Genomic DNA, 288,358 nt, shown 5'->3' with positions numbered 1-288,358 from the left:
ATGTTTTCAATTTCAACTGACGCTCATATAGTGTATTTTCAATATACAATAGTAACATTGGTACAAAACTGTATTCTAATATGATGAATTATTGAAGAGTACCTATATATGTAATTATTATGTTCATGATTTTTTTTTACAATAAAATTATTTCATAGATACAATTATTTTTGTATAGATACTGTATAGGTAATTCTTCCATATTTCTCTATGGTTAATTATAAAGCCTTTTAGAACGCAAGGCCCTTTGAGGTGCGAGGCCGTGGGCAATGACCCACACCGCCCACGCCTAGCGCCGCCACTGAGGTGATATATATTTTCCAAATGAGTTTAACCTAACTTAACAATTTAACGTTTTTAAACATATATCACTTAACTGAAGTTGCGTAACAAAAATTTTGAAGTAGCTGTAATGTACAACTTTTTGGAGAGTTAAAAACCGCTTCGGTAGTAACACTTGAAATAGGTACCAATACAAATTAGATTAATATTATAACAAACAACAAGTGATTTTTTTGAATAAACTTCTCAAAAACCATTCAGAAGCTTTTTTAAATCAAAGTTTCAAATCCCTAAAATATTCCTTATATAATACTTCATACCTACTAAAAACGATGATATTCAATCACATTGTATCTGTGTTAATATAAAATATCTATAAAATATAATTACAAATTTTTGTAAGAATAAAATAATAATATTCTAAATCATTCAAGTATTGCACAATTTATATCATCCTTATTAATTACAACACTTTGAATTTTTCACGTGTACCTAACGACATTTTCTGCAAATTTAAAATTTTTTTGTCTATTCGTGTTGAAGTTTATTGTGCGGAAAAAAAACCACAAAAAAAAAATCAAACTGTTACCAGAAAAAACTTTGTTTAATTTTTTATAAAATATTTAATGATATTACTATCATTACATATTATAAATCAATACAATGCTTCTAAGACTTTAAAATTCATGTATTCCTTAACCGTAAAATCAGTTCCCGAGGAACAACCTCACATCTTCAGTTGATTTACAATAAAAAAAACTCGATTACTTTAAAAACTAAAATTACTATTTTAATATGTAATATATATTTTTGAATTTTGTGTTCGAAATTATTCGAATTAAAATATGTTTTTAAAATTAAAATCGGACTTTTGGTACTGGGTGAATTTTTCTTTTTCTTATTGCAGGTCTAAACGCACGAAAAAATGACGAAAAAACGACCCGCTTTCAACAGGCTTAATATAATGACGTTATTTTATTTATCTTCTATATCTAATAAACAAATCACTATTATAGTTCATATGAGGTTAGTGAGTACCTATATATTATAAGAATTTTATCTAATGCAGTGCATTCTCGGATATTGATAATAGATGTGTTACCAAGGAAAGGGGAATATATTTATCTTTTGGCATTTTAAATTCTGAGCCGAATAACGATGACGATGATTAATTTTACAATTATGTTATATAATACACATGTTATTTTTTATGTGCACACCATGAGTAGTTGAAAAATGTATAACACATCCATTGCTGCAGTGACCAACTGCAGAATAGGCTCTTACTATGTACAGCAGAGACTCTCTTTTTCTTTAATATTTACAATTTATGTATGATAAAAATAATATCTAATTGCACTAGAATAAAATATTCAAATAAAATATCATTATAATATTTTATCTTAAATATTTGATTAAAACATAGTAAATACTAATAACAAAATAAATCTACTTATTATAGATACATTTATCACATTTATAAATGGCATATTGGCATACATCTTTTTATCTTGGGAATTAAATATTTAAGTTAGTAAGTAAATTCCACGACATAGAACATAATATAGTAAGTTAAGCTATATAAAAACCACGACTAATTTATTGTACAACCTATTCATATTACAACTATATAGAGATCTGCTGTTTTTGTAAATTTATTGATAAAAATACAACGCGAAGCGTCTTTTTATAACAAAATACTTTTTACGACCACAGTCAAACTAGAACCAAAATTATATGATTCCATTTAAAATAGTTTCTGTATAATAATTAACAGTAGCGTAGCGTGAAATTTAGCTTAGTGTATGCATTGAAATAGTAAGTTAATAAAATCGTTAATAATATAGTGAATATTTAAAATGTATTTAAAGTTTAGTTGCGCGAAGTGGTGTGATACGTGGTTAGGGTACCCCGCAAAATGTTTGTCCACTACTCCGCTTATCTAAACTAAAAATAAGTATAACTCATAAACTGCTCACCCTAAATTCGAATTGTATGTATCAAAATACTCAAAAAATTATTCTGCTTTAGAATATGAAATTGAAAATCTATGTTGTCATTCAAAAAAGTAAAAAACTTAAAAAGTTATAAGGATAAAAAATATTTAAAAATAAAATTTTTTAATAAAAACGTTGTTTTTTTAACAATTTGAAACTATGTAAAAAAATATTTTAAAAACATTAATACTTTTTGAAATCATTAGTGTTGTTTGATAAAATAATCACCCCGTGTATTACGTAAGTACATAACACAATATTATATTTAATAAGCAAATAAGAATAATTCGATAGACGACGGGTGACGATAGCGTATGCAAAACTGATCATCTTGCATAAACGAACGACAAAAACACGACCACGAGCATTCTATGTTTTGTTATTAATATTATCGATAAGAAATATAAATAGCTGTCGCTGAATGTCTGTACCCGTATGCAATCGCCAACGTGCATACTGCGTACATAATGAACATGATAGGTACTATCATTAGATATAGCGGACTATAGCGCGGCGCGGCCGTAGTGTTGCGGATTAATCAATACAATCAAAAATTTTTTTATAAAAATACTACATTATTAGTACAAAAAGAATTATTTTTCATTTTGTGAAGTGTATGCTGTGCATACACAGCATAGGCCCACGCTACGCCACTGATAATTAATAAGAATTATTTTATCACTGGTCGAAACAACTTTGTAATATAAAAGTTCTACTATGTGTTTCGTTACCCGTACGTTATCCTGTTTGAAATAAGTTACCGAGTCGAGACTTACCTCAGAACCACACTACAGAGATGGCTAGAAACAATAAACAACCAATATTAATTATGGTATATCATTATTTGGTTTCGATTTTGGTTTTATATAGGTAAGGCTTAGGACCGGTACAATGCAGTCACAGAACATTACAAACCAATGTAAGTAAAATTATTATATATTCAACAAACTCGCTGCCAAGAAAAACAGGAAACTGCGATTTTTATTACAAATCAATTGACTTTTTATTGACTAATATTATTCGCCGTCGTAGGCATGCATCGCGGTCGCCGGACAACGATGCACCTAAAGTATTATAATATTATTATCATTACGTACCCGCCAATATGTAGGTCAGTGGCGCGAAGAAAATCCACCGGCGCGCGCGCACGCGTAAACGCTCACCGTCATCGTCATCGCACCGCCCGGCGGCGGCGTGTATAATACGCTTACTTAGGTACACACATCTACGCTGTACCTACATAGTATATACATAATAGTGTATGTACTTGCCCATACCAAGTCCGTACCGCGTACACATATATTTATTTTTACACGCCTGTTTAGTCGTGCCTGATTCGAGGGCCCTGCGCGCGCCGCACTCGACGGCTGCTGCTGCAGCAGTGGCGACCGCGTGTTACGTGTCTCCGCACGCTAACGCGCGTGCATACGATACGCCCAATAGTATAAAATATAATACCTATACGATATCGGTGCATAATATAATATGTAATGTTTAACATAATTATATATACTGTCGTGGTAACACACTTATAACATTATATAGACGCCGAGAGGTAATAATATAATAATACGGACGCGACCCGAAAACCCGCGAGTCACCGAGCACACACGCGCACACGTCGTCATAGTAATATAATATTATCGTACATAACAATTATATCAAAATATTATGCTATATATGTGTATTATCAAAGCGTAAGCCTTGCCCGGTGTTATGAGATGATATTTTTATTCAGTAAGAAAATAAATATTATTATATCTATTATACAAGGGAGGCAATGGGGGAAATTGCCCCCACGTTCACAAGAAAAAGTATCATATACTCCAACAAAGTTTTTTTTTTAAATAGATGATGACCTTTTTTTAATTGATAACTAACAAATTGCCCCCCCCCCCGTTTAGGACAACTGTATATCCGCCATTACAATCATTGTTGTAAATCGAGACAAATGTGGGATATAGTTGTCGAACTCTGCAAGATGTAGACTTAGTGTAATGAATTATACTCTGTTTTCGGTATCCTATTTACACACACCGATGCGTTATTGGACCGATCGGTAAATAACGTCCAAATGACTTTATGCGCTATAGACACTGCCGAAGCAATAAATTACCGCTTCCGATTCCGATCCGATATGACGTGCTTTGTAGATACATGTCGATTAAACAAGTACGCCGAACCAATTTTTATCTTTTAAAGATGCGTTTATTCGAGCTAGGATTTTTAGAATTTGCAAGATACTCAAATTCCATGTATTCAAGTGCCTAATATTGCATTTTTTTTTTTGCAATTAAGAACCTAACCTTATAACCATATACTTAAATGAAGACCACCCTTCTTTACTGGAAATTATTTATCAAAAGATTTTTTTTTTTTAATTTGACGCATTTATTTTGAAATTAAAACTAACAGTTACCGAGTTATTGCGTGTTCACACTATAATAGTGTTTAAATGAGTGCGGTGAAAGATCGACGAGGGTACAGTATTGTTATATTTAAGCATCACTGAAAACGTTTAATTTCCTCTCAGTGCTATTATACGTGTACAAGTCTAAAATGTAATACTATTTATGTATTCTGCGTATATATAGTGGCTATAGAGAGTATATAATATTGCAAACAGTTGCAACTTAAATAGTATAATACACATTGTCGTGTGCCTAAAATTTGTTATAATATTATTTCATATTTCCACAGACGGTTATATTATTATATTAATAAATATCCATTTTGATATAGCTTATTTTTACAGTTAGAAATAAAAATATTTTTCATTACATTTCCATATTATCCCTCATAGCGCTTAATGGACGTTAATACGTGACTTTACAATATTCTATTCCTTTCCTTTCATATTATAAAAATAAATAAATTGCACAGTAATTTAATAACGATATTACAATCCAGTATTACTTCGAATTATTATTGATTATTGACGTGGTGCACAATGCAGGTGTAACGTTGCATTAGTCGCCAACAACGCCGCCAACGAAACCGGGATTCGGGCCACGGTCTGATAACCCGAACAGAAATTATAATATATATGTATAGGTATATACATTATGCATAATAGCCAAAATACATAATATGATTATTAAATACATGTATAAGGTCACGCGGCCCGCCGCCGGTCTGGTGCGAATCGGTTAAACAGCGCGTTCACAGACCGTTTATTATTTTTTTTTCAGGCTAAATATTACAATATTAATATTACAGACCCATTTCGGTAAACTATATTATTATAATATTGTCATGGTCTCAAAGCACGGTCTTCCGACTTTTTACCGAGTGCGCCGCCAGGCAGCCCATCTGAAATTATAAAAAAAAAAAAACACGGAAACGGAAATAGTAATTAACTATTTTATTTATGTTGTATTTAAATAAGACAACAACGATTTTCGAAATAATGCTTTAAATTAACTAAGAAAACGTGTACAGACTCCACGCGGCGAGGCGCTGTAATAATGTACGTAATGAAGTTGACCCACTCCCAAACACGACATATTAATGCATTGTTTTTCAAGCAAATCACAAACAATTGTTAATTAATAGCGGTCACACCCACGTGTGTCTTATAAACGTATACAAATTTATAATACATAGCAAACGTTCAGTAGTTGCAATTCTATGTCGTCGGTTTTAATATACCAATGTAAATCTGATCTATTATAAGATTCGATCATTAGCTCAAAAAACCCATAGTGAATCGAACAATATTTTAATTTTTAGCAGTATATGAGTATTTTTAAATTTAAACCGAAGAACGCGGATAATTCGGTTTTATTTTAAACGGAAGTCGATTCATTCTAATGTTAAAGTTAACTACACAAAATTGGAACTTTAGAACGGAAAACGTCGTGAGTCTGTAAGGCAATACAATGTATACGGGTGTAGCATCCTCTTCGTAGCAAACACTTCGTATATCTACACAATTGAAAATTGAATTTTCAAATGTGTAAATGGGACAGTTAAGTATGTATCATCACCTTTAGCCGTAATACAAAATATAATCCCGATGGTCAAATATACGCGCGTGCACTTTTGTCATGTCAGCTCCGAATGAATTGCAAATTATCAGTATAATTTATTGTAAATGCAGCGATTTCGCGATTTAGTCGGAAAACTCGGGAAATGGAAAACGAAAATCGGTTGGTAGGGGGAAACGCGCGTGTCACGCGTACGTCGCACTCCGCGTGTTAGTCGTTTTCTTCCGCGTAATGCCACGGCTGACATTATAATATACGTAGAAATTGCGTAAATTTCGCTCGCCGCCGAGAAAATTATTAATCGCCGTACACAACATAATAATATATTGTACAATAATAGTGATAAAACTGCGGAGCGGCGACGAAAAGAGTATGACACACGACCATCGTATAATATATTTTCGTCATACTTTTAGTGTTTCGCGTGTGGACGGACGACGCGTCGGTGGGGACGAGGTCACGAAATCACAATACCGCTTATAACGCGTTTTGTGTAGTGACGGTCAAGGGTATTGTTTGCGAATAATAAAAACGCCGACGCAGAGTGCAAACAGTCGAAAATAAAATACAAAAAAATAATGATAATAATAATAATAATAATAATAATGAACACACTTATTGCGATGTTTCTGCACGCGGAACCGTGACGGTGCGAAAAATTGTTTAATAGGTACTCACAACCCACCCATCGTGTACTGTTCGTCAGTAATATATTTTAGTAATTACAATATTACAATAATCAAAGAACTATTATGGTTACCGGTCGCTGCTTTTGTTCGGCGGTTTTTGAACGGACGCCCGAAAATGTCATCGTCTGCAAATTTAACTGATTCTCCGGTGATTCAGAGACGTGTTGAAAATACCCGATATACCATTTAGGGCCGGCCATAAAACGGTCATCGTTGTCCCCGGAATATTACGATGATGGTTTCCTGCGGGGAAGAGAAGTGTGTGTGTGTGTGTGTGTGTGTGTGTGTGTGTGTGTGTGTGTGTGTGTGAAAGAAAAAAACAGTTTTGGCCGGCATAATACGCACTATTTTTTTTAGCAAATAGATGTAATTTGAATAAAATTATCATATAATAATTTTCTGAATATTTGCTCAACTATATTATGATATTGTATTATTATTCGATATCGATTTCTTGGAGAGGGGCTGACTGAATGTACTCCCCCGAGAACGCCGTCTAAAAAGAATATCGCGGGGGCAAGTTTTACGGAATTCCCCGATGTCGTTTGTGTACATCGTTGTAGTCCCTGCAGACGACTGAACGTTTCACGACGTTCTCGTAGCAAACCGTTGAAAATCGACGTCCACCGCGGTCCGAATACATAATAATATTGTTGTGACATTACTACATAGTAATTATCGCCGGTCCGCGACCAGCCGTCGTGTAATTATGATATTGAATATACTTACACATAAATACATAACATTATAGTAGTACGGCTACGCATTGCAAGTATAACCAACATAAACGATTTTTATTTTACATTTGACATAAGTAATAACGTTGTTTTTCTTTTTTCGTCCCACTATTATAGTTGTGCCTATGTAATATTAAATTATTATTGTTGGCCCACGACAAGCGTATTATACGAGTGCAGAAACGAAGAAACGTGACGTCACGATGCACCCAAAAAGGCAAATCACTCGGTCGTGTTTTTATTTAAATTTTAAACAACGATGTGGAACAAAAACGAAAAAAATACAGGTGCAGTATTCATAACGACAATAAACAAATCATCATGCACGCACGATTCCACCGATATGCTGTACGTGAGGCACTGAGGTCGTATAATATTATTAGTATATCGTAGTCATACTGCAGCACCAGCACCAGCAGCGGATGCCGCTCATTATATTCGCGTTGATCGAAATATTCGAAAAACAGCGTACAATATTACATCTATAAAGTCAGGAGGTTTATGACCTTAAAAATTATAACATTTATGCAAATAATGTAGCCCTAAAAATATCAATGTTTGCATTTAGAACGATCAGATTTGACATTATAAAATGTGTTAAAAATTGTATTATTCATTCAAAATAATAATTGTGTACAACACATTTTTAATAATAATCAAACTGATAATTCAAAAAATAACTTATAATTTTTAATTTTTATTAATTATACTAATTATAGTATTTAATTTCATATACGATTTGGATCCATTTCATATGTCTTAATAGATACGATTTTAAATGTTTATTATTCATAAAACAGTTAATGTTAAAGCAAAAAATAGTATTTTCACAACCGTTGATTTTACAGTTAACAAAACAAGTATTAAAAATCGCTTCGATTTAATCATAATAAACTTGTAAATCAATCAAAACTATAATCCATCTAAGCGTCCAACTCAAGTCGGACAGATTAGTCTAAAACCTCATTTTTGTATGATGACTGCAATATTTTCGTATATTTATTACTGCCACTCGACATCAGCCGCTCTGTTTAAGTTTTAAACGATATACTATTTTATTTTATTTTTGTTTTACCACGTTTATAATTACACCGCCATCATCTATTGCGGCGTTTGCTTACTTATATCCACACTCTACAGGTGATTAATTTATAATTGGCCCTGCATAATAGCTTCTCGCCACGACATATTTTACCGTCTATTGTATTTGGTTCGAATTCAATACATCCATTAGTCATTACTACTAATATAAACCGATTTTAAACGAACAAGAAGTATTCAAACTAATGAAACAGTAGTAATAACTGTCCCGTAATGCTGTTAAATGTAAATAATAATATCAATATAATTGTCGCTTGTGCGTCATATTTTTGATCTAGTCAACTATAATTCATAGACATGAAGGTCACCTACAACCCTGTACTATTATATTTTATTGTCAGCAGCCGAGTCCCCGAGTCGTCGTCGTCGTTATCGTTTATAATCTACAGTTGACCGTCTTTTAACAGTATTTTAATACTTTACTTTGTCTGTTTGCGTTTGGATAAACTAATTTCGTGTATTGTAATCTGTAACTATACGTACTATATAATTCAAAACGTCGTAAAAATACGTCTCAAGAAAGTAATTAATATCGATAATACGTTTATAATAGCGAAATGATAAATGGATAAACCAGATTTAAGAGGAATGTCTATATTATATATAGACTGTATAATAGAAGTGGTCTCAAGCGTACGATTTCAACTACTGTATAGCCGCTATTAAAGATAACAGTTTTTATTCACGTGTTGATACAGCGTACGGCAATTTAGCCGAAAACATACTTTGCATTTCTAATTTAATGTTATTATATATTACTACAGCCTACAGTTACCTATAATGCTGCGCATTCGAAGATTTACATATAGTAATCATAGTATAATATAATATTATGTCAGTGGTGTAGCTTGAGGCTTATCCAGTGTACTCCTTATAATTTTGATATGCTGATGTCGAGGGTATTGCAGACGTGTACACGATTTTAGATTTTTGTAACGATTTTCGTACGAATCACAGTTTTAAGTAGTACGTTCACCGCAGAACATTGCAGAAAGCGTTTTTAAGTTTACTTAAAATCTAGGGGAGGCTGCGGTTATCCCCCCCCTCAAACCATTAAAATAATACTGATATATTATGTATTATGTTTTATATTACACGCGAGTGGCCATCGACGCAGTTACTTACTCGTATATAATTGCTGAACGGTATATATGGCTGTATAGGTATAAGTAATAATCATATTACAAACACCCATAATATGTATAATATTGTTATGTATAGGTGGTGTCGATCGCGTGATAGATTAGCAAACGAGATCGTGACTCGTTGCGTTAAAATGCTTTCTCACCTGCAAATATAAGTAGGTACCCATATATTCACCGATTGTACATGCTTCACGTATATATATATGTATGTATCACCGCTGTTGCTAGTATTGTCCGACGGTCGCACTGGGTCGTCGCTGAAGACACGACAATAATTTTATCATAGTAAAAATAGAAATATGATATTATTATATATTATATAGGCTTGCCGAGTGAGATGGTGAGAGTAGACCGATCGTCTCCGTGGCGAGTTCACGCACATACATCGTGATGCTATCTCAATAACGACACTTGACAACATATAATAACAGTATAATATACTAACGGAAGTTTTGGTATTTTAAACATCGAAGAAGAAAGAGTTATTAAATTATTGTAAAAAATATTAAGATTAGGTCTATGAAAAACCGTACCTATATATACAATCGGAAATGCTAGACTATATGCGGACGAAGACGGAGAAAACGACTTTATGCCGTATACATAGGTTAGATCTCGTTACGTCCAGACGACTCGATAAAGATTTATAATCGCTTCGTTACGACTTCCGGTCGAACTCGTTACTGTCATCGTCTGTTACATTTCGTCTGACGGCGCGGTATATATCATTGCGAATTAAAACAATATTGTCTGCGCGTATTGTACATCGACGCGGGCAAGTCATCGTCAAATGGCCGCGAAGTCGTTAAATAATGTGCTCCACTCGTCGCTGCAGGAATCACTCCCGTTAGCATTGTCGACTGGATAATTTGATATTATTTTCATCACTTCGTACAAACTGACGACATGGTTTCTTTAGTTAAAAAAAAAATAATAATAATAATAATAAAAAACTGGCGCACACAATAGTAATATAATAAATGACGTATGCGTCGAATTACGTGAACTCCCGGCAGTATATACCTACTATTATATTATGTCCGTTTGTTGGACGAGGCGAGCGAAGCCCCGACTTCTGTACATAATACGGTCGGAAAGGAAAGACAACTATAAAGACAATATAAGTATATATTTTTCATTTCAATATTTCTTCCCGTTCGATCATTATTCGCGTTTTTTCATTTATTGGCAAATTTAGCCGATAAGTACCCATCCACAAAGTGTTACGATTCATATATTACGAATTACATCTTAATGTTACGATCTCTGCAACACATTATAACACATTACTCCTTATTTGCGCACATATTTTTCTTCTCACTTTAACAGATTTAGGACTGTCTTTCACCACTTTGAATTTTCACGAGTATATATCAATATGACTCGTTGTATGCGTGGACGTGATGTACACAATTGGTTATTATAATGTTTATGGAAACTCTCTGCGCTATTCGTCATCGTCTTGAGATTACCGTTTGGTTTACAAGCCCATCACAAGATTGGTGGAAACTGTTGTTAAAGTCGATATAGATTTCTAAAATATAATCTGAGAATATGAAACCAACTGTATAGGGTGCTATGACGACGGAAAATCCAAAATTATATAATTTACACAATCGATTATGAGATTATATTGCTATCAAATATTTGATAATTTCTATTGCATTCTGTGACGGTTTATACATCATATGTGTGAATGTGTCGTTGTGCGAAGCAAACGAGTGATCCGTTTTTAGGTAAACGACTTTGAATGTGCGCAAACGAGTTATTGCAGCGCATTATTCATCGATTGTTCACTAATAATAATTGTAGATAAGCCGCATATAGGAGATATCTATACGGTGTATTATATAGGTATACTAAACGACAAAATGTTACCGTAGGAAAACCGGTGTGTAATGTCCACTGCGTTGGTCTCCCGATCCGAACGAAATTTTTATCACACACGCGGATCTCAATCGTACATAATATTATTACCTATATACATCGCGGCTATTACATTTGGCATTCTCGATATTATGTATTATAAAATAAAGTGTTACGCCTGTAAAGCGAACATTTTCGCCGCCGCGCGAGGCTAATATACGCGGTCCGCTCCGCTGCAGTGTTTCTTTTCACGCGGAGTGAGCCTGCGGCGGGTCGGGCCGGGCGGAAGCGGTCGCGGAAATGTGTGCCACAACTTTCACGGAAGACCTACATACGCGGTCGTAGGTATACGTTTACGACATTGACTCGCGCGCCGCTTTCTTCGCCGCCGTCCCCATTCGAGTTTGTTGCCCCAGAAATATATTATAACGCACCGCCGCCGGTGATTCGAAGAGAGTATATATAATATTATAATGTCGTATACACACACACACACATACCGCGACCGCCGGTAATAGTAATAATATAATATACACGACGATAACGCGATAATAGGTTACCCGCCGCCGCCGGTGTGATGCCGGTCGGTGGTGGGCGGACGAGCGCGTACTATTACAAGTCGCACGACGTGTTTTGACTGGTGGGAAATAGAGAACGGGCCCGCGAGACCACGGCGTTTGCCATTGACATCGTAATAACGTCGTATTATAATGATAATAATATAATAATATTATACACATATAGGTATTAGGTATATGTGTGGCGCCCGATTCGAAGGGGCGACCGACCGACCTCGTGCCGCCGCGGGTTTGTTCCACTGGAGCCTCGACGATACGATTTATTATTCATCACCTATAGCCGCGATGTTGTGTTGCGCTACTTCTGTTTTCACTCGCCGCCACCGCCGCCGTCGTTCCAGGTATAATGTTATTATTATACATCACACGAGTGGTAAACGTATTATATCATGATGTCGTCTATGTATATAGGTTACATCCGAAGCTCGGGGTCCCGTTGACCTCCCGAAAAACGTTTTGTACTGCACCACTCTACATGAGTCTACATACATACATTATTATTATTGTTATTATTTGTTATTTATTATTTTACACGTGACGCGTTATCCGGATATGGAAACGCGGAGAGAAAGCCTCTATACACATATTTTCGGGGTTCGTTCAACTCAAAATTGTGCGGCTTCAGACGTACGCAAATGTCAAACGGAACGATTAATTTTAATTCAACACACATTATTGAAATGTCAAAACTATCAAATCTGCAACTATACGACTCACGCGTTTTATGCTTATAGTATTGTGTAACGTCATAAACCGCGTTTGACGTCGCTGTCGATTCGGCACTCAAGTCCCTGCAAGTGACGATCTTCAGAGCGGACCTCTTGATGTATACTTCACGTCGATATAATAATATAATAGTCGATAACATTATGTAGTACACGTCTGACCCTGACGTCACTATGAATATTATAACAACGATGGATATTGCACGTAAACGACATCGGTATATAAGTCTTCCGATCACGAAATACAAGATTTATATGCATTAGTATAGTATGTTTTTTTCTAGCGTCCTTTTAAGTATTTAGTCAATGATGTCACTTCGTATTAATCATACACACGATATGCTCTTTAATTTGCATATATGCTATGCAGTATTTACAAATACATATTATAATGTATATACCTACCTATTATTATTGTGTAATATTATTTTAAGTAGGAAAAAGAAAATTGCAAGTAAGCAATAACTGGGTGTACACGACGCAAGTCGTATTACACTTCTAATTTCAATTTTACAAAATCAACGATATTGTCTTTGATAAAAAAAAATGAACCTTTTAAAATACTGTGCAGGATTTAAAAGACAAATAGTAACTAAAACGATTTGGCTCACGTAAAAAATGAATTAATTAACTCAATTTGTTTTAAGATTATGAGATATCACTCGATGATACACAGTGGAAAATATTAACGAATTCATTGCACATATATCTTTTTTTTTTATATATTTTGCTATTTTGTATCGCATAAAAATCCTACACCTGTTGATAAAAAATAAAATTGTTTTGGCAAAATCTAGTATTTTATTACACGTCAAAAAACTGTTTTTTTTTTCACTGCCGTTTTATTATTCCCCTTGACTGTGATATAATTCCTTTGAACCTTAGATCGCACGACGGTATAAGAGATGTATAATAGGTACTTCGGAGAAAGGAACGAAATATAATTTCAAACTTTTATTCACTTGAACAGTTGAAGCAGTTCCTTAGTCGTCAAGCGAGTAAGTCGATTCTCACGTCAAGCATATTATCCGCAACGTGTACTGTTATGTTTAATTCGCGCTGCACGACTGATGTCAACTCATTCGAAAAACGATTTCCAACGTATAGGAGCCGTGATTCGACGTGTAGGTACGTAACACGACACACTTTTCATCGCACGGACAGAACTGAGCCTGACTACAGCGCGTGTCTTATACTCATTTATTTTATTTAGTTTTCTAACAAATAAATACTGAGCCACACTGAAAAAAATGTTGCGTGGATGCCCAAAGGTATTGAACATATTACTACAACCGTGGTGTTATAGATAGTTAAAAATTAGATACACGTTATAACTTTATCAAACGAAAAATGAATAATTATAGCAGATTATAAGTTTGTACCTAATGGCAAATACATTAGTTGTGTATGATATGCACCAATGATCACAATACATTTTGATCAAAATTGTAAAGAAAACATTCATTTTTTTTCACTTGATGCAATTTTAAGTAATAGCTAGTATGGCATGTTATAGTTTATCAATTGTGTTCGTGGAAATGAATATTGCTCTCTGTTTTTTGTACTTATATTTTTTTAGTTGCCATCCAATAGAGAAATTATTTTTATTATGTCCGTGCAATATACTCGCACCACTATATTGGACAACGGTTTTTTAGAAAAATAATATTAGAGTTTAAATGTTTATTTATACATATAAAACATAAAAATCTTTATATAATTTTTTTGTTGAATTATATGGCTAGGTTATTTTTTAAAGCTATTCCCTATTAAACTGCAATGTTTCGGTAAGTATTTCGCCATGTAAAAATATTTTTTTGTATATTATATTTAATATTACATACTACTTTCTTTATTATAAAAGTTTTAACATAGAAAGTATAAAAAGTTAAACTTTAATTAATTCGTTTTATATAATTCATTATTCTTTAAATTAAAAAAAAAAAAATGTAAAAATCAATTACCTATAGCGTATTTAAACTATCTATAATCCACATAATTAAGTACGCCTCGAAGAATACTACTGCCAATCACAGTATACATGTTAAATGATAGGTACTTGTTTATATAATAATCAGTGTTTGAGACTTCCATCACTAAAAAGTAAAAATCATTAAAATATATGTATACTATTTCGCTTGAGATGACCAAGTCTGTTTAAAATTGTAAAAAAGGAAACTGTTGTTAATTTAATATATTATAATTGTTCACCTATAATAGGAGAATTTAATTTAAACATAACTGTATTATTAATTATTATAATGAAAGTTACGGAACAAATTCGGTAATTGGAAACTAATCGCATTATTTTTTATTTTTTTTTTCGTTTAGACAGTTACCAATTGTAGTCGGGTAACACAGCTAGTTTTAAATAATTATCCATTGTTAATATGCATTGCAAGAGCGAAATACTTGAAATAAATGTAGAATAACGTTTCATTTAACACCATCCGACTTGATTCTGAAACGTATATTATCACTGTGCTATGTTTTGTTACATTCAGCGTCAATATGCAAATGCCACAAGTGCCAAATTCTGAACATAATAACTCGCGTAAGCGATGGGAAACGTTTTTATTTTATTTTTTTCGACACGCGTGCGAACCGGAAGAAGACCTAGCTCTAGGCGGGAAGCCGGGAAGCGACGCACTTCAGATTTGAATTATTTTCGGAAGCCAAGAATACACACGCATGTAAGGTAGGTCAACACAACATAATATATCATTATATATTACGATATAGCCACTGGTTAACATCAGCCATCAAGAATGCGACGTATATTATATTAAATAGCTCGCGGATGGTATAATTTTTGACATTATATAGCCATATTGTTGTAAAATATATTACGCGGGTTAACGGTGGCGGAACTCGCCTGGTGATGGTTTTCTGTGGCTGCTAATCGTTTCCGGGTTCCGAATAATCGGGAAAACGAGGCCAAAAAGGCGTACACCAATGGTGCACGCGCGGCTGCAGCTGTGTCGATATTGTAATAATATTATACACAACAGATATCACGCCCGATAACTTGCTACTACTTAACGACGTTCGCTAAGGCGGTGCAATATTATTATTACCTATACGTGAAAAAAAACCCGGAAACCCACAGAGTCGGCAAGTGGATTCAAAGTAGTACGCGATCATGCCGACTTAAATCTAAGTACTATAATAGTATAATCTGCAGGTTTGTATGCACGACACTCTTACAAGCCTACAGGATTAAAGGCGCATCGGACCTTAAAATGTCAGACGCTCAGTGTGAGCCTCACTCGACACTCAAACTTTAACCCTTCTCGCGTACGAAAAACAAACAAAAATCTTTAATTATATAATGTGATTATATGTGGTCTACGGTTACCCATAATTAATTTGTATAGTTTTGTGTGATTTAATTAAAATTGACTTATAAGGCTATCATATAATATCCGTGAAATATTATACTAAACGTACGCAATTAAAAATCATTTTAAATAAAATAATAATATGCGAGGTACCACTACTTTAATACTGCATTTCACTCAAGATATCTCACTCGATGATGACTCGTTAACGCTTAATATCTTTAATTATTGCGTAGGTATATGTTAATATTATTACCTAATTATTGAATATATTATTATTGTTATTACATATATAATATTATTCAATAATTATTACACGGTAATACCACACAATATAGTGAACAGCACAACTGCAGCCTTTTACACACTTATTTATGACACGTTTATTTTTTTTATCAAATATAAATTTATTACGAATTGTTCGTTTAGTAATTTCTCGAGAAGTGGATATTTTTATTTTATTTTTTTGAAATTTCCCTTGGATGTGTGCATTAAAAAAAATTTTATAGAAAGTGATGGGCCTCTTAAATCGATGGTATCGTGCCCTCCCTCCCTAGTCCCACTTCGTCCATGCTTGCACATGCACACGTATGTATAGTAGGTTATACCTACCTACCTACCTACATTTTTTATTATTACTCGACGATTTCTATATGTAATATCGGACGACGACCCCACTACTATGCACGATAAATATATTTATTTATGTAAGTTATTAAACATTGCAATTTTATATTATTGTGTTAATATTATATTATTATGTCGGACGCGGAGAAAGCGGAACTGTAAGGTCATTAACACTCATCGGTGGCGGCGACAGCCGCGGCAAACCATTATCCCGAGTAGAAAAATATCGCTCGCGAATTTGTCGCTACGTCATTACGCATATACAGTATACACGTGCCTCACCGCATTTGTCCTCAGACGAGTCAACAACACCCACGCATGCCCCAATTGTTGATTCTTATACAGTTTATAACTTATAAGTATAATTAATGATAGTTTAAACGGAAATATTAAGCATACAAATATCTAAAATAGGGGAACTATATTATTTTCAGAAAAATTATAATTATAATTATACTATGTACGTATAATAGCTTATAAATGAAATTTGATAACAATATCAACAATTTTATTTGTATATTTAAATATATGGATTTTATTCTAAGACTTATCAATTACATATTATATACTATTTCCAACGGAGGAGCCAAAGCCCCTTAACAGGGGCCAATTTAGGTGTGTATTTAGGATCCTGAGCGAAATGTATTATAGGGGCCCCTTATACATAAACAAGGAAATATATTTTTTTACTTATTAAATAACATTTAATAATCATTTTTAGTAGTAGTAACAATCAATCACTTATTTAATAATAAATAATTATAAAAACAATCAAATCGAGTATAACTAGTATAAGTAATATCATCATAATATTTTTCCTGCATCCTAATTTAAATAAAATAAAATTGTGGGGACCCCAAATTGGTGGGTTCCTCTTAGCTGCAGCCCATTCAGCCCTCTCCTAAATCTGGCCCTATACCTTAACCTCCCCAACCTCATAAATCCGCGATTGAGAAATGATGAACTAAATCATGCGAATATTTTTGGGTTATTTGCCCTTCACCATACTAATTGCAGTTTGTCTATACTCTTTATTAAGCGTATTTACGTCACTCTTTTTATGATTGCATTCATTACCATTTTCTAAAACCACATTATTAAAATAATATATAATATTATAGTTATCATTCATAGGTGTACGTAGACCTAAATTTCGGGGGTGCTTACAATTTTTTCAGGCCCTTTTCTAAATTTGGGCCCTCTTTTAACAAGACATGTACATATTTTAATAAATTATAACGCACGAATAAACATTACTTATATTATATCACATATTAATCAGTTGTATTACTAGTACCAACTACCAAGTAATATAATTTAATAGTAATCTAATTTCATTAGATAGTTGAATCTAAAATCTATTTTCAAAATAATTGCAATATTTATTTATTATTTTTACTTTTGTAATCAGTCAATAACGTCTAGCTGTTATAAATCATAGTACATTTTATCACGCAAATTTAAAATAATTTACGTTGTATTATTTTTTTATCCCGGAACATAATTTTTTTTATGACATATTTTAGAAAAATTGCCATTTTTATTCTAGTAATATTAGTTAATATATGGACCCATATATATATATGCTATAGGACTTAAATTTTAGGGCCCCAATTACATGTCAGGGGGGGGGGTGCCCAGGCACACTAGGAGGAACCTGGCCGGAACCCCCCGTGCGCACGCCTATGTTATCATTAGATAATGAAATACTATAAAATACATTTTCCAAAAGCCCAACACTAAAAGAAAATATACAACTTTAAAAGTGGTTGATATTATAATATTATCACTGTGTAAGTTTCAATTTTCAAGACGCTAAGTCAACCGTTATATAATAACAGACCCGCCATCGCGATGTCCTCTGAAAACACTTGTTAATATATAATAATAAAATACGAATGTGTATTGGTACTAAGTAGGTTTAAGCAAATTCAGCACCGTTTGTTTGTTTTATTAAAATAATATATATTACGTGTATTTTAATATATTTGCGTACGTGCACCAGACATCTATCTTGCCTATAGCGCAAATTTTGGTTATTATTCACTCATAGAAATAAAATATTGTTTATATCGTTATTGGCATTATTTGCTAAAAAAATAAGTCTTCTCCGTCAGCTTTTGAAACTCTTTATGGGACCTTTTCTAGCTCCATCGAAAATCCTTTCGTCAATATCTCTCTTCGCTGTCTTTCAGTTTTGTTATTTTAAAAACATTGAAATCATCGTTACCGTCACGCGCACACACACATACACAAAGTATTCTTAAATTTTCTATACAGTGTGTGCCAAGAACCTTTGCAAGTTTGCCTTTACAAGTTATCTCTTAACACTCAATGATACAGAGTCTTTTACGCTTTTCTTATTTAATGTTTCGAGTTTCCAACCATCACTTTTACTCGTATTTTATAACTTCTTCCTATACCACGTTCTTAACAATTAGTAAATTAATAATTTTAATATAATGCCAACTACCAATAATTATACAGATAACATTTAATTTAATTTTCCGTATAAATTTGAATAAAACAGATTAAAACATATTATTATTATTAAAATTCTTTAAACTCGTCGAATGAGGCGTATATGGTATTTTATTGAATAATATTGTATGTTAACTGGCCCCCCATCTCATACATTTTGTATATTGTTTTATGATATATGATTCATTTCGGTTTTAGATTAATTTTCTATTAATATTGACAAACATAACATTAATTGTATCTTAATTAGTTTTATATTAATTTTGTTAGTCATGCTTTGTGTAATATTCACAATGTGTCGACATCATTCATTAAAACGAAAATTGCTAATGTCTGGTCTTGAAGATCGAGCCTATAACCAACCTATACTAATCGACATTGTTACACAGAATTGTATAATATAATGATTGTTAATTAATTTCTAACGATAGCGATGATTAAGTATTGATAAACTGGAGCGTAGCAAAACGCTTTGTCGTACATATATATAGTTCAACAATACCATATGAAATATAAATTAAATCTTAGATATGATAAAAATACACACAAGCGTTCGAGATAAAAGGTCATTTTTTACAGTTTGATTAATAACTTACTTGCATTTGCTGCAAATATACTAACACAGCTCATAGACAAATCTCTAGCAATTAATTTGGATTCAGTACAATAATCATATCAATAACTTCGATATTTATTATAAAGCAAAAAAAAAAATTGTTAAAATGTTAAAAATCAAAAATTAATCGTTTGAACGATAATCGCTACTAATTTCCAAAACAGATAATTCGTATTTATTATACATATTTTGCTAAAATATAATAGAAACAAGCATAATTGAAACCTTTAGCAACGTGTGAGTAATGGTTACTAGTAGACAGTGTGCATTAGTAATCACGATATTATTATTGTAATTTAGATTAATTTTATTGAATATGCGATTCCAAATTGTACACCAATACTAGTATACAATATACCTATACTAATTAAGGGGCCGCTACACCATCATTTGTTTTGTCTGTCTATCTCCCACATAATATAGGAACAAAAATACTTCGTATTTTCACGATTACGGCTCTTTGGTTCAGTTTAGGGCAAAAGCATCTAAATTATATATTTTATAAAAAAGAGTATTTCCTGTGCATTGACCGGATATAGATTTTTAATATTTACAATTTTGTATAAATTATTAACGGTTAAAAATAATCGAAATTATTTTAAATTAAAACATGCTTATATTTATAAAAAATGTAAATATTTAAAATCTATCCAATCAATGCACAGGAAATACTCTTCTTTATAAAATATATATTAGATGCTTTTCATCTAAACTGAACCAGAGAGTCATAATCGTGGAAATACGGAGTATCTTTGTTCCTATATTATGTGGGAAATAGACAGAGAAAACGAATGCTGGTGTAGCGGCCCCTTAATAAGATATAAATGCTCAGGATATGTTCTGCGACCGCCGCTAATTTTATTTCAACTTTTCCTCAGCGTCCGATAAAGCGTTCAATAACGCACTCTATGTATAAATTTATTTTCAGTAATTTTAATGAAATAATTAATGATATTTTTACTCGAAAAACAGTAATTATAAACATTAATATTATTCTTCCGGATTGGTACTTAATAAATAATTACAAAAATCTAACCAAACTTCCTACAAAAAAAAATTAACCTTCAAAAAGTAAAAATTCAAAAATTCAAATATGCGTTTTTTAGAAAAAAAATGAATTTTAATTTACTTTGTTTTTTGTTATCCTAACTGCATACATACAAACAGGTATATAATGTTATTTTTAAATCGTAATTATTATTATAAATATTTTCGTTTTATTCAGTCTGCAAGATGAAATTTAAAAAAAAACACAAAAAATATTTACATAGTTTAATAAATTATACTATTATAATATATTTTTATATACTATATACATTAATAATTAAGAACCAAAGTCCTCCAAAACGTCCACTTATAAGCATCACATTTTAATTGCTCAAAAATGTATAATTTTAATAAATTATAAAATACTGATATTATAATATATTCTTGTATAACAAATTAACATATATGTATAAATTTTTTTTAATACCCTGAGGCTTAATTATTTAAATTACCCAAAGGTCTTTATAAACATGTTTAACAAATGCACCTATATAGTATATATATTACATATACTAAATATGAATAGTATTACACGTTGTTGAAGGCACACTTTTAATAAAGTGGCTCCTGCCCTAAATCTAAATCTAAATATACTAAGTTGTATTAATTTTAGACGCTCAATTCGTCTTATATTCTTTAAGTTGTCCAATAATTGGATAGGCAATGAATCTAGCTACATCTCATGTTTGCGAGCGAATCTTTCGTCTGCTATTATAGGCAGCATCATACCTCGCCACCCCGCTAAATTGAGTTGTTCCTTTCGAACCGGTAAGCTTAAGTGAGTGATAGTCTGCGAAGGGCGATTTTTTGAGTTTTTGACAGCATCGTATCACATCGATGTTAGACTTACTGGCACCACCCCACAGTTGAATGCCATCATAAGTCCACAGTGATTTTATAATAGCTAAACATACATTAAACGTTTGTTATCGATGGTAAATTCGAATTGGATCAGACTAACCAGAATTAGCATAATGAATATATTAATTTAATATCAAATATTTATAAGTATACATTATATTTTTCGAAGAAATAAATTTAGCCACCAGAATCGTAGGTTATAACATTCATGCGTTACGCGTATAATATGTATATTAAACTACCTACATAAATATTAAGTATATAGTATGTTATTATATGGTATAGACATTAGCAACGATTTTAAACCATTACCATCGATAACTGTTTAAAATGATGAAATTTAATTTAATTTTAATGAAGCCAGTTTATTTAATATATTTTTCAATAATTATGTTATTATGTATATTATTATATTAAAAAAAATATAACGAATTTGCATGACAAAATTGGGATAATATAAGCAAACTTTTTTTTAGAATGTTAGGTATGCAGTACGGCACAATATACACATAAGGTTGGGTAACCCAATTAGTGGTAGTAGTATTTAGGTATTTTTTTTTTCTTCAATAAATTATAATTAACTACTATTATATACGAATATTATAATATATACTTTCTACAGAATACGGTAAAAAAAATAACGATTTTTGCCCGACGGTGCTCAAAAAATAATGAACTATTTTATATAGACACATAGTAACACATTACGTTCATCGTAATTGGTGAAGTCACGTTTATTTATACGTGCGAGAAAACACCGGTTAAATTTTTTTCGAGATAAACTTACTAGTTTATTATACTATAATATTAGTATTGAAGTTTCAAGGGAAACACTGAAATTTGAATAACGTCCGATACACCGGACGGGTATGTCCTCACGAAACTGGTACCAATAAACATTTGGTAAACACTAAACATTACCTAGTTTATCGACGAACAGGGTCGATATTAATATAATAATGGTTATAATGTTTATATTATATCATATAGTATATTACGCGTACTACAGCTAATAATAACAAATACGGTTGCGTTGGTACTTGATGAATTATTATAATTATTTTCAAGAGTATATAGGTAATTATCGTTACGTGGCATATTATTATTTTAACCGTTGAAATTAAAACAAATTTACATAACGTACTTGGCAGATTAACGATTTTATCATTTACCCCCCCCCCCCCGCTATCATCATCACCACTACCGTCTTCACTCCCAAAACCGAATGCTACGTTCACCTATCGATAAGTATATACCAGGCGATTTAGTGGCCAATGGTCATTTCCGCGGGAGGGGCAATTGGTGCCTTCTCTAAACAAAAATCAAATTTATTCAAAATTCAACCACTAGTCGTTATTAAAATATGATACTGCACGCGATCAGTTAGAAATAAGTATGTGATTAACAATAATACTATGATATTACGTACACGGTACACCTCGATTTTCAAAAATCACCTCATCGCTGATGGTCTTGAACATTTAGAAGGGAATGATAGTGATTAAAACTTCTCCATCATCATTCGCCCGACCAAGAGTGTAATACATAGTGAACTGATTTTAAATCTCAAAGACATTTACTGATTTTACAAATTACACGATGTGACTAGTGATTATATTTTATTTTTACTTTTTATATTTGTGATCATTTTTTTTCCCGTGCAGAAAAAGGTGTACTTTAAAAGTTTTGTGTGACCCTAATACATCTGCTGATAGAAATGTTATATAATTAGTACTTTAGAAAGGTCATTTTTTTTTTGTGAAATTTTAACAGCTATTTTGTATTTATATACAATGTAATATAAATTTTTATTACTTATACTTCATATAATAATAAATGATAATTTATGGTTTTAGAATAACGCTATTAAAAAAATAGTAGATACCAACTGTATATATGTATAATAAATAAAATAACGATTTCTCAAATTGAAATATAATATTATAGGATGCATAAAAATAGTAATCTGTATCTGAGTAACCTTGAATATTTTAAGTCATAATACATAATATGGGATAAAAAAAATCTAAAAAGTAACACTGTCATAAAATGGAAAAAAATTTTCAATATATCAAATTTTAAACCCATACAAAAAAAAATTGTTGACTAACAACTTTGTAAATTTTTGAATTATTATCAAAAGAATAACATCCACATAGTTGACCTTGAGATAAATCATTTGGTATTCAGTCTTGATGATACAATCTGACCGGCAGATATTACAGTGATGATTACGAATATATATATATATATATATACAACGCGAGGGTAAAATAATATTTTTTAAATAGCTTTAGTTGGCTCAAAATTGGTAAAAATATATTGATAACCATTAGATTTATAATATATTGTTTATAAATTATAGTACTGTAACACTATATTGATAATCAGTGAAAATTTGCACACAACGCACACGTCGATTATTACCACCTATATGTCCTGTTAAATTTGCAAGAAAATAGAGTATAGTATTTAAACGCAGCTTTTATTCTATGGATCTTTTCTGAAAGTAATACGTTGATATCTGATAATTAAGAATAAGGAATATTAAATGAAGTTATTAATTTTAAGAACAACAAGTGTATATTTTTGATAAAAATTATGATCATATACTGTAAAATAGAATTATGCGAAAATGTCGGAAATGATAAGCTTCAATAATCTGCGCACGAAGTACATAATATATTATTTATATTTTTTGATACGTTTTAGCGGCGGTGTAAATTAAAATAATAATAAATGGATCATTTATTTATTAAAGGACAGGTATTATGATAGTCACAATTTTTCAGACTGTGGCTTTTTTTGTATAAAAACACATACCGTTTACCGTTTAAAATGATTCAAACATTTAGTTTCTGTATAGATAGCAATGGTCTGCAGTGGCATAGCAAGAATTTTGTTTTGGATTATTTGTTGTACAAACAAATAATGGCTTAACTATAGGGTCAACAATAGTTTGGAATGCTGCAAAATATATCGTGCGCGAGTAATGGTCATGTACTTTATATGCTTGTGATGTAACACATTAGACTTTTGCAGCAACCTTCGTACAAATTATAATTGCATTACATTTTTGCGTCTTACGCGTTATATACGTTTACATAACGCTGAAAGCATTTTTAAATTTTCCTGACATTATTCGGAAGGCTTAAGCCCATTCAGCAGAGTGGGTGGATAGCTACGTCAGTAAATTCAACAATGCTAAATGCTGGTAAAATTATTTTAAATTTCCATTTAAATTTTAATGAGAGTTCCACATACACTTAACTCCTTTCATAAGTAACCGATTCGTGTTATTAAAATACTATTAAATATCTTTCTGCCCAAATGCTCGACTGAGGCCTACTGACGAACTTTCGCGATGAACTGACGACTGCTGACGAGTGTACGATTTTGTTTATTTTCTCCCGCGTACCAACAAGTACGCAGTTCAACACGGACCGTGTTGCGCGACTAAAATCCGCATATTATTATTATTAAATAGTCCGCAGCGGGGAAACGAGTAATCGACGCTACGAAAATCTCCACCAATGACGTCGGACAACGAGCGATGTGGAAACACTTCGCGATAAATCATAATTAATAATAAATACGTGCTCAGTGTTTTTTTCTCTATTCATTTTTATTTTGCGCAATCCTCGCGCGTGCGCAGATTCTACGCGCCATTGCAGTCGTGTCGTCGTGTATACGCCAGCCGACAGTCTGTTTGAAAATAGGTGTATATTTAGATAAACACGATGCTAAGCAGATATTATATGGTCGTAGCTACGTAGTATTATTAGTATAATATTATTGCCATTCTTTTTATTATTGTTATCATCATCATCATCATCGTCATTAGGCTTGTGTGTGTGTATACGTATAGGTGTGCCGCACTCACAATATTATACATGCCCCGTACTGCAGTGAACTGCATCTTCCCAGTGCGCATGTTGTGGAACTGCTCAAGTCTTTCGTGTTTTCCGTTTCATATAATATTATTATTTACGTCTTAGTTGAAGCCACGAGCTTAGCTGAACTGAAACTAATCATCATCATGCGTTTAAAATACAGTCAGTTCTACCACCCTCACTATCGTTGTATTTTGTATATTGTATAATATATTATATAATTTACATACCGTGTTAAACGTCTTACGGGAAAATAGAACCCGAGCAAGGACATACGTTTCTCCAGCCCCCCACATATCAATTCTGAGCATAGTCAAACAAATACAAACAAATTACGTACTAAATATTGGCAAAAAAAAATTTGCGAAAATTGATATGATGTGGGGGGGCTAGGGAAACGTACGTCGAGCAAGGTCAGCTTACAAAGTGCACATGTGGCTAAACATTACAAACTTTATATGAATATTAGTCTATTGTTGTAAAAAGTAGCGAATTTTACAATGAATAAGTGTGTTATTGACAAGGTTTCATAACTGTCAAAAACGTCAAATTTTGCGGATAAGCTAATATGTTATCTGTCTAAATATAAAAATAATGTATTCGTATACATAATAACTATATTTTGAAATATTTCAAAAACAAAAATCATTTACAGTTCAATATATTATATAGTTTTTTAAAGTAACATTTTAATATGATAAATAATAATAATAATTTACAGCTATGATAATACATTTCAAAATTTTAAGAAAATAAAAACAATAACTTGTGTGTTTATAAGACGAGTTGCTGGAACACTTGGAACCGAAATTATAAGTTAATAGTTCTATATATATCAAAAAATGATTATGCGTAATGCACAAGGGAGACGATGTCGATATATTTTGCGGAATTAAATTACCTCTCGTATAGAAATTATTGACAATCGTTAACGAACGAGTATCTCTCCAATTGAAAATGAAATCCGAGAAATTCACAATCATGACTCCTGAGAATTCTTTCCGACGATATTATATCTTAATTTCGAAAAGTCGTCAAAGGTTTACTAGGAACTAAATAAATTGGTGGAATTCGGTTGGTTGGTTGTAAAATGGGTTGAAAAAATGGAAAAATAATCCTCATTCCTCTAAATGAAACATTTGCTCCTATAGTTACACCGGTGTGTACAATAATAAACACTTCGTTATGACGTATCGTCGACCTGACCTCAAAGCATTTTATTACACTTACGACGCTGCGGATTACGATACGGAAATATTTGACTCGATGCCCGCGGAATTTGCACAGCGGGGCGCCATTCGGGCGGGTTCGTATTCGTATAGAAGATGACTACTGCCGTGACGACCCGTGATTGCGTCACAAGTCATAACAAATTGGCCACCTCAGTCGTCGTAATGGTTAATAACAATAATAATAACCAAACTTTTAGAGTCCGAGAGATGGGTGGAGAAATATGTATATCGATTTTGAAATAATATTTAAAACGATCCGTTTAATTTATTTAGTTTTCTAGTTTTGTTTACGGCCGATTTAATATTATCACTCTTGTTGTGTGCATTATTAATGTTATTATTATCATTACCCCAAATTATGTTACATGCCTACATATATTATATATACCACATGTCGTACTGTCATATTATTTTCTTATTATAAATAATCGTCGCGCAGCGATCAACCGTTAAACGATCAGTATAGTTTATTTTCATCGTGACATCGTACACGTAATATCGTTTTATTCGCACGTTAAATTGTTGGATTTAATTACACCGTTAGTACTTACTACAGTGTGTTTTTATTAATTTACTTACCGTGTATAAGGGAGGATTATATTTAAACTTATACTATAAACTTGGCTCGCGTATCCATTAGAATACGTAACAAACCATTAGTAGGTACGTTCAATCTTCATATTTTGTATGGTGATTCAATAAAATTATAATAATTAATGAGTAACTTTGTGTACGAGTATCTTACTGATAATGAGGAAATATAAAATTCGATATTCATACCGAAATTTATTTATCTATTTCCTTCTAAATCATAATAATATGGTTTAAATGGGCTAACTCAACACCCACTCGTATGTATATATCAAAATACTCACTCGAAACACTTTTTTTGACATTGCCAATAGGCGGATGATGTGGAGTGCGCCGGTCATCGCTTGCACATAATTTGTTTACTTGTGCCAAAATATCGTACATTGTTTGCGCATCGACACATCAAACAATAGAAGAGTGTTAAAAAATATTGAAAAGCATACAAGTTGTACAACACAATATATTAAAAGAAATTTAAACAACCAAATTCTAACTAGAATCATGCTGTAATAAATTCATATAATGTATAGTAAGTATACCAACCTGTACACAAAAATATAAAACTAAAAATAAATTGATTTATTCAAATCAAATTTATATCCTAGTCATAATTATAATAGACATACATACATATTTCCATAAAAATCAATAGGTTGGTCGTGGTTACTCGTCTCACCCGTACACTTCATGTAAAACATAAATACCTACTCAATATTTAAAAATCAAATATTACGAGAGTCAAAATTTTGGGCGTTGGCTGTTTGTGCATAATTATTGTTAATTGTTATAGTAAAAATTGAAAAATAATATTTAAGTATGACTAGATTTATTAATTGATCGCTCTCAAAAAAATTACAAAATTATACGTTATAATGAATAACAAAAATAAAAATATTAAAATAACATTTATAATATATAATTATGTTATAGTTTGACTATTTTCGTTGATTGGCCCATGACAAAAGAAAAAAAAATGTGTAAAATTGTTATTTAAAATTTAAATCTTTTTGAACCTGATGTTATTGGTGTATCGTCCTAAAACCTAATTCTCACTGTTATCCCTATTGCTAAGACACGCGTTACATAAACAATCAAGTACATTTTTTACTCGGAGAATTAATGAATAACAGTGTGCAAATGACAGACTCCAAAAATGTTATGCCGAAGTTAATCAACAACTCCCAACGATGATGTACGCTGATTTGACGTAATAGGTAAACTGGGCGACTGTCTTTAACGATACAAAAAAAAAAAAGTCGTTTTTAACAATAATTATGACGCGCCAACAACAATTCACGGTCATTGGCGGTGAGGGGAAGGGAAGCGTCTTAGAGCTGTTTTAGAATTTTCGCCCGTTTCCGAAAACGTTAAAAACCGTGTGACGACACCATCACGTACACACGATTAATCTTTGTATAAAATAATAATAATAATATTATTGTAGGACAGTAGTGACGATCACGTAGGCGGTCATATGAATATATATGGTATATACTGTTACGACCTTTTCTTGCGCAATTTTCGCTTTCGCAGTCGTTTACATAGTGTATACGTATATTTGGTAATTTACCAACAACGCCTGCAAGTCGAATCCGACTGCCATGCCGTCGGATGTAATAATATCATGTTAATATTGTGATCGTCATCTACTATACAACTGCAGGTATATACTATAATAATACTTCTATATTGTGGTGGTTATATGGGTATCATATATATATAGGTGTACACTTATGCTCGCGACGGGTTTACTCGGATCGTGATGACGTAACCGCCCGCGGTTCGGTTACCGCAATCACTACAGCCGGCGAGGCAGCGGTGAACGTGACATTGTCGTCCGCTCCGCGACTGCATATTATAATATTATTAATATATACATAACATTACAATAATAACAACGCATAGTATATACGTACATATTGATACACACACACGCACTTGCATTTACATGCATAATATTGTTGTACACTTATACGCGTATGTGTAGCGAGAGAGTGTGTGAGAGAGTCGAGGACAACACCCTCTGTCGGGAGCGCCGAGCGTTTTGTCGTCATTACGCAACGCTGCCGTACACGCGCCGCACCATTGACATTGACCACGGCGGCGGCCTCGACGCGCGTAACAAGCGACCGCGGTGTGCGGCGGCGCGACTACGTAATAATGCAACACGCTCGGTGTGATGTATAGCAGCTGCTCTGTAGCAGTAAGTCGGGACGCCCGAGTATATTACATATACGCACCGTATAGTGTTATTAAAATAATTATAATAATTATATATGATAATATTGTATTATATTAGCATCACACGAGAGTGTAAGTACCTGTCTACTATACGGTCGTATTAGTACGGGGCAGTAATGCAAGCAATGAGCACAAGACCGCGAGCTAATTATTACTGATATATATTATTTATTTATTTATTTGTTTTAAAGTATTCCGCGTTCGTCAGACGTCAGTATAGTATATGTATAGCATATAATACCCATGTGTCTTGTGCGACGAACATTTTATTGATATATTATAATATATCGTTATGACGTATATATACGTAGTGGTACCGACACGAAGCGTTTTTAAACGAAAAGTATTCACGATTTTTCGGCGACCCGACGACTATTATATTACTGTAGGCACCCGTTCATCGGTCGTATAATTATAACGTTGTGCAGTGTTATGTAATGACTAATGAGTATTAATCCACCGCGAGCGTACTGGATCGAACGAATAATAATAATTATCGCGAGTACCACAAACGCGAACGCCGAACGGTATAACAATATTATACAGGTGCGATTCGCTAAGTATAGGCCATCATCACAAATATTCATTTTACAATGTCAAATTCCGATTTTTGAAATTTTTAAATAATACACTTAAAGTCGTATTATTAAATTCTTAAGATTTATTCAACTGCTTAAAGAGTGTCCGGTGGTGATGAAAACTTTTATGTTTAAAATAATAATCCCCTCTCCACTCGCTATGTTGATTGTAATTTATTTCGCGGACAATTAAAAACAATACCTAATTTAAAATTTGAAATATTACGAATTCGTAATATTTTCTTGTATAGACGTATAGTACAAAATACTTGTGTCACACGAGTACAAACTCAAAATATTAAAAACTGAAAAAGTTACTCTTACTTGGTTTTATATGCTTATACCATCAATAAATAGGTCATTGTAATGTGTTAAATTTGAATTCGACGGTAAATCATTTCATTAATGTGTGTATTTATTTTTAAAAGATATTTTATAATTTATTTATGTTACAGTAAGTTGACTTATTTTTTGCAATAATTAACATTACGTATTATATTATTAAATTATAAGTAAATTCCGATGTACAATAAAAACGGTGTAAATACGTTATTATAACAAATAGTTAAAAATTATTCTAAATATTTTGAAATATCATTGTGCATATTAATTAACAAATAGGTATACACGTAATAGAAAATGTATAGTTATAAAATTATTATTTGTTTAATTTCGTCAGTTAGAGCTTCAAATGTCTATTTTTAACAAAATCGGTGTTGTCTACATATTTCCGTGTTTCGTAAGAACTATTTCGTTTTCCCAGAAATCATTGTACAAATTACAAAAATATAGTTTAGTTAGATTATTATATTAAAAATAATAATAATTAGGTACAATTTCAACGAGACATCTATAGGGAAATTCCAATTCGAAATTACACAATAATTTCGGAACTGAAGATTGCGTAATATTTATGAAGTTGGGACGGACTTGTAATAATACACGAATAATCGCATTCCATTAATCATAGAGAATTCCAAGATATAATTTTTCCTCATATTATTTCTACTTAAAAATGTATTATTAAGTATTCATGTTACAGCTTTCAAATACTTATTTAGAAGAAATACATCAATTCATCTTAACATTTAAAGTACTATAGGGAATATTTAGTGGGAAGTATAAATTTGGAATCCAAATTCTTAGAATTTAAAGACGAACTTTGGCATTCTGCATTCGGTTCAGCATATTAAGTTATTGTATTACAAATTCCATTATTCGAATCTATCTAAATAGTATTTCTGTGAACATGGAATTATACATATTATTTGTTGTAAAAATTCACTACATTAATGCTCGGTTTCACTACGTTGTTAATATTTAGATTAGCTCACTCAGTTACCCTACTGGGTAACCTACTGGTCACTACTCAGAGTTAAAATTTTTTCGTATTTAAAAATATGTAGACATTGTAAAATATACGTGCTTATTCGAGTGCATTATAATTTTTAATAATTTAAAATAAAATTCAATAAAAAAAATTAATAAAATAAGTAGTTATTATCTTATAAGTATTTTTCAATTTTAGAATCAAAATATTATTGGGTAACACATTCAGAATACCATTTACCTACACATAGGCAGAAATCGAAAAAAAAATTTTTATCTAAAAACTATGCATGCAATTAGTACTAAGTACTAACTTTTGAATTGAGGGGGGGTTTATAGAAATTTTACATATTTACACCAGTACATAAAGTACATTCAATAAAACACAACAAAACTACGATCACCGTTTGACATGATTGTAATTAAAAGTAATTAAAATTCCATGACAAAAACCCAGGTATTGGAATTTGAAAACCTCATTTAATATAACGCCCAATTATCCCACGCGAAACGAAGATATAATCACATGTTGTTATCGCAACTACAGTAATAATAACTAATACGAATATTAATATCGTCATATCCTCGTCGTTGTGCCATCTGACGACGATATTCGTCCAAGGACGATTGAATTTGCGTCATTATCATTATTATCGTTTGTAGTGTCCGCCAGTGAGAATATACCATAATAATGATTTAATGCAGTTTTACATGGACTCATGGAAACACGATTTGGCCATTCTTCTACCGACAGATATAATATTTTTTCATTTTTGACATAATCATGGAATTATTTATATTTTGTGATAGAGAGAGGTAGGGGCAATTTAAACTTCAAGAATTGTCTAATGTTCCTTGTTCCTCATTTACGGTTATGTCAAATCTTCATCTCTCTTCCTACAAATAATTGTATAATTTATGAAATAGAAAAAACAAGTGCTTTTTTTTTCCTTTTATATGGCTATTTTTTTTTAAATTGCATGATTAAGCTTGTATCACGGCTTTGTCGTTTGTCGTGTAATAATATGTCATAAAAGTTAACCTTTGCTCAACTCTAGAAATTAATCGTGAGTTTTGAACGATGTACTACAAAAATCATAATACGATAAGAATCACACAATACGATAAACCATACACGACGTAACTGTAACACTGCCCGACACCAGTGTCATTTTATAATGCTAACTAATATGCCATCGTTTTAACATTAAAAAAAAACATTTGATTGGAACAACCCAGGTGGTAACCATGATTTTTTTGTCTATATTTGATCTCTCCCTCAAGTTAAGAATTTAGTTTATAACCTTACATGTCTTATTCGTCTTAGAAACATAAACGTAAAACATCTTAAATAATTTCAATAATTAACGCATTGATATCCATCATCGTTAATAGACCATTTTGACCAGATCCATTAAATTTTTACCATTGGTAATAAGGGAACTTATAATGTGCCTCTTTCAGTATTTACCCCACCTGGTCGGCAGCTATTCTATATTATTAGTACTTAGCTATTAGCTACTTAGCCAAGGCTAAGCATTAATGAGTTAAAAATTAAAACCGAGTTAAAATATTATAAAATGACGAATCGCTTAATTTTTTATCGACTAAACTTGAAAAAAATACTTTTTAATTCACCACTGTGTTCTTATCAACGTTGGACGCATTTTAAACGTATCAAAACTAAGATAAACACGAATATTTATCTATATAATATTATAAATTATATTTGATATATTTTATATGGAATTCCAAGACATATCCTACTAACTTTGGCTCAAAGTTTAAAATATAAGTAGGTAACGTCTTTTAATTTAATATTTTCATTTCTGATAAAAAAACGATAAATATATACATTTATGACTAAGACCAAAAGTGAGAGGAAATAAGTAATACAACCACGTTAGCCATCAACCAACTATCGGCTTACATTTTTCTTTATAATATCAACTTAGATATAAAAATAAACTAGTCACTATATAGACCGGCCTTATCTAGTTGTGCACCCGTCCACGTTATTATTATTATTATTATTATTATACAACCATAACGACTGCCACGCGCGTGCGTGTTCGCTGTCCATTTTTCAAGTTCGCCCTGTAATAATAATAAAAATAATAATATACCGTTTACAGATTTTCGGAGAAAGCGCGTTTGCCCGGACGACGGCGCGTGTTGTCCGGCTCACGACGACCACAGCGCACTGCTGTGTTACGATGCCCATCGTAACGTGTATTACAATGTAATATATAATGTAATATATTATAATATATTATTTATATCGTTACGTTTCTTCTGTACATAACAATAACATCATTATTATCCGTTTATGCTACTACAGTATTACGTCGCCGAGGGTCGCCCGCTTTTAGTCGCGAGGTCAAAATTCGAAATGTCCGACACCCGGATGTTCCGTAAACGTCGCACAGGATAACTGTAAACCCATAACATACATACACTCGTATTTAATATAGGTAGGCATACGTTGCTATAATATCATATATATATACATATATTATATAATATACCGCGGGAACAATACGCGTTATGTGTTACAACGGTACAGTAACAGTAATAATAATATACGAATAATAATAATAATTACCGTCGCGCACCAGTCGTATACACTCGTACGAGTCGTACATATATATTGATAAGTACCTACCTAATATAATATCGTGTAAGTACATCGTGTGTGTGCCCATATAATACATCCACAACATCGTTGCAGTAATATTATTATCATTATTATATGTACACGTATATGTATCCACTTTATACACGCCTATATTATTATTATTATTATTATTATTATTGTGATTATTTTAACCCGGTATTGGACGGTTTTTTTTTTTAACATGGTTTATCATAGATTCGCGACGACGATTTCGTCATAATGCCGCAATGTCGTGTAGGTATCTAATCGCAATGCCGCCATACTATTATTAATTATTATATATCATTATCATCATCAGGATTCGGGAATTTCACAGCACCTATAAAATCATCAAAACGAGCACTTAAAAAAAAAAAAAAAACAAAGATTTATAAATAGTAATCCGCCGCTCATACTTCAAAAAATTATCATCTCTATAGCTCTTACCAAAAGTCTACGTGGTTCCCCAAAAATTATAAAATACTGGACATTTGATTGAGTTTTATTTTTCTAAAGGTCCTTACACACTAGGTGCAAACACCGGTACGCGAAGAAACCTTTCGAATTTCATATTTAAAGGCATAGTAATAGTAACAAGAGTACATGACGTGCAGTCTGCAGCATACGCAGACACTTGTCTGGGCATTGAGTAGCAACTACAGTCCCAGTAGTGGATTAAAGTCAATTTTATACTGTATAATACAACAATTTACATATGTAACACTGCGAAATATCGTGACCTTTCAACGGTTAATTGCGCCCACGATATTCCCACACAAAGTAGACACGTTTCGTTTTACTCGGACCAAAATCCATATTTGCCTAAATTCATCATCGCCATAAATCATTATTCTACATCGATCCACTGTTGAGACCAATTTAATTATTTTCGACCATGATAACAATATTATATGACACTATAGAACCGGTTCGTGCAAACAAATTGCGTTCCAAATATTGTTTTGTAAATTATTTTAAACAAAATATGTTATTATTGAAACAATCTTATGCAAATGTTCGGAACATTGTCGAGTAGCCAATTTTGTTCACGACTGATAGCAGTAAATGTTCAACATAATTTTATATAAATGAAGTATGGCAACAAAACATTTTGTTAAATGGACACGCGCGTTCGAACATATAGTTAAATTTGTTTGTTTGTGAAAATAAGATTTTAAGGCTAATATGCGATAATAAGCCTGACAATTTGTATTACTTATTATTATAAATTACATTATTACAATGCAGTAGACACCGCTTATATATAAGACCCACGAGCAGATTTAAGGTTCAGTTGTTTATTAGACTCAAAATCGTAAGTACTACGTAACCAAATATAATAAAAAATTCGATTATAAAACTCAAATTTCGTAAAACAAGGTAGAAAATGTAGACATTTTTGATAAAATTTTGAAATAAATTAGTTTTGAAAATGTATTAATATAGTGGTTTCAATCCATATGCTATTTTAGTATACCTACCTATACAATACGAGTATGATCAATATATATCAGGAAAAGTAAAAAAAAAATTTCATACTTTTTTTAATAAATAATAATTATTATAAATTGAATACAAAATTTAAATATTAAATATTAGGTATTTGCAATAAGTAAAAATATCAATAAAAGTTTAAAATGTATGTAAATTAATATAGGTATTTATTTAATAGCATGTAGGTATTATATTTATTCAATAATATAATGTAATAATATCTAATATGTAATAGTAAAAGCAAAATAACAAAATACAATTGATAATTAATTAAAATTGTAATTTGTTTCTTTTTTCATTAGGTTATAAATTTTATTTGTGATGGTTCCAAACTACGTATTATAAGCGACATCCATTGTATTAACAATTATTTTAAATTAAAACAAAATAAACAACGTTTCGAGATAATTATATTTACATGCGTCCTAAATTCCTAATTTCTAAGTAATCAAAAAAAAACGATTGGCGCAAACATTTGACAATGACAATCTAAATATAAAACACACAGAGAGTAACAATTTGATGCACATTCGCTTACATGATGAGGGACGATGGTGAAAAATATAAAATAGAAAGAATGTTCAGTGATCATAAGATATACCTAACAAATAACGATATTATAATATTTTCGTCACAACTCGCAATAAAATATAATCTGCATCGTACGTGTGTATACATAGTATATAGGTACGATCCGTTTCGACGTCCGTGCGTGATATAGACTTGCAGAAAGAGACATTTCAAACGTCTGTTTATGGTTAGGTTTCACACCCGAGTTGGAATGATTTGCCCCTTCGGTGATTCCTATATGTACACACGTTATATTATATTGTGATAACCTGTAATTTCAAAAGAGATTTACCGAGCCGGGTTCATTGTCCCGAACAGATGATACAGGAACGGGATCCGGCGTGTGGTAATATATGATATTACTGTATGTAGGTAGGTACTGATTGTTTCGCATGAATCTACATGGGGCGGGTCTACACGGATATGTATAATACTAACCGTATAAATTACTATTTCGGAGGGTTTAGTATTAATTTTTTATTTTGCTTCGGTCTTTTTTTTTTTATTGTTATTATTGAAAAATCGTCATTATTAATTACAAAATCATATTGTTAACAGTTAATAAGTTAATACGTATACCTTTTTCAAGACGAATATGGAATAACTACACTACAAAAATTAAAGGACACGTTTATTGTACGTCCAATAATTGTCTAACCGTTTGCAGCGAGCAACTGAGTATTCAGTAAGAAAAGTTACTTCTAAGAACTCAACAGTATACGCATAGGACTATTTTTTAAACATTAACAGCTCAACGGATAAGCTCAAAAACACGGCAACAGTATTAATGTTTTCGTATGTAGTAAAAACCGGAAGAAATATAAGTGGATCGATGTATACTGATATATTATGTGGATATAACACTATTTGGTTTTATGGGGTATAGCGATGAATGGTACTAACATGAGGTCTTATCGTACAATCCGAGGGATACTATAAGTAGAGATATATTGTGATGTAATACTGTGTACAACGTCTACTACAAGTGTAGTACACGCAAGTAATACACGTGCGTATAAAAATTACGAAGACTATACTATTAATCATCGCGATATAATTATTTCTCTGAGTGTATATGTATACGAAGAGCCTCTCGTGTGGTCGAAAATCAGTAAACGAATTCCATAAAAAGATCGGAAACGCGTCGTCTCGGAGGCGTTTTAATACGAGTTTCGTATGGTGTTAGTGTGTGCGCGCACCGTCATATCAGGGTCAGTAAGTTCTCCGGCACCGATTTAAAGACTGCGAATTAAATCTCTGCAAAATAATAAATAACGTTTAACAGTAATTGGAATGGACAGTGGTCATTATAAAGTGTGTTATTACTATCATCATTATCATAAGTCATAACCATCATTGCGTAGCAAGTGATGTAAAATCTAATGAATATCATTGTAACTAGTAGTTGTATAGGTGTATAATTGGAGAACTACTGTTGTTCTGTCCGTAGTGATAATTCGTTATTTTAAACCGGTGTGATGAAGATCAATTAATAGATTTACAAAAAAAAATAATAACGACTAAATTATAAACATTTAATATTTGTAAGCATTTGTGAACGTTCTAGACAAAAACCATTTGTATATAAAAAATTTCCGTTGGTAAATTCAGGTAATTTTAAATTTACGCAATGAGACCAATTCAATCAAACTAGTCACCTTATCGCATTAACAACAGACAAATTAATCAAATTTCTTACTAGTGAGTATATTATATTAATTAATTAATACTTTATGTTTATATATACCTATAAGAGAAACTTATAGTTCCCAATTTGTTTTTCTTCTACTCTTCATTCTAGTATTCCACTTCCATTACTCGTATATTAATCACTTTTTCCCTTTTACTGTCTTAAACCATATATGTCACGGTTGAAGTTGTAGAACTACCCATAGGTGTACTTATCGCGATACTATACATTCAAGTTATGAATTATAAAAAAAAACAAATGTCAGTCTCATCTGCCATTATAATTGATACTAGAACAGTGCCACTATACTGATACTAAAACTAAAATATGAGTCTCTGTGTTTCCGAAATATTGGGATAAAATATTTTTTCTAGTTATAATAATGTACCTGATAATCGACAAAAACTAAAAAGTTTTTGAATAAAAATAAATATATTTATTCAATTATTACTTGGGAGTTTGGGATTAATTGGTATATTGACAAATTTGATTTAAATTTAAGAGTCTTGCACATACAAATTTCTTTTTTTGTACCTGGTTACCAAAACATTTGGCTACCCTACCCGTTATACAAAAACCTATTGCACTGTATGCACTATTATGAGTAATATGCATAACAAGTATAATGAATATCAGAATATCACACTATCAACTACCTACACTTATCTCTAAATAATATCAACCGCAGGTTGTGTAATATCTACCATAATGTAGTGTAATATTGTGAGTAGTATGACTGTCTATTTAAGGGAAAAATTCAATTCACTTCCGGTTTCGCGACTTTATTATTATGGCACGATAACGTCATACCAAACGCATTAATGATGACCTCTCCAGTAAACGCGCACTACCGAGCTACCATATAATATTGTCACGTCATCGAATATAGATCGACAAGCCTTGACAAAATATGATGATTTACCATATTATTATTGTTGTTGTAGTAATATTATAACCACGATATATAGGCCGTAGGTACAATTTAAATTATTCACGATCCCGAAACCGTATACAAACCTACTGCAGCAGACGCTATATAATGTAATATCATATAATTTAATGTGTGTCAAGTTATGAAAAAAGACTACGTGCGTGTATTTGGACACTATTATATTATTATTATCGTCATATTATATATTATGTAGGTCACGAGCACAGCTGGTCAGAAAAGTAATAATGAACGCGTTGTATATATTGTTGTGTACGTCCAATGTCCGGTGACCGACAGTGTCTGCTGGTAGGCATACAGGTATATATACAGGGCGTTTCCTAGTTTTCAGTACAAACTTCAAGAATGATTAGGTCTTTTACGAATAATGGATATTTAACGGCACTTGCGTTAGCCATCTCATATCTTAATTTCATACATATACAGTCGTAACAACTATATACACCCAACACTATTTTTACTTGCTTTTAAGTCTCCATAAAAAAAAATAGCGTTCTATATAGTTATAGAATATAGGGTTTTAAAATGAAAAATTGAATACAATGACGAAGTATACTGTCTAAAAGCCTGCAAATTATATTGTTTTAGTAAAACCGTTAAACAAGTTGTGGAAACCACTAAAAATTTCTTTGTGAAAAACTTAAACTTTTTAAAAAAAAAAATGAGAAAGAAGACGTTTTTAAATTTAAATCGATGTACCTATAAACAAGTTTAAAAATTACAGACGTTTATAAGGACATTTTTAATATAACCGAATAAATCAGAAAATAATTAATATGCGATTAGTCATTCATTACCCATCTTTAGGCTAATACGCATACTTAACGACCTAATCGTATTATTTTTCAGTTTTTTTTTATTATTATTAAATGACATACGCTTATGAACGATTTCAAAGAACTGAATGTACGATAACTAAAATAAATTTAACAAACGTGTACACGAAATAGCAGTAAACCATTGCAGTTAATAAGATTGTAGACAACCAATAAACATTAACTATATTAACAAAATTATCAAAAAAAAAAACTATTATATCATTTTTGAATTTTTTTGCACAAAAAAATATTGTTAATTAATTTAATATGAAATCTATTTTCAAGGTATAAAAATTAAAACTGTATAGGAGTAAAACAATTGAAAAATTAAATATGAATATTACACGCATAACTATATTTAAAAAGACATATCCATATTATCATGATCACTAGGGCTCGGATTTATATGTATTTATGAAACCAGAATATGTATTTACGTTAGCAAAATATGTACATAAATATATGCTACTATTTTACTAATATGATTTATTTATTAATATTTAATTATATAATATATCCATATGAGTTTCTAATAAAACAAATTATATTTTAAATAGTAAAATTATTTTAAAAAAAGGTGTTACAAATTATAAAATAGAAATAAAAAAGCTAAAAAAAATAAAAATTTTAATTATCTTGATTATAATTTATGATAACAGCCATTTTGAAATTTTGAAATTCAAAAGATCTTCGATTTAGTCGTAAAATTGCCTTATACTGACTAAATGATCTTTCGACTGATGTTATTAGACTGTATTGCATTTTGAATATGTCTGAAGGAGTAGGTTATATTTACCGTAGATTAAGTTCAATAATTGGAATTATTTTGTTACTATTGTACTTTTGGAAATTTGGGAAATTGTTTGTATTGAAAAATACAATCGTACATATTTAATAGTTATTAAAAAATCGTGAATGAACAAATTGTCAAAAAATGTAGGAAAAAATAAAGTTAATTTCATTGGAAATCCCTTTAAACGAATTTATCACTCACTAAATTAATTTATCGAGTCACAGTAAAATTATGTATTTACATATAAATCCAAGCCCTAATAATCACTTAATAACACTACAACAATTCTACCAATTTTGGAATAATAATGGAAAACTATTGACAAAAGTGAAACTTATTATTGCAAGTCAGGATCCTTATATGTAAGAAACCCATTACTGTAGCTCAACAAGTATGCATTTTTTTCTAGATTACACAAAAAATACGAAATGCGAATATTTGAGCGAAACGAAAGACTGATTTTGAGAATCGAAAAAAGTGTCGAAGAAATCCCGAATTAAAGTCCGTGTATAATAAAATGTGTGCACATATTTTATTTTCTGCGAGTGCAAAATAAATTTGATCAAAGTGATCGTATACTGCAATAATAGCCTTTAACTGCGCTTAAGGGATGATTTTATGAATATTTCGAGCATAAAATTGTCAAAAAATGATTTTGGTTCCGGATCGATGACGGAAAAACTATCTGTTTTGTGTTTGTAGCAATTGGTACAGAGTTCAAAAGAAAAATCATCTCATTTACGACAATTGGCAACCATTCAATTTAATTGATAATGTAAATTTAAAAAAAAAAGAATAATAATGTAACGGGTGTCTTATAAATAATCACGAAGTGTAAAACATCGTTTAAATACTAATGTTTTGGCGTAAGATGATTCAATTTTAATTCTTAACGTATGAGAAACATGACGTGTGTAGGTATATGTATTAATGCATTACATAGGACGTTATATGACAGGATTACGACAATATATTTTTACTTCAAGAAACAAGTTTTCTACCAATCATAAGAACTGTGAAGTATTGTTATCTGGTCGTTATGCTGGAACAGTTGCTGAAGCAAATATTACAAATTGTATGATAACCAAAATTTGAACACTATTAAAATAACTATACATACAGATGACTAAAAATTAGTATTACGAATTATTTTTTGAATAATATACATTAACTATTTCAAGGTAATAAGTGACTTGATATTATGAAGTCGTTCTCGGTTTCTGTAAACAAAAATTATTCTTTTATTAAAATATCATAAATTATATATACTTGTGTTGTAGGAGTATAAAAGTGCTATGGGATGACGGCATGCCACATTAACGAATATAAAAGAATACAACAAAAATGTGTGGGCGCTGTGTTAAAAACATTTTTTGGTGTTATTTAATTTGTTACATAAAAAATCATAAACATAATATTCGTTGGAGCACTTTGAGCTAATATTAAATTTGGTCATAGTATGTTGCATAATCGTTTTTTATTATTTTGTTGTCAAAACACAACAGTGCAAATATATTTTATGGTGAACTTTACTGATATAATAACAACAAAAAAATCACGAATTCATTGGTTATTTTTGTCATTATATTTTGTTTGTGGACTTATGGTAAAATCGAATTTACAATTGTTTGTTTTTAAATACAGAAAAATATATATTAATAATAATATAATACAAATAATTTGATATCATATTTAATTTATAAAAATTACACGTTCCTTTAGTAAACATTTTAAAAAAGCGTAAGTATAAATAATACTTTATATGTTTATTATAATTATTTATATTTACGCTTAAATTATATACGCTTATTATTATTATTATAAATTATTCATGAACTAATACACTTTTTTGAATTTGAGTAAGTAATTTATTTGTACTGTATTAATAAATTATGGGGTCTAAAAAATTAAAATAGCTCATTATATAAACATACACCGGTGTACAACAATTAATTTTCTAAATCACAACAAAACACATCACATAGTTCTATGCGTTGTTGCGTTGTATTGTTGCAACTTGAAATTGAGATAACTTTATATGTAAAGATATATCAAATATGTCAGTCTTTTATTTTCAGTTTACAGTGCTTTCTATATAATAATATTATTACTAAGTATAATATTAAGTTAACACATATGACATATCATCTTCGTTAAGTCGACACGAGTAGACACTTTATTTTACACTTGTAGCTACTAACATTTTTATGTTTAAAATTTACATATATTTTATTTGTAGCGAATGTAAACATTATTGTTTTGAAAAAAACGGAAATCGTTCTTCTTTAATACATTATCTTTTTTTTCTTTCCGTGTTTTAAAAAATTGCATTGTGTAATTTAAAATACGTATAGTACATCCGGTTTTTAGTTTAACCATGACGATGATGAATGTAGATAACACATTATGTATAGAGTACAAACACTAGAAAATAAAGATTATTTATAATATTTTACTATAGAGAGTCTATACAATTTGTAGACGAGTACAATGTTTTTGAGTTGAATAATATAATAGTGGCTTATTACTTATTAGAATAAATCCAACGACCAGTGGAAAACACTTACATTATTATATATTTTTACCTACTAATTACCTCTCGTACATCATATTGATTATTAATTAAATCAACTTTATTTTTTATAAAAAGTGACATATTTTAACAACGACCCAACTTATTAACCACACACTGACTTTGAGAAAAAGTAGTAAACTCGTCTTTGAACCTTTTCGGTGTGTTTTCCTTCTATTCTGTTAAAGATAAATAATAATCATAACGACATAGTCCTATACTGTTACATTACCCATCAAGTATCTCATAAACTACCGGAAACTAATTTTTTTAACGACTTATCTTGCTGCGCGTTCGATTGCTGCAAAAACCGGTAAGAAATGTAATGATGACGGCAGTTGACCTTTTTCGTATCGTTTTTTTTTAATATGTATTAGAAATAATCAAATTGGCTGCCACCAGGCTTTTACGCTTTGATATTGTTATTATTATGTAATTGATAATATTGCGATTTCTGGTTCGCGCAATGTGTGTAAACTCATGGATTTTTTTGAGAAATTAGTTTTAGTATATTTACCTAAATATGATATTGACGAAATAAAAAAAATACCAAAACTGAATTCCATATAATGTTCGTCATCATAGTCATTACCTCCACAAAATTATATATTTTTGACTTTTGTCTAGTCCAGATTTTCAGGCAGTACTAGCCCAAACTGGTAATATTGGTCATTATATTATCTTCAATATGATATTTTATGCATATACACATAGGTACGTTTTGTTTTTTTTACCATCTCTACGTCATCACATGCTTGCGTTCTGCGCGTTGTAGTTGCAGGCACATGACGTTATAATATTTTTTTAATCGTACGGAGCTATCCGGAATATATTTAAAAATTAACAATTCAACACTTGGTTTTCTCATAGATTTTGTGATTCTTTTTATTTGTAAGTTCGATTAAAACGAGGGAAGTTAATATCTACATGATCCTCCTCTTAAATTAGGTAAACAAAAAAAAACTCAATTATCTATTTGAAAATAATATACAGCATAAAAACCTTAAATGTCCATTATAAAAAATATTAAAATTAGCACCAAAAATGAAATGAAAAAAAAATATTCTTAATTGATTATGATTTGTGGATATGTTAATATATAAACAGAATACCTCCTACCTGACATTAATTATTAATCAAATAAAAAATAAGACTTGTATTCAATAATATAAATAATATTAAATTTATTGATACCTACCTTTTATCTACCTGTAAAAGAAGAAACATTCCTTATAAATATGATTATAATATTTATGGAGCATTGCTCGTTACAACTTGCAATATGTCAGGAGCATCGCTACTACCTGCATGTTCTCTGTCGTCCAAAACAAAAGCTTGAATGCAGAAAACGAAAGCTCAATGCAAGACGTCACACGGAACAGTGTTTAGACTTAAAAAACATGATATGCCTGTTATTATGTGCGTGCATACGATTTAACGCGTGATGTCTCGTAAAAAACTCGATACTTGTACATAATATGTTAACATATAATATATTAAACTACGGACATTAATACTCATCCAGTATAAAACAGTGCTAATCTATCGAATTTATTTCATGTGGAAATATGTGATCATATGCCGTTAACATAAAAAATCCATTAAGTATGCATTTGTATATTATATACACGGCAGATATGCAAATGCATATTATTATAATCTATGGTCTAATAATAACTATTAATTTATAAGGAACGGAACACACGGCGTAGAATATTTGCCAAATTGTTTTTTTTTAAACACCACCATTAACCGAATGTCTGCAATACGTAGGTATATGGTATACATAAATATAATGTTTTTATTTTTTTTTAACTCTTCTTTAGCGAAAGATTCCCAAAGTACGAGTTTTCGTTGACATACATTTTACGAAAAAAAAATCCACGGAATAATTATTTACATTAATATGTGTGTATATAAATATATATGTACCTATTTATATACTATATTAATGTACTAGTGTACATCTCTTGCTTTGCACTGTAACTGTACACTATTAATATATTAAAATATTGTAATTTTATCTATAGTAATAAAAATACATAATATTATATTATATTTATTAAACCTACGAATTATTTGGCCTGTTGCACATAATATGATCTAGATAAGACATTAAGACAGCAATACAACCTTTAAAAGTTAAAACGCGATCATACGTAAACATTGTGTACGGTAATGTGTACGTATATAAAAACATTGCATTTGTTAGATTTATCTTCAATTTTTCTCCATTCACCAATTGGTACACGATTCGATGCATGTTTCCTCATTATACGTCATTCTATATAATATGTAATGACGTTCATAATATTATTATTCGCGTTTATTTATTTAATAAGTTTAATTAGAACTTATGTGTTTTTGATCTTAAGTATAATGGCAATATTTTTTTTGTACTTTATGTCTGTCTCAATTATATATATTATGCTCGATACGACTTATTGTACATGACGTACTAAATCACGTGATTCTGCGTAATATTTTTATGCAAATAATCGTGTAAGATCTTTGAACATAAACTGTGACATTTGCATTGATAAGTAGTACTCTAGTGAACCAGACTTTATTGCGAATTTGGCAAAAATATAAAATCAAGTGTTGGATTTTTGCCAAACGGGATCACACTACACCAGTCTCAACGCAACATATATTTAAGTACCTATACGTCCTGACGTCCCATTATCGATTTTCAGCTGCAGTCGTACACAAAAAACGCGTATAGTTTAAATTGAATCGATCTCCGGCGGCGCAAAGGAAACGCAAAATATCAGAACGCTAAGTGTAATAAAGCTAAATACTGTAATATACATGACGACGTACGAAAAAAAAAATTGTATATTTTTAAGAGCTTCTCGGTCCCATAAACTCATTATATAATACACGTATCCGTCACCTGAGACCACTGTGCAGCAGTACCCGCATATAGCGACTGCGGATATAATGTATTTAAAGCTATATAATTATGTATTCAATAACGGTTTTAAAACGTTTTTTTATAGTATAATATTATTATAAAATAACACCCACCTAGCATTAATCACGGTGTAAAATAAGCCGTGTGCCCTACAACTACATACTGCACACACACACACACACACTCACAAACGTTGATTAACATAATAACGTTATAATATTCTAAATTTAAATTTTATATATAGATTACATTACCTATCTAATAACATGTTTTAAAGATTACATAATATTTTAAAGTATTATCATATTGACACTAAATACTCGAAACTGCGTGATCTTGGGAGTTTTTCTATGTATTTTTTATATTATTCCGTCGACGGTCTCCGTAAAAATACACAATAATAATGCGTGTAAAATGTTATGTTACATGGCTGTACGCATATTGCACAGACAAATTCCGGAAGCAAAACATTTATACGATGGTATTCGATGCACGCTGTATACCTAAACATGTATGCGATGTATTCGAGTATATATTTTTATACGCATACACCTAAATATATATTATAAATACATATTATACACATAAATATAACACATAATGTATATCGTAAAAACAGGTTTGAAATTCGGATATTGACCTTCGGCTGCGGTCCGTGTAAAATTTGTTGTCGACGAGAACGACTGTGGCGGCGGCGGCGGCGGTGGTGGTGCTCAGGACAACACGAACGTACGTCCCCCAAACCACATTTATAATATTTATGTAATATAATAACAGGCCGAGAAAAAAATTACGCGTATTACGTAAATAGTGTATTATTAAGGAAAAAAGACACGTTTTCAACGAACGACTGACAAAAAGTATTAAAATTATTTATCGCGATTTTATTTATAGGTATCGCAGTGGTTGAAATTCGTTTGGACGTCAATTATAATAATATTATTATAATTACTACAGTCGTATAATAAAAATTTAGATGTCGACGTTAAACTGTCTACATCACAGTTGAATAATTTTAATTAAAAAAAAAATAATAAACTCAACCTGACGAGCACAAAAAAACCGTTACATACTTTAAGGGTTCTAAATCGTGTTACTCCCAATCATGAGGTTTGAACTATATAATGTAGACGGTGTACTAGTCCTACAATCCACTTTGTTTTTATTTGGGACTCATGAATACATTTTAAGCATGTATAGCATGACGCATATTTTAATACATTTTTTATTATTAAATATTTTTATAATGAATACGACCCACAAGAATTTTCAAAAATAAAAAGTAGGGCACTGCCTAAAATGGTTGAAACCTTTGATGTAAATTATACAAGGTACGAACATAAAAAAAAATCAGGAAAATTTCTTTGGAAAAATTGTATACATTTCACAAAAATAAACAATAAATACATGTAGTATTAAATTAACAAATTTCAATGAATTATTAGAAGGGGGTCTTATAAGGGGCATGGTCCGATTACGCCTAACACAAAATTTTGGTTTAGGGTCAGTATACGATTTGCGCTCATTATATTTTAGGATAAATATATACCAGTTGTATAACATATACTAATATGCTTGAAAATTAAAACTTATTTATTGATCAATTGATTACTGGTTAAAGTGACTGCAAATATAATATATTTTATAACAGTATCGGAAATTTTATGAAACGAATTATAATGTAATATAACTGGTATTTAATTTTGAATAATTGACAAACAAAAAATAACTTGTAAAATGCAAAAAAAATAGTTAGTATATTATATAATACAATCATAACTAACTAATACATTTTTCTTAGGTATAGTTATTGTAAAATGTTTTGAGCATAATTGGTATATCGGCCCTAAAATGTGTAGAGCGCAATATATTGGTACATAAATAAGTAATTTTAGGCGCAATTGGTAAACTGCATGTCATCTTAAACTCCAAAAAACCCTACGTTGATGTGCTTGGACTGTATAATAGGTCAAGATGACTATTAACGTTAAGTTAAATCAATACTTATAACTTATAAGTTATAAGTAAGTTAATAATGTATAAGATGTCGCTTAAAAAAAAAATATTTTATTATGTTATAACGAGAGCATTTTAAAATGAGTGATCATGTGAATATTATTTAAAATAACACAATATATTATGTCCAGCCGCCTAATTAAACACCAAAACGACGGATTGGCCATCATGAGCTTCGACCGTTTTTCTATTCGCTGATTTTTTCTGATGTTACTACTATTCAAGTGCTGTTCACTTAAATTTAGTTTGTCTTGATGTCACGTTACAACAAGTGCAAGTGGCGCCAAAACGTATTGATAAAGTGGTCTGATAATATCTGAATAATCGAATCTATTATTGCTTTTAGTGTTTGTTATTATTTATTATTTTATTGCCATCATATTATACTATTTTACACGCGGTATTATTGTATACACTCATAAACCTAGTGCTATATATTGTAATGATGTGAAAGTACCGAGTATAGTATATACTCGAAGTTATACTATGATAGTTTATAACGTCCTCTACACTCGAAGGTACAATTTTATATATCAGTCGTTTAAGTATGTGTGTAGGTATCAAATCTATCGATAAAAAATAAATAAAGACCAAACAGTAATATTATAAATTATATAACTATAATATCTAGCATTATAATAGATATAATAGAAAATGTACCATTCGTGTGCACATTAATGTGACATGTTATCTTTACCGCGTCTTATTATTTTAGTGCGAAATGTAAATATTATTTTTAAACACCCCCAACATCACATTATAATATGCAAACGTTATACATCATTGGCATATATGATTTAAATTACAATTAAAATGCTCTGTGCACTGCATATCGCCTACTCACAATCGACTTCTAGTTAATAATTTTATAACGTTAATCTCTTTATATCTACATTGTCTTTTGCCGATATAGGTTGACGAAACGATACGAGTGACTGGTCAACAACGGTTAGGATAAGTTTCTGTACATCATTTTCATATTTTATAGTTGAAAAGTTAAATAAGAATTAATAAAAGTCAAATTTGAGTTGATATAATTTATCAACTATAGATATAATTATAGTTTATTGAGATTAGAAGTATAGAATTATTGCCGGCCCCTTATGCATTGAACTTATTTCTGTATAAAGATTAATATAATAATAATATGACGTATTATGATGATTTATTAGTTATTACGAAACCAAATTTCAATCAAATTAATTTAAAACTACAAATGAATTTAAAATAGTATGTAAATAAAAATATAAATGCATATTATATGGGTAGGTCTGTTATGATTTATGTTCATGTAAATGTCACTGAAATAATATATTATTGTGAATAAACTAGGAATGAAATAACCATGTCGTATTTTGTAGTACTGAATCTAAATTCTAAAGTATATAATTAAATAGTATTTTTATTTTTTATTTTTAGTTATGCTATATAGTTTATGTTGACATTCCTGATAAATTTGTTACCTGGCAGCCACTATTGTAGTGACTCTGTATGTACTATAAGGCAAATAATTGTATAGGCTTACAAGTAAATAAGTCTATACCATTGTTTTGTTTGTTCGGTATACCTAACTGTGAATAATTATTAATTTATCACCAACTTATTATCAACGGGTTAAATTTTTTCCAAATAACGAGTTTTGTGATTTGACTGCAGTATTGTATCGTACTAAAAAATACACAAAAATTGTACACAGTGGCGTACTTAGACCTGATATTTTTTTGAGGGTGGGGAAGGGGTATGTTTAAATTTTAAATTAACAAAATAGATGACCTGAACTAAAAAAAAGATTTTTTAACTCTAAAAGATTATATGCTCCACAAATGTTTCTATAAAATAAGCAATATCTATTATTTGGACGCAGATCTGCAGTAATATGCGAAAATAACGATTTATTGGAAAAACTCACATATCCATAGATACCAACATAAAATAATGTGCAGCTGTATTATTTAATATTTATAATCACAATTATTACAAGTATATAAAATAATATTACAAAAGTATTTTGAAATGTAAATTATTTATTTTATTATGATGGGCTATTTGCTATACTTAAACCTAAATAAAGCACGAATAAGTATAAAATATTTTAGTTTTTCGTTATTATTGATTAAAAATATATATTTCATAACTTATGAGTCATAAGAAATGAATTCTTCCTAATAATTTCGGGGTTTGTTTCATCTCAACAAACAAATATACATATTCATAAGTAGCTATATAGTAATAGATATCATTATTAACTATAATATATACTATATAATTATAATTCAACTCAGCAGTTCTGTAAAACTATATACCTATAATCCAACTTATTATAAACAATGTTTATTAAACATTTTAACAAATATTAAAATATTTATAAATATAGGTAAATTGTATTCTATTGCTTTACGTCGGCAAATATGGCGAAATTGCATCAAATCTGAGCAGAAAAAAATTCATTTACTAAAAAATTTGAAAAAAAAAGCTAAAAGTTCAATAGCTATAGCAGATACTTATCTATAATACGAAGCTAATTACGGCGATAATTAATAGTGTACGATAAGCCTTATAACCGTTTAAAGGCTCTCGATGACGTGCATCGAATCGGTTTGTCGTTATTTATTCACTCACAATATAATCTCACCCGCGCATCGAAGGTGCACAATATGTGCACGTATGTGTGTCGCAGTGAAACCATTTACCAAAAAAACGCCTCACGCAGTGTTCATATTATTTCTTACCTCTAGTTTTCGAACAGAAAAATATAAATAAAAATAAATATCGCATCGTCGGCAGCAAATCACTCGTATATGTGCGGTCGAGAGACGTTTACCATGCGTTATTCGAGCGCGCAGTGTGATATTTCATAACACGATATTACGTATATTTATGTACTTATACATTATAGTATGCATGTATAAACGTATTATGTACATTACGCTGTATTATGGCGTGCAAGAAAAGCGAGAAAAAAAAATTCAAACAAAAAAATGACCGTTTACTTATTAATAGAAAAAACGTAAGTGCGTGTACGATTTTTTGGCCAAACTGGTCCGTTTCCAACATTTTTTTTTCACTTGACTCCTGCACGTGCCGTTGCAGTTGACGTGACGTGTGATGCATTTATATTATGCGCGTTGTTGCAGAATATAATATTACAGAACTGTGATTGTTTTGGACGTCAACGTTTTGCCGCTTACCCGGACGAGTCGGACGACTTTTTGTTAAAAACCTTGTACAATATTAAGATCCATTTTCACGAATTATACTGCAATAACAACTTTTTCTTCAAACGTTGACACCGTAATAACATATTTCTCACATATATAATAATATCTGCTGTAGTATAATATACTGCACGTTTTACGAAGTAGAATGTCTTTCTCATCGTACATACATAATATAACCATCAATTTATATTTTTATCTATTGTATCATCTATATTAAAATCATATAATTTTATAGATTTGCATAATATGGCATTAGAAAATGTAGAATAGGGTATAGACAAAACAATAATATTTCTTCATCACAATAGTTTTTAATAATCAGTCTGAAATGAACAATGACAACAGACTATTTTGTGCAAACAAACTCGATATCACATAGTATTATTAAAATATTATGATTTATTCATAAATGTAAAATACGTATTTTAAAATTAAATAATACAATTATAATTTTAATTTTAACTATTTGAGAATATTTTATTCGTTTTATTTTTAACATACATTGGAATATTTTGTAAAAACTACACGTGAGAAAAAACAAACTAATTTATTTTAATTTCCAATTATTAATTTTAATCTCGAGGTACATTACAACATTTTTTTAATTGTTTACCGTCATAATTTTGTTGATAATTATTTCAAGTTGTTCACACTATAAAAAAAAATAATAATAATAAGCTCTATTTATTGTTTTATTATTTTTTATTTTTTATATTTTGATGCGATCATTTGTGCATAAAAAATATATTTTCTCATTTTTGGGAGAATATAATTGGAAGATTTTATGTAGATTTTTAAAAATATATTCACATAATATTTCTGTGTCAATTAAATATTACAGTTTGGGATTACAAAACAGGAACACTATATAATCGAAAATTCGTCAAATTTGGGTACCTGTAGTAAAAACACAGGATATTATTATTAATTCGATAAATGAAAAAAATAATTACCTTTATATAGTTAATATAATGTCTATGAACGTTTCGTATTCTGGGACGAGGGTGCTGAATGGATGACTATAATAATAGAGCCAAGTGGTTTCCATCGCTGCGTCCCATCCTACGATATTATGAGAGTATTTTTTAAACGAGTTGGATATTTTTATTTCAATATAAAAATCGTTAGTGGAAACAAAATACGTAGGTGTGCGTATAATATAGTATTTAGTTTTAGTCTCAAACATTGATCCTTTTATAATACATTTTATCATCTCGTGCTGTTTTCTTTGTCAATTTAGACAGATAATAATGTAAATTAAAATATTATATACTATGCGTATAATACACGTCACCTAAATGAGCGACCTCGTGTCTGCCGTATTCGCACAATCGTCGGTTTTTAAAAATTGTGTTCTTATGCAGTTATAATACTATTAATACTATATAACTATTATAATAATAAAATCAATACATTATAACAATAACATTATTATTATATACTCGCTTGCGTCATCTCATGTTATTCTATAACTATTATATACATGACTTGCACGCATAAGTTTAGACTTTATTTAAAATATAGACAGAGTGATTCATTAAGCAAGCTACCCCCTTTTTTTCCTGTAGTAGTTAATATTAGTTTTAATTAACTTTTGTTACATTTAAGTAACAGTGAAGATTTTGATTTGCTTCGCTAAAGTTGCAGGTGGACTAACTTCACGGACGTGCTTCTTTCTTCCAAATGAGAACCAACTTTATTTGTACTGAAAATTGTTAATCAGAGGATAATTCTTAAAATTTAAAAAAAAATCAAAGAGGATTTATTTATTAACGTTTTGTACTAAGGATAATAGGTCCATCATGATAATGGGTTTAGAATATATGGGAGCTATGATGGTTTGAAAACTCGAATATTTAATATGAATCATTCAACATTTCATATTATTATTAAATCCATTTTTATAGACCATAAGGTATCTTAAGTAGTATATATTATAGTAAAATATACATATATTAATAGTTCAGAAACCACACGTTTGAATTTTTATTTAGAAGAATGGACATTTTCTAAATATCTTTTAATAATATACAGTATAATATAGCCATATAGGTGGATTCTCCTGTGGAAAAAATGGGTATAAACACTATAAACTATAAGAATTTATCGAAGCGGTCCTCGTAAATAATATACTTCAACATTTCAAAAATCAGAATTTTCGATAAATTAAAGAATAAAAACGAGAGTGAACACGATCGGATAATCGTCCTGTACAATCATAAGTCCATACAACTAAAATAAACTTACCCACATACAGGTAATATCGTATATTATATATTATATTATACGAAATGTACATGTACATGAAGTATTGTGTGTACATGGCGACTATAGCGAGTGCGAGTGTAGGTATAATATAATATATTATTATGGTAATACAGTATATTGTAATACATAACGTAACGCAATGTTATTGTTATGATTACGTATACGCGGAATATACAGTAATACAGTATATACATTATTAAAACAAACGGACGGCGTCGGTGGCGGCGGCGGTGCGCTCGAATCTGCCCAATACGCGTACCCGTGTAGTATATTATACATATTATAAACGATGCACACGCATAATAACAATAATAATAATAATAATTGTTATTGTACAGGTGTTTTCAAAAACCAAGCCGGGTTTGTACATTACATATTATAATACTCACAGTGTGTACAATAATAACGATATTGCGTTACACCGCGTATACGATAATATATTATAATATGTGTATAGCATATATTCAGTGGCGTAGCCAGGATTATTTTAGGGGTGGGGGGTTAGTAATGAAATATGTAAAACAAATCTACAACCGTGGTAAAATGATAAAATAATTGAATGATAATGATTATTATCACCAGTGCAGTCGATAACGTGAATACGGCATAACAGAATACATTTCACCTGCAGGACCAAATGATTGTATTCGTATAAACATTATATTTTTGATAAAAATACGGCCGAAGGGGGGGGAGGGTCAACACCTCCCCCTGGCTACGCCACTGTATATATTATGATATTCTCATGTACACCTACTCTAATATACAAGCACGCACGTGCCCATCACACAGCAACAGAAGAATATGCCAACCGAATTTTTTCCACATTTGGTACGCGTCTATACGTTATTATGAATTAATTGTTATTAATTACAGCGTTTTTTTTTTTCGAGTAAACTAATAGTTCTCGGTAAAGTGTCATCGAAACGCGAGACCGCGGTCTTATATTATATATATATATAGATACGCGTAGGTATATATATATATTATTATTGCTGAGCACACACAGCCGTTTTCGATTCGTCCCCACGTTCCGTCATACGCGTGTATCTAAATATATATATAGTTGTAAATACGTACAATGTGTGTGTGTGAGTATATGTCTGTCCCTCGAGTGTTTGTCCAAGGCAATTTTTTTCTGTCATTTACAACGCTTTTGAAATATAGTTTCGAAAAATTATTATTTTATACAACAGTGTGCTAGTGTTTGAGAGCCGCATGCTTGTTGTTTAGTTATTTACAGCCGTTTTTGTTTTACCCAAACTCAAAATGAAAAAAAGAAATATAAAAGTTTCCGTTCTGGTGATACTTGAAAAATATGATGGAAATATAACAACAAGTGTAGATATTTTATGTATAATTGTATAAATATAGTTTAAAAAAACCTAATCGTTATTGATTTCCAACGATATGTTGTCCGCGAATTTAGTAATATGATATAGGCAGGTATAGACCATTCCACAGCTATATAAAAAAATATATTATAATATTAAATATACATGTATTGTAATCTTTTATATTACTTGTGTGCTGCGTAAAACACGAGAAGGAAACGTATGGAAAAATCTCAAAATGTGAAATAAATTAATTTAAAAAAAACTTATTTATTTTAAATTTTACGACAATACATAATCCACCTTTGGGTATAGCTAATTCGGCGTTTAAAAATACGTTAACGTCGTACTCTCTTAAAATTGATCTAAATATTTTATGATTTTGATCCAAGGGGTTCTATCGTTGGATAAAGGTCTCACTTTTTTTGTTATTTTTTCAATCAGCTATACTATAATATTGTATGCATTATTTTAACAATATACATTTCTGTTTTTTCGTATATTTTTTTTATCAAATATGTGATTATTGTGCTCTGGCGTAAGTCATAAGTACTCAATTAAATAATATATGGACATATAACATTAGGACCGGACTCGACCTCGACGGATAGATAATATTAACGATGAACGAAATGAAGCTGCAGTTATGATAGACCATCATGTGTAGCCGATGAATCCCGCGACACGACCGTTATATTATTGCTGCGCGCGTTTCGACATCGTATATCTTGTTGTTTGTTCGCTCAAAACGTACTTATATGGAGTGTTTAAAAAACCTTTATCGTAACATATCGTATTGCGTGTTTTTGCGCGTCTGTGTGTATATGTGTTACATAAATAGAGCACGTGTTTCAGTGTTTGTCGTCTATAAACGGCGAGACGTTTTCGATGTACCTATAGGCAAATGCATACATATATTATACAATCATTTGTATATACACACCGTGTTACATATATGCAATGCGCTACGACAGCAGTTAATGCCTACTATATATACATATTTGCAGAAAATAAATTGTATTATTTCGTCATCGTATATTATTACGTTACAATATATGTACAAGGTGGTCAGAAAGTTTTAAATTTTTTAAAAATATTTTTTTTTACACAATTTTATGCCATTGAATAACAAAAAAAAATAATGTCGTTATAATTTCTTAAGTTTTTCCTTTTTTAATGACAGTATATAGGTACATTTTTGATTCCACATTCCTATATAGATAAAATATTTTTTAGAATTAATTGCTAGATCAAAACCATACTTTAAAAGAATTATATTCAAAATATTTAAAATTTAGTTTTGTGGAGTATAGAGTTCAAAAAAACTTAAAGAAGAGTATAAAAATTTATTTAACTCATAAATATCTAAATCCATAGAAATTCAAATATAAATTTTTGTAAGTAGGTTGTACTCCGAAAAATAATCTACTACAGAATATAAAATTAAAAGTGTATGTTATTATTCAAAAAAATAAAAAGCATAAACAATTATCGATGGTTAAAATTGGTTTTCAATGACGTCTAGTTATGTAAAAATAATATTTTCAAAAGAATTAAGACTTTTTGAAATAATGAGCATATGTTAAACTTTTAAATGAATCACCTTGTAGTGTGTATTCAAATACCTATTACAAATAAGGTTTTATACAGAAGATATACCTATACGCCTATATATTATACTTACCTTGTATTTTTGTACAATATATCACTATTCACAATACATGTATACTATTGTATACTATTATATTGACATGTCTATTTGTTAACCATGTATCCCATTTTTATATACCTAATTCATATTTATAAAATAAATAAAATATGTAAATCTTCCCAATGGCTATTGCTGCCAAGCGTTATTAAATATTTTAAAATATAATAATAATTTATATCGATACACGGTGAACACAATACGACCTGTCGAGAAATCATGATGGCGGACGGCGGTATTAGTAAATAATAATAATAATAATAATAATATATTATACTACCTATACTTTAACCAACTTTTTTACGCACAAGTTCTTGATCCCCCCCCCCAATGTATAAAATAATATATATATAGGAATACCGATAATACCGTATAGGTAATACCGAATACACGAATACAATAATTATATTATTGTAGTTATTAGTTACGGTATTATATCGTGTAGATATTACATAAAGCAATACTATGTTTTTTTTATGATGTTAATAAACATTAACAGCTATATAGAACTACTCGGAAGTTTTTATCGTCGCGTATAGTAATAAATATCATTCTCATTTGATTGACATAATATCAATTTTTTATCTCCCCATACCTATATAATGCTTTAATAATAATAGTAAAATAATTGAATTTGTAGCAGTAGTAATATAGTAGTATAAAATATGTGTTGTATAAATATACAAACAACAATTTTAACATTAAAAAAAAAATAATAACAATTATGGTAATAAAAATAATAGTAATTATTATTATAAGAATGATTTCGATTTCGCAAGGTGCGCACGTCCACGACGACTGCTATATAGCTGCTGCAATGTCATCGCGTCTGATGTCCTCGTCGGACAGAAACCGAATAACTCGGGCGTTCTCAAATATTTTAAATGATCTTTGAATAGTGATCGTGTACAACGAATATTGGGTACATATATTAAAATAAAATATGTAATAAATGACATCTCGTAATAACTACGGTAGAAATTATACAATTACTATTATTATTAAATTATTTATATCATTACACATATTTTACATCGAGAGACGGACAGATACGGCATAGGATACCTACGCGCTTGAGGCACCTACTCAATAAAAGGAAATAACAAATGAAAATAATAATCAATGCACTATATTATATACAATGCAGTCGAATAATACTCAATATATCCTATATTATATGTATGCGTTTTATACATATAACATTACTATAAATATTGAGTCGTTTTGGAAATTTTGTTATTATGCGCGTCAAATAAAATTCTTTTACACGAGACAATTAAAACATATAATACGTCATAACATAATATAAAAGATAGGTAATATTGTTTTTTATCAGAATATTTTTACGATTTACGCGATTATACGCGGAATAAAAAGCATATACAACAGTACACCTACACGCACTTCATTATAATATAGTAATGCACTAGCTGGTGCCTAATATGTGATTTATACCGGTGATATTGAATTGAGTCCATGCTACTTTTATGTGTTTGAATTGAGTCTAGCTTATTATTATCTTAATATCTTTGAATTGAGTCCGTATAGATAAAATGTCATAACTACTTACACAGTAAAAGTCACTCAAAATTAAATGCTTTTTTTTTCATTCCATTCGGGACATCAAATTATTTTTTTTCTTGTGGATACTCTTCTGGGGATACATTCAGATACATATATAAAATTAAAAAGCAAAGTAAAAAAGACCATGTAAAGATATATTAGAAAAAGAAAACTTTTTACGGGAGCAGACAAACAAGTATATAAATAAGCAAGTTTGGAGATTTGACTTTTTAAAATCTGTATCATTTAAATTTTTACCAGCCACTATTTAATTATTAACATTATTATATTACACATAATAATAATAATAATAATAATTATTATTATTATTAAAAACAATATAAGCAATCATATTATATCAATAATAGGCTGAAGGGACTCAATTCTGATAACCCAAAAACATTTGCGGAACTCAATTCAATGTCAGCCATTTATACGGGTACGTTTTTCGTAAAATAATTAACTTTAAAATGTACTCCAAAAGTCAAACGATTGCATATGATTAGCTGTGCATCGTTTCCATATTTAAGTTTTTAATTTAAAATAGTTATAATATATTTAAAATACTTATTTTAAATTCAGAGAGGAGCATTAAATTTATTGATTATATCAGGTTGTTTTTTTTTTTTTTTTGTGGACGAGTACACGAGTAATAGTAATGTAAGTAAGTATTGTCGATTAAAATGTTTCGATTTTCAAAAATCAATGGTGTTTTTTGATATATAATTGAATCTAGTTTGTACTTTGGAGGTAAAATTTAAAAATTAGATATTATCTACATATTTTTATACTTGGGAAAACAAACTTAAGAAAAAACGGTATTTGGAATTTTCACCAAATGTTTATGTAATTGTTTATTATTTACAATAACTTTTTAAAAATATTTCGAATATTTTTCAATTATTTATAAGCGTGAGAAAATTTCAAGTTTGATTACCTTTTTTTTTTTAATAAATGTCGATTACAAATTATTTTCGGGGTGGAAATGCTTGAAAATTTCATGTAAAGCTATTAGAGTTTTTCATAAATTTTTAATTTCTCAATTAAAAAATATTGAAAATCTATAGTGACGATATTTTTTTTATCCGGGTTTAAAGTTAGAATTTTGACAAAATTCATAAAAATTCGAAAATTAGCAAATTATTTTGTAATTATAGAAGTCCATAAAAATTTTTGTTTTTATATCCATGCAAGATTTGAAAATTTAGTATAAGGTTTTTTTATTAGTTTTTCAACCTATATATGTATAAAAATTCTATTATCGGAAAGTCAATTATTTTTTTTATGAGCATTTCAAATTCATATGTTTACGACATTCAATATTCACCATAAAATAATTATTATTCTTTAAACAATTTTTGATATTTTATTGTATTTAAAAAATAATAATAATAGATACTTGAAATTTTTACCCAATTTTATATTATCATTTTAATTATAAGATTAATTTTTCAAATTTAACTGTTTTTTAATTTTGTTTATAAGCATGAGAAATGTTGATAAAAAATTATTTACTGAGTCAAAATTCTTAAAAATAGATTCCAAAAATGTTATTCTCATATCTGTAAAAAAACTAAAAATACATAATATGTACAATTTTTGACATGTATTTAAAATTAGATTCTTAACAAATTTCATCAAGATCGCAAAAAAAAATCAAACCAAAAATCATTTTGTACATAAGCTTTGAAAATTATAAATAAAATTCTTTATAAGTATTTTATACTAAAACCATAAGATCTAAAAATGTATAGACAATTATTTTTTTTAGACATTTTAAGTTTTAAAATTACTATTTTTACTGTTTTGCGGTGTTTACAGAAAGATGTTAACGTAAATGTATGGTATAAATTATATAATAATAAAATAGTAATAATATGATAAATGCAGTATTTTTGGAAAAAATTTTATCAATCTACTATTATAACACTAAAAGTAAAATAAATAACTTTAATTTACTTAGCTATAATGCTATTTCAAAAAAAAAAAAATCACTTATCGGTAGTATAGCTAGGTCGATATAAACCTTTTCCACTCAGAATCGTTATTCGTACACAATGGTATATCATTGAATTCAAATTTAAGACTCATATTAGTGACCTACTCGGCACCTAATGTACAACATATTATAGTACAGTACATACTTGCTTATCTTTTTTTTTTTAAATATTATTATAATAGATACAATAATTAAAAACAATAAAGAATTAAGACGAAGTTTCTATCAAATGTATTAAATTAAAAATCTTAAATAATTAATTTTTAACAAATATATTAAAATTATAATATTTTTATGAATTTTATACTTATTATTATATTCTTTTATGGTTTATTTTATACGAATTAAATCAGCATTTTTTAATTGGTCAACTCGATCTTTGAATACTGATTGCATTTTCTAACATATTGTGTTTTCGTGCGTTTTTTTTTAAGAATTGAAATAATTACACGGATGGGAGTTATGAAACTGAGCGTCATAAGTACAAAAAAAAATTTTCCAATCCATTTGTCGTACTTTAATAGTTTATATTTTATTGAGGATATGCAAATGGATCTTGTATCTAAATTTAGTTATACATTAAATTGCGCCTATTGTACAAGATTCTATTAGTTCAAATTAAATAGCAACAGTGTTTCAAAGTTACATGTAAAATTCATACGCGATTATGTTTCACGATATAATATTGTATTTTATAGGGAGACGTGCGTCGCAGTGTTAGAGCCCTCGAACGCGCCAATACCTCCACTAAATCCACCTCTTGTTTAAACATTTACACTATGATGTAACTATATATATATACTTCCTAGAATTTGAATAGAACGTTTAACACATTCATATAACATTATATCATGAATATTTAATGGAAATTAATGATTCGACTCAGATATATTTATACATAAATTGGCTCAAACCTATAATATAATATTATAACACAATAACGTATATGATGGAATTTAAAAAAAAATTATAAAACTTCTACGGGAATTAATGATTTGTAAAAAAAAAAATAATATTAATGTAAATGTTATGGACGGTGAGCCATTCTTTGTACGGTAGGTAAAATGGTATTACAATATATATATTATCAGTGGCAGATTAAAAAAATAATTATCAAATGTTAAATTATAAACTCTGGCCAAACTATTACACATCTAGCCGTATACCTACGTATGGTAACACCGTTATATTCTACATATTATGCATACTTAGTACCTATAGGACACATTATTGTAGTGGCAAATGTTAATACGTAAAATATTGTTTTTGAATGTTTGGTTGGCATGAAGCGTGAAGTTGCAGTACTGTCATAAAATTTATAAAAATCAGTCGAGCTGGTATATTATACTGTTCTAAGTATACAAAATACCATATGTATTTAGGAGGGACCCCCATATGAATTTTTCAACTACGGTACTGTAAACAATTCCGGGCCCTCATTTTATATTAATATTTATAATAATTTTAATATAACATTTCTTTAAAAATTATTTACGAATAATTAAATATTAATGTAAATTATTCATTTCGAATTTTATGTAATAAAAATAATTTACACAAAATTATGTAGTAAGAAATCAAATTATTAGTAAACCGATTTTGTATAAAGATAATATGGTGGAGTAATATACTAGAGTGACACGACTCTTCCCTAATTTAAATTAATAATATGAATATAATATTATGTCTTTTTTCCCGGGCCCTTATAAAAGTTTGCGGACCCCGGGACCATGGTATACTCACTGGACCCCTTTTGTGGGGGCTGTGTGTACAGACGATATAGTCTAAAAATAAAACAACACATGCTGCGAATTATTATACATTAGTTTTTAACTTTTTTGAGCCTTGAGTGGCTCAAGTATATTATTACTCGTATTGCCAAATTAATATATAAAAATAAATAAGATAAAAAAACATATATTTTACTTCTTATTCGAGTTTGATATTTTGATATAATCATTAAAAAATCATTTAAATATAATACACAGTACACAATTTACACAACTATAGAATACTTGAGGTCAAAATAAAATATAAAATTGTAATAGTTATGACTATAGTATGTTATTAGAAGAAATAACTTAAACATCATAATGTATTATATTATATTATACAATATAGATTATATACGTGTAGGAAATATGGTACTTTTACTAATGTTATCACAGTACGTGTTGGGAACCGTTTACTATGAATTATTATTCATCATAGTAATAATGTAGGTATATGTATTGTAATTAATTTTAAGCTCAACAGAATCTAGCTCACTGTAGCGTCTTTAACGCGCCTGGACTACATTACGGTTATTATCTATACATATAAATTAACTGCAGCCCGCAGGTCATATATTGTAGAGCGTATAAAATAGACCAAATGCGAGAGCAACGTCTTTATATGTTGACTAGTCTTATGTATAAAATGTATAAATTACAAATTTTATAATATTCCAAGTGCGAAAACTATTCAAGTCATGCTTCGCGTAATATATAACATGCAATGTAATCATTAACTATTTATAAAATAATACAATATTAAGTATCATATATGTTATGAGGAGTTTCCATCTCCCGATCGCACTTTATTCAATCAAGTATATACAGCAGCTATATTGTATCAAATATATTTTTAATAAAATATAAAAAGTATATATCAATATTTTCTATATTATATCTCTCCGCTCCTTAACACAACTGCCCCAAAAAGCTGTGCCATGCAGTTGCGACCCACAGGCCACAAGTATCGACCTCGTTTACATATTTTATGTTTATATAATATGTATACAGCGCACCGTATAGATATACCCTACTTATCGAAACTATATATCTAATATCTACATAATACATCGATTTGAATACGCGTGTCGTCTACTATCTACATTTTAAAGAGGCGAGAAATAAAATCCACACAGTCACATATTATACACATAGAAAAAAAACGATACTGACAATGAGCATTATTGTCCCCACGAGGATACTGCATAAGTTTCATCGCTGTATTTTTGACTGACTGATAGCGAATTTCGAATCTCGTCCGACCGATATCAGTCGACTTTAAAATTTCCACTGCTGCGGGGAATAATAGAACGAATAGGGTATTTTTTTTTTTCGGAGTATCATATTATGTGACCGTTGGCACCTCCCCACGCGATATTAATATTAGAAAAATATACAATGTGACGTCCGTCACGGTCGGGCGCTCGAAATCAAACAATCTACGGGAACATAATCGTATCGCATAATGTCATTGTTGTTCTGTTGGTTTTTCGCAATGTCCATAACCCAACAACAATAATTATTTTAATAATACACAATAATATAATATTATAATATTATTATGATGATTACAAACGAATTACGGACAATCATTAGCGCGCGACTCGGACAGCGGGCCGAGCCGCGCGGGTACTGTCGCGGACACGCGTCGACCAGCCACCGCCGCCGCCGACGATCGTAGCCGCGGCGGTGGGGGCCGCGAAGCCGTTTGGCGGGAGGGCCCGCGGGTCTCCCCACCGACGACGGCCCGACCACCGCCGTACGTGGTGTATACGCGCGGAGGCGGCGTCATACTACAACAACGATAATAATATATTGTAGTAATAGTAATAGTAATAGTAATAATAATATTATAGTGATATGGTAATAGTAATAGTAATAGTAATAATAGTAATAATATAATCGCAGCGGCAGCGACGCGGCAACCGGCGGCAGTCGCTTCCGTCGCGTCCGCCCAGCAAGTACTGTCGCGACACGACGCAAACCGCTGTTATTTATTTTTTCGCAGTCGTTTATATTTTTCATTCGGTTTCGCGCGGTGCCGGTCCGTCAGTGTGTACACTTATCGTTCGTCTGCGACCGCGTACACGACACTCGCGAGGAGCGCATGATAGTTCGCCGCACCGGTGTTTGCGATAATAATATTATTTTAATCGATCGAGATTATTTATAGACATTAAAATTATTTTTCCGTCTCCGATACGCGGGACATCAAACTATTATATTTTATAATATTTTTACCTTAAAAATATCGATCTATCGATAGCGTCAATTTCACCAGCGGGTCGAGGAAAAAAATAAAAATAATTTACGTTTTTCGACGATTTTATTTTTTCGACGCGCGTTCGAGCGCCACGACACATGGATACACATGCACCGTCCTGAACGCCGCCGACAGACCGCGTGCCGCACACAATCCAATCGTGAGTATTACAATATTTTATTTTTATTTTTTATTTCGCACTTCCGCCGCACCGAAACTTTTTTATTATATCGTAAACGTGTTCCGCCGACGACACGTCCGAGTTCCCGTCGTTGTCGTCGTCGTCGTCGTCGGTGGTGAAATTCTTTAAAAATGTTTTCTCGTTCGCAATTATTCCTCTTCAAGTCGCGATCGGCGTCTTCGTTCCGTACCCCGTTCACGTGGTCGTCACTGCCCCAGCATTCAAATCTCCGGCGCCCGAGACAATACGCGAGATGTTAGTAACCAATACACACTTGTCAACTTAGTATTAGCATCTTGTCGTTGTTGCAACAACTCGCGATCTAGCTGGGTCGGTGTTTTACATTTTATATATTATGATATTAATTTATGACACGCGCGTAAAACGAGAACATCGCGAAGTTAAATTATATGTCCCACGTAGTCACGTTCAATTATTAATATATTATATTTTGCGCGAATTAGTGAAATAAATCGTAGTGGATTTGTACTTGTATATATTAAAAAAATCAAAACTGTAATAAAAAAAATTTAGTACAAATAATACGAGATGGTGCTCGAAAACTTTGGATATTAATATTATAATGATTTTAATAAATTATTATTTCGCACACCTATAATTGCGAGTAAGCACATGACTTAAAAAAAATGTTAGAGATGTGATATAGGTCATCTTGTAATGTTCTATACAATAACATTTTTCTATTTCAAATATAATACAATAATTGTGTGCGAGTGTAAGTTTATCATACTTTTTATAATATTATATAATATAAATGTATAATATCTGAAGAGGTTATTTTTACTCTATAAAGTATTGTAGTAGGTATATGTTTGTTTTTAATTAATTTTTAAACATTATTTTATGTTATTGTAAATTACTTGGCGATAATTATTGTTGTTTATATAATATAAATATAACTATAAACTTACGTAAGTATGTATTTAGTGTACGAATGGGTTTACATAGTTTTTTCGTAATCTTTACGAATAAGACAATGTCCACTTCATTCTACAAACGCACTACAGTTTTTTTTTTTTATCGCTTTAAATGCTTTATAAATAGATAGGTAGTAACATATATTTATAACGTATCAAAGTAGGTACTTGAAAAATTTAGAAAATATTTTCGCAACAGATACGATAGTCTCATAGCAAATATTATGACTCAATCCTCCACAAATTTAATATATTATGTGTTCAGTCAAAATCTGCAGTGGATTGGGTTCATCGTACTTTCTGTCATAATGCAATTATAGTTCAAGGTTGCCGCCAAGGAGTAATCAGCGTACTTTGTTTATAATGAACGTGTGGACCAAAACGGTTTTCGCAATGAATCGAAATACATTATGCACGCCGTTATAACTTTACAATATATCTAATAAATTTGTGAGCCGTTAATTTTGTCTTTCTGTAGGGTTTCCCAAATATCGCGTGTGCCTACAAGCTAATTGTTTTCCTCCAATTCCTCGGTATTTCTCGAGGTATTTCCGTACACGATATTAAATTAATCATTAAACAGAAATGTATATAACAATGATACCTACATTCATCATTGTGAACGTTGAAAATATAAATTTTTAAGAAATACGGGCTATGGATTATGATTTAAATACGTTCAATTGATTTGAAGAACATACTCATAGATAGTAAAGATAGTATAACATGAAAAATAGGTATTATTACGCCAGAATGTTACGGCACTGCGCTATATTAGATATCAACTCAATTTTAATTTTAAGAACTTATTAAGATTTTCCAAATTAATTACAACATAATAACGTTCTATGTTTCTGTTTTTCGTTTGCGTTTCATTGTTGCAAAAGATATTTTTTGGAACGGTTTTAAAATTATTTCAACGAAGTCTACGCAGGTAAAAGCAAAGTGCCGTGTGAATATGAAATATAAGACTTACTTTATGAGAAAAAATATAATATTGTAGTGATTTTATAGTTCACGCGCACGGTTGAGAACACATTGAAATGATTTCATTAATAAAACATTAAACGTATATCTTAAAAAAATAAAAATGATTATTATAAAAAAAAAAAAAAATCATTAACCGTGTTTTTAACCAATTTAAGTAAATTGTTTGTAGAACGTCTGTTGTATCCGTTGTCCCTTTGTTTGCGGTCGTTAATACAACAATAGCTAATTGGAATATTTTTCGATAATTGCTCATAGTTGTATTATAATTTTACCAAATTCAATAATACCTATATTTTCAGGCTAAACGGTAGGTATAGTTAAAAATAAATAATTCTTGAGAATTAGTGAAAAACGTCATGTTAATTTAATGAACGACTGAGTGCAATGGATATGTATAGCTCGGAAAAGTGCATAGGTATAGTTAATAAGTACCATTTATAATATATCCGCTGCCCACCACTAGCAACTATACCTACCGGCCTACCGCTATTAATTTCCGATTTTAGTGATTTCACACTTTAAAAGTATAATATACCGGTTCTTCATCTCGCGGGTCTACATTTTATTTTACTGTGAGAATACTGCATAATTTTAATTTTTAAATATACCGATATTAGTAGAAAAAAGTTAAAATAAGAAATGGTTTATTGTTGGAAGGCCAATGTGTATTGTGTGTTCTACCGAAATGATTACCTAGTAAGTTGGCGTCCTCTCGGGACGATGAACATTTTTTTTTTAGCCAAACACGTATTAGTAATTATTCAGTTGCATGACGCTTTTGTCAACAGTGTAAAATAAAAACGCATAAAACATACTCAACTGAAATTAGCATCATAATAGTAAGTAACACGATATTTTAGATTTTTTTTTAACTTCCCAATAGTCATGAAACGAAAATATTGATCATAAATTCATAATATTATGTCAATGGTATATGTTTATATTGTTTATATAATATGCAGTATATACCAAGCCAGTATAAACAGTTATATTTAAAATAGACGATTTAAAACGTGGATGGAAAAAATGTGTAGCTTATTATTATTCCGATAATATTATTAAAACATACGCTACCTGTATGTATAACTCATATATTATAGTCATATACCGTGATATCTTTTAACGCCACGATCGTGGCCGTGGTCGTAATCAAAACGTATTATCGATAAGTTTGGTTAGGGCGATTCGAGTCCGACTTCGTCTACTTTTGGGTATACCTCCTATCTAGTGCCCATATAATTTCTTCAGTAGTTCATTATCGCCATATTCGCGTGTGTTACTTTTTCGGTCGCGATTCCGGCCATCACTAGTGTAATTATATGTAATTTATACTGTCACACATCATTATATTATTAAATGTATTGTTTTACGTTTATTGTTTATATATAAGTCCATTGCGCCGCGTGTACATGCAGTATATATTATGTAGGGTGGCGTGCAATATGCATATATATGTATTATATAAATATATACTTATAGAAATAATGGCAATAATAGTAATATAATAATGATATGGTGTATTGCGGGTCATTACCCCCGAGGGAGAAATCCGCGGAGACAGTGCTCCAAATACACAATATATAATATTTATAAGTCATAACATAATATAAAATATATTACATATATTATTGGTATATACTACGCCACCGTCGGTCGGTATTGACACAGTGACGGTGATTGCGTTTGGAAAAAAAAAAATTCCTGTCACGGTAAAACACCGCGAATCCGGGCCATTTAGATATTAAGTGCGAAACGATATTATCGTATCGTAATAACGCGCTATCGTAACGATTTTTATGTCGGTCATCGCCACCGCTACGAATAGGTACACCCGCGACGTCAAAATATTGAATATATACGTACGAGTAGTTACGCACATTACCACGACCTATTACCTACATTCGATTATTGTTTTCTTTGTTCCATTCGGGTTGGATAGGCATACCTATATAGTGCCCTACCTATTTGTAGGTAAATCGCGGATATGTCTAAACCAAATGCGAGTGAGGCACTGCGATCGTAACGGCGGCCTACTGAGACGAACTGTCAATCTGACAACGTAATGATATAGTATGATGGTTGCGGTGACACGATGGCTTCGACTTCTGAAAATGCAATCACTATAAAACGTCTGTTGCCATATTGTCGTCTATGGGCATATTAATATAATATTAATCCGGGCACACGGTGGTGATTAATAGATTACGCGGTGTTAAGACGACGATAAAACAAATCTAATAACTATAGGTACGTCCATTTACCTCTGTTAAATATTTATAAAGTAAAATATACATAGACACATATACGAGTTGTGAACGATCGAACGTGATAAATAATAATAATAATAATAATAATAATAATAATATATAGGGCACGGATTTTACGAGCGTGGGCCTCCACGATATTCTCTATTCGTAATACCGTACGTAGTTTTCCGTAATACTGTTATTATTATTATTTTTATTTTTATCTGTTCGATCCCACTCGGAAACCGCTACGCAATCATTATTCCGATGTAATCATGTCGTGAAATTCCTTCGTAATTATCGCATGTTCGAGTATACCGTGACAAAAATAGAATACTCGATAGTGTATAATATTATCATAATATATTACACATACGATTCGTACAACTGTGCTGTTTATATGCTACTCGTACAGGTGGGTATGCAATGCTCGGATAGAGTATTTTATGTTTTTATAGACCCCGTTGAAGGTTATACTGAGAAACGTTCCGATCGATGTTATACGATCACAAAACGTAATTATTATAATTTCGCGGTGCCGTGTTGCCATTGTGGCGGGCAATGCTGCTATATAATATAACGTTCATAGGATTCACGTAGAAAGAGAAATATAATTGTATATTTATTCACACATTTTAAAGCGTAAACATTGAATAAAAAAAAATAATAATAATAGCAACAACACTAATAATATAAACTATAATAGGCTTAGAAAAATGTTCATCACAAACCACAATCGCTAGCTGTTCTCTACTCGTCAGTTATTAAAAACAACTCATAGAAAAACAGTATATTTATATAACGTTGGGTTATAGAATAATGAATTTATAATAATTATGCTAGAAAAAAAATAAAAAAAAAATGTTTTTGCACTCATCATTTGACCAAAAAATTTGTAAAAATAAACCAACATCGATTCGGGCGACAGGCACCTGGTCTATTCTGTAGAAATATTGTTGTGCCGACTATGATTTCGGATCATAAATACGGTCCCATCATTTTGAAAATCGAAGTGCATATCTAGGTCAATATCGGCCGATATTGCTATAATAGCGAAAAACATTAAAATCATATTATACGTTTAGGACGGAAAACCATTGATTTCAATCGCACGAAATTCTTATAGTTGGCCTCAAGTATAAATATGAATAATCTCCCAAAATCCACGAGTGACGTGCAAACCTATACGATCAACGTGCATAGAATTCACATAACATATCAAATCATCGTTGTGGTGTAGTTGAATACGCGGTTAAACAAGTACGCGTGTACTCCGTAGTGGGAAAAATTAATAAAAACAGATAGTGAGAAAAAAAATAATTAAACGTCACTCATTTCGCCCATTGTAAATATATCTATAAATAGACCCGTCGGCGAACGTTATTGCAGCTAACATTACACGTCATGACTGAATTGGCGGGTGCGATGTCGTCAGCGGCAGACTCGCATTCAAGTTTTCCCGCAAAATGTTTTCGCCGTCTCGAACCGGTTACAAAATGATTGCATACGCTCGCACTTGAGTCGAGTGGCCACTCATGCTACTCACGTGTACCGACGAGAGGCTCGATTTGGGCGGAAAGCCCGGTTATGCATATGACGATCGGCAACTACACTTCCGAACGACGAGTCCGGAAGTAGCCCGGCGCTAAAGCGGGCCGATGAATGGTATGGGTATAATAACAATATAATATATAGTTATATGCATAACAATGTATATAGTAGAGCACGTCGAGAATCGGAGCGCGGAAGTAGAACGGAACGGCCGCCGTCTCGTTCCGGTTTTTTTTTCTGTTACTATTTCGTCTTCCTCCGTCGATTTACTAGGCGTCTTATTGTAGTGCAGATAATAGGTATGCACATTCACCACTGAGTTAGATTTAATAACACAATAATATTGTGACTATTACTGCGGTAACCGGGCCGAGCTCGTGCTACATTATACGAATAATTCGACGGTAACGGGATCGAAACGATAGGAAGATTATTATATTAATTGCCGTCGCACAGAACGATCGTTGGGCGTATTATTATTATGCATTGAGTTTCCACTATTTAAGGTAGCTACTATGGCACTGTCTCCATCGTTTTCCATGTAAACTGTGTTAACACGCGATACTGTGTAATATATCAAATAGTTAGAAATATTTAGCTACTTCACCCGGTGAGTGAAGTGGTTATTAATGACTTGTAATAGTATAGTTTTATTTAAAAATATTTCTAAAATTGGCCAATGTACGAAGAGCATTCCGAGCCCATACGTCTCATCTAAAATACGTAGGTAACAAAATGTTAGTTAAACGCTATTATTATTATATTATACGACGCGGCATAGTCGTGGAAATCCGGCTGTATTATGGTCGCATGGTCGAACAATATTATTATTACACGAGCAACATGACCACTACGGTTATATTATTATAAGACTGCAATCGAATATCTGCGTAACGCCGTGCTAAGGTCAATATTTATATCGGCAGACCGACCGTGCGTTACGTAATGCCGATAATATTGTAATGATATTATGTTATGCTGCGTTGAAAAAAAAAAATTATATACTACCGATGTATTGTTGTGTCGATCACTGGCGAAATGAACCTAAAATAAATCCACAAGCAACCTAAAGACGAGATTTTTAACCATTTTTTAAACATTTCCTATTATTGTGTAGAACGCCACTAGTTTTTGAGAAAAAACAGAAAACGCTCTGGTTATCTTTTCAATAAACACTATGACATAGCCATACATTGCTACCAGGTGTTGGCATACATTCGAAAAATATTGGGCTTGTCGTCGTCCGATTATACTGCAGTTGTGGTCAAACGGTTATCAATTACACTGCTGATAAAACGGTTAACACATGAAAGGTTACGCCCGCTGACCTCTAACCGGGTTCCTCTAAACATGTGTGTACCGAGATAATAATGCGATCAATTAAAACAACACAACAAATAATGATGAACGACACGGTAGAGCACGTAACAGGTATCCGCCGGTTAGGGTCCGCCGTCGGGATCGGTGGTGGGGGTCGTGTATATCGTTCTCGCGGTATCGGCGAGCTCGCGAAACCGTCGTCCGTGTATACGCCAAGAGATCCGACCGTGTGCCAAAGGCCGGCGCATAAAAATATTCGCAGAGCTAAAAATGAAAAAAATGCACACACACACACACACACATCTATATACACACGTTTTAATATGATAAACATAAATAACTGGTCTGCGACGACGACTGCACACTGTTAAATAACAATTGAGCGCGCCGACAACACGTAGTGTTATGACACAGACGTATTACAACGAACGTTGCGCGCGCGTTATGCAAAACAAAAATAAAATATATAACAATATTAAAACGAATCGACAAAAAAAATTAAAAAAAAAAACCGGCGAGTATGAAAAAAAAAAACAGCCCAAAATCGATTTCGGTCACAACGTTAAAACATTATTATTCGTATACGAAAATCGTTTCGTCCAACATAATAATAATAATAATAATAATATTGTAATGCATAAACTTCACCTTGAGGGTGAAGGCCAAGACGGTTGGACCGAGTTGGCCTACAAGATCCCACACAACGATAATGATAATATTATACTGTGCGATCGCGCATTATCTCCGGCGCTCGCGAAATTATGAAAAAAACAACAGCACGCCCAACACGACGACGACAATTATCTCATAATAATATAATGTATAGTAGTAGTAATGTATACGTGCCGAGCACTTGCATTGGCGGTGTTTGGCAGTGTATATTTTATTTTATTTTATTTCGTTTATTTATTTAATTCTCTCTCTCTCTCTCTCTCTCTCTCTCTCTCTCTCTCTGCTTTTTGCTCAACCCGAGTCGTGTGTAACACGTCCAAGGCCGTCGAGGTTTTTACGACGCGTAAAATTCGCGCACAATGTCATCGGACGATTTCAAAACGTATGTATACGAGCACAATAATGCGTGCATGCACGATATTATTATTACATAAACCCGCGTAATGCGTTTCATTGTGTGTATAATATTATGTATCGTTAATATTATGTGCCCCACCCGATTTCGATTGAACGCCGTGACGATTGGATTTGTTATTCTTTTAGTCGCTTCGTAAATATTATTTTTATTATTGTAGAGATATCGATGATTTGATCCCCAGTGATCGTTAATCCGTTATATAATATCCCTATAAACGATCCGACTTTGCCAGAAGTAATTATTATTATCATCATCATTAGCGGGTGTGTATAGTCGTTTCGCGTGTCTGTGTACCTTTATAATAATAATAATAATACGTGTTTTCTCGGGAGGTACAATATAACCACGTACCTGTTGATTTCGTCTCGGTTTGATATAATTATAAATAAAAATCAATAATGATCATAAGGTATATTGCATTATTATTGTGTGCGTGCTCTACTGTTTAAATCGCTGTCGAAGGGTGAAGAGAGAAAAAGGGAAAATAAAAAAATTACGATTGTGCAAGACGGCAGCTGCAGCTGTTTATAAATAGTAATAATATATAATAATACAGTGATAAGGCACACCCGCAACCCGCCGCCCACCACGGGGTCGACGTCCACACGCTCGTTACAACATCGTTATTGTGATATGTCGATATTATTATCGTAGCACTATAATTATAATATGATTCTTATATTATGTATTTTTATGTGTAATCAACAATAACGCAATTTTATGACGGGAACGATAGTGATATGGCGTAAATTGTGAATCCGGTGCCACCGTTACAAGATTCATAAGAGTGTGCGCGAGGAGTAGAAGGGATAAGTTTGAGCTTTTTAAGTCTTTAGGCCAACACGATTTATTTATAAGAAAATTTTCAAGCTTTAATATGACGTATAGATACAATATTGTATAGTAGTAAAAATGTTATTTATCAAGTGCGAATTATATTACATATTATATTAAATCAACGTTTAATTTGGAAAAAAATATACCATTTATAAATGATTACAATATAATAATAATTCTATGTGTCCTTGGCATGGGAGTGTATAAATTATTGATTGAATATTATAATATTACGTGATCAATGATTATCTCATGTAGTTAGAGTTGTTGGGTTGGCGAACAATAGTGGTTAAAAAAACGTTATCCCCGCGGGCCAATGTCAGAATAAAACTTTAAGGTTTAAATGAAGTAGTAAAGTTGAACGCTTTTTCGTAAAAGAACGTCAACACTTTTAGATTATCTCCAAAACCCCGTGGGCGAAGACCACTCGTGAACAGATTACCTTTAATGTAAAATCGCAGTTGCCGCTCCGTCTACGGGGACGGTATCGTCTATTTGCATAAAACGTCCTTTAATATCGTTAAAAGCGACCAGACACTGTTGTATTATCGACGTTGTATTATTATTGAGTGCGCTTGTAATATTATTATAATAATTCGGTCGGTTCATTTATGAGCCCGCGTTTATGCACGGTCTCGCGCGCCAACTGAAACAAAAACGTTTCAGGGAAAACACGAGACGGGGGAAGGGGATAGGAAAATTACGATAAAAAAAAATTCTAGTACATTAGCGCGAAATAATATTATTATTATTATAACAACGTCGTGTATTACGGAACGGTGACAACACACGACTTGGATGACGACGATTATACCGCTCGACCGTATTTTCAACCGCCGACGCTGTATAATGTTAATATATTATAATATTATTATGTACAAACAAATTACGATAATAATAATATTATTATGTGTAAACGCGAGCGCGAAGAGTCGTACGGCGGTTATCGACGAGGCCCATAAATTATAATATAATGTTATCATATTATGACGTACACGTACTTACCGCCTACTACCTACCTACTTACTCGGGACGATTACAACCGATTGTAGTGTAAAACGTAGACGTACCAACGATCATGTTATTTATAATTGTTATTGTGGTAATTATTTACTACTACCGCAGTAGTACTATTGTCGTAGTGAATATTATAATGTTTATGTACACTTATACTCGACGTCGTGCCGATCTCGACGACCATCGTCGTCTTTTTGTTTATTAATAACATTATTCGGTGTCTACAATATTACCATTATTGTATTGTACTTGCACGAAACGTTTCGTTTTGTCGAGAGTAGGCGAGTATTTGATGTTTGGACGCGATCGCGCAATGTTATATTATAATCTAAATTCTCCACACCTTTTCTATTCTGAGCAGTATCTCAATATATTCCGAAATGTGATCAATGTCAGGATTCGATATATTATTTTGAATGAAACCTACATGACAAAAGAAACGCAAATCTTGAAAAGATTATTATATTTATTACTACAAAACACATACACAATATAGATCAACACAGAGATCGATCGATGTCCTCCTGAATGACAAAGAATAATATTTGAGAATCGCGTTATCATTTATCAATGGTGTTGAACTCTCTTCTTTTTATCAACGAGTAACGATTGCCCATTTATACATATACTTATTATATTTATACATACTTATCACACGCGACTGGGTTCTTTTAAAATACGTGCTTCGCACTCGCCGTTATTGTGTAGGTATCCTAATAAATTAAGGCTGTTCTACGGTCGTGTGTACACGTGAATCGCATCGCGTTCGGTATTATTTTAACACCGTTAATGCTATTAAATTATTGTTGTGGATTAATCAATAGAAAATACATACTGAAATAGAGCCGTGTCAGTGAGCGACTGTCGAGTTTCGATTGCAATCGGTTATACAATTTGGTTTTTATCGAACCTCATCGGATCACTTATCGTCGTGCCTAGTATCAGTCGGATACGTAATGTACCACAACAATCTATACGATCATCATTCACCTCGACGATATTGTTTTCAAAAGGTCAAATTAATAATATTATATAACTCGTCGAATTAACATTAACATACGGCGATTGTAAATGAGCGATCCGTTCGATTTTCACCAAACGGGTTAGCCGCACGCGTACAGCTGCAGAGCAACATTTAACTACCTATACCTTTTACCGCACGGTGTATTATATATTATATAATAACACTTGTGTGATGCCGTGTAAATATGGAAAAAAATATTCGCCGAACGGAACCAGTGTTAAGATATCGTCGGATATCGTTACGGGTGACCTTGCTCGGTTTTTATTATTATTGTTGTATTTCCTCGATCTTGTTGTCCTTGGCCGGTACGGCGATTTATATAACATATTGTGTACTTATACAATTATGATATACGCGTTATTACTTATTATTGTGTTATAACACGACGACCGTATAGAAGTTGGCTCTACAACATATTAATACGTAATATCTACTGGTAATGCGATTGTGGTCATTTCGGTGATTACCTCGGTTGTGCAGCAGTAACATCATTGGCCAATTATTTATATGTAATAAACTCTATTCTTTTATTCTTCACAGATATAACATTTTTCAATTCGGTCCGTTTAGGATTTCAATTGATTGGTGTGTAGGGGAGAGGGACTTTTCCGACGCCTCCCCGCGAACGTGTTCGTGTTCTATTGTTGGCGGGTGAAGGGAGGGGACTATGTTGTAATTTTTGACCACAGCACGTGTCTGTTGCGAAACAGTAGCTTCGGAATTCCACCGCCGTCGTTGTATTAACGATGTTTTTCTCAAGGTTGACTATACGTAAACGCGTGTTTCAATATAACCAATCATGTTAAATTAATAAACATATACTACGTCACAGATTTCCCCGAACCGTCTTAATCGTCGTTTGTTTTTACTGCATTAAATCCTATCCCCTGGTATTAGGCCCAAATAATTTCATCACAGCAATGGCTCATCTGAAGGTTTACACGAATCATACGTCGCTAAGATTAATTTAGATAATGCCAATAATTCCTTTTTATACATGAGAACCATATGAAGCGATCTACCTATACTCGATATCCAATTACGAATGTCCCTTAAAGTTAAAATTCCTTCTCCCACCTAACCAACTATGTAGTTTAACGGAAGCCAATCTCATACATGCAATACGAGAAAAACCTTTCTGATCTTGCAGTGTCGTCTGCGCTATAGTTTAATTTGTTTAGGAAGTGTTATGGATATTTTCCTTGGACTTTAATCTGACTCGGTATTCAATATTATTTTACGGTGTAAAATTAACGTTTGTGTTTTTGTGTTTAAGGTTGAGAAATGGTAGCGGACACGGCTAGCAGTTATCATCATCAACAGAAAACTCAGCCACAGCAACCAAACCAACATCAGCAACAACAGCAACAACACCACCACCAGCAACAACAGCAGAAAATCCACCAACAGCAGCAACAGCAACTTCACCAAATCCATCTGCAACGTCAACAACAGCAACAGCAGCATCAAAACAGTGGCGGAGCCATGCCGCAATATTGTAGCGACATGGAACAGTCGGGTGGTCCAGGGAGCATGAGGTACGATGATTCGGTATCACCCGGACCGGAATCGCCAGGCCCTGGTGAGCCATACCCACCTGGGTTCGACCTGACGGCGCACCTGCAGCACAAGGAGTTCTTTGCGCAGCGTAAGCAACGTGAATTCATACCGGATAACAAGAAGGATGAAAGCTACTGGGACCGGAGGCGACGAAACAACGAGGCGGCCAAGCGGTCCCGCGAAAAGAGGCGGTTCAACGACATGATCCTCGAACAACGGGTGGTCGAACTGAGCAAGGAGAATCACGTGCTCAAGGCTCAACTCTCTGCCATCAAGGACAAGTTCGGTATCAGTGGCGAAGCCGTGGTCAGCGTTGAACAGGTAAGAATACTAACAAAATCATTAGTCCTGTTAATTATTAAAAATCGTTTTATGAGAGATTTAATCTTACCACATTAACAGTTATTTTAAAAATAAAAATAAATAAAATAAAGTACTTTATGATAGTCAAAGTTTGAGTAATGATATATAGCACTGCTCGTTGTCCAACGTTTTTTTTTTTTCGCGTCAAGCCTGATGAGGCGATGTACTCTGATTCTGTAGGTCGTGTTTTTCCCTGAATTTCTTGAAATCTATATTATCTAATACTTAAATACTACACTCAAATGACTGGCCTATAGAAATTAATTAAGCGAAATTCGCACAATAAAATGTTGACGTAAGATAGTTAGTAGATCCCTAGCCTAAAAAACGCCGTTACTTGCGATACAGAGATGATAGACCACAACGCATTGATGTACTAACGGTTGTTTTTCTTTTGCCTCTCGCTCAGGTTATGGCTTCTCTGCCGACAAACGAACAAGTGTTGAGCATCACTAAACGCCCGAAACTGTCCACATCGTCGTCGTCCTCGTCGGTGGGTTACTCTCAGAACGGGTCAGGTCCCATACCCACGTCGGTCATCCACCAACCCGTCCAGTCAACCACGCCCAAAATGAACGGCTCGTACTACGGCGGCGCACAGTCCGACTGCGGCAGTCCCGTCGACCAACACCAACTCCAACAGCAGCAACAGCAGCAGCAACAGCAACAACAGCAGGGCGACCGTTCGAACGGTCTGCCGATGTCCGTGGCCGCCGCAGCCGTGGCCGCCGCGGCCCAAGCCGGGTACCCGCCGTACCCGTTCGCGCCCGTCCTGCCACCACTGCAGCCGCCGTCGTTCGAAGCGGCCGCCAACAGCGTGCTGAACCTCAGCCGCCGGCCGCCGTCACCGTACGAGCTGAGCAGCGGCAGTGGCGACGACACTTCGTCGTCTTGCGTGCCCATATCTCTGGCGTTCGTGGCCGCGGCCGCGGCAGCAGCCGCTGGCGGAGTGGTCGGCCCGAACGGCGCGTTGGTCGGTAACAACGGCAACGGCAACAACAGCAACAACCACCACCATCAGCACCGGCACCGGCACCACTTCAACGGAAACGGCATGATGGCCATGATGGCCAACGGCGGCGGAGGCGTACCGATCGCTGTCCTCAACGGCAACGGCGGCAACGACAGCAACGGCGGCATCATCGGCGCCGTGAACGGCAACAACATCGCGGCGATCGTCAACGGCGGCGGCGGCGGCGGTGGCAACGGCGGCGGCAACTGTCTGCCGCACAAGCTCCGCCACAAGACGCACTTGGGCGACAAGGACGTGGCGGCCACGGCGCTGCTGTCGCTGCAGGCCATCAAGCAGGAACCGGGCAGCAGCCGGGCCAGTCCGCCGTGGGACGCGGAGGGCAGCAGCGACGAGCGCGACTCGGGCATCAGTTTGGGCGTCGAATGGGGCGTCCGGCCGTCGTCCGCCTCGGTGGCCGCCGCGTGCCCGACCGCCGCCTCGGTGGCCGCGCCCCGCGCCGCCGCCATGCAGTCACCGGCCGCCGTCACGATGAGCGGCGAACCGGCCGACGGCGCCGTGCACGCGACCGCACCGACGGCCGCGGCCGCCGCCGACGACACCAGGCTCAAGTCCGAGGTGGCCCGGCTGGCGTCCGAGGTGGCCAGTCTCAAGAACATGCTGTCGTCCAGGAAGTCGGCCACCGCGGCCCCGGCACAGTCCACCACCGTCGCGGTCAACTGATGATCCGCGGCGGCAGCAGCTATGACGGCGGACATTATTATCACGCCCGTTATCGCGATTCACAGGTATTTTAATTGTTATACGTTCGCAAGCGAATCCCATATAGATAAATTATTATTATTATTTTTTTTATTATTATTATAATTATAATTATTATCATCATCATTATATTATTATTATTATTATTATTATTATTATTAAAATCTGGTAGTTTTGACGATGTGTTTCGTTATATCATTCGAACACATTTTCGTCGCCCACCGAATGTCTTTTATTAATACTATATATATATATATATATGTACGTGTAATATAATAATATGTTATTATTGTTGTCGAACTCGAATTAATAAAATTGTTTTTTTTTTTTATTTGCTTTTTTGACGACGAGCGCACACTTGATCATATCGTTATATATGTGGTAACTGACCGGTTAGGTTAGGTCGTCTGCAAACGATATTTATCACGCCGGTGTGGGAGTTACTCGGAAGTGTGTGTGTGTGTGTGGGGGGGGAGCAAAGTCGTGTAGACGGCAAATCGAAAGTTTAATTTTTTTTTCTCAATTCAGTGATGGCGTTCGTCGGATATTAATTTTTAGTGTAAATAATCTCTTGTAACATTATAAACATATATTAAATACGTAGGGGGCGATTCTCGCGCCGAACGCCGTCAGCGCAGGTTTTCCGTGATGGCGGGACGCGACGCGAACTTCGTTCGTGACCGCGTGTCGAGAGAATCGCCCTGTACGTACACTATATATAATATCCGTGTATATTATATTGGTGTGTGTGTGTGTGTGTACAAAGTATAAATATATTTTTAATACGTTACGCCAAAAACATTCAAACGGACGAAGTTATAGGCGAGGACGACGTTGCTTTAGCTAATAAAATATTATTTCATAGACGACGCGTACCGCGCGACCGGCGGTGTAACATCACCGACAATAATATAGTGCAAAACAAAACGTTCTCTTCACCGCGCGGTCGTCGGTTGTAATATATAACATATAATAACATCGTTGACGAGACGTTCAGAAATGTCCGTCCGTTGCACGCTAGGGGTGTTCGCGACCGGGTCGCGGGATTCGACTACTGCAAAAGACACCGGCAAATAGTCTATTTGATCTCGGAAAACCGAGAAAAAAATACCGCTCCCCTCGTCCTCGTTTCGCACGGTCTTGATGCCGAATAAAATTTATCTGTGATAAACGTCCAGTCGTTTATTGCTCGTGTTCGGTTTTTGTGTTTTTGGTGTACATTTTTACGTGTCGAAAACACGTGCCGGCACAATATAAAAATAGTTGAAATATACAATATAACAATACGATATTGCAGTAATTATATGATTGATGTATAATAGACAATATAAAGAGGAGAAAAGCATGTATACTGTTATAATATACGTGTCGTCGTGCGTTTGCATTACAATATCGGATATTATATTATAATACATCATACGATGCTTATACAATATTGTATTGCAATTTTATTATATTCCGCGTACTCGCGTGTTATTATTGTCTAAGAATATTACGATATAATATAATATTTATTTATTAATTTATTTGTACGATCACTATAATAATATTATAATTTTTATTGATATTGTTCATCGTCATAAAAAACTTATTTTGTAATAAATTATTTATAATAATCGTAAGTTTTTATTTTTTAAACTTGTACAATGCAAAAGTTTATGTTTTACAATACGAAGACGTATAAAATGCGTATATGATTTAACAACCTGTACATAATATAATTATTATTATTATTACATAATATAAGATTGTTATTGTTTTCTACTATCTATATATTATCATTATTATTATTATTATTATATTATAAAAATATCCATATTACTGTAATATATATACATAAATATAATATATTATATAATATATCATTAAACGCGATTGTATTATTGTGCAGTGCGAGAGAAAAAAAAATGAAATACATATTATTTTTTATATTATTATTATTATATCTATATACGCATTATACGACCGAGTGTACAGTTTTTCGACATCGCCATTTCCCTTGTCTCTCCTCCAGCCACCCCTACAACGCCGACCGACTTGTTCGTGTCCGCTCACGCTCGCTCATCACCACACTGTCGCGCGTAGTCTAATAATAATAATAATAATAATAACGACATAGTCTCGCGAACATAATATTTAAAAAAAAAAACCCGTTTTAACGGATCTCGTCGAATATCGCCGTTGTTTCGTATTGCGGTTTTTTATTTTTTACTTTTAAATTTTATGTTTTGTTCGCCCCTCGACCGAAGTCGTTTAAAATTTAAATACCGTCGGGAGACGTTCTAAAAGTACCTACCTAAATAGTGTATCGTACAAACGGTTTTACACGATTTCCGCGTTCTCCGCGTGCAATTGTACAGCACGTGAATTCAAATCGGATCGGTATGACCGTACGCGTATGATATTATCAAATATAATATTATAATACAATATAATAGTACGCCGAATGATACATCGAGCATGTCAACACGCCCTCGTGATTCTTTATAATAATAATACAGTTAATATAAAATATTACGTTGCTTAGACTTTTTTAATTATACTCGAAGAGTTTTATTTTCGAATTGCTGATAATTTTTTTGTACTACTCCTCAAGAAGTGTCCGGTGACGTCGTGGCGGTACAAATTTCTGTTTTTTTCAAACTCCTTAAGTGGCAAATCATGTACTCGAAAATAATATGGTTTTAAACTCTTTGGGTACCTATACTTAGGTACATATATTAAAGTCACAAAAAATCAGATTTTGGATCTCTGCACGACTAAAGGGATCGACATTTTTAGACTTATATAATGGTTAACCCCGCACAACTGTGTACGTGAAGAATCGCGATCACTCGGTCGACAAAATCGCGATCTCTATCTCGGCTTATTGCCACGTATAATATATATATATTATTATATCATATTGGCAGGGCCGACCTATGAGGACACATGAGGTGTGTGAGGGGTACGGCAATATACTACAATACAATGCACTGTACAGTGAATTTGTTTTTCCACAATATCTTTCCATCGATTTATTTCGCCATCCACACGGATAACTATTGTTATCGTCGTTATTGGGAAACGTCATCGTCGGTTCGTTTTTTGAGCAACATAAATACCTACTTACTTCAAACAAATATATATAAATATAATATTATAATAGTGTTATACAAACTGGCTGCAGCAGGTAACCGCTGTTCGAGTCTCTCTAACTGGTTTCATACGACACAAATATTCGATTAACTACAAAAAAAAAAAAAAAACCACAACCACCGAATTCATCGACTAATCAAATAATAAGCTTCCATAATATTATATAATCACTACATTGTAGGTACACATTAAACTAAATAAACATGAATAATCATTTCAGTAGTTTATGCATAATTTATCGAATGTTATGCATATATATATATACATTTTTAGATGAACATATATCTATAAATTATATAATTCTTTCGATATGTAAGACATGCTTTGCAAATTACTTAGTTTATTGGCAAATACATATATTTTTTAGTTAAAATAAGTTATACACAGTACAAATATAGATAACCTCGGGTTTTGCGGGTTTACTCTGTATATAGTGCGGATAGCATAACCAATAAATCTTTATGTGGCCGATGAGTATATGGCCAGACGTCGAATTAGCGATTGTAGTGTTCACCTAACACAGGTTTATATTGTAAACCCAACATTGTAGGTGTATTCGAGATCGATCGTAACGTTTTCCGGTGATCGGAGAAAACTCGCTAAAAGAAGACACGATAATACACGAATAATTAAAAAATCATCTGAGTCAGTATAATATAGTAAATAGATTCAACTATCGGCACAAATAGTTTTGAAAAACAAATCAAACATTTTGTGAATAGACTATAAAGTCGATTTATATTTTGTTATACACCGCGGTAACGTCGGTAACCACACCTAAAAAATAATAGTTTAAGACGTTTGTGCTTTCAATGTGTATTTGCTCACTGCGGTGTATCTTCCGTACGATGGACTAAATTGGCAGTGGTCGTGCTAGACACCCGAATCCTAAGGTACTTATAGTGATATTAATAAAAGGTAAACGGTATTGCGGCTGAAATTGAATGGTAATAGTCAACAAAATATAACGACTGTAATGTGTATTGTGTATACAGAGCAATTCCCTAGTAAGTTTATACATAGAAAATGAGAGTGATTTGTCAAGTTAAAGTTATTCAACTAGTCCAAACGTGGGCAAATTAATGAAAAAAAATTTAAAACAAGACGATTGAATGAAGATTGTTAGTAGTTAACTACTATATATTATTAACCTCTATAAATTAAAAAAAATATTGATTAAAGTCAAATCAGAAAGAGTTTTTTTTTAAATAAAATTACAACCTGAATCTCGTGTTGATTATGTAATTTTAAATTTCCTTAAAAAACTATTTAGCATTTTAATGTAATATATATACTAGTAAGTAGTATTTCTTATTTTTGTACACTAATTATTAGACAATTTTGATGAGTTAAAATGAAACGTGCAATTATTAAACCAATGTATAGTTATTTGTTTATTTTTATTTAAATTAATTATTGAAATAAAAAAAAATATTAATTAATAATAGTTATAGATGTAAGATATATTGTATAAACATGATATTAAAATATCGGTGTTAATATATTTTTAATTAACAACAAAAAGAAGTGGCAAATGGCTACCACTGTGGTGTATAGTAGGTGTCGAGTGAATCACTGTGATGGATAAATATGGACTAAATATGAAATCAAAAGATATAATAATTTAATCATTACATACAAAAACTTACGAAATACGAACATTTTTGTGAATTCGTCGAAATGAACTTCAAATGCTTATAAAAATAAATTATACCTGTGTATTTTAAATATATATTATATATATATATAACAAAAACTTACGTGACATCACTAAGTTAAATTTTTAAACATTTGGACTCAACAATTAATTTTCTACCTTCGTTTAAAAAAAAAATAAATTTTTTTTAATTTAAAATGTCTATAATTAGCTCAAAAACAGTCGAAATAGTTTAAAAATTTGATAATACATAAAAAAAGTTTTTATAAATATTTGGTGAAAATTTCAAGTATCCAAGGTTATTTTATTGTTTTTATTATAACAAACTATCAAAAATCGTCTGTGAAGTAATTTGAACTTCAAACTGTCATAAAAATGAACGTGTTTTTACTGTTTTTAGGAAAATGTCTTATTTTTTATAAGTATAAAACCTTATAAATAACCTTGTATTTAATTTGCAAATTAATGATATAAAAATAATGTTTTTATTAATTTATTCTAATTACAAAATAATGTGAACATTTTCAAGATTCTGTGTATTTAATCAAAATTTTAAGTTTAAAACCTTATAAAAAAAAAATAGTCAAAATATTTCGGAAGTTACAGAATTGTTTATAAAATGATTGTATAAATATTTTGGTGAACATTTCAAATATTTAGTTTTCTTAGGTAATTCACATAAAATATTGTGAATTTTTGACCTCTCTTAAGTACAAATAAGATCCAATTTTTTATTCCAAATCACCCTCAAAGTATAAAATCGGAGAGTAAAAAAAAAGGTATTTGACAAAAAATTAGTATAGGGGGTCCGCGATTTCTAAAAATCTTTCATCCGGGGTCCGTGTTCTACAAAAGGTTAAGAATCGCTGGTGTAGAGTATATAGAGTATAAAAGAATATTATAGTTAATCGGTTACCAAAAACACAACAGACGATCTTTTCAATTTGGAAAATCAAGTAGGTTGTTCAAGGTAATTACTAATTATTGACATGAAAAATATTAGCTTTCATTTTTTTAAATACAATAATTTATCTATAAAATATTGATTTTTTGTGCCTCCAAAAGTGCAAAAATATCTTTTTAACTTTATGAGTACGTTTTACCCGTTTTATTCTCATCTGGTCTCCCAATATTCCATTACTCTTACTCAAAACCTGGAATCTATCCAAAATACTTTCTTACGATTCCTTTCATTCAAATGTATAATACAAAGACAACCTCACACTTCAGTCTGCAGGTTATGATGGAGTCCTTGAATTTTTTTTGATGTGACTTCCTTAAAAAACCGTAAAAATATTTAAATTACATTTTTTTTATTTAAATTACTCAATAATAAAAAGATTATTGTAACCCTTTATAAGAAAAACTTGATTTCAAGACCAACTCATAAAACGCCAGGAAAAATAAGTCAATTTTAGTTTTAAGTTAATTAATTAACTTATATACTTGGCGTTCTTTAAGTTCTTCAATAAAATTTTTAATTTATGGGTGTGGATTGTAAAATTGATCTTTAAGTGACGGCGGTATGATGCTGGACAATTGGTAGTCCTTGGCTCGTTCGAAGGTGGCTCGGTCCAGAGGTGTGGTGGATACTGGTCGTAATTTTCAATAACACAATATTATAGCTGTAGTTATTAAAAATCCAATTTTATGTCAGTGTATGTTGTTTATATTGTATATTATGTATTATACACTGTACAGTTATTAGTTATTGATGGTAATAAATCGTCACCTTAATTATTCGTTACGATAAAATACAATGCAATAAATTAAAATTTCAGCTGAACTCAATCAGTGTTATTTTTTAAATAGAAAAATTCACTAAATATTATGAGAATTATATATATATATATATATGATTAGCGTCAAATTTTAAACCGAAACTTGTACATACTGCAACTGGTACGATGTTATATCAAACAATTAAATTTGTTTTGCGTTTTTACTGGTTTTTAAAATTAAATTTGCGCTTTTTGGGTATTACCGGGCGACAGGTTTATATGATATTACATTATTACCCAATATACGATTTATACTGTTATACACCTGTACCTCACATTAAATAATAATTATTTTTATTATTATACAGTACACGGCGATGATGGGCGCTGGCCTCCCTCATTATGATGCAGTATATATAGTTGTCTCTCTCTCGTTTAAGCGCTATTCCGCGTGGCCCCAGGTTTCCAGCAGCAGCAGCAGCAGCCGGTTTCGACAATTCCGCTATGCGTGTATTTTCGGCGTCTCGTTTTACCGCGAGACCGGCGTGGGATTTTTGATGGGTGGGTGGGAGGGGGTGCCGTTTTGTGCAAAAATATCCCGTTATAATATATATTATTAATATGCCGGCTGTGCGAAAACGACTTTTCGCAATCCCCCAGATCGAAAAACACGTTTCTGCGGCAGACGCGGTCGTGCTGCGCCGATAAACCTACAAAGTTATCATTGTTCACCGCTACACGATAGTAAGTAGGTATATATGTAGAGGTACCTACCTAAATAATATTAACATATAATAACGTTATAATATCGAAACAGCGGGAACTCATCTTATTTCCACCGGTACGGGCGTAATTTTAAAACAACCTCTTTCGCTAGCGGACACACCACAAACCGATTTTTACCTGTACCCAATAACCGCGAGGTTACTCTCGTAAACTATTTTGATTAATTAAAAACACATTTACATTTGATTAGCATATTTTCTTAGGTATGCTAATGACATTATATATGTTATATGTATATAATTGCTAATTTATATTTATATTATGCAGGCTACTATATTGATGGTATATATTATTATATCACCACGTAGGTTTAAACGTTTCGAATTGATTTTTTATCTACTTAATACTTTTGACATAATAGTATGATCCAAATTTGTGTGTATAATAATATATATTAGTAAAACATAATTGATTATCTAAATATTAAAATCATAATATAATAATTAATATAAATGTATAAACTATAAAATATATAATAATACATATATATGTAGGTAAATATATGCATTGTATACATTTTAAATAAATAATTATTACTTATAATAATATTATTTCAAAATTTCAAATACTTATAAGTTATAAGTAGCTTGTACACTTTTACCAATAACACCGTACAATATTATCTATGTAATAAAATACTGTCTATATGTCTAACAATAGTTGATAATTGTAGATTTTGTTCGGAAGTTTATAGTTTTTCCGTACTTTCTAGGTATCGTTAAACTTAAAATGTATAAATGACGAAATCGCTAAGACGTTTTATTAAAACTATCTGTACTAATCGGTAGCGTGACCAGACATTTCACTAAGAAATTGTGCGATAATTATACAATATATTTTTTATTTATCTAATATAATAATATATTATTATTATCGCTATTATTTGCTTATTGATCTTGTTAATCACAGTTTTGGTTAAACATCATTATTATGCACTTTTAATTTAATTTTTTTTTTTAGTTTTAATTTTGTCAAACAAATATATGATTTGTTTTAATGTTTTAAAAATAAATTACAATTCTTATGCTCGGGTCCGAGTGAGATATCTAGATACTGTCCTAATACTTCCTATGCCGAGTTGGAAACTGTGAGTATTTTGTAGATATAACATTTGATTAAAACATCTTACGTAGTCAGGTTTACTTACACCACATGACTTACACAGCTTTTTCCCTTTTTATGTGTAATTCGTGAGTATACCTGATGACGGGTTCTACATATATGGTCGAATTAATATAATTTTATCTTTTCGTTTTTTAAATTCATCCGATGACATTTCATTTAATTTGATTTAATTTAGTGGTTTGTTTTCTCTATATAAATGTTTTTTGACGGACGGCGTGTTTCCGAATGGAGTGTGTTCGTTCCTCGGGTAATGTGGGAAGAATATATTTTATTAATTGATGTAATAATGGTTTAGCTTTAATCGAATTACGCTAAAAATAGTGCGTCACTGTTAACTAATTTTCCAGAGAGATATTCTACATTTTTTATTTATTAAAAAAAAATATAACTAATAATATCTTTAGTATATATTAATAGATAATATATATTTTAATTTTCTATAATTATGTTGGACTTGTGCTGTAGCCTAACTTTTATATGAATAATTGGTTATTATTGATTATTATAGGGTGTTATGCAGAAAAAAAAATAAAAAAGGTTAAGTTAGATTTTAAAATAAATAAATAATATTATAGTCTTATAGGTATACAAGTAATGCTCTAGTACCCTTAAAATGCAAAGGCTTAATCATGTTTATGTTTATGCAGTTATAACTTTTATAGACTGATACTATCACATTATTTCTCGTAAAATTGTACATTGTATAATATTATTTTATATTTAATTTTATTAGAAAATGCTAAAGCTATTAGTGCATTATATAATATATAATATACGTGTTTGTCGTCTAATGTGAATTGACAATAAAATATAAATAAATTAGAAACAACTGTTGAACCAGTCTTATAATAATTTGTGAAATGAAAAAATTAACCTTGATTTACCTAATAGACTCATAAATGGTTTTAAGAAAAAATAAAAGACTTATACAATTTTAAATATGTTTAACTTATCGGCAGCTATCAAACTATAATTTGATCGCTAATTTTTTTTTTTTTTTTTATGTAAATATTTAAATATAATATATCTGTGCACCTATAGAAGGTCAACAAGTGAAAAAAAAATCGTTCGTAAGCATTATTAATTATTAATAATAATTATATGACGGTCGTAAATCCTTTGTGGTAGAGCGGTTCGACGACGATCGTGACGGAGAGGAGCCGCACGTAGACTTTCTAGCTATCGTACAAAACGATTACCTATACAGACTATGGAAAAACGCGTCTAATATATCTGTTTAGTTCTACATATAACGCTATACTATTATTTTTTATGATGTTAAGAGTATTTGTGACATGTGCAACCTCCACATAAAATATTAAAACGTATACAAAACTCGACGTGAAGTACAAGGTATCACGAAGCTGGTGTACTAAATGGGTGGGGGGAGTGGTTTTAAACACAACTTTTAGGCAATATTTTTTAGATCATTTAAGGATTGGATGTGATTATGCTCCGTAAAAATTGGTTCACACTATTCGGTATTCTGCTTAATTATACAGTAAAATGTACCCAATTTAAATAAATAAAACATATTAACAATACTCGTCCAAAGTTTAATTTTTGTAAGTTGGAATTTCCTAAAAATTAATCTTCTTTGAAATATGAAATTTAAAAAATATACTTTCATTCAAAAACTTTAATAACCTAAATTCAGTAAAACAAATATTAATCATTTTTGGAAAAATTAGTGTATCTAATTTAAAAGAATCATCTTGTATTATTAGCACATTGTACACATAAATACGAGTATCTATGTATATTGTAATTAGAAAATTATTGTTAGTTGGAGTTGGAGAGTTCTAAGTGATATTTTTATACCATAACAGCCTAAAACTATAGTAACTAGGTGATTTACATGTTTTCATTAGTAATTACAAAAAGAGAGTTTATGTTATTTTTAATTTTATTTTCCATGTTATACATATTTGAACTTTTTTTCACACATAAGTGCATATTTGGCTAGTTTCCAGATATTATGAGTGCTTATTATTGACAAATGTCTGTTATAAACACTTCTTTGTCTATATAGTATCATCTTTGAATAATAATATTATAGTTCGATTATCTTTTAATAAAATAAAAAAAAAATGAATAATTAACTATTGATATGAATTAGTTAATACAAATCTTTGCTATTTTCACGAGAAAAAATATTTGATTTATGTCGTTATTCAATGATATTAAGTACTATCTAATTTGAATAAATGCATAAAAGTATCTAAAATAATTATTTATAGGTATATTAGTCAAATTAGACAATTTTTTCCGCTAGGAAAAAAGTTCAGTTATAAAAATGTCATAAATAAATAAATAAAATTATTTATATCTATGTTTTTCATGCATAATTAATGTTGATTAGTGCATAAATGCACTAATATTGCATGCATATTTAGAGGTATTTAATTGCATGTGCATTCCTTATCCCTAAAAGGCGTGATTCGTATCAGGCTAGTGCATTTCTCATCAGTATCGGAGTTTAACATTTTACACGATTCTATATTTGAAGAGGTGTTTGAAAAAATATTTATAATTATTACTATATATCAATACGTGTGCAATATAAATATTATTATAATATTAACAGTGTACACCCTAATAACACTTCACTGTCGGTTTAACGCGATACGAGTGATTATAATAAAATTACGATGATGTGCAAAGGTCCTGAAATAACTATTTTATTCATTATTTACCGAATATTGCACTCATCAGCGTTGAATGATTTCCCATTTGGTATAATTATTATGTTATTATTATTATTATTATTATTGTTATGTGTTTAGTGTTGTTGAGATAAAATAACAATTTAATATATTCAAATTATAGTTGCGTGTTTTCAAATAAAATACAACACAATAAAGCGGTGTAAAACTTGTAGCACTTTGGATGATTTGTTAGTTGTGACGCGCGACTGTTGTCCATATTGAATTGTTTTTTCGTTGAAAAACTTAATTCCGAAAACCTAATTTTTTACTCGACGTTGTTTTTCATTACAAGTTGACCCGACGGGTGGCGATCGCGTGAATTGTACATTTCATATTATATCATGTTTGTTGCATGTGAATGTCGATTCGATCCCATAAGATGGTCCGCCACAAAGTTATTCACTACTAAAATAATTTTCATTTTCATTTTCGTGAACTTTGTTTTTTATACTGACTGAAAAACGACTTCCCGCGAACAGAACATAACACTGTTCCTAGAAAACAAGATTTTCCGAACTGGACGATTCCGTAAGGTGATATGGTTGCCCAGCATAATAATAAATCAAGATAAAAAATACAGTCCAAGTCTATTGACAACGCGTCAAAATCACATTATCGCACATTATAAAATATTATATGGTTCATAATCATATTTTTGTTCTGCGTGCATAATAATATTCGGTGAAACTTTCACAGTGCATAATTTTTATACGGGTCGTGATATAAAAAAGTCAGATATAGAGAAATTTGTTAAATATAATTACAAAAATTTGGTTCTAATTTAGTTGGTTATGGTTCTAAAAAATTATTTCGTTAAATAGAAACGTTTAAAAATGTAAATAGTTAAATCATACATTTATGGAAGAGTAGTAGTACACAGAGAAATAACTGCTGTATGTATTTATTTTTTATGGCATGCGTTTGTCTAATAGAATTTTTCCTTGTAAAAATATTTATGTCTACCATAATTTATAATAAAAACCATCAGTCAACGTTTTTGCGATCCGTGTCATACGCGTAATAATTATTAATATTATTATCGTAAGTATTATATTTAGATTATGCTTATAAGCATCTTTACCGAGTCCATCTGTTGTTTTATTTCGTAAGAGCATAATATCTGTTACACATATTATAGTTGCATAATCGAAACTCTATAATTTAATTATGTTATAAAATAAATATTTTCTCGTCTTTGAAACACAATACCGCGTTTTAATCGAAATTATTTTTAACATTTCAATAACTGTTTATTATAATATTATGGTACATAGGTATGTTTTGCATATGAAAAATACCGTTTTTACAAACGTTGAAATTTAAGTAGAAAATTCTGCAAATATTGAAAACCATTTCGATTAAAACATAGAGTCGACTTGTTAGTTGTTGATAAATCAAAAATTAAAATCCATCTGTCCAAAGTCTTACATAATCGTATAGTTGTGTCGTTCGGTCAAGTCTACAGGTGTAAACTGTATTGCCACCTTTTTGTACGATGACTGCAGCCAAATCAATTATATGTCAATTAATGCGTTAAGACAAGTGCTTTGCATATTAATACTCGTCACTCGTGTAATAGTATACAGGTAATAATGTGCGTGCTCCAAACAAGAACGTTATCTAAAATAAATTATATGCATTATAGTACATCGTTAAGCATCATCCATAAATAACAATGGTACGGATATTTTAAAATGACACGGTTTCGCTGCAGAACTCCGTTGGCGTTGTTGTATATACGTCATATAATTATTCTCTCTCTCGCGTTTCGTTACGGGACGTTCGCATCATATTATTATGATGGTATACAGAACATTATACAATAATAACACGTTGAACGTTTGTCTGATGAACACTATTGCTGTGTTTACGTATTGAATGGTTTTCTTTGTCATCTGTACAGGCGTTATGTGATGTGATATCTGTATCACCATCAATTTTTCATTTTATCCATACTATTGACTACGATGGTATTATGTTATATCAAAGGATTTTTAGTTGTTATTTTTATATTTTTGTTGGCGCATCAGCTTATTATGTCAGAGGTAGCTCTTCGAACGCGTGCGCCGCTGGGAGTACCGATACAACGCTGTATGTGTGATGGATACACTAAAATAACGCGGTACTGCAGAGGATTATGTATTTTAAAAAAGCACACGAATTATGATACGAAAAAAAGAAACGCTCTATAAATTTACATTGATTGTGGGTAGTAAACCGACAATGTCGTACTTTATTACATCGGGAGCACTGTAATACACTGTATATTTTATAACCTACATTACATCATTATCAAATACATTCACGAGTTCGCGACAAACTCGCTTTCCGATTTCTAGAAGCCAACACGTGCAAATTAACGAATCAAATTAGATCACGTCGTACCTGTATAGATTGCCGAAAACCATCACAGATTCATGTCAAACCCGCTCGTAAATTATTAGAATCGCCGTATTGTTTCCTATGGACCTCGAAAACGAGTCAAGCCACACAAACAGAAGCCGAGTGATAATCGTTCGCTACACTCGGTCGGCTGTCTTTGATGTCCATCTATTCCACCTGTCCGCGGTATCCGCCGTGTGACTATGCGAGAGTCCGTTACGATAAGTTTCGATATACGCGCTATAGTAGGTCTGTAATTAGTTTTACATCCAAACTTGTTAGACTTAGTTTGAACACCTGAACACGCACTAAGTATTGACTTCATCGCCCTGCTAACCATTGCATTATCAGTATACATAGTTAAGTCGTTAGACCGTACCCTTACATCGGCGCTTGTAGCTTTAAGTCTAGATTCAGAGTTGTAACGTAAACTATATTTTGGCAGCCTTTTTTTTCACTCTGTTCACAAGTTTAATTAAATCATTACATAAACCATATTATCCGTTATTAACAGCCATCACTGTTCTGCTCGACTCGCGAGCTCGTGACCGCGTATAATGTATTATGTCGACCGACGGATGTCACAGAAAAGGTTTTATAAGCAGTAGTGGAAGATCACTATACAATTGGCATAACAATTCGAATGTATCTTATTACTATTTAGCAAGTCAGGAATTAAGTCAAAGGATGAATATACGATGTAATAATATTAAAAAACATTATGTGTACATCATCATAGTAAAACATTGAGCATAGGCCACGTGTATCGACCATACGGTTCTCGCTACAGTCATTATATCAATGTCGGGTTCCTTCTTATCATTAGCCATAGTATATATCCACAACAACCACAACTATAGAAATTATTAAAAATCGGATAACATATTATGCGATATAATAAGTAGGTACATACCTGTTGTTAATTATGAAAAGAAAAGTAGATGATTTTTCATTTTAAATTTGAATCAAGAAATTGGTTGAAAATTGCACCATGTATTTGTATTCATTGGCATAAACTTAATCATGTTCTGGTTTATCTATTAGTATGTATTATCATAATTTATAACGTATTAAGTATATTTCCTAGTTGTTAGGCATCAATGGCAAATGGCTAGTTCATATGAAAAATATGAACGGACATGACAGTAATATATGATGGTTTAATAACTATTATTAGTATAATAATATTAATAATAAATCATAAAAATTATTAAAATAGTACAATAGTTATCGTTTTATCGGGTTAAATGTTATAACATTTTTAACTTCTGGTCTTTAAAAAAGAAAAATTTTATAACATCTCTCTACTAGAAGACATAACTTTCAATTAATTTGTCTCATCAAAAGATTATTCAAAAATAAAAATGTTTATACATAAATTTATATGAAAAAAAACGTAGTTTTGGAATTGTAAAAGTTGATTATTTTTTCATCAATAAATAAAATTTACTCGGAGCAAGTGTACTAAAGTACTAAAGTCTAAAATCCGAAACTTTTAATGTATATGATCTACGGTATGTACAAAACAAATTAATACATTTTATATTTTAAATATAGCTTATATATTACAATATAACTATAAATAAATATTGATTTAAAAAATATGTTGATTCTTTTTTATCTATTTATAGAGATTTCAAGTTTTTAACAGTTATTTTGTTGCACGATCAAAATGCTTGACAATTGGATACAAGATTTTCTAATAAATAGTCAACATGGTTTTTTATAAATCTTAAAAGTTCAATCTTTGACAACAGTTAATATTTACAAGGTTAAAAGCCGAAAACAACGATCTTATTCCAAACGGTTTTAATTATTTTTTGTAATTCAAAATGTATTAATTATACTAATAATAAGAACATGAAATTCCGACATTAGGTAGCTAAAGTATAGTTTTATATACACACATTTAATTTTCAATATATTTAGATTAATTCTAAGCTATTTATAAGCTATAGTGATAAGTTACTATTAAAAAGGTCAATAAGTTATTTTACTCGTTAATTAATACAATTGTATAATATGATTATTTTGCTTATCAATAAAAAAAAAACAACCAAAAACATTTAGTGAGGATTTCTCTAATTTATTATCAGGCGTCAATCGACAACAAATTTATGTATAAATAGTGTATAGATATAATTTAAAAAAATAAGTTTATTAAATATTTAAAAAAAATGTTGGTATTTCAAAAAAAGTTAATTAAATGAAGTACAGTATTAGGAAATATGCTGTTCAAAATATTGAAAACTGAATTATTGTGATTTGTGACTAGTATTTTTTATTTATACAAGTAATATACCTATTAAAGGTATTTAAATATTATTTATAGTATTATATTTTTTTCCGATAAATTAATAGATATTTTTAGTTTATTTTTTTAATTCTAGATACTAGAATAGTTATAAGTTCTTTTATGTTAGGAGTTACTTATCAAAAATAACTTAATATAATATTTTTAGATTAACGTATAACACAAATAAAGTAACGTTACTTTCGTAATAATAATACTAATAACCAACTCTCGATATAAGTTTATAATAAGTGTTATTACTTATTACACACATAGTTTTACATAATATTATGTAGGTTTTTTAGATTATAAGCGGTGGTGAAGAATGTACTTATTGATTTTACAATAATGAGTGTTATATTTTTAAATTTTTTTCTTCACATTTTTGATTAGTGGATTTGTTTCAATAGTTAATATTGAAAGTCGTCTGTGATAGAAATTTAGATCTTTAATTTTAAGTACTTTTCTTACATAATTATTTGAGAAAAATTACGAAAAATAGCAGAAAATTGAGGTTATATATGCAACATAATTGTTCGGCAAAAGCCATTTTTCATAATAAGTTTAATTTGAAAATATTTTTTTTCTTTTTGGGCAATTATTACAGATATTTATAATGGTATAAGGTTGCTTAAATTTTTTTTTTCTGTTAAATATCTTAAACATTTTTTGTACAACTAAAATCTCATGACGGTACACATGAAAATGAAATCTATTATAGACAAGACAAGTGATCTAACAGAAGTAAGGTCCCCGGTTTAATCTAATTTATTTTTTAAGTACTGACATTCATAAAAAATTAGGCATTTTTTTTCATTCAAATACTCATTATTATTATTAAATTAATGTTGTATAGGTTTAGGACGTAGGTTTTTTATTTTTATTTTGGAAAATTCTAATGATGCTAAAATTATTTTTGGATCAGATTTTAAGGGACCTTGAAACTTGAAAGACTTTATGGGTGGGTACCTAAGCTCCCCGCTGATTTTCCCTAACACACTACAATGACTATATATTATATTGGATTGGGCGATATGTGAATTAGAATATATTATTATATGTTAATTCATAGACAATAATAAATTATTATTATACTTCCAATACAAATAAAATGAAAATATATAAATATATATTATGAAAAAATGACATACCATATTAATTCTCAATGTTGTTTACATTATTTCATTTGATTGACGACTATCGTATAAATCCCACTGCTGCAGTTATCTACTATGGCTAATCTGCGCGGTGAACTATTATCTACTAGCTGCTGTTAAAGAACAAATCGATCTAATCTTCCGGTCTTGACGTCCATCATCTTATCTCAGCGTGTCGTCTTATTACGAATCTTTCTTTTCGTTGTTTTTTTGTTGTGTTTTCAACGATAAACTTTTTTAATTCCGTCAAGAAATCATTTCGAATTATTTCGAATTAAAATACAAACATAGTTGAGTCTGTGTAATCTCACAATAAGAGTATTACATATTTTTAAAACTTAATACATACCGAATTAAGAAAATCAATATTTTTTATGGTAATATGAGTACTACAACACGTAAAGTGTTATTGCATAATATTATATTATAAGAGCATAATTTTGCAAAACAAATCATTTTTTTACTAATGATTTCCCTATTTTGTAAATAGTTTAAGTAGGTCACATTATATTCTATAAATATGTGATAAATAATTCGTAATAATAATTCTAGTGATAATATCATAAAAATTAAAGTGTGATTTCCTTAACAGATATCTGTTACACCTTTTCATTATATGTTCTTACAATATAAAAACTGGTAAAAGTATAACGCTTTGACATAAAGTGAAAATGTCTTCAATATTCTAAAAGGTTTAGAGACCTTAGAGACCCGATCTATAACAATTATTATAAATAAAAGGATTGCAACAGTTGGTGCTAAATCAAACATTTATTTTTTTATCTTTCGGGAAAGGTGTAAATATTTTTATGCGACTAACAACAATATAATATAATAGAAATTGTTTTTTTTTAAATTAAATTTTGCTAATTACATTCTTTTGTATGATACACTCACACGATAATATAATGTGATACACATTTTATTAATTTACAGTACTCGTGTCCTATACATATAAATTACATATACATTACTCATCCGCATTAGATATTGATTAATTGATTATTCTCTATTTCACTACATCCTGTACGTATATCGGACAGGTTAGGTCGAAATTAGATAAATAAAATTACACCATAAAGTTAATTAAAATCGAATTACCGACGACGGTGAAAAGTATTTCACTACTTACTAATAGAATGTATAGTATAGTAACTTACATAGTTACATAGATATCGATAACTTAAAACGATTTTTCGACCGAACGTCCGACTTGTTTTAATTGCTTTATTCTTGAGAGTCGCGAGTATACTGGGTTTAATTAATGTCGACCAATCAATTATTTTCTACAAAACTTGGTCTTAAATACGTTTTCGCAGAGATGATATTGATTTCACGATAAACTGGTTGATCCGATTCAAATATCATAGAATATCATGCTGTTCGCAAATTCACAAATCAGGATTTTTGAAAGGTTCCAAAAATCTATTTTATCTTCCATAATATTATTCTTTCAGTAACACTAACGCATCATTTTATTTATAAGTTATGATGTTACTTCAACAGCTTTTTTTTTACAATTACAATAAATTGTAGTTAATATTTCTAGTATCAAAAATTAACAAACAGACAGCAACAATTAATAACCACGAGTTCCACTTTAATCTTTATGTTTAGTCTTTGTAACTGCCCCTCACTGCCACATGTATCGATGTGTTATCCGAAATGATATCGTCATAATATGTCACCTTACCGATTTATAGACCTTATACTAATAATAAACCAACAACAATCAAGGGCGCCCGCGGGGGGGGGGCAAAGGAGCCATTGCCCCTATTGGGAATTTTTTAAAACTATTGTTAATTCAATGCCATGCATATTACATAATTAATAATTTTATTGAGATTCATTTATGAAGTTTAGTGAAACTTATTTAATTTTTAGATAATCTAAAAATATAATCTTGAATGTATTCATTAGTTTACAATATTGACTGTATGTCACTTAAAATTATAAAATTTCCCGAGTCCCGATTTCTATGGTATTTGATTTGGTCTTAGAATTTTGATCTTGCCCCTGGTGGGATTTTATCCTGTGGGCGCGCTTGGCAACAATAAAATTGTACTTTGTACTTATAATTATAGATCCGTCAGATATTATAGCAGGCACTTCTCGTGCCAGTTTGCATAATATATTATATTGTAGCACATATTATAAATGCCAGTTATCGGTTTATCACTATTAATAATATATATATACATAATGGAACAAGCTATAATATATAATAATACGATTTTTAATCAGTACAGCAATATTTGTATAATATATGTACAATATACATCTATCATTAAAAGGCAGCTGTTATTTATCAGCGTTTAAGTACTTATCGTACTGTTGTACGATTTACCATTCACTCCTCGACTATATAGAATATAGTATAGACAAGGATGGTCTATTGTCTATTGGTATAAGGTCAACAATGTGATACGATTATAATACAGAAATTCAGGATTATGTATAGTGCTCCGCAGAAAATCGAAGGATGTTCTGGATTTAAATATAACTGTCCGAAGAGCGTGATGCCGTGCGAGTGACCCTGGTCTGTAGGTTCGACGCGTCTGAAGTCGAGAGCACAATAATATAATATAATACATAATGACAACGATGTCTACGTGCACTGCTGTGTAGGTCCATCGATTTTTGAGTAAAAGATAAATGTTTATCGATTAAACGATAGCGTTTTTTTTTCTTTTTAACACGTTTTGCCGTTTATTGCGAGACCGGACAAAACGTATTTTGATCATCGTTTACGATATACCCGTGAAGTCAGTGAATAGAGATTTCTGAAGGTCAACCTTGAACGCTTCGTTCGACAGTTGAATAATTGAAGATTCAAACGTATACATAAACTTAATTTTCTTAAAATATCAATAAATTATCTAGGATGTATACATAATAAGCTTCGTCGTTTTCAATGCTTATAATACCTGAATATGTACATAAGGTTGATACCTTGATGATATAAAATAAATTTGTAAATATTATGTATTTAATAACATGCATATTAAAATAAACTCTTTTTTTACAAAATCGGTAACGATAAAAATAATAATCGTATAAAAAAGTAATAATAATGCAATAAAGCTAATGAATTTGATTAGTTTACTAACTAGAAGTTTTGATTTTACAGTTTCGAATAAATGTATGATAAAATTTGATTACTGTTAGTAGCGGTACAGGTACTGCTAACAACAAACATGACATAAAAAAACCTTAATATAACCTATCTATATTGACTATTATTATTTTAGCAATAATTATATAATCTTATTTCTAAAAATAAATAACCTTGTACATTCTTTTCTACCGGTTTAGGTATTAGTGTTTGGTTGAATTTTTGATTTTTTGTTTAGAATTTAAAGTGCGACCTTATATTATATTTGTTCACTATTGTAGCGTAGTTAAAATTTACTCTAAATTCTTATACACTGCAGTCATGATGTCGTGACATCTACAATTGAAATTACAATACAATAATAATTACACTTGATGCAATAATTATCATTTATTACCTATGTGTTTTATTGTAGTACACATTTTAAGTTTTAACTGAGGTTAATGAAAATTTAATGGTAAAAATTAACTGAAATTCGACGTTAGTTTGGTGAAGTAAACGTTTAACACTTAAGAAAACGTTATTTTAATACTTATTAGTCAATAAACGATATATTATTTAGGTTTTTTTGTATATTTGATTAAAACACATATTAATTGCAAATTTCTGGATAATTGCATAAATGTGCATACTCTACAATATTAATTAAAATAGTAAATATTGCTTTTCATTCGCGATAGGTATTTGATAAAATACAGGTTTTAAGGTCATTTGCTCACTGACTATATACCTACAACAGTAGCTGGAATCGTAATAGAAAAATATCAAAATGTCGATTGATTCATTTCATACATCAAAAAGATATTTTTAAAAGCACCTTTTTCAAAAAACTGTGTCCCAATTCAAGTTTGCTTCCACAACTAATGTTAACCGGTTGAGGTTAAACAGAAATTTACTGAGGGAAATATTTCAATGATGTAAAATGCGTTATTCAACGCTTTTAGCCAAAACAAAGCTAAATGTATTGAAAACGCACGTAATTTACTTCATAATAATGAGTTAAAAATTGAGCTTCCTGTATTATAACACACCTTCAGTGTTCGATAAAACTACAAAAAACAATTTAGGGAAATCGATTATTACTAGTCTATTGCTCATAAAAATTATCATAAATAAGTTAGAAAAAGGAGGATTAGAGACAGATTTTGATAGATCTAAACTTACGAATGTCCTGTCAAAAAATCGTGGATATTCTACATTGAATGAAAACATCGATTGTATTGTCAACAGTGAGGTAATAAAATGTGACGAAGATTATAAACTGCGTGTCAGTTGAAGATAATTGTATCTTCTGACGCGGATAGAGATTTTTCTATAGTTACAAAAGCATGCTTCGAGATAATCGTAGAAGTTTTTAATTTGAAAACTTGAAATCGATTTTTGACTTTTGTTACCTCATGCAGTCATGCTGGTACTCATCATTAAAATATAAAAAATTCTAATTTTTTTTTTTAATCATCTTTATAAGCAATATATACTTAAATTATCTATAATACTTTTACTCAAAATCATATAGGTACTTTGAATTTGTAAAACAAAAATGTTGCATATTTTTGATATGAATATCTGTATATTACATGAATTTTTATTGCGTATGGATCCGGACCCTAGTTATTATTAAAGGTGTACCCGTTTTTTTAAGCTGACTAATTAGAGAATTAATTAACTCGTTAGGTTAAAAAAAAATTGAATTAATTAACATAATAGTCGAAAAGACCACGAATCTATTCTAAGTTTTCGAAACAAGGAACGTTTACGTACTATACGTCACGTAGTCAGCTGACTACGCTCTGTATATTTTTTTATCAATTTTTTAATTAAGCAATAAATATGGGTTTTTTTCACAACATTGTTATATTGCGCGAGTTTCCGATAAAAAAAAAATCAACACCAACATACGCGTTGCATAATATTTATATTAATAAATACGGCTCGAATAATTTAATATTATGTATCAGTTATTATATATTATTATTGCCGATTATTATTATAATATATTATTTAATGTATAATATTATTATCATTTTTCATATATTATTAACATTGTAAAACGTGTAACGTTACGATATCGTTCGAAATTGAATAACACTAATAATTTAATATTATATTATGTATACGTGCTACGCCACTGCTGCTCTATTAAAACGTATAAATATATTATTGTATTATAATAATCGTTTAGACCGTATTCACGACCAACCCAGTGTTGATATCGCGGATGACGTAATACGACGACGGTAGGAGAGAAACGAAACAATCCTACCGAATAACACTATGTGTATATAAACGTGTGCGTTTCGACAAAATCTTTATTGGCGCAAAATATACAATGCTATTACAGAAATACAGAATTTGCAGCTACGGTATATGTGTGCAATACATCGTAATAATAATATTATTATTATTATTATTATTATCATAACATCATAACGAGTGAGGGTACTTTCCTGTTATACGAGACTACCACGATTTTTGACAACATCACAATCCTGTTATTTAAGACTATCAAAATGGTACTTTCCTGTTACACGAGACTATGGCTATTTTCGTGACTACCACCCAAGACTACCTCCTTTATCGCGACTACCACAATTAGCTGTACGATATCCACGCGCTGCGTTCTAGCGTAGCAATTCACGATTGTTATATTATCTAATATATATATATACAGGGCGATTCAAAATTTATGTTACAGCCATTTTAACACATCGATATTCAAAATAGAGAACAATTTATGTTACAAAAGTTTTTTGATGTAGAAACATCTAAAATGATTATACGAAACTAATATAATTACATTTTTTTTTTATATATAATTCGTAAATGTAGCCATCATTTATTTATTATTTTGTTTGCGGATTTATCATTTTTTACCACTATTATTTTTGTATTTGTTATAACTATTATTTTATTGTTTTCAGTGACCATACGCCGCATATGTAGCGTGTGCTGTGCAATACATTACAAATGATTACTGGATATTTAAATCCTTTTTTTATATATATAATTCGAATATAGCCATCCCAACAATACCTACTGATTAAAAAAAATATCAAAGAATTAAATACGCAGGTGCATTATACAAATATAATTATTAAATAAAACTAAGGCAGTCTGTGATAATAGGAAAGTGTGCAAATTTTGGTAGTCTTAGATAACAGGATTGTGGTGTTTCACAGAACAACCGCGGTAGTCTTACCTCTGTCTATAACAGAGGTAATCTTGGGAGGTAGTCGCGAAAAGAGCCGTAGTCTCGTATAACAGGAAAGTACCCGAGTGAGTATAAGAGCTGAGTGTTTTTAAACGAAATAAATAAATTATTATTATTAATTTTTGGTGGAAAAATCGGTAATTTTTGAAATTCATATTAACAATAATAATTATCAAACGATTTTACACGAAACGACTGCAGTCATATATTATCGATATTTTAATAAATTCAAAGTACATTGGTAACTTCATTATTGTAAACATAAATCAATGATATGTTCAGAAAAACTAAATAACCCGATAAAATATGTGCCTTAAATGTTTAACGAATAAGTAATCTATAATAAGTACCCTATAATGTATATACTAGAAAACACTGCATGCACCTTCCGAATCTTATGAAAAATGTTTATTCATGTACCTAATAATCATGAATATATTTCAACAAAAATCAATATTGATATGATGATCATTGTACAGTTAACGGTTTATGTTTGTTCTAAATAATTTATCCCACGAAAAACTCGCAGACCTAATAGATTGTATTTATACAAAACCGACAAATAAAAATTAAGGTATATTTTAATCATTATTAAATTTAACAAAAAAAAAAAAAATATATACATAAAGTATAGGTATTTTATAAAGCCACGTGAGATAAGTAAATAACCCATAACCAACAGGACTTGATTAAAAAAAAAAAAAAGAATTAAGAACGATAACATATTATTTAATTAAATAATATGTTCATAGTTCACTGTTCACACAGATTATTCTCAGAAAGAAAATATAAAAAAAGTGAAAATATGTAGTCAGTTTTTTTAATGTAAATGAACGAAAAAGTGATAAATAGTAATTATGTGTAACGGTCCTATTGCTCTCGATAAGAGCGGACGAAATTGGCCGGATCTTGGCATAGACACAATGGTTTACTTGTTTGCTATAGAATTATAATACTCAAGGCGAGATTACGTTGTATCGATAAAAAAATTAATTTATATTTTCTGAAATAATATTCCTGTAGAAAGAAAAAATCAATCGGCATCAAATTCGACAATAATTAATAATATATATTATGTAGTTGGAAAAAAATTATATAAATTATTATATATATTTTAAATTAATACTAAGATGGATAAACATGGATACTATTTTCAAGTACATATTTATTTCAATCCAAATTGTCCAGTTTTTTTTTTAGAAAAGTTATATATCTATTTTCTAATTTTCTAACTTTTCTTTCGAATTATTTTCCTCGACTACACAACACTATACCATAGTGTATATACTGTCTTAATACTCTTACGTACTGTACGTAGTTATTTATAAATATTATGATGACGAGAAAATAATATATAGGTACACCATAATAACTTGGTTAAATAGGCGATAAAAGGGACTGTTATTTCGGTATAAATTATAAATATTAATATTCAAAATTTATACTTAAATTTCAAAATATTATAAAAAATAAATTTTAAATTAGTTATATTATCTTAGAAAATTTTCATCGATTTTTATAGATATTTAAAATCAATATTAGTTGTCTGTTTTAAAATACAATAGTTAACATCGTCTCTACTCTAGTAGAATTATTTGACGTATAAAATTATTTTTCGTCGCATTCGTATTAATGAATCCATATTTTGTGGCAGTGATTTACTCAATGACTAGGTAGGCACAATCGAAACTTTCTATACACACAATACATAAGGATAAGTTTCTCTATTTTTATTTGTTATCGTAAAACTTTGTATTGCTCTCTTGTAGAGTGGATAAACATCAACTCTTATTTTGCATTCTATTTGAAACGAGTTCGGGTTTTTGATCACTTTTACGTTTTTAACAAATTTTTTTCTTCATTTCCCATTAAATTAATTTAATATAATGTGGAGTCTTATGTTTCGCTTAGAGGTTTCAGAGTTAAGGTCTGCAGTTTACTGTCGTAGCCTGTACTTGTGGATAAATCTATAATAAACCACTTATACAGTAACGGAGATTTTCGCGATTAGATCGTGGAACGGACAATAATAATTATCGTAATATTATGTACATCTGCAGTGTGAAAATGAATGAATAACAACTGTTGATACGTAGTAATATTGTTTTTACGCAATAGTATTTTATTTAATAAAAAAGATTTTTATCTTTATAACCTCGTAGTAGAGTTGCACTGAAACATTTTTCTCAGAAATAAAAGCTGACACACGGTCTCAGATCAAGTTCGTTTTTTAAAATTTACAACGATTTATCATTGAATTCAAATTTAACACATAATATCCATTACAGTGGAATATTCTTTTATTGTACGATTGAAACATTCTATACAGCAGAGCGAATTCCTATGGTTTTTTTTTTTAATCATATTTATTCAAAAGGCCGCCGATGTCCGCAAAACATGGTTCGTAGTATCCAATTTTTCAAATCCTAGTCAACAATAATGAAGAAAAACATTGGTGGGTATAATGTTATATTATTATATTAGAGGATTTTGTGGAAGGCCCAAGATATTTTCAAGTCCTTTTCCCGGAATGTTTATAGTCCGACTGTAACAAACTTTAGTAATAATATTAATAGATTTATATTAATATATTAAATAATATTAACACAGTACTCATTATTATTTATTTACATTTGTATAACTTTACATGTTCTAGAGCACGATTTGGGCAGAAAATAGAATGTCGGGGCCCGGTTAGTTTTCATAACGACTATAAAACGATTAAGACCTTCCACGCATTCAACGAAAATATGACCACAAATAAAAATAAATATGTAAACCGCAAGACTAATAATAATTGTAACGAGGAACACTGTAATATATAAGTATCGCTGTTGGCGTGATCGACGTCTGCATTTTTGATAGTCGTATTATTTTATAACGCCTAATAAAAGTACTTGTCTTTGAAACTCAAAAATAAGAAAATGATACGTTTCCGTATAACCTGTACATAGGAGAGGTACCTCATCGTACCTATACTTTAATGTAATATTGTTATTTTTCTTGCAGTGTGTAATAATACTCACCGGTGTTCGAATGATCATAATAAATACATACAATCATCGAAGGAGGTTAGGTGTGTACGATATATACAAGACAGATTACATCAGTAAATTAGGTACGACCATGGCTGCGATTACCACGCGGCACGTTGCGCTTATAATAATAGACAATTATTGTAGGTAGGTAGGTAGGTAGGTACAAACAAGGAGTATGGTCAACTCTGCATAATGTACTGGACGGTACTTCCCGACATCTATTGAACATCGTTATACATATTATTTTAATTCAATAGTAAACATCTGAACTCGTTACGATCTCCGAAAACTTATCAGGTATTATTATAATGTAGTTTTTTTTTTATAAAACGTCGTCGTGCTGCGCCGCGGAGGAACGTAATGCTCACAAGGTCCACTTCATGCAGCAGCTTTTAATGGGGGGGGGGGGTACTCATATTGTAAATATACCAGTTTGATTTGTGTAATTATTATACATTTTTTATTTAATTTTATATCGTATTGAGTATTAAAAATTATTTTCCTACTGTATTCTCTGTGACGACAGTGGCGCCTCGACTATGGTACGGTAATTATGCGTGTTTTAACTCCAAACATATAGAACCGTATTTTTAACTATCTTTATTTCTTATATGTATATACAACTATATTTTCATTTTTTTTTTTTTTTAAGGATCATTCAAATTTTATTTTGTCATTTTATGATACAGTTATTATGATTCATGATACGTAAGTTTGAAAGAATCGAATTTAATTTCAACACATTTGTGTTCAATTTGCTTATAATACACAATCATTTTTCACATTTTAATAATTGTTTGAATTTGATCGACATAGTCGTATACTACTTGTCACGTGGTAACTTGCTGTATACGCGTGTATCAGCTAATTAGTTTGATCAATTAGATAATAATTTTTACGAATATAAATTAATATTTTTTTAATTCATTAATTCATTATTTTTATATACCTATGATTTGAATATATAATACAAGGTTCTTTATAAGTTTTTCAATTTCTGTAAAATAAATCATTAATTTTTTATGAGGATTTGAAATTATAAGTTTTATTACATTGAATATTTACCAATATAATAATGATTTATACATAAATTTTTTTTGATATTTTGTTGTATTTCAAAATAAATAACAGTAGATACTTGAGATTTTCATCAAATGTTACCATTTAAAATATTTGAATATTACCATTTTCAATTGTTTTTAGTTTTTTTTTCGTTTAATGTAAATAAAAAATTATTTGCTAGGTCAAAATTCTTGAAAATTGAATTGAAGATACCTCACAAGTTGTTTTTATGTATCTATGCAAAATATTAAAAATACAAGGGCACAGTTTTTTTTTTAATGCATTTGAGGTTCAATTATGGACATAATTAATTATTTAAAGATGAATAACGATATTAATTATTTTGTTTTGATTTAAAATCGTTATTCGTGGGAACTTAAAACCGTTATGTATATTATAATATTATTATGAATTTAAGATATTATCTATTTTTATTGTTTTACAGTATTTATTGAAAAATGTTATTAAATAATTTTTGTTATACCTATAAGTTAATATGATATGTTATAAATTAATATTATTTTAATAGTATAATATAATAAATAATAATATTATTAAGGCAATATTTTCTGAAAATATGTTGTTAACATACCGTAATACTAGAAGTAAAATAAATGACTAGAGCTATACCGAAAAAGAAACATATCTTGAAATAATATATTTGGTGATATAAGCTGACAGATCGTCTCCGCTCAGTATCGTTTTTCGTTTACAATAATGATGTGTCATTGAATTCGAATTTAACACTCCCATAATAGCGGCCCACTCGAACCTAATGTACAGCAAACCGACAAAAGAAAAACAAAACCCACTTGTCTATCCTTTTTTAGAATAAAAATGTAACACTAAAACTATATGTATATCTAATAACGTCAATTCAATTATAACCAAAACCAAATTAAACGGAAATCGTAACCGGTAAGCGATTATAGTAGACGATTTTATACAATAGACGGTATATTTCCAGTACTGGACGGCTTTAAGTTCGATTTTGGTTGATCACGGGGGATTTGTTGGCCGATTATACGGCCGATATACGCGTGTGATTACTGCAAAAAAAAAAAAAATAGATAAAGTCGATTAAAATATGTAAAAACGATCCGTAGAACTTATTTTAAACGCATCAGAGAAGACGAAAATCTAGACTTTTTAAATCCTTCAAATCGAGAACGAAAGGGAAACGGACGTACAACAAAGGCGGTAAATAGGTATTTATATAGATTATTTAATACGATATTTTGCACACGTTATAATATTATGCACATATATATATATATTGATATACGAGTTGTCGTGTGTGCATGTATACGCCACAATAGCGTAGAAGTTAATAAAACTTCACAGATATAATATACGTATAACGACGACGCGCACGAGTCGAAAAAGGTGACTCCAATGTAAATATGTATACATATACTATACCCGAACCGCGGTATGATATGCCGCCCGCGTCCCGGAGCGACACTCTACACCTCCGATCCTGCGAAAAAAGGACCATCGTGCGCGCGTCGGAAGCTGCAACAGCGTCTTTCCGCACGATAATATTAGGTATACATACTTGCGCGTCAGGTAAACAGGTCGTATTATACGTCATATATAGCTATTCGGTTTTCAAATTATTATTTCCGCGTCGTCTATAAATATGTATATATGCTGCACCGGGGGGAACCTATCCGTGCGTGGGTGGCGGCGTCGCGCGAAGGGTTGTCGCGTGGGACGATGACTGGTGGGTGTGTGACGGGTCCCGGGTATACTCCGGCGGAAGCGGCGGCGGTGGGTGATGTGCGTGCGCACTCTGGCCGGTGTGCGGTCGGGGGTAGGTGGCAGCGATCGCGCGGGGCGCCCCGGACGGAGGGTGCGGCCACCCCAACCCGCCGGCCGGGGGTTCGAGCGTTCCCATAGGACCGCCCGGGCGTTCTGGGCGACTACTAAGCGACTGACGCCCGTCCGCCAAGAGCCGAGGTCGGTTCGCAGCATCGCCGAAAACGGCAGTCGACAAGCGACGACCAAACTGTCTCATCGTCAACCATCCATGCCATGCGATGAAGATCTGACGACGACGACGACGAATTTTGGTAAATTTGACTTGCATAGATACATTATTATTATTACTGTTTTATATGTACCTATATAATATTATTATATGAAATATACTTGTAAATCGCTGTTATCATTGATGTAAAAAAGGTCGGTTAACATTAACTCTTAGTCGAGAGTAGTAAAAAAAAAATCATGTGAAAAAAGTGTATACTATTTTTCGATTTTAGAACTATTTTATTTTTACATTATTGTAATAGCACCTAATTTAAATTCCTATCCTTATACTTATATTAATTTATTAGTTGGTACTCAAGTATAAATATATTTATTTATTTTTTTTTTTACTAAATTTCGATTAAAATAAAAATAATAACATATTTACAGACAATTGTATTCATAATTCAATTTTTTTTTAAACTACGACAATAAATATTATTGTGTTGAATAAAAATAAAATTGATTACATTTTAATTTATTAGTATATTACAACTTTTAAACAACTTGTTCGAATATCTTAGAAATATAATTAATTTCTTATAATTTTCAAAAATGTAAACGTATATTTTAGATCTATATTATTATTAGTAATTGTGAAATTTAATTTCATATTAAAAAAAAGACTTTTACACCTATAGTTTTTCTATCCAAACTTATTGTAATCGTTTCGTAATTAATCGATTTAATTTTTACTCTGTTTAATACAAAAAAAATGTTTTCAAAGTAACTATTTGGTTTTTGAAAAAGCGTTAACTATTATAATAATAATAATTTACATTAAGAGAGTATTTTTTTTATTTTAATAACATGTAGATTATATATCTCTCCTTATTCCTAAACAAAATTAGGTAGTACGGTAAATGTATAAATAACAAAAAAAAAAAAAAAAACACATAATTGTTACACGATATACGGTCCTCTCATAATTAAAAAAAAAATATTATAGGTACAAAATATAGTAAGAATATTAAAAATAAAATAGAAACACTTCGTACAATATTTCACTACATAAAACTAAAAAAGAGAGAAAATAAAGTGATAATTTTAAATTATTAATAATAAATGTATTAGTAGAATTAATTATATTTTGATATTTATATAAACATTAAACAATGTGTTTGTTTTAAGATGAATAAAAATAATATTTAATTAATATAAAACTTCTAACATTACATCCAGGGTGATTATAAAAAAATAAAAATAATATTTATATTAAATTTTTTGTACGAAGATATATATTCACTTAATATAATTTATTTTATTTATTTTGTTAGCTAATAGTTGATGTCATATGTTTTTGTTTAAAAATATAAATTATTGTTACCTATAACTTGTAAGAACAATTAAAAAGAGGAATGTGGTAATATAATAAATCATCGTTTTTTTCAACTAACTTAATATGTTAAAAAAAGTACTTAATAATAATAATATTAATTGTTTAAAAAGATTGAAATTATTATTTTTTCAAAACAATATTTTATTTAGACGTATATTATGCTTTTTATTATAGAATATTATATCATCCAGGGCGACATTATATCCAAATCCATTTAAAACATTATCTCCATCCGTCATCTAATGTTACGGTGGGCTTACAATTATTATCCGATCACTGACAGTCTCAATACAGATTAATTGATTCGGTTTGTTTGTGTATATCATAATATAATATTCAAATATTGGTGTGTGTTTGTAAACCTTTTTTTGAAAACTGAAATTATTAATTGTTAGTGGTAAAATAATATAGATATAGCTATTCGTGTGTGAGATTATTGAGATTATTCGCATATTATACTCTCGTGTATGATATATACATTTGTGAATTTGTTTTATGTTTATGAACATCACGTATTTTCTGTTTACAAAAGGGAAAAAATTAAAAAACAAAAATATAAAATTCGCTTGCCGGAGCGTGTGAGTTGAATAATAAATACGAATGTACCTAGGTATATAATATTATTTTATCATTATCCGTCTACCTAGTGCTTATATAGGTAGTATTACAGCCTACAGGATATCTACATATGTACGAAACGAAGGTACTTACAAAATTACTTAGTGTAGTAGAGGAAATAGATAGATACGTACAATTTGTTACAAACCAACGACCCGTGCCCAATAAAGAAAATTAAAATAATATACTTTGTGGAAAAAAAACCTCCAGTGAAACGACGAACAATAACAGGCGCCGCCCGTAAACAATTATTTTTTGGGCATTTTTTTTTTATCTTCTATAAATTATTGAAAGTTTTTACGAGCGAAGATGAACGTGTCTAGCTGTCGATGTTACTAGCTGACTACTGACTAGGTATAGCTGTAGGTAATAGTATACTTATAATAGCCACGCATTTTGTTTCTCTTCAGAAAATGTTCGAATGGGCGCAACATGAATTTAATTTCTCTTTTATACTTGGTCGGAGATATTAATACATAAGTTAAATATATATTTTACTAGAATATTCAAGTCAAAATATCTAATGAATAAAAATCTAGGATAAAAAATACAAGGATAGAAGTAGAAATTCAATTAAAAGCAAATATGGAAAATAGCCAGTTAAAAAAATTGATTATTTGTGAAATCAATAGAAAATTATAGTTTTTTTAAAATATGTTTTCAACTTGGATAATTCAATAGATTGTTCATAATTATTTATAAATTATAAAAATAATGATAATTAATTTTTTTCCAAACAGACATAATGTCTTATTCAATATGGATTTTTTCTTCTCCGTTGTTTTTGTTTCACAATAATAGATACAATAACATCTAAATAAAATGACAAGTAAATGCGTTTTGGTGGGTTTGAATTCACGGCTAAAGTTTTCGATGAAAAATAATATCAGCGTTTTTGATTGTCACAGACTCTATAAATCAAATTATATTATGATTTTCTATAATCTTCATAATATATCCGCTTCCAGCAAAATTATACACGTTTATAATAGTATACGAGTTTAGAGAGGGGTTTCACTGGATACATATACAATTCCATGTTGACGTTAAATGTCGTACAACATCAACTCATTACTTACAATTATCTCCATTGAGATAATATAATATTTGTCTTATACGCTCTTATATAGGCTTTATACGAACGCCCAATCATTAAATTGTGTTTCATATTAAAAATTAATCATCGTATAGTTATAGTTGCGTGAAGACGTCAAAAGTAAATTAAACTATCAATACAATAAAATCACATACAATTTCTACTAACCGCCGCTGACGACGGTTTTTCTTTTTTGACAATCTCCAATAAGTCTATCGTCCGATTTTATTTTTGTCTTGCGGGGCCGGATTAGTTAAGGCTTTCCGACTGTAAAAATTATAACAACCCGCGGGGTCAATGAGGGCTTCAAACTCACTCCTCCCTCCCTAAATCAACGTTACAATATTTCAATGTAATGGGACATGCGCGTTATTTAGTAGCGAGTTCGATATAGAACATTTTTTTTCTACAAAATATTTATTTAAAATAATGACTGACGTACTTTTGTTAGTACAATTATTATAATTTATAGTTGTACTTTATTCAATAATCAATATAGAATACCATATAAAACTCGTTTTTCATATTCGTTATAATTGGTAAGTTATAATTTATGCATAATTCTTACTATTGGTCGATATTGTGAAGTTAAGTCTATAAATAGGATCTATACATTTACGATAACTTAACCAACTGGAAGTACCTACTACATTTTTCAAGGCGTCTATCAATATCACGCGTTGTATTGTCGAGTTCATAAATCATGGTTAAAGTAAATAATGTTATCGTATACAATATGATAAGAATCCGAGAGATTAATTTTCTACGGCAATATTCTAATTGTTAAGGTTTTCATATTAAAAACATTTTGAAGGGTCTGTAGTTCATAGGTCTTCTGTTCAACAGGAAATAGCTTCCTGTCCACTCCTGCTCACCACTGTTGTAATGTTGCTATCCATGATTTCAAAGGTCACAACCAAGTCGTAATTTACTTAGATATAATTAATTGTTATCACCGATTAGTATTTTGGTGACTTGAGGAAACGGCATTTTTATAATCACACAAAATAAACAGTTTAGTCATCATTCATTATTGTAACCGTGATAACTACAGCAGGCAATTTGTGTAGGATAAGTGTATCTTTTTTATCGATTTCGATTACTTTGTAATGTAACTAAAAATAACAATATAGGCACAAAGTATTATAATATTTTTTGATTGCAACCACCAAACAATTTATCGATGTATCATGTATATGGGTTTCGGGCTAGGTATACAATTTTCCGCGGATGTCTACGTTTCCTTTCAGTCTTACGTTTGTGTAGTGACTGATGCACTACAAATTGCAACACATATTATAATAATTATCATCAATCAGTTGCGCCCCAGTTTTGTTATAATTCTTACTACACACGACGTTTTTTTCCAGTTTTATTAACCACTGAAATTAGAAAACATGAGCTGATATTAAGACTTGTTGCCCGAGTCATTCGATCGTTTCGAATTTTTTGTCTGTGTAAACGCATTTTCCCGGAAAAACGCGCGCTCATTCCTCTCATTGTCGTTGCATTACTGTGTATAGAGTTGAAAGTATATAATATTATGGCCTAGTAATAATATCACGTCTTATTAAGAAATGAAAATTACGCAACATTATAAAATACACATTGAATTAGTATTTTAATAATTATTTAGTAGCAATTCAATTTGAAAAATGTAGTATACTTCGATAATGTTAGTTATAATAACAATTAATATATTCCTATAATATATTACGTAATATTTTTTTTTCGTAATTATCTGTCAGTAAATTTTCACGTTTACTTTATTTTATGTTTGGAAATAGCACGAACTTGATTTTTATTTTTTTCGAAACATGCCGGGAATCAACATAGAATATTTTACTAACTGATAACAATATAAGATATGATATAGATTTATGTTTTTAAAAATAAACCGATTACCGTAAAACCTAATCTAAAACTGATACGCACTATTCATCTCACGGTTTATGTTATGCATCACGACACGTTCGTATTTTATTTTCACGTGTTATCAAAATTCGAAAAACTAAATATACAATATACCAGTTCGATTTAAGAACTACCTATGAAGTAAAAATTGTTAGCTGACGAGATTAGCCTGACCTTAATTTTAGTAGATTGCTATTAATCGACCATAAGCTGAAACAAAAATGTAACGGCACTCAAATAATAACATAATATTTATTGTGTAACAGACAGTGGTACGGGTAAAAATAAAATAGAATTCATAAATTTCACAGTTAGAATTAGCATTACATATGCACATCGTGAACCCGATTCTCTCACATCAACGTGGGATAGTAAATAGTGATAGATAAACATTTCCGAATAAGATCCCAATCTGAAAATAAAACCAATAAGTTATCATTCAAATATTTGTACAGATATTATTATTCTTTATTACATTAATATATTTCTATTATGAATAAATCGGATTTCGAATTAAACGATTAGGTAATAAAATAAACTATCGCGTGAATTTAATAATTAAATGTAAATAAGTCATTTTATTTTATCTATAGCTTAAATAATAACTGTACTTGCGGTCTTTTCAAATATTAACACTTTTAATTTTAACCGCTTTTAAAATAAAATAAACAATATTTAAATGTATTGACATTAAAACGTATCAACTTATTTGTTTTTGATATCCGTATCGAAAAAAGGAAATTGCCCTATAATTATGTATTATCATGTTATTGTTTGTTCCTGTCAAAAAGTTTTCGGTTTTGTCTTTACAATTAAACAGTTATCAAACGATGCGAATAAAACAGAATGAAATATCAATTATTTCAACAAAACCATAATCGTTTCGCGATTACAAGTCAAACATTTCAAATTACAATATTAACTCAATTTAAGTACAGTCGTATAATTATAAAGACATAATATTATTATGTAGTACCCACAAAGATCAATACAAGTAATATCAATAATATAATATTTAGAACTAATAGCTAAACACTTAACAGTTTGGTAAGATAAAGATAAAATTGAATATTTATGTTAAATTTAAATGATGACTGATGTGACTGGCGTAAGAAACAGATATAAATCTGCTTTTCATATAATGTTTATTATTATCTATCTGTAATTATTGCAAAATGAACGCTTTTTAGTTAAAAATGTCAGTTATTTTTGTTAACACGAATTCGACGATCGTATGGTTATATCATATTTGTGACTAAACGAGTTTTAAATGTAATTATAAACTATCTATAACAACAATTTTATTTCAAACGTACTCAAAGTTTCTATCGATAAAGGTGCAACTATATAGGTACATAATATACCATTAAAGTATAATAAAATACGTCAGTATATATATCAACTTTTCCATTTTTATACAATGTTTTCGTCTGATTTTAAAATAATATAATAACAACATAGTTAACTTTCTTGACGTTTTTAGACTTCTTAGAATTTGAGATAAGCTTATTGGACAGGGAACTATTGTGGTTTTGCAATGACGTTTTATTTTTAAATATAAAACCTTATTATAGTCTCGTTGTATTATTTATACGTTTAATAAATAATAATCACACTTATGAACAAAATTTAATTTTCTTAAACATTGATTCTGTTCTTTTAGTTTTGCATCATCGGTCGTCACCATTACTGGTTATTAACTGTCGGCCCAAAAACAGCAAGTAAGTATAATGTTTGATGTAAATCGAACTATTAACAAATATATATTTATTATGTTGTTATAATATGATTTCCTATTAAAATCACGTTCTTAGTCAATTTCGTCTTGTATAATACGTTAAATATTATATCATATTTTAAACATAACTATATAATACGTAATCATATTATAATTTTGAATATTTTAAAAATTACATTGTTTTTACAACATTTTTAATGTAACTAGTTAATTTGTTTTTAAATAAACTTTATTATAGCTACTTAAAATATCCATTGAAATAACTTAGGTCAGGTTAATTTTATGAATAATATGTTAAGTCAGATCATAGTCTACAATATACATATATTATCTATATTATTTTAGTTAAACTTTATTAATTTATTATTTTTTAGTTTAATTATACAGGATACATACATATTTTTAAACAACAATAAACAAATAAGTATTAATATGTGTAATTTCTTAATTTATTATAGCTGTGTGCAATATAAATAATAAAAACTAATAGTAGAATACATCTGCTTACTCTAATAACTATTGAAAGTTATACGATTATTATGTGTGATTTTGCAGGTTGTATTTTAAAAAACTAACAACTTTTTTTTTAATCGAGTAAAAAAATAAGATTATTTATATGTACCGTAATAAATTTAGTATGTTCGAGCTTAATATATTATTATATTGTTTTATTAACTTATAAGTTAAATAATTCAAATAAATTTATTTTCATTAATTTACTTACCTACTATATTTAAAAAAACGTTATTCTATTTTTATTCATATACTTACACAATTTGAATTATTATTTTTGGTTTCCAAGTATTTAAAACACTGAATTTAATCGTAGAAAATAATATTTCTCAATATTTTAATAGTTTGTTTAGTGTCGGTTTTATATCTTTATATATAATTTCAGAGATCGATTACATTATACAGTCGAGTGGTGCATACACTGTCAGCAAACGGTTAGACGATATAATTATATAAGTCATAACTGAATAAACAATAATTTAATGATGATTATGTAATAATATTTTTTTTATTATAGAAATATTTTTTGCTCAAATTTAGTACTTCAAATATGTCATCTAATATGCGTTTGTTATAAATAATAAACAAAGCGAGAATCGAATTATATAATGTTTCACATAAATCCAATTTCGAAAAAAAATGTTATTTGTGTGGACACACAGCTCATTGTGTAACATGATACAGCTTTAACGATATAATTTACATATTCATATTTACATTATCTGTCCGATGGTATCTAAGTTGTTGTAAATTTTACAGACTTAAAAAAAACATTCGACTACATTACACAGTTAATCTACAAACTTGGTAATCCGGTGTGCACAGAGTTCACGATCCGCTTCCAAGTTCACTCCGTTTTCAATCCAATTTGACAGGTAACGTAAAGTATATTTTTTCATGTGTATATTATTATACAACACTATATGATTGTAATGTTGTTTAAATAGCACGTACCCAATGGTTACGAATTCAAAGTTCACACATTTATATTAGAGTTACCCCTCCCCCGCCCAACGTCAATTTACTATCGTTCACGGAATAAGATCACTATCGATTGATCTGTAGTCCGGCGTATTATGATTATCGCGGTATACCATGGCCATCCTCGCAACGAATTTAGCTGTTTAGATTTATTTAATTTTGACATTAATTTAACGATGTTAAGCATATTGCACTTTATATTAATAATAATTCTCGTCTCTATGATGTACTGTAAACATATTTTACCATATTGCTCACGTGAGTCGTGGGTGTACTTTCATCAAACAACTAAATAAATAAATAAAAATAATGTAATCATATTTATATACCCTTTATCGAACCAAATATCAAAGTGTTTCCTGTGCATAGTAAATAACGTACCGGGTAATGACAATTTGATGAATAGTATTTTAACTTATGAAGATAGTTGAAATAAAGCTCTGTTACAATACTATAAAAAATTATTTTTTAATAAAAATAATGAAAATGAATATTTTTTATTTTTTGATAAATTTAGGTTTAAATATTAACTTTTTTTTAAATAAAGTAAGTTTGTATTAACTTTCAGAAATAAGTATAACGATACTTTAGCAATTGAGATGAATACAATACTTTTAAAATATAATTTTAAAACGGGAATTTTTTGATAATGTTTAATATTTTCATATTTAAAAACAATGTAGAATAATAAATAAAAATTTATATGTTTAATTTAAATTATGAAATATGTTTTCAAAATAATTATAAAACGTTAAGTGTATCACGAACTATATTTATTCTAACACACGGCTCAAGTGTAATATTTTTAACTAATTGGTTTTTAATATTATTTTCTTGAAAAGTGTTAAAAAACCTTGAAAGAATCTTGAGAATCGCCATCCTCCGTAGACCGGTATATGTATTATTTTTTTTAATTAAAATAATATTAAAATAAATGATATTTGAGAATGAAAAAAAAAACGATCGGTTAGCTCGACAACGTTTGAAAATATAAATCAATTATTATTTATTAATTTTTTGTCCGAGTATGCTGATGCTATAAGATATATGATATATTATGATAATCCAATTACATTATTACATTCAGTCCTTTCCGTTTTTAAAACATACGCTTCTACGTTCGTGACTGCGGTGATTTCAGCAGAGTACTATAACGTCGTCGTAAACCGTTGCAAAAAATAATGTATATATATATTTGAACGGCGGCACGGCGCGCCCCACAGCGGCGAACCACATACTATATTTTGTGAAATGTACATATATGTACACAATCCCGTATACTCGCATAAATCGAATTGGGGCCGTTTCTAACGGGAAATTCGTGTTCGCCTTCGATTCCGATATTTTCATGTATCAGCTTGTAGGTGGGTAACAAGCTTACAAATTACAGCATTATTCCCATCATTTTTCGATTCCTATCTCGTGAGTCGTAATGTACAACAGACGTGCTTATGTTTTATGCGTGATGAGATGTGTTCGCTCAACCCTATATAGCCCGACGTATACAAATAATAAATTACACGACTGTAGGCATGGGCGCCGGCAGGAAATTTATCAGACAGGGGTAAAATGAAATCAAATAGGTAGCAAAAAGTACATTAAAAAGTCTATTCCACTACAAAGTGTGTCAGAATTATATTATGCTATTTAGTCGTTATTAAATAAAAACTGAAGTCTCCGCGGTTGTTCTATTGCAAATTTTGTTACATTATTATCTGTTTGATGCATTTTTTCTTTTCTTCTATTACCTCGTTCACGACGAACATTTTATACATTAAATCATTTCAACCCGGGAGAAGTGTCGAAAATTTTTTTATTCTTCGTAAATGTTAAATGTATAAATGATATAATATACTAAAGTCAAAATATTAATGCAATTAAGTCAAAATAAAGGTCACAGTTTTAAACATTGTATTTGAATTCCAAAAAAGGGGGGAACAAATGCTCCGTTCTACCCTCTTACCCCCTCCGGGTGACCATGATAACAGATTTCGTTATTCACGCGGTACGGTTAAATTAACTCGTCCCCTTCTTGCAAAATACGATTGAACAATAGTTCGTTTGGTCCGTGGGCATCATAATATTATTATATCTATCGGTGTTGACGTTTCGGCGTGAAAATTCGTTCGCGTGTCAATGTGTATATAAAACAATTCGCATCGTCAAAATATAATAATACACTTTTATATACGTATACGTCTATCATCAGTCTATTATCTACGAAGTATACCGACGCGCGCGTGTTTGGTATAACATGCACTAGAAAAAAAAAATATATTAAATAAATAAATAAAACGCCAGGTGAAATTTAATCAAAAATCGTGTCGACAAGGACTCGGCTGAACAACGCGTGTTCGCTTTTTATTCGATTGGCTGTGCGCATTTTTACACGAAATAGAACACATAATATTATATCGAGTCACATTTCAACGTGAAATCCATAAATATGGAATTGTCAATAACGGTTTGTTCGTGACAGTTCGATTGTGTTACTGAAAAAAAAAGAGGTAAATTCGCAGGTTTGAACGGTAAAAACGCACGTTGAAATACGCGTGTTGATCGATATCCTGTCATATAAAAATTTTAATTTCACTACATCATAAAGACGATTGCACAGACATGATGCGTCTATAGGTACGCGTATTAAAAAATGAGCTGACTGTGCGTGTCACTTGTTGCGTCTTATATACAACAAATTAAAAGAACGATTTAAATGCTGTTTTCGGCATCGATTTGAATCAAATAATTATTGTAATATTATTAAATATTTTAATTGAATGAATACAAATCCGTCCGTAACTGCACTTCAAATATTAAACGAATCATATAATATTTTATAACCTAACGATATTGTTTTAATACTGTCCGTAATATATTATTATTATAATAATATACATTAAGTATAGTGATTGGTGAATCGCCAAAATTTTACACAATTATACTATATTTTTTAATTAACATCGATCATAATTATTATGATTATTATTTTTTTTTATTTAAAAAATATATCTATACAATCTCTAATAATTAATACAATAAGTAGGTAATAGAGATGATTGATTACAAGACTGGACAGCTTGATTGAAGGGGGTGTAGTTTAGGAAATCCCTAGGCCAATTTCGCTTAAGACGGCGTGGAGGGTTTCCAGGAATTGTGAGGGAGGAGAGATTGGATATTAAGTGGATTAGAAAGGTTGAGTGTGTTTTGATGGAATAGCTTAAAGTAATAGGATGCTAAACATTTCTTCCAACGATTATCCGAAGATCGTTATTTTTTAACTAGCGATTGTTGATAAATGATAATTCCAAAAAATCCAGTAAACAGGGAGTTTTTTATAATATTTTATAGTTTTATTATTTTTTTTTTTTAAGGAGAGGAGAAGGGATGAGACCTTTGGAATGAAAATCAACAAACTTTATTTTTTTTAAATTTATCATAAAAATTGAGATTTTGGTTATATTATAGGTATTTGATATTTTAATAACGGGTTGCTCAAATCATATAATATAATTTATTAAATAATAATTGTTTGAACAATAATTAATATTATTTTTATAAGCATACACGATTTTATAAAGTCATACTATAAGTTATAACATCAGCATATTGTCAGATAATTATTTTTTCGAATGTTTCGATTTATGATTGCTTTCAAATTTATTATCATAACAATAATAAGCTAATAAGTATACGAATTGTCTTGTGTCGAGTCGATCGGTAGAAGATAAGTCTTTATTGTCCTGTACGTATTTTATAATACCATGTTTAACAACATGAATAGACGATCAATCAAAATATTTTCACATCGCTAAGACTACTAACTAAACAATAATTGTAATCAGTAGAAATATTACTCAGAGAAGAAAATAATATATCTACCTACTAAACTAAATACTTAAAGCTAACGTTACTGTGTTACTTTGAAACGAAATACTAATCATACTAAAACTATTCGTGTTTATTCATTGGTGTTATTTGAATATTGTATTTACCCAACGATAACATTATATATTGGGTATTTATTATTTATAAACAACGGTATCTCAGTGACCGATGTTATTTACAAAATTACAAATGTGAGTCGATTTTATCATTTTGCTAAATGTTAATCAAACAGAAACCCTAATTATTATAATTACACATTTCGTAGATTAAGTTTTGTTTATTTAAAGTCAATAATACATTACTTTTGAATAATATACTTGTATATAAGCAGAAATCGATCACAATTATTGGGTGCGATTGACATTTTAAGATATATAGATATTACGTAAAAAAATGTTCTCACTTCACTAAAAAAAAAACGACAATACACAATTTCGTTATATTTTCATAACAGTTAAAATGATATTAAAAACACAATTTTTCGTTTTTAAATGATACTAATACAATATACATAAGTTCATAGGTATTATATACAGTTTTGTTTTATTGTGACAATCGATATTCATATTTTTAACGTATTTTTATAACAATACTTACGGGTACCAAATAATTAAAGAATATTTTTTTGTCAAAATTCAAAATATTTTCTATTTTTACTTTTCCATCAAAAATATTTTTTACATCGTTTTTATGGAGACTTGGAAACATTTGTGCTGCTTACACCGCCAAGCCTCCGTAATTTCCGCTAATGAAATATACCATCAAATACGTTTTATATTCGAAGGAATTTTATTTTTAAAATATTTGAGAGGAGGGGGACAGAGTCATAGTTGTTTTAACAAATTACTATTTAATTGGTTTTTAAAATCGTCTAACAGGAAAAATAATGTACAAACGAAAACGTTGGAGTAAAAACAAATAAAATATATCGCTTACTGACTGACCAGTGACCACCACTTGTAAATATATTTTATAGTAAGAAACTTTTAAAACATTGAATTTTATTCTTAAAATACGTTTTATTTCGTAATAATTTAACCAGAGTTCTGATTCTGTCGCATTATTGTTATTTGTTATAAAATATATAGATAAAAGTAGCAGTGTAAGTTATGAATTTATTTATATGCATTTTATATTAATAATATTATTTCACATATTTTATCATACGTATTTTATAAATCATAGTTTTTCAATGGGTAGTTTTGTAGCGAAACAAAACTTACATATATAAAACCTACGCGTACTTGTATATTTTTTACATACGTCTGAATATTATTGTTCGAACATATCTATTCAATTACATATATCATCAACTCGGGTATTAATCGTTTGTAACAACAAACACATGTGAATCTGTTAATAATCTACCCAACATAAAATATACGATTGTTAATTTTTATTTTTTGAATATTTTCAGGCAATATTATAACGCATATATTATCATGAGTCATATTAGGTTATAGTAGGTAATGACTATTGTTATAGTATCATAAAGTCTTAGTACTGATTCTGACCTACGCCGATTTCGGTAATATCGATTTAGTATACTTATACAATATATAATATGTACATACTAGGTACTGGTGCAGAAACGATTGTGTAATGTTTAATCGAAGCGTGTATTAATAGTATTAATATAGTTGGTGGTACAGCAGGTCACGCACAGTTTCTTTTGCGGGACTTTTTTTTTTTATAATTTTCAATGCAATACGCGTTTTAGTTGTTTAAATGCAATTGAATTTCGTATTTAAACGAGTTTTCATTTACACGCATTACTGCAGTGCACGCCATTAATAACATTATGAGGAAAGATAATAATAATATATTTCATATTAAAACGTGGAAGCGTATAGGTTAGGTACATTTAGAGTTTTTAAACAGTGGGAAAATCGACAATAGGTAATTTAACTTTGAATACACTTTAAGTTTGTAAAAATTAAAATAGGGACCAAATTTCCGAATTCGTTCCAGATAAAATTAATTTAAAACAACCTATTAACCTTGAATATCTTCGGTATTTTTTGATTGCATTATAAATAATTAGGTTTAAAACCGTAATTTCAATTGTGTATGTATTTTTATACACCAGACAGACTCACGAGAAAAAGATATCTCCTACTCGTCTTTTTAATCTTATATTTAACAATTATTTACATGTTGCAAGTTTTTTATATCTTATTTTATTGTTACTTTGTCATTAATACTTAGCCAGCTGGCTCGATCCGAGAAGAAATTTAGGAGTTATAAACGAAATGCATTAGCAACAATTAGGAAATATTATTAGCTAAAATAAAAAAAATGACTGCTAATAAATGCTACTAAAAATAAGGATTCAGTGATTTCGATAAAAAAAATTTCTATATATAAAAAAAAAATTTTAAAAATCATTATTTGATAATATAAACGATTTTATTTATTTCAATTGTAATGTGTGGGTTAAACTAGTGTGTTTTTTGAGTGGAACTATGCCCAATTTTCCCAAAATTTATGTTATCTTCAGAATGTGTACATAAACAGCGTTTGATTAGCAGACTTATTTCTAATATTTTAATTTTATCACTGCAGGATTAAAATAGCGAAATCGTAGAGACCCATTGGGTGATTTACAAAGAATAATTATTTCTTGATTTTCCTCAATAGTGCAGCTATTAAAAATCTAAAATCTGAAATCTTTTCAGAATTTTTAAATATTTATTAAAAATCATATTTTATCGTTCTTGAGATTTTTTTTGTATTAGTATACATCCTGTGGTGATATGAATTTTTTCTAATAGAATCTTTGTTTTTTATTGTTAATTATATAGTGTTTATTTTTTTGAACATTTTTAATGTATGCATTTAGACATATTTATATATACGTTTAGCATTTGAAGGAATTCTATCACAGTAGTCAGTTATTAGAATGTTAATACCAAAAATAGTGGGCCTTAAAAATTGTTTTAGTAAAAATATAAAGTAGATGTTGTATCTAGTATTTATTATACGTAGACCATTCTTTTAAACCTATTTCTGATGGACTTTATATACATAATACACAAAAAGTAAAGTAACTCGAAACTCTTATTTCAATTTTTGATTTTTATTCGTCAACATTAAAAAAAAAATTATTTAACGAATAATTTACAGTTGAAAATGGAAGTTTATTTTTGAAAAGAGAATGTCACATGATGACACTCTTTAGATAATACAAAAAATCTTAATAATTTTATAATATGGTCTTAAAGTACATTTAAATATTCCAAAAAGATTTTAGATTTTGAATGATTGCAGTATTGAAAAAAAACAAGGGGATTCTCGGTTAATAGATGATTTACATTTTACATAGATATAGTTAAAATAGCTTATTTACATTTTAAAACTCTTATAACAGAGACTATTCTGCTCCGTTATGGATACATTTTTTTATCAAAGTGTTCGTAAAACTTTATTTATTCTCAAAATGATAGTTAAATATACACGGGCCGACGTTGTATGAAAAAAATGTATTTCAAGAAATCGGTGTTGAAAAAATAGGTAAGTTCGCACAAAAATATCGCGTTATGATTTCGAGTGTTTGACGTTCGACGCCCGCACGGATTTATTGTACGTATATGGTAAATAGTAAACACGAATTAATAATGTGCAATTTGTAAATAAACACGAAAAGCTACTTGTAACCAGTGCGACGGTAGTGTCACGACATTTTCCACTGGGTACACAATATATTATTATGTCGTACGTATGTTTTACGTTTTACGTTATTACAATTTATTATTGTATGGTTTTTTTTTTTCGTAACGATGGGCGAATAGCTTACAAAACATATTATCGACCTACACGAATGACAACACGCGTCGAACAATATAATGTAATATTATTTACGTTCACGTTCACGCGCGTATGTTTCAAAATTAACTGAACTGGACACACGAAACCGACCCACGTCTGATCGAAACAAATCTACTCACATGTGCTCAATTCGAATAGACCCCAAGTCCGGATCGTGCGGGTCTACAACGGACATTGCTGTTCGTGCGTCATAACGGTTTTCATCAAGTCCACCGCGGCCTAGCCTACATTTCGGTTTTTCAACGCGTGTAAATAATCATAATATTCATATAGGTATTACAAAACAATTAAAAATGAAGTTTTAATTTATAAATTTTGAATTTTGATGTTTTATATTTAAACGCGATTCGAACTTATAATATTAAAAAAAATCAATATTAGCCGAATAACTTGTTGCCCCATAAAATAATTTAAGTTTTAAGAAGATTACAATATTTTTTTTTATTATTATTCATTTTTTAAGTAGAACCGATTTTTAGGATGTCGATAAAATGTTACGAGAGCAACGGTTGAGGACAAAATATATCGAAGTATACGGAATAATACATATTTTTACGACTGTATTATATGTGCAGACAAAGTGGTGTCAAATATGTGTCATACTCGCGTGTACACGCTTTAGTGATGTACGTAGACTTTCCGCGCATGTATTACAATGATAATTATTATAATTTCTTCATTCGAGTATCCAGAGCTTCAACATTAACGATGATGGTCACGACTCATCCGCTTTACTTGTTATCTTTGTTACGACATAAGCATTTTCATTATTTAAATATATTTTTGTTTACTATTTTTTTTCATTTTATTTTTTTGTTGTTGTTTTAACACCACTTTGACCAAAATAATTGGCACGACTCTGATTCTTTTTTTAAAAAAAAAATGTATTATTTTTCGGTCTTTGGTCTATATGTGTTTGCTTCTTGTATAATATATATATATATATATATATATGTCTTAAAGTTGGTCAACTAATTCATTACATTTTCTCCGCTTTTCGTAATTCCTACACTTAGTGGGTATGACGAGTGGTTACGGTTAATTTCGTAATTTCGTATGCTCTTTATTCTTATAATCTATTTGTTTTCTGTTACGACTATTTTACTGACCACTTGTAAATATTTTTTGTCTTATTTTACTAAATGTTCGCTGTCGTTGCCGCCTTAATTTCTAACATTTTCTTAATGTTGTAATGTAATAAATCGTTTTTATTCATCATTATCCGATATTTTTTTTATGTCCGAGTACCTGGTACTTGGTAGGTTTACATGGTAATATTGATTTTGTCGCAGTTATTATATTATTATATGTGTATTGTATTCATTGTCGTCAGTCGTAACAAGTCTAACCGCTATACATCGCAACATACGTACAGTACAGACATTACACAACAACAATAATAATAATAACGATAATATTATTATGTTCGGCTTAATACGTATGTCGTATATAATGTTATAATATTATATTGGTGGTTACACGCTGATTAGTCGCGGTCGGATGGACTCGAAGGCGATTCCAACGCGGATAAAAAATATTCGCATGTAATAGGATTTGATTCGATGTGAAAACGGCTTTGTAGGTAAAAAAAAACGTATAAATTAAAAATATAAAAGAAAAAACGGCGACACTAGACTGAAATGCAGTAATACCTACTTAATATAATAATTTACATTGTAATAAAACGGCGGTATTCCTCGATACGCGTAACCAAACTGCACATTGCACACTGTTATGTCGAATGCGCAGCACGTCATAGTGTAGAATATACTGTTCGATATTTTTGGGAATATCTCGCGACATCCCGGCTTATACGACATCGTCATAATTCTGGTAAAATATATTTCTATTTATATCTAGGTTTTAATTGTCAGTGTTTGTAAGCAGTGATGGTACCGAAATTAATTTTTAGGCCACGAACCGACTATTTTTTTTTGACGTGGTATTAGGTGTTAGGGGATTCAGAGGGGACGCCACCGCAATGATTACTTAATGAAAATAAGTGTGTGATTAGGATAAAATATGTACAATACACACATGATGCCTATCCATAGATATTTCGCACACAAATCAAATTACGTATGACAAATGACTGTGCATTATTGACGTTTTCTCTGGGAAATAAGCAAATTAGACTTTAACAAAAATTTTTTTTATTAAAAGTCGAAAAGACTTGCTGTGGCCGTGTGCCGAGTTGAGCATAGGTTCGTTTTTTTATCATTTGACCTAAGTTCATCTTAAGAAGTTCGTTGCCATATAGTTTGGAAGGAATGAGTTCCTTTTAAATAAATGGCACGTTGAAAAATTCATATTAAAAAAAAATAGTAATAAGGAAAAATAACTACGTATAACACGTTTCCGACCAATTATGGATAATAAATGAATAAAAGCATATAATATAAAATACAACATCAAACAAAATAAATAAATCAAGTTCCGCTGTCACAGTTTAAGTGCACCTACTTAATTCACCCACATAAATTTAAACATCCTGAAAGTGCATATTGCAGGCACATAACACTCAATAATTTCTTTATTTTTAAATAATTGTAGTAGAGTAAATGTATAACAGCTGTAATATAAGAAGTTTTGAATTGTTAAAACAGCATGTGTTAACAAGTATATAATTTACTCAAAACTAGAATTTAAATAGATCATTAGAGGATTTGCATAATATCTATGTAATCTTCATCATCACCTTTTTTTTTACAATATATTATTTCACGAGTAAAAAATAAACTCGTTTATTTCCTAAAGGAACAAAATAAAAGTACGAAATTTTCGTACGGAACGTTCAATAAACACTGATCATAATAATATGTTTTCGTGTTGTTGGAAGTTGAATGCATGTAACTACAATATATTATTATTGTAATATATTACTAAACATTATGGATTCGGAGTTTAAAATAGTCGACGTAGACGACATGATGTATGGGGCAATGCAAACTCTATCAATACGTTATTGCCAAACGGTGCATTAGACACATCACGAAGTCTTGAAAAATGGATTCGTTTTATTCAGTTATCTCTATAGAGTCCTCCGTACCCAATTAATTAACATTACGAAAATCGTGCAACATGTGGTTTCATTATAATATGGTATATTAATGGGTTTGTTGAACGCGTGTCTTCGACCATATATGAATTACTTATTTTTATGATACGAACGGACTACGGACAAGAATAATCGATTGGATTTAGTATTATGTATACGAGAAGAATTGTAAATAGGAAAATATTTAAAATATTCATGGGCAGAGTTCTTATTAATGAGGTATAATGATATACTTAACGGAGATTATTTATGGGTCGCTATAAGATACAATAATATAGTCCCAATAATAAAATACGTTTTATAAACAATATCGTTTAACCAATAATTCATACATATAGTATAATTTTATTTCATATATATCGTATTTATATTTTTATTAAATGTTTATTTTTGAAATGTTTTATTGTATACGCGTACCTATACGGTATTTAAACACCGAACAGAGTTTGGTAAAAATGTATTTTACAGCTGTTTTTGTGGAAAGTCAGATCAGACCATCCGTTTTTTTGAATAGATAATTTTTGATTTTCTCAGTGATGCATACGGAAAACTTCCGACAGGCGATAGCCCGTAAAATTTTTCTAGGATATTATACTAATCTTGACAAGTGCTTACTCGACAAAACTTCATAATAGGTAATAATAAAGAGGTCTTCGTTGTTTTCATCTCGAAAAGGCTCGTTCAAATTTTCTTAATTTATAAACACTTTTATTTTTCAAAACAATATTTAGATGGACACTATATACACATAATTACGATTTCGTAACACTGCCAATTAACAGAGATCGTAAATTTCTTATTTTTTTCACGTTTTCCACAATAATTATTTTTTTCTCACCAGTTGGTAATTATTATTGAAAAATAAACGGGAACGCTCAATTTACGTGTATTGTTGTTCGTGTAGTATACGTAAACCTACTATGTCATTGTAGTGCGTATAATAACTATAATAATATTGTGTACACATACACATCACACACAAACATCACTGAGAACAATATTTAATTAATAATATACTTGTCACATAATGCAGTCATGTTTACAGTTATTATAAGTCGTCAAAATTAAATTTAAGATAGATTAAGAAAAGTAATACATAAAATCATTTATACATTTTTTTTTTGTCTCAATAATTTACGTTTTAGTCATTGGAGTTATACTTTTTACGTACTACAACGCACTATACGCGCGGCGAAAACTTTTTTTAAGTATATACTTTTTATTTTAAAGATTGGGTTTTTCAATTATTTACTTTTTTCGCGTCGACTTACAACCTTTGATTTTCTGAATCAGAATGTTTTTTTCGTAACAATATTTTGATAAAAAATCATCCGATTGTTGAATATAAAAACAATTGAATGAAAAATTTTTATTTTTTTCATTTGAAACGTAGCTAAGAAAGTGCGCAAATTCGAATTCACACGTCATATTTGCCCACTCTTGACATGACGATGATGAAATTTACAGAAATTATCTACTTAAAAAAAATTCAGTTTTTGCGAATATTTTCATATAATCTAATATCATCTCACAGTAAAAAGTATTACGCAAGGACTATTTTAAAATGATTTATCTTGATGGGAATAATATGTAAGGTTATATAATAATATATCTAAGGGTTTGCACTCATTATTTCGAAAAGTCTTAAATTTTTTGAAAATATTGTTTTTATATATTTCTGTGGCATTCTAAGACAATGTTTTTTGAACAAGAATGATATTTTTTTTACAATAATTTTATCGTGATTATTTTATAATTATTACTTTTTTGAATGGCCACTTGTATTATTTGTAAAATATCACGTTCTGAAATGAAAATCTATTTTATTGTACCCCTTAAATACTTCAAAAAATATTCTATTTCGGTAATCGAAATTAAAAACGTTTTAAAAAGTGTATTTTCGTTAAAATTATTGATTTGCTTTGATTCCATAACATAAAATCATGTAAAAGTAAATATTTTCAAAATAACGAGTGTAGACACACTTAAACGCATCACCTTATAGGTACAATACAATATGTCATGTTATTTATCTTATTAAAAGGCGACATTTGTGTGCGCGTATAAGTCATCCACAGTCAAGCATTCAAGCCTATATCGCGCTAATGATTCTGAAGTTTGGTACATATAGGTATATATTTTGCTTGTTGGAATCCATTAAAACGAATGAAATTTAACGAATTTTGACAAAAGGCGAATTTATGCCGATCGCAACGGCATTTACGAGTAATTTGTCACGGGCAACGCCGTGCAGGATCAGCTATAGCAAACTATACAATTACAAATTTACGATAGCAATTTATCGAACATCTTAAATGAACTTTTAAATTAAATTGTACCGGTCGTTTATCTTAATGGCGCTCGATTAATTTAACCTAAGCCAACGCAGCGTATACAGTGTACATCCCGTAGACCATAGGGCCATAAAAAAAGAACGTTTTTGGCTATAAAAACAGTGCGAATACCCAAAACCAGGCTCAACGAGGCGTTGCTATAATAGTAATGGACAGGTATAATGTTACGGCGTGTGGTCTGCCGTTAAATTATTTACTAGTACTCACCTTGGTAGATATGAACTTCTCCTTGAACGTCAATTTTATCAATTCCGTGGTTTTTTCTTTGTTTTTGGTATGTGAAAAGTTACATCAAAAATGATAAGTGATTATATTATTGAAAACTCAAGCGCAACATGTTTAATGTATCTATTATAAATAAATCTGCAGAGATCCAAAATTTATTATTTTTACATTTTTCTGATTACAAATAATACGATTTAGGTATCCTAGCTATCGTTCTTATCGAATACTTGTAATGTTATGCGTTCGAAATAACAATTTTGATGTATCAATGCATGGTCATCGCTTTCAATGTTGATAGATATTTTTACAAAATTTAAGCTTTTTTTATAGTTTTAAAATGTTTAAAAATTATAAATAACAATACCTATATTGAATATATTTTTATAATGCAGAAAAAAATTTTAGAATTAAAATAATTCCTAATAAAATACCTGTTTTGTATTTGAAAGTTATAACGCACTACTAGGCAAATATATAAATTGTGAAAATTAATATGAACTCACAAAATTCTGAAACACACGATTTTATATAAAAAAAAAACTTGAGATCAAAAAATGAGTTGCATATTTTAATAAATTTTAGTGATCTTCCAAATGTAAAGATATTTTACTTACATATTTTGTTAATAAATGAATAAATTTAATTATACATGAAATATATAGTTAAAAAAAAATAGAACCTTCATATATGATAATTTATATTTTTAATCATACTATATGTTTAATAATTATTTTTACTATGTACTTATACGTTATACCAATATTTAAAGTTAAATTCAAAATATAATTTTTTTTATGATTTCAGATAACACAAAATATAATACATAGGTATTTTTGCATATTATTACACTTTTTAATAATTATGCATTTTTAAAATGTATTTACAAGTATCTACCTAAGAATTAAACATGTTCTATTAAAAATTATTTCTTATTTTAACGCATGTTTAAAATTTTTTTAGTGAATATTTATTCACAAATCTCACTGTTTTCAAGTCCCAATTCGTGGTTTTAACTTATAAATACCTATACAGAGTTTTTTTTTTAATTAGTTGGTTCACCTACGTATAATATCAATTATACATACGTACGAGTACATATATATTTATTATCAGTTACTTTACTTACTCGACTATAATCATTATTATGAGTAAAGTGCCAATTTATTACCAGTGAATGCATCTTTTAATAAATTCACGTATCGCACTCGTTATTCAACGGCGGATTACTTGATTAATTCATCTATTTAATCTAACAACATCATACAATCAACATCGATTTTATCAATTTGTTTTCAGTATAAAAGATCATAATAAAAGAATAATAAATAACACGTTATATTATACATTTCGTTATTATAACATATTATTATTATTGTATGTTTAACTAAGCAAAAACATGCAAATTTAGATAAATCAAGCGTGATGATATTTCACTATGTTTGATTATTACGATGGCTGTTCATATATCTATTATAATCACATAAGATGTTTCATCTTCTGCACGTTGTTATAACGAGGCCCTCAGTATCATATTATTATTATATTAGCGATTGCCGTTTACGATTGTGCTGTGTTTCAAAAGAGAGATTATAACTGCAGTTAGCCTCGTACAATTATTATGTTTTACTAAGATTCTGTAAACATTCGAAATACTTTTTGTACATAATAATTTCACTGCTCCATTTGTACATAACTTACGCGTAAATACGCTATATATATATATATACCTTTAAGCACTTCAAGTATTTGATTTCAATATTCGACTTGTAAAATGTATTCGATAACAGATAACAGTGCGTATTTATAGACAACGCAGTCCGTTTAACGTTCTGCAAACTCACTTTTTCGGTATATTTTGATGATTTTAAATTGGATTTTTTTTCCAGTTTGAAGCACATTGTGCTCTTTAAATTGTTGAAAATAATTAATTTTCGTACAGCGTTTCAATTTGGTGGGTACGGTATTTTTTTTTTTCATCGAGTACATTGTTGATTTTTTTATCGGATTAAAAATAAATAAATAAAACGATTATACTTGTTCTTAATGGAATAGCGTGTATAGTGTATACCTATTATCGGGATGATTTGAAAAAGCCGAAGTCGTGAGGGGGAGGGGGCATGAAAGCGCGCATATATCTATGTTATATTATGGTACTTTAAAAGTTACGTCGATTCACCGTTTTTCTCCGAAAAAAAAAACGAAAATAAACAACCCATAAGACAGTTGTAATAAGTACATTGAGAGATGAAATTGTCCACTCGAAGATAATACGGTCGTCGGCTGCCATCAGCTCTCGATGTGCATTCATCTTTTTAAGATTTTTTTTTCTTATTTAGTTAGCGTTATAGGAACTGTAACAAAATTTATTTTTTATATAACTTGATGATAATTTAATTATATTTTTTCGTAGTAAAATTACTAAATTACTCATCGTTATTTTATTTTTCTTAATAAATTTTAAAAACCAATTCATAATAAATGTAAATATACCATTAAAACAAGTAAGAATCTCTGCGACAGTAACATTTTTTAAATAACTATTTGATTAAGAAGTTTAGTTTAGAGTAATAATTAGTAATTAAAAATTCATTGTTATTTAAAAACAATTTAAAAATAAAAATAAAATGGTTTAAACAAATAACAAATATTATCGTCTTCGATTTTTAAATAAGCATTTTATATAATATCATATTCTTTGTTGGTGACATAAAATATATTGAGATCATGCGTATACGCTTCAATAATGCTTACGAAATAAAAAATTAAAAGTAATTTCAATAGTAATTTAGTTGCCTTTTTAACTCAAAAGTGATATATAACTCGATCAAATATAATACAGTAGGTAATTAATTAAAGAATAACTTAATTACAATTTTATAAGAATATTTTTAGTGTTATTAAATTACCAAAAAAATGTAACTTCTCCAAAACTGGATGTAACACCTTTAAAACATCCTTTACACTATTAATTATATTATCTGTTACATCTATATTTTATATTATACGTACAGGTGTTTCTTAAAACTTGACATTTTCAATTTTTTTTTTTAATAAATTGATTACTGTTTTCTTTGGATGTCAGCGGTGAAGTACTTTGGTGGATCTACTTTATGCAAGTAACTTCTGTAGTGTAAAGAAGGCGAGAAGAGTTCTATATACATTTATAGAACATTTCATATAATGTGTAATTTTTTTTTATAAATATTTGCGTTTAAATGTGGGTTGAGTTTAAGGGTTATGCAGTATACACAGTTGAAGCTTATAACTTTATTAGATATAGTTGGTATATAATTACATTTTAGCAGCAACATGAAAACTAAAAAATGTTGTCGAAATTCGTTTGATAAACGCAAAATACTATTTTGAGTTAATACTCATGTAATTTACAATGACAGAGTGGTCTAAGATTGACCGATTGACGTTCAAATTTTGAATAAATAATAATGCACATAATTTGTACAGTGAGGAATAAGTTTTGTATAATATAGTGCAAATAAATTTGATCGTAGTTCGTAAGTCGTAACTAATAAAAATCAAACAATTAAATAGTATCTTACGTTTAAAATATACAATAATAATAATAATTTATAGTCACAAGTCTCGATTGATACTGATAGTTATTTTCGATATATTATGCTAATCAGTAAAATCACATACATTAAAAATTGTTTTTATTTATCTTATCATTCAAGACGTTTATAGTCACGATTTATTTCGTTTCGCCCTCTTGTAAGAATACTAAGACAATTTGTTCAATGTCAGTAGTAGTATTTACCAAGTATTTTCGAATCAGGTATTCGTATTTTAAAATCTTTTAAAAGCGATCATAACATGTGGACACTTAAGTTTCTTTTTGAATTTCAATTATTATACCACATGACATGTTATAAGTACCCATAAATACCAGTTAGCCTTCACTACTCTTGTTGATATTAAATTTACTTTAATTCTTTTGATACGATGACTTGGCACACTATTCGCAGGATCCAGATATATTATGCCATACCGGACACCAGAGGTATATCTTATTTTAGATTCTTCAAAATTTAAAGAGCAGCTGATCAACGTTTTGATTTATATCATGAAAATCGTTGACAAAATGATATTGATTCTTGTAGTCAATCTTAGTTTTATTTAGGCAAGCTATGGTTTTAAGTTACACTCTATTCATTTACTTACTTAAAATACTCCGTATCCACTAAATTTCCATACAATATAATTGTTACTTATATTAAAAAAAACTGTGGGCATACAAAATTTTTGATAACAAAATTACATCATTTGGATTTACTTGATATATTTTAATATTTAAGGTAGATATTATAATATTAGATATCTTTTTTGGTTTGTTTCACGCAGTTTTTATTACGATAATAAACAAGCTGCCTACAATAACTGGAAATACTCCATACCTCAGCGTATAATAATTATTATTCAATTTTAATCATGATTGTTTTATTAATTTTTATACTAAACAATACCATTTTAACACTTTTTTGTATACACAACACAACTTTTTCTTTATACAGCAATGATACATTTTCGCCCTAAATTACTATTTTTTTTTTTTATAAATTTTAATGTTCATAACATCCCTAGTAAAAATTCCTGTGTAAAATAACATATGAAATGATGGATATTGTTGATATGGGCAACGTATAAAATAAGTTTGATTTAATAGATCATCTTTGAAATGAATGCATTGAGCCATTAATGCAATTTACATATAATTTTAAGAATATTAAAAATATGAGTAAGTAGAATATTTTAGTAGGTAGTTGACTTCTTGTATTCTCAAAACTATTAGCTCAACTAATTTATAGCTTAGAATTTTAGCCTCCTATTTGATTTTCTCTCTACAATCCAATATATTTTGCTTAAACATATGTATTAACTTATTTTAATATCATTATTTGTAATCATAGGCATATAAGCTACGGCACTATTGGAGGGAATTAGTGGGAAATTAATTATTTTGTAGATGCCAATAATATTCAACATGCGTAAAATTTAACAAGTTGATTTGGCCAATAAAATTCATGAAAACATACAAAGAAAAATAATTGGTGGTAAAAATAGGCGGTGTTGCAATTTAAAAAAAGGAAGTCCTCACTGTTCATGCATAAAACTCGCATGCATGAAAAACACCAAAAGCATAATACAATACATATATACTAAATACTATACAGCGTGATTCACAAAGTATGGTCACCACTGTTTTCTATTTCGATAATCTGTTTTTTTTTTTAAATTTTTAATTACGTTTAAAGACCATATTTTTAAATGTTTGAGTCTTTTTATATATACTATGCATTTGTTCATGGAAACGTGTTAGGAAGTTATTTGAGCTACGGTAATACGAATACTTTTATAATTTATATTAGTCTATCAGTATGCATTATACTTATAATAATGTTCCAATTTAACAAAATACACGATCTTATAGATTACATTTACATATTTTCTATTTTCGTAAAACCATTTTTAGGACTATTGTCCTTAATATAAACGTTTTAGTAACTGAATAATTACTCGTTTAAATTTTGAAAATTAGGTATACAGGTATACTATATATCAACATATTGATAAATACTATGCATTAAATACTATATTTTAAAAAGAGGGACGGTTCTCATTTGAAAAATAAAAGTTTGTGTTGCTACAAGGCATTATCCTTATAAGTAGTATAAAAAAAGATTTCAAGAATTTGAATAAATTATGGTCTTTAATTCAATTTAAAAATTTTAAAAACCAAAATTTGAATACAAAAATAATTGGATTGGGCATGCTCACTGAATCACTCTGTATTAAAATTTAACATTTCTACTCCAATAGATATAATGAGTGTTTCCAGTTTTCGTAGACACACTGTATATTGTTATTATTGTATGATCGTCAAAACGTGTGTTAAAGGTTTAGTCTCGTTCAATGATATAGGTAGGGTAGGTATTATATTATTATAATATGGAACACGACCGAGTATTAATTGAGCACGCGATGGTGAATCTGACTGTCACAATAACCGTCGAGATGAACGCGGGCGGCCCTTGTACGCTAGACGAGAACAATTTGTAAAGAAACGATGACGGTAATATAACAATATAATAACAGTGGCAATAGTGCTGCAATAAAGGCTCGTATCGGTGTCGTCGCGTTTGTCTCTCTCTCTCTCTCTATATATATATATATATATATATTTGTACAACACACACACATACATACACATCTGTGTATTGTATATATATATATATTATGACCGAAAATCCACTCGACGAAATCTCGAGCATCACGTTTTTATGCGTATTTTTTTTTCCATCGCACCCATGCGTGCATAATGGTAGGTATAAACTGTGCTCTCGTGTATAATACATTACGTGTACTGCTGCGATATAGAATAATATACGCGTGTAATGTCGATGAAGACGACCGACGACCGTCGAACACGCGCATATTATTCAAATGTAATGTTATTATGTATAGTATCCACACACGAAATAATATATATATATAATACGCGGGCGGGGGACATTGAAGAGCCTTCTCGACGTTCTTAATCGCTAACACGACTGCTATTTTGTTTTCGTTGCGCGAGGTCATCCGTTTAGTCACCGCAGACGTTTGGTAGATTTAAAACAAAAAAAAAAAAAATCCGATTGAGAAATGGGCGCATCACATCTCGGAGGAATCCACTCGTATGTGAATATGGTTTGGTACCAAAAAATATGATCGCCGGCGAACTCAGACGCTGCAGTGGGCAGACGCGCAGGGAGCAATAAATAATAATAAAAAAAACCGATTAAGACTGTAGTAATCTCGCGGAGTCTTGCGTTTCGGCGCGGATTTCAGAAATTTTAAACGCCAACAAATAATACACACTGAGCGCGTGTGCCCTTTTGCACGCATAACATTATATCATGTGTTATAATAATAATTGATTTATCATAATTTCGCCATCCGACAGTAACGCTATACGCACAGTATAACAAACGTTCGCCGACACGTAGGCTTGAAAACGAAAACGGGTAGGTATTACGAGAGACTGTTGTACGGCCATAGCGCGACGGAATTAAAATGTATTATTATGTAGTCGTGTGTTCCTGGGTACGATGACCCATTACACGAACGACCTTATCATCATCGCTGTGGTATTATAATGTTCGGTATCGCTCAAAGTCAAAACGATTAGGCACAATTTCGAAACTCAAATATTGAACATTCCCGAATCAAAATAATATGTATTTCAACCTTCAAGTATATAATAATTGAAAAATAACAGATAACAATTTAGAGATAGTGATTTGTTCTTTTAAAAATAAAAATAATAATAATGATATTAATTGTAAACAACTGCAGAGATTCGTGTTATACGTGTATACACCTATATATGAACTCGAAACCGATTGATAATAATATATCGTAATATTATATTATTATGTACCTGTTGATATAATTTCTAATTTAAATATTTAAATATCCGTTCTATTATTTTTACCGATAACTTTTATCCCGCCCGAGTCCGATAAATCGTGTTTTCACGTCGATTATGATATCGTTATTATATCATTGACGGCGTAAACCGCTGCACATAGAGTTTAGAATTATTGATTTCAAGTCGGCGGCAAAGTGAAATTAAATAATCACATTATTTTATAATTATTATTGTGTTTGAGAGATAACTTCGAATATTGTATGGTGTTTGTTTTACAATTCAAACACGAATACAATATTATTATCACCGTATTCTAGGTACCGGTATTATTGAAAATTCGACAATATTTCGTCATTACAATTTATTTGATTTTTCTGGATATAACTATGAGTACGTACAACACTACGCGTAATCTTTCGTACACGTTTCATTAACTATATTATCTAAACTCTAATCTTTTTATTATGGAAGTCATTTTTTTGTTAATTACCTTTCGTAAACTGACGATTAGTATAACACACAACAGTATGTACTTATACAAAGTTCTTAAAATCAATTAATAAGATGGTTTTATTAATTAAACAGAATTGAAAAAAAAAATGTAATTAATATCACGTTAATCGGTTATAAATAATAATAATGATAATAATATTTTATTTAATTAAAATATAATATGTGTTATAGTATAATTTACAAACTTAATTATTATCTCTGACTCGTGTAATACATTATCCATTTCATTTATAAATAAAAAAGTCAGCTACTAATTGTTATTATTCTGTTTGCTTTTAGACTTTTACATTTTTATCAAAACAGTTGTTCAATTAGTAGAGTATATTTTATATTTATCGTTGTTGAAACATTTAAATTAAATATTATAATTTTACACGCGTCCATGATTCCTTTTTACTATTGCTAATGCCATAATTATAATAATAATCTTTTAAATTAGAAATTATTATCATAATATAATAATAATGACTCGGACGCGTTTAATTATTTCTCGAGTTCAAGTTAATGTGTTAGCGCAGTAGTCGATAATATGTATGTGCGATTGCCTAATGACTGAAATCGTGTTGTACGTTATCGATATAACCATAATCTCTGATCCCGAGTATTTGAAATGTATACGGTAAAACATCAATAAAATATTTTTTAAGATTTTGTTATGAAATAAAATGTTAACGGTAAAACGAATAATGTATGACTTTATTTTTATTTCATAAGATGGAAAAACAAATCGTTCACGACGAAATAATAAACGGTCAGGGTCTGCGAGCGCGCTGTGCAGGGGCGTATATAGAAATGTCTTAACGGGGGGGGGGGGGAGAGACGCGGGCCCGGTGTGCCACACTCTTAAATACGCCCCTGGCGCTGTGTTCCAGACCAGCTGAAACAGCAGACGAGCAGCTAACGGCGAAAAAAATTATTAAGGCAGCCGACGGCTCCTGTGCACAGGGACGTAATATAATAAATTATTAATCATAATGTTGGATAGGTACGATTATTCTTACAAAATTCGTTTCCGATCGAATCGCATCAACTCAACGTCCGTATAGTTTATTATCACGGTAGCAGTAAGTACATGTATAATATATGCCACATGTATACGTCGTTTGCTGGAGATACGAGTGTTTGTCATATTATTTCTATAAATTATGATATCTCGTACAGTAATAATAATAATAATAATAATAATATATTATATATAGTGACGTACGCGTTCATATTATCACCATCTATAAACGATTTAAGAATAGGTGTAGTTTGGCACGAGCGGTCAATCACACATTGACGTGCGCAGCCAATCGACTGCTGTACATAGGACTCCACTCGTGTGCACCATAAAGTGCGACTAACCGACGCTATTTTTTTTCTTCAACATTTCATTATTTTCTTTTTTTAGGCGTTTATCGTTTTATTTCTGTGTTTGCTCTGCGCCGCGGAATTGTTTGACCCCGCGTTCCGTTGCGTATCGGCGTTTAACAGCGCTCCGATTGATGTTTTCGCGCGACCGAGCGAGTGGTGCCAAGTACGCGCGATATCGCACTAAACAATAAACTATTTTAGTTTTAGTTTTTTTTTTTTTTTTACCTACAACGCCAAATTTACGAACATTCCGTGTGCGCGCGGTGTACACGTCATAAATTCTTGCTAGACGTTTTTCTTTTCTCGAGAGTTCCCATTTACTTTAAGCGTATTAATATCGAATGTCCAAAAGAACGATTTTGCGAACAGCGTCAAATTTGCCATGCCCAACGGTTCGACGATTGACTTACTTTATAGATATAATATGTATCGTATGTGTATATAATATATTTAACATAAAATTTCTATCATATCGTTCTAAAAACAATTTATTTTCAATATTCCTTTCCATCCCATCACTTGTTAAAACTATAACCACCCTATATGCACCGTATGCTTCATCCCATTAATAATGATCATTCCTACATCTATTTTAGTCGTAAGGACTTGGTTGTGTAATAAGTTAATTTTAGTATAACTGAACTTAATTGCACTTATTATTTGTTATCCGAGTATAATTCTTTTATACGTTATAAAATTATGTTACCTACTAATAAAACGGTCTCTTGGCATTAATAAATAAAATTCATATATATTGTAGGAAATTTTAAATAGACACTGATTCTAAACCATAAATGTTTTCTCTATTCTTAACTGTCATATAACTTATTACTATAAATTATAAAAGTAGACAGTCGTGTAATATATAGCTATATATACAGTAGTATGTCCTAGAAATCTCCTATTACCTGTCCTATAGTACCTCCGTGGTAAATTAATATATTTAAATGCAGTTTTTTTATAGTAATAGATAAACAAAAATTTAATAAATGGAATAAGTTTTAATTTTTTTTCTTCAAAAATTAAAAAAAGTGTACTCATTTAGTTTGTTTAATTTTTCGAGATAATTCTAGAAAAATTCTAAGTTTTTGGATATCAAAGTGTCCTGTGGTGATACAATTTTGTTTTCAAATAAGAGTCACACTTTTTATAGTAAATTCTTATGGATATGATATATTTTAATTATTTAACCTTAAGTATTAAAGGAGAATAATTAATGTTAACAGATTTAGAAGAGAATGTGATGATTTAAAAATTATAATAGTTAATATTAGTTTATAAAAATCATATAGTAGACAGATATGTTTAGATTACAATAAGAACTAAACTGAATAATTTTTAGTTAAATTAATTACGTATATTTATATTTTATATACAATTTACTGATTTTATCTTTAGAATTGGTATATAACAAGTATAAGGACTATTATCTTTAGTACCTATATGTACAGTTTAATAATATAGAAACTACTAATTAGTAATTTGAATTTCGATTTAGATGAGTTAATATTATCAAAAAAAAAAAAAACCAACCAATTAACAATTTACAATAACAATAGTAGTCATAACTTGATAAAGAGAAGTTTGTATTACTATATGATGATACTTAAAAATCTAAGGTATCTAATGTTAGATATTCAACAATATATTACTTATAGGAAAGTAGTCTACTTAAAAGTTGAAATTTCCAGAAATAATAATTTGGATAAATGTATTATAAAATGATAGGTACAATTTGAAAGTTAGATGAATATATGTAGTTCATAATTCTGTATACAAAATCGAAAAGTAATTTAATATAACACATTTTTCGATGATAAACAATAAACATATAGGTAGTTGTTTTTAATATACAGTATTTCTCAGAAATTTCGTATAACTTATAAAATCACCGTGTAAATTAATTTATCTGAAAGTGGTTTTTTATAGTAACTGTTAAAAAAAATCTAATTGTATAAATGAGCATCACATTTTTAGATATTTAAATTTTGAAGGAGGTCATTTTTTTTTATCTTATTTAAAAATAACATTATATTTTGATTCTTTGTATCTAAAAAGGGATGTTTTAAAACAAACGTGATATCCAATATTACCATTAAAAAATGTAATATTAATATATTTTTTTTTTATGATTTTTAAGTCGGAGTTAGAGTTATGATGTCTCACTATGGTTGTCTTCGTTGACTTTTTTTCCAATCAGCATTTTGTTTTTGGTGTGATTAAAAAATCATAAATGTATTCGAGAGCTACAGTTATTATTATTATAATTTATATTTTATACTTTGATTTAATACTATGTGATATTTACATAAAATTTAAATAAAAAACATGTATATGTAAGTAAATTATACATTATACATTATTCGATTTTCAATTTTATATTTCACAAAAATCTATGATTTATAAATTTTATTAATGTAATTGCATTTTAATTTTTGAATTGTTAATTTCCATAAACTTTTAGTTATATTAGTTAGGCTTACGAATAATCACGAAGTAATTGAAAAAATAATAGCTACTAGCTAAGTATATTATTGGTTATTATAAGACATACATGCGTTACGGATTCTGGTAACTTCAACAACAAGCTATCTATGAAAAACAGCTAAAAATTCTAATATAGCTTGAATGTGAATTTTGAATAGATTTCGACAAAAATCTCATTGAATTATTATTATGATAAACGAAAAGATCGTATTTTGTTCTTAATATTACAGTAATAAGCTTACATATTATTACGTAGTAATAAAAATACAAATTTATATATGTTTGATTACAACACGTGTGTCTTAATCTAAATCTCACAAGTTTTATTATTCACGTATCTTATGTCAACACCTGCAGTGATAGATTTTGAACCGTTAGTTATTTATAAATTTAAGTAATTATTAAAGTATACATATTTAAAATTTAAATACGAATAATATTTTTTTTTCAGTCAGTTTTATTTTTCATGCCATATTTTTACGAAATTATCATATTTTATTCATGTGTAGTTTTATTGTTATATTAATCCAATTAAATAATATTATTCAAGTAAATAATCTCAATACGATACGTTTGAATCCAGTGCCCATAAATATAATCCCTAATCAGGCAATCAGTGTTTGCTATAGTTTAATAGATTTTACGGTTTATAAATATAATATAATATAATACCTATTACGTGTTGCATAAGCACCGAAAAATGGAAGACGGATAAAACTGATATTATTTTGCCTACTTCGAACGCCTGAAAGTAAATCGTATTTGCTTATTTATTCATAAAACTTTTCAAATAAAATATTGCAAAGTCTTAAAGATATTTCAACGTTGACATAAAATAATAATAATAATAATTCAACAGTCGTGGGGTAGGAAATACCATCGTTAAGATTGTCCCCCTAGTAAGTTATTTTTAATTTCGCTATTTTTTCAATCTTAGTTTTTGATCGATATCAAGAAATATCGACGAACTAGGTCTTTCAACAAGATCATTTTCCCAAATATTCTCATTTGTTTTGGGTCGAGAGGTTGTCGAGCGAAGTGATAGCAGTGTGTGCATTGGTCATAATAATAATAATGATGTTAAATAATTATAACTCAAGATTCGAGTCATGATTATTAATTAAATACATTTTATGAAACGAATATTACCTATTGTAAAAACACATGATCGAAAATTTAATTAATACTCACTCAACAAATGCGTATAGAGATTACTGATATACTTTAAAATGTAATTAGGTAATTAAATTTAGTGATTTTGATTAAGCTGAAGTACGTAATTACGTAATAAATAATAAGACGCAATGTATACAATGTTTATAATTTAAATAATAATATGTAGTTTTGAGTAAAACAATAACTACTATAGGCTTTAGGGTACTTACTATTTATTTTTCTTCGTTACTTTAATTTTTCATGAAAATCCGTCATTGGTTCGATTACGCTAGTATTGAGTGGGCTATAAAAGTAATGATTATTAATTTCAAGGGTGTTGTTGAATTTGTTTTAAACCGATTAAACGAAGCCGAAAAACCAAATCATCAATAAGACAAATGCACTGTTTAGTTTGTCTAACAATAAAATAAGACGTATAAGCTGTCTAATCGATAAAATAAATACCCTACCTAATAATATTAAAACCAGTAAAGCTGATAAAAATATAATTAAATAATTCTCGATTCTAGGTATAAACCTTGCTATATCATATCCATAAATTTAATGTCATAGCATATACTATTATGTAAATATTATTTAAGACTAAGGAAGTGACTGCAGTGTGACACACAAATCGTTACTGCATAATAAATAAGTAATTTATTGCGTCCTCATTAATCATATTATACTGTGGGATTCACCGAGCGTACTTGTCATATTTGATCACTTTAATTACCTATGAATTTATTCAAGTTATGACTTTTAGAATAATAATTATGTTTGTTTTCAAACCATATTTTCAAATACTAAGATATTTTATGCCATTTAAGGAACCCCGTGGAGATAAAAATATTTTTTACAAGTAAGGACCACTCTTTTTTACTTATAATTGTTAGGTAGACAATACTTAGTATTTAAAAGTGTTGATATAGTGTATATAGGTACATATTTAAATTAAAACGAGTAGTTTCAGAGTTATTAAAGATTTATTATGTACTATCTACGTACAATGTCCATATGATAATAGCTTTAGAATACAACTAAAAAAAATTTAACATATATTCTATCAATCTATCATAGCTTTAATATATTGGATTGAAATTTTAGCATTTTCAGTAATTATTATTAAATCCATTTCAACTGTAAAAAATAATTACATTTTGTTGAAAATAATAAATGATATACACAAATCCACTACATGTATACATACTACTATATGTATTACAAATATATAAATTTGTATACGTTGATATTAATCACAACTACTATCATTATTACATTAAACTTAATAACAATGGAACTACAGATTTGTATTACTTGCATTTCAAAAAATCATATTATTATGCTCTTCATTTTACAGTAAAAATGGTTGATACGGTATTTAATACAAAGAAGTTCATATCGCAATACTAAAAAAGAAAAGAACTATAGTAATCTAATTGCTTGATAATAATATGGTCTTTAAGTATATTTGAAAATGATAAAAATCAACATTTTAATAAATCAATTATAAAATAATAAAATGAATCATGAAAGTCGATGAATCACTCCGTAGTATTAATGTGTTATATATTATATTATATTGGATAAGTTATAGTATTATAATAATATGGTTATTTAATACAATTTTTTTTTTATTATTATTAAATACACATCAACGGCAGTCAATTGAGACATCAGACAATGTACAGCGATAAGCTCAAAATAAAAACAGTAGATTCCATTATTATCGTATTTCTTGGTATATTTTGGATTTTTTTGTTATACTCGAATAATTTGATTGCAATAGACAATTTAAGGCTAAGGAACAATTGAAAAGGAGTGGAAGAGAGTTTTTTCTCGTTCTTATCGGGAACAACAGCATTCGGAATATGTTCTACGATGGGCTAATATGCCACAGCTGGTGTTGCAGACTTTCACATGATAAGTCTTCCCTTGACGTAATAGGTATCAGACCGTGTGTCCTATTCTGAGACGGTTGATGATTGTTTTTGGTCTATTGAATCCATTGATCTTTTGATTTCGTTAAGTTCTGTAAATAATTTTATCCGTCGGTTTTGTTAGGAGTAGATAGTATGATTTTTCTTCGACTTTTTTGTATCCATGTAGACGAGAAACTTGATATAGATGTGAGGAAGGCGTGGGCTTGTTTTGTCGAATGGTTTGCCCTACAGTATTGTTGGTGATATAGCTCGTTCACTGAAATTGTAAGATTTGTATAGAGGACAGTATTCGTAAGTCGTAGCTGTTGGAATTTATATTGTAAAAGTGACTATAAGTGTGATCTTTCAGAGCTTTATTTTTTGACGCGATTATCGTGTAAATTAAAAAATGTGTACGAAACAATGTCGACAAACGGGAGACGGGGCAAATACACATTATTTACCGTCTAATGCAAATTCCGATGTGGATGTTCGCAAAAATATTCGTAACGTGAAAAAACGTCGGAATAAATTTCGTGTGGGTCGAGTATTTTGGAATTCAGCTGTACTTTACACTGTTGTCTGTTGTACGCGGATAATCTGTAGAATTTCGAAAAACGAGCGCAATAATGATCCCACGTGCGCTTTTTAACATAATTCTCGAACGTCTCAGACAAATAAATACGAAGCGATCATAAAAATACAATATTATTGTACCACGTTTCGGATTCGAGTTGTAAACATGTATTATATAGTATTATTTTTATACCTATACGACGCGGAAACGCTGGACTCGAGTGTTTGAGATTTGGGCGCGAAGTGTTTTCGCTGTTAGGCAATAACCTCATTAATTCCATGTACATTCAGAACGCACACGTTATAACGTTATAGTCGTTATTCATATATATAGTACACCAATAACTGGTATCATATTATAATTATACAAGGTGATTCTTTTAAAACTAAACGTTAATTTTTTTGAAAAGTATTAGGTAATGTTTTTGAAAATACTTTTTACATAATTAGAAGTCATTATAAAACAACATTTTTGAATATAAATGATCGTTGTTTGCCTTGGACAGCGTACATTTTTAATTTCATATTTCCAAATGTAATATTTTTTTGACAATTTTAATATTTTAAAAATCAAATTTCGAACGAATCGTTGATTGGTCATTAATTTATTGTGGCACGAAGCCAATTCATATGGAGAATTCAAAAACATAGTTAATATAATTCAAAATGAATGATAATATATACAGAAATTATAATAAGAACATAGCAATGAATATAAAGTATAAAAATAACTTATGAAAGTATAGAATAAAATTTGATATAAATCAGTATAAGGTTCATTAACAACTTAGAAATAATTTAAATAAATGCCTACCACAGCGGTTATGCTTAAAAACAGTGGGTATCCAAGGGGACGGGGTATGCCTACAATTATTTTAGTACAGTCAAGTTGCGATAACTCGAATTTTTTATTATTCCTTTTGAAATATAAATTATATATAAATTAATATAAATTCGAGTTTGAATTTTCATCTACCTTCAACTTCAAATTATCGCGATTCAACCGTATATTATTTTTTTTTTCACAAATATATTAAAATGATTAAAAATAATGTTATAAGGAATGGATTTATGGGCAAAAAATGCTCTACGATAGGCAAGTGATGAAAATTATAAGAATATTGAAACTATTGAGTAGTCTAAGATAGATAAATTAAACTTAGTCTAAAAAGCTTGAACAACAATATAGCTTTTAAGCATTTTAAGTTTCAATGAGTGAAATAATTGACCAACCTTTTGCGGGTTACACCTGCAGTGCCACTGCATTCTGTACATTTAAACTTCAAAATATGTCTACTGATAAATAATTAACTACTCATTCGAAATTCGATTTTTATTCAGGTATTTGAATTCTCAGGAAAAATATTGTGCTTCGGCATATTAAATAATAATAAATATATGAAGTGTTCAAAAAAAAAAAAAAAATTAAAATAAATAATTTTTTTTCAAAATTTTGTTTGGTACCTAACATTATATCTTCTTACTGTTTTAAAAAGTATTTCAAAAAGCGTTAATATTATTGTTGAAAATAAATGTTTACCTACCTTTAAAATAATTGCTTTATAAACCCACGCGTTATGATAATAATAATAAACCCACTCGACCGGAGTTTACAAAATATAATATTTAATCGTGTCAAATAAGGCGGCGGGCCGAATATTCGTGTCGGACGTAATACGTGGTGGGTACTTAAGTTTTTTTTCCGCGTCATCCGGAGATACCACCGACGCGTTCTAAATAATTGAGCAGGTCAAAATAACTCCGACAATTTACGTACATTTTTTGTTTACCTAATGTTGATATTACTACATTATTATTGTTATCGTCAGTATAAGATTATCTGTAGCACGTTCGACGCGTATATGCGCATGAGGAGATTTGTTGTTTTGAGATTCACGTTTTTTTGAATTTCTCTGTTTCGGTATTCTAAATTTAAGGAAACCGAAGATATTTTATGCAGTACGTTTTTACCGCGATCGTTAGAGTGTACATAATTTATATACCTGTTGTTTTTCTTGATTATTAACTATTAATATATTATTTTAATTAAGTAAGTTGGTCCTGCTGTTTATCTGGTTTAACTTCGAGGTGACGTAATCTCTGTATGAGTTTTTATCGAAAAACGTGTTATAAACTATAATACGTAAACTAATAACTTATTACATAATTCATCACGTTCGTCACTATTTGGCCATCGACCATTATATACCTATTCCAATATTTGTAATATTTGTAGAAAAAAATTACATTTTTGAAAAATTCCGTAAAAAATTCTACGATAAAAATTATATTGAAATAATCAGTGTATATTACCTATTACATACAACTCTAATGGTGCTATACGTATGTTTTAAAACACTAAATAAAAAATTGTATCGCGTCATCAAAATCTTAGCTCTATAATTGATGATGCATAAGTACAACGACCGATGGCTCGTTATAATAATATAACAGTCTATCGATAGAACTAAAACTCTTATTATGTGTATTATATTTATATAATTTGCGTAATGACTATTCTAACTGCTATTCGACGATGTATAGATACTTAGTTATATTAAATTAGTGCAAATACGGGAAATTTCTTCGGCTGTCCAAAAGTTATTAGTTTTTTATTACTGCAGGTCAAGTTATTATTTTATCGGTTTGTAATAACACTAATAACTATACATACATTTATCGCGTTGGCCGGCTCTGCTATCGAGTTGTAGTTTATGTAGGTAGGTATTTGAATTTATTATTATTATTATTATTAAATCGTGTAAACATTTGGTGTGAAGCAATATTTTTCTCATACATAATTTTGCGGTTGCTCAACATTTAATAACCTATATATAGTATACCAATAACGGTACATATATACTGACTAATGACCATAGATACCCAGATAATATATAATGTAACTCTGAAACCGTTTTTAATTTTACTACATGATTATGTCTTAATCATTTCGTTAAAAATGACCACATAAAACCCATGGACAGAAACGGTATTCGGGACGTTATAGGTTTTCACGAAGGCAAATAATAATTTAATGATTTATAATACGCCTCAGTGCGATATTCGTTAAAAACACTTGACTAATTCAGATATAATACTTGCTCGATAACGAGAGACAAAAAAATACCAAAACCAAAAATTTAAAAAAATAGCGACGACGAACAGGAAATAAATCGCACAACGTAGGCAGTATAACATCATATCACTACAATAATAATAACGCATTGGAATATTGTTATTATTATTTTATACTTCGTGCTCGCGACGAACGGGTTTTCAACCGTTATGACGTTTATAATACCGAAGCGCGTAGGGTGGCGCGACTCACGATCTCTCGTGTAGGTACAAATTTCACGAATTTCGGCGATATCTGTTAGATATTATGTTCTCGTTGAACCTACGACCAATGACGGCGGCGGCGGCGGCAACGTATAAGTGTAACGCGCATTCTTAATAATAAAAAAAATTAGGATTACAAAAAAATCGTCGTCGGCAAAAAAATAGAATAAGAAATTTCACCTACTCCGGTGAAAGTATTACGATACTCGGCCTGCACACACACACACACCTAATAATAGCGTTTCGTGAACTCGCCGCCGTTCACGTCACATATCCCGGTTAAGGTCGTTGACCGTCTTTCTCTCGGGCGGCGGCGCGCAACCGAACCGAACCGATAGTTTGACCCCGTTTCGAAGGGGAGAGAAGCCGAGTACCTACGAGAGCAGGCGGTAAGACGTGCGCGTGAGGAGGCGGGACGAGGAGAAGGAGGTGGAAAGAGATGCGGAGAAGGGGAAGGGGAAGGAGGAGAAGAAGAAGAAGAAGTCAAAGAGCAACAACGAGGAAGAGGAGAAGAAGCGGAAAAAATATACGCACTACCGGAACACAATGCGCGAACCACGTCATCGGTCTCCGTTCGCGTACACTACAACAATGAATACAATACTCTGTGCAGATATTATATATTATTATGTTACATATTATTATTAGTATTATAATTATATCCTACGACGGGACCGGCCGTTTTCGACCGGACGAAACACGACAATGTACGTCCGTATTGTGTTGCTGCTGCTCTCGTCACATTACAAATGCGTAGGTATATTTGCATACGGAATGAGACGACACCGTTCCGACTATATAATAATACGTCCCCGCGAACGTATAACGATGACGACGATAGTGCACGATTTCGGTCGCCGTCGCGCGCCGCTGTTCGAAATCGGTTTTGACATTTCGCCTGTTAACCTGAACACCGTCGTCGCCGAGCAATACAACATATTATTATAATATTATATTATATATTATGTAGGTTATAACACGACGACGTCTCTATCGGTGTATATTCACGATCACACCGGCTCAACGGTAAACCGCCGCGCGTCCAACCCGTTTCGGACGTTTGAGTTATGAATGTACGAGTAGTAGGTATATTCGTGCATAGTCAAAAACTGTAAACCGCGTCGTCATATTATTCTCGAGGGCTCTGCGCGCACCCGAAACACGCCGTCTAAAAACATATGTAGACATTAAAAAAAAAAAAAAAAAAAAAAACAAACAGACAAACACCGTATAAACCCGAATGATTTTTGTTTTTCGAGTGACGCCCGAATCGATTGAAATCCGAATAAAAAATTCGGCCGTCCCGAATATACCCAAACATGTTTTTTAGTTTAAAAATTCGAAAGAATAATATTTAAAAGAAATACCTAACGTTTACGGACAGGAATGATATTATCAAATAGGTATTAATGTAATTACGAAACGAGCTAATAAACACAATATAATGTGATGGAAGAGCTAGGGAGGTACGTATATGTGAACGTTACGTATCTGATCGATTTTCATTTTTCCTCGGGTTTTAACGTGTAAATACTGGAACTATCCGCGCGTATTTCTGCAACTCGGACGAAAACGGTTATTAGTATTTAATAATCAAAGCGGGAGCGTCAATTCGGGTTTTTTTCGGGTGTGCGAGGCGCCAATATAGGCCATTTTGAAATTTCACAAGACCATATAAAAATAGATATACGTACATTATCCTGCTTAAAATTATTTCCACACATCATGGATCGAATTATTGCATCAACACAAATAGTAAAAATCAATTTAAAAACAAAAACATACAGCACGATAATTGTTTATAACCAATGCGGTGTAAAGTCGTAATTACGATTGACAGAATGACAGCATACCGATATTTATAAATGTCAATATAAAAATTAAAATACAATTTAATTTTATCTCTTGATGCATATAGGCACACTATATGATGCCATGAACTAAAAACGTATATATTTAAACGTGTTCTATATCGTTAACACATTATTTCTTTGATTGGCCACACAGTCAGTACATATATTGTATGATATGTAAAAATGGACCTCACGCGCATGACGCCACGTGCAATTTTTCTAATTTTCTAATTTTCCCATTATATTGAAGCAATTTTATATCGAAAAAAATACATATAGGGCAACAAAAAAAGTTATGTGCATCAAGGGAATAATAATCGTGCATTTATGCATTTCATCAGGGCAAAGGCCAATAGGAACTTTTTTAAAAGTAAGCGGCGTAACCGCACACCCTGAACCCCCTAATGACGCTCCCGCGCCAAAAGTCTGTTTGGTTTTTTTTTTTAATATTCCGGTGATTGAATTATATTCGCGGATATGCAAAGTGATACAGATTGTTTTTAGATCGCGTAGTTGTAATTCCATTTTAAATATTTTTATACACCTCTAATGTTACTCGAGATAACGTCGCGTCGGTTTTCACGTACGATACGAGACAAAAATAATTATTGTTTTCGGCGAAATCATATATACTCGAAACGAGACGCGTGAAATACGACAGAAAATAATAGTCGCCATTCGCCTATAACCCGTACGCAGCAGCTATAGGTAATTCCACCTGCAGTATTATCATCATCATCGTCATCAACAGGCGCGCGTGGATGAGAGTAATACTACACAACACTATATGTGCCGTGCATGGTGACCGCGTAATCGTGTAATAAATCGCGCGTGTATCGGTTATTATTTAAATAGCCGACGCGTTTCGCAGACATATAATAACATAACGCACTCCGTCATCATCATCATCATCATCATAACCCCATCGTCGCGTATCGCACGTCACACGGTCGCGTATTATAATTATCATCGTCGTCATCGACATTATATTATTAAATATTTATTGCGGATCGCGCGGAGGGACGAGAGCCGCCGCCGCCGTCATCGGATTTCGCGGACTAGATATCTACTACCGGGTCGTCGACCCGAGTTCGCCACGTTCGTTCGCATAATATTATAGATTAATAATATATTATATTGTCGGTAGGTATATATGTATATACTCGCCGCCGCACAGACGGTTTGTTTTCTTCGATAATTTTCTCTCTCTCTCTCTCTGTCTCTCTCTGTCGTCTTTACGTAAACGACTGCGTTATGGAGAAAACGTTCTCCCGCGGTCGTCGACGCCTGACGAAGAAAGTCGGCCGTGAAAGTACGCGCGATACGTATATAATACCGCGTGTTATATATTATCCGTGTCAGGCGTATTATACGCGCGAGACCCCGGTTCAAGTTCAAAGTCCTAAATCGTTATGGCATCGACCGATGTCGTCGACGGCAGCCGCCGCCCCGGACGCTATAAACCGATCGAACCGTCCGGCTGATCGACACGACGATATACATGACATGTAATGATATTGCAGTTGTCGTTGGTTGTACTATAGTATTGAGAAAACACATAATATATAGATTTAGATAGGTATCTGTGTATATTATATAATCGAAACGAGCGCACATCTTCATAATAATTCCTAATATATATCGTGTTGAACGTTTTAACTATTTGTGATTTTAATAGTGTATTTACCTATTTTAATATATTTTTTTACGTTGAAAAAAAAATTGAAATAATTCACTAATTTATAATTTATTGTGATTCTTTTTTCAGTCATCCAAGATGAACAACCCGAAAGGGAACAATGTGCACTCTAAACAGCTTGATTTCAAAACGATATGTTTGAGTTTCTACCTGGTAATAATGATGATGGAGGTATGCAATTGTTTTTATTTGTTATTGTTCCTCAAAAGTTATGACCAAACGCTGAGAAAAGTAGAAAAAATGTCGTAAAACCTAACTATGAGAATTTAAAAAAGACTGCGTAATAAAATCTGATTATATGTATATATATATATATATCCTAAGAAGATTTTCATTTGAAATAAGTCCATCGAGATGCATTGAGAATTTATTTACGGAACCTCCTTAAAAATAAATTTCACTCATTTCGTTACCTATCTAATTAATCGAGAAGGAAACACATAAATTTAAGAAATATAAATAAAAAATTGATAACTAAATTTAAGTATACAATAATAAGCAAATACATAATTCTTACAACCTGTATGAAAAAATTCAACACCAGGAAAAAGCCCTTATAAAAAAATCATCAAAAGCCTACTACATACGTATTATTTGTTTATTTATTGTTTATTATAATACAATAATCGTAACTATCTTTGACATTATCCGACGTACGCCGATCGTTTCGGACTGCGTACGGTGTAAGCCGTATGGTATATTTAATAGTAAATATATCTACTACAGCGTTCTGACGATTAGTATATACAACGCTTATTAACCCTTATTTTGGACGCGTTTCGTATCTTCTATTATATTTTATCAACCGAGTGGATTGGTGACTAAACGATTATCAATGCGACCAGTGACCACATAGAACAATAATAATTCATATACGACAGTGGCAATCACTTTCCTCGTCCCTCCCCTCGGGGACTTTTGTTAATCATTTTAGTATGTAAAAATATATATAAAAAAAATATGACTGTCATTAACAGCGAATATTATAAAAGATTTAAAACATAACAATAATTATAAAAACGTGTGTATACGCTCGAATAGTTTTGGTAGAACGACTGTAAGCGAAAGAAAAAAAATTGTATTTGTGTCATTGTCACTTTCGCTATACCTTTGAAATTTCGTAAAAACCTTTACTTCGATACATCGTCATCGTGTGTGCAATGTCTAATCAACGATAACTTATTGTTTGTATGTATGCTGTTTAGATCGGGCCGTGTAAGAGTGATGAAAACTTCACAAGCATCATTAGCGGCAACGGCGTTTCCAAAACAGTCCAAACGTTTCCAATAACCGACTTATGGGCGTTCGACGGAATTCCGAATGCCGTTTATCACAAAATCCGTAAAAACTGCTCGAAAGTCAATCACTTCATAGTAGACATGAGCTTCAACGACACCAAATTATATAAACCGTAAGTATACGCGATCACGTCTGTTCACGCTGTCGCGCGCGTATATTATATATATGTATATATATTATTATGATATTATTGTGACGCGGCGCGCGGACGAGTTTCGTAAGAATGAAAAACCTCGGGCCTGACGTGTCGCGTACTATTCAATGGCGGCCATTCCGTTTATAATAATATAATGGCCACTCGGGGGCACGGGTATATCCACGTCGTTAAGCGTTCGAGTATAACGCGCGCTGCTGCTGCCGATTTCTCGCGGACACAAAATGAAAATTAGAATCGCGGCGATCGGTGTGCGCTCTTCACGTGTTTGCTCCTATTTTTATTAACGGTGTGCTATTATGATATTGTTATTATAAGACGGTCGTCGTTCGAAAATCGTATGTATCGTCTGTACGCGATGAAAACGGACCGGCCGGTGACAACTCGACGAACGCGCTCTCGCGCCCATCACGCTGCCTGTCGTTGTACACATAATAGAATAATATATACTATATGTATATAATGTTACATTATTATTATTAGTATATTATATTATTATGATTATAATATACCGTCACTCGATGGGATTAATTATGTGGGACAGAGTAGAAAGTAACGTCGAGCGCTGTTAAATAAGTATACGAGGCATTTACGATAATATTATAATACTGTCATAACAACACCGCGAAAACGAGAATAAATAAAACGCATAAGTTAAAACGCAGAGACACGCCGCGGGGCAACGCTGCACTGCGCCGAGACGGCGGCATCATGGTCGGTTGTCGTCGAGGGCACTCGTCTCGCTCCGCTCAACCGACCGGCAAGCCAGTGTCTCGTGTGTGATAATTTATTGTGATTTAAACGATAAACCGCCGCGTTCGCAAGGTGACGGCCTACATTTCGTTTTATTGGTCGTCGTTTTCAGTTTATCGGATATAGCTAGGCTTATAATATTTCGACAATGTCTAAAAATCAATCACCAGGGAACTGCAAACTTTTATTTTTTTACGGTGAATTGAATTTGAGATATGTTTCGTCGTCGTGGGCCAACATTTTTTTGCGGAAGGATAGAGCTGTAATGACGTTTAAGAGAGAGGGAGAAGAATCGTTTATTTTATCGTATTATTGCCATCATCATTTTTACATTTATATTTTCTCACAATTTTCTGTACGAGTTGGAAAAAAATCGTTTATTTTTATTAAATTTGATTGAGTTTTTCACAATAATGACTTGGATATATATGGAATGTCCCGCGAGGATTTACCCATTGCAATATCTCCTGAAATAATAGAGATATCATAATCCTGGTTTTTTAATAAGATTCACAGGGACAAGAACTACAAATATTTCATGTTTTGGTAAAAAAGTTAAAAAATGTATTTTTATTTAATTATTTAAAAAACAATTGAAGATAGCCGTTTTGTAGAGTTTTTTTTTCTGAAAATATTGACGTTTTAACATTTTAACATTTTAATTTCATCAATTTCCTTATTTTTAGTATTTTTTTCTAGTTTCGAAAAAACTGCGAATTATTTAATACGATAGTGCCATAGTGGTATCATTGTATCAAACATGTGGCTCGCGTGCTCGTACGGCTAGTGAACGGGTTTTAGTGTGGCTCGCAATAAAAGTTATATTTTGTTTCTTCAACATTGTTAAATTTTTAAATAAAGTTAATGACTATTGTACAAAATATCAATACGTACATTTTTGTTATACCTAGTTTTATTAAATACGATTATATTATAGTAATTATAATAAATAGATAAAACAAATGTGTTTTGTTTACTTTGAATTTAGTAAAAAAAGGTGTTTTGTCCATCAACGTATAAATACGTAATAGTTAATATTTTATGGTTTGTTAGTAATTTTAGTATGGCAGAGTCCGCAATTTAAATACCTAATTTAATGTTTCGATATTATTATCTTGTCCCATTTTTCGGCAGACATAAACATAATAATAATTTCGCAGTTTTTTCGAAATTAGAAAAAATATTAAAAATCAAGAAACTGATGAAATTAAAATGTTAAAACGTTAATATTTTCAGAAAAAATAACTCTAAAAAATAGCTATCTTCAATTTTTTTTTTAAATAATTAAATAAAAAAATACATTTTTTAACTTTTTTACCAAAATATGAAATATTTGTAGTTCTTGTCCCTGTGAATCTTATTAAAAAACCAAAATTATGATATCTCCGTTATTTCAAGAGATATCGTAATGGGCAAATCCTCGTGGGATATCCTGTATAGATAACTAGGAAATTAGAGTGCAGTGTCTCAAAACGTTAGTCAGATAGACGAGTTGGTTTAAAATACGTGTCGAAACAGGCCGTTGCGGGCCGTCGCGGGCCGTATAAGTAGTAAATCTCCGGTGCACAAACATAGTGTAGGTAGGTAAATATGATTTGATGATAAATGTATGTATATAGACATTAAATCATAAGTTTATACGTGCAAAACCAAATACTATACAGTAGTACTAAATATGGACTAAATATTAAAAAGGTGGTGTCCTACTATTATTTTAATTCATAATATAATATTTTACTAATAACAATAATTACAAGCTTCAGTAAATAATTCATTTTTAATCATTTTCACGAGTTATAAAAATAAAAATCACATTTGAATACTAAACTGCAGTACTAATTGACATAAAAATCGATAAAAGTTTTTCTTACATATATGTATAATTGAATAAACGATTCGTTAATGCCATCGTTGAAATGTTTTATTCATAGAAATTAATAAAAACACATTTAATTTATACTTTATAGTATTTTGATCCTTCAACGCAATTTTCAAGATACATTCTCGATTACTAAAAAAAACCCAAATATTGCGATCATATTATATTGATCACGTCAATAAAATATATTAACCGTTTTGGAGGAGATCGCTAAAGCTATAGAGCATTTTTTTTTCGATCGTGATGATTTATCGTACTGTGTTCAAAATTATGATAAAATTATACGACACTAACTTTTTAATGATTTTTAATTATTTTTTTTATACGTATTTTTCAAATGCAACTCGAGTGCAAGGTTTATTGTATAGGCAACATAGAGTCATTAAATGTAATTTGAGTAGCGTTGAGAATACATTTAGGTATTTTGAAAGTAAATGCTCATGGTCGTTAAAAATTGTTCTTCATTTTTAAATACAAAATATGTAACTATAATAAATTAAATACTAATATAGGTACGTGTTATTGATATTCATTGTGTTTGATTCCCTTCGATAGTCATAGTGGATATTTTTTAATTTTAATAAACAACATACATATTATAATAGTGATGTCATAAAATATAAATCATAATAATATGTCCATATTTTACAAATTATGACCAATTTATTGAAATGGATTTACTTACCAAAATAACCCTTTAATAAAGATAATGAGGTATGTAACTTACACTTGAAACTCTAGGAACGTTTGTGCTGTTCTGTTAAATGGGTGAAATAAACGTTTTAATTATATTAAGTGGAAAAAAACAGAGCTCGGAAATGTTGTTTTTTAAAATATTTGAAATTATGATAAAAATAAATAATTTTTGCACGGTCGCATGGAACTAAACTATACATGGTTCAATCGAAGTTGGTATGAAAAAAATCAAAAAATCAATAATAATATTATCAGTTAGATCAGTTAGTCTTTCCGATACGGTGTAGGAAGCATATTGCATAATATATTATAGGTAGCACGATATTGTATATCATTTTACGCCTAACCGACGGAAAAAACGCGTCATTATAATATTGTTTGCAGTGATTATAATAATTACTATTGGCAGTATGAAATATGAATAAATTACAGGAAACATATAGGCATTATTATAATATTATGTTTTATTGTTCTACAGCCCGCCATTGATCGCCGCCTTGGCTGGAATGTCGAATAAAAAAGGACGTGGAAGATTGAAGGGCACACACATCTGGATGAATTTAACGCAACCGTTGAAGTTAATATTGTGTGATGACAACATCGATATGTTAGAATGGGTAAGATATATTATTATTTACACATTCTTATCGAGTATTTACGGAGTAAAATATAAGAATTTTGCCCACGTTTATCCAGGGAGAATTTAAATTTAAGTTTTATGATCACGTGATCAGTGCACATTACTGACATCTACCGCACGCGAGCAACAATGAAGCGTTGTTCGACCACAACGACAATACTAATTATTGTCACAAATACGAGTTTAAATACATTAAGTTTAATTATAAGTTTTACATGTACATTCAACACGGGCGAAAAAAAAACACTCACTTCATAAATTACCAACGTTATTGTATACATACTGTATTCGATTCAGGTGATCAAATCGATTTTCAAGCATTTTAGTGTTTTACACGTTTTAGCGTCTAATTTTAAAACACGGTCGACTTCTCGGAAAAAGGCTGTAAAAAAATTTGCCCGTATGTTAAAAAACTCGACTGCACGACCCGCCATTATAACAATATATTATTAATTGTTGCCGATTTCCGAGAAATTAAAACGTCGACCAATTTTGGTTTTAAGCCGATACATTCGATTTAAACTTAAATACCTGTGCAACAACCGCACAATGCAATGTCATAGCGTGATATATACGGTTTGACCGGCAAAATAATATGTCCACTCTCACATCGAACACAGCGAACGTCCGACGTGCGCATACAATATATTAATCTTAGTATAATAATAAATAACACATATACGAACGACTCGCGAAAAAGTCGAGTAATTCGTCAAAAGCCGTGTCGACTACGTATTGTTAAGAGAGCATCACGAGAACACAAATCGGTGGGCACTTGGAGGTGGTGACTTGTCCGCAGGTACGTATATAGCATAATATAGAAACCACCCACAGCGTGGCTTTTTAATATTATTATTATCATATTAATTTTATAACGACGCGATCTCTCGTCGTAATCGATTACCGCTAAATCATCACCAGAAATCGAGAAAGGGAGAGAGAGAGAGAGAGAGAGAGAGAGAGAGAGAGAGATAAAAACAACGAAACGCCCGACTGGAACATTATCACATATATTTAATTATCGACGATTTTTTTTTCAACCAGTGAATACAAAAATGTCTAACTATATATGAACTCGATTTCGTGACGGAATCGTAGCAGGCGCGTGTACTCGAATACGTTGACACAGTTGAGAATAATAAATAATAATTATTGTTCACATGTAAATTAATTTCTATATTATGTGCCTATATGACATACGTTAGAACGATTCCGTTCGCTTTGTGTGGAAGGATAAAATATAATAATATGTCTAGCTATTCTATCCACACAAAAGTAGTACCACAAAGACTTATAGTGTAAAGAAAGTAAACAACAAACGATTGATAACTCTTAAGGATTTTTTTCTTCAATCTAAACTTTTATAATAGTATATCTAACGTCATTCACCTGTGTTACCAGTGTACGGCGCGAAACGTTTTTTTTTTTGTTCGAAAACTGCTCGTGAACGAAAAGGCTGAGTCGCATATATTTTTATGTCGACTGGCCACGAAAAACCAGTCCGGACAGTCAGTTTTGGATTGCCGTCCAGTGTTTTTTTTTTGTGTGTGTTTTATTTTCCCCGACTTTGCGCCGCCCACACAGAATATAACGGCTACAGCAGGAAGACCGGAAACGCCACCGATGAGCGGAAGTGGACTGGACGCGATGAAACGTTTCTGCCTGACTAAAATCCTTTAGCCGTAAAATATTATTATGATCAGGGTTTGGGAAACATCGATTTAAATGCTCGTGTGTATTGCACGAGTCCTAAAAATATTGAAATACACATTAAGGCTGATTACTCGGACGGACATAGATTTTTTTAGTCGAAAGTCTTTTTGGTTATCTTTGAATAAGGATGAGAAAATTAAAATCATAAATACGAGATGTTACTACACACAGTGTAATAGACTTAATTAAATGCCATATTTCTGTAGTAATTTATTAAATTTTTCATCTAAAAAAATAAAATAATAATTGAGTATAAGATGTGTTGTACGAATTGGCGGCTAGTTACAACAAAACAAGTCATGATAAACACCTTACGAAAAATGGGCGAGTTCTAGTTGGTTTTTGATTCACCTGATTATTGTCTGGAATGGTTTAAATTAAATTTTTTGCAAAAATAAAAGTAATTAGTACTTGTATTATAAAATGTATGAAACGTGTAAATATATTTGTATTAAATGTTCACAATTGCCGTTTGGGATTCACAAATCAGATTTATTTTAAACACTGCTATGGATATTATAAAAATGTTTATCGTGCAAATTATATTATCACCCGAACCCTGATCATGGTATGTCATTTTCAAAATGCTCACGTGGATGTGCTGCTCGTAGCAAAGCCGAAGTAAAAACGAAAGGTAACGAATAGCATATAGTGTAACTACGATTGTGTGTATACTTTTTTTTTTTTGCTTTTCCCCAAAGTCGGAAAAATGACGAATAATTGGATTCCCGCATCAGTTTGCCGTGTCGTTGGCGTTTAAGAATATTATTAATAATATACAGAGCCATCTTTTTTTGTAGGATTTTTGCAACAATTCATCTCTTGCTTATTTAGTTTTTTTCTTTTTTAAATGAGCCCAAGACGAACATCATGATAAAATGACGAAAGTCTTCCGTTCTGAAATTCATTGATTCGTATAAATTTATACTAGTCAAAGTCGTGCGGAACTTGACAAAACGCTGTTCATAGGCCATCTTATTGCATTATTAAATCACATACACTTCATGAAAATATCATTTATATATCATTATAATTATAATGTTAAATAATTCTTAGAATACAATAAATTTAGAATTTCGAAATTTTAAAATTCCACTCATTTTATATTAATCATAACAATTATTGTAATTAAAAAAAACAAATTTCATTTGTTCATTTTTCGATTCAATTGCAAAATTAGATTAACTGGATTAATAATAGTAAGCAAATAAGCAAATTACTAAGGCTTATTTTTATTTCATTGCTATGTATTGAATGCATTATTGATATTTTAGATTCTGAGTAGACCTATTGATATTTTAATGACATATTAATCACACCTAAGTTTCTCTTTTGTATGGTTTATACATATTGGACAAAAGAGTTGTACTTTATAGAGGTGAATGTTGTTAAATTTTCTTGAAAATTGTAAAAACCTACCAAAAAACCTTTGAAATTATGGTATATTAGTTTGAGCAAACTTAATTTTGCTATTTTGTTGCATGTAATAAACTGTATTAATTTTAAAACGTGACATTTTTTAGAATTATTTATTTTAGAACTCATTAGACGAAATTATATTTTCCAAACTGTTCGGAAATCTTTTAATACATAACTTAAGTTAGTTTATTAAAACAAAAACACTGCTCAATTTCAACGTTATTACAAGTTCGCTATATTGTATATTTCTCTTTATTTTTACGTACAGTCAAGACTATTCAATTTAAAATGTAACTTACTTTAGGTCAATATAATATCTATCACGCTTCGAACAATAATTTATAATTTTATATTATTGTTATACTTTTTTTATTAATACAAATATAAATTTAAAAATGTCAACGACGTTTGACGTATCCATTTTTATCAGTTACTTCTTTGCATACAATAAATTCTGAAAACATTCAATCAAAATTGTTGGTTTTTCACGACCAATTTGATTTTTCAAAAAATAAAATCTTTTATAACATCGATATAGGCATAGAAAATCAGACTCAACTCAGATCGCGATGACCAAGGACATAAATTATAAATACTCACGATATCAGCTGCTTTAGTGTCGAAACGAGTACCTATGAAACGTATGCAACTGGACAAATTTTCCTTACTGCATTAACTATAGACTTTAATAGTGACGTTCACTATTCTCGTCATTCAGTCGCTCAGACGATTTAAGAATGATATTAATTCTAATTTAAAATGTTACCAAATTGTTTGATTGAAATTATTGTCCGTTTCAAATTTCTTGGCGTACACATAACGGATGAATAAAATAAGTAAAAATTAATTACCTGCGTTATGGGATTCTTCTAGGAAGTTTTGTATCAGATGTAAGATTTAAATCCATTGCTAGATGTATTAAAAATTCCAAATAAAATTATTTGTTCACATCGTACAATAATTTCCAAAATTCAACAAGGTCAATAATAATTGTTTCGATTAATTCAATAGCAATAATTTTTAATCAACCACTACAATTCATACTATGAACAATAAACATATTTGTATGGAATTTTTAAAACGTAAAAATGAGTTTATGACAGACTTAATGTGTGATTAGCGATAACTGATAATATATAATAGAGCTATTAAGCCAAACCGACATTAAGATTTTAAGTAATATATTGTTCATGTTAAATATTTTACGATTCGCTATAAATTGCAATAAAAAAAATAAACCAGTATTATTCCAAGAATAAATTATTAAAGGAACATTAATTTGTTGAAAAATAAAATTCTCAGCTAATTTTACTTTTTATTTAAAATTTACTTGTAAAGAATGGGTTTTTTTTATGGACCGTTTGAAAAAAATATCTCATGTAATTATCAAGAACGCATCTAAATATTATATGTATAAAATATCTCCTAATTTTAGTATTTTAATGCGTAGCACACAAATTTATTTATAACTTATTTTCCGAAATTTTACAGTCTACGGAGAATTGGAGAGCTATGGAGAATTAAATTCGTTTTTATTTTTAAAACCATAGCCAATCAAATTTGAATAATCAAACCGTATACCACGATAGTTGAATTTTGGACAACAGAAATAACGATGTTACTGTTGTGGATAAAGTGGACTAGCCATATCAATTATATTAAATAATATCATTTCTATAAGTAATGGAATCGTATAATGACTTATCAGTTATCCTACCTGTAATTACAATATTTTATCCTGGTTTATTTGACAAAACGAGTATATTGACCTTTGAAATTTATGATTGGAAAAATCCGAACGATATTTTTAGTACACGAACAATTGTTAGCAAATAATATTATACATTTATCCTTGAATACAAAAACGTTTTAAGTACCTACCTAACCTATCTATATAATATTATAATAAATTATGGAATTTTTTTTTTGTTTATGATATACACATAATAATATATTACGGTGTTTATAACCTTAAGTAGTTGTAATAGTTGTATAGAATATGCGTTGTATTTAATATGAATATACGAGTTGATTTGTGGTTTGCCTCATGTCTTGTCATTCATCTGACATCCATCCATCCTTATTTCCGTGATTCCAATAACATTAAAAAATCGCTTACCATTTAGTAATACTATATTACGATATTATAAGTATTATTATAATGCATTTACGTGTAATACGCGAATCGTGCGTGCGTTATATATTATGTATTTCAGCGAAAAAAATAACGGTTGATTTGAGTCGATTCGAATAATATATTTGACGATTACAACTGTGAAGTGCCTATATTATGAAGAAATAAATTATTGTGATCAGAAACATTTACAAATAGTGGGGTGGAGGGGTAGAAGTGAGGGATTAATCGAGGGGGTTCAATCACCCGACCAATTTTTTTCCCCCAACTACACGTGTCTGATTATGTTTTTTTTTTTGATCATCAAAATAGAGTAGCGAACAGTCGAATGCGTGTAATAATATAAAAGTGCCATTTTGCGAAATGATATTATTATGTAACCGCCTACGTACAATACCGCGACGGCGGTAACAATAACCAACCATATTATGACGACGACACCTGTAGCTGCTTTAAAACCTATACTACGTATATTAATATCATCCGCGCCGAGGCAAAGGGCGGCGTTACATTATATTCTCAGCCTATGTTTTCAGACGAATGAATGGTAATTGTTTGGATTTCATAAGCGACAATCGTTTTTTATTTATTCCATCTCGAAAGATCACAGCACAATGGTATTATTGTACTTACGCACAAATCCAATTGTAAAAAGAAAAAAAATAATAAATAAACACATAATAATATTTGTATGCTTTATGAACATCGTCGATTGTGAATAATACGATACGGTTGCGTCGCAGAACAATCGCGAAATAAGATTCAATATTTTTGTTGTTTTCAACAATTGAACTTTAACTGTTTACCTAGTGTATTAGCGTAGGTACAATGGTTTATGGGTGTTTATTGTCAGTAGACTTTTTTCTCTCGTACGCAGGTACATTTACGTGATAATGTAGTTTGATTTTTTTTTTTTAACATAAACGATGACGTAATAATGTATAAAATATGCATAGTATTAATTGTGTTTTTCAAAAAATATTGGGCCCCACTGAGAGAACTCTTGTAAGACCCTGAAGTAGAAAATTACATTATAACTACATAAATATATAGTACTGAAAACATTAACAGTAAACTAATACAATAAGTAGGAATATAATTATATAAACAGTGGAAAAAGTTCTAAAACTAGTACATTTAATGTTTAAATAATAAAAGATTATTTTATAACCAATTCGTCGGGAGTATCCATATGAGATTTTTTTTTAATAACAGGAAGATGCATTATATAAAGTGGTATGATGTCACATAATTTAATGTCAAGTATATCAAAAAGTCTACTAAAAATTATTTTTTTTAGAATTTTTTGTAAAAAAAATGTTTTTTTACGTTTTTGTATTAACGCCATGTAATTTTTCATAGAGAGAAAATACTTTTAATTTCAATAAATAAATAAAGCGAGCAATGTGAGTTGCCAGTAGACATAGCATACTTAATCAATACATAAATACATAGGGACAAAATAAAATGTATGATGATAGTAGTTTTTTTTTCTGTTAACATTTTGAGATCAATAAATATATCGTTTGTTAGCTATTTTTTTTACTTTATTGAGCATAGTTTTTAAAATTTTATTTCGACCTGTTTATAGTTGGGATATAATATTGTTAAATGCACCTCTCCAGCCAATTATGCTGTAAGGTACTAGTGATTCTTCTTAAGCAAAATATATTTAGTACAGAGCTTTTAGTTCTAGAACTTTATTTAAATTTTTAAAAACATTAATTATTTTTTCAGGTTTTTTACTATTTATTACTATTTATTACTTTTACTATCACATTAATATATTATAATACAATAAATAAATCACTCAAACTTAACATACGTAGTATACAAAATTTGTAAATCTGTAAGTACGTGTATTAATATTTAATACCAGTCCTGTCAAATCTGATCTGTCCATTAGGATTTTTGGTTAAATTTTTCAATCTAAAAGTTATAAGATCTATTTTGCAGACTCGTTAATTTTCAAAAACTTGTACGAGTTCAATATTATCATTAAAAAAAAATCTATGCATTGGTTTTTTTCTCGTATTGTTATAATACAATTTTAGTTGTCGGCGAAACGTATTCAATTTTTATTTTAATAATCGGATTTAAGGGGGGTTAGGAGGTCACACTGAAAAATATTTTTGTATGTATTTTGAGGAAAACAAAAATGGCATTGCGGAATTCATTAAAACCCTATTGATGAGCGACAATAGTTTTCCATCCCTTTAATTTATATAAAATGCTCTAAATTAATCTTTTATTCAACATAACGGAACGATAGCTATTATATATTTTACAATATTGTTAGATTCTCTTATTGAATTTGAAACTGTGGGTAGAGGTTTTAGCTAGAAATTTAAATCAATATATGCAGTATTCATTAACAACTTAATTTGTATTTAATATTTTCAGTCAGTTTTAAACCCGTTCTATTTAATACTGTATTATTTCCAAGATGAAATTTGGTTCTTCGTAACAATCATATTTTTCTACTGAATGCAATAACGCATAGTGCAACTATCTCTTTTAGTATATAAATTTAAATACTTACGTAATTTTGTTTTTACGTATATTTTCGGAGTATTCATAGATTTAAAAAATTGTTGAAAAAACTTGTTAAAAAAAAAAAAAAATATATTACTAAAACCATAGATTTTTAACTATCGTATAAACATGACTATACTCGTAGGCTCGTAAAGCACTGATCATTGATAGTGCAGTGTATATATTATATGTAGTTTACATATATTTATGTCTTTACTAAACACGATTTAAAAAAAATTATAAAAACAAAATTATTATTATTATATTTTAGATTATTTGATACGTCATAATAATAAAATTTCGAACGAGTATAGGTATTTAAAGTTTAGATGAGTGGAATAGTGAGAATAGTAAATGGGACCAACATCGTATTACCACCGATATTTAAACATAGAATACTGAAATACTTATAAATTATAGCTGATTAACTATTATTTTAAAATTCGATTTTTATTATATTTATATTTTTCAGTAAACGAAGTTGTCATTTAAAAAAATATAACTTACAAAAATAATAACGATATCTATCTATTTATTTATATATATTTTTTTTAATCACATAAATTATTGTTGTAAAAACTTTTTGAAATTATAAGTGTAGAAACTTCAATGCATCTCTGCGTATTATAAATACCTATTTAACAATATCGTTTGTTTATCTTCACAGTTTATTTTTACCCCATACTTATAATAGTTCTAGTTTTGAATTATTTATTATGGTGTTTGGAATTGATAAAAACAAAATGAATGAAATCTATTCTAAAAATATGAAATTAATATTTTAATGTGTATTATTTATTATAAATGTAATATTTATTATGACGTACTCAATAAGGCTATAATATCCTCAGAGTATATAAACAAAGTATTTAAATTAATTAACTGTATTAAATATTTAAAATACATTTTTTTATAGTATTGAAGAAGTAAATAAAAAAAAAATTACATTAAAGACCAATATATTTATATATACCATTGTTTTATATTACTGTCGTTCAAATACTATATTACTAACAGGATTTCTAAAAAACAGCACATAAATCAAATTTAATTTATATAAGTTGTACCAAAACTTGGAGTATAAAACCTTTTAAAGTATGAGGTGATTAAAATATACAGTATATAATTGTATGATTGATAACTTTGATGGATAATTACATAAAATAAATTAATAACTATTACTTTGCTATTTAATATTTATATTTCTCACAAACGGTATAGAATCTGAAATCCTCATTTTTATATGTATATTTTTCTATAATGATTTGATATATCTTATGACTTTGGCATTAATTATGTATGTATTTACAAACTAAAAACATTGTATTGATTCAATGCATTTTTTATGATTATCATAAATATAATGAAAAATAAATTACATACCCATATGCGTTTAATTTAATTATTGAGTTTAACTTTAAAGCAACAATAGTCAATAAATCAAATAATGAAATATGATTTACAAATAAATAATACACAAAACTAAAAATTTCCTACGATAATAAATACCAATAGGTACATAAACAATGTTCTTGAGTCTAACGCGAATAGAAACAGTGGTATACTAACAGTGTGGTGCGGTATATTTATTGAGTCCCTGAATACCTGAATGGAAAAAAAAATAATATATTTGATTACATACAATGTTTATCACATACATTTAATCATCTTAATTAATTTAATTATATACAAGTAATATTTAAAATATTCATATTTTATTATAGCCATTAGCTATTTTTTATTATATTATAAAATATTTACAAAAAAAAAAAAGTTTTAATTATACCTGTAGCATTTTTTGTTACTGACAATCCTAGGTCTATTAAAAAAGTGGAAGGAAAATGTTTTTTTTTTAAGTTTGGATTCAGTATTAAAACATACTCAATTAATATATACCTTAAATCAATCCGAAACTTAATACCTTACCTTCACACATACACACACACACGTTTATATAAGAGGATATTTATAAAGTGATGTAGAATAGAATTATTTACATTTTAGACATGATAAATTTTTCTATAAAAAGGTCGTTAAACTATTAAATATGTCATAGCGCAGGAAGATAAAAATTGTTAGGCACATGAATTATTTTTTATAACAAAAAAATGTTCAGAATATTTAGAAATATAAGTTTTTATTATAATTTTTAAGTTTTTTAGGAATTTAAAAATATTACAATTACATAGGTTACATAGGCACCTTTTTTTCAACGCGTTTCAGTCAATATGCTGACGTCATCGGACAAAATAAATATCGATATTTTTAAACGAAAAATGGCAATAATATAGTTATTTTGTTGCAATTTAAAAATATATTTAGTGGGAATTTGAAATTCTTATACATATCACTATGCACGATGACATTTTAAAAATATTTAGATTAATTTTAGTTATAGCCTTTTTTTTACTATTAGCCTATTCATATCGTAAGTTAAATTTGTCTCAAAAGTTACTAACAATTATAAATGATTTAAGTATATCCTATTATTATAATTGATAATATTATAAATAAGATATTTCTGGCAAAAACGTATTCAGACTATAGTAGTACTTACTACTTAATTTTATATTTATACTATAATTAATGTACAAATAAATTACTATAAAAGTTATTTAAATATACAATAATATTATATGATTAGTAATATAAGATGAAAAATTGTTTCCGATCAGAATTGTTTTTATGCTGGTTGGCAAGATTATTTTTCGTATGCAATGATTTATCATTGAATTCAAATTTAACACATTTAGCTTTTTACTAGATCATTGATATTATTTAATAACTGAGAAGTAATGATACTAATAACTACAACTAAACATTTAAAGTATCTTAAAACAAAACTAAGTAAGTAAATAATCAACCTGAATAAGTAATAAAAACACTAAAATTGATAGTAGTGAATATTAGTAATAAAAATCTAAATTAATATTAGTCATGTACAAAATGTAATGTTATTATAGTTATTTTTTTTCAAATATTATATATTCCTAAGTCCTAACTATTATGACCATAAAAGTGCATGTTTTATACTTACTGTGCACTTGTCTGTTTCATACACATCACATAAGTGTTAGCTCAGACAATAATATTATTTCTAAGTGATGCTAAACGTTTGATAATTAATAATAATTTTGGTATCAATATTGTAGATAAATGTTATAAGCGTATAAAAATTAATTGTATTTTTAATTTACTAACTATTGATAGCGGAAAAAAAATGTTTCCGTTTTCTTATTTTTTTTTTCAAATCTTTCAAGTTTATTAAAGTTTAGCGTTGGTTTCTTTTTGTAATCGGTGCAACCTAATTTGACTCTTTTTGAAGACATAGATAAAATGTATTTTTTTAAAACAATAAACAATCAATTATCAACTATTGGCAAATGGTAATGATTGAAACTTATAAGGCGAAAACCGTTCACTAATAGCTTTATGTTTGTACAAAAATATGTGACAGAATCTGAAAAAATAATTAAATTCTGACATTTATAAGCAATTTTTAATAATTTAATACGACGAAGAAAATAATATGTTGCATTTTACTTATTTAGGTATACCAATTCACAATGATAGATACAATACATATACGGGTAGGCCAATACTCGTACAACTATACCCATTTCCTATAGTTGGCCATAGTATAGGTCATAGTGTAGAGTCTACCGTAGATCATAATATGATATATTAAGAATCACTATTTAATATTGTAATAATTACTATCATTAACTATATTATAATAAAATCATCGCCCCTCGCCCCTTGGACTGCATTAATTCTAAATTATTATTAAAAATGTACGCATTTCATTGTTGAATATTTTTACATTTTATTTATTTTTTGATCTTACAATGAAGTGATTGTGTCTTAAGTTTGTTGCTTATATCTATTATCACATTTTATAGCAATAAAAATGGTTTAACCTTCAGTATTTCCGGTAATTAAATACTATCAAGAGAATGTATATATATATATATATATATATATATAAAAAAAAATACTATTTTGACGTTATAAAATTAAAAACTAATTATAACGATATGATATCTTAAAACAAAATTTTTCTAAAATAGACATTTAAAATATATTTTTTTGAGGATTAGTTCAAAGTTAAATATTTAAACAGGTATTTATTAAAATTTCTTTAATATGTAACGTTTTAGGTAAACCATTAAGATATCAATTAAGATTTTTGGAGCTCACATAAAAGTAAATAATAATAATAATAATAATAATAATAATAATATAGAATAATCCAGTAACTGTTCAATAAATATAAATATAATATAATATGTATTTTATTCCCTATAATAATAAATTATAATGTCCGAAATAAACGTTAAAATTGACTGTTGACGGGTTCAAATTTAAATAAACTTTTATCTAGTTTATTGTAAAATTTAAGTAATTATTAATAAATTCAGACTGTAAATAATAAAGATAATAGTGATAATATTACTGGCATTGGATGGCACTAAACATATTCTTAGATTCTAAACGATCTATATCAGGGATGGGCAACTGAAAGTTATTAGAGGGCCAATTTTTAGAAAATTAAAATTTAGTGGGCCAAAATATAGAGAGCAAAAAAAAAGATCATTCAAAATATGCATTTTAATTTAGTATAAACGTAGCATAGAGTATAGAAGATTGACTTTGAAATTGTATAATGTAATTAGAAAGTGTTGCGCGGGCTAGATAAAAAAGGTTCGAGGGACGAATGTGGAAACTTGATCTTGTGGTACTTTTGATGATTAAAAATAGAAAGTTCTCGGTTATTTTTGAAATAATTAGGAAAAGTCGAAAAATAAATTTGAAAAAAATTAGATTTATGACGCGAAACAAGTTTTTGACGAAGTCGGATTTGTTTTTTGAAGCAATTCAAAAATCAATCTCCGTAAAGACATTATAAATATTTATTAGATATAGTGTCATTTTTAAAATAAATAATATGATTCTGTTTATGATAATATTTATTAATATTATATTCTGAGCATAGCAATGGATGTATTAATTTTACAATTGTATTTTTTTTATATCTGTTATCAATTTTTGGAACATTAAAAATACTTCGGTTATCAAATTTGGGGGTGGTTTCTGGTAGTAAATTAGTTCTTCGCAGAGTCACTAAAGTAAGTTTCTAAATGTATCTACTCGTTAAAATATGGACAGATATTTAGTACTAATCTAATAAATTAACACTAGTTTTAGTTGATATTTTAGTCAAGTTACTTGAAAACAGTTTTATTTTATCGACTGAGTTGGACTTTTTATTCGCACTCCTTTATTTACTTTTACTACACCACTGGCGTCGCTATATTTAGTAAAATAGCTGGTGAAATTCGTTATTAGTGTCATTCTGACATTCTATTATCATTCTATGATATCTATTCAATATTCTTACCGAAGCAAGTTAAAAAAAAATGTTCTAAACATTTTTCTTAATGATTGGTAAAAAAATTAATGATAACGGGAAACTCACGCAAATTTTTATATTATTTTTTAATAAAATTTATTTCATCTTTTTCTTATAGTTAGGAAATGAATCACTGTAGAAACATACAATTTTTACTCTATTTTTAAATTATAATTTTCTATACATGTGGCATAATTTTTATTAAATTGGTCTTTTACTTGATATTATAATTATATAGTCTCGTTTTTTTTTCGATTGAAGTAAAAATGTTGACAATAAACTTTTATGGTCACATTTAAATAAAGGATAACCATTTTAGTTATTTTGTTGGAATTTGACAATATTTTTGTGAAAAATTGAGAAGCATATACAAGTATCATTTTATTTTACTATACACAATGAAATTTTTAAAATAAGTATATTAATATGATTAATTTCAAAATATCACATATATTTATACCATAAGGTTTGATTAGGCTATCAACCTACTATAATATGAATAGTAAAATACATTTTACTTAAATAGTAATAAAAAAAAAAAATACATTATGAGAAGTAATTTAGTGATATTGGCTGACAGAATCTTTCTCTGCTCAGAATTGGTTTTCGTGTACATGCAGTTACCCACTGGACATTTATTTCACAGCAAAACGGTACCTACTTGCTCACCCTTTATTTAAGTTTTTATTTTTTTTTCGATTCATGTATGATTAAATTTTTGTTTTTTTAATAAAAACTTTGAAAATGTAATGCAAAGTTTCTCGTAAATATTTATAAAATAATATCGAAACTTTTAATTTTGTAGTATTCAATTGAGTCAATATCAAATAATAATAAATAAAAAAAAATATGATCACAATTATAGTTGTTAGAGGTTTATTGAATAAAAAGTGAATCTGAAAAAAATTAAAATGTCGATTCCCAACATTTTATTTATTGTCATTATAGCGACTTTTTGTAGAAAACCGACAAATTTCACTATACACAATGACATTTAAAAAAATATTTGGATTAATTTTAAAATATTACATATTTATACTATGACCTATTTCTACTGTTTTACGATAATTCGTTAGGTTAATAACTATAATAAATAAAATAAATATATATTTTATTGCAATAAATAAATTGGGAACAATTATTTCAATTTATTGTTTTACTACTTATAAAATATATCAGGTACTTTAAGAACAATATAAATAATAAAATATATTTATGATATAATTATAGCCTGAAAGATAATTCATAATTCAATTTTGCATGCAATGATTACTTATCATCAAATTTAAATTTAACATATCAATTGCAGTGCATTATTTAACAATTCAACTACTTAACAGTTAAGCAATTAACCTATTTATCTACTTTTTTAATCATTATTTACATTATATAACTTTTGTTTCATTTAAAATAATAAAAAAAAATACTACAGGTATTACTATTGATAAGAAACAATAATCAGTACTTATTGAATTAGGTTAAAAAAATTCCTTAAATTAAAAAAATATAAAAATATATTCAATGTATTAAATATTATATGTATTAACTATGAAGTTTTATATTTTTAATATTTACTGGTACACAAACTTAACATGGTGACGTATAATGATATACTGATTATACTAACCATTCTTTGATTATTTGTAAAAATTGTAAAACATTCGGATATTTTAACAGCATATAAATGTTTGAATTTAAAAACATAAAAAATATTTTTAAATTTCTTTTAAAACAACTTGTGAGGAATATTCTATTACACTTTTAAGTCTTATTTATGGATAAATCTAAACAAAATCAAATATTTTAAGTAAGTACCTATATACTTAAACGAATTTAGTTTGAAAATTACATTTTGTATAGGAACTTAAAATTTTATGGTAATTATGTAAAACTTACCTATGTTACAAGTTTTTATGGTTAATGTTTTTGATTTATAGAAATTCACAATTATTTTTTAATAAAAATTTTTATTTTTCAATTAAGGTATTTAGGTATACGACTTTGACGAATTTTGAGTTTCATACACACATAAAAAATAGTATTATAGTATTATTGCTTTACGATTAATTTTTTTTTTCAATAAAAACCGCGTTTGAAAACCCATATATAAATATTTCAAGTTTTTAAGTAATTAGATTGAAATAATTTACATTTAAAGATTTAAATAAATTTGCAAATTTTTTTATTTTGAAAACTTAACTATCATAAAAAATAGTTATATAATAGAAATCTTTTGTAAATTACTTAACAGCTTCCAGCAGAGCTAGAAGTTTTTATTTTGTATCGTATTTATGTGTACTACTATGATTTGTTAGTTCTACAAATAATGTACCCGATTTCCGTTAAAGGTATAATCGGCTGCTATTCAAAAGCATAGATTCGATAAAAGTAATTGCATTATCCATTACATAGTGATCCCAATAAAAAGATTAATGTAACATTACAAACATATTGCAAAATATAGTTTATTGTTTTTTTCTATCTTTATATTCCTACAAACGCGATTGATCTTATAAACCAGTGAGATTACATCGAACGGAATTTACCGTATACTCGAAATATATAAGAGGATAAGAGTTTTAAAAAACAATTTATTTATAATTGTCTATAGGTTATTCTAAAATGTTATATCGAACACGGAACTGTAAACGAAATAACTAGAGACGAATTCGAAAAAAAAAAAAATAGCATACAGATAAATTTCTCTGATGTAATAGGTCTTACTCGCGAGTCACGACACTAAATGACCTTATAAGTTATAATGGTCATTAGTCAGTATATAGAACTTATACGTCAAGGCCCTATTTACTGTTCGTGTTTATGGTGTTTCTATACGTTTATAATACGCAATGCATATTTGCTTTGAATATTAACATTATGAATAGTCTTCGAACATTACAATATAGGTAAAACAATAAGGACAGATCACTATAATAATATCATAAATATATTCTTCAAAGTGTATAGAGATAGAACGTAGTTTGGATTATAATCACAGCAATATGTGCGAAAAATAATTAATACTATAAAATGTGTTCTTAAATGAATTTAAACTCAATTTATATAATATATTTTGTAAATATGTATTAAAATACAAAAGAAACCATTCAAGAGTTATATGCATCTATCCCCGGCAAGTGGACATAACAAAAACGAGTTTACGAACATCCATTGTAAACGATTGAAAAGTGATTTTAAAATTAAATTCTGCAATATCCGAATTAAATTAAAAAAACTGTCAAGTACGTTAAATGCATTTAAAATATATACATTTAAAATTTTAAAATTAAAAGTATTTCCAACTAACCGATGGATCTAACATTATATTATTATTTTCTTTACATTTTTTTATTACTTTATTGTGTCTTCAATTTCTTTTTTTATTAAATGGGAAATTTACAACCTGCAAAAAAAGAGAGGAATAAGTAAATATGATGAATAACGTTTATAAAATTGACACGAGCGACACGATCGGGTAAAGAAAACCATTAGCAATATTTTCTGAGTTGTTGTTGAGGAGTTTTTTTTAAATTTAGTTTTTAATCATAATAGATTGCGAAACCACGTCCTTAAGGCGTCTTATATGGTTTTTGGGAAAAGAATGTAAGTGTATTAATTTTTAATCAAAAAACTACCCTTACTGTGGTAGACTTTTAGGTGATTTGTCTATATGGGTGACGCGTGGTACAAAAATATAAAAATAAGTATATTGTTGTACGATAAATAAATTCATCACTCATCTCAGAATCCAAAATAAGATAATTATAATGATATAGATCATCACTTTAAAAAAATATATATGTTCTCCATTTTTACGTGAGTATTTTGAATAAAAAACAAACTAACCATATTTATAATAAAATACCTATATAGAAATCGATTCATTTATTCACTTCATAGGTATAAATATTTGTATTTATATAATTTGAAACTTAGTGATAATTCCATAGTATACTTAAAAATGGTTTAAAAAAAATTACAAAAACGTATATCTGTATATCTATATTATATAAATCTAATATTTAATTAATATTATAACAACATGTATTTTAAGATGCTCAAAATATTGATCATAATATAAAACAACATATATTCATTAGGGATTTAAATAAAAATTTGAAGAAGATACTAAATCAAAACATAAAAAGTTCTTTATTAAAATACAATATTTTTATGAATACACAATGTTTAATATTATGTTATAAAAACAAGCTAGTTATATTTTGTACTCTTCACAGATGGAGTATTTTTTAATCAACAGATGCATACTTTTATAATAAAATATTAATTTTTGAATTATTTTATTTAATATTGTTATTTCACAAAATTTCAATTTCTATAATATGTACATAAATTAATATCTATTCAAGTACAACATAGTAAATTATCAGTTATAATAATTATAATTATAATTATTGGTAAGTCAATATTTAAATTTAAATACATACATATAAACAGTATATTATATAGATTTATGTAACATAGTATTAGGTAATTAGAGTCATAATTCACAAGTCTAAAGAGTAATTAAATGTAGATTCTTGAAAGCAATAACTTGAGCTTACCTAATAAAACCTGTTCTCGTTAACCACATAAAAAGTCTTTTTTTTATTATTAAATAAAATTAATTAATATTAAATTTGAATAAACAATAATATTTTCCAACAAATTAAAAAAAAAAAAAAAAAAAAAATCGACAATTGATTGTACTTGTTTTTAAATGGTTGCGATGGTTTTAAATTTTAACAAAAGCTTTATCACATAAACTTGTAGTACTGTAAAATTATTGTATGATTTAATTTATTATTTTTTTAATTTTTCTAATTATATTTATAATTAGTACCCATAAGTACGAATATAATGTATTATTTTTTATGAAATCCAATATTATTATGTTTTATGTACCGGCGTTTTGTATAGGCATTTTAGGTACACCACCGTCGTGAGTTCATTCTACCAACATTAATTTGTTATTGTAATTTTTCAAAACTTAATAGGAAAAAGATATGTTTGGTAAGTTATTTAGAAATACTTATTTAGTATTTTCTTTTTTCTAGTAACTTTAAAGTGTTTTTGATCACACTCATAGTTTTTACGTAATTATATTATTTTTGGTATAAATAACAATATAATATTTTAAAAATATAATAATAATATAACTCAATATTTTTTAAGATAATCTATGTTAAACGAGTTAAATATAATTAAATATTTTATTAAAATTAATAATATTATTTATTTTAGTATATTTTCTTAAACTCTTTTGATGTATTGAAAATTTCAAAATAAATTGATATTATATTTTTGAAAAAATATATTTCAATGCTTTTTGCGTATAGAACAAAATGTATTATGCCTTTACAAATGTTATATATATTTAAATAATTAATACAAAGTTAATACAAAATTAATAGTTAAAATACTTACATAACATAATCAAACTTTTTTAGAATATAAGTTTTACATTTTTTATCGGATTTATCTGTAGTTGTGTTTGAAAATCATTGTAATAGTAGTGTTTTGTCACAAAAAACATTATAACAATAAATTCTTAAAAACTGAAATACTTTTCTTAAAAAATCCGATTATGAAAGGAAATAAATATTTATATTCTGATTCGCATTAACACAATAACACTTGATCATGTTAACTTATCAAATATTTTAAAATTAGACATAAAACAATAACTATAACCTTTGTTTTTTATTTTAATTTTTTTTTTTTAGTTAAATCGTCTATATTTTGTTAAATATAGTAGACACTTTTAAAAATAATGTCGTTATAAAACTTACTTACATAACTTTGTATTTTTAGTCTGTGCATGAGCATTCGAATATCTTCATAACAGCGCCGGATAGGCTAGGTATCAGCCCACCGAGTTTTAGGATTTTTACCGGCCCTAAAAAAGTAAACGACCCATTTTTCAATAAGACAGACATCAATTCCGAGCCAAATTTTATGCGGCCCACCGAGTTCAACATGAGTAACTCGCCGGCCCTACCCGGGCCTGCTTTATAATCAATCTTAAAAATTAAAATATTGAATAGGAATTAATAGTTTTTAATTTTTGTTGCCTTATATCAGTGAATCCCAACCTGGGAGGTTCTTCCCCTTGGAGGGACGTGTAAACATTGCTGGAGAGACGAAAACAGTTTTTACGAAACTAAATTGTATTTATTAAATTATTTTTATTTTACAATGTACGGAAAAATGAAAAATGAATAAAAAAAGGTGATAACTGTTTTCAATGTATAGGAGGAAGACGCAAGATTTTTGTACAAAAGGGGCATAGGATAGAGGAGGATGGAAATCATTGCGGCTTATAGTTAATTAAATACTGGGAGTTGTACATTTTTTTTAAATTATAATTTCAAATATTTCTTTAATTATAAATATTGTCCGTGCATAGTACCCGTCATACAGTAATAGAATCTTGTAGAAATATTTTAATGAAATAATTTAATACATTAATAAACGTCGTATGGTTGTGTCAATGATCAAAAATAAACACAAAAACTAAATACATTATTCAGATTTAAAGCTTAAGAAATATTATTTAAAAATTGATGAAAATAAAGCAAGTGAAAAAAACAATTAAAACAAAACAAATAAAATCAAGTGATAAAGTATTACTTATTATATTACTTATTTTATTACGAAAGTAATAAAATAAAGATGTTTACAGAAATAATTATTGGCAAAAGTACGAACGTCTTATCAGCGTTCATAAAGTTATCGTAATTTACCAGTCCGACAGTGCTGATTAATGATTGTAGTAGCACATGTATGTTTTGTACTACTGTCCAAAGCTAGACACATTTCAACAATGTTCTTACCAGCTCCCTATGTGGTATGTAAACGGAACCATATGCATTCGATTTCAGGTCGTTCGGACAATCAACTGAGGGATTTAAGTGATTTAAATATCAATTATCTAAACTTGTAAGCTAAACTTATCCATTTATTTGGACACTCGTAAAATATAGTAATAAATAATTCTCGATAAAAAAAAAACATATATATATATATAAAAATATACAAGAATTATTTTTGCTATGTATTAGGTACAAAAATAATGATATACAAAATTATTTGAACGCTATTACCTACATAATATAAGAAATGAGTAAATTAAGTTTTTAATTGGTAAAATATATTTATTTTTTATTACACTTTATGTAATTATTTTTTTACCATAATTTATTATAAACTGGCAATCAACTATAGTAGAGCGGTTCTCAAACTTTTTTTTTACGTACCACTTAGATATATTATCAATCAGTCGCGTACCACTAATAACTAAAAATAAAATTATACAGTTAAATACATTTATTTTAATTACTTAGGCAGTAAAATACTACAACTATAGTATAATTATTTTTATTTTTTATTTGTTAAAATAAGATATGAATTAAATGATTGAATAGGTTTATTATTCAAAAACGGCCTTCCACATACCACCATGTAGTCTTTTGCGTACCACAGTCTGAGAACCACTGAACTATACTAAAGAATATCTTTTGAACGATATAATCATTATTATTGTTATAGTATATTTATATTGTATTTATTATTGATTTTAACAAATTTTTTCTCATTTTTACCGCTTGTTTTTTTTTCTAAGCCCAATACAAAGACAACAATCATATTATCCAATTAAAAAAATAATGGTTAGGCCAGTGGGTATATTGCTTTTCTGTATAGTAGAGATGGAGAATAGGTTACTTTAACGGATGTGTTAATTTTAATGCAATGACAGGTATCATTGTGTACGAAAAACGATTCTGAACGGAGTTGATTTGTCAGTCTAGGATAATAATTAGTAGGATATATTATATTATTACCTATATTTCAATTGTAATATATTGTTATTTTACGTGATTTTGTAAAAAAATAAATTTAATATGTCCATAAAATTTTTTCTATGATGACGCTAGAATTTTTTTTCACATTAACTTTAACTTGAAGAAAAACTTATGGATAACCTTGTATTGGTTTTTTAACCTTAGGTATAAATCATAAAAATTTTACAAATTATCAACTTAAAAATTCCTTTTCAAATTTTTGCGATTTTGATATATTTCGTAAACATTTGAACTTTAAATGCTTATAAATTAAAAATTTAATCGTAAAAAGATAACCCTAATATAAACATTTGGTGAAAATTTTAAAGTATTTACAATGATTCGTTTTTGAGTTACATCAAAATAAAAAAATCGATTTTGATAATATTTTATCAATACAAGTTATAATACTACACAATTTTAACAACTTATTCGAAAATAAATAGATTAAATACAATTTCTGCACGTCTTATATGACCGAGTGAGCGTCATTAATATGCGTATTACAATTGTATTTGTTCAAAACACACCGTATTTGTTTGTATTGTTTATATAGTTGTTAAAAATATAACAATATTTTTTTTATCATTTACGCATTACAATCTTAGTATTATGTGACATTATTAAATTTTAAAGTGCCAATTATTATAATAATATCGTTGCATAGTATCATTAAAGTAGGCATACTATTGTAGTTTAAAATGTGAAAAATTGAATGTATACAAACACGTTTTAATAGGCGTGTATAATGTATTAATGTATATTATAAGTACTTAAATTGATGTACGTTAATAACCAGACCATTTCTCTTTGATCTGAATCTTTGACTTGTTAAAGTAAACAAAACATTTACACTCGATTAGTTACACCCACGGCACTTATCTTTGAGGTCATCGTTTAAAATATTATAAGTCAATAAGTATGTTAGTCATAATATATTTCGGACCTGCCGTTTTCAACAAAACTGTTTATTTATATCCTGATAATCGAGTATTAATGCGTAGTAGTATTATTATTTTATTAGCACAAGGTAAGAGCTATTTCGAGATAAGCATTGAAAGTTTCAATCGATCACAATATTATTTAATAATAATGAATAATGGCTTCCAACAGCTTTTATAAAACGGTTACATCCAAAATTAATTTTGATTTTGACCCTAAAAAGGTCGATAGACAAAAACCGCACAGCTTATCGGTCATTTTATAACATGTTACCGCATCACATTTAGAGTGGGTTAAAACCGCATACTATTTTTAGTAAAATTAGTGAAAAAATAAGATTATAAGATAAGTACTATACAATAATCAAGTCTTTAGTTGCCACTAAAGTTGCCTATTTATTTTTAGGAGCATTTGTTTTAATTTTGGGAAGAATTTTTACGTAACGAAGATCGTATAAAGTTTTTAAATAACGTCGGAAGTCGATTTCAGTCAATCAAAATTAAAGTTTTACATTTTTGTAAATTAATATTTTAAGTTTTTGAATATATAATTTTTTTTTGATAAAATATGAGAATAAATAATTAGTTATACATATACATATGCGTTTTTTGTTTATCGACCTTTTTGAGATCGAAATCATAACTACTCTGCGGTTTTTGGATACAACAATTTTTAAAATTGTGCGGTTTTTATCCTACCAAAATTGTGCGGTTTTGTCTTGTATTTTATCAAAAGTATGCGATTTTTTGAGTCAACTTATAAAACCGTGTGTACTCGGTAATACGATTTATCTTGTCTGTAGCGAGACTTGGGTATCTTAATAAATAATGACATATTATGCATTACTCTATGTTATTATTTTTATAACTTTTGTCTTGACCATCTTGTTAAAAAATAAATATTAAGTGAATACGCCGTCTTCATATAAGGCATAGTAAATACATGATGGGGCTAAGGAAGTAAGGTTTAATTAAAATCGTCGGAAACATATACGTTAAGTGGCACTATTGGAAGTACCACGTAATATCATAGGACAGTACTTCTCAAACCGGGGGCCGTGACTATATGACTGGTGATCCATGAAATGTATAATGTATACCTAATCACCTAATCGTAGTAGGCCATAAGACAATTAATGATTTTGATTAAGAGGGCCTTGAAAGTTTCGCATTAAATTTAGGGGTGCAACATAAAAAAAAGTTTGAGAAGCACTTTCATAAGATATGGATAGTTATATACCATCAATTACCCACTGTTATATAATATGTTACCGTTAACGTATATAAAAACTGGTAAAATCTATAATTTACCCGAAGTTTAAAACTTAAAACCTAAGTTTTATTGTCTACTCTCGGTAAATTTCCGAAATTTAGACTTTTATTGATTAATATTTCGGTAAATCTTAGGTTATACATGGCTATACAGAAAAGCTTGTAGAGCTTATTGTAATTCGAACTTTTACAAACCAAATATTATGGCAATTCTTAGATCACGTGCATTTGTATGAACGATTTAAATGGAAATCTTTAACAACATTAAATACGCAGTTATGTAACATAAAATACAATTTATATTTTGTACATTGTCATTCAAAAAGCATAAATCGTAAAAACTGGAAACATTTCTTTATTATTTAAATTGTATTTGTCTGTACACAGTGATATTAAATTTTTAAAACACTCAAAAAAAAAAAATAAATAAATAAATAAATAAATAAAAGCAATTCAAACTTTCTCAGTTTTATTTTTTAAGAATAATGATAAAATTGTTTAAATTGTATTGAAAAATTGAAAATAGGATACACGATCTCATATATACGTGTTTTTTTATGGAAATTTAAAAATATTTAAAATACATGATGTGCTAAATTGTTTTGTATGTACTTAAAGTTAAAATGACGACAAATTCGTTAACTATTTCATAGTTAAAAACTTTCAACATTTTCAAATTTTAGTAGTTAACGTTAAAAAGTTTAATTTAATATAAGTTGTTTTCATAAAAACATGCTCAATTTTTTTTTAAAGTATTTTCAAATATATTCCCACAAAATTGAATATTTTAAAAAAATAAGTATTTAATTTAATTTATTGTAATTCAAAAAATATTTTGATAAAAATATTCTTTAACATTTTTTCCACTACGTGGATTAATTTGTAACCACTTATTCTATCAATGTATAATGTATGCGAATCATCTTTTTGTATATATCAGTAATGATCGATAAGTTAATTAATTCTAGTAATATATTTATTACTATAGTAAATACTATAACATGTATTTTTATGATATATTTTTAGAAATTTAGCTATATTTATATCAACATAACGTTGGTATTTTAATAGAAAAATTAACTAATTGTAGTACAAAATATATACATATAATAAAATATCCTTTGAGATTTATTATATACTATCATATCACCTGAGGTGAATTATTCACCTCCACTCAAAATCATTTTCTATTTAATACGATGATTTATTATTATAATATTGTTTTACACGTCCATTACAGAGACTAACACTCGATAAGCAGGAGAGCTTGTTTTCTAATTTTCATTTTCCAAATATTTTGAAACGGTATTTTGTACTTCTGACCCCTTACTATGTGAACTAAATTTATTTTGCTGTCAGAGGTTGACGATTGAAGGTTGTAAAAAACGCGACGACGGATACAAAAAATTAAAAATCCCATCATTGTAAAACCGATATACCAGCGTAAAATAATACCTTATTTATGATTTTATTTTTGTGCTACGAACGTTATTGATATGGAAATTTTAATTTTGATGCTTATAACTTTTGCATTATCATAAATACAAGAATTGCGATTTTATTTCGACTTATTGGTACGGATAAAATATAATACGTCCATGATAATATTAAATAAATACAATTATACAGATTCCTCGTTATATTTGTATTCCAAGCTCTCGTCACGACGAGTAAAAGTGCATACATAAATTAAAGTGTGTTGAAAGTTGATTAGTATTATTGATTCAATCGATAGCACATTATAGTATTTAAATACAATGTCCGTTCAAATGGCGCGTGATAAATCGGTTTATGGAAAATAATCTGTTGACATAAAATATTGAAAAATAGTATTAAGCATTGTGAATTTTAAATTGAAATGGAGTTGTAAATTATTTTAATATGCCTGGTATACAATTCTATAGTAACCGTAAAGGCGGTTCAGGTATAAATAGTTGGAGACGATGCATTTGCTTTGTTCAATAATATCTCATATATTATATAAAATATGGAAAATAACATAAAATGTCTGCATGGTTTAAAAAAGATAACGAGTTAATGACTTAAATTGAAGTTGATTTTCAATAATAAAATGATGATTAATGACGATTAGCTAAAAATAGATTCTGAAAAGCTTTCGCTTTTGCGAATTTCACTTTCCTTTTTAGCATCGTGTTCGTGATTAACTTGAATCGAAAAAAAAATTATTGAAATATTATTACAAGTTAAAATAATTAATGATATAATGTTATTGAAAAGTCTTATCATAATTTTAACAATTTCACTGAATGATAAATATAATATTATGTTGTTATGTCTTATCCGCATTTTAAATGTTAACATTAAATTTAGGTAATTAAAGTTCTTAAAACGGATTCACGACAATTGAGCTTTGCGAAAACTAAGCGCTGAGACAACTGAGCGCAGTATAAATCTAAGAAGGTTAGGTAATAATTTAAAAAATAAAAAATAAGTCATAGTGTGGTATAGTATGTCACGCGCTCAATTGTCGGGACACCCTTAAAACATTACAGTAATGTTTCAAATTTTTTATTCATTTAAACTAATTTTAAAGTAAAGTAATTTAAATATTATGTTTAAGTGTTATTATTGTTTATTTTAATAATAAATATATTTCTTATTTTTTATAATTGATTACTCATACTATAATGTGTTGTTTATACTTATAAGGAACTTAGGGTAACACAGTGGATATAAATACAATATTTTAGTATAAAAAAATACGTCATATTAATTGCAATAGAAGTATTAATATAATATAAATTATATTTATTTTTAATAATTTCTTTATCTTGTTAAATATTATATAGTAAATAAAAAACTATTTGAATGTTGAGGTATTTAACACAAATAGTAACACGACCTTATGATTATAATAACAGTATAATATAAATGTAACAAGATCTAGACACACGTCGAACAACGTACCGTGTTTACTAGTTGCGGTCAAAATCAAAAATTACGTACTAGTTGCGGTCAACCAATTAAAAATTTACCTACTAATTGCAGTCACTGTTTGCGCTTTTATAACTCAATAGTGGGATAATTGCATAAAAATATATAAATATTTCTTAAATATATATATTATTTTTATATTTTAAAAACAACAGTGATCGACTTCATTTACAAATTACGGTACTTACTGACGGTTAATAATCATGTAAGACTACTATACAGTATATTATATAGTATAAACTTACATCAAATAGTATTTAATAGCACTAGAGTCAACTCCAATATAAAAGCACGGAACTTGTACACAGAGCCGTACCGTTAAGATTTGGGGCCCAGGGCAAAATCAAAAATATTCGCCCCCCATTTTATTTATCATTATGCACAACAAAATTTACAGATTGGATTACTATTCTTCAGCTCAAATTTCAAATTAAATTTTTTAGGTACTCATTATAATATCACACTATTAATATATGATTTAAATTTTAAATTTTTAACTCATTTTATTATCAGTGTAAAAGCTCAGTCTTTGCTGTGATCGCAACTTAGACATTACCTACAATTGTAGCGACCGTAACTGTTATATGTGCTTATCTCAAAAATCATCTATGACCGCAACTATTATGCAGCCACAGCGTACTGTGTCTAAGAGTGAGTCTTGTACACAAAAGGAGCCCTATATATACGTGTCATTGACGTCACATAATCATACCTATGTATGTGTATGGTATTGATAAGTATTCCTTCACATTACAATAGTAAATTAAACTATGATACATAATATTATATTGACACGTGCACTCGTGTGCTTACAATGTATGCATACCAATATTAATTGTATATTTCAACAAGTTTTATTACTGAAACACATTAGTTTAAATACTTGAGCTTGAAACGACTAAACCAATTGCCAGCGAATCATTAAAAACTTTGTCAGTCTTTTTTTTTAAATTTCTGACGAAGTCTTAATGAATCTGAAACAAGCAGAACATATTTTAATGTGTCTTTAAATGCTTATGCATGTACCTTCATTTATTACGTGTTTGTTTTATTATTTTTTTTCATATAATTTGAGACGATGAGTAAAATATTATGATATTAAATTATACTGATTGTTCAACTATGGTAATTATAATTAAAATACATACATAATACTGAAAATTATTTATTCATTAAAGCCATTTAAAAAGAAGATTAAAATTAAGTACTTTATAATAAAAAATAATCTATCATCTATAATTTTAAATTTTAAAATGAATAATAAATCACAGATCACAGTAAAAAAATAATTCATTTACATTAGTTGTTGATAAGTTTTTGATTTTTAAAATAATTGTAAATTAGTAACTGAGTTCTCTAAAATAATAATTTTGTAATAAGTGTTAATCATTAATATTACATCGAAACACTAAAATATAAAGTCCGCAGTGTTAGGTATCGTCAATTAAATTGACACTTGACAGAGACTCAAAAGGCGGGTATGATTCATCTACTTAAATGTCTTACATGTAACCCAACGTTACTGCAGTAATTATTGTATATATAATTTTGCAATTTATATTTGTAATTATCTTTTATTATCTTTATTTTTGTTTTAAAAAGAGTTTAATAAAAAGTTAGCAAATAATAGGAACAACGTGTTATAAACGTAATTGTTAATATATTTATCTAAAGGTAATTTATAGATTTATGAAGTTTTTACTAATACATAATTAATAAATGCGAACTAGTTAAAATAAACATGTACAAAATTATTAAATATTAAATTTCAAGTATTTTATTATTATCAATTATCCAAAAATTATATTTTGAATTTAATATTTATATCACAATTATTATTTAGTTTTTCCTAAAGGTTTATTAAAATTGTTTGAATGAAACAAAAATTTTTTTTTGTTTTATTGAAAATTTCCTGTTCACATATACTTTACCGGTATTTTTTTAGTAAATTTTGTAAATAAAATATTATTATTATCATTCCCTAACCTAATATATCCCTTTTTATTTGGAATTTGATGTAATTCTGGATTCGTAAAATAATAGACAATCATAGTTAAATAGGTGGAGAGTAAAGTCCTATAGAGATGAATAACAAGGATATCTGGTCCATATAGTCGGAAGGGCAAAGGACAAATAATAATAAGAAAAAATCATATAAAAAAATTAAATTTTTTTATAATTCAACAAAACATTATACTACACTACGGCGTAATGATTACGCTATGATATGATTTAAAATGAATAATTGTATCTATACCTTTAATTATCTCTATCATTAATTATAACTTACCGTGTTTAAAATTGATTTTTTTCAGGCCAAATCCAGTGTATTGGCTAATAAGTCGTCTCTGCCATTGAATATAGACTTCAGCATCACTTATACCGGTATGGTATCATTTTACATTGAATGATAATATGTTATTTATATAATAATCGACTCCTAATGTATCGAAAAATGTTGCGCTGAAAATAGATTTAGGGTTTCAACCATATAATATCCATCGGACAGATTATAATATTATAAACATAATAATCTGTTATAGAATCATGACGAGAAAATATTTTAATGGGATGTTATGTATTTATTTATGTCTTAAACAGTCGATTACAAGGCCAATCGTAATAGATATTCGTAAAGGTATTAAAATATATTTAGAAATGAAATACTGAGATATATAATTCAAGTGGCTGGAATATTTTTTATTATTGATAACAAATAGCGTTCGGCTAAATGTTTTTAATCAGTAAAGTAAAAGGTACCTACACATAATATGTCCACAGTTTAATTAATTTTTTCGGATACTATATTATAAACTAATAGGTATAATCATACCAGTACCGTAATGAGATCAATTTATAAAAAAACGAGAGTGAACGTTATCTACTTAATTAAATTTGATAGTGTCTTGTAGGACAAAATTAGATAAATTAAATATAAATAAATTAGATATATTCAATCATCAAAGTGTATTTATGCTTATTCAAATACATTCGTATTCGTATAATTTGCAGCCAACTCCGTATTGGATTTAAAAATAGATTTTTACTTTTTACCTACTGAGAGTTTTTTTTATTGGCGTCCTATATTCACATTATAATTATTGATCAATAATTCAAAAATTTTAATTATTAAATTATAATTTATCAAACAATTATCTGTTTACATGAATGACATTGAAGGCAAGAGAAAAACTCAACTCATAAAATCAGTTGCATTAGAATTTGCAAGTGTATTAGTAATAATATTCAACAATTCACCACCAGAATGTTTATTAGTTGACGATTCAAATCATAAAGTAATTAGTTATTACAAATAATACTACTGTTAACACCGTAAAACAATTTGTTTTTATTTTAATATTTAACGTTCTGTTGTAAACAGCTTTTTTGGAGTGATAGTAAATATGGCTCAATCGAAGCATATGATCCTAAAAAAAAAACCGTTGATCATTTGGTAAGCTTAATGACCACGCCTAGATCAATGGTCATCGATTCAACTCTCGAATTACTGTTTTGGTGTAACACTGAGTCCGTAGGTAGTATCGAACGCATCAACTTCGATGGGGACAACAGGTATGTACAACATCGTACAATATCAAATTAGTTAAGGACGGATTAGAGGTTCAATTACGAGAACTCTCAATTTAAATATCTATAATGTACGAAATAAAATTCTTATGATTACGATAGGTTAGGTTAAATGTGTTTTTCATTTTTTAAATAACCCACCCCCATAAATTACACACACACACACACACATATTGAAAGTTTTTTATTTACATTTTTTAAGTATATATATTTTAAGCATTGCAAAGCGTCTTCAATACTAAATTGTTATGTCTGAACGAAATATAAATATTTACAACATAAAAATGTTCTAATTAAATCACTTGAAATTTAGTATAATTATGTAATATTAAGTGCTTAACAATAGAAATTAAACACAAAGTTCTTTTTAAGCTATAACACATGACTCCTGGCTTAAACAATAATATTAATGTCATACAGTAACTTAAAGGGAATTAAGAATAATAATAAAAAAAAAAAAGAACAAAATAACTTTTATTTTTTATCACTCTCACAAACTATAAATTCTAAAATTCTAACGAGTGACTGGCACGGTATTATCTGCTCGTAGTATTTTTAGTCATACTTTGAACTATGATCTTAAAAAGGTCCATTCGCAATACCCCGAAAGCCATGCGTAAATCCAAATTATGATGCTATTCTTTTTTTATTTTATACATTTTATACTTTGACGTCCGTAACTTAATCATTTTATTCGTGTGTATTAAAATTTGTAACGCACCACACAGGATGGAAATTACTACAGGAAAATACGATTTGATTTATCCGGACAAATTGGGAATAGATCACACCAACAAGATGTTATACTGGATGACGGACAAAGTCATCCACACATCCGACTACAACGGAAATTCTCACAAAATCATAAAGAAAAGTGCATTTTACGATCCGAATATTCCCAGGTGCATCTCTTTTACCAAAGCTACTGAATACAATTTTTTTTGGGAAAAGCCGCGGGTGCCAAATCACAATCGGTCTTTCGCGCCTCATTTACTGTCGATCTCGTACCAAAAAAGTGGTGAAGTAAGTATAACATCTTCGATGGGTAAGCATATCGTACTTTATCTCGGTACTGTATTAAAAGTTATAAGAAAATATTCGCATCAATATTTGCATCTCTATTCCTCTGATCTTGGAAATGTAAATAGACTAGATTTCGATGTTTTAAAAAGATATTGGCATACGATAAGTGTTTTTATACTTAAATTGTAATTATAACTAATAACGTGCTGTAAGAAACTAATGGGGTATTGAGGTGTTAAAATATTTCTAACATTTCTTATCGGTAACTAAAAAAAAATAAAAATAAATTTCCCTCTAAAGGACTCTAATCGACTCTTTTCGTATTAAATTGGACATTAGAAAATTTTTAAGACATAAAATATAAAAAAAAAACTCACGTCTTATAGTAACCATATTTTGAATTTTAGTAAATAGGTATACAGATGGTTAGCTAGATCGGGGTCGATTCAATTTTTTTCTGTATTAGAATTTAAAAATATAATATAGACGTGGAATCAACAAATATAACGTTTTCAAATATATTATAGTACAGTTTTTTGTAGACAACCTTTTAAGAATTAATTGAATTACCTTAAGTTCTTTTTTTTAATTGCTATTATTTCAACTATATAAAACATATAAACATATATTTCAATTGTTTAAAACAAAATTTAATTTAATAATAAATGAGTTTACTATATAATCTAGATTAGAATAATTATTTTAATTTGTTAAAATTGATCATAAATTAGTACATTGTAAATTAGTAAAATGCTTATTTCTATGAAAATAATATGATTTATTATCACGTTAAGAATAATTACACAATTCAATTTCATAGGAAAATAATAACGATATAACAATATTGACTAGACGATTTTGGATGGGAATTCAAAAAATGAATTGACTTATAGAATATTGATAGATTTTAAACCGTCATTCGCATCATACATAAAACGTAAATTCAGACTGATATTTGATGAGGCTTGAGAGACATCAGTTTTATAATACATATAATACGAATATCAGTCATGCGAGAGCCGATCATCTAAATAGTATTTTTTTGGTCTTTCATCTTTTCGATTTGCGTCCATTATTGCGATACGACACAAATGCTTTATGTTCGCTTTGAATTTCTTCGACAAGGTTAAATTTCACAATGCAGTAGCGTTCGCAGGATTTTAGTTCGGTTAGGGCTTTCACTATGGTGTGATCAGAGACCCATGGGGGAGGCTACGCCCCCACACCCCCACCGCTCTATAAATAAACTAGTAAATATCACCAACATTTTATAACACAAAATAATTTATCTCGGTGATAAGAACTGTTAGTAGGTCTATCGTTTATAGTGTAACCTAACTTAACCGTGGTGTAAACATTGCCAGTGTCACAAATGGTGGCCGTACTTCAGCGGGTAATGTCGAGTCAACTAGTTCAGTCATATTCACTATCTTAATAAGTTCATGGTTCAGCTAGTTTTTTTGTTCAAAAGACCATAGTCTATAGTCCATAGATAATAGACATATTATTTAACATTTAAAAAAAATTTGGGGGAAGAAGAAATTTCGGGGAGGGTTAAAGCCCTAGAACCATACCCCTGTGTACGCCACTTTCACGGTGTACTCATCCGTTAGATATCACTACTGACTGAGCGTCCGTTCAATATTTTACACTTTCACCACAGTATTGTAACTTAGTTGCGTTTTGTTTGTTCGTAATAGCCGTCTAAAAATACGAAATTCCCCTCGGAGTTCATTTTCCTGGAATTGAAAATAAATAACTATAGCACCTCGCACATGTGTCAGAAGATCTCGTCGGGCTATTACTGCTTCCTCCCGCCTGTACCGTTAAACAGGTTTCCGAACGTCAAGGTCAATCGCATGCTGAGCATGGCCGGATACAAACCGATGAAGCTGAATCAACTGAGCAAATTCCACCCAAAACACGAAAAATTGCTGTTAAATGTCAATTCGTTCTACTTCAACTCGAAATCCCGCAATGTGTTTTACTATGACGCGGAGACGAAAAACATTCGGTAAGTAGATAATATTAAATACCTGTTTATAATACTTATATTAGTATTGTACTATGTCGTTACCAAATCTAGACGAACCTCATTAATTAGTATTGTTTTTTTTTGGGTTCACTATTCGTAAAAAAATGAGTAAAAACAATTTTGTGTTATATTACTATTTTAATAAAAGTCAAACCCACGACATCGTTATAACTCAAAACTATTTATTAGTTGCAAGTTCTAGGTTAAAATGTTTTTTTGACAAATATTCAAAATATTATGTCTATATAAAGCATATAAGTATAATGCGGTGTCGAGTACTAGACTAGTTACCTATAAAAAAAGCAGTGTGAAAAGAGCTTTGGAGACTCCTGAAAATTAAAATCATATTTTGTTAATTTATTTTAAAATAAAAATGTACACAATTTACGTATTATTTTTTGCAGAAATAATTCAAAATTATTCAGAAAAATATATTAAAACGATTAAGTTGATCAAAAATTAATACGTATTGAAATTCGATTTAATTATTTATGTCTGGTCAGAATTGTCTACGATATGATGATTTTTTAGAATTTATCTTATTTATTATTTATGTCAGTTTTTTTTCTTCTAAGAAATGTGATAATAGACTTCAATCAACATAAACATTATGTTATTATTTAAATAAGTAAAAGCATAAAAGCTAAGATTTATTAATTTTATATATATTTAAAAATTATAAAAATAAATTAATTAAATACTGCAATAATGTTATTATAAATATTTATTAAGTCATCTTATACTGATAAAAATGCGATTACTAATAATATTGTAATCAGTAGTTTAAAATTAGTATTAATATTTAGTATTAAATAGGCTGTTGGAGTGTTGAAAGCTGGTCGTTTTTTCGTGCGTTTAGACCAATAAGCGAAAGGAAAATTCACCAAGTACCAAAAGTCCGATTTTAATTTTAAAAACATGTTTGAATTCCTTATTCTATTTTCTAGGTTATATGGGGAATGGATTTTCGTTTTTTTTTTTTATTATTAGTAACATTAAAGTAAGGTGAATTTTGAAAAAAAAATTATATGTAAATATAATTCATTTGTTACCATATAGTAATTAAACAATACAATAAATCGAAAATCCATTTTCTACATAACCTAGAAAAGAGAATAGGGAATTAAAATATGTTTTTAAAATTGGACTTTGGTATTGGTTGAATTTTTTTCCTATTTCGGGATTTTCATGTAAATTTAGTAACGTGTGACTGCGCGTATGTACGATACTGATTTCCAAGAATCTTAGCCGTAATTTATCTTTAATTACATAAAGTGTTCAGGGAACTCACGCACATTAATGATCAGCCACAACACACACACAGTTACACATAACTCACGATGGTACCAAATATTGCCTAAATACAACCCCTTAAAAATGGTTCGCTTTCGACAGCCTTAAAGAATAAGGGATACAAACAAATTGATCGACTAACTCATATTTATATCGCGATATAAAAAATATAATATTGTTTTTATATTTAATATGATTATACACAATATTGTATTTTGGGTTTTACGATTTATCATTTGTGATTTCGTGATTCTGAAAAATGCATATTTTTAATATTTTCTTTTTCAGATTTATTTCTTATTTAGAAGAACATCCTATAGATATTGTTAAAAATATCATTTCTCCGATCAACGGCTTCTCGTACGATGGTATAAATAACGTCATGTACTTCATAAACGCATCGGAAAATAGTATAATAATGACTGAATTGGAGGAAAACAACTACCCTAAGAAAATGGTAACTACGATGAAGGACACAAATGAGACTATTTTAGTGGCATTGACTTTTGATACAGTACAAAACAGGTAATCTATTTAAAACATTGTTATTTTGTGTGTAGCTTATGTATTTTTTTAGACGTTTCACTACATTAATGAAATATTGAAACAATGAAAACTTTATAGGGATATGAGTAAATACTATAATTGACTAATGGGTTAAAAAAAAATCCGTCAAAAGATAACTCAAACGAAAAAAATACAATAAAACGACATTGGGTTGTTGCATTGCTGTTGCATTCAAATATCTATATGACAGACGGATCGGAGTTCACAAAAATTGTCCAAAGTTTTGTTCAAAATAAACGGTGTGCATTTTTTCACCTGGTTTCAATTTTCTTTTTTGTGCTCAAATCAAAAACCATCGGCTTAAAATCACTCACATTTACCGGGCCAATCATTACAGGACGCGTTAAATTCCGAATAGATGATATTTTGGCACGTTGCTCTTACTCTTACTCGAACGTCAAAACAAAACCAATAACACAATATATTATAATGTACATAAAATCGATTGTAGTTTTTTTAAATTTATTTTCAGGTTGCTGGTTTTTGCAAGCCAGTATTCGAAACACAATGCTACGTATAATGCATATTATAATGAGTACGTGGCTGTATGTTTTATTAGAAATTTAAATATTATGTCTTTACCAGATCTCATTGTAATCAATTCAAAAACGAATATAATTTTATTAATAAACACTACTGATATGTCGGTCGAATTTTATAAAAGTAATAACACCGATACGTCAATCATTGCATACTTTACGAATTCAACGGTAAGTTTATATCATGTGCAGTTATAAGTACAATCTATATTATTAAGTAGGTACTCGAACATGACCGTCAATGTCCAATCACCGGCACATCGTGGTAGAACTTTGTATTTGATGATTTAAATATTTGCTGGGAATTCGATAAGATTTATTAGGTCAGTTTCTGATTTTAATCAGTTTAGCACTCTAACCTCCGGGAAAGTTTCAAATATTATGATGCTAGCGCCGACTGAATGTTTGTTTCCAAAAATATTATTCGAATCTATCTTTAATGGCTTTTACGAAATTAGAGTTACTTTTAAATGAGTTTTAAAATCAATAGCGACGGAATAAAAAATAAAAAAGGTCACCCTTTAGTGGTATTAAAATTCAGAATACTTATGTAACGGACCTAATGAAGCGACAATGTCATCATAACAATCAAAATAATTTGTTTGAATAATTTGAAACAATTTGTTTTGAAATCTGAGAATGGTCCGGTGCTGAAATTCAAAACTTACATCCGAAGTGTAAGCGAACATAAATTATCAAATCCATATTGAGATGTACGAATACGAACATTTCCATATAGGTATATTTTTTTTACATATTTTACAGTATAATTTCGGTGGAACAACAAACTTGCTTTTATATTTATTACTGTAATTCCGTTTGTCGTGATATTTTATCGTAAATTGAATTTTTTCAATATTTTCAGTCGGAGATTCCCACTAATATTCGAGTCCGTTATATAGTGTTCAAACGGCAATCGGCACAGAAACATTCAGTTGTAATTTATTTCATGTTTTTTTTTCAGGCCTATCAAAACAATGCTCAACCTCAAACTTTATCATTACGGCGACAAATCCTCACAACTGTACTCAATATTTTTATGAGTTATTTTACGTAAGTCACATGAAACAGATAGTATTACGACTAAAGCATATTTATAACGTACATTATTGAGTTATATAATATTGAGCTTAGAGACTTGTAATAGTTGTAACATTAAAAACACTCAAATATGATATTATTATGAATTTACAAATTAACATTGTTATTCATCATAAAAAATATCAAATATGCACCGAAACAAAATTATTTTGAAAAACTAAAAATAATATTTTGGATTTAAATTCTTCATATTGCAATTTATATTTATTGCTATTTATTGAATCAATAAAAAAAATAAACAAGCTCCTGATGTGTCTAAGTCTATATTTGTAATAATATTACAATATATGAAATACACAAATTATGGCTTAAATCAGTTTATCGACAGTTCACGTATTTTATTTAAAAATTATTAACTAGCAATGTATTTCAAATTTGGAATGTGAAAAACACCTTTTTAACCACTTTAGTCTTGAATATTTGTTTCAGGGTACATTTCGCATGCTTCAATTATTTAATATTTTTTTAAGAAGAATTTTTCATTTTATACTTACAACTTCCAATACCCATCACAATATGCAGGTAACAAATCACACTTATCCGATTATTTTAAGTATTTTTAATAATATGTAGGTACTCTACTTTTTGCTTCATTTTTAGCTATAGGATGTGTCAATATATCATTTTTAGTACTAATAAAATGAATTTAAAAGAAAAAAAATAGGGTATTATTAGATTTCGATGTATTTGTTTTTTTTTTTTTTTTAAGAGGAAATTGCATAGGTATAATTCGATTTTTTTTAAAATTTTTAAAGTTTAATCAAAAATCTAAAAAGTCCCCTTCTATTAAATAAAACATAAAAGTATCGAAATCAGTCTATTGCACGAAGCATGGTCTTTTTTTTTGGTGTATAATTTTTTCTGATCAAAATCGTTTGATATTATTTTCCCCTTGCTGAACAATTTGTATCCGCTGGTTCGCGACAAAGCGATTAGAAATCGTCTGAATATCAATTTTCAATAAATGTAGGCTCTAAAGCTGCACACTTTTAACCAAAATATTATAATTCAGTTCGTTTCATTTTATCCCTTTTTATCTTGCTTTTAAGATATAAAGAGCAACATTTTGGGTCTTGTGCGATTTTCCCCGTACAACACAGAAAGTCATACTCAAAATCTTTCTCAAGTATCACCAACAATTTCAATTTTCTCGTTATAATAGTATTAATTCTGCAGCCATTAGTCTATAAAAATATGCATGATAAATTGATCTTTACGATTTTCATTAGCTATTTAATTTTCTACGCAATACGTATGTCATAAAAATATATTGACATTGAATACAATATGTAATAATTAATTTTACTTGCATTTTTTGGTAGGAATACGATTTGTTGATAAATAATATTAATTTTAGATATTAAGAAGAAAAAAATGATATATTTCTATGATAATAACACAGTAAAACATTTCTCGTATGATTGTCGTCGAAAATTTAAATTTTCATTTTGTTTCGATAATTTTTTTTATAAATAATAATAATATGGTACCGATCTTAGCTAGTTAATTTAAAAGTACATAGAAAATATGAAGTTTAAACAATTAACAGTTGTAGATACGCTGTGCATAAATCAAAAAAATTATTACACTTTTATAACCGTTTTAAATTCTCTCAACAATATTTTAGTAGACGAAAAACAACAGATCTAAATCTTTTAGTGGTTTATGATTCACGTGATCTGTTACGTATTACCGTGGTACATACATACATATTAATATATTCAAAATATATTATATTAAGTTATGCGTACTATAGTATAGAACAGCGGTTCCTAACCTGGGGGTAATTACAAGGGGGTGAAAACACGACTTTTTGAGGAGTAAAGGTTAAACTATTTATTTTAATTTTAAGTACTTATTATCTATTTAGTCGTGTGTACTATGACTGCAAATGTAATTGTTATAACTCTTGTTTTCTTTGTTTGAAAAATTAAAATAAATTATAACTATAATCATAATATAAATTTTGTTCTTGTTATTTTTTTTCAACTTTTTTTCGGGAGGGATGGGTATTTGTTAATATCTAACCTGAGTACCTGACTTATGGGTCGCTGGTATAACCACTGATATAGAATATAGAATAATATTCTTTACAATATATGGTTGTGTTTTTGTTTATTGTAGATAAAGTATACATTTTAATCTACACAAATGATCACTACACGATTTACTTAAACGCACAATCGCCATTCAATCAAGACGTGAAAAAAATCCATTCATCCATTTCTACAACACAGAGTCCGAATTCAAGATGTACTGCTGCAACGCTTAAACTTAATCTAATAATACTCACCGTCGTGCTACTGCAGGTCTGCAGCTGATGTCACCGACCAAAGTCGATTGGTTCCGTACTAGAACACTACTAATAATATTCATACCGCGCTGACTGCTTAAAGTCGCAAAACATACGTAATTTCAACGGTGAAACTATGGGTGGAGGTGTGTACCCGAATCCGTACCCGTCCCCCTTTGAACCCTATTCGAGTGTCCACATCAAGTGATACATTTCATTTGCATTAATGTACATTTTAATAATTACCCAACATTAATATCCCTTTTTTTAGATTGCGCTACTGTAACATAGTCTGTGTACATTTTACGTGCACGTACACACATATGTATCGTGTTACCGATATTTATATTATATTTCCTAGGAGTTTTATAAAATATCAGGTTTCGAAAACAAACGTTAAGCTGTTGATAAACCGTTAAAATATATTATCAAAAGTGTTTTAATAGGTTTACCAACCACTCAACGACACTCACACACCCCGTGAATATTCTCTGCATGGTTATAAAAATGAAAATATTTTTCAAACACTTGATGTGTTCGTAAGTTAATTTTTTGAAAATTTCTGTATAGACTTTAAAAACAAAAACTGTTCAAAGAAAAAACTTAAATGTCTTATGAAATATATTGATATATACCTATTCAAAACCACTCCACACACTTTTATCTCTTAATAATGCATATATACAAATTCGGATTTTTTCAAATTTTTAAAAACTGTTTTTTCAAATACTTAGTTTTTTTTATGCCATTTAAAGATTATTCTATGGCGATAAAAACTTATTTCTTTTCAAACGAGAATCACCATGTTTTTTCTCTAATTCAGATGATTTTTATAAATATTTTGACCTATCTACATTGAAATTTAAAAGAATAGTGTCCGAGTTATTAAACATTAATATAAACTATAAAGATTAAAATTAAAAACAAAATAGATTATATAATAATTTAGTCTTATAATTACTCGAATTACAAAAAATCAGAAATTACTTCAAAACAATTAAAAAAAATTATCTCTGAAAATTAACAGTAAAAAAAGGTGGTTGTCATTTGAAATCTATTGATTATATTAATCTTGTGCATCATCCGTCCATATTGAATCATAATTTAATTATAAATTATAGTAACCTATTTATAAACAGGGTCGATAATAAAATGGCTCACACCAAAAAGTTTTCAGCAAATTTATTAAAACGATTAATATCACATATTATATCGTCAATAATAAATTAATACAAATTAATAATAATTAAATTAATGAAATTCCTCAAATTTGAAAATCAATAGACTCAAAATATTATACTATGTTAATGAATAAAAATTAACATTTTTTGCGTTAGTGTGGTTACAACACTTTTATATATTATTTAGAGCCGATTTCAAATTGTCGATTTAACCATTTTCCCCACACTTGCATAAACAGTAACGTTAGCATTCAAAAAATTCTTGGTACTTCTTGGCTACATACGATGAAACTTCAAACATATTATTCATTATTTTAACTATACTTCACTAAAACTCAAAATATATTTTGACAAAACCACTAGTGGATTATCCGAAAATAATAAACTCTGATTTTATGTAATTTATTACAATCTTGATTGAATTTAAATTACAGTTACTGGTTTTCTTCAATATGCTCGCAATTATTAAGCTAATAACCTAATAATATTATAATGGTTATATCAATCGCGTTATTGAATTCGTAGAACAATTTTCCATTACTATTACAAATTGTTCAAAACGTTCTACGAATAAGTCAAACGTTTGTGAAACGAGCAAATAAATCGATAGGTTTTTCTTATCGACAGTGGCGGTAAATACTTTTACAGTACGGACTATGCATCAGAAAAATTAATAATCTCCTTTTCCCAGCCACCGTTGTGGTACGAAAATTATTTTGATTTTCAAACGCGCGTCGTAGAACATTCACACTCGAAATAGTTAGGCATCATATTATGGATACCTACATGGCTATAATATACACAATGCTCAACACAATGGTCATGACATTAATATGATCAGATGCTCACAAATATTTTTAAGTATAATAATAATGATAACGGAATGTATATTATAACGATTTATTATTATACAAGATAACACTGAGAGAAATGACTCGAATCACGTGTTGTGTGGTGATACGTTCTTGATAAAATATTTTAAAAAAAAATTTACAAATAAATACTCGTACAATATAACGCGGAATGATGATTGAAAACTTACGACACTTTGACCTTATAGTCACATACACTTGTATTTTCCCGTATAACGATCTGTTTCAGATACTTAATTGATATTATTATTGTAGAAAATAATATTATAATAGTTATAAGATAATTAATGTATTTAAGCTGTTTTTCTCTGTAGTGTGTCTCAATTGTTGATTTTTTTTTTTCAGTAAATGAGATACTTAGTAATAGGATTAGATAGACACTACACGTCTATAATTTATTTTTCGTGATTGTCCCAATAAGTGATGAAAAGGGAATCAAACATTTTGACTTCTGAATTTTAGTAGAAGTGTGTTTTATATAAGTTGGTATTATACGTATGGTATGGTTACGGTAGAAACCACGCTGGTTTCTTTCGAATTGGTAGTCGATGTCTATATAAGTAGTAGGTAGTAATTTTGTGTGTAATTATTATTTATTCGTTTTGGTTTTGTTTTGCGTTAATCAGAAGTTTGAATGATCTCCTATAAGGTAAGGGACACCAAATATTTTTTAAGTAGATACCTGATATACACGTCGATCATTTGACTTATTCAGTGGTCGAAGTGAGGTTATGTAATACTTCTACTTCTTTTAGAAGTTATTTTCCATTTTAGCAACACTCTAATTCTCTTTAAATTTACCCATCCGTCTTAGATATTGAAAAATTTAACGTTTTCTTCATAGTTTTTGCATCTTATTAACCTTATGTCGACTAATTTATTTTATAAAAATATCTTCGTATAAACATATTTTATTTATTAAAATTTTAACATTAACGAAAATAAAGAATGACATCATTAGGTTACTGAAAATGTAATCACTTTCTTAAAATAATATAATATTATGTAGGTAATTACTGATCATTAATAACCAACAAGTGTAATAATTAGTAGAACAATAGAAATAACAGTTCTGGACCTTATGAAATAACAAAATGTTTTTTGTTTTCCAACTACTATAATCCACTTTGACCATTGTAATATAAGAATAGAAAATGTGAATATTACGGGCCAATATAAAATCAATGTTTTTAAAGTAATCGTAGATTTTTTTTGTAGAATTAATAATAAATAAAGATAAAAACATATTAGATTAGTAGATGAAAAAAACCTTTTATTACTAGCTATTGAATACGTGTTCTACTTTACAATAAATAATTGTATTGGATCGATTTAAAAAAGTAAATCGTTGGATTTTCTTTTTTTAATAAATTGATAAAACTTACTTAAGATTTGAAAAAAATAAAATAAAAACACACTCGAGAATAACAAGTATAGAAAGTAATTGATACAGTCTACATCGTGAGTTCAAAGAAGTCGAAGACCACTGGTTTACAACACGATAATAAATAAAAAAATATTAAGTATTAGTTATTTTTCAAATATATCTGTTTTAATCCCAATAAACAATATTACTCTTAAAATTTTATTGCACTAAAAAATTGACAAGATATTTTTATTCTTAACAAAAAAAAAAAAAAAAAAAAAAAAAATGAAAACGTATAAAAAATATTATTAGGTATATTATATTGACCGTAGATTATTGTTATAATTATTATATATTAATTATAGAATAGTGAATAAATATGTATTAAATAGATTATTTATAATACAATACATTTAAGCATATAATATTAGATTTAAATTATAATATATTTTAGTGATTCGATTTCGTATGATAGAGTTTGTCTGAAAGTATATATTTATAATCGAATTTCCAGATTTCGAAATATCGAAAATTTATATTAAAAGACTGGCTTGACTCTGTGTTGGTTTCGGGGAAGGTGCTAAACCTAAAACTATTTAAAGATTATAAATTTTTATTATGTGATACAGAAATTGAAGTAAATATGCGGTTTGCTTCATAACTGTGGTGGAATATAAAAGACTGGCAAATAGGCGTAATGGAAAAAAAGAAGGAACTTTAAACCATTATACTTAGATTAGATAAAAAAAAAAAATACTTATAGAAAACTATAAAATGAAAGTCTATTTACTTTTTCCGTTATCGATAGCGTTAAGAGTTTACGACTACATATAGTAGGTATATATAAAATGATAATTTCGCTATTTTAAAAATAACAAATTATATTTAATTATATAGAAATATTATATCCTCGTAGTGTTTTAATTAAGAATTTTATTAAATTTGTTGTTCGCTTTTATATAATGAGTATTTTTTCAAAAATTGTTACCATACAGTTACCTCTAAATGTTATTTATTCAGATATTTTAAAAACATAAAATATAAACGTTTATTTATTTTTTTTGTTGAAAAAAAAATTATAAAAATAACCGAAATTATACAAAAATAATGTCGTCATTACGATCAACTAATATACATGCAACAATTAATATATATATATTCACTTTTACCTACTGCAGGGTTATGTATAACGCTTTGACCGGATAAACGTTAGGTAAATTATATCGTTTGGCATCGTTTTTTTGTTTTTGTTTTATGCGGTAAACTCCGGTTTTCATAATTAATTTCAAAAAATATAAATTAAAAATTAAAATAGTAGAAAATATCATGACATTGATGCAATGTGAAAGGAAAGAATCTCAGAGAAAACAAACGCGAAATACATTATACGGTCTTGAAAAAAACCGATCACGTCGTGAAGTAGATAAATCGTAAAAATGTATTTGTCACAAAAAAAAAATATATATATCTCTTACCGAAATGATCGTTAACTGCACTAACATAATAAAAATAATTTGATCGGAAAAATATTGTTTCGTCAAAGCGTATATATCATTTACCCGTCCAATGGTTATAACTGTTGTACCAATTCAATTTAAATAATATTAAATACATTAATATTTAAATAAATCGTTTCAAAAAACTTTTTGTGAACCAATACAGTACAATATTTATGGAATACGCAACGAAATGTCGCTATTCAAATGTGTTGTTTTTTTTTTTTTTTAATCATTTTGTCAAAAGGAAATGTTATTTATAACAATATCTACCTCTTATAGAAATTATAAGAATACGTAAATCTCATAACATAATAGCAACAATATTAACGTCAGTACAATTTTAAACTTGTTTTTTTTTTTTTTTTGGAAATTGAATAAATGAACAAATCTCATTATATAACTATTAATTATTGATAAGTTTAAAAACTTAGTCTGTTAAGTGTTAAACTATGTACGTCCTACTGTATACTTTAATCTTATTCTATAATATCAATAATATGTTAAACCGAATTTGCTCGGTATTCGTTTTTAACGCGTTCTGTGTGTTAGCAAATCGGTTGTTTTACTTAAACGACGTTTAATCCAATCTAATGGAATTTGTGTGTGTAACTGTTTCACATTTTAATTCAAAACTATTATATTATTGTTATGCGTGTTTGTGTGTGTGTTTAATTGTCAATATAAAAATATCTTCGTTTGCAGTACAAAAATAAAACGTTTATTTATTTATAAATATTATAATGCCGATACAGTACGCCAGTAATAAGTAATGAGTAATATTATAACGAAAAATCAAGAAAAAAAACACTAATGGAAAAAAAAATACATAAGATTTTAGCTCAAAGAACTTTTGGTAATGGTATGTTACCGAACACGGAAGAGCTGTAGTTCTTCGATATCACCTCCTGGAGCTTTTGAGCGTGTTTTAAGTCTCTTGTCTCGCATACGACTTTGACCTATAACAAAAAAATCACAAGGTATCTATAAATGTCATAAATCGATATATAATATAAATTCGCGATGTTATAACGTATTATTATGTTATTGTGGAGGCAAACAAATATCATATTTACAGGTTGCATAGTGGGAAACAAATATGAAAATATATATAGGCAATAGATATAGTTAACAATATTGAAGGTTTAGATTAAATTTAGTGTTTTGTTAATTTTTTTAGAATAATAATACGTTACGAAAAAAAGTCCCTCTCAAAACAATGATAAAAATACAAATTAAACTTTGTACTGTACTATTGAATTTTATGTGACATAAATCAAATTTCTATAAATATTAGCAATTTATAATCGTAAAAAAACCATAAAAAAAATTAAATATTTAAAATTACGGGCTTTAATAATAATTATTTTTTTAGAGACCAAACTTAAAAACATGATTTAATTTGCTTGATACCATTTTATTTTTGAAGTCTATATAAGTTGTTATATTATATTTCATTATATTATTATATTATAATAATAAAATTACTGTTAGACATAACGGTACTTAAAATGTTTGACTTTTGACGTCGAAGTACCATAAATAATAATAATAATAATAAAAAAAATAGGCAGGTAACTACAAATAATGGTCACATCACGAAACAAGCCAACTATGCTCTCACTTTTTTATCGATGTTTTTTTTTCTTTTAATTATATATGAAACCTGAATTCATTAGATCAATAGGTGCCTTACAATTTTTGATAAAATGTATTTAAAAAAAACAAGCGTTTCAAATTTTAATAATAACAAAAAATAGTCCAGTCACACTTACCCTAACGCTGAAAACGTCGTCCGACAACCAAGCCCTTTCGTGTATGATGTCTTTCACGCAAACGCCAATCGTTGCCAATACTCTGCACAGTTCCGCGATGCCGCCAGGTCTGTCGCTCAATGTCGCATGAAATTTGACTAGTCTACCATCGATGGCCAGTCCTCTGTCCAAACACCTTCCCAAAATGGATGTATCGATGTTGCCACCGCACAGCAACAGAACAACTCTGCGAATACCATTCATACGACAATTAATAATTGTAAATGTTCGATAATTATTTAATATCACTAAAATTCATTAATAGTCTTTATAATTATTTAACTAAAATTAATCTATAATATAATCGACTAAGCGATATAGATTTATATCTCATACACTAAATAACCATTTGAACACATTTTACGAAGAGGAACCGACGTCAGCCCATCCATCATCAAGCCAACGTTTTTAATTTTCAGACATCACATCTAATATTTTACTGATAATTGACCGTCGTTGTGACGAACTAGACCAAATTTTCAACAGGAACTAGATACAAACTTGATAAGTGAAGTAAGAGAAAAATAAAAGTTAATTATTATTTGGAACACATGTTTTTCATTTTATTTTAATCTATTAAAATATACTTTCTCAATTTATGACCTATCAACAAAATAATAACCTACCATAACAATTTTTATATCAATGATTAAATTGATTTTTCTTTTGATACACACTATTACACCTGCAGTAATACGAAAATAATTTTTTTCTGTTTAAATTACCGTTATTTTGTGTTATTCAAGATTAAATAAATTTTATTTTGATTAGTAATTTGTGTGTTTTTTCTATCTGTGAATACCTTGTAACAATTATCAAACAGATTTCGAAAACTTGGTTTTATTTTTTGAAATTTTTAAACGAATTACAATCGGGTGTAAAAACAGAAGCCTGGTAATGTGTAATATTACATCAAATTAAAATGATATTTCAACACTACCCACTCACTTTTTGCCTATAAACTCGTCCAAAGTACCCGACAACGCGGCCGCTAGTCCGATGGCTCCGGCGCCTTCCACAACACACTTTTCTGATTCGACGAGTCGCAGAATTGCCATCGATATCCATTCCTCCGTGACCACAATCTAGAAAAATTAAATTTTGTTGCTATCATTACATAATATCTATGTAATTTAAATAATAAAGTACACAGTAATCCGTTGTTTCGCTGCGTTTGAATTAATTAGCGATGATGGACAGGTAAATGATTGAGATTATAATATGTAAATGGTTCTGTGAGTGTAGTGACAATATATTTTCCGGGGCCTTAATTATATTTTACATTTAATATGGAAAATCATAAATAATTAAAAATCTCTAGTATATCAAAAATTAAATACTAAATCTAGTGTTGCCTATATTAAGAGGAATATAATATATTTCTGTTTTTTTCTCACTAGTATTTATGTAACAGTGTTTTTAACTGATTTTCTAAACATAAAACCCGGATAATCCATATTTTGAAAAATTATAGCAAAATATACTCGTATGTATTTACCAAGTTGATAATAGAAGTCACCTGTAGTGAGTCATATATCAAAAATCTTAAAAATTTGATACCGTTTTGATAAGAGAAAAACGTCAACAATTAAAAATAAATTTTACCAATTATTGTGTAAAATCGTATTTTATCGTAATTTTTATTGGAATATATTTTTATAGTCTTCGGAACAGGATTTTATCCATTTACGTCACCCTTAACACTATCACTACGCAACTACGTTTTATTTATTACACAAGTGACAAATTGTATAAACTGTTATAAATCAGAGATACTAATGTTATATTACCTAAATTTTCACGATGATAATATTATATTATGTGCTTTCTTTTCGGTAAAATTGTTCACGCGACAGATCGTAAAATATTGAGAATTATTGGACATCAGCACGGTCAGATAGACGACAATGGCGCGATATAAAATACCAATATTAATTTTCTATCGAATTTCCTATAATTTGTTTTGTTAAGGCAAGCTGTAATCCTTTGCAATATTTTTCTTGCATTTTTTTTTTTTATTGTCTACTTACGTGTTGTGCTTAGAAAATGTGTGATTGGGTGGTAATACGGTATTATAGCCGGTCGTTTAACCAGTACGGAACAACGGATTGAGACGGAGCGTACTTACCATTTTATCAACCAAACCCGCAGCGGTGGCAAACGCGTTACACCCGACTCTGGGCACGGCCAAACCATCGGCCAGAGTGCTCTTGCCATCGACGGTTATCGGACTACCGTTTTCCATGGCTTTCGTGAAACTCGGCACGCGGTCGGATTCGACGCCCTGAAAATAAGCGTAATATGAAATTATTTTTTGATAAAGTTAGCATACACTTTCTGAGAATTATTTAGCTGTATGTTCTAAGGATAGTAATATTATAATCAGCGATAGCAGGCTCAAATATATTGGGGAAAAATAATGATTTATAAACTATAGTGTAGGAGTCAAGAACTTCTTAAAGTCATTACACTTTCGCAGTGTGGCAGAGGCTGACGACGGCCTACGGTGGTAAAAGGTATAATATAATATGATAATTGACAAATATAAATAGTACAATATTACCCGTAATCGAGTCGCCTCACACTCACACGCAATAAATATATTTACAGTACACGCCGCTTATAAAACTCACGGATGTAAGGTTTAGTCGCTTATTAGACTCAAGATTGTCTCGATGACGTATCAAAATACATTTAAAAAAAATCGGTTATAAGACTCAAATTTCGTAAAATAAATAGTAGAAAATAAACTTTTTTTGTTATAATTTAGAAATAAATTAGTATTGAAAAATTAAATAATATTCGTGTCGATTATTTCTAGTTTCTGTTAGTACCTTATAACGTATAATAATTTTTATTGCAGATAAAAGTTCACATTTATCGCAACGGTTATCGTTATAATATTTTCGGAATATTAGAACAAAATAAAAAACTAACTAAAATTATAAATTATTTTCAAAATAAATAATAAATACAATATACATACATCCTTTATAATTTTTTATTAATGTATAATTTTTATAATATTTTTGTATGTAATATTTACATGTAAAATTATAATAGGTTTAATTTTAGTTTTTTTTTATCAGGATTATTAAATTTATTCAATAATAAGTATGTGTTAAAATATTAAAATTAAAGCAAAATATGTAGTAAAATAAAATTAATAAATACGCGATTATTTTTTTTTCCACTTCGCCTATAAGATTCATTCGGTTATAAGACTCATTTTGTGCTGGTCCCAAAGTGAGTCTTATAAGTGGCATATACTGTATATATTATATAAATAATAAAAGTAGATGTGGGATCGCTCGGTCGTCGGTGCGATAAGCACGCGACGATCACCGAATAGCGTCCCACAGCCATATATAGAAAATAATTCAATAAAAATAATAAAATCACACAATAGTAACAATTTTAATATTAGCGTTTTATAATTTTAAAGATTTTGTAGCTATATTATTATACTATATCAACGTTTTTATATATTTTTTCAAAAGTAAGAAAGAATTATTTACATAGTTAAGGCTATTGAAAGCGGGTCGTTTTTTCGTCATTTTTTCGTGCGTTTAGACCAATAAGCGAAAGAAAAATTTACCTAGTACCAAAAGTCCGATTTTAATTTTAAAAACATATTTGAATTTCTTATTCTCTTTTCTAGGTTATGTATGAAATGGATTTTCGATTTTTTTTTTTTTAGTAACACTAAAGTAAGGTGAATTTATTACTATATAGTAATTAAACAAAACAAAAAATCGAAAATCCGTTTCCTACATAACCTAGAAAAAAGAATAAAAAATTCAAATATGTTTTTAAATTAAAATCGGAATTTTGGTACTGAGTGAATTTTTTTTCTCTTTTTGAGATTTTCATGTAAAAACTTTTTTTATTGTAAAATTTAGTGACTTGTGACTGCGCGTATGTACGTTACTGATTTCCAAGAATCTTAGCCGTAGTTTATCATTAATTACATAAAGCGTTCGGGGAACTCACGCACATTAATGATCAGTGACAACACACACAGTTACACTTAACTCACGATGGACATCGAATATTGCCTAAATACAACCCCTTAAAAACGACCCGCTTTCAACAGCCTTAATATCCATCTTAACAAAATTATTGAGGTTTTTCAAATGATATACTTTTAATATTTATTAACATATATGTTAGAGAAAAAACAAAAAATAATGATATATTAATATGCCTGCGCATACAGAACACATAGATTTAACACGCACTCGTATGTACAATAAAATGTCTATATTAGACTCACATATGTTACATACTTATGTTTGGTTGTTACACACTGACAAGTCGGCAAAACGTCATTATAATATTTTTATTACAGATTATAGAACATCAATTAATTGCTCTACGTTTTTCTCGTTAAATATACGTAAGGCGCGCGACTACAGTGGAGTAGCTAAATCGCCTATTCAAGACGCCGCGTGATTATATAAAATTGTTATCATTGAAATGCATTAAAAAACATAATATTAACAAGGATATCAAAAGATCGAAAATATCTAACAATTATTTAAAAATGCAGAGATAATTTTTTATTTATTATGACACATTAATGTGAATTTATATTGCGACAGAATTGCGTTGACAGAAGAAATATAAAAATAGGGGAAAAGACTTTTCTGGGGAAAAATAAATGTTCGAATCGTAGAAGTACGTCAAATATCCTTTGAGCAATTAATTTCGTGTTTTATAAAAGTCGTACTTACAATAATTTTACAGTTTTTTTTCAGCGTTTTGACGGCTAATGACACGCCAGCTAATAGACCACCGCCACCGACAGGAACGACGATCGCATCTGCGTCCGGGACGTCTTCTAATATTTCAAGTCCCACTGTACCTTGACCGGCCATTATGTGTGGGTGATCGTACCTGTATTGGACAACCGTTTACGTTTGTAAAACGCAATTCAATACTTTGTATTTTTTGTTTAATACATTTTATAAAATATATTTAAACGTTTTGATTATTGCAGAACATAAGTAATCTCGGACTATAATTGTATTCGAATGGTGAATTCCATCGAGGAAACGATAACAATAATTGATAGCAGAAATATTTTTAAAAACGTACGCAAGTGCGTTGTTTTATTTTGGGGATGAGTGGTTTACTGAAACAAGGAGTCTAATAATAATATAATAATATTCGTATCATGTAACTTTCTTAATTTGGCGGTAAGGGTGGATATACTGCGATATAATATTTATTATGATGTATTTTGATTTAAATATCCTGTGTTTAGTTATTACTAATTAAATGTTGTGGCATTACCAAATAATTAGTATAATAATATACTCTGTACAGACCCATTGATGTATATTATCCCTTTCTCCTTGGACAGCTTGAGCGCTATGTGCTTAGACTCTTTCATGTTGATGCCCTGAATGATTACGGTTGCTCCAAAATTCCTGCAAGCCTCGATTTTGATTATCGGTGCAACTGTGGGCATAACTACCGTCACCGGCACACCGAGCCGCTGACCGTGGTAACATAGAGCTTGTGCGTGGTTGCCCAAAGACGCAGATATAACGCCGTTTCGCTTGTGCTCGTCGGACAACATCATCAGCGCGTAGCATGCACCGCGTTCCTTGAAACTGAAATACACAACAATATTTTATTTTCTCATTTATAGGTGGATCAATTTAAAATATCCAACTTCGAACGACCTCGCAAATTTCAATAATTAAAATACCATTTTTTTCAATTAATGGTAAGGTTTTTACAATATTTTAGAGGTACTTATCGTAATTTTATAGGTATTTTTTTTATTCATCAAGTACCTAAAGTTCTTTTAATAGTATAGATTCATAAACATAAATTGTACGTCTATAAATATATAAGTTTAACTGTTGATTGCAATCGATTTAAATAATTTGTTAATAATACCTTCCGGTGTACTGCACAAAGTCCTTTTTTAAATAAAGTTCCATGTTGACGACATTGGACAAATGCGATCTCTGCACACAAATAATAGACAGTTAAAAATGTCTATAGTAAAATTATACCAAATAATATAAACTGAAAACAATAATATGACGCTCACCGTGCACGCTGTCTTGATCACACCATCTTTTATCTTGTAAGCGGCAGACGTTATATCCTCAAATGTTAATTTAAGTGGACTTGATTCCAGACAGTAAGGATCTTCGACTTCGGTTTCTTCAAACTATATTTCACACGATAAAAATGAATAAGTTATTTAGTTAAAAGTCAAAGGAACGATATAAAATAAATAATAAATTATGCATATAATATAGTAGGTATGTATATTTATTTTCATTATGCAAATAAACAACAACAATATTAATATAATATATTATAGGTTTATAATATGGGTATATTATCTATGGTAATTAGAAAAAAATGCATTTGATATAAATATGTGGAATTTTTATTATTCTGCAGTGTTAAATTTCAATCTTAAATGCTTTTATTAATTCTATTACCCAGGACTGAATCGTATCTATATACCTATTTGTTGAAATCTTATAATATGAAATTATGTGATGAGTATAATACTAATTTGTAAGTTATTCTTATTTTATTTGAATAAATAAAAAATATTAAAATATAATTTATAAAAGAGTATGCTGCGTATAAGGTGTTTAAAAAAAATTCTATCATACCTACTTAATAATATTGTTACAAAAATAGATTAGGTAAAATACATTATAATTATACAAATAAAATATGTTTCTTATCTTATATTCATAACTTTTAGATTGGTACTAGGAATAAACTTAGAGATAATAGTTAATGAAGGATGAACATCATTACAATATATATATATGTATATATTCATAAAACCAAATAAAAGATTAATTGTACGATATAGTTATTAGCTACACAAATTATTTATAATTATAGAGATTTTGTGTGGCTTATTAATTGTATATTTTGATCTATTATAAATTCGATAACAAAAAATAAAAAAAAAACACAGATTAACTTAAAATTGTTCGTAAAATAAATACTGATTGCAAAACATAATATATTATAGATGAAAAAAAAATGTGTTATAGATTCTTTAGATTTGAATTTAAATAGTTTACATTACAATGTGTATAATAAATAATAATATAATATTATGTTATGATGCAAAGTTCGTTTCATTTTTCGATCAGGGTTATCTAAGATTCTCGTGTTTACAATTAATATATTTTTAATGATTATAAAAAAAAATTTCAATTATTTTGAAAAAAAAACATAATATCTACATAAATATTTATTATAGTCAACGTCAATTTATGGTTTGATATTTTAAATATTAATTCATTGCAATTTAGTTTTCAATGGACTGCTGACATATTTACTCGCATTGTAACTTGTAGATACTTTATATAATTCACTTGTTTCGAATTATAATATAATATATTATTTTTGTTTTTAAATCTTCTTCATCATATTAATATACCAATATTTTATTTTTACATGCGTTGGTTGATGATTGACGAAATATTTGAAAAATACAGTATTCTGTTTTATTGCTTTTGTTTTTGTTTTTTATAACGTTGAAGTAGCATTACCTTTTCTTATTAAAAAGTAAAAATAATTTGATTTGAATAGCGAATAAATCAATCATATAATTTTTATCTCTAAGTAACGAGTGAGGCTGCTTAACTGTATATATATATATACTTTTTTTTAACTACCTCTACAAATAATATATTTTTTAAGGAGTTTAGTATAGACAATATAAATAATCGTTCGTGCATACGAACCATGTCGCGTGCGTAGTAAATAAGTATTATACGTCACTGACTCACTGTAAATCCCTTACACCCATAAACATAATTTAGTATGATTTTTTTCGTTTAACTCACTAAAAGTATTTGCTTTTTTTTATTAACGATTTATTTATCAGAAAGGACTTTTGAAATTGAATTTCACCAAAAAATACAATTTACATAGTTAATCATTATTTTTCTAAATTCTGTACTTTGATACTTAAAGGTTTAGCTGATATATGTGTTTAATATTTTGTGATTTTATTTTGAAATATAGTGTTAGCGTAGAAGAATTCCAAGGAATGGTTGCAAAATTGTTGACAAATTATGTATTGAAAATTTCTGTCTATCCGGACTGTGGACAGGTTTGCTACGGTGGACGAAATATGAATGCTTTTGAAGTAAAGTAAATGTCACCGTGAGCCGACTGAATAAACGTGTATAGGAAATCACCCTAAAAGAACTTTTTAAAATTAAATATCATTTCGTTTTAATTGTATCGATATCTCCATTGTTTCGAACGTCTAATATCCAATATACGCAGTATAGCTGATATTAGTGCCACTCGTGTCAACGTTTACGCGACTGTTGTAATATCATAACGTTGTACTTCACTCGTACGCTCGTCTCAGTGCAAAGCTAAAATTTTATCTGATCGTCTCGTCTGCAGTGAAACAAATCTTCGTGCGTACGCTGTCGTGTGTCCGTATAATAATATTGGTACACGCCGTCCGGTCCCTTTTTGGGCCGCAACCATTCCGCAAATTGCGCGAACTATAGCGACCGACCAATTATTTAATTCCTTAGGTGATGCCACACCGTCATTATAGCTGGTACTTTATATTATATTATTCTATTAGTATTTTATTATATTTTATTATTTACTTACGATATCGTCATTTTTTTCGTCTTCAGCAACCATTTTGTCTCGGTGCCTAAATATTAAAATATAACTTTACGATTTAACGATAATACTATTACAGTATACAATACACACGCACGCGTTGCGACGGATCGTTCGGACGGTCGGCGTGCGAGTGGCGACCTACGTTTTTCCGGTGTGTTCAACTACACTGCGACGTGTAGCGATTCGCAGAGACGGAATCGATGTGGCACATCGACCGCGATTGATCGCGATGTCACGGGAGACGGTAACTCTGCGACGTCAAAGTTCGATCTCTGACCGGCGTTTCGTATTCGTCGGACGTCTATCGGCGGTACGCGGGCCAATCGAAACGATTGTGTTGTTGGCCACGATAACGGCAGCAATGATTATTCCACGACGGTCCGACAATATAATCGCCTATTACCGTGTACGTAAATGTCGATTACGCTCGATTATATGAATACAGTCGTATATATAGGTACCTCGTTGCGCGGAAATACGATATACAGAGTGTTTTGCTTCGCGACAGTTCAGAGGTCGATCGATATATTTTTCGATATATATAAACATATTATAAACAGACCGACAAATAACTACGGTAGTGCGATAGTGTTGTTTTTCTCGGTTGACCTAGACTCGAATGCCTATAAACCAAAGTGTTCTCGTTAACCTAGGTTGTTAATTATATCTGTATACCGAAGGTGGACTTAGGAGGGACAGAGCACAGAGCCCTCCGTATTCGTAACTCGTGTTAATATTTGTTAATGTAGATAATAAGTAGGTATGTTGCATAATAGATGATTAATGTATGCTACGGATACAGCTGGAAGGACGGCTCACCCGTGCGAAGTGCCCCCTTGGGCTATCGAACGATTGAGAACGTCATATCTTTTTGGCCGGACGAATGAGAGCACTTAAAATTAACGAAGAACTTACCGCTGATTCAAAATACCCCCAAAATTAATACGATTGAGAACGAATTTATGTGCAACGTTGCCATATAATTTACTATGTTATTAAACGATTTAGTAATGTAAACATAAAATAAATATTCTTAAAAAAAGTCATAAATTAATAAATTTAATAATCTTATGCAAATATATATCACCTAATAAATAAAAGATTTGGAATAAAATCTATGATTATACCTGATAATTACGAACTTATAAAAATATGTACCTAATATGTATTATTCATAAAAAAATTTAAAAAATGTAATATAAATCTTTAAATAATGTTAATTATGTAAATATATATGCATATAAATGTAATAAATAAGTGATTGCAAATGAGTCAGTGGCGTCATTTGGGGGAGGCAGGGTGTGCATTTACTTTACTTTACCTTAACCGGGCTGGTATGTACTAGTTTTGATATGTTTTGATTTATTTTTTGTAAATACCTTTATACTCCTATTTGGCGCAAATAGGACATAAATTGAAGTAAAATTCCCCTCAAAATAAGTCATCATATAGTATAGCAATGCTATACTTAATGCTAATAGGTAATATTGGGTATCTCTCTACATATTATATATGTATTATTTAGTCATTGTCATCCCTCAAAGAAATGTGTTATTTATGACGACAGTAATTACTAGTTACTACCCTAGGATATATGTTGTATATAATTATGTAAGAATTAAGAAGGCTGTTTATATTGAGATAAAAATGTAATTTTGAGCGAGTGGTTTATTTTTATTATTACAGGCCGGTCAAAACTTTCGCCCCCCTTCTCAAAAACTGAAATGAGTTAAGGTATATCACATCGTATCTGGTATCTAAGTTACTGATACATGCGGTTAATCCGATAAAAGTCAGATTAATATCAACACATTATCGTACTCAAACGACAAGACGACAACATAATTAAATTTGGCTATGTTGAAAAAAAAATTGAGCGCTCTCAATCGTGTTTCCGAAAATTCTGTTCTCAATCGTACTTTACGTCACCTCCCCTGTAGCACCGTGATACCATCATAAAAAAAAAAGTTGGATTCGGTTCCCCGACTATAAGCCTAACCACCTAACCGGTGCGACACGCAGAGAGAATCTTTATTATATTAATTTGTAGGGCGAAGGTTTGTCGTGCTAGGGTTCAAAGCTATACCGAGGTAAATTGTATGTTTTCTTTTTTATCTCGTGTACTAAAGTTTTCACAATAAGCGATGGCGCGGCTATGGGGTGAAATGATCTGAAGGTCGGTACCATCCTCAGCCGTCGATACCAAAATTAATGTAAAATATAAATAAAGGTATTGACTTCGCTGCAGAAATCGTTTGCGGTTGGCCCATGAACGCGTGTGCGCCGCTAAGAAGACGAACGCGGACACTCTGTATGCGCGACCGCCCGCGCGCGTGTGTGAGACTTAGTTAACAATAATATTGTTCTATAACATACAGACCTTTGTTTGTTTAAACGGCGAAAATAAAAAGACGTAAACACGCGTATTTACGGGTATAGTATAATTATACAGATAGACTACGTGTCGTGCCTGCGAAATGTACGTAGAAAAATAACGGCGTACTGCAGTACCTACCGTTTTTATGGCGATGTTTACGATCGTCGTGTTTTATGTATTTTCAATTTTTTCTTTTGCAATAACTACCACGCGGGAATAATTTGTTATTATAACAACATAAAAGGTATTAACAATCCAATTAGGCCGTGTTACGCGCGCAACACCGTTTTTCCACAATAATATTTACGGTAGGCGCCTAGTCGATTTACTGCGAGTGGCGAGTATACCTATTTACCGGTAACCGCGTTCCGGGCGGAGAAAAACAAATTTTTACGATTCGAAATTCTAAAGGTCAAGGCACGTTTTTGCGCAACGATCAAATCAACAACAGCCGTCATATCGGTCTGCCGGCCTCGCTGATTGCTGCTGACGGTTTTTACGTTTACCAATTCCACTATATAATATTATATACGCGTATATATTACAAATGATGCCCACGTCGTATTGATTAGGCATAATAATGTTATTTAATTATAATATTATAACATACCTAATGTATGCGATACGCTCGTTTAACAAGCATTAATTACTGTAAGCGGTTTTATTTGCCTTATCAAAACACATTATTGTGTTCGACCCAAAGGTCGCGGACTCCGCAGCGATCAAGACCCGACCGTTATTATATAGCAGTTGTTTTACTATTATTTTCGATCGACAACGACGAAATATCTCATAGCGTATATGATCATTACGTGCAACATGTGCGTACGTTATTAGGAGTATTATAATATTTTTCGTTTTTTTTTTTTCATTTAGTCACCGCGTCCACGCTGACCACAGCCGCGGTTAAAGTCTATTACGCAGTATATATCATTATATCATTTATCAGACGAACGCGTTAGTATAATAAATCCTACAGTTAGTGTATATAATATGGCCGTATTATAGCAGTTATCGTAGAAAAATAATTATCACTTAAATATTATTATGTTCATTATAATATTATGGTGTACAGATAATAAATAACTATTTTTACACATAATTTACCACGCTAATCGCTAATTATTAATTCCGCAACAAATATCGGTTGACTTCTAATACGATGTTTATCAAAGCCCAGCTTTAACTCAAAACGGGATCGATTTTTGTTGTTCCTAGTTCAAAATCAAAGCTTATAAAGCTGAAACCAACAAAAAAAAAACAGTTTAGAGTTCAGTCGCATACATTTTTATAAGCGTTTAGAGTTCAAACTGTTACAAAATTTGTCAAGATTAATTATGTTAATTTTAATTTTGATACTGAAATCTTCAATATTTAACACAAAAGACTTTATAAATTGTTCTTCCAGCATACTTAAAACTGGCACAGTGTTCCTATAATATATTAAAGACTTAATGTTTACAAATTCCGATACCTATTTAAACGATAAGTAATGACTGTTTATTTAACGATTTTCGTTATTTTGTTGTCATTTAAAATATATTAAGCGCGGGTACCTATCTGAAACATTTCACCATCGCGCTTAGTATTATTTTCTATACATAAATACATTTCTAAAATATGTATTAAACATTCATTGAAGCTATCTATTTATACTTTAGACATATATACACTTCATTCGACTGCATTCTACGGAATCGAATTAAAAAAACTTATAAGAATGATTAACGATAGAATAATATAATAAAATACATGATTTTTATGTCAAAAATAAGTTTAACTATACCTACTAATTGTAATATACTCGATACTTAGAGCGACTTTCCTGGTTTTTTTTTTATTTAATGAATATAATATTTTAACTAATTAACTAATAACAATTTTTTTAGTTTTTTCTACGCAATAAATACACACAAGAAATAATTTTTTTCACTGTTGTAAAAATATTCTTATTAAAATTATTTGATAAGAAAGTCGTATTAATAAAAGTCTGCTAATGATCAAATGTATGATCGTATTTGTATTTGAATGAAATGACCTTTAAAATGAATATTTGATACAAAAAAAAAAATACCTTCGTTATCTATGAAGACTAAAATCTTCAGAAATATAGATTTATCATGACTTAAATCAGCAAACAGAATTTACAAAACTATAAGTAATATAAACATAAACTAATGAAATATGTGTAAAATTTTCTTAATATCTTCTAATAATGCTATTTAATAATAATACTAATTAAATACTAATTATAATTAATTATACTTTAAATACCCGTAGGTATATAGAGTTATTATCGACATATATTGAACAAATATTAAATATTTCAAATATTTATTAAAAGCAACTAAATAGAGACCAAACAAATTAAACAATTTAAATATTATTTCGTGAAAATGCCAATTCCATAGAATTATTCCTTTATTAATTACAATGAAAAAAGAAAATCCTTTTGGTCAAAAATCGGTAGTAAACCTATATAATTTAATAATCCCGTTTTCGTTGGTTATTCATTGGTAATTCCTGGTTACTAAAATAAATGTACAATGAATCTCCTAGTTTTCAACAAATCGAACCTATAACCTAACTTATGAATAATGCACCAACTACCTTTATCAACTAATTCTCTATCAGAAATTACATTCGATGTTATGATAAATTTAAATAATGGTGTTCTCAAAAACAAGAAAAATACACAATTTATCATATTATGTCAAACAAATACATTCATTATTCGTCATTACGTTTAGTTATTTTTTATATAGGTATTATAATATATTGTTGGGAAATATCTAACTATAAATGAGACGTTTTAATAGGTATAAACTTATAATTAATTTTATTCATCAAAGTATATACTATATAATATAACCTAATTTTTAAAATTAATTTGTATTTCAATTAAATTTTCCTTAATTATTAACTAAATCTTAACTATTTCAATAAAAATATAACAGATATATGTCATATCGATCATGTGGTAGGGTTGTTTTTAAATTGTACATAACTTGTAATTAGTAAGTAATCAAACTTGTAATAACATGTAATATGCTGAAACATTTTAATTTTAATAAATAAAAAATTGTACCTATATATATATATATATATACATTATATAGAAAAATATAAAAAAAGTGGATAGGCATTTGATGTTTTGAAGGGAAGGAACTTAAAAATTGCATGATCAATAGCAATAGAAATACATATTGAATTTTTGGCTTTGAATTTTTATGTAACAATAAGTATTTTAAATGTTTCGACTTTAAGGTTGTAATCAAGTATTGCAATTTCCATTAAATTATTGGACACATTGAAATTTATGTAATACGAATATTAAATAAATAATTTAATAAATATTTTCATTATTTTTTTTTTTTTACTATAAAGCAGGTTGAAATCTTAAATAACTAAATAGAACAACAATGTACCAATTTATCTATTGGTACTATAAAATATGTTATAAATATAGCATTATTCGTGGTAAAAAATATCTAAAAATTGACCTTTTCGGGTGATATATTTATCAAATTTTTTTATAAGTATACAAAGAACAATTTATTAAAACAAATCCTACTTATTTGTGTTGTAATTATTATGGTTAAAAATTAAAATCAATATATATTTTTAAGCTGGTAAACGACATTTCAATCGTTCTTAAAATTATCATAGTAAAAAACTAATAAAATAAAAAAAAACTGCAATTTTTTCATTTGCAACATTTGTTTTGTTAAGAGAAAATTAGATGTTTTTATTATTACTCCTAATACGAACATTTTTTATCTAATTATCTTTGACTATAGAGGAAATTTTTTACATAGGTTATAAGAAATAGAGAACCAAGAAGGTTTAATTTTTTCCTATACAATATACTACAATTTAGTTCACATTTTAGTTCCTTGACACAATTGAAATTGAAAATGTTAGTATCCATACAAAATTAGACAAATTTCCTTCATATTTTATTTAGACTAACTATAACAGACAGTAGTTTGTGTGGTTATAATGTATTTTTATATTTAATTTTATGAAAATTATAAATAGAATAAATTTAAAAATAGTTAAAATATTATCTCTTATTACATATGTATTTGAGTAAAAAAAAAAAAATAAACTAAATTTAAAAACGTTTTATTTATAAATATAAAATCGTTTTTTTTCCGTTATACTATTCAATTTCAGTATTGTTTTACACAAAATAATACATATATGTATATTTATATATTAGGTATATGTACTGTTTTAAATTAAAATTTTATTTAAAATTAAGCACACCAACAAATTTCCATTACAAATTTTCAGTGATCAATCTGGATAAAATGTGATGGAAATTTGTCTAATTTTGCGTGGGAACTAACATTTCCAATCTAAACATAATTGAAATTAACATATTATCTAACTGCTGTTTGTTTACCAATTATGGTTTGGGCATAGACCGTTTAGGTAAATTGACCCAAACTGTAAACTGATTTAGTGCATAATTATATACCGTTCGGACAAAAGTACTTATTCCGCCAAAAATAACGTTTAAGTAAATAAGTATAGATAGGCTTTACGCGAATTAATTTACATTAAATATAGTAATATACAGTTTTAAAAAATAAAAACACTTATAATTTTCATAAAATATACCTTAACTTAGATAATGATGTAGTAATATTTTAATTTGGTAATGTACAGAAAAAAATTAATTAAATTAAATTAAATGTAGGTAAATCAAAGTCTATAGGTGTTGCTCACGTAAGTAAAAATAATTTCACTCGCCCGAAAGGACCACTATCCTTTTGGTCAAAATTATTACACTCGCTCAAACGACCGCCACACCGCCCCTCAATGGTTTCTTTTTATACATAACATATGTATAGGGACTTTAACATACAAAGTACATACGTTCTATAATGCCGCTCATCAATGATAGAAATATACTTTTTTTAATATTTATCAAAGTACTAAATTTGTCACAAAATGTGGTAAAATAATCACTAAAAAGTAAATAATATTAAATACTTACGAAATGTATGCAAAAATATTTTTAATGTTTTTGTAACTCAACGCTGTCAATAGGATAAATAACTGATTTCACTATGATAAAAGTCTTTCGTAAGAGAAAAATACATCTCAATTCTTAGTACCAGAGCCGTACCGTGGGGGGCCTAGGGGGCATGCGCCAAAAAAATTGAAATGCATAATGATAAATAAAATAGGGGGCGAATATTTTTAATTTTGCCCTGGGCGCCAAATCTTAACGGCGCGGCTCGGCTTAGTACACCAGGTGTTCAATAAGTTTTGAAACTCTTAATAATATTGCTGTATGCGTATATTTTTCATGGAGTGATAACAGATAACATTGCTGTACATTTGTTTATAATGTAAAATATTTAATGACCTCATTAATTATATCATATTATAATTTATCAGTACCAATAATTAGTCTAACGTCTGTTTTCAAACTTATTGAACACTCCGAATAAATGGGTTAAGTTACCAAATTAAGTAATTTATTTCTTATGTAAAACTCGTCTCCTGACTTAAAAATCAACTATTAAAAGTTAATCTATAGGTATATAATATAATAACGTTATACAATTATTAAAAAAAAAAAATTAACAAAACCAAAGATTTAAAAAATATTACTTATAATATGTATATATTTTTTTTAAGCCAAATGTATTACAAAATATATAAAGTATGTTTCTAAATAAGAAACAATTTAAAAATGTAAAAAAAAAAATATATACAAAAACTGAATTTAATATATTATGCATCGTTAAACTGCATTAATCTCCGCCATAAAAAAATCATTTATTTTAATTTATGGTGAATAATTAGTTTAAAAAAACGTTAAAAATGATTTAATATACACGAAATAACATTATATTAAAAATTGTGACCTAGAAGTTAATACTAAACATATAATGCATAATATTTATTGCACACTGATTATAAACGATTTGCGTTATCATTGCAGTCCTATTAATCTTCCACCTAAATTGTTTAACATTTCTGTAGCTGTTCTGGATAATTTTTTCGCCGTATCCACTGGAAACTGAAAATGAAAAAGTATGTAAAGTTAAATTAAATAAATACTAAGGGAATATAGTATTACTATATATTTATATTTATATTAATATACCTATAAATATTGGATAGATATTTAATATTGTATTAGGTCTATATTATATTAATTCGAAATTAATTTAGGTAGTATATTATAACACAATAAATGAGAAGTGTAAGTTATAAATAAGTTAAGTGGCTTTCTTTTAGGCGTACCAAATTTTTACAAGTGTAACAGTTTAAACATCAGAAAAATCAATGTTACAAATAAGTCATCATCAAACGTACTTTTTGAGTAATAAATTATTTACACTATTGGATAATATAAGATTCGTGTACGAACGATGGAACATCAAATTTGACATGTGGTAAATTAATCAAAACTCAACGTTTATCTTGACCTAAATTTAATTTATGAAAGTCATATTATTATATTTTTTCAAATAATAAAACACACAGTTACTTTCAAGCATAAATCACATTTAATTAATAAATTACGAAATGCATAAACCACCACACTTGGTGCTATTGAAACGGTATAGTATACCTATTACACACTCGCCATAAATATTTAAAACAAAATGGAAGGGTAAATTAGTTGATAAAAGTAACAATAGACAGTAGGTAGGTAGTCCTTTTTGTTTCGCAGATACGAAGAAAAAGTGATTTTGTTACGATCATATTTTGTTTTTGTTTTTTTAAGGTTACTTCAAAATGTTATGCAAACCGATTTCACGAAACTAAGCATTATAATGTGAAATCTTAACTCATCGATAGTAATTTTAAAAGTATCTCTCTAAGGTTCTTTAAAATAATTCGTGTTATTACGATTTTATGATTAGGTATATCAAATGTTAATATATAATATATTATATATATGCGCTTAAAACCAATTCATCTCGATCACTGATCCATATCGAAATTATAAGTGTTATAGGTAACCTCCATCGCGCTTTTTCCCGGACAAAAATATTTGTCTTTAAATCGATTTTGTTTTTTTAAACTAATTTTAAAAATTATTAAAGTTATTACTTACAGCTGATAACCGACTTATTAGGCTGATTTAACTGTAAAAACGTCCATACAAGATTTGATTCCACTAGCTGTTTTGTTAAACGGTATATAGGTATTACTCCCAAAATTATTTTAAATTTCTAATATGGCAATTAATAATTTAACTATTTTTTGGCAACTTCGGGTGTTTAAACAATACGAGAAGTTAACGTTCTCCCGTAAACTTGAAATGTTCAAAAATCAGAGTTAACGAACCAAGAAAATGGCTATTAATACGTATACAATGTTATTTACGCGAGAAAAACGTCTCTCGATTTATGTGTATTAAATGAATGGGATTTGCTTGCTATCGGATCGGTCATCGGATTTAAATATTCAAACGATAACTCTGTGCATAGAGAACGTTTTCAATATTAAAAACGCATGTTTACTATAGTGTACACCGCTACAATTAAACAAACCCATTAATTTTAAGTGAAATCGAAAAACTACGACAGCTTGACTAAAGAGGTTTTTTAGATTTACATATTATCGTGTGTATTCTTCTTTCTTATTGAACGTTTCCGATTAAATCAAACCGACATTAAACGCTTTTAAACAAATAACGCATGTGTCTTAAGAAATACAAGGTCACGAGTCGTATTTACCGAAAGCGCCGAGGTCAGCATATTGGAAACAGTTTCCACGCCGCCGATTACACCGCGTCCGATCCTGTTAAATTTGTCACCATCGTTGCCGTATTTATCTTCTTCTCTAGTCACATCGACCACCGGTAACGGCTATAACATATAATGACAAAGCTTGAGATTAGATAAATAGGATGTTTATTACCTAAGAACAGTGGTATGCGATTAATATTCCCGAAAAATATCAAAATACCTATATGGCCTCAAAATATGATCGTTATTCAATGAGGTGAAGTCAATTATTATCAACCATTAAAATACGATATTACTGAATATTTTTAATTTATAAGAATATTAGGTATATACTATTATGATATGTATTTTTTTTACTCGGGTACCTAAAAATGTAAAAATATTCTTAGAAATCTGAAATTTGAGCAAAATTATCTGCGACATATAAAATTCACAAAAATTCCTTAGTAAAAATATATAAAAAAATTCGTTAAAAAAACAAAATTAATGAATTTAATGGCTAAAATCTATAGAAATTCAAAAACATTCATACATCTTCATACAAAATGGATTTATAATAATCCACTTCCAATTTGGTAAAAAAAAATCCTATAAAAGAAAAAAAAACTAAATAAGTAATTACAATAATTAATACAAACCTTTCATATTAAATATTTCATCATATTTTTAAAATAATTAAATACGCGTCTACCAATAGATACGATAACAGGCACTCGTATTTTTAAGGTGCACTAAATTTAAAAAATAGTGTGTGTTATCGCCATCTCAGACTAATTATACTATAATAATACGTTAATTTTATGTGAGACCTTCATATTATTATATATCCATCACCTAATCTGAGCAACCTCACTCACTCACAAACGGTTTACAACAATATCGATAGTTATTACTTATTACTTATTGCTAATCACATATTATACATATTATAATAATATATCGATCGATCGCACACAACTATGCGCCGCGTCGTTTTTTCATAGTAATTAGAATATAAATAGCCCACGTGCTTACGTTACCATCAATTATAGTAGTTTGATAAACACAATAAGTACTCAAAATTGAGTTTTATATCGAACATGATGTGTTTGAAAATATTTTTTATTTATATTATAATTTATTTGTTTGGTCTTGCGTCTTTGGTTTTATAATGAAAGCAAAGTACAATGACAATATTATTACTTAGTTTTACACGTGTGAGGAGTATAACATTATAATGAACAGGGAAAATACATAATATGAGTGATACGTCTTAAAGAGATGATGCAATTATTTCTCGATGATTGACTCTATAAATCTGTAAATAAAGTTTATATAACCACATGGCAAATACGTATGTATATTTATGTTACATATATTATATACAAGTATGTATTATATTTACAGATAAGTAATTAAACATTGAAAGTATTACACAAATACATATTATTTATTACTTAATTTAATCGTTAATCATAATTTTATTATTTATTATTATTATTTCTATATATTTGCATCATCATTTTTTTAAATTTTTTATCGACTTGTTTTATTTTTGTAATTATAGTGTGTGTTTTTGGTAAGATATTGATGCAATAATTTGTTCAAGATGAGTAACTGTAATAAATTTAACATGGTCTATAATAATATCATAAACATACTATTTTATACAGCACTCTCGGTGAACGGTGAAATTATCTTTCAGTTTCAAAAATTGATCATTAATCTATGATTATACATTTTTAATTAAATACTTATAACGAAATAATTTTTTAGTCAGTTAACATTTCAAATCACGACGATCACGAGTATACAAAATGTGTACCAAAAATGCAGTAAATTAAGTGATTACACAATATAATATTCTAACCGCAACAGTTTCGGATTCTTTTGCAGTTGTGTGTTAATATTTATTACTATTAAAAATAAAAAATGATTCGATAACAATATATTATTATGTGGATTCACTACGAGTCATGTGCACAACGACATATTTTTCTGTTATTTAATGAAAATATCGGTATTTACCTACTCGCTCTATTATACAACATAAAAATAGTTAGAGAAATATGTTACGAGACGGATATACGAGCAGAATAAACATTAATATTATTATTATAATTTATAATATATTATTCAAAATCGTTATAAAAAATACTGAAATAATGTACCTACATTGATAGGATGGTAATTTTTAGTTATTTAATGCAGGATCGTAAGAACAATAATTGATTAATTAAGGGTTCAATAAATCACTAATATAAGACCACTAAATCATGTTTAAGGGACCTTAGCTCACTTAATAATTCATTAAATTTTTAGTGATTATTCGTGAAACTCGGTACTAATATATTGTAAACAACATAATTCTTTGGTACGATTAACCGCCTGCTAACTGTTATACATGATTTGTTATTAAAAAGAAAACTTTTATGTTTTTAATTTATTACTTTTTAATTTTAATTTTTTTTTAATAAATTAACTTTATTATTCAGAACATGTGAAATATAATTTATTCTGTTGGTCGAACAGTTTACCTACTTAAAAAGACTAATGTGGAGTTTATTATTCGCTTATACATTTACCGCACAATTAAAAAAATATTTAAAAAAATTGTGACCGTACTGTGGGTAGTTGCAGTGAGGTATATGTGTGTGTGGAGAGAAGAGCGTTGGCTTTTGCAACGAATGAATAAATAATGCATTTAATTATTATATTTCGTTGACTTGTCTCTTTCTATCGAGCTAAACCAGCGAGTTTTAAACGAGTTCTATTATGTTATAAAAAAAATATATCACATTTTGTCTCGATATTGTGACGTATTGGCTATTTTAAGAACTAATTATTATCGTATTTTATTTTTCATTTTCGTTGTAATATTTGATGACTTTGATGCTATTAAAAATTAAAGACATTACGTCTTATTATCACTCGACAGTTTATTTCAAATGCCAATTTATTATTACACATCAGTGTAATATAATAATCAATACGATTACGCATGACATTATCGATTATTATAACACACTACTAGTTCCTAGTACAAATAAGTACTTTTTTGTCGTACATTTTTGATATTTTTGTTATATAATAATATATTATTATTTATTTGTGTTTTTTTTTTTTTGTCAACATTTTTCATTTTTCTGCAAATGCAATATTATCGCTCTTATTGTATTTCACAACGTGTTTACCAGTTTCTGCGCGTGAAAGTTGATATAGACACTTCTGCAAAATACAATCACAATAATTATAATTTAATACGTCTTGTATACAGACATACGCACATACAGTTATTATTAGTATTTATGCCATTGTCAACATTTATTACGTAATTACAAAATCATATCATTTGCCTATTATGGTAATAAGTAATTTGTATATTATTTACCGGGGACATATTATTATATTATGTAAATATCATATGTGTTTATATGCATTTAAAAGTTAGGTGCCTAAAGATCATAAAAACAAATAAAAATATGCCTCTACAAAATACGTGGTGTGTACCCACTACGGATAATTTATCGGTGCGCTCAATCGAATAAATAATATTAAAAACATTAAATATTTTCGATGTCCCCGAAACTTGTGATAACTTTTTTTCTTTAATTTATGATGTTATTATTTAAATATACTAAATTATACTATATAGGTAATGCAATAGAGGATTAATAGTATTAATTTCTGTATATTATGATGGCCTAAGACATATGAATTATGATCAACATGATGAAAATTAAACAAAAACATAGAAATATTGGGTTAAAGTGCATCCACGGAGGTGTGCAAATCAGTTCAAAATATATACCTCACTCGGGTAAATAATTTTCGCCGTCTGTCAGTTCAATTATTCAAATCATTTTTTTCCTATCAAAGATCTGTATAACTGCGAGAACACAAGTGATAAATAATTAAGTATATGACTATCTGACGAATGCTGTTCATATTTTCATCAACCGTATAAAAGTATTGTAAAATAAGTATTGTAATAAACAGCGTATTTTTGAATAACTTTTATTTTTTTTGAAATGAACTATAAATAGTTATAGTTTGGTAGTTTAATATTATATTAAACTACCAAACAGAAATAATAATGGTTCCGCGGACTTGAATCAATAGTGATAAACTTATAGTAAACACTTTTTGATAAATCTATACAATTCCTAATGTTCAATATTTGTTAAACATAATAATTATAGAAGGTTTTGATGTCATGTAGAAAGTAAAATATATGTACACTGAAACTGTTTTGAAACGTGGGGCGAAACATAAGCCGTGTATATTTGTTTTATAATGTGTGTTTTCAGAAAATTGCAACTACAGTTGCATAATATCTATTACCTATTCTTATATTATATTTGTATAATATACATTTTAAACTAAATACATATTGTACTTTAGAAGATAACTAAAGAAAATTAACCCATCGTTTTTCGTTTTAATCAAAATATCTTACACAGTTGTTGAGAAAACCGAACTTTACCAATTGCAAGTCACTTGGCTTATCATCAATCTAATACATTAACCGACCAAAATAGTACAGCAAATACACTGCTGTAATATGGTGACATAACAAATGAGTGTTCGACCAAAGTCGAAATATAATATAATATTCAAGTCTAAATGTTTATCATTAAATAAAGGACCCGCAGTTTACAGGAATAGTATCACCCTTGAGGCACTGAAAAATATCACCAAACACTAAACTTGATAAAATACTACTAATAAATACGTAATATTGTCAAACTCTGTAATGATGCAATTTGTGATAACAAAACTGAAGTCGTCAATTTTTTTGTGCAGATGATGAATGGTTAAAACTGCCGCAAAAGAATCAACCACCATACAAGATAAACCGTACGTAGGTATACATATCAAAAACTGTATTACATTATAACTCAATATTTATAATAACCTCTCCTTGTTTTATTATTCATTATTGTTATTCGACGTTAATGTTGCCACATTATAATCACGGTTATTTAGATGATTTAAACGTAAAAGGATTCCTAATTTTTTTTTTCATATCGACAAGGACTAGTAATGAAATTCGTGACAATGATTATTAAAAATCTTCTAAATATATATCACTACAGTTTGCTACGTTATAAATATTAACAGGCAATAGATCGAAATGTCGAAATCGTTACCGAAACGTGATGCGCGTCCGCCGTATCATCATAATCTCTATATGGCTGTTAGGCAGGTCCTACATTATTATGTTATTATAAACATGTCCACGGTCGGATGCTGTGGACTTGAGTCTCCTCCCTTCTACAGCCACAAGTCGTTTCCCCTCCGCGTACATATACACACATCACACACTGGTTGCGTATGAAAATCTCCTGTAACCGATCCTAGTGATGTATATATACGTCCATTCCCCTACCACCACCCGCCAAACCGTAATCGACGGCTTCTATAGGATATCCGACGGGTAAAAAAGGATTGCATATTATATTATAGAGAGGAAAGTGGTTCGCACAGTCGGCCACGCTGCGTATAATTATTGAGTTGCCATAACCACATAATATTATTATGACGTGTGCTTATAACGGTATAAATATACACGTATATTATATTAATATCGGTACATCGTCGCGGAATCGGATAAATCACGCGGGTCCGATCAAAACTCATCGATTCGCATATATAGGAAGGAACCCATCGCCGATTTCGTGCCATCACAATAATAATATTAATAACGGTAATAACTACGATAACAATAATGATATAATGATGCGATGCGCGCGCGCGCGCCGTACTTTCAAAAAATTCAACAGCTTGCCCTGGACGAAGGACAACTGCCTCTTCGCCCTGTCGTCGGTGACGGCGTCGCCGCCGTCTTTGTCGTTGTAGTCGTCGTACTTGGCGTCCGCCAAGGCGTCCAGCGACGGATCGAACGGTTGGTCCGTCTCCATGGCGGATGCTGCGGCGTCGGTGGCGTTCCGGTCGGTCTGCCGTAGCCGTCTGTCGGGCACCGGGACGGCCAACGACGAGCAACAGCACAGGGCAAACCAGACGAGGGCGGACGTGTTCATTGTGTCGCCGGCGGTGGAGGATATCCGTCTGTGGTGCAGTAGATCCGTCGGCGGTGGAAGTTTGCGTCGACGGTTTTCGCTGTACGTGAAATCGACGCGATTTCCGGTCACCGCGTGTTTTCGGACGTGCACGAGATTTTTTCCGAAGACTGCGACGACGGCGTAAACGACGCCCGCGCGAATGTTACCGACTAAAAATTATATTTGCGACGTGCCCGCACGCGAGTTTATCACACTGTCCCGAGTCGCGAACGCGGTCGGTCGAAAGCTATCGTCGTTATACTCGTTTTGGTGTTGCGCCAGTGAAAGTAGAGTGTAACATTACTGCCTCTACTACTACTACTGCTGCTACTACTACTACTACTACTACTATTGCTATGACTACTGCGACGTCTGCGGTTACTTCTGTTAGTGTATATAGGTACACTAAATAACTGTCGTCGGTGTTTTGACGATCGATTTCACCGCGTCAAAGACAAAACTGCGAACACGACATAAAAATATAATATAATTATTATGTTATTATTGACTGCGTTTGAATGGATACCCATACCCAATAATTGACATCCTAATCGTTTCCCGATATTTTATAGGTGGAATACGCGTCAAAATCGGTTCCCTCAATAAAGACTTTCGAAAAGGCGAAATTATGCAATCCCATGATATTACTCAATATCAGTAGGTATGACATATTTCCTATCGTTATACACGGGTATATAAAATAATATAAGGTAATAAATAGTCGTTTAGATAAAAAATAAAAATCGAAATAAAATTGATGTGAAACGGACGGTGCGAATACTTAGTCGACAGTCGTTAGTCGTTATTACTGCATTCGATAATCGACCAATGGTCGTAAAATACAGTAGGTGCGAATTACGCAATGTTTGCGTTTAAAACTTATTTCTTGAATATAGAATTTATGTACAATGAACAAACAAGAAACTTTTTCGTATTGGGATAAAGTTTTAAATTTGGTATAAGTATGGCGTCTAGCTCGATTAGTATAGGTTATCGCTTGGACCAAACATGGCCGAGAAAGATATACAAATCAGGACTCTTTAAATGCTTAAAAAAAAGAATTTCGGCCTATATATGATATAGGTGCTAATGATTTGATATCAATAAAAGCCAATGATAAAAAAACCTAAAATTGTAATACATTAGAAAATTGAAAAATACAGCACATTTCCACATGCAATGTGAGCTAAATATACGATTTGGATTGGAATGAACAACTAATTATTGTAAGGCATTTTACAGCAAATTCAACAGTTTTTACGGTAAGTAACGTACCTCTAGTTTTACTCCACACATCGTAATATCATTCAATTTATCGATGCTTTAAATTTTTAATAGAAGTTCAAAATTAAACATATATAAGTAAAATTACCGAGTACGGAAAAGAAGAGAACCGCAGAGGTAAAAAAAAAAAAACTAAACAAATTGATTAGAATTCATAACTAATATGTTATACTACACTTTTACCTCGTAAAAAATATAATATAAATTAAAATAAGTACGTATATGGTATGTTTAATAAAATATTAAACGCATTATGGCCTATTTTGAAATAAAATACACATAACTTTAACCACGACTTCATAATAATATTATGCAGACAGTCTTATATATTAAGTTGAGTAATTATTTAAATTATATCTAAAACAATTTGTGAATCAATTCCAATATACCCTACGTAACAACTGGCAGACTTATTAATTGACATTGAATATCATTTACATCAAGTCAATTATTACACATGATTTTACATGGATGATGATGATAAATAAATTAAATTAAATTAGTTAAATAAAAAAAATAAATTTAATTATTAAAGTATTAATCATGATTGATGCTATGTTTTTTAATCTATTAATACAGTTCTACCTTTTTTTTTATATAAATGAAGATATAATTGCCTTAACTTTTATCATCTAATGACTTTGATGATCAATAGACTTAATAAATATTAATATGTTAATTTTTTGTTATTACGTTGATTAATTACCTATCCGTTAAAAATATTGTGGTATAGTGACCAAGTTAGAAATTCGAATTATACCTACTATGGTATGTTTAAACATTGAAAATTTATTTAAAATACATGTTTTATCAATTTAAGGAGAAAAGTACATTTTTCATTAATTTTCATAAGCATACTAAGCATAAAATTAAATATTTAAAAAAAAAAATGTTCTCTAGTTATTTATTTAAAATATTGAATATAAAATTCAGTATTATTTTATACATAATAGTATAATATTGTATTTATTGTTAAAATCGCAGACAAATGTTAATTTGACGACAACAGTCAACAGACAACAGTGTGATGCAAATTTAATCTATATAGTACTATACACCAAAATATTACCTTATCGGCTTAACTTATTTTAAATTTATTTATTGTTTATTCGTTCGTAAATTATTGTACACGATGGAGAATTTACAGCATTTTTTCAATTAAAAAAGATACTAAAATCATAATCAGTTTTCTGGTATATTTATTAAATATTTATTTTTGTATATATTATTAAAAACATTAGATATTATTTTTTTTTTCGGAATTTCGAAAAATTGTTTTGCATATTTAACATTCTTTCGTACATATATTGCCTGTTTTAGCTCCTATAACTTCCAAGACCTAGTTATTACAAATAAAACTTATATAGCGTTGTAATAATAAGCTGAAACAATAAATTTTTATTAAATCTATAATCTATACATTTTTGTACAATAAGCAGGTTCGATAAGTGGTGAATATAATATATATATAAATATTATTATTAATATTTTATATTTAATATTTAATTATATGAATTGGAAAATGACCCGGTGATAATGGTAACATCTAGCAAAAGTTAATGAGCCACTATATAACACTTTTATGATAATTTTTTTTTAGTTTTCGATCATTTTTTTTTTTTTTGAAATTGCAATTCATTTTTCGTATATTTTATAAGAGAAGATAATATTTCTTAAATTATTTTTTTAACCCACTTTTCTTGGATTTTAGATCATAAAATTTTGCACCCTGTTGTATTATTCTAGTTGATAGATACTGGTTTCGCGTATATTATTTTCTTTACGACCATCGTATTTATTACAATATCATAAAAACCCGTTACGTTAAAAGCTTGAGTACCGAAACGCTACGCTGGCGTCAATAATGTTACACGCGCGACGAAACCCGTTTTAGTAACAGCCGGATGGCGGTGAACACGGTTATATAGTACGTTATGAATGTATGAAAATAAGTATTATACCGTATGGGACAATAATAATTTATAAACATTAAACAGACGTAATCGTCTCAAAACGTTACGATGCGGGCCGACATAATAATATTATAATATTATATTATATTATTATGTATTTGCAATGATAGATCATTAAACTGGTCTCGACAAAACATACCGGATATGAAAACTATTATTATTATTGTTCGTGCATCGAAATCTATCGGCAATGACAGTCGGCTACAATAATGCGACCTACGAAATGGTTTACGGTCTTTATCGACAGTCGAGATTCTCCGAGTATTGATATACTTACCAGCTATTATATGCCGCCCAATACGAGAAACAAACGTGAAACCAAAAAACCGTTGACTATTATAATAATTAGTTGTGTCCACTTTGTCTAATGGGTCTGCGCGGCCGTACGGTATAATATACTTTCCATTTTCAACGAGTTTTTCATAATTATATTCAACAATGAGCGTTCGGTCGGTTCTTACGTAATATTGTTCTTATTATTCTACTATACATAGGTGTGAAGTATTGAAGGTGTAATAAAATAATACATGAGTAGTTAAAGTAATCATACCTGAATTCGCTCAACAGTCGTGTGCGCAAAACTCGCCGATAATCGTTATTATTCGTCTCTCCCCTCCCCCTACTTACATTAATAATTATTTCTTTTCGAGTTTTTCGCGGAAAAATAGCGTCACCTAAAACTACAATTTATTTCGATAAATTGCAACCGTGACCAACGAACCGTGGTAAATATGACGTGTAGAATACTCGCAAGAAGAACATTCTCGGCGGTTTAATAATAATGTAGATTTAATCACCGCTTGATTTCGTCTATAGCTTTCGAAAATTGAAATAGATAATTAGTTTAAAATGTACCCATAATAGACCAACGAAATTTTTAACAAGCGGTTCTTCCCTATACCGCATAACACCTATACACAGGTACCTACAGTTAACCGTGGTAAATAACATGCGTTTTTACAACATAAGCGTAGACGTATTGGACAACTGAATATTTCGTGACTTCCGAAATGGCGATTTGCTATTGAGTAATACAATTAAAAACGAATATTACGTGAATCAAAGAGTCCTATGACGTCGTGTTTCTTCTCCATATCCAAAAATAAACTGTAAAAATGGGAAGTCGTAGACTAAAAATTATTGACTATAAATTGTTTTAGAAAATAATTAAATACTTCATTATTTAATAGTTACCCATGTATAATAGCAAATTATTTATGAAACGTCTTTATTCAATCATTCCGTTGCGAAAAAATGCTATTATGTGATTGATTGAGGGATTAAATTAAATTCACAGCTTTTTTTTTGCTGCTATACACCTCTATAAAATGTCAGTTATTATAGTTACCCTAAAATAAGTTTAAAACACATGTAGGTATGTCGTATGTAGATACACTAGTTTGCTGCAGTTTAATACGACATTCAACATTTCTTTAAAGATTATAATATTAATTATGTGGAATGAAATATAATGTAAATTATTCATTTTGATCTTATGAGATAAAAATAATATACACATAGATTAGTTAAACAAAATATTATGTACCTAGTAAGAAATTAAATTATTTATGTATCGATATGACAATATTGTATAAAGATAGTATGATGACTACAGATAAACACGACTCATTTTTTTCCTCATTTAAATTGATAATGTAAATATATTATGTTTTTATTTTCCGGGCTCTGGAACCACGGTACTCATTGACCTCCCCCCTTTCCCTTTTATTTGGGCTCTGCTTGCGCTCAGTCTATACAGAGTAACTATCGAGAAAATGGAAAAGCGACATTTTCGACAAACCATACTAAGCGTATAAAATAGATTTTCGATTTTCGATTAACAGTTTACAATATTTTGGAGCGCATTATTTTTAAACATAAATCTTATAAGCGTAAAGTTGACCCCCTCTCTTCCATCGGGTGCATTTTGTCCAGTTTTTTTTTTTCAAAATAATGGCGAAAGTATGGACAAAATTGAACAAAATTAGAGACCAACTTTACACACGTTGAAAAAGAGATCTAAAAAAGAAGAAATGTCAGCATTTTTGTTATTGTATATAAAATTTACCTTGCTTTCATTACACTGCGTGACACGCAATTCAAATGTTTAGAATTATATCAACTTAACAAATCCATAATATAGCGCGTTTAATTTTCGCACTATAAAATCCAAATCAACGCTTTCAATCGTCGGATGTGATATTTCATAAACGCTGTTTGAAGCGCGTGTAATGGGGAAGCCTATATAGACGCGAAAACTTTTATTATTATAACTACAACTTCGACCGCCTAAAATATTTAAAACTTAAATAATCTTTGTTAAAGTGCATATTATGTAGACGCGATAGACATGAATTATGTCTCACATGATGATGTATTATTTTTAAAATTTTTTTTATCAACATCTATAATGTTTTATTTTGTTTTCTAACTTTCACCGTGCGCACTTCTGTTGCGAGACACTAATAATAATTATGTCAGATTCGTCGAATAGTGTGATTATGCAACGCAAATGAGATACATAAGTAATATAATATTATTGCACTGGGTATGAAAATGGTTAAAAAAAAAAAAGAAACGAAATTTACTTATTATTTGTATACCTATATTTAAAATATAATTCACTCGCTCGTTATAATTGACTGTAGGTAACGTAAATAAATTAAAACTGACTTTGATAACATTATTATTTATTATTATTGATATTGCCGTCACAGCTTCCGTCGTGGCTCAATTAGAATGTCATAATATAGTATTCTGTTACCTACTTGAGAAACTATTAAAATAAAAAACGGGCCCAGAATGACTTTCGGATAAATATTCGATTGGCCTATAAATAGGTATGTAAGTATGTTTTAAAAAATTGACGTTTTCAATCATCTCGGAGGTAAATAATCTATTTTATATTCAAGGACTTCAATGCAAAATTAAATACACCATCGTGTAACCCGATTTCCGTGTAGTTATATTAATTTCAAATGAACTGTTTATTGCGATTTCGACACATTCTAACTTTTTACAATTTATTTTCATACAACATTGACTTTTATGATTTTTGAAATGATAAAAAATTTCTTGATATTGTGCAATTACAGTATTAAAAATGATAGTTAAGTTTTTGCTCGTGACGATAAAATTATGATATTAAAAAGTCACCATACTATGATATAGGTGCGTGTTATAAGAGTATTTATAGATTCCTACTCCTTGGTATATAACAACTTTGCTGTAATCAGTGATATCATTTGAACCTATTTTACAACTCATTTTTATTATTACATACATAAAAATTTATTACGATTAACGAACATACGCCGTTTTACATAAGTCCAACTGATATGTAATTTGTTTAGGTATTTATTTTAACAACTTACTGTCGCCTAGAAAGTTTGCGCAAAATACGTAATAAGCTAATAATAATAAAAAAATCTCCTATTTATAAATTATAATAATTCATAGTAATAGAAATGTTAGGTTAGTTTATAATATACAAAGACATAGAGTATTTAATTACTCGAAATTGTATTTTCGAATACAAATGATTAATAAGTAATAACCTATAGGTGCGACGCCTGCCGATAATATTGCAGAAATCCATCGATTATATTATACTTTATACAGTTGTTGAAATAATATTGTATTATTTTTTTTTTTTCTATGGCACAATGGCACGATTTTGTATTTATTCTGTAAATACCAACATGGCAGCTGGTAGGTAATAATAGATATGTAGGCATATTATAGGTGTTATATTATTTTTTTCGGTTTTATCACTGTATTATTTTAGAGGGTAGTTTAGAACTCGTACTTTGAATAGGGTTAACATTGCATTTATAATAATTTTAATTGTTAAATGTATTTACAAACATAGGTAATTCGTGTTGTGTAAACAAAATTTACCACTTGTTTTCATATAAATTCGTTGATTAAAATATTTAAATATACACGTACAAAACACAAAATTGTATAACAATGATACAGTATACTATATAGTATTAGAATACGATATAAACATTTTTCAACCCACTTATAGTTTAGGATCACGATTCTATGACCACTGGGCACTAACCAGTAAATTCGATTTATATTGTTATTCGTAGATGCACTGCTATATTATGCACCTCTATATTACCTAGTTTTTAATAATTAGATAAATTATTATAGTATAGGTAATTAAGTTCATAATCTAATCTCGAGACCTCCGATATGTGAACACGCATGAACGCTATGATTCGGGTGGACATTTTTTTAAATATATCCGGATTTACAATAAAGTGATAGGTATTATCGTCACTCATATAATATATCTAATTTGAAGTAGATACCTATTATACCTTTTAAAAGTAAACATACCTACTAATAACTAAAAAATATACTAAGTATAATAATAATATACTAATAGTAGGTAACTAAGTTCAATAAATAACATTAAAGTAAATGACCTGGTTTGTACTATCTATTGTTTAAGTTGCATATCGCGGACACTTTGTACGGTGATAATAAATTGGTAAAATTCGATCGCGGACGTTTTGTACGGTATGTAAACGCTGATGTTTTTATTTTGCATGTTCTTACATACTTTGGATAAAATGCATATGATTGCATTTATTGAATAAAATGAATATTATTGCGAAAAATGCATGTTTTATAATATATTTCGTAATTAATATTTATAATTTAATACTAATATTACGTATTTAATTATAGCCCTGCTAATTAAAGTATAAAACTTGGTTTTTTTGTCAAACATAAATTTTCAAATTTTCCAAACATAAAATTAAAAATATTTCCACTATTGAATGTGAATTATAAATTTTATTTCTAAATTATAATTATAATAATAATCTTAATAATATTAAGACAAACAGCCAATCACTGATGTATTTTAATAAATAAATATTTTTTTTTGTAACTTTATTATTGTGTTTATCTTAAAATAATTTAAATGCATATTTTTGCATATTTCGGTAAATAAAATGCATATTTTACAATTTTTTATTGCATACAAATCCTAGCCCTGATTATTATTATTATTATTATTTATGTATGTTAACATTGTTACCTGTGTTTTATAATAACAAATTATGTCTAACATTTCATGTCTCAACATTTTTTTTTTTACTTGTAATAGTACAAACTGTCCGTGGTCTTCATTTTCTCCGGGTGACCGTACAAAGTGTCCTACAACCACCTATTTTACACTGCTAATTTTATTGTAAAATAATAATTTTAAAAAAAATGTATCATTGTATCTAGTATTTATTTTTGAATATAAATCCAAGGGTAAAAAAAATTAAATATCTAAAGAATTTATTTTTAAAAATTATGAATACATCTTGATCCTTAAAGTAGGTAAACATTATTATTGTATTTAATATCAACAATATAATATATAGGACATCGGTATATATTTTACTTTTTTTTCAAGTATCTAACCCATCCATGTACGCACAGTATAAAAGTGTAAAAATGAAGACATTTAACCTATTGCAATAATGTAATAAATAATAATATATATTATATTTGATATGCGAAGAGATGGTTCGTAATAGGTAATGGCGTTCTTAAATCTCGGGAATTTAACACTACAGTCTGCGCCGCCGGATATTGTGGGTAAAAGTACATAATTAAATACACACACACACACAAACATATTTGTATAGGTAGTAGGTACATAGGTTACAAGTCGTATTAATAATTATTACGATCACCTATTATGATACGCGTGTAGTACATAAATATAAATGCATTGTACGCACGAGACATAAATAACTCGTAATAACGTCAATCACTTATAACATACCTACGAGTATAAGTACACCCATAATCTATTACCTATATGATTATGTTTTGTGTACCATCTCCGTTGGGAGGTTAGTAGGTTAAAGTGTCATAAATGTCAAATAATTTACACATTCACATTAAACGACGACTAATACCTTGAGTGGTAATTTTTTTTCATATTAAATGCAGTTAAGACACCCATTATATACCTAATTTATATTACTGGCGGTCATATAATTAATATTATTATTTATATTATTAGGTAGAAGTACGCGCAATAATCACAATTGTCGGCGAAAATCTAAATCATAACGAATAAGAAAAAACATTCATAATTATATGTTATAACTATTGGAAGGCTAATAAGTAATACTATTTAGGTAAGTCGTGTAGTCTAAGAAAAATCTATGTTGATAATAAAGGCGTTTTATGTAGGCAACTCTTAGACAAAAGGGAAGTAACCATGCTCAATTAAACGTTTTCAAAAATCTTGAATAATCACAATTTTCATTAATAAATTTGTTTTGGTCTAATGTCATTAAAATTGGTCATAGAATATACAATCTATAATACTTAATAAGTTATTGTATAAATAACCAATTTTATACTAAAATCTAATATTTTGTTCTATAAAATACACAAAAAGGAAACAATTACAAACACTTATATTAATAACCAATATTGAGTAAGTATTTTCATTTTACAATACAATTTTGTAGTTTTAAGAATTCTATAATTTTCCCAAAATTAAAAAATTAAATTTATATGTCAAGGTAGGTACCTAAAGTCTATTATATTATAATAAATATAAATTTTCTTAGAAACACATTGATACAATTTTCAATTTTTTTTATTAGAAATAAATGGAATATTTGTGATGCAATACAAATACTGTATATAAAAACTGGTTACTAGATAAAATATTAGATGTGTAATAATTTACTATTTTGTTTTTTGTATAGTTACCTACGTTAAACTCGAAAAAATAATTTTACCTTTTATTCATTTTTTTTCAATAAAAATAAAATAGAATAAAAAAGTACTAAATACATTTTTACATTTAATAGTATTTTAAATTATGATATGTAATACGCATAGGTATATTATATTTGAACATTAACTTAAACTTAACTTTAACTAAAATAATATATACTTTAAATTAGATTAGTGAGTACTTGATTTTATAAAGTATCTTATTTATAGACATTCATATTTTTTAACCTCAAAATAAAATAAAATACTATACCAAGCAATTTGGATAAAAATAAATAAATTCTAAGTTAAAATGACATAACAATTACTAATAAATATCTTTGTTTTATTATAATGTTATCATAAATAGTTATTGAAATATTATGTTAAGTTAAACTTTTATTTTAGAACTTATTTTATTGTAAAATGCCATTATTTATATTTTAAAAAAAAGTATCAAATTTGGTTATTGAAAGATAAAAATGTTTGCACATTTAAGCATAGTTAAATTTTAATGGATTTTCCAATTAGGTTAAATCTAGTAGTTACAAGTCTGAAAATAAAACTAACGACTACTGATTTATATTTCATATTTTTCTCAACCGAAAATAAGCTTTAGGAATAAATTGAAGCGATGTCGAAACATAACAAAACCTAAATAAATATTAAATTTTTAAACTATTTTTCACCTTTATTATTTTTTTTAACTCAAACAATTAGGTACCTTATGTATAAAAAAACCAACGTAATTAATGACTGTAAGAGGTTTACTTACGCAGAGGTACTATCTCCTTAGCCTTTAATTTTAGTAAGATTTAATGTTATTAATGTTACTAAAATTATAACAATACAAATAGTCCATGTATTCACTTCATAATTGCAGTTAAATCTGAAATGAATAATAAAATATAGTTAATATTTTAAACTGGTTCCATAGCCAACTATATTGTATTGTAAAAAATAATAATTAATAATTATTAAGAAATTTAAGTACTAACAAAAAAAAAGATTTTTATAAAAACCTATTTAAAATAGAATCTCTTTTGAGTTCTTTATTATTGATTATAATTAATACTATGTTTTTTTTTAAATACTAAAACTAAAAAAATTATATATTGATAATTTTTTTACTAAACTTTTTTATTTTATTGTTTGTTAGTTATTTAAATGTATTTAAAACTGTATATTTTGTTCATTTAATGAACTTCATTATTTTAATATATAGACATATATATTTAATAAAATTGAAGTTTTAGCTATACGGCCATAGTTGACATTGGGTTTACATTTTACTTACATAGATAGTTACAAAATAATTCCTTAACAACTAAATATTTTATTACATGGTTGTTTCAATATTAATTTCTTTTGGGAATCAAAGGGTGTTCTTAATAATTGTCTTGTTTTGGTGTAGGGATTGGTAGAAGAACTCTGAAATATTATGTTTGTTTCATAATAATATATAAGTACATATTTATGTTTAGTTATTAATTTTACAAGTTGGTAACCTAATGATGTACATTGTTTAAAACTAATAGTTACAATTTTTATTTGTATACAATATACTCAAGGCTATAACCTTAAAAAAAATTAGTTTTACTGTCTACAAATAAATGTAAATGAGTATAATTTAATAACCTTAAATTAGTTTAGTATAACTATATTAATCATTTGTGTTAGTCCAAATTATGATTGCATGTAATGGATTAAAAGGAACATATTTTGTTCTTCTAAAATGTTTTAGAAATATAAGTGAAATAACTGGATTTTTAACATAGAATACTATCAGATATTTAATAAAAATTATATATATTAATTATCATTTAAATTAAATTATTCTTTTCTTGTTGGTCATTGTCATTATTGTTGTACATGTCTATCAATTTAACACCTGATAGTTGATAAATTAGTAAAATAATGTATACTACTAGTTATTTTCTGAATATTATTTTATTGGTCTACTTTGTCATAATATTATGTTTAGGAAATATGGTGAGTGTACAGGTAAATCAGTAAATTTTATGAAAATCATTAAGTGTTTATATCAGTTTGAAAAAAATCTAATTGCACGACATATTTTTTTTTCAGTAATTACCATAAGAACTGCAGAATTCTCAATATGACTCATAATGGTAAACAAACTTGGATACTTACTAAAATAATAATAGTAAACTTAATTTTTAAAATGTCAGTAAAGTTAATGCTAAGTAAACACGGAGAAAAGTTATAAATTACTTATGCAAAGACATCCTTAATTGTTCTTAAAAATATGAAAACTTCTTAAACTGCTTATATTGTATGTACATAAATTGCATTTTCTTGATGAAAACAACATTGAATTTCTTCTCTAGGAATGTTGTAGAGTGTTTATAAATATTGGTAGTTTACTCTAGATAGCTTCTAACCAACTCTAAGGTATTGTGGGTGAATCCTCTTAAGTAAATTACAAAATATACAACTAGGTTTTAATTCTTATTTTACAACAGAATATAGTAGGTATTATTGTATTGAAGTAATATTCTTTAGACAAAACATGAAAAATATTGTTTGGCGAATCGAATAATTATCTAAATAATCCACGTATTATTAAGTTTATTTTTCAGATTTGTGGTGCAAAAGATACATGTACCATTTCCAAGGTTGATCCCACAGTCTTAGAATAATAAGTATTCAAAAATACTTTCACTTTAAAATTAGTATTATACATTTATAAGCATTCAATGAAAGTATAAAAATATTGTTATGAAATTATATTTTTTTTTTCAGTAGGTAGTCATCGTGTATAACAAATAATTAAAAAATAATTTAAATAATATAATATAAATATTATTAATTAGTATGCACTTGAGTTTAGATATCATGTTAACTGTGTTCAGTTACAAGCCCAAATTTTTGACAACATAGGACCTGTGACAACCTTGTAGAAATGTATCAAAATGTATTCCTATAATTCATATACCAAGAGCATAGGCGTGCGCACGGGCGAGCCGGATGAGCCCCAGTTCGACCGGAATATTTTTAGGGACATAGTAAAATTTAAAATTTGTGTATATTAAATTTAACTCTATCATTATATTTGTGGAGACTTGAGATAATGAAAATTGTATTTGTCGTAGTAGTGAAATAAAATAAAAATATTTGTATACCACCACATAGTTTTTATTGATTTATTTATCTGATTGAAAAATTGTGCACTAAATGTCAAAATATGGACCTATAGTATGACTAAAGAAGTACTAAAGAGTCTATACTCTATAGCAGGGGTCGGCAACCTTTTCTTAGGGAAGAGCCATTTTTATTATATATTACATATTATTACTTCATTGAGAAATTGGTAGGCAATAAAGAGCCGTAGGTTGCATGTTAAAGAGCTGCATGTGGTTCCGGAGCGGCAGGTTCTCGACTCCTGCTCTATACTATAGATAATAGCCTATCGCCTATGGAAAATAAGAAAATTAATTTATCAATTATTACATAATTACACATTTATATATTACCTACTAAGTTTATAAGTATAATAGTTAGATATAAAAACATGCATTAGGTATGTATTAATATAATATGTAATTCTATTTTTAACTTAAAAAATATACAAGTACTTATGTCTAGCACATTAATGTCATATGCACATTGTACATACAACTTGATTATAGGTAGATACATAGTATACAATTTTAAATTTACAATTATTACAATTAGAATGTATATGTACCTAGTATGTTAATGTGTCAAAAAAATTAGGGGCATTGTTCAAGTATTAGGGCACTAATTCTTCCAGGCTAGACCGGAAATTAAAGTGTGCGCACGCCTATGACCAAGAAGTCAACAACAACCGTACCAAATAAATCAAATACTACCTTCATCGATATTACTTATGAGATCCAGTTCGAACGAATTGTCATTTTTAAGCTGACCACAAAGGAATTGATTAGGCCAAACGCAAACATTATATTATTATCTTTGTTGGCAAGGAATTTTTTGATTTCCACCTACAACAATCAAATTGTTATCACGTTTGTAAATGAGCAATTTTAAAGCGCATAAGTATTTTTCAATCATAAAAATATTATAGACAGGACTGATTGTCCTGTACTCTCCGGCGTTGTCTGCGTTCGTCGATCACTGTCCAATGTCCATTGATCAAGTTGTTAGTTATTTATTATGAATAATGGCTTATCACGCGACACACGGCGACTGTTGACGACGATAACATAATATTGTTATCTCGTCTAGACGGCGACGTTTTCGAATACACGAAACGTTTCGTCAGTACGCGACCCAATAATATGTAATATTGTACCATTTGTATACAAATATGAGGGGCATTAACATGGCTAAATATATTGATTTAGATATATACTATATTAAGCCACGGCCCATACAATATTGGTATAATAAATATATACCTTAATATAACAATAATAATAATAATAATAATAATAAAATAAAATATTTATTAAATTAATTAATAATAATCAGGGCGCGGGACTTATAGCACTTAAAATCTTTAAAATAAGTGCTTAAAAAAGTACTTAAAAACTTATTAGACGATTCTTACATGGAAAAAAATTCTTTAAGCTATTCTACCATTAGCACCTACTAGCCTATTAGCTCACATTATATTAGATAGGTAGATATAGTAAGAGTTTTGCTTAAAAATTCCCATTTTTGATAATTTTTTTTTTTGTTTTTTTTTTTCAATTACCTATGCATTTTTCGTGTTTAATATAATTAAAATCAAATTAAAATAAATTGCAAACCAAGATATTAATTAAAAATGAAATCCAAATCGGTGTACACTGACATTTGTAATATACAGGGCTCGGGACTTATAGCACTTAAAAATCTTTAAAATAAGCATTTAAAAAACTTAAATTTTAGCAAAAGTATTTAATCAAAAATAAAACTTTCTTTTACGTGATAAAGTAGGTACTAGACATAATTTGTAACTGTGCTACAAATGATATAATTAAAAACTACGAAAAATATTGAAACGAAATAATTTGGAAAAGTTTCTAAATAAAAAAATAAAAAAATCTTTATATTAAAAAAAAATCAAATTTCACTTTCGAGACATTTTACCTTATTGTTTATAGATTTTCCTAGGGATTTTCTGAAAAAACCATAAAAGTAGAAAAACTGGTCAAAAAAGCAAAAATAATCAGAAAACTGGAAAAAAGCATATGGTAATATTCTATTGACTAGCTGTATTATATTACTTTGTCTGGAAAATAATGAACAAATACAAAATACGTGACTATATCGGTGTAGTTTGGATTTAGTAAACCACAGTTAATGAGCAAATCGATGTCGATACACACACACCGGCTGTCATATAGTATGTTGTCTACCATTAGTTTTATAAGTATGCCAAAATGAAAAATTATTAATTAATAATAATTTATGATAAAAATATCTAGTGATAAGTACATAATAACGGTATCTGAACGCTCTATAATAAAGAATGTAAGAATACAATTTATTTATTTGACGTATTCTTTCTTACTTTAGGCTTTAATAAGTTGTTTAATATACTTTTCGTTTGCAACATACAAGTCTCTTTTCTTGGTAATTACTTAACTAATTACCGGAAACCTAAATTAGTTTTACCAGAACACTATAAGAACACTTGACTTATATTTTTAAAAAACCGGAACCTTTTAAGCAATCAAGTACCTATTTGAATATCTCGGAACCCAAAAATACAAAGGATACCTTCCAGTTTGCTGCAAAAGTGTACTTATTAGTCATTAATAATAACCAATGCATTAAATGGTATTAATGGTATTACGACTTGATACGTCTTGTATTACTGCATGTAGTGCATAATATTATCGTGGTGTAAGTAAATATAATTACCCATACCGCGTACAACGGTATTATAAATAACGATACGCCCGTATTGCTCAACTTGGACATATTTTTACTTTTTAGCCAGGAGTAATACATAAATTAAATATCAAATAATAATAAATTTGGCTAATTAATCCGATTCAGTCCGTAACCCGGACAACGCCGGGTAGATGGGTAGATATCTAATGCACTAATACCGACACGACGTGCCCATACACGCATATGCATGCTATGTGTTAGGTACTATATTATATATGATTACCTATACGTCTTACGCGTGTCGATACGATACAATAAAATAATATTATGTACCGAGCTAGTACGGCTAACTAGTAACTAAAATACTTAATATTATATTTTAATATAGACAGGTATATCCAAGTACAATGACGGATATCAAACAGTATATAGGTGCGTTAGACAGGTAGGTAGTAATGGTAGTATATATTGTGTAGGTTATGAATAGTTATGATGATTTGGCCATTAGGACTACACGCCACACTTATAATATATAAGTGGCATGTGGGTATCAATATGCTCTATGCAAAAGTGTGGAGTACCGTCTATAGTCGAGTAGAAGTACATTGGCATTCTAATACTTTATATTCTTTCTTGTACCTATTTGAATATGTCTTGTTAATAAAACTAATATATTTCAAATACTTTTGTTATAGGTTTGTTTAGAAATCAAAAAGTCAAATCTCGCTGATAATGATTGTATGAAAAAATAAATATAAATATATATTATAGAACGTGTGGTATGAGTTATCATGGTTTATTAAATGGATCATATTATTTTAAAATTATGCACCAGTATGATTTACATTACAGATAAATAAATGAATAATAATTGAATATAAATATTGAAAATAATTATTATAAACACCAATTGTATAAACAAATATATACGAGAATATAGGTACCTTATACTTTTTATTTTATAAGATTATTTTTTAGTTTTCATTTTTTTGTTATTTTAAACTAACTTATTCAGCGTTTTATTATAAATGATAATATTACTTTCGTTATTGCGTATGAAAAATGTTGCTTTCAAAGAAATATCCAAAAGAGGGTTTCCAAACAAAAAATTATTGATTCGATCCACCTCGATGAATCAAATTTTGTCTGAATTTTAATCGTTAATAAACCAACACAAATTATTATTGTCAAAATTTTTCTATGTTACAACAACATTAGGTTATGAGTCGATGTTTAAAAAGTTATTAAGATCATTCATTTCGATTATGTTTAAACTATTATATAATTAATTAAAATTAAAATGCCTAGGTCATACATTGGTAAAAGGTAAAACAGCATTTAGATATAATGGAAATTTAAAAATAATCACGTATTTTCTTGTTATTGGAAGATTGTTGGGAAATCACATGTTTGAATTGCTGGCCAAATCTATAGATAATGTTTTTTAAATTATAACTATAACGGATTTTTTATTACAACAGAGAAAATAGTAGGTATTCACAACAATGGTCAATGGTTCTAATTTTTAAGAGTTTTAACTATAAAGGGGTAAGCAATGTTGAACTTTATATTTAATTTTTATATAGATATAATTAATAAAACATTCAATTAATTGTTACAAAATACTATTATTCATCAATTTTAAACTTTTAAAGTGTATTTATCGCTGTGTTCTTGAAAATTCTAATAATTAAGAATTACCATTGAAAATGTTTATAGTTCTATAATAGGTCTATAATAATTTTTATCATGATATTATATTTTATATTGTTTTAGCTGTTATATGATACAACAATTTAAATTATTTAGACCCTGTATATAATATATAATCCTGTATAGTCCTGTATAATTTATACTCTAAACCCACAGTATATCAATAAACCAGTCAAAAATCACATTGCAAAATGTGAAAATGTGTACTTATATGTTTGTGAAATAAATAAAAACGTCCCACAAAATCAACAGAAATAATTAACAAAAAAATGATTATGTTTATTTAGTATGATAAGTTATTTCTACATACTCCGAGGGCTCAAACAAATTAATTTTGAATTTGTACTGTCAACAATAATTGATGAACTCTTTTCAATACTTGCACTTACATTTTAAGATTAAGATATATATTACTAGATATTTTAAAGTATATAGTGTATACAACTTTCTTGTCTCTGATTTACATGTATGATCAATTTTAATAATTATTTGTTTTGCTTATTATCTTATATATTTTTTAGCAAACACATTGATATTATATAATTATATATTTAATAGATAAGTACAATAATATAATTTGTATTTCTTTCAGGGCACGGATAAAAATAAATATCGGGTGATTTGTTACCTACTCGATAAATTTTAAATTAACGCATCGGTAAGTAATCCTATTTTTTAAAGTAGAATAAATTAAAAATTAAATATGAAACAATGAGACTGGTTATACATTGTGTAATTTATATTAAATATAACTTACTGTTTGTCTAGAAGTATACCCAAAAAGAGAGTTCTCTGAATGCTCCTGAATAAAATATTTACAAGACAATGAAAAACCTTCATTAGACGTTACGCGTAGTCGTTGTCTAATAAAATGAATAATATGAAACCGGAAGATATTATAATTAATCATATTTATTTTAATTAATTAAATATATTAATATTTAATAAATTTGCAAACAAACAATAGTATGTTTATAGCATTTTTGAACTCTAAAAAATATAAGAAAATATTTATATTCAATGTAATAATATCAAAGTAAGTATATTATGCTTTAATGGTTTTATAAAAGCAATTCGAAGATAAAAACAATCAATTAATTTATTAATATACCATTTTAAAATTCATTTAACTATTATGCTCCATTTTACTATTCATTCAAAATATATACTAAAGTTTTTAATACACTAATGTATTAATAAAAATTTCTTACAAATTACAAAAAAAAAAAATAATATGAATTTGTTTAAAGCTAAAAGTTCTCAAAAATACTAAAATATATAGAATTTAATACAAATGTTTTTACGCGTCATGCTGAACAGATTTATTATTTATAGTCTCCAGCGTTCACGACCAAAAAATTATGTAAAGGTAATTATTGTCGTAACGATTAACCCTATTAACCCAATAATAGCAAATCATGGTATTTAATTTTTACTAAACATATGCTTATTATAAATATTAATTATAAGTTCCAAAGTATCAGAAACTGCAACTGAAATAAGTGGCTAGGAAGTTTCCAGGGTTGTAATGGAGAATATTGTGCAGCCACTTATTATTAATTGAGGGTAACAGTGAGAAAGTATATTATAGGAAGTAACTTTACTGGCTATAGTATATACTCGCTACTAATCTATCTAATTGGCTATTACCGATTAATTTTAAATACACGGATTGAAGTCATAATAAAGAATTTTAATTACTAAAAACCCAGAAGACATTAAAAAAAAACTATAAACTACGCTATCTACAAATTATCTAGTTATAGAGTAGGAATTATAGTTTATTACATAATTAAAAATAATTTAAAATGGTTAAAATATTTTTTCGAAGTATCTCAAATAGTTTTTTTTACATAATTGCAGCTGGAGAAGATTTTTGTGTCCTGACCTAACTTACAAAATAAACTAAATGTACATAATATTTTATTTGACGTGTAAATAATAATAATAATGATAAATTATATTTATATTGTTCCAAGACGCATAACATATTAAGTATATTTAATCAAGTTCCCCACTTTTGTATATAATAATAATGAAAAATCAGACACTATTCAACTGTATAATTATTTGTAATTCAAATTTAATTGATTTCTATTTGTATTAAAACATTAGATACTTGTGTAACCTATACCTACTACATAATAAATATGACTATTGGTAGTGCATAGGTAATAATAATGTATATAGGTCATAGTAGCCATGTAATATTAGGTATAGGTATCACCATATGGATATTAAATAATTTTAATTTAATTACTGCCATCGACCATGATATAATTAATAATTATTAAGAAACCATAAATGATGGCTATTATCATGGACGGTGTAATGCGGACGAATGATATGTTTCTTTAAACATAGATAGGTATAGTTATGTATAGATACAAATACAATATTTTGAATGCAAACATTTAATAACCCAAATTTCACACTTGACCTTACCGCATTAGTCTTAGCCCTTTTTTTTTGGATTAGATTTTTGGAATTTTTAGCTATATTTTAGAAAACAAATTGTTATGTTTTTGAGATTTTTCACTATGGTTAAGAACTAAGGAGGATCCTGACATCCTTTGGTAATACAAAAAACGTCTGTTTTATAAATAAGACCGCCCCCTCATTTTCTACTATTAATAATTTAGTGGATAATTTTTATGCAAATGTTGGCGTAGGTATCAAAATCAAAATTCGAATAAGTAGTTTATTAACCTTTGTATACTAAGGATAATAGATTTGGAAGGGTTATACGTGAAAAGATAGAGATTATCCAATAAATATAATATAGGTTATTATTTATTACGTGAAAACTAAATCGAGACTTAAAGAATTTATATTTTTAAATTTCAAATTTTAACGTAGTCATACTAATCGCGTTGTTTGAAAATCGGGTTTTTAACGAAACCTTAATATTACAACCACACTTAGTTCTTCAACGCGTTTTGCGCTTTTACCAGGAAAATAATTAAAATAATTGATTTATTTATTTGAACTAACGGCATACCTTCATCTTGTATTTAAAGTGTTTGAAATTATAACTAAATTCACAGCTTTAATGATGAGTTAAACATTAAAAGGTTAAAAATGTACACAATTGCAATTAATTTAACAGGTGTTATAGATATAATCTATTGAATTTTAATGTAAATATAATACATACGAAAAGTTAAAATGTTTAATTGGCTATCGACATAATGCTCATAATAGGGGAATATTATGTGCAAAGCTAGTCCGACTTAATGGTAGATAAAACGACCTCTTAAGTTTGGTATTAACAGTAAAAATAATGTTGAGTTGTTTTAACAAACGTAATGCTTGTAATGGCTCCTCAATAATTAGTTCATCTTTAAAATGAAAAATATTTATAAACACATTTGAAATGCCTTTTAAAAAAAATTGGGAAATAAATCTCGCGATCGTGTCCAAGTAGGCCATGGGGTTATTGTTTTGGTATTTCTTAAAATTTCGACTAATTTATCATATTTGATCGAATACCAATGATGGTGCCAGTAACGTAATAATCTAAATAAAAAAATATTATTCCTCGAAGCCTGAGATTCAAAAGCTGCAGCGGTGAGCATCAGTTTATTGGTACTCGAAGCATGTAAAATAAACGAGTTTAAAATATTTAAGCCTAAATTATATAAACCATGCGAGTTCCAGATATGGTATTCTTGGCAGTAAACTTGTTAATACCAGCAAAACTTCCAATGTTAAACCCCGAAAACCTACATAATTCAATAACATTGTGACACATTAATACATTATATTATATACGTACTTCACTCATAACATTAAATATATATTATGCAGCACTATAAATATAATAATACACCTAGAACCACCGGCTGTTGTATTATTATGTGCAGTGAAACAAACAAATTTATATGTTGTAATAATAAGTTTAAAACTATTAACATAATAAATCCTTTAAAATAGGTGCACTGCATTACTGCAGTAATATTACCTATTGTGAAACGTAAAATAATATTGAGTTCCTACTTATAACAAATATATTTATACATAGCCGAATACTCCCATTAGGTACACAATTTAAAAAAATACCTATACATTTTCGTCTTGTATAATATTATATTTTATCAAATCATAATTATTATTTTATATACAATTATTTTGTGTTACTCGGATATCAATTATAAAAAAAAGTGTTTTTTCGTTGGCTATAATTTCATTATAGCAGGCAAGTGTTTCAAATACAGTTTCATAAGATTTGAGTAGGTACGAGTACCTAATATGAATAATGGACTGTTGTTAAAAAAATTAAGAGTAAACCTACTTTTATATTTCATTATTTATTTAAATAATTTTTAAAAGCATTACTTTTATTACAACAGTGGGTAACTTATCGTACTTATGTATAATAATGTAATTTATTTACCAGCTTATGTAATACAATTATTACAGCTATATACGTATATATACATATAGATAAAAACGTAAAACGTAATAATTGTTTATTTTCGTGAATCTTTATTTTTAACTGGTTTCATAATATGTTAATTGTAAATACTCATCAGGTATTGCTTTTTTCGCATTAAAGAAAACAAAAAAAAAACGAACTTTAGAATAATATTTAAATTTAATTTCACCTGATTTTCAACTGTATCGACAGAGCATGGAAATAATAAAAAATTACCTCTCAAAATATTTTATTTTCAAACTAAACCAAACCAACTAAAATACACAGTTGATGTACAAAAATTACCTTTCTCTTGGCAAATTTATATGTTGTTTTCGATTATTCGTACGCACGAGTATAATTTAGAATCAAAATATGTTCATTTTTTTCCAAAATCATAACCGACTATTGAAAATCAAAGTATAATATCTGGAGTGCTATATGTTTTTAATTTTGTACGATGTCCGGAAAACAAACTAACAAACAAAAAGTAATCACTATATAGGAATAGTAGATATAGGTTATAGGTATGCATGAACCTTGTATAATAGGTATAATTATTGGGGCCTACATAATATTATGATACGCAGTACATGAATCATAACATATACGATTTGATTATATATTACATAAAACTGCAGTACAGAAATCGGAGTGTTAGAATATCAATTTTAAATTTTAATTCTAATGTATAATTTAGCCATCAACGCAATTTAATGAAGACTATAAAATAGTGAAATGCAAACCTATTTATAATATTAAAAATAGGTGCTTGCACATTTATTATATTTGTTGAAGATTTAAATATTTAACGAGTTCCATATTATTATGTTTACTGTCAAACACGCTATCGCCGTTTTATCGCGCAAGTCTCTGTATACAGTATAAACATCATATAGGCGATATCGTAATAGTTTCGGTGATGATAGGCATATATTTTATAACGATAAATCAATAACAATATAAATTATTAAAACACAAAATCATACGCGCGGCACATCACGAGTAACGAGAATGTTGTAAAACGTACCCCATCCATTTATTTTAATGTCAGCGGTATTATTATTTTTAGTAAAAATCGTTCGTATTTCGTAACGCGATTATGTGTGAAATACCTGTTTCAAATAATATATTATAACTTTCTACGCTGCAAAAAAAAAAAAAAATCATACATAATTTTGTACGTTTTACCTAACTATGGATGAAAAATAAATTATTATTCAACAATGTATTATAATGGCGTATGTAATAATAATATTATACTGCATCCATCACCGTTTCTCATCCTTTTTAGTAAACCTAGTCGACTCTCTCCGTCACTCCAGCCGGCCCGATCACCTGTTTCATTCAGCCTTCGGACTGTCTATCTCTTTCTCCGAGTCGTCCAGTAAACCTACAATACTAATAACTGCCGTAACTGCTGATGCTGTGCGTTCGGCGTTTTGATATGTAGCTCCGGTGCTCGGCTGCCGTAAATGTTAAGTATTGATAAGTAGGTACACAAGAATTTAAATGATTTGTTTTTTGTATTTCAAAAAAAAAAAAATAGTAAGCTTAACTTAAAAATTGTAACCGGTTAGTACCTATAAAATGAATATGTGTAAAACACCCATCAATTGAGAACCGACAACTAATGAATTTTATTTTTGTGAAGATGGGAGTTGTTATTGCAGGTTACCGTTAAGGCAGTAATCAAGATAACTATGTACATACCTACATATTATTAACATTGAATAGATAGGGAGCTCCTTATACATTTTCATATCAGGTTTTTATAATCAAAAACTAATCCCAGTAAAAATAATGAACGGTCTTAAATGTTTTATTTATTTATTTTTTATTAAAAGCTTTTATAGTAAAAACAATTATATGAGTAGTATTTAACCTTTTTTAAATCATTTTTATGTGTTTTAGTTTTAATTGTATAGGTAATAGGTATATATATATATATATTTATATATAATTGAATTTAATTGTCAAACAGTTTTTTTAATAACATTCCTGATTTTTCGATTGTACCATTATTAATGTATATTATAGTCGTATATAGTTATATATTAATTACAGTTTTTGGTTCCAGAATAAACCACTTATTACTACCTAGCATTACTTTTTTCAAGCTTTTTGAATTAGCTCAAAAAGAGCCAAAATATTTTTTAAATTATACCATAAGCAGAAAACTTTAATATAAATATTTGATAAAAACTTCCTTCAAGTATCTACGGTTATTTGTTTTCGAATTTCAACAAAATGTAAGAAATAAAGTTATTTTACGCTTGAATATCGTTCAAAATATAAGTTTCAAATACCCATAAAAAAAATATATAGAATTACACTCAACTTTTCTTTTTTTATTATTCCAATGATAACACATTTTAAGGAATCTTGTATTAAACTGGTTTTATATAAAAATTCCTGTTTTTTCCTAGTTTTGTTTTTGTTTCAAATTATAAAATTATAAATGAAAATACTAGGAATTATTTTCTTTTTTAAAGTATAGGTATCCTTTTTATTCAAAATGTTTCAAGTATTTGTCTGTTAATTTAATTGTCTCTTAAATCGTCTAATAAGATAATATTTATAAATAGGTAATAATTACGACTTATCTAGAAAATCTCGGGCCCGAAGAGTTCTATAGTACAAGTTTTGTAGAGCATCCATTCGAAATATTTTTTAAAGGTATTCAAATGCATGTCTGAAAAGCCTATTGAAAGTATTTTTAACGAGTGTGTACGGTAACGGTGGTACTACGGTAACTCGTGATTACTCCAGCGACCGGGGTCGTCACAATTTCCTGTCGGGAGTTTCCACTTTTACTCTGACGGTCATAATACGGCCCATACATCTGTGTTACGTGACAATACTATAAACTAGTAAGTGCGAATGGCGGTCGACCGAGTTTCAGGATGTCCGTCGGCCCCGAAATGAGTAACCGTCGCAAAAATAAAACGACCTAATGACATAATTTTAGAAAATATATACATACATAATGGTATTTGTATTACCTATAGTATATACTAAATGTCTAAACGCATGACGCAAACAAAATGGACCTGCGAAGCGCCTGCAGCAGTACTATTCTCGTACTGTTTTGCACCACGTGACCTTTGAACGAAATCAAATATGTACGATTTCTCAAAAAACCTAGTCTACAGCGCTATAATTATTCAAATCAAATCATTTTTTTTTTCGTATTCATATGGCTTAATAATGTATCAAGTATAGCCGTAGGTAATATTATACAGCACGCCTGCTTATGGATTTGAAATCTTTTCAAACGCCGGACCTTTGAAGAAGTTGTCTTTCAATTTCTTCGAAGTAGTTTCTAAAGGTTTATCACTTTATTATTTATTAATCTTAAGAATCTCCTGCACCAAAATGAGCAAACAGAAGGAGTGCTTGACACCAGGCTTCATCACGCTTTCCGACTTCATATTTATAGTTTTATCTCAAAATAATTGTAAGACTACAACAGAGGTCTAACCTGCGTTTTGCTTTAACTCATAATTTGTTATACAGAAGAGACAGTTGTAGAGTATCTCTCATAAGTTTGGTATGCAGATGACATTGGTGCATAACAATAATTTAGACTATTGAAGCAACATTTATAAAAATTACAATACATGAGTAGGGACACCTTACGTAAAATGTGTTCCCAAGACATTGAAAACATTTTTTAATTTTCCTAAAATATCGTGGCGATACAGCCTCCTCAGACCCCTTAGTTACGCCACTCTATTAGACTGTATTACTGTAGTATATTTCACTAAATTTTAACCATTCTTAATTTGTTCTTCTCCTCGATCGAACGCCACTTGGTTGTTGCGAAATTATATGAACCTTATAATGAAATGTAAATAAATTATTTAAAAGTAGTACATTTGTCCAATTAGTCTACCAACGAGCAAATTATGCAATAAAATAAGTATTTTAAACTATTTGATTTCTGCATCTACACTTGACATAAAATTAAATCAGTTCAATTTATTAACGTTTTGCAATACATAAACCAAAGGTTTAAATTGAAAATATTAAATTTTAATATTTCATTTGAGAATATGGTCACAAAATCTTTATTTTTAAAATATGTACCTAATTTGAATTTTTCGAAAAGGCTAGAACATAAATTATTATAAGACCAACGTGGTACTGCGTTAGTTATAAATATATTATTTTAGGTCTATTTCATATTTATAATAACTAAATAATCAAATAATTTCAATTCGCAATAACTATGACATCACACAACACTGCGTTTTATAGATTTATCATATGATATTATTATAGTCACAATAAATTAGATACACAAGTCTCATAATACAATTTCGTTCCGACTAGACACTATATTATATTATAGTCGTTAAATGTATTAGATAATAACATTTAATTAAAACATAATTGTTTTGCGTAACGAATGTTGGTTAAGTTGACGGCTAATGTGAAATTTAATAAATTTTTATTAACGTACGTGTCGTACAAAAACAATACATAATTATTTTCTCACTGTCTATAATAATAACTCATAAATAATATATTATGTTAAATACATATTGCTACTTGTAGCCACGCGCAGCTTTATCAATTCTCAAATAAAATGCATTTTGAATAACATATATTTATTCTCATACAATTATATGCTAATAACGGTCATTTATCATGTGTGTTTGAGGTAAAAGTTCGTTGTTTAGTACGTTAACCGACTCCAAACAAATATCATTAAACTCTCGTGAAAATTATTATGGACTTAATATTATCATAAAACGTTTGGGTCAGAGCCGGAGGGAGAGAACGTTTAAGTCGTGACGATTGATGAACCCCTCCTATATAGTAAGCGCTTACTCAGGTATTATACGGTTTACAAGTCGGCAGTACATACTGTTTTCTACAATCTAAAAAAGTAAATCTTTTCATGTAGGAGGTACCTATTATTAATTGTATATTATCATTATATAACCTTCAATAAATTTAGATCAATTCAATTCAATTCAAAATTCTTAGGTTGACGGTAGATGTTATAATCTATAAAACGCAAATTAAAATTATTGCTTTTAATCATAGAATTTCACCTCAATTTTGATTAATCAACACGTAAATGTAAATTAACGTTAATTAACACGTAAAAACAGTGTTAACAAAACAGCTTAGTACAAAAAATACAAAAAAATCGATTGTCAAAATGAAAAAAAATGTCTTTATTTACTATTATACGTTATAGTCATTATACAGATAAACTCGTGTACCTACTATGATTTAAAAAATGATAATATTACAATGATGAGTATTACGAGAACAGTTAATAAAATACATTTCTGTGCAAATAAAATAAAATACGAGTATATTCTAAAAACATTGAAAATTGAATTGTGACGAGTTAAAATTTAAAAAAGGGTGAAAGTAGGTAGCTGCTGTAGTATACTGTAGTTGTAGGTGTCGACTAGTAAACCTCGTCATTGAATAAGACAATTCACTAGAATGTATGTGTTAAATTTGAATTCGACAATAAATCAAACGATTCTTGCTATGTGCAATACAGTCTGTCAGTATACATAACTATTTACTAAGTATTATATTTTATAACATTAATAACATTATTTATATTGTTATCATAATACTAATAATTAACTAATTTGTTTTACTAATATAATAATACGGTAGGTTGAATTAATGTTAACCGAAAACATTGCATTTATATTATATTATAAAATACATTTATATCATACATAATTGTTATTGACTTTTGAATCAATACGAACTTAAGACTAAACTTAGTACTTATATATTTTTAACTACGAAAAAATACTAAAGTTTTTGTAATTATGACGAATTTTATCAAATTTTTAACTTAATAAAACTAAATTAAAAATCGATTTTGTCAAAAACGGGCTTACGTAAAAATGCTCGTTTTCTTTATTTTGTTTTCAATTATTAAGAAAAATACTGAGAAATTTTACTATCCTCTAACCCCAAAAGTACTTACTAGGTACATTTCGCTGTATAAACTCAGGTTCCCATAATCCTATTTCCACAAATTTTAAAAATCAAAAATTTCGAAAATAAACACGCATTAATAAATATATTGACGAGGTTGTTTTTTTTTTTATTTCATAATTATGTCAATGACTCAAAAAATAGTAAAATAATTATTACCATCACACCAATAACGCAGCGACAATAATAGTCTAATATTGGTATGATACATATTAGTATACATACTACTCCAGACAAAAGATAAACATAAAAGGATAAATCAAATATATTGTTTAAAAATTAAATGAAACTATTTTTTTTTCATATTTTATACACAGTACAGATTAAACGTGCATGACGCATATATATTATGTTAATTGAATTTCTTATTTAATTATAATGTGATAGAAATAAAATATTAAAAATAATTAGAAAAGTGGACGTTCTTAATTTCTTATGTTTCGAATATAGGTCACAATGTATTGGGTAGGGGTGGATATGTCGTCATATGCAATTTTAAAGTAATACTTTTTAACTTAAATTAAATTTATTATAGTAAGTAATTACTGTAATGAGTAGAGAACTGTATGTTATTTTTTAAAACATTAAAATAGGCAGGTACTTCGTAGTTATATAAAAAAAAAAAATGAGAGTATCGTTTTTGTAATATTTTTATAAAATACAATTAAAAAGTAGTAGGTCCTTATCGTCATAAGCTACATTGCAACTGTTTTATTTACAAATAGTTTAAACATTAACAACCGTTCAAGTTATAATAAAATATAAAATAGCCGTGTTGGAAAAATAATCATAGGCGTTCAGCAATTGACTTATAGATATTTTATTTCTCCGTCTGCCAATTAATTAATAATGTTACCATTATGAGCTAGTTTATTTATACGATAGTATTAGAACAGCTATTTTTATTGAACTGTTTGTAAACATTAATTAAGTACTACACCTTTTATGGACAAGATAAATTTGCGTAAAGCCTTACGAAAATCAATAGTTATATGTAATATAAAAATTTAGTCACGTGGATAACTGCAGTCATCACGATAAACAATTTACAGTAAAATTAAATTTATTTTAAATTGCTTATTTTTTCATTTATTTGGAGATGAAGTCTTGATGTTATGTCATTCTTATTAATTTAAATAAATATATTATATTATTAGTTAATTATTTATATACCAATAATAACAAAATTTCATAGCTAAACTGTTAGGTAATTCACTTTTCCAGTATAATGTTGTTTGGAATGTACACACGATATAGCTAAAATATGTAAAGTAAAAATTGTATTATTAAAATGATAATCAAATGATATTTAGAAGGGAGATAAACCTGAAAGATTGTCGTACCTAACTACATGACTTTTTTAACGTTTTCTTTTAATTCTCTCTAAACAAAAAATACCGTTTTAATTGTTTTAAGCAATACAAAAAACATGTTTTAAACGTGTCTACCTTGAGACAAACTGCGCACGGCAATCGCCCTCTCTAGCGAGAACACTATACTATATGCATCATGTATGTTGCACTATCTCAGTTCAAAAAGATTTCATCATCAAAAGTATTGAACTGTGTTTTAAGTAAAATGAAAAAAATTTCGTTACACTATACTTGGAGTCGATTACTTTCTTCGTAGTCGTATATGGGGAAGCATGCAAGCACGTTTTTATATTTAACGCGTCTTCTCCCCTTTGTCGGACACCAGTTTGTGTCGATATAATATTTTTAAATGACATTGCACGGAAGCCAGCTTAAAATTACGCTATTGTGAATTTTGTGATGTACATTATGAGAACGTCCGTAACATAAAAATTAAACTTGACTTTCTATTATTATTGACGTCGGCGTTACGAAGTCAGCTAGGTCTTCCGCACAAAAAATAAAAATTGTGTAACCGAGAGTTTGGTAACGTCTCGCGTTATTATACTTGCTTATCTACTTAAAAATAATTGAATATAAACAACGTGCGTTTTATTGTTTTGCTTCCTTTATTTTTTTTTCTCAAATATATTTCTATGGTAAAAATCCAGTGTAAAAAGCTGAATTTGCATAATATGGTGAATTGCGATTATATTATTGTAAAATAAAAATTAAAAGCTTACATAGCTGATATTTGTCGGTTAAACGATCTTACCGGATATGATTAAAGATAGATCTATTATGGGACTGCATCGATTTATTTATTAATTATTTTTTATTGAGCAGTGACTATATTTTACCTCTTTATAATATACTCGTAATGCTGTATAATGAATCTTAATGTATTTGTTACGTTACGTGGCAAGTGCTAATCAACTCTGATGTCTTTTCACTGTTTTAAGTATATTTTAATATATTTACCGATATAATTTGCATAGAGTTCTTCATTCTTTAACTAGCGAAATCAAAGAAGTCCTTCGAATTATCATCAGATTGATCCAAAAATATGTATTCGGTTATGATGGTACTCGTTTCGCTGTATAAATTAATTTAACAAAATTGGATAATTAATACATTAAAATTTAAATTGACCTTATATTTACTCTTTATTTTATAATTCATTATTAAATATTACTATACTAACTATTAAGCTACCTTAAATGTATGTAACTTTATTATTTATTTATTTTGATCGAATAAGTAATAGCTTTTAAATTCTATTGACCTTTTTCATTTATAATCTTTAACTTACCAACATACAGCCACATAATACACAGTTAAATTGTATAGTACCAAATACTTAATAAAGCAATAAAATAAATTAATAAAATCAATATCAAAAAAACTATTGTTATTTATTATTATTTTACAGTATTACAAAATTGTACCGGTAAATTTACTGAAATTTTTTTAGTACGTTAACATTTTATTTATTAGCTTTTTCGATTTATGTAGATAAGTTTTGTTTCTTTAGTAAATAAGCTTTAAAATTTAAGACAACGGAATGATTTTTTTTACAGAAATATTCAAACAAGATATTATCAGGAAGATTTATCGATTACGATAAAACATATATTTTAGAAAAGGTATATAATTTAATGTATCAAATCTGCTGGCCACCTAGTAGCTATTGAATCTACGGACTTCTATTCATAATATTATCTACATATCGATTCATCTGAGCCGTAAATTTATAAAAATGATCAAAACCAGGATAGTTTATAAGTTGTACAATATATAAAGTATTAATATTTTATTACATTATTAATTAATAACATTAGACATAGTAATTAAAACTTGATAAAATATAATCTATTTTAGACTAAAGAGTGATTGCAATTTAAAACTAATAACCCATATAAAACCAACAAAACTAATAATCAACACTCATAAAAAATAAAAAATAATAAGATCAAGGATGATATTTTAATTTTAAGCCATAATACACCACTGAAAACGTTTATTCGTGTATTGATAATTTCGACTAACTGGCTACAATCAATAACTGTAGAAATACAGACATTTATTATTATATTTAAAAAATACAGTATCGTCATTTTTAAATTGATAAAAATTTAAAACCCTGACATGCAAAGGAACATTTTTCTTTAACTCAGGAACTCATATATAAGTTAAAAATATATAATGTGATATAAAATTGGTACCAAAAAAAAAAAAATAAATAAATAAATAAAATATATGAAAATATTGGGATAAATGGATGACCAACAGAATTTAATACTGATGGATACGGGTGTTTGTACGATAGTTGTAAAAAAAAAAACAACCAAGCGGCTCTGCTGTACAAAAGGTTTTATTATGGCTTTTCTAAGATAATACAATTTCGATATTAAAGCGGATTGGAAAGACTTGTTTAAATTTCATAATTTACACTTTAGATTAAGTGTTTATTAAATTGTTGATCTTGATAAATACGTGCACAAGTACCTACCTACATAGCTATAATCTTTTTATTAAATGCCAGCAAGTCAATTTTAGTATTATTTATTATTGGAATATTTATGTGATCAATAATAATATTGTTAAAACTGTAATTGATATATTATATTATATAATATTACACCATATTGCATATACTTTGTAACATATTGTTATTGTAAATGTAAATCACGTTATCATGTATTTCTGTAACATGGTCGTAAGGTCACTTGTATAGTAGTTGTGTATAAAGGCGATCAAATGCACATTGTTTTATAGTACCTATTGCCTATGTGTATACGTCATGTATGTCTCGTGAGCATAGTATACTTACATTGTTAGTAAACAATTCTTTTAACTTTCATGTTAAGAAATATGTTTTAGTTATAATGAAATATTACTTATTATTATTATAACGAATTGTGTTACTGTTCTATTTTTAATCGATCCACATTAAATGATAATATTTGTTTGAGATAATTTAAATATGAACCACGACAAAAAAAATCAAAACAAGATTACAACAAGAATACAAGATACAGTGAAACTTCCATATAATAAAGTCGAATAGGCATTAAAAAAAAATCGTAATATGGAGGAATTTGTTAAATAGAATTACGTATTCATTATTCAATGAGTCAATGAAGGTCATAGTTCTTAAAAAAGTTCGTTATATGGAAGTTTCACTGTAATATTGTGATGTTATTTTAATGTTTCTCGTAAGATTATTTAAATGGCTTAGAGATTTCTGTGAATGAGAAACCATTTTCTTCTTATCATGGAACTGTGCTTACTTATATGCTAATTTTTATGAGAGAGATAAAGACCAAAGTGTTTATTAATGACGGGTGGACGTGATTGGTATCTACCAATGTTGGGTATTAAAAAAAATGATTGCTTTTCTATAACCAATAATAAAGATAATAATTTATTATATAATATAGAACTAATATTTTAGTTCACACTTCGTCAATCAATACTCGTGCAAGGACTGTGTAATTCAAAAGACACTTGTACCATCTCAAAAAGTTTTTTTCTACTAAAATTGTAGTGTCATAATATCGTATACTGCAATGATAATTTATTTTTAATTATAATATTTTATTTTTGAGCATTGTTTGTAGATAATATGTATTACACGCCAGTGCTGTTACTAGAATTATATTATAACTAAATTTTAAAATGATAAGTTTAAATGAATTATTCAAATTAATTTTTTTATGAAAAATAATGAAAAAATTGGTTCATTAGAAAATAAATAACTTAGTAACAGAAATTTGAATTAGTACCGTTATTAATTAAAAGTTCGATTTTGAAAGGAATATTACTTTTATTTTTTAGAGACAAATGAATCATTATCTATATAAATGTCCTTATTAATAAATAATACATTTTTTTCAATATTATAAATGTGTTGACGTGTTAACCGTCTAACACTGTTTAGACTAGTGGTGACACCAGACGCTGATTGCGCTGTTAAACTTGAGTATGAATACGACGATCTGCGGTCACATATAACGTGTATAATCTAATGATACAGCGTTTGGTCGCTACAAGGTAAACGTATCTAAAGTAGTGTCAATAAATTTAATCAATTTTCATTTATATATTTTTATGCGTTTCATAACTATGATGAGAAATATATGTACAAATATTTTCATCATACAGGTATGTTATAGTTTGAAATTTAAAATGTGAAATCAAAATTTTTTTTTTAAATATAAATTATATAAAATATTATACATAACCATGCATATAATAAATACCAAATTTAGTGATTTAAAATACGCTGCCCATACCATTTACCTATTTTTTAAAATATAAACTAAAATTAAAAAAAAAGAATCCTAAATATTACATAATAGTTACAATTTGTTGATTCACTGTTTAGATAAATTGTTAATTCAGTAACACGGTAATAATCATAAATAAAAAAAATAATAAAAAATTCTATAAAAAAAAATTCATTTGAACGACCTAAAAATCATAAGAGTTCCTTGAAATACCAATTTCGTTCACGATCACGTTCTATATTTTGATTTAAGTGAGTGACGTTCACGTACCGTTCGCAAAATATGAATGTGAAGCGATGTCAAGTTGTTTCCAAACATTGGTTTTTCGTATTGCAAATTGCAATCCCAATAAAAATGATTAAAATTCGAACCAGATTAGCTGCAAGAGAGACTTACGTGTGCAATATTAGGAATAACATTTTTATAAAATCCACGCAGATTTAGTATGTATTTTTTTTTTAATTGTCATATAAAAGCCTTTTAAATTCTACCGTTTGTGCAACACTCTTTTGATTTCTAAAAGACATTAGTACTGCCTCTATACCTATAAAACTATATTATATAACGCGAAACTATCTTTTTTTAATTAATTTTAAAGCCCAATGACTAATACATTAATAATTTATGTAAAATTTGGTTAATACCGTTCAAGGTCGTAAAAAATCTTCACAAAACAGAAAATACATCGCATGGTATTATATGTAATAAATTGTTGAAACACGCGCGCAGTAGATATTAGTGCATTGCTCAATAATAATAAGTGCCTTGTAAAAGTGTTAGCGTATCCGTTTTGCTCGTATCATTATATCGTTTGCAACACATAACGGATTTAAATCATTTTGCAAGTTAGTATAATGTATAATAAAACTGAAAACTGCAAAGAGTGCAATTATTATTGAACTATATGATAACACTGTGTACACAAGTACACAACTGTAGCGTGCGGCATTGTATATTAATATTGTCGTTAGTTGCAGGTATAGTTGCATAATACATTAATAGGTACTACTATTTTGTTGTTGAGATTATAAAACTAGATATTCTATCCTAAGACATTACGAAATTTTTAAAAAATGTCAAAAACCTACAACAATATTACGACTTTATCACTGTGCACGTGGTACGTAATTAAATATTATTATAACAACGATTTAAAAAAATTTACAACTAATTGGACTTAAGTGCTTTTTATTAAAAATATCGATTTAAAGTCTAACATATAATAATGTTATCATAGCAATTTGCAAGAACGGATTCAAAAATGTTGAAACCCCCGGCAGGTATTTTTCTCGCCTTAAAAATATTAATGATAATTTATACATGATAAACATACATAATTACACAAAAAGTATATAATATAGTATGTACTAATACGCTAATATAAACATTGGATATATGAATTAACTAAGTTGTATTTAAAAATAATAATAAGGCTCTTTTATTAGACATTAATTAAAAAGTTCTATAATAACAGATGGAATTATAAATCGTATAATAATACTTACTGTATTGCTAAATATAGGTATAAGTTAAACGATTATTGATCGCCAGACGTGATAATTTAAGCGCTAATAAAATATATTATTCTAGTACAAAACAAAATATATTATTGGTTATTTATTCTATAATTTATACAATTTCAAAATTGTACGACCTTGTAAAAAATTTTCGCCTGCATACAGGTATCATCATTGTCAACCTTTAATCTGGCCCTGGAGACGGGTTAATAATAAATTTATAAAATTATAATACCATTTAATAAATAACGCAAGAACAGGTACATTCGTGTGATTTTTTTGCAGAAAATAAAATCCGTAATTCGGGAGACCTCTTCTAATACACCAAAAATAGTCAATTTTATTTCTCGTTTATCTATTGAAAAATTTAAGATTGTATTTGAGTTAAAACCACTTAAACCAAACCGGTTATGAAAAAAATTGGCATAGATAATGATATTTTGAATTTTGAATGAAAGGCGAAGTTATTTTTTCAACTAAAAAGTGTGATGCAGATATAATATCAATTATAATTATTACGTTAGGTCCACGTCTGAATAAAAAGTATTCACTCAAGTATTCATTGTTAATTAGCATTATAATCGTTTGTACATTAATATATTTTAATATCAATACGCAGTCAAGTGGATAAATATAATATACATTACATATACAGTACAGAATAGTTCAATAACCGAATTATATGTTAGTCTTAGCCTATACGAGCAGCATGATACGTCATCAAGACACATTCAGTTGCGATGGTAATTATACATTTAAATTACTATTAAAGTAAAATTTCGAAATTTGAACCTGTATATTTACAGAAATATAATAACTATACTATAATTTGATAATAACGGCATATTGTATAATAGAAAAATATATGATTGAACCAAGCAACACAGAGTTATAATATCTATTTTATTTACTATATAGCTTGTACGAGTGATTTATTAGTACAATAATTTAAAACGTTCTCGACATAATATTATATTTGGAATAGATTAAGACATAAAAAAAAAAAAAAGAGTAACTATAGAAGTATTATAATAATTTCGTTATGTATGACCTTGTTTGTGAGTCTACGACAACCAGTATCTGTGGTCAGTATTATATATTATGTGTATCTAGAGCATAGAGGTAAGAGAACTGGTTGAAATATTATAAACTGATTAGCAATAAAAAAAAAATCCTTACATGGAAATTGTACACGCGTTAAAACAAAATCATGAAAGTACACGGTATTTATATGTCAAATTTAAACAATCTAATTTAAACACAAATATTATTATCATAGATTTGGTAAGTATTTGAATACCTAATTAGTAATTAGTAGTTTACATTTCAATTAAAAATATAGATAATCCAGTATAATATGTTTTGTTTTATTTTAGCATCTCGCTATTAGAAATAATAAATTTGTATTTTAATTTTATTTTGTATTATTTTATTACTTTCTTATTAATATTGATATTGATATCGTTAAATCGATATTGGTATGTCATCCGATCTCAAAGTCAAAATCACAAGAGACAAGTTAGAATATTATAAACGTTGTCATCGATTAAGACAAGCGTACAAAAATTACCACGTGAAAAGCACACAATATTATGGACATTTACAATACGCTGGTAACGTAAATATAAACATTTTAATTTGTAAATTACATTTTAATAAACTTTTTTTTTCAGAATAGTCAAAAAGAAAAAAACACTAAAAAGCTATATAGATAATGCGTAAATATGTAAAACTACACAAAGTATAATTTCATTTTTAGCTTCCTTTTATATTTATTATTTAATAGTATTTTTATTTGACCCGACTAAAGTTATTACTCGTATAAGCACACATTAAAAAAAATTACATTATTCATAGGGGTTAATGCTTCATAAATAATTAGCCAAACTGGTAATACTATTTAATAATAATTTATTCTCAATGGTCAATAACATTATCTATCTCATTAGAGTTGAGTTTAACCGTTTTTCAAGATACTTTAATATAATATGTCTTGTACTCACTCAAACTTCAAAGGATATACTAGGGTACCGCGAAAAAATAACCTCGGAAATTTAGCCCCCAAAAAAATAACTTCATATAAAATTTTGTAAGATTTTGCAAATTAATCTAAATATTGGTATTATGTCATTGCGTATAATACAATTTATAACATATACATGCATAAAATTTTTATGTCCCCACAAATAATGTTAAATTTGGATTCAATGATAAATTAGTATATACCTACGAAAAATTTACGAAAAACTTAACTATTTGTTTTATATTTATAAATTATTGACATTGTATTACACATTCATAATTAGGTAGAAGCACTAGAAACACAATCATTTTTATTAAAGGGTTATTTTTTCTGGGGTTATTTATTAGGTAAATCTTAGACTAGGATGGTGATTGATTACCATAATATAATGATAAAAACTTTAAAAGTTTTTTTAAAGTTTTCTTTTTTGATTACATTTTCAATAGTTTTTTTTATGAATTGATTCAATTGACACTTTTGTAGTTATAGATAATACATATTTAATATTTGGTGCTTACTAGATTTTACCATTATTATTGGCATAAAAATAAATACTATGTTTTGAATAATCGTAGATGGTAATAAAAAATTATTAAAGTTATTAATATTGAACTTAGTGGTACGAAAAATATTCAAAATTTGTAAGCGGTAGTATTGGATATAAAACGTAAAATATCACTGGTAAGGTGTATAAACTGATAAATGGTAATAAAAGTACATTATAAAATATACATTAGTTTATAAATAAAGGTACCGTTAAATCTATTTAATTTATGTATGATGTATAAGCCGTATAAAAATAAGCAATAATTATGATAGTGGCAATAAAATAATATAATATAATGGTACTTAACCATACACTACTCAATCATAAATAATTAATTTAAAAAAAATATGGAAAGTAATTCATGATTAATTTTAGAAATAAAATTGCAAAATAACAAACAAAATATTTACCTAAAATTCAGAAAGTGTGCAAATATACATAAAATAGTACAGCTTATAAAACCTTTGATCTTACGAATTCAGGAACAGTTATACACACTAAAGTTGTTGTTTCAAAATTGTTAAACTGAAGTACATAAATAGTTTGTAGATATTCCGCACAATTTGATATATTTTAATCACGATATCATTATATTGCACAATATAGTCTACAAGGATGTACCTACATTCGATTCAAAAGTAAAATACTAAAATACACAGTATATTTCTTATCCATAACATAGTTATACATTTTTTTTTTTTTGCTTGAGGGGTGTTACTAATTTTTAGAATGATTATACACACAATAAGTAAGTAACACAAATTGAATATAAAATAATAATCAAAATTAGTTTATTAGTAAAAATCAAATAAATAGCTTATAGTAGATATTTACCGAAAATTATAAAAAGTTGTGGTGAAGGTCATAACAATAAAACGCTTTTCTATTTTAGAAACAAAAGAATCAATAATTTGATTATTTTTTAAATATTTCATTCGAAGTTTCTAAACATTTAATCGATTTTTAGTACTTAATAAAAACGTTTAATTCATTGGACGTTGTTGGTTGTAGTAGTCCATAGCTTTTACCGGCAGGATTTTTTTTTTTTTTAATCGTATACCAAGAAATTCAGGACAGTATAAATGTTGTCATGTCTTTAATTATTGTCGTTTAATAGTATTTTGACTTTAACTTTGCTAGTGTTTTTGTGATTTCAAAATTTCCGATAAAAACTGATTGGTTATAATTTAAATATAAATTTATAGATATGCGTAAAGATGGGTTTTTCATTGTCTGATAATAGTTAATGGTCATATAAAATAAATATGCATGTTACCATAGTGAGTAACAATCTTGAGATTCTTAAAATATCAAAAGAAGTATTTATTTACATTTAATATTATGTTGATTCGGATATGTGCTAATTCAAAAGCATTTTTACGAAAACCAAAATTTTATATTAAACATAATATCAAATAGGAATCTACATTTTTGATAGCTACGATAATATCATGAATTTTATTATTTGAGAGGCTATATTTAGACAATTTTTAAACTCGTCATAGACAACCAGGATTTATGTGTTATTTGTAATTGATAATTAGTACTAAGTACTCAGTGTGTGGTATATTTTTATACAAACATTTTTAGACAAACTGCTTTTAGTAAAAAAGAAAATAAATACAGCATTTGCAAAAATATTCACCACTCCCTGATTTTCATTTTCAGGACGGTGCCCTGAAGATAAATACAATAAACATAGCAATATTACAAATATTCACAATATTTATTCAATCTATTATTATTCACCGGACTTACTTATATTTACATATAACATACATAATACATCATACAAAAGTATATAATATATTATTTTTATAATGTCTGTTCCGTATTCGGAACGTCATTGGACTCGTCGGTATGCATCTGCTGGTGTTTCTTCTGGTGTCTCTTCAGATTACCGTTCCGAGTATACGATTTGTTGCATACGACGCACGTATATGGTTTTTCACCGCTGTGCGTCCGTCGGTGCGCAATTAGATTATATTTTTGTCTGAACGCCCAACCGCACATCTCACACGAATACGGTCTCTCAACCGTGTACATCCGCTGGTGTAAAATTAGATTTATGTATCGATTGAACAAGTAATCAGCGAGATTGTTCATTGTATTGTCATTCATCTCCCAGAAAGTATCATCAAGTTGTTTTATACGGTTTTGCTCGATATATCATAGATTAATCGTATTTAACTTGAGTAAATTATTCACCAGCTTGTATCTATTTGTCATATAATAACGTCGTTGCTAGATAATGTGATTACATAGTTGTACGGACGATTGAATGTTTTCGTCATTTTTGTTTTCCAGCCAATATTAAATATCCATTAACTGTATTTATTCAAACTAATAGGAAGAATCAATAACACTGATATTATAATATGATAATTAGTTACAACAATAAACAATTATTTTAATATGTTATTTAATTTTTCAAAAAGGTTTATATTTGCTTAATTAATTTTATCAATGAATATGAAAATTTAAAAGAATTAATAATGGTATAATGTAATGAAATAAGAATATAATAAATAAATATGAATATAATGGTTGAGCATTTAAACAGGTATTGATCTAACGTAGAACAACAATTACGATGTATAAACATTAACTAAATGCAATATTTATTTTATTGATTTAAGTATACTCTTCTAGTGAATATCAACTTTAGGGTGTTCAGTAAAACTCATTATGAATAACATTCACTAAAAAATCGTCTGTTTATTATACATGTTATTTAGGTATAGCCTTTACCTTCCTTTATCGTTTCTAACCCTGGATTTATAATCATTATTCTCTACTCCGTTTAATATTTCTCGTCAGTAAAGATCCTAACTTTAATTTTTGAGCAGTTCTTAAATAATTACTTTGTGATGTTAAAAACCCCGTTTTATAAATAAATAAATAAATATTGTATTTCAAAAATATATTTCATAGTTGTATGCTAATTTTTCAATGGTCAAATAAAATTGTATGACAACATGCATATATTTTAAAACTCGTTACCGATCATATTATACAATTAAATTTCATTATTACCATATTTTAAATATAGTTAACATTTTAATGTTATCGCTATAAGATAATATAAACTTTTACTGTCTAATTGTTTATTATAATTAACTATTGTTATTTAAAAGTAAAATATACATTGGAACATACACCACATGACACAGAAATACGAATACCTATCTATGTATACTATTCATTTTCTATAGATATTTAATTTTCAAAAAACAAAATTATAATTCCTATAGCATTTAAAATTATATTTATAATTATTATTTTAAAACAATTGGTTTAACAAATTATAAAATAAATTGGTTAGGACAATAAGTCACATCCATAAACTGTGGATATAGGAAATATATTATAATAATAACTTCTAATTTCAATAGGACCGTAGAATTATTTGCTAGCCTCTATTCCCCAGGCCCGAAAATCGTAAATCAAGCCCTGGTAATATTTTACTTAGATATACATGATATCCATTAGTAATGAACAGTTAAAAAACAACATTTTTTAAAATAAAACTATATTTTCTATAAATTGTTTCAACTATAGATCTATCACCAGAGGACCAACTAAGCTTATAGTACAGACATAACTTTAAACGAGCTATAAAGCATTAGGCAGTAGAAAATCATAAAACTAATAACTGTAATTTATTATAATATTAAATATTTTAACTGAAACTAAACGGAAAACGATAGAAAGCTGGTTCAATGTCAACTCGGGTAAACTTGGGTAATATTCGTACAACTAGTAATATAATAAATGCGATGTTTTTTGTAAGAATTAGTCTAACAAGCTGTACTATTAATAGAAAAATAAATCAATAACAGTGGTGCACATCAATAATAAAACATAATCCTTAGAAATAGACGCTTTCATTCCGTTCCTATTCAAACGCATCGATTTATCACTGAATTTAGCATAACGTCTGTTGTTACAAAGTTCATTTTAGGAGTAATTCAACCCGCAGTAACGAGGTTGGAACACTCGATACTCGATAGCGGAGAGCGAGTTCCTCGATTATTTGTGTTAGTTTTTCTTGCACAACATAGCAGTCATAATACAGAAAAGTTTATGTCGTAGGTATGCCAAATTTCAACGGTCTATATAATATGGTAAAAGTTTGAAATTATACAAGATCGTATAATAATATTGGAACCGGTGCACGTAGATATTATATACATACAAATCAATCGCGTGATAATATTCTGTCATGTCGAATATCAATTAAATCGTTTAATATATACCCAATAGTATTATATGCATAGGAATGGCATACCCAGTTTTGAATCCAACATACATTATAATATTATAATAGTCTTTTACTTCTTTCCTAAAATATACTCAGACGTACGAGTTATATCGTTATAATATATCGTATATCGTTGAATGACACGCAGTCGATGTCGGTGGATTTAATATTATTATTGCATAGCGTGGGGTTCGATGGGCGCGTATGGACCGTTCACGGTTGGATAACGAATTCGCCGCGCCAGTCGCTCCATACCAATGAGTCATTAATAATGACGTACTTACCTGTGCACCACAAGAGAGATTAAACGAAGTCCCGAGCAATACGCACGAGCATGTCGTACGATTGGTCGATTATCAGTTACGTTACGTCTACGATTATTTTTTTAAAAAATAAAATTCAATTTCTTTTCAAGACTAATCGAACAATGGTATATACCAGTATTATTCCGACGAAACATATACGCACGACGTTGCTGTGACTTGTTTTATTTTACTCACATGAGTAAGTTATTGAGTGATAAAACTCAAAATAATTTGTTAAATTATACATAGTAGGTAGTGTATTAGCTAATATTTACTTCTCTTTTTGACACGAAAATTAAATAATATATTTTGGTGCGTTTCAGATAGCAAAAACTAATAATAATAAAAAAAAAAACATTCGATTTTGAGCATTTAATTCAAAAACTAGGTAACCTTTTAAAAAAAGATTTCACGGTAGTAATATATAATATTTTAATAACTATAATGTTGGCAAATAATTAAATTTTCTAGGGTTAGTAGCAGTTGATGGTATTTTGATTAAATTATTAATATGCCGAAAATAGGTTTTCATTTCCATTAAAATAATAAAATACACGTATAACACTCCACAAACACATAATATTGTCTATTATAATAAAAAATTTTAAGTAATAATTACACAACAACAAATTGATCGGACAGAAGTTTGACACAGTCACACTGATATAATTATATCAATAATGTCGTTGTATATTATAAGTATTATAATAGGTACTGTACATTTGTACTTGGAAAGTAGTCTTTAGTTCAAGATTTCCTAAAAAGAACGTCACGCAACTTATACGGATTTGGAATTTCTAGTGCTAATGAGTGATGAGGTACCTAGTGCCTTGACGATGACATTGTAAATCAGACCAAAGAGATGGCGTAACTTTCTCAAAATATTGTAATTGCGACAGTTTTGTAGCATATTTATAATGGACTTATTACTAATAATGATTTATTGTTATTTATAATTATACCAATAAACTATGACTAGGTGTTACAAATATTAATAACTATTCGTAACAGTACTAATTTATGTTTATGTATAAATACTTTAAAAGAAATATTATCTTTTTGATTATGAAATTAAAGATATGTTTGTTCTGAAAAAAATAATGTAAAATCACTAAGAAAAAAAAATTTTCTTGAAATATTTTAAGCAGTTTAAACTACTCTAATTTTTGTTTCAAAATCAAAAAACTAATCAGCAAATTATAGTAATTGTTAAGTATCAACTAACTAAAAGTGTCATTCCTCGTTTAGTTCTAGTTATTAGAATTGAAAAATCATTTCTGAATATGTCTTAATTTTAGTAAAACGATTAATTTATGGATTTCAATATGAATATTTTTATAATTTATAATATATACGCGAAAAATCAATTGAATATAAGTCATGGCATCAATAATTATTATATATTATAAATTATTACTATAGTTATTAGTTATTATTTATAAAATTGCAAACGAAGTATTATTTTAATCGTTTTATGATTTTGATGCTAATAGTCAATCATGTATAATGAATATTTTTGAAAACCATATATTATTTAAAATCGTGAAAACTTCGACCGTTCGTTGTTTGAATAATAAACACAAAAACATGCTCGAGTCACGTATGATTTATTTATTGTGTGAATTACATATAGACGAATCTACACGATGCATATGATAAAAATATGATTTTATAATGATTTTGTGCATTTCACTGTCACAATACTTGGCATCAAAGTATCCACCAAAAATCATAATTATATTTTAAGTACGAATATTTTCCCGGTTATTTATTGTTCAACTAACGTGACATTTACGTTCCAGGACCTAAATGATGATAATTTGAATGCAAGTCAAACCCACAACGAACATTATTCTTGCCGGTAGAAAACACCTGCACCGGGTGGTAATCATCACGTATGTCAGCGACGGTCAGTAAAATACTGCTCTCATAAATAATCACGTATATTAAATAACACAATTATAACAATTTCTACGTCATAAACATACATCCCAGGATTATCAAAATGTTTAACCTAACTTAGAAATCTACCGTAAAATGTTTAATATTGTGTGTGTTTTGAGAAGTTCAATATATTATTATATAAGTATATTTTTTTAAGTAGTATTTAGTATATTATTATGAATTATGACTAATAGGGCATTCATTTTATCATGACATATATAGATGAATATACATATGAGAAAAATTTCATTAAAATAATCACACTATACATCATAACCAAACTAGGGCCACTGACTTTCTAATTAATTAATATACTGTATAAATACCATACTTAAAATGAGTAGTTACTACGTTAAGACTTAAATGCATTTAAAGTTTTATTAAGTAGTGAAATTGTTTTTGGTTAATCCTACTCCGCTCGTCTAAATTACTTCGAATTAAAAATCCTGATTTCTTAAAATATTAATACCTTTTGAGAATTTGAGTGTTTACCCTTTAAAAGAACCACCTTGTATGAATGTCTGATTTAGCTTTTATAAATTAACTGGAAATTTTTTGTTTTACAAAATGAGTAATTTATACTCCAAGTTTCGTGTACTGGTGTACTTATATATAAGTAAATAAAATGAATTACATATATAATTTATATTGAATAAATTACGATTACACTCGAAAGTTAGACTCGTGCAATATTGAGTCATCAAATATTATGATGTGTAATAATATTTGTATAGGTACAGGTCAATGTAAAATGTATACCTACGTGAATTATAATTCGTAAGACTCAGTAGCGTGTATCCTATAATCAACGTAGCGAAAATCAATGTTACGTAAGTAGCACCTTAAAAACGCGTGGATGGGTATCTGGCTTAAAATTATGGGAGCGAGATGCACGAAATTTATCCTAAAAACGGTGGGTCAATGGTGAGGCAGTTAAAATAATAAATAATATTATGTTGTATTGTTGTATGTACCATAAAATAAAATAGAACAGTTTACGGTTAGGGCTCAGAAATTTATTAACTTATGTATTATTATTTCCCGGTAAAAAATGTGTCTAAATAATAAAAAATAAATAAAATTATTATTAAATAAAAAAATAACATTTTAAGGTTATTTTTATAGTTCAGATAATCTATTCTCAATATCTGTCCACTTATTAAAACAAAATTATTAACTTAACGAAAATATAAGAAATATTCAAAGTTAATTCCATACTACAATAATTGATATTTTTATTTATATTAAAGCAGACATAGTACAAATTAGAGACTAAATATTTTTTTAATAAATTCAAATTCAAACGCTTAACCATCGCTTTCTGATGTCTCACCAGACAGTAGTCACTATACTCGTTACTCGTTAGACAACGTTTCCAGATATATAGTTTTGACTGATGTCTAGTTATTTAACATATTTTAAACATAATTATTTAAGTCATAACAATAGAAGTCTGAGATGTGATTGGTATTCAATACCTAAATGGTTTTTAAATGTAGACATTTTGTACAAGCATTGAGAAAAATTAAGATTCGATACGTTTTAATAATAAATTAAGAAATTAATTTACAAGTAAATCCGTAACATTATCCAAAGTAATTCTTACATCATTGATTATTCATTATTTCAAAATCTATTAATGTTTTTGTAAATATTTTCTTACAATATCCAGTTTAAATAAAACATCAATTTTTCATATATTTTTTATCGCTATAATTTTTAAGTTTTTATTTTTTTTTTTTAATGACAATATATACATGTTTAATTTCATACTCTGAAACATAATATTATTCGGAGTATTTTGATACATAGAAACTTAGATTCTAACAAAAGCTTATCAGTTATAAGTCATTTAAGTTTAGGTTAGTGGAGTGGTGTTGTTAAGGGGATACTGCGTAAAATGTTAGTTAACCACTTTACTTACCTAAACTTTAAACAGGTTCTTTCAACTTAAAAACAACTCGTTCATATTTCTATTTTTATATATTGAAATATTTCAAAAAATATTTTGCTTCAGAATATGAAACTGAAAATGTATTTTACTGTAAATTATGTAAGAAAAAATAATTACAAAAAAAATTAATAAATATTGAAATAATATTCATTATTTGATGATAAAAGAATCACTCAATTTTTAAATATTACTTTTAAATTTGTAATGATATTCGAAAATACACTTGCGTATTATTTCTATTAACATAGTACAAAATTATAGGAGCCCGATGACTGTAGAACCCGAATTTTTCACAAAAATGACTTAATAATACAAGGTATTTATTTTAATCAACATATACATTAGAAGAATATCAAAATAATATATAAAGATTTAACAGTTAAAAAAAGTTTAAGCCGTAATTCTCAAGTTTATTTCGTTGAACAATATTATATTCGTTTTTCTGACCATTATAGTATTCAGTGCTAAAATAGGTAGTTATGCATAGTAAAACCTAATTTAAGTAGATATATAAACGTGTTGTTTTTCAACATGAGGTTTCATTACTTTGTTATTTAGTGAAATATTGTCATTAATTTTCATTCAATTTGGTATATTTTAGATTCGGGATTCGTCTTTTGACTAGTTGCGTTACGAAAATTATGATGGGCTCTCGTAAAACGTGTTAACGTATACTTTTACTGATCTTCTTATTGTCGTCCCAAACGCTTAAATCTGTGCAAGTAAAATTACGGGTTTATGGTTAATTAATTCAAATTTAATATTTATATTATTATCGTAATAATTGTTTATAGAAAATTGAATACTTAATGAATAATATTGTCAACCAAAATATAGATTTTCAGATGAAAATATAATTATTCTTCATAATACTTGGCCATAATATAAAAACGAGAATTTTTTTATTATATGTTGCATAATGTTTATTTCATTTTTGTTAGTATAAGAAAGTAGTTAAAAATTAAAATTTTGAATGTTATTTAAAATTTTAAAATAACAAGATTAAAGTCTTTGTTTTATTGTTTTATTAATAGTTTACAATATGTATATTATATTTTTTTAAACGTTTTTATTAAGTGAAAAATATGAGCTGTTTTTTGCAGTAATTAATAATTTGAAGGTTATATAAACAGCAGCATTTAAACCTAAAAAAAATCTCTAAATATATCCAAGATGAAACAAATTTAAGGGTCGGTCAAACAGTTTTCCAAACAGTTATGGTCTAATAAGTACATAAATACTCCACAGTCCATCGAGATATAGCTGTTCATGCCTTGTTATGTAACATGTTTAACAAATTACAAATTAACAATCGGAGACGGCAAACATTGCAGTTAGCAATTAGCGAGGTCGATGGTGGCATACAGGCTTAAGCCAACTACAAATTTTATGTCCAAGGACGGCTTGCCAAAACGACAAAATGCATACGTTGAAAAACTCAAAATATTTTATAAAAAAAAGCTGACTAATCACCGACATGACGGTAAGTTTTTGTAGCCGATAAGTAGAGGTTGATCTGTTCCGGTGATTGGTCTATCTACTTTTCAACAGTGGATAGACGATGGAAAGACAGCTTTTAGAATTTTTTATGCGGAGCACTTTCTTCAACACCACACTAGATCTCCGATAATATCAATTAATATTGGCAATAGCTGAACTCTGAAACCTCACCCCTCTTCAAAATTCTATTATAAATGTACATGTAAAATTAGTTATTTAATCTCATAGTATACTTAAGGTATTTAACCAGGCGCGAACTCAGAGGAAGTGGGTTTTTGAACTCACACCGAAATATCAGAAATAAAAAATAAATTACCTGACCAACAAAGGAATAATATGATATTTATGAACATTTTTTCAACCCCCTCCACAATTTTTTCCTATATTCGCGACTGTATCTAACACACAGAACCTGCATTTTTTTATAAAATCAATGTTGATAACGATTTATTGTTTTTTTAAATTCTAAATGATCAATTTATGTTCATACAATTTACATGTGCATGTTTTGTATACTAACCTACCCCATTTTTTCATAATTTACTTAATCCATTATTATAGGTTCCCTGAGTTATGCGTCGTTTTAATTAAATCTTAAACAATTCTACCCGCTAAACAAAATCGAATCACTCCTCGGATATGAAAAAAAATATATTCACAGAAAACACATTGTCATTTTGAAACACTAAAACCTACAAACAAATCACTATGAATCCTAAAATCAGCTACGATGCGTCCCAATAATAAACATTTTTGACGTAAATTACACATTATTTAGTTATATTATGTAAATATTGAATTTCCCAAGTATTTCGTTTTATAATATAAGATTTCGTCAAAAAATACTTGTTTAGTACTGTCAATAATATTATATTGAAATGATGGTTAAAACCACTGGTTTTTTTTTTGTTAAGTAAACTTGAATTAAAACTCAATTAAGCATATTATACTAGTATTATTAAACAATTATGATACTTTGTTACGTGAACGGTTTATGCCAACACGGGGATAGAAATTTAAAAGATATACTCGTATTTTATCATTTGAATTTTCCGTCAGACGCTATGTACGTTAAGAACACGAACTAACACCATAATGGTATGCCTTTTATCGGGACGCAATTTACTATCTCACCTGAAAATCAATACTTGTACCTGCGGTCTCACCGCAGACCAGTTGCAAAAATAACCGTCGCGCGTTGTTCCGGTTCTGATCAATGTGAAATATATACCTACGTAAATACACGATAGACACTCACACACACACACACACACACACACACACACACGTGCGCGCATAAACATCATGACGTGTTATGTCACAAGAACTCTATAACATACTGCAGTGTTAGACGAAACGTTATTATATTTTAGTCAAACGTTCTAATAAACGACCCATACTTTCGAATTGTCTGCAATAATTATTATTATATTGTTGTTTGTGCTGCGTGATTGTTTTTATTTGGTCAGAGACAAAGCCTTGGTTGGATACTGATTAGTACATCTAATCCACAGTGCAATGTAGGCGAACAATGTCAAACAGTCACGATGAGAAAGCGAATTGATGCAAGTCCCAACGGTCATTTGACTAAATTTTCACCGAAAACGCCTGTGTTAATATAATATTGTATACTTATTATTAGGTATGTATTATGGTTAACCTACTGTGCAGTATATTATTCTGTTATTAATATGTCTAAACTGACATTACAGTTCTATATTAGTTTTTGGAGGTTCATTTGGTAATTAAATAATATGTATACCGTGTGGCCGTGATCCAATATACCATTAATATTAATACTGAATTCCAGTTATAACGCTTGTGCAGCCATTACACATTTACATGTAATATTGTTTGTCATCTTTTGTTAAAGCGGTTTTCCCGTTACCTGCGGCTATCACCGCGATAATTAAAATATTATACAAATCAGCGCGGTGATATCTAAAAGCGCAAATTCGTTTTGTGCTCTTGTACTTTAGTATAGTGGGTTAAAAGCCTAAACATAAATTGCATTATCTTATACAACATTGTACTACTCATTACACTACAAGTTTCACTTTAAAATTTAACGCTTATTATATTTAGTTCTCAAATACATATTATTTTTGTATTCCAAAAACAACAGTGATTGAGTTCAGTCGAAGTTTAGTGTTATTATATCGTATTTTGTCGTAACAAATTACGACGACGGTAAATAATCATTTAAGACAACAATAAAGTATATACTAAGTGTAACTACAGTATAAATTTATATCAAATGGGATTTTTAATAAAAATATTTTACAAAATATATATATTACGATATGATTTTATCATTAATCATTTTTTTTTTTTAATTGAAGCATATGGATTGTACTTGGGTCATATTATATGTTGATGAGCTACATTAAATTAATGCGCAGAGAGTATCGCAAATCATCTAATCATCGGGCCATATCCAATGTGAAGTTTGATGCGGAATTCAAAAGTAACCCGTTATTAGTAAACCTATAGGTATGGAAAAAATTTTCTTTGATCGGCTACTGTTGTCCTTGTCACTATGTATCGCGAAAAAACTATTATTATTATTATTATTATTATTATTATTACGCTTTTAATGTCAAATTGGTAAATGAGTTATTTTTTAAAATCTATGATAATATATACATTTTATAACTACTATAAAAAAAATATAAACATAAAAAATTTAAATTATTTTAAATGTCTATAAATAACTTAAATAGAGTTAAAATATTTTAAAAGTTATGGCTTCTATAAAAATGGTTAATAAATATTATTTTTTTTTTAAATTTCAAGTTGATCTAAAAATCAAAATACGCTCCAATTTGTAACTGAAACCAATGTATACTTCGTTCAGAATCTAAATTTTCAAGTAGGTGCCTAAAGTAGATATAAGGAGAAATTATATTATGTAAACTATAACTTAAAATTAATGAATAATAATAAGTAAATACTGGTTATAGTTAATAATAATTCAGATTATAGTGTAAACTAATAATATTATATAATTATAATTACTTATTAATTTATTTTTGTTAGATCATTATAATTATTTTGATGCAATCAACGATTTAAAAAAAAAACTTTTAATTTTTCTTAAGATTATTTAAATTGAGAATATTATTCTAATTATTATGCGTTTCATATTGTTTAATTTCAATAAAGTAAGTAATATCTTAAATTTCAAAACATTAAAAGTGTTAAATAATTCATTGTAATTCAACAAGAAAAGTTTTAGGTACCTAATTAGATTAGTATTAATGTAGCATTGTTGTTTAATTAAACCTGTTAAATGTAGAAGAAACACATAATTAAAAATCGATTTAAATGTATTGCTTACTAATTACTATGAAAGCAAGTTATTGTGCAATTTGTACAAAAGCATATGAAGCGATAAACAGTAGTGGTTTAAGAAATTCTAGAGAGAGGCATTTGTGTGGGAGGAGTTAATGTATGTTTCAATAATTTGATAAGGCATTTATTTTTTTTTTCGAGATTAAGAAATATAAATAACTATTATTATTATTATTATTATTATTATTATTATTATTATTGCATTTCAATCATTACAAATATTGTATATTGCAATATAAAATACTGGTTTTTTAAAGATACAGGTTGGTTAAATGTTGTAAAATAAGCTAAGACAAGAAAAAGAAATATAAATTATGTGCCATAGGCGTGTTAACAATTAAAAAAATAAAATAATAATACTATTGACCGTCTAATAGAGTAATAGCCACTGTCCGCATCTACGGCATATAATAATATTATTATATCGATTATTGCTCTTTGAAATGGATCAGTTTTTCGAAGTTTTTTCTTTGTCAACGAATAAATATTATTGTAAAGCTTGAAAGTATTTAAAATAACATTACAAATTACATAGGTCATACATGTATTACTTGCTTTTGTTTTAGCAACAAAAAAAAAAATGTGGTGTAAAAGAGTCGTTGGTTCAACAAGTTGAGTATTTAGAACAAATGCACTTATTTACCACTCACTAACAACTTTCGAAACTCATAGGTATTTCAACGTTTTAAAAATGATTGTGTAATGAGAAATTGTCGGAAACATACTGTTTTTTTCTATTAGCTATAAACAGATAATCAAACTATTACGTAACTCGTACTTACGTGCTACTAAAAATCAATAAAATCCCTCAATTTGTGGTGGAAAAGCACGTAAAGTATAAATAATCGCTGTATTTTAAATTTGCTTAAATTGCATTTTGAATAATTATATTAAATCCAAAACTTGACTGTAACTATTTAAGAAGTTAGAAGATAAATTTAAGTTGTCGATAACTAAATGAACAAGTAATTATAAAAATAATGTAGAATGTTTAAAAAATAATAACTTAATTACCTATAAATATTAGGATTATTAGATACTGATTATGAATCATTTTAACATAACTTAGCTATTTTTCTATAATAAAAGTAATTTTCAAAGTTATTCACGTAATTTTTATTTATAGTTATAAATATATTATATATATGAGAACTATCACATATTCACATGGTTGCCTAAAAAAAATATTTATGAAATACAATAATACGGTACCGTAAATTGATCACGTGAAGCGATTGTTTAGTGCTAGGAGGTAAGTGCTAAGTGAGATAAGTCACTTATCATAAGTGATAGGTCTACAGTAAATCACAACTTCGAAAAACATTTTATGACAATTTAATAAATGGTCCTTAATTATTAACTGCATGTATAGGTATATTAATTTTATATTTCATAATAAATAATATATTATAAGATGGTTTTTTTTGTTTTATCAGATTGTTGTATGCTCACTGCTATTAGTTATTGTTAATCTAAACATGGTTAATATTTCTCTAAAAACGTGAAATTTACTCAAATTGATTTATATTTTGAAATAACCATAACTTAACTGGGTTAACTTGTTCTGGGTACTTAATCTAACTTAAATTAATTAAAAATGAATGGAGGTGTCAAAAATGAATTATTGACATTGGGCCACAAAAACTAAAAATAGAGAAAAACATTTCTGTATAAACCTATTAGACAAAATCGTTAAAAACCACCAAAACACGTTTCCACTAAAATTATACTTTTTTCAGCCAATAGCCATTTCCCCCAAAAATGTACTTTTCACCTTTCCACCAAAACAATTTCTATACTACTAAAAGCTATACCTAGTAAGTTTATTTCAAATAACGAAAAACAATATATTATACATTTTAATAAAATAATTTTTATATACTGTTTTGATACCGAAGTCGTAAGTTTGTCGAATGCTTTTAAATTTAAAAAAAAAAAAAAACTTAATAATATTTTAGTATAATAATTAATAATATGCAAATAACAGAAATATATTGTGTTTAAATCTAAATATTTATTGAAACAAAATTTTGTTTTAAATTTAAGTTACGATTTTGAATATTCTACAAATTAAATTCAAAAGATCAACCAATTATAAATACTTATCAACATATATTTTATATAAAATTTGATGTTGCATAATTATAAAATGTAATATTTAGAAGTCGAAAACTACTATCGAATTAGCACTTGAAAACCGTTTGAGAATAGTCTTTTTTGTAAATGTCGAAACCATCATTCTTTTCGACTGCTTTCCATCGAAAACTGTTTTCGATACCTTTGAGAATAGTCCCCCTGATCGGAACGATGAATTTATCGGTTGTACAATATCGTGTGTGTTTTTGTGGCTGACATCACCTTTAGGAACATTTTAATGCTTCAATATATTTTTTGATAAGAAATTGAATATCGTTAGTACTTTGAGGATCAAAAATAAAAATATTCTAAGTTGTTTAATTGGTGGAAAATTATCAAATTAGAATAAATAGAAATTTTTTATGCGAAATTGATTTTTTTTTATTTATTATTTATAAACAATTGACCACTGATGCATGAAATTTTCACAAAACATATGTATTAGCATTTTATATCTCTACATACAATAGTTTTCTAAATATTTTACCTGGTTTAAGTTGTTTAAAGACATTTAAAATGTTTTTTCAATTTGTTTTTTTTCTATAAAATAAATGTCGATTAAAGTATGTTCTCTATCACAATGCTTGAAAATTTAATACAAGGTTCCATATAAGTTTTACTTATAAGAATTTTAAATACAATTAATCTTATTTTAATTGTACAGATATATCATTATAATTGTCGGTACATTTTAATTAAAATATGTATTTAGGAGGATAATGTGGAAGGTATACAACTTTCGGGCAGAAATCGCATTAATTTAGTCACAATGAAACTGTCAGTATTTTCTATTATTTTTAAATGATACCTAATGTATGTACCCAAGTGTATATTATAGAGGAATCGTCGAGGAAGAATTTCGCCAGTTCGTCAGTTGATTGCCTACAGACTATTTAGTCGAATGATTATTATTTTCTAACGTATTTCTCTGACATAACAATATAACTATAACAAATCATCATCTTAGTTTCATAGAGTTACACTCTTACACTGTACCCGGAAATTCACGCTTCTAATGACTTAAACGCTTTTTACAACTATACTTATATAGGTAGGTACCTCTTTTCGATTGTGAGATGATGATGGGTATCACATATTATACACTGCATCCTACTCCCTCATTTTACGGTGTAAATTATTACCGGTTATTATTCTATTATTTAATCGTATACGAATAAAAGAGTAAAAATGTATATTATTTTATCAAAAATAAAATTTATAAGGAATTAGTAAAGAATTAATAGGGAGTAATAATAATAAAAAAAAGCTTATTGCACTTAAACAAACGATGTAATTGGAGCAAACAACATACTTATTGTTATTATTTTGATAAATAACATAAATAAAAAACTATAAATATCGGTACAATTATTTTCAGTCATAAAAACGAGATGCTATACGAGTTGATTGTTTTAAAATTAAGTACTAATTTTCTCAAAATGTATTAATGATAAATTACGAAAAAAATCTTAATTTTAATCTTAAAAAAATCATCTGAGAAAAAATTAAAATTAAATAATTTTAAGTTTTGTTTTTTAATTCCAGAGAAAATTCTGTTAAATACCTAAATCTTATCGACAAAAGACTAACCTATGCTAATTACATTAAATCAAAAATAAAATCGCTCAACATCAGGCTAAAAATTAAAACTACCACTCCGATCAGTCCGATCCAAATTCTCTCTAAACAACAAAACGCTTATTTACAAAAAAATATTAGGTACGTCTCGCAATGACGTATGGCATCCAACTCTGGTGAACTTCAAACAATTTAAACCTAATTAAATTTCAAGCGTTTCAGTTAATAACTTTCGTTATAACTAATGCTTCATGTTGTGTTGGAAATAATACTCTATATCATAATTTAAACATATCATTAATATCCAAACTTGCTTCCTATCACATCATTATACCACGTTTTATGAAAACTTCTTTAACTATGCAAACCTTGTCATATTCAAACTCTCCTCTCGCACATTACTTTATAACTCTATCCGTCGTCTCAAACGTAAATAGCCACGTGATCTATTAAATAATTTATAATACTATTAATACTATGCTCCTCCTTGGTTTATAAATTGGAAGTAGTGCGATACTCAATGAGTACTCCCCTCGTGTTTTCAAGTCTAGTAATTGTTAACGTATTTACTTATCGTATTATTTTGTGTATACAGATTTTAAATGTCTTTTATAAATAAAATTAAATAAAAAACTTTTATTTTACTTTTTAAATTTTAAATATTATCTAAGAATTTCAATATAATATATAAATCAAATTTATTCTACTCCATTTATCAAAATTTTAAATAGATATTTACTTATTTAAATTATTACTCATTAGCATACAACTTATAAACTACCATATAATAATTTAAAACTATGTAAAAATTAATATTTTCAAACCAACTTATACATGGAAATAGATTTCTTGAAATTTTTTATCACATCAATTTATCCATTATTAGTGTTTAAATAATACCATTTATTTACACTACATTATTATTATAATTTATAAAAATTTAAAATTATATTCATATATATGTACTTTGTTATAGATACTCAAAAATGTACATCACATGTAAATCACATATTATTATTTACTTTTATAAGTAAAAAAAATGTTTCTTTTCAAAAATATTTTAAGTACCAATATGACGTATTCAAGATATTACACATATTTTATATATAGATAAAGACTAAATACTATAAAATAAAGAAAGGTAAATTAATATTATTTAATATAATATAATTTATTTATAACTTTAATTTGTATATTCTTAAAAGTTAAAACCAAACTGTACCTATAGCTGAAATCTAAACGAGTACTACTATGTATTATATGGTAAGACGTGTAACTAATTCAGTAATTCACATGGATTTAATTTTAAATAATTTATTTTTAATTTTTAATATGTATATGTGTATATTTATCAAGAGCACGCATTAAAATAAAAGAACATCCTAATGGCCATGGCTAGTTTTAATAAATATACATTATTATTAATTCAAGGCTGGACAAGTAATTTTTGTTTTAAAACTAGTTTAATTCAAATATTTTTTATAAAATTTACTTAGTAATAAAAATATAAAAAAAAACTAGCTTTAATAATATAAAATGCAGTTTCACCACAATAATTTTATTCAATTATTTTTCGTTTTCATATTTCAAGTGAGCTTATGATTACCTATATTATTTAACATATTTATATTATATTAACTCTTATTTTTCATATTTTTAGATCTATTTACAATCTCTGTTATTCAGAAAATTGTTTGATTTACTCTATCGTGTAATAAAAGATCGTAACAATTACGTACCTAACCATTAAATTTTTTGAACTTATTTATCATATTCAACAATAAAATCAATAATTATTATTATTCGTCATAATTTTAAAATTAATAGTTTGCTCAGAGAATTTATCTACAATGATGGATAAATGGCCTAATAATCACCTAATTGATAAAAGAATTTCCGAATTAAAAACATTATTTTAGATCCAATATGTAATTTAAATCATTAAAATTTTAGAATTGTATTTTACATGGCTATATAAATAAAGTTTTTTTAACTTGAGAATTCGGAAATCATGCATAAGGTTTTATTATATTATCATTTAAAACATAGCTATAGGTATAAATCTGAAATATACAAGTTTATGAATGGAACCGCGGGGAAGGATACGTAATCTCAAGCGTGTATGTACTTAAAAATCGTAACCTCGGCGTTCATTATCATGGTAGATAGGTATAAGCAAAAAATACAAAATGAAATAATATTTTCCTAAAGTATATCACGTTATATTTTTATATTTTATACATAAGTATATACTCGCATATAAATATATTTAAAGTATTTGTATGTATTTAATTTTTAAAAACAAATTAATATTGTTTAACCTTATTGACTTTTTGTTATACATTTATACAGATTATTACTAATAGGTATTTATTTACCAAAGTATGAATTTTTAGAAAAATTATTTATATTTTATATATAATATTATATATATATTTTAATACTTGAAATCATCGCAAATACAAAATACTCATGTTAAAGGTACTTAATTCAATTAATTTCGTAATAGCAATATAATATGCCGTAACAACAATAATACAAATAAAATGTATTATTTTGTTTAATTTATTATTAATTAAAATAATATATATATATATATATATATTTAATTAATAAATTGTTGGTTGTTAAGTGTTATTGTGGCGGCAATTACCATTTATGACAAAGAGAAAAACGTTATTATGTATTTTCATTTAGTAATTGTAGTAGGCACTGATCAAAAAATTATATTATTTTAATCATAGATTTTTTATACATAACTTTATATATACATATATAAATAAATTATAAATATATATATATATATACAGTAGAACATCTCTAATCCGACACCTTCGGACGGGGGTGTGGTTGGAAATTAATTTCATATATCTACTATAAATTGAAAATCCAAATGTATTCATATTGAAAATACTATGGTCGGATCAACCGGAGTGGCGGATCAGCCGAGGGTGGACTAGAGAGGTTCTAAATTAATTTTAACACCTATATGTTTAATACTTTTTTATATGTAAAAATAAATTAAATATTAAAAAGCCGTAATAAACCAAACTAATGACTTAAACTTTTTTTAAATTTGACCAACAAGGAATGGTAAGGATTTTGTCAAAAACAGTAATATATAATATTATATATATTATTATTATTATTATTATATATTATATATAATATTATACTTATATAATTTTGATATTATAATAGTAGTAAGTATAGTGTATTAGGTAATACCATTGTATCTGATTAGTGAGTATTTAAAACTGTTAAGTGTTATAGTAATAAAAACTGATAATTACCAATACACATAAAATTAGCGTTTTATATGCATATACATATACGTATGACTTACATTAAACATGTAGGTATAGTGTATGGTTATAATGTTTGGTTAGTGGTCTACCATCTACCAAAACGAATTCAAAATAACATATAATAAACATCAATTGATTATCATTGCACTTGACTAATGCGACTGCATCGACCAATCTATTTAAACATTAAGAAACAGGTCAATATATATTATAATTATCTATTTATATTATATATATAATGTTATATTATTATTATTACATGAAGAAATAATAATTTCATAGTCTTATACTTACCGCTACAATATAATAATAATTATTATTTCGGGGTCGAGTGACGCGTAATTATTAATTACTTATAAAGAATTTTCGACCGCGGACAAAGATTAAAATTGACAATTAATTGGCGTGAACATATTTTCCTAGCGCAAACTAATCATTGTATGTTTACCGTATCGATATTATAATATTAGAAAATATTTATGATTTGCATGTTGCTAATGTGACATATTAATTGCTTTGATAAAAAAACCTGTAACATTAAATCGATATTAAAAATATCAAACTTTTATTTTGCACATAGTATCATATTATTTTTCAATTTTTGCGAATAATTGCATAGGTAGGTTTTTTGAATCGGTAATGGGATTTGATCTCGATATAACATGGCAAATTATTTTTCTTATTAATTTATGGTTTAATCTAAAAAAGGGCTTTGGTGTAACCAAAAACTTAGTCTACTTAAAAAATTTTATTTGTTTATTTAATTTTTATTGATAAGTGATTACGAACTATACGTATGCCAACATTTATAGAAACAGTGTATATAATATATACCTAATCAGTATGATTGGTATGTAATATGGTACGTATTGATGGTTTAATATAATACAATTAAGTTTTAATCTAAGATTATCCAAGAAATTCTGTACAATAAATGGCTTACAATGTACAATTTACTTACTTGTGGCGTACTGACGTAGGTATATCATATATATTTGAACATCTAAAAAATAAACGTGTGTAATTAGTTATTATAGATTTAAAACTCAAAAAAAAAAAATACATATAAAAATATATATTATACAATATTATACAATATTATACATTAAAAATGTATAATATTTAATTTATTGTAACATTTATTACATCATATCAATAATATCATCTACTTGATACACAGTTACACACTATAAAAATAATTACCACAAAATGTACACTTAAAACGTTTTGACTCTGCCCAAATTATTATTTTATATTAAAAATTTTAAAATGGCAAACAGCAGTCAGTTCAACATTCACCATCAACCTACAACCAATAATTGTAGGTAACAGCTGCCCTCATATAGTAAAATATTATTATCAATATATTAATAATTAAATAATTATTCTAGTTATATAATCCAAACTTGAATTTTTGTATTGATCTAAATATCTTTTTCGCAAGTTCTCTGCAGATCCTTAGATATGGAAAACTTATCCTAAATTATTATAACGAATATAAATCCTTCCCTGGATAACTAATATCATATTAAGGTTTCCCCGACCACGTAACAGTATGCTACGAGTTTTTAATTTTTTATTTAATTCCTATTTTAAATGTATATTTTTCAATTTTTTAATGCATATTCAAGTATATTTAAATACATAGACATTCTAACCTTAAATGTTATACTGGAAAATGAAGGTACTATAGCCACGGATAAACCTACCATTACACCGTAGTTTTGTTGCATATTAAATTGCTCGCACGCGCTCAAAATACAGCCAATATATACTCGTACAACGAGACAGCAAACAGCAAAAATATTGAAATATACATTTTTTATGTTATGATTATGCAATATAATTAGATTAAAGAGTGGATACCCATTCGAGAGTTTTGTGAGGTGTTGGGCAATAAAATACGTAAAATATACAGATAGTGTCTGGCTACCTATAAGAGTGCGTTCTATACATTGTCGAAAGGAAAGAAAAGTCTGTCGTCAGAATAAAACAAT

At 28.8% G+C, this 288,358-nt stretch overlaps 4 protein-coding genes across 4 annotated transcripts; 2 read left to right on the top strand and 2 right to left on the bottom strand.

Annotated features, from left to right (window-relative positions):
• The first annotated feature begins 64,227 nt into the window (after positions 1–64,227).
• On the top strand, positions 64,228–80,917 carry LOC113559821 (putative mediator of RNA polymerase II transcription subunit 26). Its single transcript, XM_026965585.1, has 3 exons — positions 64,228–64,706; positions 77,017–77,621; positions 78,073–80,917. The coding sequence occupies exons 2-3, from the start codon at positions 77,025–77,027 to the stop codon at positions 79,354–79,356; spliced, it is 1,881 nt and encodes a 626-aa protein (XP_026821386.1). The 5' UTR covers positions 64,228–64,706; positions 77,017–77,024; the 3' UTR covers positions 79,357–80,917.
• Positions 80,918–108,794: 27,877 nt separating this feature from the next.
• LOC113559860 lies at positions 108,795–197,260 on the top strand. Its single transcript, XM_026965636.1, has 16 exons — positions 108,795–108,863; positions 115,453–115,510; positions 116,800–116,915; positions 152,770–152,871; positions 153,906–154,111; positions 157,960–158,098; positions 186,663–186,732; positions 187,528–187,643; positions 187,730–187,920; positions 188,664–188,958; positions 190,659–190,972; positions 192,575–192,811; positions 193,326–193,563; positions 194,357–194,445; positions 194,923–195,015; positions 196,618–197,260. Exons 4-15 carry the CDS (start codon positions 152,779–152,781, stop codon positions 194,960–194,962), a joined length of 2,028 nt encoding a protein of 675 aa, XP_026821437.1. The 5' UTR covers positions 108,795–108,863; positions 115,453–115,510; positions 116,800–116,915; positions 152,770–152,778; the 3' UTR covers positions 194,963–195,015; positions 196,618–197,260.
• Positions 197,261–202,399: 5,139 nt separating this feature from the next.
• Positions 202,400–212,605, bottom strand: LOC113559645 (L-threonine ammonia-lyase). Its single transcript, XM_026965399.1, has 9 exons — positions 212,159–212,605; positions 209,586–209,708; positions 209,429–209,499; positions 208,849–209,136; positions 208,252–208,414; positions 205,644–205,799; positions 204,464–204,600; positions 203,477–203,702; positions 202,400–202,660 (listed from the first exon to the last, which is right to left on the bottom strand). Exons 1-9 carry the CDS (start codon positions 212,189–212,191, stop codon positions 202,544–202,546), a joined length of 1,314 nt encoding a protein of 437 aa, XP_026821200.1. The 5' UTR covers positions 212,192–212,605; the 3' UTR covers positions 202,400–202,543.
• A 7,564-nt stretch (positions 212,606–220,169) lies between these two features.
• On the bottom strand, positions 220,170–228,757 carry LOC113559924. Its single transcript, XM_026965706.1, has 3 exons — positions 228,028–228,757; positions 222,269–222,400; positions 220,170–220,596 (listed from the first exon to the last, which is right to left on the bottom strand). Exons 1-3 carry the CDS (start codon positions 228,301–228,303, stop codon positions 220,510–220,512), a joined length of 495 nt encoding a protein of 164 aa, XP_026821507.1. The 5' UTR covers positions 228,304–228,757; the 3' UTR covers positions 220,170–220,509.
• Positions 228,758–288,358: the final 59,601 nt, after the last annotated feature.

The sequence above is a fragment of the Rhopalosiphum maidis genome, chromosome 3, assembly GCF_003676215.2.
Source record: "Rhopalosiphum maidis isolate BTI-1 chromosome 3, ASM367621v3, whole genome shotgun sequence".
Classification (NCBI taxonomy): domain Eukaryota; kingdom Metazoa; phylum Arthropoda; class Insecta; order Hemiptera; family Aphididae; genus Rhopalosiphum; species Rhopalosiphum maidis.
This window is presented reverse-complemented; position numbering and strand designations above follow the sequence as displayed.

What these genes read in the sequence shown, in the direction of transcription:
- LOC113559821 (XM_026965585.1), top strand. Translation starts at nt 77,025, where the DNA reads ATGGTAGCGGACACGGCTAGCAGTTATCATCATCAACAGAAAACTCAG. An exon ending in CCGTGGTCAGCGTTGAACAG is followed by an intron (nt 77,622 to 78,072) that starts GTAAGAATACTA and finishes CCTCTCGCTCAG; the next exon opens with GTTATGGCTTCTCTGCCGAC.
- LOC113559860 (XM_026965636.1), top strand. Translation starts at nt 152,779, where the DNA reads ATGAACAACCCGAAAGGGAACAATGTGCACTCTAAACAGCTTGATTTC. An exon ending in AACTTCGATGGGGACAACAG is followed by an intron (nt 187,921 to 188,663) that starts GTATGTACAACA and finishes CGCACCACACAG; the next exon opens with GATGGAAATTACTACAGGAA. An exon ending in ATTTTTATGAGTTATTTTAC is followed by an intron (nt 194,446 to 194,922) that starts GTAAGTCACATG and finishes TATTTGTTTCAG; the next exon opens with GGTACATTTCGCATGCTTCA.
- LOC113559645 (XM_026965399.1), bottom strand. Translation starts at nt 212,191, where the DNA reads ATGGTTGCTGAAGACGAAAAAAATGACGATATC. An exon ending in GGGATAATATACATCAATGG is followed by an intron (nt 208,415 to 208,848) that starts GTCTGTACAGAG and finishes TGTCCAATACAG; the next exon opens with GTACGATCACCCACACATAA. An exon ending in CGGGTTTGGTTGATAAAATG is followed by an intron (nt 204,601 to 205,643) that starts GTAAGTACGCTC and finishes TAATTTTTCTAG; the next exon opens with ATTGTGGTCACGGAGGAATG.
- LOC113559924 (XM_026965706.1), bottom strand. Translation starts at nt 228,303, where the DNA reads ATGAACACGTCCGCCCTCGTCTGGTTTGCCCTGTGCTGTTGCTCGTCG. An exon ending in AGCTGTTGAATTTTTTGAAA is followed by an intron (nt 222,401 to 228,027) that starts GTACGGCGCGCG and finishes TATATGTTATAG; the next exon opens with CCGTTACCGGTGGTCGATGT. An exon ending in TGCTGACCTCGGCGCTTTCG is followed by an intron (nt 220,597 to 222,268) that starts GTAAATACGACT and finishes TTTCATTTTCAG; the next exon opens with TTTCCAGTGGATACGGCGAA.